The sequence below is a fragment of the Hemiscyllium ocellatum genome, unplaced genomic scaffold (assembly GCF_020745735.1).
Source record: "Hemiscyllium ocellatum isolate sHemOce1 unplaced genomic scaffold, sHemOce1.pat.X.cur. scaffold_304_pat_ctg1, whole genome shotgun sequence".
In the NCBI taxonomy this organism is placed as follows: Eukaryota; Metazoa; Chordata; class Chondrichthyes; order Orectolobiformes; family Hemiscylliidae; genus Hemiscyllium; species Hemiscyllium ocellatum.
Genome location: NW_026868290.1, coordinates 350,787 through 639,144, shown reverse-complemented (window position 1 = coordinate 639,144; position 288,358 = coordinate 350,787). Strand labels below are relative to the sequence as shown.

Genomic DNA, 288,358 nt, shown 5'->3' with positions numbered 1-288,358 from the left:
AATTCCCGGTAGCATTTGAGATGTATTTAGTGTGCACTTGCAATGCCATGATAGATGAGACTTTTCCACAATTTTGGAAAATAGATGAGGACAGTTAGGTGGTAGTTTTCTTTGTCACAGACCCGATGTACTACCAGAGCCTTTTTCTGTTCTGTAGACCGCTAAGATGTTTATTATAGGAATATGACAGGCTCCATTGGACTCAGGTCAGAAAGGGTGATACTAGAGTAGATGACATTGATTGGCCGATGTTTTGGGAGGAAAAGGAGATTGAGAGGTTTTAAGGAAGAATTCAGAAGCTCAGCACAGATTCGGAAAGGGCCGTCATCAAGTGAGAAATAAACATTGGGAATCCTGAAGGCGGAGGAAATAAAAAAGGCACATATAGCAGAGCTTTGAGAGACTGGAGGGGATTAGAGATAGGGAGAGTAATGAAGCTGGAGGAGATGAAAGTTGGAGAGGATTCTGAGGATTGAGGATGTTACAGAGATAGAGATATTTCTGATAGACTTTTTTGAGTTTTGAGGCTGGAGAGGAATTATCGAGATAAGGAAGAGTTGTAAGACTGGATGAGGTGGCATTGACGGAGAGTTCCGAGCATAGAGGAATTTACAGAGATAACGAGCGATAGAGTCAGAACGTTATACAGCACTGACACACACCCTGTGTTCCAACCAGTCCGTGTCAACCATAAATTCGAACTGAACTAATCGCATCTACCTCCACTTAGTCCAAATCCATCCAAGCATTCCCTATCGATATACAGGTCCAAATGCTTTTTCCTCTTAGAATCCCATTCCCCTACCGTTTTACTCTACATTTACCCCTTACTAATTCACTAAACCCAATCATCCCTGAACACTATGGGCAATTGAGGACTGCCAGTTCACCTACCCTGTACATCTGTGGCTTGTGGGAAGAAACGGGAGCACCTGGAGGAACTCACGCTGACACGGGGAAGTATATCCAAACTCCACATGGACAGCCACCCAATGCAGGAATTGAACCTGTGTCCCTGGCAGCAGTGCTAACCATTGAGCCACTGTGCCACCCTTAAATTGTAATTGTATTCACAGCTACCACGTCCTCTGCTAGTTTATTCCACATGTGAATCACTCTCTGTACAAAAAACAAAAAGTAAAATCGGAACGTCTTTTTAGAGTCTTCCTTTTCTCACCCACTCTTGAATCGCGCCCCTCCTGGAAAGGGCACCTGCTGTTCACATTACCGATACTCTTCAGGATTTTATAAAACCTCCAATAAGGTCACCCCTCAGCCTCCTACACTCCAGTGAAAGAGGTCCCAGCCTATCTAGCCTCTCCTTATAACCGAAAGCATCCATTCCCATCAACATCCTGGTAAATCTCTTCTGAACCCGCTCCGACTTAATAACATCTGTCCTATAACAGCACAACCTGAACTGAGCACAGTATTCCAGAAGAGGCCTCACCAACATCTCCGTACAACCTCAATGTAATGTCCCAACTCCTATACTCAAAGGTGTGAGCAATGAAGGCAAGTGTGCTATACATCTTCTGAACAACCCTGTCTACATGTGACATAAACTGCAAAGATCTGAACCCCGAGGTCTCTTTGTTCTATATCACTATGCAAGGCCCGACTTTTATCAGTGTAAGTCCTGCCCTTTTATCAAGATGAAATATTTGGCATTTATTCCAATCCAGAACATCCTTCTAGTATAAAGGCAATAGAAGTATACTTAAGGGAAAAATCAGTAAGGCAAAAAGGGGACAGGACACAGTTTTGGCGAATAGGGTAAGGACAATCCAAAGGGTTTTTATAAATACATTAAGAGCAAATGGGTTACTAGAGACAGAATAGGGCTCCTCAAGGATCAGCAAGGCAGCCTGTGTGTGGATCTGCAGGCGATGGGGTGGGGAGGGGATACTAAACAAGTATTTTGCATCAGCATTTACTGTGGAGAAGGATATAGAAGATATAGAATGTTGGAAATCGATGGTGACACCTTGAAAATGTCCATATTACAGCGAAGGTGGTACTGGATGTCTTGGAACGCAGAAAGGTGGATAAATGCCCAGGATTTCATCAGGTGTGTCCTAAAATTCTGGAGGAAGCTAGGGAAGTGATTGCTGGGCCCCTTGCTGAGATTTTTGTATCAGCGATAGTCACAGCTGAGGTGCCAGAAGACTGGGGGTTGGTTAATATGATGATACTGTTTAATGAAGGCGGTTTGGACAAGCCCGGGAACTACAGACCTGTGAGCCTGATGTTGGTGCCAGACAAGTTGTTGGAGGGAACCCTGAGGGACTGGATTTGCATGTATTTGGAAAAGCAAGGACTGATTAGGGATAGTCAGCATGGCTTTGTGTGCGGGAAATCATGTCACTTACTTGACTGAGCTGTTTTATGAAGAAGTAAGAAAGTGGATTTTGAGGGCAGAGCGGTAGATGGGATCTATATGGACTTCAGTAAGGCGTTCGACAAGGTTCGCCATGGAAGACTAGTTAGCAAGATGAGATCTCACCATACCAGGAGAACTAGCCATTTGGAATATAGAACTGCCTCAAAGGTAGAAGACAGAGGGTGGTGGTAGAAGGTTGTTTTTCGGACTGGAGGACTGTGACCACTGGAGTGCCACAAGGGTCGGTGCTGGGTCCACTACTTCTCATCATTTACATAAATGATTTGGATGTGAACATAGGAGGGATTGTTAGTAAGTTTCCAGGTGACACCAAAATTGGAGGTGTAGTGGGCAGTGAAGAAGGGTAACTCAGGTTTCAATGGGATCTTGATCAGATGGGAAATGGGCTGAGGAGTGGCAGATGGAGTTTAATTTAGATAAATGTGAGGTGCTGCTTTTTGGAAAAGCAAAGCCTAGCAGGACTGATAGACTTAATGGTCAGGTCCGAGGGAGTGTTACTGAGCAAAGTTTCCTTACAGTGCAGGTTCATAATTCCTTGAAAGTAGAGTCGCAGGTGGATAGGATAGTGAAGGTGATTGGTATGATTGACATTATTGGTCAGAGCAGTGAGTACAGGAGTTGGGCAGTCATGTTGTGGCTGTACAGGACATTGGTTTGGCCACTCTTACAATATTGAGTGCAATTCTGTTCTCCACCTATCAGAAGGATGTTGTGGAACTTGAAAGGTTCAGAAAAGATTGGTGGCAGAATATTCTTTAAAGGGTAGAATAACCAGTGGGAGGTCATTGGACATTGGTACCAATGACACAGGAAGAGAAAAAGATAGGTCCTGATGAGAGAATATAGCAAATTAGCCTGGAATATAAAAAAGTAGATACTCGGTCGTAATATCTGAATTACTCCCAATGCTACATGCTAGTGAGAGTAGGAATAGCAGGATGGAGGAGATGAATGATTGGCTAAAGATCTGGTGTAGGGCAGAAGGATTCACATCTTTTGGTCATTGAATTCTCCTCTGGAGTAGAAGTGACTTGAATAAGAAGGATGGATTGTCCCTGAATTGGAAGGTGACTAATATCCAGGCAGGGAGATTTGCTAGTGCTACTCGGGAGGCATTAAACCAGTGAGGGAGTGGGGGTAAACCTAAAGAGATAGTGAGAAAGGAGGTAAGTCTGAGGCTGGTACAGTTCAGAAATCAAACAGTCAAGGCAGAACGCGGTAGAACCGAGCAGTTACACTGCATTTACTTCAATGCAAGAGGCCTGACAGGGAAGGCAGATGAGCTCAGGTTATGGTTTGAACATGGGACTGGGATATCATCGGTATTATAGAAATATGACTCAGGGATGGATGTGACTGGCAGCTGTATGTTCCAGGGTATAGATGCTATAGGAAGGATAGAAAGGGGGGACGAGAGGAGGACGAGTGGTGTTTTTGGTTAGGGATAGCATTAGAGTTGTGCTTGGGGACGATATTCATGGGAGTAAGTTCAGTGAAATTATTTGGACGGAACTGGGAAATAAGAAAGGATTGATCACCTTATTGTTAATATCTGCGTGTGTTTCATCTGATTGCTCTGGTTTCCTCCCACTATGTTAAGATGTGCAGGTTAGGTGGATTATCCAGGCTGAATTACCCACCAGTGTTCAGGGATGTGCAGGTTGGGTGGATTATCCAGGCTGAATTACCCACAGTGTTCAGGATGTGCAGGTTAGGTGGATTATCCAGGCTGAATTACCCACAGTGTTCAGGGATGTGCAGGTTGGGTGGATTATCCATGGAAAGGCAGCATTACATGGGTAGGGGGGAGTCTTCTGAGGGTCAGTGCGGATGTGATGGGCTGAATGACCTGCTTCCCCACTGTCTGGATTCTCTGATAATTATAATAGTTTTAAAATAGTTCCAAAAAAGAATAGACCAGATCTAAAAGTTGCTGTTCTAAATTGGATAAAGGTGCATTGTGATTGAACAAGATAAAATCTTTCAATACTTCTTTGCTATTCCCAGGTAAAGGGACGGCTGAAAAGTGGGAACGTAACATAAGGAATAGGAGCAGGAGGAGGCCATCTGGCCCCTCAGCCTGCTCTGCCATTCAATAAGATCAGGGCTGATCTCAGCTCCACTTTACTGCTCTCTCCCATAACCTTTAATTCCTTTCCTGTTCGTAAATCTACATTTTGACCTAAAGACATTCAAGATGAAAGTCTCAACTGTTTCAATCAGCTGGGAATTCCACAGATTCACAACCCTTTAGCTGAAGAAGTTTCTCCTGAACTCAGTCCTAAATCTGATCTGATGCACCATAGTTTGTCCAGTCCACAGTGGAAATGACCTCCCTGCTTCTATCTTATCTACTCCTTTCATAATTTTATATTTTTCCTATACAATCTCCATTATTCTAAATTCCAATGAGGATCATGCCAGTTTTGTCAATCTCTGCTAGAAGGCAACCCTTTCAACTCCAGACTCAAACTAGTGACCCTGCTCTGCACCCCTCCAGCGCCATTACATCCTTCCTGAAGTAGGGGACGAAAACCTGTACACAGTACTCCAGGTGTGGCCTCCCCAGCCCCCTGTACAGCTGCAGCATAACCATCCCTCTAGCAATGAAGGACAATATTCCCTTCACTGCCTTAATTACCTGCTGTACCTGCAAACCAGCTTCCTGTGATTCATGCACAAGGACACCCAGCTCCCTCTGCACAGCAGCCTGCTGCATGTTTTCACCATTTCATCATCCAGTTTGCTGTTAGTCCGACCCAAATGGATGACCTCACATATCCCAACATTGTCCTCCATCTGCCAGACCCTTACCACTCAATTAACCTCTCTGTATCCCTGTGCAGACTGACAGTGGCCTCTGCACACATTGCTCTACCACTCATCTTAGTGTCGTCCACTTTTCATGAATCCATGCTGTGTCTGCTCGATGAGACAATTTCTATCCACATAGCTCACTATTTCTTTCTTGAGAGATTGGACATTTCCCCCACTACAGAAGTTATGCTGACACGTCCATTTTAAAATATTGCATCACATTTGCAGCTTTCCAATCTGTTAGAACCGTCCAGAGTCAGCAAATTTTAGTGAATTATCACGAGTGTATTTGCTATTTACCCACTGCCATTCCTTACAGTTCCCGGGGATGCATTCCATCACGGCCAGGAGACCCATCTACCTTTAGGCTGGTATCTTTCCCAGCACTGCCTCTTTACTGAGAATGATTGATTGTTTCTCTGTCTTCATCTGCCATTGCCCCCATAGGCCTGCGACAATGAGTATATAGACAGTATGTTCCTGTTAAGGCCGAGGCTGGGAGGTGTAAGGAATGCTGCTGTCAAGAGGAATTCTGGCTCTGGTCAAGAAAATGAAGGAGGGATATGGCAGGTCCAGACAGCTGGGTTTGTGTGAATACGTGGAGGTATAGGGCAGGAGGAGTATACTCGAGGGAAACTAAGAGGGCAAAAAGGGGACGAGAGAGCTTTGTGAAATGGGTTTGGGGAAAATCCAAAGAGATTCTAGAAATACACTAAGGACAAAAGAGTAACTAGGCAGAGAATAGGTACCCTCAAAGATCAACAAAGCTGTCTATGGATCTGCAGGAGGCAGCAGAGATACTATCTGCGTATTTCATGTCCGCTTTTACTGAAGGAGGATATGAAAATGAGAGAGTTTGGAGAAATAAATAGGGATAACTTGACAGGTGTCCATATTAGTTAGGAGGCACTGGAACTTGTTAATGCTCAAGATTGATAGATGCCTGATACATGATCAGGTGAATCCCAGAACTTGTGGGAAGCTAGGGAAGTGATTGTTGGGCCCCTCGCTGAGATATTTGTATCACCGAGGTGCTGGAAGACTGGCGCCATTATTTGAGAAAGGTGATGAGGAAAGGTCAGGGAACAATACACTGGTGAGCAAGTTGTTGGAAGGGCTTCTCAGGGATAGGATTTAGATGTAATTGGAAAGGTAAGAAATGATTAGGGATACTTAGCATGGCTTTGTGTATGAAAATCACTAACTTGGACTTCAGAAAAACATTCAAGGTGGAAGAACTAGCTATTTGGATATAAAATTGGCTGTAAGGTTGGAGACAGAGGGTAGTGGTGAAGGGTTGCCTTTCGGACTGGAAGCCTGTGATGAGCAATATGGTGTAAGGATCGGTGCAGGGTTCACTGCTTTTCATCATTTATATCAATGATTTCTATGTGAAAATAGGAGCTATGGTTAGTGACTTTACATAGGCACCAAATTGGATCAGGAAGAAGGTTACCTCAGAGTACAATGGGACTTCAATCAAATGGGCTGGGGAGTGGCAGATGGAGTGAATTCAGATAAATGTGAGGTGCTGCATTTTGGAAAACAAATCAGGGCTGGACTTACACATTTAATGGGAAGGTCCTGGGGAGTGTTGCTGAACAAAGAGACCTTGAGGTGCAGGTCATAGTTCTTTGAAAGTGGAATCATGGATAGGCAGGGTAGTGAAGGAGGCGTTTGGTGTACTTGCCTTTATTAGTCAATGCATTGAGTATTGGAGTTGGGACATTGTTTTGCAGCTCTACAGGACATTGATTCAGCCACATCTGGAATTCTGCTTTCGGTCCTGGTCTCCCTGCTGTAGTAGTGATATTACAAAACTTGAAAGGATTCTGAAAAGATGTGCAAAGGTGTTGCCAGGGTTGAGGATTTGAGCTATAGGGAAAAGCTGAATAGGCTGGGGCTGTTTTCCCTGGAGCATCGGACGCTGAGAGATGACTTTTGAGGTACATAAAATCGTAAAGGACATGGATAGGGTGAACAACCAGGGTCTTTTCCCAAAGTTAAGTGAGTACAAAACTAGAGGGCACAAGCCTAAGGTGTGAGGGAAAAGATTTTAAAGGGATCTAAGGGGCAATGTTTTCAAGCTGAACGTGGAATGAGCTGCCAGAGGAAGTGTGGAGGCTGGTACAATTACAACATTTGAAAGTCATCTGACTGGGTACGAGATTAAGAAAATTTAGAAGGATGTGGGCAAAGTGCTGGCAAATGGGACAAGATTAATTTGGGATAAATGGGTGGCTTGGACGAGTTAAATCGAATGTTCTGTTTCTGTGCTGTACATCTCGGAATTTAACTATTTGAGGATAAATTTGGAGTGCTACGGGTAAATGGGAGGGGAGGAAGGGCAGATTGGCAGCATGTCCAGAGGGAGAGAGTATAGCCGCAATGGGCTGAATAGCCCCCAACCCCTGTGCTCTGTGATACTGCCCCATTCACTGTGAATGATGAAGCTCATCCCAGGGCAGAGCCACAGACATATACAGCACGGAAACAGAACCTTCAGTCAAACTCCTCTGTGCCAACCAGATATCCTATCCTAATTTAGTACGATATGGCAGCAGTTGACTCAAATCCCTCTACACCCTTCCTATTCATACACATCCAGATGCCTTTTAAATGGTGTAACTGTACTAGCTGCCACCACTTCCCCTGACAGTAGCTTCCATACACGCACCATCTCTACATGAAAAAAGTAGTCTCTCCGGTCACTTTTATGTCTTTCCTCTCAACTTAAACCTATGCTCTCTAGTTCTGGACTCCCCCACCCCAGGGAAAAGACCTTGTCTATTTATCCCATAAATTCCCCCATGATTTTAGAAACCTCTGAGGTCACCCCTCAGCCTCCCACACTCCTGGGAGGATCCCACCACTCATGTCACAATGGGGCCTGGCTGATTGACGGCAGCTTCAGAACAATAGGAGACTAGGTGTAATCCTCCAGCCAATGGGAGTGAATGAGGGGTGTTGCCAACAGGCCAGCATGTGACCATGAGCTGTGCACGTGCAGTGTCACTGGGCAGGGGTTGGGAAGAGACCCAGTGAGTGTGAAGGGAGTGGGAGAGAAATGGAGTTAGTGTGGACTGGGAGGGTTTATAAACTCATGATGTAGGCTGCTAGACCTGAATTAGAAACTCCCAGTAAATGAAAACCAAAAGAACTGTGATTGCTTAAATCAGAAACAACAGCCAGAAGGTACTGCAAAAGCTCAGCAGGTCTGGCAGCATCTGTGAAGAGAAATCAGAGTTAACATTTTGGATCTGCTGACCCTTCCTCAGAACTGATGTTACTGAGAAAAAATGTCAGTTTATATGCAGAAGGTAGGGGTTAAGGAGTAAATGATAGGTGGTGATATAGTCCAAAGAGAGATATAGGAGCAATTGGACAAAGGAATGAATAATGATCATAATAGATGTTAATGGAGACTGTTAGTGGCTAACCGTAGGTAATGTGTAATGGCAGACTATGTAATAACAAGGCCTGGTGTGTGGGGTGTGGGACTTTAGGACCTAAAATTAATGAATTCAGTTTTAAGGTCAGAGGCCTGAAGGGTCCCCAAGTACAAAATGAGGTTTATTCTTCCAGTTTACGTTAAAGTTTGGCGCAGGAGAAGTACAGCCGGTCAGACAGTATCCAAGGAGCAGGAGAATTGACATATTGGGCCTAAGCCCTTCAGCAGGATTGAGAGTGGGGAAGAGGGCTGACAGATAATAGGATGTGTGTGTGGGCTGGCGAGAAGGTAGTTGGGAAGGCGATAGGAAGATGCTGGTGGAGGGTAATGGTGAGAGGGTGGAGTGGGTAATTGGGAAGGAAGATGGACAGGTGGGACTGTTCAAGAGGGTGGTGCTGAGTTGGAGGGCTGGATCTGGGATATGGTGGGGGGAGGGGAAATGATGAAATATTGATTCTGTACTTAAAGGGTCCCAAGATAGAAGATGAGGTATGCTTCCTCCAGGAGTCATGTAGCTAGGATTTTGTGGTGGAGGTGGCCCAGGACATGCATGTCCTTGGCAGAGAGGGTGGGGGAGTAGAAATGGTTGGCCACAGGACAGTGGGGTTGGTTGGTGCACGTCTCCCAGAAAGGTTCCCTGAAACATTCTGCAAGTTGGCGTCCTGTCTCCCCATTGTAGAGAGCAATGAACACAATAGATGAGGTTATTCAATGTACAGGAAAATCTCTGCTGGATGTGGAAGGGACCTCTGGTGTCTTGGATGGAGGTGAGGGGAAGGTGTGGGCACAGGTTTCACACCTCTTGCAATGGCAGGCAAAGGTGTTGGGAGTGGAGGATGGGTTGGTGGGGAGCATGGATCTAATGCGGAAGTCACAGGGAATGGTCTCTGAGGAATGCTGAAAGGGGTGTGGAGGGAAAGATATCTCTGTTGGTGGGGTCTGATTGTGGTGGTGGAAATGGCAGAGGATGATGTGTTGTATCTGGCTGAAAAGCGAGGACTTGGGGGTTCTATCCTTGCTGCGGTTGGAGGGGTGGGGTTCAAGAGCAGAGGTGCAGGAAGTGGTGGAGATACACTGAAGGGTATTGTTGACCACATGGGAGGGGAAATTGCTGTCCTTGAAATACAGGGCCATTTGGTATGTTCTGGATTGTTCTGCATCAAGCTTCCCTGGAACACTGCATTAAGAATGAGACAGATGTTGGCCGGGAACAGGCTCGTGTGTTAAAGTGGCAGGCAACTGGAAGCTCGGTCTGTTTTGGTCTGAGAGGGAGCACAGATTTGTCCAGATTGCACTTCGTCTCTTTGTAGGGACTGTCAGATTTAGTCCCAATCACCCACTTCATGATGCTAACCTGTAAACTCCTTATTTTCAATTCCCTGCAACTCCTTATAATTCAAATTCCAGTACCTTTTTAGGTGGAATGTTCCAGATTCTAACAACTGTCTATTCACCAGAAACTGCTGAGGTCCATGTTGACTCTGGGGCTACAAAGGATTGAATTGAAAGATGAGGTGCTGTTCCTGAGCTCCCATTAGATGCATTGGAACAGTACAGGAGGCTGAGGGCAGTGTAGGGGTGAGCAGACAATGAAAATGACAGGGCTGCACTGTGATTGCTGCTTGGCTCAGAGTATTTTGGAGTTGGGTGTAAACAGAGCGAGGTGGGACAGGGAGAAGGTGAAGCTGAAACTCCGTTTTGTTTCAGCCCATTCAGAAATTCACATGGTCCAAAGGGAACAGCCAGTTTGTAAGCGATACCTGTGGAATTTTGTAACAGTTTTTAAGCTATAACATATCAACTTAAGTAAAGAATACGGGATTTTGATTACAATATGTTTGAAGGGTAGGAAGATTGCTCGCTCATTTAAATTCTCTAAATGGGAGTAACTAGCTGAATCTAGAGAGCCTGTGTGACAGGAGACCTCAGACCCATGGTGTGCTCCTCTTGTACAATGTGGGAAAATTAGGGATGTTTCCAGTGTCCCTGACGGGCTGTGTGTGCAGGAAATGTGCCCATCAGCAGCTACTGGGAAACTGCTTTTCAGACCTGGAGCTGTGAGTGGACTCACTGTGGAGCATCTGCAATACTGAGAATGTTATGGACAGTATGTTCAGTGAGTTAGTCACACTGCAGGTGAGGGTTACACAGGCAGAAAGGGAATGGGGGACCATCAGATCAAGTAAAAGGCTCAGGAAGGGAGTGCAGGAGTTCCCAGTGGTTATTCCCTTCCCAAACAGATACTGTATACCGCTTGGGATTCGTGTGTGTGTGTGTGTGTGTCAGTCTCAGGGGAAATCAGCAACAGCCAGGTTCATGACACCGTAGATAGCTCTGCTGCCCAGAACGGGAAGAAAGAGAGTGACAGGGGATTCAATAGTCAGTTACAGACAGGCACTTCTATGGCCACAGCCATGAATCCAGGATGGTATGTTATCTCCCTGGTGATAGGATCCGCGATATCATGGTGCAGCTACAGGACATTCTGGAGCTGGAGGGTAAACAGCCCGTGGTTGTAGAACACACCGATACCAACGACAGCATGAAACAAAGGGATGAGTGTTTGAAAGCTGGATATTGGGAGAGCAGGGACACATTATAATGCAGCTCCTGAAATGTAATGATGTCAGACTTGCTCCCAGTGCCATGTGCTAGTGAGAGCAGGAATAAGAGGGTAGATCACCTGGATGTGTGCCTGGAGAAATGGTGTACCATGGAAGGGTTTAGATTCTTTAGGCATTGGGACCGTTTCTGGGTTAGGTGGGAACCTGTACCAGCCTGACCGGTTACCCCTGGGCAGAGCTGGGTCAAATCTCCTGGGGAGGCTATTGCCAGTTCCATTGGTGAGGTATTAACTAGTCTGGCAGGGGGATGGGAGCTGAAGTGTCAGGTTAGATGGGTCAGGTTCAGGACAGAGAGTGGGAGGTAGATTATTAGTGATGTCGTCAGCGGGTCCGAAAACCAAAGGAAAGGAGGATTAAACGAGGATTGAGTCCCTCTTCATCCATCAGTCCTGCCATCCCAGGAATCAGAGTCAACAAAATCTGGAGCTGTACAGCTCTCTGTCTCCAGTGCTTCAGCAAAATGGTGGAATCTGCAACAAACCCAAGAAGTGCTGGAGATCCCCAGCAGGTCGGGCAGCATCTGAAATGGTGACACCTGCAGGAAACATTACAGCCTTGGTCATCTTTTTCACTGTCCACTAAACCTCCAATTTTGGCGTCATCTGCAAAATTACTAATACCTCCTATGTTTACATCCAAATCATTGATATAAATGATGAAAAATAGTGGATACACACCAATCCCTGTGACACTCCACAGGCCTCCAGTCTGAAAAACATCCCTCCACCACCACTCTGTCTTCTACCTTTGAGCCAGTTCTGTACTCAGATAGCTGGTTTCTGCTTTATTCCATGAGATCTAACCTTGCTAACCAGTCTCCCATGAGAAAGCTTGCCGAATGCCTTACTAAAGTCCACGTTGATCATGTCGACCAGTCTGCTCTCATCAATCATTTTTGTTACTTCAAAAAACATTCTACCCCCTGGAAAACATAACAGTTACAGCACCAGAATAATCAGCCCACCGTGTCTGTGCAGATCATGATGCCATTCTAAACTAATTCCATCTGCCTGTACATGATCCATATCCCTGATAACCTATGCCTGCTTATGTGTCTGTCCGAATGCCTGTTAAATTGTGATTGTTTCTGCCTTCCCCATCTCCCAGGAGAATACATTCTAGTCACTTATCAACTTCTGTACAAGACACTTGTCTGACACAACTCCCTTTAAACTTGCACAGATTTGTTGGAAACGCTGAGCAGGTCGTGCAGCATCTGGGAAGACAAATCAGTTAAAGTGTCTGGTCTGGTCTGCACCCTTCCTCACATACATTAACTCTAATTTCTTTTCACAGATGCTGCTAGACCTGCTGAGCTTTTCCAGAAACTTCTGATTCTCTTCCTGGTTTACAGCATCTGCAGTTGTTTCGGTTTTCATATCCTTTAAACTTTCACCCTCTCCTCTAGAATTTGTCATTTCCACCTTTGGGAAAAAAAATCACATTATTCGTTTGGACTCCCCTACTCTGGGGGAAAAAAAGAAACCATGACTAGTCACCCTATCATTGCTCCTCATAATTTTATAAAGTTCGATAAAGCCACCTAAAGTGTCCAGTGCTGCAGGGAAATAGCCTCAGCCTATTCAGCCTCTCCCTATGATTCAAATGTTCCAATACTGGCAACACCCTCGTAAAACTTTTCTGAACTCTTGCAAATTTCCCAACATCTTTCCTCTAGCAGGGAAACTGGAATTGAAAGCAGTCTGGGCATTTCAAAAGTGGCCAAGCCAATAAACTGTGCAACCGAAACCTGATCTCCCAACTCCTATACTCAATGCACTGCCCAATAACAGCTAGCATACCAAACACCACCTTCACTGACCTGTCTACCTCAACCACACTTCCAAGGAACTATCAACCCACACTGCAAGAACCTGCTATTAAGAGGTTGAGTCCTATTCTGGTAACATCTTTCTGAAATCAGGGAGACTACAATTGAATGCAGTATTCTAACACTGGCCTCACCAATGCCCTACTCAGCCACAACGTGACCTGCTAACCCCTATACTCAGTGACAGAATCCCTACAGTGTGGAAGCAGGACTTTTGGCCCAAGAGACCATACCAACCATCGGAACAGCATTCCACCCTAACTCTGTGACCTACCATTCCCCAAAGCTAATCCAGCTAACCTGCATGATTTTGGATTTGTGGGAGGGAATTAAGAGCACCCAGAGGAAGCCCACGCAGAGACACAGGGAGAATGTGCAAACACCACACAGACAATGGAATCGAACTAGAGTCCATTTATTGATCAGCATGTTCCAAATGCCACGCTCAGCACCTGATCTCCCTGAAACTCACTTTCCAGAAACTATGCAGTTGTTCTGTGACCTTCAGGCGGAATTAAGCTGAGGAGGAGAAAACAGGAACAGGGTTGAGTTGTAGATCTATAAAATAACTCTTCATCTTCCCCCTCTCTGTTCCCCTGTCTCCTCCCACTCTGTCTGTTCCCCCCTCTCTATCAGTCAGCCCTTTGTTGGTCACCACCACCCCTGTCGCCCCCCCGCAATCGTTCTGTCCCCCTATCTGTCGGTCTGTTGCGCCCTCAGTCTTTCCCCCTCTCTGTCAGTCGCTCCCCCGTCAGTCTCACACCCATCTTCCCCCGCCCCCACGTCGGTTGCACCCCCCTTGGTCCGTTCCCCCTCTCTGTCGGTCGCCCCCCACAACCGTCAGTCACCCCCTCTGTTCCCCCCGTCTGTTCCCCTCCTCTCTAATCTCACTTTCTATCCTCAACCATTTCTGTCCCACCACACTCGATGCACCCACCCTCTCTCTCCCTCCACCCACCCCCTCCCAGTCCCCTAGTTCTGTATTCCCCCCACCGCAGGGAAAATATCTTCTCTATTTACCCTATCTATGCCCGGCCTGATTTTAAAAATCTCTTTCCGCTCACCGTTCAGCCTCTGATGCTCCAGGGAAAACAGCCTATCCAGCCCTGGCAGCATCCTATAATTCTTTTCTGACCCCTTTCAAGTTTGCGAACATCCATCTGATCGGAAGGAGACCAGAATTGCAAGGAATATTACAAAAGTTGCTGAATCAATGCCCTGTACAGCCGCAATAAGACCTTCCAACCCTTGTACTCAATGCTCTGACCAATAAAGGCAAGCAGACCAACTGCCACCTTCACTAATCTATCTACTTGCTACTCTACTTTCAAGGAACTATGAACCTGCGCTCCAAGCACTCTTTGTTGAGCAGCACTCTCCAGGAACTTACTATTAACTGTAAGTCCTGCTAAAGGTTGCTTTTCCAAAATGCAGCAGCTCGCATTTTTCTAAACTGAACCTCTCAGCCCATCACCCAGCTGATCCAGATCCTCTTGTACTCTGAGGTAATCTTTTTCCCTGTCTACCACACCTCCCATTTTGGTGTCATCCACAAACTTATTTACAATACCTCTTATGTTCACATCCAAATCATGGATATAAATGATAAAACATAGTGGATCCAGCACCGATCCTTGTGACACTCCACTAGTCACAGGCCTCCAGCCTGAAAAGCACCCTCTGCCTTCTACCTTCGGGCCAGTTCTGTACTCCATACGATCTAACCTTGCTGACCAGTCTCCCGTGAGGAACCTTGTCAAACGCCATACTGAAGTCCATGCTCTGACCTCAGCAATCTTCTTTGTTACTTCTTCAAAAAAACTGAGTCAGATTTATGAGACATGATTTCCCATGCACAAAACTGTTATTAATATCCAGGATTTAACTCTGTACATCGGGGTCTGCGTTGCCCAGTTATAGGTGTTAATATTCGGGATGAAGTTCAAGTACGCCAGCATTTTGTTAGTGACTGTGTGTTGAGTCTTGTTAATATCGCCAACACAGGTTTTGCCCACGAGGAAATGGTGGCAGTGTCCTTACCTCTAGACCAGGAGGATTGAGCTCAGAGTTGAGGAACAGCATCTTTGAAGAGGATGATCAGAAAACCTGCCCAAGCCACCAGGCCATACTGTCTCCCAGCTGTCCCTGCCTCAGCCTCCAAACAGAACCTTCCTGTAGTTTCTGTCCTGTCAGACTCTCCCATTGCACAGTTTGTCCAGGATCCCCTCCTGCTGCTGCATTGATCCTGTCCCTCACTGACCTGTCCATCCCCAAGTGTCCTCCACATTCATTCATTGTTTACAATCTCATTACCCCAGTTCTCCAGCCCCACCCCTTCCCATCTATGGAGACGACTCAGTGGTTAGCACTGCTGCCTCACAGCACCAGGTACCCGGTTTCGATTCCGGCCAAACCCAGAGTTTATGCATTCTCCCCATGTCTGAGCAGGTTTCCTCCGGGTGCTCCAGTTTCCTCCCCCAATCCAAAGATGGGCAGGACAGGTGAATTGGCCATTCTAAATTGCCCCTCGTATTAGTTACATTAGTCAGGGGTAAATATAGGGTAGGGGAATGGGTCTGTGTAAATTACTGTTTGGAGGGTCGGTACGGACTTGTTTGGCCGAAGGGCCAGTTTCCATACTGGAGGGATCCTGATATATTGGGCAGCAGCTGCTGTCAATCACCCGGACTCCTGTATGATCGGGAGCACGTGCTGTAGGAGGGGAGGCCAGTGTATGGGCACAGTGCTGGCCAATTGTGGGAGTATGCACAGTACGGGTCAGTGCCAGGGAGGGAGGCTCTGGGTGTGACGGATTAATCTGTCATTGGCAGCTTCCTCCCTCTGGGAGCAGGACCCAGGGGAATGGCCCCTTTCCTGGCCCCCCTGCCATGTGATCAGGCTATCAGTGGGGCAGCATTTTGTAGAAAGTTATCAGAACTCTTTTGTGAAGATTCAGGGTTTTTATGGAAAGGGACAAGGATGGGCCTGCAATTAGAGCTGTAATTCGGTTCATTTTAGTAAGACGGGTTTTGGCCAGAGTGTGCAGGAAACAGGTGTATGCAGGGTATGCAGGATGGTTGCCGTCCGGGGGTTCCCGAACAACACCCCCGCCTACCCCCCCGGACTCAGAGCCAGACTCATTGATTTGGTTCTTAGTCCGCAGACAAGAGCTAGGAAACTGAATTCAAAGAGAGGAGAGAGTGTGAGAGAACTGGGTGTGGAGGGAAGGAGTGGGGAGGTTGGTGTGGATTTCAGTTCACAGAAGAAAGAAATTGTTAGACTGAGAGTTAAAACTTTGGTGAACAAGAAACTACAATTTATTACTATAATTGTCTTCTAAAGATCCATCCTGTATTAATGTGGTGAGTTGTTTTCTCAGATGTAGGATACTGAAAGGGTGGATTTGCAGATGAGAAATTCAAATTGAACTTCATGTTCAGATCTGATAGTTACTTGATCCGTGCCGGTCTGAATATTCATTGGCCTTTTCATGTGTAAGGAAAGGTGTGTATTCTGTCCGTGGGCAAATATTCCAAATCTCAATGTGACTGGAAAAATACTGAGACACAGCCAAGTCCATGTTAGTGTGGTGACTGGGGAGAATGACTTCATTTTGTTTTTGAAAATCTGAAAAAACATGGCATGTTTCCCAGGAACAATTAAGCCACAGCTTTGCTTTGCAGAAGGACAAGTCTTTAATTAACCATACAACCAGAAAGACACAAGGATACCTGCACCACGGGAAACACTATGAAAATGGGATTGTTGAAAAGGATTGTAATCCATTGGCATTCTCACGTTGGTTCCAGCGCCGTGGGGAAACACTGGAAATGTGCTGAATGCAGTGTAGGTTTCAGTTATTAAAGTGTAAAAAGTGCAGAACAATTTACAAGGATGTTATCAGGGGTTTGAGTTATAGGGAGAGGTTGGACAAGCTAGGATTTTTTTTGTTTAGAGCAGAGGAAACTGAGTGGGTACTGTTCTAGAAGTGTATAAGAACATGAGGGGCATGGATAAGGTGAATGCACTGTGTTTTTTCCCAGGGAATCAAGGACTGGAGGGCATCAGTTGAAGGTTGGAGGGGAAAGAATAAAAGGGAAGCTGAGGGGCAACTGTTTTACACAGAGGGGGGTATGTATATGGAATGAGCTGCCAGTGGAAGTGGTTGTGGTGCGTACACTCTCATAACAGGTAAAAGATATTTGGACAAATACATGGATAGGAAAGGGTCAGAAGCAGATGAGCCAAGTGCAGGGAAATGGGGTTAGTGTGGATGGACATTCTGGTCAGCATGGGCCAGTTTGGGCCAAAGGGCCTGTCTCTGCTGCAGGATGCTATTTCTCCCACTAACACAGTTGGTATCCTGGGATGTATTCCATCAGGGTAATGAGACTTGTGTACATTTAGCTCCATTAGCTTGCCCAGCTCTAACACTTTCATGATAATGGTTATTTCTAGGTCCTCCCCTTCCTCAGTCTCCTTATCAATTACTGGCATATTCTTCGTATCCTCCACTGTGAAGACTGACTGCTGTGTACTCATATTCCTGAACCCTGCTGGATAGCAATAACTAGGTTCAGAACCCTGCGAGGTCTTCTTTGAGTCTTTATTGATGAGACATGGCAGTTACTTGGATAGTGTACATGCAAAACACCTCCAGGCCGCATCAGGTAACTCCCCATCTGTCCGGTGTACGTCTCCCATTCTTATACCTTTGTGGTTTGGGACTTTGAATAGAGACTGTCTCTCAGTATTTTCTCCATGGCAACGGTCAGTTAGAAAGTCTAGTTCAGTTTAGCATTTGTGGTTAAAACATACACCCCTCCCCCCACACCCCTGTGGCTCCCTCAAGTATCTGACAGGCACTTCAGTTTCAGTGGGGTTGCCTATCAGGATTCTGATATGGAGGAGCCGGTGTTGGGATGGGGTAGACAAAGTTATAAATCACACATCACCAGGTTATAATCCAACAGGTTTATTTGGAAGTACAAGCTTTTGGAGTGTGCTGTGATTTTTAACTTGATCAGGATTATCTCTATGGTCACAGTTACAATTACAGAGGCCATATGTTCCCCACACAATAGGTTCCCCTCTAGCAGTGTAAACTGCTATTCTGGCCCTGAGGATAGCTACTCATCACTTTTCTCCCCCAATCCCATCTAGCTTTCTGTTGATTGTTAAAGTTTTTTTCTCTTCTCCTAGTTTCTTCGTGGTCGTTGCCAATTTGTTTGCCTTCTATTTCAATTTGATAGACTCCCTTATTTCCTGAGCCACTCATGGCAGATTATACTTTTTCTGAGCACTTCGAAAAATTGCTTTGGTATTCCCCCACTGTCCGTCAACTTTCCCACCCTAAAGTCTTTGCTTCCAGTCTACATTAGCCAGCTCCTGTCTCACCCTATTGTAGTCTCCTTTGTTTAAGCACAGGATCTTGGGATCGGATCTAATCTTCCAGCTTTCCAGCTGTGTTCTAAGTTCAACCAGATTTATCAGAAGTCTTTTATCAGATTACGAGGTGAGGCAAAGTTTCCTGGGTACTTTGTGTTTCATTGTCAAAGACCTTAGATATGTAGTAAAGTATAGGATAGATATTCACAACAGAGTATTCTGGACGGTGTGAATGTACTACACAGTCTAAACCCATAAATCACTGTCTCCCCTGAGTTTAAAATTGCAAAATCATTATCTCCCACTTGCTTCCTCACTATCTAGGTTTGGAACGCTAATCCACCTGACTATCCTGCTTTTTCCAAAATCTCCTTTGGTGAAGGTGGTGAGTTTTGGATTCAGCTTTCCAGTTATTACCGTAAGAAGATGAGCACTGGGCACAGGAGAGGCAATGCAGCCCTTCGAACCAGCCCCACCATTTAATACGGTGATGATTGAGCTCACCTCGGTCCCAGCTGGATTTTCCCACCTGCTCTCTCACCCTTCATCTCATTACAAATTCAACATCTGTATCTCTTCATTAAATCTGCTCATTGTCCTGGTATCCACCGTATTTTGAATAGGGAATTCCACAGATTCACAATACATTGAGATAGGTACATTCTTCTTCATGAGAATAGAATAGAGTCCCTACAGTGCAGAAACAGGTTATTCATCCAGCAAATCCACACCAGCCTATGATGAGCATCCCATTCAGACCCACCCTGTCCCTGTAACCCTGCATTTCCCATGGCTAATGGCCTAACTGGCACATACATGGACACTGTGGGCAATTTAGCATAGGCAATCCACCTAACCTGAACATCTTTGGACTGTGGGAGGAAGCTCGAGCACCCTAGGAAACCCACACAGACATGGTGAGAATGTGTAAACTCCAGACAGTCGCATCTGGCTGAAATAAAACCCGGGTCCCTGACGCTGTGAGGCAGCAGTGCTAACCACTCAGCTACATCTGCTTAAAATCTGCTACCCCTTATTAACCACCCCACCCCGCAATCTGTGTTCCTTACGTCAGAAATCAGGTTGTGGAAGCGGATGTCTCAGTAAAATCCAGTGACAGCCCGTGTGTCCTGTGTGTCTGAATGGGGATCCAACCTCCAGCCCACACCTTTCATTCACAATCCAGAAACATGTCTCCAGTGGCTTCATGGGGGCTACAACTCCCACAATCCCTGAGGCAGGGACTACGCGTGTGAGGGGAAGCCCAGAACTGCACATGTACAGAATATGGGCGGGTTTTGGAGCATGTGCTTTGGGGTAATTAGCGGAAAGCATTTGACACTGTGATTGGCTGGAGGAGGAAGAAATCCGCTTGTAGTATTGACAGGTTGGGGGGTCAAAGTGTCACCACACCCAAATGGGACCAAGTTCCATCCCCAACTTGTCATAATGCTGGGAATCGACCAATGGGAAACAAAGAAGGATCTGACCCATTCTCCCAGACTGAAGGTTCCTCTTCTGTCCAGGATCTGCAACCACCCTTTCTGTTTCCTTTTGTTTCATTCTGCTGTTACATTATTGACTTGCAGCAACTGAAGGGAAAGGAAGTGAACCCAGAAAGGGTGCAGAGTCTAACCAGGGACGGGAAGTGGTGGCATGGATCTGTTTACCAGTAACTCCATGAGAATGGGGAGGGTGTACATTAGGGACAGCAGAGGCAGAATGGTGGGAGAGAGTAAGTGGGCTGGAGGGTTACAGCTTTTGCGGAAGAAAGGGGAAAAAAGATATTATAGAGAAACTAGAATTGTCTGCTCTGAATTTCTAATCTGTACATATTTGTTTATTCAGGGTGCTCAATGGTGAAGATTCACAGCCTGAAATCTCAAACTCATGTTCAGATTGTGATTATGTTAACCAGCATTTGAAGAACCAAAGATAGAGAATAACTTGGCCAAAATCCAGCAACACTCTCCTTCCCAGCATTGTCTGTCTCTCTGCGCCAAATGGACTGTGAATGGTTCAAGACAGCAGCTCACTACCATCTTCTCAAGGGTAACTAGAGATGGGGAATAAATGCTGGCTGAGCCAGTGATGCCCATATCCTGGAAATGGTTTCTATCTCTAGTTGCTGAAACCCGGTTGATGTTACTGCAGGATGATGAGGGATACTGAGTGCATCCTCCAGGAGGCAGCACCATCACATTACCCCTGCCTACACCCACACAGTAACACAGCAACGTCACTGGAACAAAAGGCAGTGAAACCAAAGGAGGACTTAGATATAGTTCTTCGAGGTAAAGTCATGAAAGGGGGTTGGAACACAGCAGGAACAGGAGACTGAGCTGGATGGTCAGCTGTTTCCCATCGAAAGGTGGAGCAGGATTGAAAGGCTGAATGGTCTCCTCCTGCTGCTATCTCCCAGGTATGTATATAGCCATGGAGCCCGGGAAGGAAGGAGTGGGCAGGGATTCTCCAGGAGATTGCACTTTCACAACAGTTTTCAGTGAGGGATGGTTTGATGGATTTTATTTAACATTTATCTTTAACACAAGGTTTGTAAATTTGCTTTTAAAATATTGTAGCTATTTATTCCACAATAAATAAAACTAAAAGAAAAGAAATGAAACTATCTGAATGTAACAGTTTTTAAAATTTCAACGCCCTGTAAAACAAATCCTGTCTATTCCTGGACACCATCACTTTCCAGTTACTCAAGCTCCAGGGAAATACTCCCTCCCTGTCTGAACCTTTGGTTTGATTTAACTGCTTTTCAGTTCTGGTTATGTGAGCTGTGAAGTGTTCTTTATTCCCCATTTCTCTGACCCGGACGTGTCATCTCACACAGCTGAGCAACCTTCCCACCATCAACATCAACACCCTCCATTACACCATTTTGGTTCCCATATAATCACCAGCAGTAAACCACCCATGTAACCAATTGAATATTTATAAACAACGCCCCTTACAGGCAAAGCAAACCATTACAAATGACAAAGTGGGAAGAGACCAAATCAAAGTAGAGTTGGGGGTGAGGGGGCAGCGATGGAGATAAAGCACTGTATCCACTGCGGTACCCACCTCTATCTAAAGACACCGGGAAATTTGAGATGCATTGCATGCTCCTTCTCCAAGGACACCCTGTTGTGTCGACTTTATCCACAATCATAGAATAGAATCCCGACAGTGTGGAAGGAGAGCATTGGCCCATCAAATCCCACCAACTATCCAAACAGCATCCCATCTGGAGCACTCCACCCCTGTAACACTGCATTTGCCATGGCTGATCCACCAAGTCTGCACAATCCTGGACACTGTGGACAATTTAGCATGACTGATCCACCTAACCCACAAATCTTTGGACTGTGGGAGGAAACCAGAGCACCTGGAGTGGACCCAAACTATCCTGGGGAGAATGTGCAGACTCTACACAGGCTGTTGACCAAGGCTGGACTCCAACCTTGTACCTGGTGCTGTGAAGCAGCAGTGCTATAGAGCAATTTAAATCAAAATAAATGACCCCTGCTCATTGCTGTTTGTGGAGACTCATTGCCCAGAGAGACATCCTGAGATTCAGAAAGAGACAATATGAATTTAGTCAACTCCTGTCAAGTTAATGTGATTAACAACAACATCAATACTCCAACAGTGTCATCAGACCTCGTGCCTACTCTATCATTTACGATTTTTACCCCATGGGAAGTTTGTTACCAGCTTCAATGACAGCCATAATGCTCTGACCACTTTGACAGAGCCAGTGCTAGTCAGTTCTAATAGTTATCAATAGATTGTATCTAAACAGGATGCCCCACAACAGGAAGTGCTCTGGCACTCAATGCCCGTAAGTCAAGGTCATTTTCCTAAAACCACTCACGACTGGCAATACCATTGAAGGTATTTTATACAGTAACCTTACAGTCTCAATTGCCAGTTCCAGTCCATGAAGCAGCCAGTAACATGCCCCAGTGAATTGTATTCTAACAGCAGCATTGCTCTGGCAGGAGAGATTGAGGAGCTTGAAGCTGTCTTCTCTGGAGTATCTGAACATGAAACACTTCAAATGAACAAAAATCTTCAAGAGCTCAAGAGGATAGAGGAAGGAAGTGCTCCCTGGCTGGTGTGCCTGGAATGAAATAAGCACTAACTACAGTATCTTTACCCAGCATCCCCTTTAGCTGCATCAATGTTGAAGATTTATTTGCTGCTCTAATTCCACTCTCTTGATCACTCCAATTTTTAACTGCTGTAATGTTCCTGACTGTTCAAATGTATAAAATTTAATTTAATCCATCCGAAAGCCTCTCTGTACCTGTGCCTCACTTGTGTTCACCAAGACACTCATTCAATCTGACCTCTTTACAAACCCTGCTCTGATATTTCCTTAGAGGGCTCAGAATTAATTATTCACAGAATTGTTACTGTACAAAAGGAGGCTGATTGGCTGATCAGCTCTCCAAAGGATCACCTCACTGAATGCCATTCTTCTCCCTTTACCCCATAAACCTTCCAATAACACCAGCGAGTTCACAACTAACCACAGCGATTGGATTGTTTTGTTTGTTCATGGGATCACGGCATCACTTGCTGGGGCAGCATTTGTCATCCATTCTGACTGCCCAGGAGATGGTTCAGAGTCAACCCCATTATTCAGGGTCTGGATTCACATGTCGGCTGGACCAGGTCAGAATTAACACAGTTTCCCAGATCCAATGACATGAAGAGTTGTTTTCTGGCCTATGATCCTATTTCAGAAATAATAATGTTTGCAGTTGAATTAAAAGTGAAAGACCAAAATGGATTTTATTCTGATTGAGCCTGTCCTCCTGTTTTCTCAGTTATTATTGACAATCTCACCACCCCCCCCACCCCCCCCCGCACCAGAACCTGTTCCAGAGAGTGTTACAGAACAGGCAGAATGGTCAGCTGCAGCTGGTCACCTGACCGGTCACTGGACCCAAAGGTTCACTCTCCACAGATGCTGCCAGACCTCCTGAAAATTTCCAGCAATGTCTGGTTTTGTTTCCGATTTCCCAGCATTTGCAGATGGTTAGTTTTTCAATATTCATCTTGTGTGTTGCAGAGGAGTTTATTGATGAGTTTGGAGAGTTTTGAAAATTGCAAGTTAGGCCACAAATTATCCAAGATCTATTGAATGGAAGAGCAGGGTTGAGGGGCTGAATGGTCTCCTCCTGTTCCAATGAAAGTTGTCCATCTGCAGCTTGCGGTAACATTTCCCCTCACTGCTCACTTCACCTCCATGTCTAACACACTGTTACTGATTGAACAAACCTCCTGTGTTTGAACTAAACCTGTTAATGTTCAGTAGCTCCCTCTCCTGCCTCCCGGGTTTAACTGTCATTATGGAATGCTGTCTCATATTACTGCGGGAATGCCCACAAGGACTAATCCCGGAGTCTGTATCCCCTGGAATCCAAAAACCCCATTTATTTCCTTCTTCCTATTTCATCCTGGCTATTGAACTCTCGGTTTCAATCGATTCTCCTGTCATGCTCTTCAACATGTCCATGTGGGTGGGCTAGAGGCAGCTGGGATTTAATGAAGGGAAGTGGGGATTAGGCGGAAGCACGAGGAGAGGTGACAGCAAAGACAGTTCTCATTGTAACGGCAGAGTTTCTGCCTGACACAGAGTGTGGTGAGGCACCTGAGTTTGTTGGGGGAGACAGATTAAATCAGGGATTTGGGAAAACACAGACACTGACTGACCTATCCATCTGATTGTTAACTCAGACAAAAAGACAGAAAGAAAGAGGCACATTTATATAGCAGCTTTGATGATCTGGGGCAATGAAACATGCTTCAAACCCAATGATTTTAACCTCAAATCTCTGAAAATACAGACACAAAGCTTCCTACTTTGGGTCTCTCCAGCGTCCTTTATTTCTTGAGAAAAGAGGTTTAAGCTGTGTAGCCATTCCTGGTGATTGTAACCTCTGTGTCCTTGTAAGATATATGACTGAACCTTTATTTTCCTGTTCCCTGTGAGTGACATCAGCAGCAGAAACAGGTCCTGAGCTGTGCGGGTTTCGGTTGGAGTATTTGTATTTACAAATTCATTCTCACCCTCACATACAGTGTGAAATTGCTGTAAAACAGGAGGAAAGGATTGAGTGAGAACCAACAGAAACACAAAGGCAGCGTGTGTACCTGAGCTGAATGAACCTGGCATGAGGAAAACGTGTCGACAATCACAACTAGTTAGAATCACAGAATCCCTGAGGCGCAGAAAGAGACTAATTCGATCCATCGAATTTGCAATGGCCCTACCTCCATAACCCCACATTTAGCATGGCTAAACCAACCCACCTAACCTACACACTACAGGCCCTGTTAGCACGGCCAATCCATCAAACCTGCACATCTGTGGGAGGGTCACATATTATGTCTAAGTGCTCAGGATTGTGGATGAAGGCTCACAAACACTTGACTCTGACACAAATGCTCTTTTTTTTTCCAAAATAAAATCTGGGGGAAACTGCAACCAGAAAGATTTCTGATTATCTCATGAGGAAGAAAATTCAAAACTCGTGCCATTGACCCAGGGGGCGCAGTGAAAGTTACAGAGGTCTGGGAACCATCAGAAATGTAACAGGTTGTGAGCAAGGTGGGGGTGAGACAAGGACAAAAGGACAGTCTGTCACTCGGGGGAAGACAGGAGAGATTAAACAGCAGAAATGGTAGTCCCTCAAGGCCACGGGGAATGGAGTTAGGGCTGGGAACGAAACAAGGAAACAAGTTGAGCAGCTGCCAAAGAAATACATTGAAAAACAAACAGATTATATCAACATAGAGGGCAGAGTACACAGTCTGAAATTGTTGCTGTCATTGGTGAGTACAGAACGCTGTAAGGCCTGGATCGTTCTATTACAGCCAACACATACAGGATGGACCAAGTAGCCTCGATCTGTGTTGGAACTTACTGACAAATTTAGTCTGACGTTTGGAATTCAGGTCGGATGATATTCATAAATTCTCAAATTGGACTTGAGTTTAATATTCTGGAGAAATGTCAAATAAATCACAATGATCCCATTCTGCAGACTTTAGTCCATAGCCCTGCATGTTCCAGGGTTTCAGTTACATCCATGTCCTTTTATTCTAACGTGATGTTGGCTACTGCCTCTACCACCCCATCAGTGAGTTCCTGCCCCCACCATCCACTCCCCTTTATCTGAGAATTAGTTTCAATCTAAAACCTCCCGTTTCTGACCTCTCTGTTATGAATAGCTCCTTCCTATTCACTCGATCTGGATTCCTCAGCATCTTATCACTTCAATTAAATCTCAGCTCATCCTCCTCGGAAAACATCCCCAACTTATCCAACCTTTCCTCAGAGCAGACATTCTCCAATAATGGAAACATTCTGATCAATCTCCTCTGTACCCTCTCTGGTGAGAACACATCAACGTGGGGACGAGGAGTGAGTGTAGTACTTTAACCATGGATTAACTCGTGTTCCTGACATTTCCAGTGTCACCTCCGTGTTCTTGTAGTTGTCGCTGATACAAGAAGTGTCCTGGTTTTCCCACATGGAACTGGATATGCACTTCATGGGGCTGGGATTCCCTACCATTTGCTAACTAATCCTAAATTAACTCCAGATTAAAACAAGATTATCAGTTACTCAACAATCAACTTCTTCCATTATTCTCAAGTCACCTTTTTAAAATTATTACTATCTAAACACAACAGGCTTTAATTTGCTGAACAAGTATTCAGGTATCTTCTCTGTTAGAATCACTTGAAGATTACTCCCTTCAGCTACATTTGGTGAATTGAAAACTAATTGTAAATATATGAATATCAAATGGATTTGAGTTTGATGATAATTAATCTAGTCTGATATTCATGTTCATTAATATCAATATAAACAGCAATGGGGTTGATTCATACCTGCCCTCTGGGCAATTAGGGATGGGCAGGAAATGCTGCCGGGCCAGCGATACCTTCATCCTGTGAATGAATAAAGGAAAATAAAAGTCTCTACCCAGTGTGAATCTGTACATGTTCAACACTGCTGTGAACATTTCCAAAGCTAAGTTCTGTATATGCAAAAAATTTATGGACTGGCAATACCATTGTTCATTACTTGGTGTGAAAAGAGAAAAAAAAAAGTCCTTCAACTTGTGGTTATAAGTAAATTCATTGGTGTCTCAGCAGGATGGATGCCTGAGTGAATCCCTTCCCCTCCTCTCACCCCCCCCCCCCCCCCCCACACACACACACACAGAGCAGGTGTACAGCTTCTCCTCACACTGTCTGGTTTGGCCCGTTTCCAGATGGGAATGGGTAAAGAATTCCCTTCTGGCATTCCCCACATTTCCAGAGTCTGTCCCTAGTGTGGCTGCACTAGTGTTTTGATTTCAGATAAGTGCTGGCAGACTGTTATACACACCATTACGCACCCCACCCACCACCCCTCCCCCTCCCAGAACCCAGTATAAAGCAGTAAAACATTATCTCCTGCTGAGGAAGGACAGCCTGTGTTAGACTGAGTAGGAACACTGAGCAGATTTACCTCAATGACAATTTAATCGGTGACCAGAGCAAGTAAAGCAAGTCCACATAAAATGCATTATAGCACAGAGAGAGGCCCATCAAATCCAAGCTGGCGCACTGTAGCAGAATCCCATATTCTCATTCCCCATACGTCCACACAAACTCTGCAATTTTATTTCCCTCGGATCTGATCTATTTGTTTTTATCAATCATTCATCTTCTCTGCTTGCACCACCATAATAGGCAGCATGTTCTGCATATTTCCAAACAATACAGTCAGCAGAAACACTTGCTCATCTCCCGCTGTATCAAAACTTTACATCTGATCTTAATTCTTGTGCGATCACCTATCGAATACAGATATTTTTGACTGCTATACCTAGACATGTTATAATCTTATACAGCTCTATCAAAAATATATTCAACTTGTTTACTTCAAAGAAAATACAAATTTCTTCAAATCAATTCAGTGACTGCATTTTCTTCATCGTGAACCTCTCCAGTAATCTGTACTCCACACTCTGAAGATCACTCATATCCTTCATTGTTGGTGCTTATTTTGTTCCACAAATCCAGACGAGACAAGTTTTCTGCACAACAGCAGTAGCTTTATTATTGTGCAGCCAGCGAGAGTTTCAAAGTGTCTCTAAAGTAGCTGAGTGTCTACTTGCAGAGACTGTTCTTCATGAATCTCTGCCTTACCCATAGAGACAGTATAATTAATAGGAATTAGACAGACATATCAGTCACATGGGCGATTGCCATTACATAGTTTAAAGTAGGTGATTATGACCTTACAAAGCTTGATGAATGGTGACGTCCTGTGATAAAGTGTGAATGGATTACAGAAACTGATTATCGTATTGCTCATGATTATGTGTTGATGGGAAGAGATTAAGGCAGAAGGGTTCTTCCTTCAGTAAATGGGGAATTCAGTTACCTATGCTAATATGGAGGGGAGGTAAGACAATGGGAGCGGGAGGCAGTTTCACAGGGTTGTGCCCAGGGCTCTCAGTCCTGTCTGGAAAGGACAAATCCCTCTGTCTGGGGTTACAGGGGAATCCACGTGTGGCTGCAATATGTTCTATTTCGAAGGTACAGTCCGCCTCCCCCTACTGAGGTGTTCTGTCTGTATTGTAAGAGTACAGGCCTCGTACTCTTACAATGCAGCAGTAAGTCCTTTGGCAGGAGAATGTTTAACCCTTGAGTCGCCAATGCATCCTGAAAGAAAGCAAAGTATGGAACTGGCCCCTCTGTGGTATTTTAACTTCCCCATTCTGACCAGGAATCTGTTGATCAGAATTGGATGCAATGATTGATTGTGACCTAACTAGAGCTTTGTCAATGGTCAGCATCTTTTCCATGAGTTTGTTATCATTCGCTCTATTAATGAAGCCCAGTATCCTATACGTTTACTCAAAACACTTTATGTTCTCTCTCCTTTAATGATTTGTACACATTGTCCCCCATCCTGCTGTCCTGCTCCCTGTGTCTGTTCCAATCAAATATATATTCCCTTTCTACATTGCTTCTCTCAAAATGCATCAACTTCCTATGTATTCTGAAGAAGAGACATATTCCACTCAAAATATTATCTCTCACTCCATACATTCTACCCCCCGGAAAACAGAACCGGACAGCACTGCGATAATCGGCCCACTATGTCTGTACAGATCATGATGCCATTCCAAACTAATTCCATCTCCCTGTATATGATCCATATCCCTGCCAACCCATGCCTGCTTATGTGTCTGCCCAAATGCCTCATAAACATTGTGATTGTTCCTGCTTTTAGCATCTCTCAGGCAAGTACATTCTAGTCACTGACCACCTTCTGCATGAGAAACTTGCCTGATACAACCTCCCTTTGAACTTGCACAGATGTTGTTGGAAATGCTCAGCAGGTCATGCAGCATCTGTGAAGAAAAATCAGTTAATGTTTCGGGTCTGGTCACCCTTCCTCAGAAACGTTATCGCTGATTTCTCTTCACAGATGCTGCTAGACCTGCTGAACTTTTCACAAAAATGTTTTTGTTTCTGGTTTACAGCATCTGCAGTTGTTTTGGTTTTCATTTCCTTTAAACGTCCCCCCCTCTCCCCTTAAACCTATGGCCTCTAGAATTTGTCGTTTCCACCTTGGAAAAAGAGTCAGATTATTCACTCTGTGCCTCTTGGGTCACCCCGCAGCCACTGACTTTCTAGTGACAACAACCCAAGATGTTCCAACCTCTCCCAATCCAGACAACATCCTGGTAAACCTGTTTTCAACCTCTCCAAAGCCTCCACACCCTCCTTATGTGGTGATCAAAACGGCACACAATACCCCAAAGGTGGCCTAATTACAGTTTTATATTCACTCCCCTGACAGGAGAAGGCAAGCCTGCCATCCACCTCCTTCACCACTTTCAGGGAGCTGTGAACGTGCACCTGAAGATCCCTCTGTACATCAATGCTGCTCAGGGCCCTTCCGTTTAGTGTGTACATTCCTCTTGCAATGTGCCTCCCAAAATGCATCACCACACATTTGTCCAAATCAGATCTATCTGTATTTTCTCCGTATAACCTTCTAACTGATCTTTCTTGCTGTGTCCTTTGACAACATTCTTCACTGTTCACAGCTTCATCAATTGTACCATCTACAAACTTGCTAATTCAGTTGTTTACATTTTCTTGCTAATCACTGATATATGTTGCAAACAACAGATGTCCCAGTTCTGATCCTTGTGGAACAGAGGCACTGGCCACAGACCTCCAGACAGCAACATGCCCCTGCACAACTGTTGCTGGGAGAAGTATCAAAGAGGAGCCTGAGTTTAGCAGCGTGGTGACCTTTATTCAGCGCTCCTTACTTAAGCATGATGGGAGAGTTCCCTCTCGAGAACTCTGTGGCTTCCCCAGCCAAGTAAGGCTGGGTTTCCTTCATGCTTTCCGGTAATATTTTCTCCCAACCTGATCTCCTGGGTTTGGAATGTCAACTCGGATATTTCTGTGCTCCCTTTCCCAGTTTCTGATTCGCTGTCCCTCTGCAACTTCCCATCTCAGCTCATGCAGTTGCTTTGCCAGTTCATTCAAGAATTGTTTAACGCTATCCTTGCCATTGGACATCTCGGGCACTCCCACTGCCACACCCTGTGGCACCTGCGTAGTCCGTCTGGTCACTAATTCAAAGGGGGACTGCCTTGTTCCCTTTGCTGGAGTTGATGGTAATTTAATTAGGATGGTGGGGAGTACTCTAACCCATCTCTGCCTGTCTCTGGGAGGGCCTTAGTCAGACTAGCTTTCAGTGTCTGCTTCATTCCTTCTGCTGTCCCTGAGCTCTGGGGGTGGGATGGGAGATGGGGTTTCTGTTCAGTACCAAACAGGCCACAGAGCTGTTTAACTACGTTCCCTGTAACATGTGTCCCTTGGTCAGAATCTGCAGTGGAATGCTTCCACCCACTGCGTAAACCGGTTTATTAAGACCCAGCAGGATTTCCTTCCCTGAGATTGGGATGGGGGTGTATGTAAAATCTGTAATTGTTCCCATGGGTCCCTAGGTCCCTGCTGTGCCTCCATTTTATCCTGATTGCTTTCCCTGGCTCATATAGCGTGTACAAAACTACACCCCTTCAACAAAAAGCTGCTGTATCTCTCCCTGATCCAGGCCTCCCCCTGTAGCGGAGCATCTGATATTGCATTGTATCCTGCCCAATATGGGCTGACCCATGATATGTTTTTAATAATGTTTGTCTTTTACAGTGTGGTGGCACTGCTGGATCATCCAGACTCTGTCTTGTCCTATTACTGCCCCACCCTTTTCCTATTCCTGTTTCTCCTGTTGTGGGACTGTTTCTGGGAATATCTTTCAACCTTCCTCTCTCACTTCTGCAGCTCCTGCCACTGCCATCTCCTCAAATGTCTGCACTGTTTCAGTCAGTATTTTACCTGCCTTAGCCACATACTCACTGCCCCGTTGGTGTGGGGTTTCTACTTCCCTGTGAGCTCTAATCTTCATTATTGCTGCTTCACTGGGAAAGTCAGCTGCTTCCACTAACTTTCTGATGGGTTCCTCATGCTCTATGTGGCCCCCAGACAAGGTGATGTACCCTCACCGAGCCCAGACCAACACATGGTCATGAACGATACCAAAGGCATGCTGACTGTCTGTGAATATGCTGACTCCCTGACCCCTGGCTAATGCCAGTGCTTCTGTCAGGGCTTGTGATGGTTCTGCCAATTCTGGCCTCCACAAAAGGCCTCCAATAATTAAACAATCTAAAGTTTGCCTTACCCCTTCGCGATGTGCAGATGGATAGTTTTAAAATCATGGCCTTTCGTTCCAATGGGATTATCCCCTCTGCCTTCCTGATTTGATCTCCCTGATATGATGTCCCAGGTACGTCTCTCCCTACCTTCCCAGTTGCACTCTCTGTGGGTTAATTTTAAGCCCGGCCTGCCTGAACTGACACAATACTATGTTTAATATTTGGATATGTTCTTTCTCACCAACTGAGGTAATGAGGTGTTGGTAAGATTAAATAGACTAACTCCATCAGCCATATATCGGTGGGATATACTGGAATATTATGGGATCCCTGAGATAACTGGATCCAGGTGTACTGTTTTCCTTTGATAGTAAACATCAGTTTATTCTGCCATTATGGACCAGAACCCATTCACAATATCAAGGGCTGAGACTATATCCTGTTGCGATTTCAATCCATTAAATACAGTGGTGTGGTTCGCTACTGTAGGATACTCTTTAGTGGCGGATTTACTGAGGGAGGTATAATCAATAGTGAGATGGGATGAGCCGTCTGGATTCAGTGAATTAGTCTGGGATACTGTCGGTCTGACTGTTCCCTGCTTCTCTCAATCTGTTACTGTCACAATGACTGCCTCCTCAGCCCCAGCTTTAATGGGATCCTGTGTGTGTGGGGAGTGAGAGGGCCCTCGATCTTTACAGGATCTACAGGTAATAACCCACATTCCTGTTTGAGTTCCCCGCACTGCTGTTTGGGTCCTAGCTATAACTCCCCAGATTCCCTGACTGTTCCAGTCTCTCTGCAAGGTATCTACCCTGGAGATGTCGCCTCTCCTTTGCTTCCTGTCCCGGGCCTGGCCAGGTTGTTCCCATATTACAGTTCGGGTTTCTACATCACTAGTTGCTCCTAACTGTTCTAAAATGGCTACTCCCAGAATGGTCCCTTCCTCAGTTTCACACTCCCATATCTGAATATATTTTGCCATATCGGTGATCTGCATCGGTTTATTTCATCCAGCTTCCTCGATTTCCTCTCCAACTGCTCTCATTTTAGTAATTGACAGGGTGGGAGCAAATCCATATCGGTAACTGATATAGCTGCTCCTGTATTAATATTTATTAATACAGCAAACACAGCAACAATAAATATTCATAAGCTATGCATGTGCCTACGTGAACACAGGCCACACAATGTGAACATCTACCTCCCTCTCTCTGCCTACGTTCCTTGGCTATGTGCCATTTCCTGCTTCCCTTGTACCATTGTGGGTCTGGTTCCCCTCCCTGTACTGAAGCTATTCCTCTGTGTTTCTGCGTTTGCCTCAGCTCTCATGACCCAATTCAGAAGGTGGTTAGAATTATCTCCCACTGGGTGTCCCATGTTTATAATTACAGTTAAATAGGGTCCCATGTCATCTTTTAAACACATCAAACCTATTTCATCATCACAGTTTGGGGTTTGGTAATCCCCCGTGTTCCTTACACACCTCAGGCTTCCTCTCTGTATGATCCTCGATATTACCCTTAGGTCCCTGAGACACCAAGGTTATTTTAGACCATTCAGCCTGTCTCCTCCCAGTGTGTCCCTGTAATATCTGTAAATGCCTGGAGGTACTGATCGGCTGTGCACTGGGGTGGGGGGGGGGGACCGGCTCACACCCCCACCCTCACATTGCAGGGACAGTTTCTGCTGTACACATCAGGGAATCTTGGCCTGAGAGATCTTGGCTGACACCATCTTCGGTGAGACTGTGTACCTCAACTACTTCATCCATATTGTCTCAATAAGGCCCATTATTACCATTTCTCTATCAGGCTGGGTGTTCATTCACCAACACCTGTCGTTCAGCCGGGTAAACAGTTCAGGTTTGGTTTCTGTCAGTTCCTTTTGTTGCTCCCTACTGTCTAGCCACGTTGAGCTTTGATGCCCAGCAGTGCCATGGACACGGCCTTCTGGGATTTACAGGGCGGTGGGTCATCCCACCCATTGCCGTCCCTCTGTCGATACGTGGGCGCTTCATCATCTAACCTGTTCTACCCAGTGTCACCATCCTCACTGCCTTCTGAGGAGAGCGGGGCAGTAGGTACATCCCCCACTGTAACTACCAGCTGGCCTTTAGCTTTAAGGCCTCACGTCTGAGAGTCACCACCTTCACTTGTTCCTGTTTCCCATAATAATGTAACACATTCCATCGTTCCTGGAATAAAACAGTACAAAATGTGAATTTGGTTTTACTTGAAATATTTATAACTTGACATTCACTTTACAGATCTATAGAGGTGAGAATTGTACTGTGATTATTTAAGTGAATTTAACTTGATCACACAGGGAAAATAACTCTTAACATCAACGACAATGAATGAACTGGATAATATGTGATCATTTGTACCAGTTCTTGCATTGAAAATTCAATTTTATTTTAATGCTTGTCACCCATTACACCATGGGCATTGTTATTAGGGAATAAAATAATGGAAGGATATCAGAGAAAATCAATAGACTTTAATTTTAGCTCCACTGCAATAATAAACCAAAACTATATTTGGAAATATGGTTAAACTACGTAACAAAGTTTCCAGTGTCATTACTGACATGAAAACTATTTTAGTTTGCAAGTTGTTTTGCTCTAAGAATAATTGGAAATGAATTGTGATTATGAATTGACCATTTAAAATGTACTTTGAAGACAATAATTAGATATATTTTTTAGAGGAAATTAGGGAAGGAAATAAACATGTATACATTGGTATTAATAGTTTTAAAATGTTTGGAAGTTGACTAGGATTATTTGATTGAGAGAGGCTGCATGATTATAAAGACTAATTCACCTTTTCCATTGCATTGTTGGTTTCACTAGAATCTGTTGTGGTCTAAGCTCTTGTTGTGTGCAGTGGACTGTCACTAATAGCTTCATTAACCTGCGAGTCTCAGATCAGGTTCCCTTTGTCTGTAAGTCAGTCTGTAAGTGCGCGGCACACCTGCTTTTCTGAGGGGAAACAGAGACTCTTTTCAAAGGAAATAAGTGGCAGTTCACACACCATCGGCAGGGAAGTGTTTTTCTGAAGAATTTCATTGTCTATCTATAAACCGATGGTATCTGTGTTTGTCAGTTTGTGGCGAATTTAGCCCCTTTGTTCTCAGCTGTTTTATACAAGCAGTTGTTTCATTATGTCTTTACCAAGAATGTTGTTTACTTTCCCCTTTTACTGTGATTGTGCAGGTTAGAATATTCTGTGAATCAATAACGTTCAGTAACTGAACATTGAATAGTTTAGACTCTAACAGAGCAGGGCCTTGTTTTCAGCTCATTCTTCGCTTTTTATTTCCTGGTTGTGTAGAATGTTACAGAAACAGGCTCTGAGCAATGTTTCCATTCACTTGTGTTGGAGTCACTGACAGCCACGTGGTCAGTCAGTTTCAGGCTGATGGATCAGTTTCTCTGTCCTATTAGATGGTGCTCACTTGCTCAGTTTCCAATGGCTCACCTCAGCGTCAGTCCGTCAGCTGCTGAAACCCTGTATCCAGCATTTGTTCCCTCTCACCATGACTATTCGAATACAGTCCCAGCTTGTCTCCCACATTCTACCTCCATTACCTCATGGTCACTTCAGATTCTACTGTCTGTGTCCTTGCAGCAAGTTGTGTCAGACACCTATCTCAGTTTTAACCTGATCCATATTATGTTCAGAAAGATATTTTCAAAATTTGGTTCACTGCTTTTAAACCTACCCGTGCCTTCACCCTGTCCTCCCTGTGTAGTTCCACACCTCCCTGGGGTATCTGCACTTATCCAATTCCAGCTGTGTGAGATTTTCTTTTTTAATTCTCCTCCCTGTTGGTGGCTTTAGTTTCAGTTGCCTTGAACCTAAACTTGGTAATTCTCTTCCCCCATTCCCTTCAACGCTCCTTAATTCTCCCAGTTTGATCAAGGTTTTGGTTCCCACCCTTTGTAGCTCGGGAACAGTCCTGTGGTATCATTGCTGAACTGTTAATGCAGAGACCCAGTGAATATTCTGGGGTCCCTCATTCGAATCCCACCACGACAGATGTGGAACTTGAATTTAATAATCATCTAGAATTATGAGTCTATTGATGAAATTATTCTCGATTGTCAGGAAAAACCCATCTGGATCACTGGTGTCCTTTAGGGAAGGAAGCTGCCATCCTGACCTGGTCTGGCCTACATGTGACTCCTGACCCACAGCAATGTGGTTGGCTCTTATTTGCCCTCTGGGGAATAATGCTGCCCACAGCCAGTGGCACCTACATCCCAGTGAATGAATTTTAAACAAAGCTCTCAGTCCGGGGATCATGTGAGAGAGAAGCAGAAGGTGACCATTCGGCCCCTCAAGCCTGCTCCACCATTCAATAAGACCAGGCCTGATCTGTTTGTGATTTGTATTCCATCTTCCGCCAACGTCCCTTAACAAGAATCTATCAATTTGTGTCTTAAAATACTCAGTGAGCCCACCTTCTGGGGCAGAGAGTTCCAAATTTGCACAGCCCTCTGATGGGAAACAAATATCATCATCGCTGTCCTGAAAGGGTGAACCCAATTTTAAAGCAGTTCCCTCTAGTTCAGGAATGACCCACACGTGGAAACATCCTTTCCACATCCACCTTTTCAAACCATTCAGGATGTTAGATACTTCAGTCATGTCACCCCTCACTCTCCCAAACTCTAACTGTAACAAACCTATCCTGTCCAACCGATCCACATTTTATTTCTGTCACGCCGGGTGTGAGTGGGGTTGAAATGTTATGTTATGTTTATTATGCAGTGAATGTGTTGCTTCACTGTGTGGGGTCTAAGAGTCAGCATGAGCCATACTAGCTTTCCTGTCTCACTGTATTACATATATCTTACATCACTGTCGTGTTTCCATCCCTCCCTACCTCATCGAACTAAAAAGAATGACAGAGATCGAGAGAAGTTGTTAGAAAATTTCTTGTTGCATTAAAGGTATTTGGTCTGTTTGTAGAGATTGCATTGTAATTGTAGTAACCAGTTAATTAAAAGTTACTGACAAAATATTTTAAGAGGATCTACTGTTGGTGGTGGAAATGCTGCTGGTTCATATAAGAGAGGGCTGGGGTGAATACTGTACTTGGCTTTGATGAGAAAGTTGAGCAAGCTCAGATTCTTTTATCTTTTTCAATAAGGGGCAGAGATTGCATCTGGGACAGTGTGGAGCTGGTTTGATCTTGTAGACATTTTTAAAATATTTATTTGATGTGATGTGGGTGACTGGCTGGGCCCAGTATTTATTGCCCATCCCTAGTTGCCCTTGAGAAATTGGTGGTGAGCTGTCTTCTTGAGCCGATGCAGCCTACCTGCTGTGGGTATACAGCACAATACCTTGGGGTGGGGATTGCCAGGATTTTGACCCAGCGACAGTGAATGAACAGCTATATATTTCCAATTCGGGGTGATTAGTACCTTATTGGGGAACTTGAAGGTAGTTGTCTTTCCATCTAGCTGCTGCCCTTGTCCTTCTCGATGGAAGTGGCCATGAGTTTGAAAGGTGCTGGTTAGTGAATTCCTGCAGTGCATCTTGTAGATAGTATACACTGCTGCTACGGAGCATCAGTGGGGGTGGGGGCTGGATACTTGTGGATGCTGTGCCAATCAAGTGGGCTGCTTTGTTCCGGATGGTATCAAGTTTCTTGAGTGTTGTTACGGCAGCACTGTCCAGGCAAGTGGGGAATATTCCATCACACTCCTGACTTGTGTCTGATAGCTGTTGGACAAGCTTTCAGGAGACAGCAGTTGAATTACTCTTGTAGCCACTGTGTTTATGTGGTGAGACCAATTCAGTTTCTGATCAATGATTATTCCCAGGTTGTTGATAGTGGGTGTTCAGTGATGGCAACACCATCGAGTGTCAAGGGATGGTGGTTAGGTTATTTCTTAGACGTGATGGTCATTGCCTGCATTTGTGTGGGATGTATGTTACTTGCCCCTTGTCAGCCCAAACCTGGATATTGTCCAGATCTTGTTGTACTTGGACTTGGACTGCTTCAGTACCTGCGGAGGGAATTAATTATTAACGTTCAATAACCATGAAATTATGCAAATTCCTTTTTCTATCAAATGTCATGGACTGTATCTTGTGGTCACTCTGATATTCACTTTGGTTATCTCCTTACTCTCTTCCTGATTCGGACACAAATGTTGGATCATCAATCAGGATAAAATTACAGAAATTTCTCCTTCTTCAAAGTGCACTGATAGATTTTCAAAATCTAAATGTTGCTAACATCTAATTATTGTTCAGTTCAGTAGGGGGTATAAATGTGTAATAATGGCTCAGTACATGAAGTAATGTGAAGATACGGCAGTGTACAAACTCAAAATGATTGTGAATATCATTTTTTATTTTAACCATTTAAACGCAGTTGAATTGATTTAATTATATGTGACTTCAATGCTCCCATTCATTGTATTTCTGATCACAATAAGAGTGAGCTATTTCTGTGACAAAATTATTTAAACTTCATGTCACTTTTTTATGGACGCAAAATCGAATCAACACCCATTTGTTCTCTCCGTTACCCATCGCAGTCAAGTTTGAATTGTACTATGCTAACTTGATACAGCACGGAAACAGGCCATTCAGGCAGCCCGGCCAGGTTCCCTAAAGTAAACTAGCCTCATTTTCCTGTGTTTGTTCCATATCCTTCTGGACTTTTTCTATTCATGTAACTGTCCAAAAGTCTTTTAGATGTTATAATTGTATCAGCCATCGCCTTTCCTCTCACAGCTCATTCCATGTGAGCCAAACACACTTTGTGAAAAAGTTGCCCCTCAGATCCCTTTTAAATCTTTTCCCCCTTACCTTAAATATAATTTACACTGTAGAATCTTTATGACTGCAAAGTTATTAAAAGTTGAGAGGTACGTAGAAGCAGCATGATAACATTCATGGTTTAGTCAGTGACCGGAAGCAAATAAATTCAAGATATTGTGAACATTATAATGAACAACGGATACAAGTTGAGAAAATGTTGGATTGAAAAATAATTCAGTAGACACTTAGATATTTTCTAATCAACTCCGAGGTACTTTGACACATCTCTGTTGAAGGTTGGAATTGAACACATACCTCCTGGTCTTTCAGTACAGACATTACCAGAGCCCTACATAATGTACAAGAAGGGCAGGACTATAATCACATACTTACTGTGGTTACTCACAGGGAAAACTGCTCAAATATTTATTGTGATAATCAGACTAGGTTGTATTCGACAATTCAAGTGGATAATGGACTGATAAAAGGAATTAGTAATTTCTAAAAATGTTGGAACGAAGCAACAGTGATCTTAAACAAATATAAATCTCATGATAATCAAGTAATTAAATATGGGTGAAGCAGTTATTTATGTACTCAAAATTAAACTGCTTTGTAATGCACATGACTTGGAAATAAAGCATTCGTCAGTCAATGTGACTATTAAGCGAAAGATAATTTCCCTCATTTTCACAAAATTGTGATTTCTAAGAATTCAAGATTTATTGTAAAAGAATAAAGCAAACATTTGTTAATTCTGGTTTGTATACACAAGAAACACGTGAAATTAATATAATGTTTAACATGAAAAATACTTAGCTCTTATTGTAATAATCAGAAATATAGAAATGTTAGCATTGAAATGAAATACAATCAATACAAGAACACAAAAAACTGGAAATCAGAAACTAAAATAGCTGATAACAAATTTAAGAATGATGAGAAAACCCTTATTACAAAGTAATTGTGCAATATGTTGGAAAGAACTGAAATATTGATGTGAAAACTAGTTAGCCATCTCTTAATTGATAAGACTGATTAATAATCATTTAATTAAAATAAGAATTCAAATGAAAGAGAATGAGATAGTTACTGAGTGTTGGGTGAGAAAGCTTTGTTTGATTGCAGGTGTGTTGACCTGAAACGAGTGTAAATATTTCATCATGATACTGGCACTAAGAAATAATAGATTCAACTCTCATGATGGTGTGATAGTTGAAATTACAATTAAAGAATAATTAATGTTAGAACTCAACACTTAAAATGATTCAATATTTTCAAAGCAGTTTGTGCTAGATATTCAATAAGATCAGTAAACTGAGAATTAAAATGTTGGGTTAATTTCAAAACAAAAATCACACCTTCAGAGATTATTCATCAGAATAGTTTTGTCAATGAAAGAAACCTCATTTATTCAAGAATTCTGCATTTTCCTCATTTTCTATCTTTTTCCCACAGGGATCTGCACTGGAACCCTTCTGTTTGCAGGACAAATATATGTAAGTGACATGGATTAAAATCTAATTTGATGAGTTAATAAGTTTGCAGACGATGCAAAGTTCAGTGCAGTTGTGGATAATGTAGAGGGCTGTCAAAGAATGCAGCAGGAAAAAGATAAATTGCAGGTATGGGCAGAAAAATTAAAGGCAATGTTTAATCCATACAACTGTGAGGTGTCTCACTTTGGGAGCTCAAATATTAAGGAAAAGTAGGTAATGGCAGGACCCTGAACAGCTTTGTTGTTCAAAGGGATCTTGGCGTTCAAGACCATGGCTCCCTGAAAGTGACCATGCAAATAGATAGGGTGGTCAGGAAGGCAAATGGCATGCTTGCCTTTATTGGTCAGGGAACTGATTACACGAGTAAGGATCACTTGTTGCAACTTTATAAGACTTTGGTTAAGGCATACTTAAAGTATTGTATTCACCTCTATTCTGGAGGCATTGGAGAGGGTACAGAGGGTACAGAGGGCGTTTACCAGGATGCTGCCTGGATTTGGAGACATGAGAAAAACTCAGGTTGCTTTTTTGTGGAGTAGCGGAGGATGGAGGAAGAATTGATGCAAGTCTATACAACCAGGAGATACGTAAATAGGGTTGACAGTCAAAATGTTTTTCCCAGAGTTGAAACGTCAAAAATAAGTGACATGCGTTTAAGGTTAGGGGAGACAGTTCAAGGGGCATGTGAGGGGCAATTTGTTTTTTACAAAGGGAGTGGTAGGTGTCTGGAATGAACTTCCAGGGTTGATGGTAGAGGCAGATACATTAGGGCTTTTTAAATGTTCATTTAGATAATTTGGAAGGATATGGACCAAGGGTAGACAGAAGGGGTGAGTTTATTTTGCATTATGTTCAGCACAACGTTATGGGCCAAAGGGCCCATTCCTGTGTTGCACAGATCTTTGAGAGAAAACTCATGTCTAACACATATGACATTTAATTTAATCAATATTTAGTCACTGGTGTCAAAAATGGGAATAAAATAAGTAGAGAATGAACTTGACTCTAACCTAAAGATATATTTTGTCATTTGGTATTGCTTTGGTATTTTTTTCTGAATTATCAGCTTTGATGGAGATGTGTTGAAAATGTTTGCAGTTACTGATCTGCTGAACCAAAATGACCCCTTTTAAACTGATGGTTGGACTAGAAACCTTTTAGAAAACTTGAAAATATTCGGTAAGGTGAGATGCACATCATAATTTAATCCTATATTTCTGATTGACAATACTCCAATAAGACATCTTTTCACATCTATACCAAAAAGAGTGATTTTCCATCCAATTTTCATTGGAAATATCTGAATGCCACTCATTTCAACAATCAAAGTAACCATAGCCTGATCGATTAAGAGATATCTAATGACATTTCGCCAATAATTACTGTTTATTTTGGCACATTGTATGTTCAAACAGCAATGTGAGATTTCTCTTTAATATTCAGTTCACTGACAGCATATTAATAATTTAGTTATTGCTAATATCTAATAACTGATCAATCCAGTAAGGGATATAAAAGTGGAATTATGGCTCAGTACATCAACTGATGGAAAGATATTGCAGTGTTCAATCTCCCAATTATTGTGAATATCGATGTATATTTTGATGTGATTTGATTACATTTTTCTTCAACGTGAAGGTTTAATGTATTTCTGATCTCAGCAAGGGTTACCTATTTTAAAGCTAAAAAAATTCAAATTTGTGCCTTTTTTTGTAAACATGAGAAAAAAACTTACATGTGTTTGTTCTTCCCTTCATCAATCAGAGTACATTTTGAATTGTTGGAAGTTGTACATTTTTGGAAGGAAGGGGAGCTGCCTGCAGTTGAATAGTCAAAGTGAATAATTTTCTTTTGGTGATTCCATCTGCCGCTAAGCATTCTAATTATCTTTTCATTATCAGAAAAATTGCTTTTAACATATTGAGCAGTTGTATTTTTCATGAATTTACAATGAGCGCATGATATGTCTATTTATTTTTCCTTCAATTGTCACGATAGTAATTTTTACCTAAGAGCCTATATACTTAGTACCATCATTATTGTGAATTACCATTTCATTCTCAGTCCATTGCATAGAAACAGTCGAATTAATTCCCAGCCCAATTATCGGAGTGAACACTGCTTAGTTTTCATTTGAGTAATCACAATTAATTATAATCCCACCCTTCCTTGGTGGGAACATAATGACAGGAACCTGTGGAGCTCCAGTACAGTGTCTCCCACGAGACCAGGAAGTGTGCGTTGAGTTCCCATCTTCAACAGAGATGCACCAAAACAGCTTAGAATGGTGATTAGAAAATATCTAAGCAGAGTTTGAATTGCTTTTCAATCCAATTTTGGATTTGCTCTGTCTGTTGTTCATTCCAATAATCACAGATTCTGCAATTTATTATCTTCAGTCATTAATAAATGTATGTATCACATTACATTGTCTCTAAATTTTAGATTTGAGGACACTGTAGTTTTTCAAATTTAAAATATCACAATACCTTACTACTTCCACTTATCTCACTTTGTGTATGATGGCTTCAATGCATTTTGCTAAGCAATTCTACTCAACATAAAGATTTTGTTGACTTTAAATAGTATCTTTAGCACTCGCTAATCAATCTATTCCTAAATCAAAGGATCATAGAGTCATAGAATCCCTACAGTGTTGTAACAGGATACTTGGCTCAACAAGTACACACCGACCCACCGAAGAGTAACCCACCCAGACACATTCCCTTACTCTATTACTCGACATTTCCCCTGACTAATGCACCTAACCTACATATCCGTGAACACTATGGGCAATTTAGCATGGCCAACTCACCTAACCTGTAGACTTGGATACTATGACAATGTTATTGAAATTAATGCTCACACAAAACACTATTCATAAAGCCAGACAATGGTCTCATGATCATTTAATTACTGTTCAGTGGAATAATCTGAGTAACTGTCTTATTGTTCCTGAGATCAATCATCACAGTAAGCATCTGATTATCATTCCCTCCAGTAAATACAATGAGTGTGTTCTGAAATTTCTGTTCTGTAATTATCCAAGGTACGTATTGCTCACAGCAGTGTTTATTCTTCATTACGAGTGGCCAAGGATTCTAACAGCCGGATCTTGATCTTATTGTTACTGAGTGCAGTAACCACAGTAAACATTTGGTTATAATTCTTGCCAATAAATACAAGAGCTATCCTCTTACTTTGCAGCCCAGCAATTACACATGATCCTTGTTCCTCAAAGTAGTATTTATTCTTTATTACGATTGGCCAAGAGCACTAACAGCAAGACTTGTCAATAGTCCTGATTTGTACATGTTTTCAAACAGGTTTTCAGTCCAATTATTTCAAAAAAAGAGTCATTTGACTTAGTTCAAATGTAGATGTAAACATTTTCGGATCATTTCCATTCAAAGTATTGATTTGCTTATTCGGATCAAACTTGAATTTGCTTCTGTAAATTCCGTTTACTGTGTTTTCCATTCATGGAAGTACTCGTTAATTGGTCCTCATTTTCATCTTAAATCTGATGCAAATTTGAAATGCTGATTACAGTGAAAATTATATGAATGGTGGGCGGCATGGTGGCACTGCTGCCTCACAGCGCCAGGGGCCCTGGTTCAATTTCCACCTCAGGCAACTGTCTGTGTGAAATTTGCACATTCTCGCCCGTGTCTGTGTGGGTTTCTTCCGGGTGCTCCGGTTTCCTCCCGCAGTCCAAAAAATGTACAGGTTAGGTGAATTGGCCATACTAAATTGCCCGTAGTTTTACGTGAAGGGGTAAATGTAGGGAAATGAGTCTGGGTGGGTTGCTTTTCGGAGGGTCGGTGTGGACTTGTTGGGCCAAAGGGCCTGTTTCCACACTGTAAGTAATCTAATCTAATCCAATCTATAAATGTGTGGTCTCTAAAAGAAAGCCATGGAAGGCTAGATAGAATTCTTGAACAGCCTGTATATTTGAATGAAAAAAACAATTCCTTCCAAAAAAACAAAGTTAAGAAATCACACAAAACCAGGTTATAGTCCAACAGGTTTATTTGGAAGCGCTAGCCTTCGGAGTGCTGCTCCTTCAACCAACTGATGAATTGTTGGTTCATAACCTGGTGGTGCTTGATTTTTCAAACTTTGTACAGCCCAATCCAACACTGGCACCACCAAATCATTCCAAAAACACTCTACGTATGTACCTTTTAACAATTCAATAATCCTGCAACAGGATTACAATTCTCAGTTTATCTATTTTAATAAATATCTAATCAATATCTAACAACTACTGGAAAACATTAATCATTTTATCTGTTAAAACACAAAATTTAATTATCAGTTCATTGTTATCACGGTATGTGAACTATATTTTCACTCTCCAGTGATGTGAAGTTACCCTTGGACAGAAATTATACATTCTAAATTCACCTACAGCCAGATAAATCGGGACAAACACAAAATTAATCAAACTAAGTCAAACAGCAGCGAGAATCAATCAGTTCCAGGATGACCCAAATTTTCTTACACCTTGACTTCCAGCCAATGCCTGAGCATTATATATCTCTCTTGAAATGTCAACAATGAAGGGTTTTTGCACCAACACATTGAATGCTTTGAATCCAGCTAATGACCACATTCAGACATTTGTCACAAAACTATTAATAATTGGGTGGCACGGTGGCACAGTGGTTAGCACTGCTGCCTCACAGTGCCAGAGACCCGGGTTCAGTACCCGCCTCAGGTGACTGACTGTGTAGAGCTTGCACATTCTCCCAGTGTCTGCATGGGTTTCCTCTGGGTGCTCCGGTTTCCTCCCACAATCCAAAAATGTGCAGGTTAGGTGAATTGGTCATGCTAAATTGCCCATAGTGTTAGGTGAAGGAGTAAATGTAAGGGAATGGCTCTGGGTGGGTTGCGCTTCAGTAGGCCCGTGTGGACTTGTTGGGCCAAAGGGCCTGTTTCCACACTGTAAGTAATCTAATCATTTTCCAAATCATGGAAAATATGTCAAAGGTCTTGAAATCAAAGTGATCACTGCACATAAAGCCATAAGATGGTCTTCAAGGCCACCTGATAATTGTTCAGTGAAAAACCTTTTGTCAGTATCATATTGTTCTCAGGATAAGTAAACACAGCAGACATCACGCTATCACATCATCCCACAGGTATGCAAGGTATACCTTATAATTTAGACACAACATGTTCCCATGCCAATAATCACACTTCATTATTTGTGACTGAGGATGCTGATAGTAACATGTATTGAGATGAAGGAATTCCTAAATATAGGCGAGTTTTCTGATAAGTTCCCTCCAGTCATCATGTTAAGAAAATGTAATTGTGGCTAAGTACATTGTGAACAGATCCCCATTAAACCTTTTCACATGTTTACTCAGAGACACGATTGAAACATTTCCTCTATAAATGCTGTTGACTGTATTTCTCTATAATAACCATGTTCCTTATCGATTTATTTTCTTTGTAATGCTGACACAAATGTCTGAATATTGATGACATGAAAAATTGAATGGATTATATATTGTATTTCTACAGAAGAAAAGCTGAGACAGCAAGTACAGATTGCAGGAGTATCTGAGAATGTTGAATGACAAAACAGTCCTGATCAATAATCACTGCATATCGAATATATTTTCCCAACCATCATGCCAGCATTCTAGCTCTCAGCTCACTGATACTAATTACTGTGTCATCGATATCAGAGCAAACTCGTTTGGAAATATTGAATCATTTAATGTGTCAGCATTCTAAAATAAATTACCAATTCATTGTTAGACCGACATCACACAATCATTCTGTTTAAGTTTCGTAACAAATATCATGAGATTCACATTTCAATTTAAACCATTATTTCTTACTGCCAATTTTACAAAGGAAAATGGATCTTTTTTCCAAGTCAACACAACCATGAAACAAGCAATGATTCCTCATCCAACACTGACAGGAAATATCTGATGCCTTCTCATTTGAATGTTCACAGAAATCATTGGATTAATATTCGGCATTACAAATGAAGATACGTCTAATTGTTTTAGACTCCAATAATTAATGTTCATTTCTACATGTTACAGATAGCAATATGAAGTTTCTAATTATTTTAATTCGCAGTGACCTGTTTTAAGACAAATCTTTCCTTATATCTAATATTTAATCTGATGAAATCCCGTATATTTGGCTTTAAGTGTGGAATTAAGTCTCAGTGACGTAGGCATATTGCACGGTATTGTTCCCTAATGGTAGCGAATGCAGATTTGTATTTTAATACTGAAATCCTGGTTGATTTGCTGTTGTAGGGGTGCCCTGCCCCATCTGGAATAGAATGGCCTATATTGGCTCATACGAAATGTCCGACAAACAAAAAGACGCAACCTGCCTTAGAATTAAATCACAAGATGGTGGAGGAGAGATAAACTAACTGTCTGTTCCAATCTTGATGAAAGAAAATAATATTTTGTAAAATCCTACTCCAAGTCCATAAGTATGCCAGTCCAGACAGTAATATTCCAGACAATAATAGGAACATGCCAGATACAGAAAAACGACCAACCCTGACCTTCATTAATGAAAGAATAGTTGTCCCAGTGAATGAATAAACGCCAACTGCAGGATACAGCCCAGTTAACTTTCACAGCAGCTATCAGGGCAACAGACAGGGTTAATTTGTCAGAAACAATTACTATTTTAAAGTTGCTCAGATTATTAAAAAAAACTTCTAATTGCAGATTCTTGAGAATTGTGGACAAGGCAGAGTGTGAGACTGGAAGGAGTGTAATAATTAACTTTGTAAACTGAAGAAATAAGATACATTGAGAGATACCAATGCCAGGAGATTTTAGGACCTTTTAAACATCATGAAACAATAGGAAGCTGGGGCTATCCATAACAATGTCCATCTGAGATTAGGTGTTCTACAGGATCGGGTGTCTGTATAAGGAGGGAAGGACTGTAACCACATTGCATGTGGCCATTGTAATACAGCAAGTGTGTACAATTACTGCTTTTACTGTACACGTTACAGTGTGTCATCGACCTACATTCTGAGGTTGGCCTTGGGGATGATCCCTGCAAGACATTCAAAAAGGTCCCCCACAGTAGGCTATTGCACAAAATGCAGAGGAATGGGATTGTGGGAGATACAGCAGTTTGGATCAGTAATTGGCTTGCTGAAAGAAGACAGAGGGTGGTGGTTGATGGGAAATGTTCATCCTGGAGTCCAGTTACCAGTGGTGTACCGCAAGGGTCGGTGTTGGGTACACTGCTGTTCGTCGTTTTTATAAACGACCTGGATGATGGAGTAGAAGGGCGGGTTAATAAATTTGCAGATGACACTAAGGTCAATGGAGTTGTGGATCATGAGGAAGGATGCTGTAAGTTACACAGAGACATAGATAAGCTTCAAAGCTAGGCTGAGAGGTGGCAAATGGAATTTAATATGGACAAGTGTGAGGTGATTCCCTTCGGTTGGAGTAACTGTAATGCAAAGTACTGGGCTAATGGTAAGATTCTTGGTAGTGCAGATGAGTGTAGCGATCCCGGTGTCCAGCTACACAGATCCATGAAATTTGCCACGTAGGTTGACAGGCTTGTTAAGAAGGCAAACAGTGTTTTAGCTTTTATTAATAGAGGGATCGAGTTCTGGAACCATGAGGTCATGCTGCAGCTATACAAAGCTCTGGTGCGGCCGCACTTGGAGTATTGTGTACAATTCTGGTCACCGCATTATAAGCAGGATGTGGAATCTTTGGAAAGGGTGCAGAGGAGATTTACTAGGATGTTGCCTGGTATGGAGGGAAGGTCTTATGAGGAAAGGCTGAGGGACTTGAGGCTGTTTTCATTGGAGACAAGAAGGTTGAGATGTGACTTAATAGAGACATATAAGATAATCAGAGGTTTAGATAGAGTGGACAGGGAGAGCGTTTTCCCAAGTAGAGTGATGGGGAGTACAAGGGGGGATAACTTTAAATTGAGGGGTGATAGATATAGGACAGATGTGAGAGGAAGTTTCTTTACTCAGAGAGTAGTAAGGGTATGGAATGTTTTTTTGCCACCTCCAAGCGGACCCCACCACCAGGGATATATTTCCATCCCCTCCCCTATCAGCGTTCCGAAAAGACCACTCACTCCATGACTCCCTCGTCAGTTCCACACCCCCCACCACCCAACCTCCACTCCCGGCACCTTCCCCTGAAACCGCAAGAAATGCAAATCGTGTGCCCACACCTCCCCCTTACTTCCCTCCAAGGCCCCGAGGGATCCTTCCATATCCACCACAAATTCACCTGCACCTCCACATACATCATTTATTGCATCCACTGCACCTGATGTGGCTTCCTCTATATTGGGGAGACAGGCCCCCTACTTGCGGAATGTTCCAGAGAACACCTCTGCGACACCCGGACCAACCAACCCAACCACCCCGTGACTCAACACTTCAACTCCCCCTCCCACTCCACCAAGGACATGCAGGTCCTTTGACTCCTCCATCGCCAGACCATTGCAACAAGACGGTTAGAGGAAGAGCGCCTCATCTTCCGCCTAGGAACCATCCAACCACAAGGGATGAACTCAGATTTCTCCAGTTTCCTCAATTCCCCAACCCCCACCTTGTCTCAGTCAAATCCCTCAAAATCAACACCGCCTTCCTAACCTGCAATCTTTTTCCTGACCTCTCCGCCCACACCCCACTCCGGCCTTATACCCTCACCTTGACCACCTTCCACCTATCGCATTTCCAACGCCCCTCCCCCAAGTCCCTACTCCCTATCTTAGCCTGCTGGACACACTTTCCTCATTCCTGAAGAAGGGCTTATGCCCGAAACGTCGATTCTCCTGTTCCTTGGATGCTGCCTGACCTGCTGCACTTTTCCAGCAACACATTTTCAGCTCTGATCTCCAGCATCTGCAGTCCTCACTTACTCCTATGGAATGCTTTGCCTGCAACTGTAGTAGATTCGCCAACTTTAAGTACATTTAAGTTGTCATTGGACAAGCATATGGATATACATGGAATAGTGTAGATTGGATGGGCTTCAGATTGGTATGACATATCGGCGCAACATCGATGGCCGGAGGGCCTGTACTGCGCTGTAATGTTCTATGTTCTATGTTAACTGGTTGCAGCATAAATAAACATCTCCTACTTCCCAGAGTTCTGCCTGCCTTGTGAGTCTTCATTCAGTGGAAAATACTCCTGCAGGTATGATGACACTTCAATTCAATACAAACGCTTACTTTGTGTGAAATTATTACTTTCAGAGCAATATAATTTCCATGTTAAAATTGTTTTACTTTTTATGTGTGCAAAAAAACAATGTAGGTACATCCATTTGTTCTTTAGTTCAACTAACACTAAATTTTAATTTATTGGAAACACTACACTGGGGTGAAAAGAACGATTCTTCAGCTCAAATCTCATATTAAATGGCTGCTTCTATTTTTCAAATCCTATGACCTCCAAAACAATATTTATTTAATTTCATAAGAAGGAAAAAACCGCTTTTGAAATGTTGAGATAGTTTCTTTTTCTTCCAACATTAGTTTTCAATGAAAAATAATCACACAATTATCAGTCATTTGGTACAAAATGACTTCTGGGACCAAATGTCATTAACTCGACCTTTCCTTCACAATAATACTCACTTTCCTGGCCTAATTATTGTCTTCCAAATTCTGACATAAATGTCTAAACATTTATCATGGTAAAAAATACATTAATTAAATAGACATGACTCTACAAAAAAATCAATTGTTGCTGAGTGTTTTTTAATTATTAAAGCCACCTTTTACATTTTAGATTTCAGTTTATTAGTATTAATGAATATACAATCGACATCAGAGCAAAGTGCATTCAAAATATTAAGTCAATGTATCTATCAGGATTTTAGAAACAATTATCAATTACAGTAATTACACAACACTTTAGCTTAGAATTTGTAACAAGCATGTGATTGTCGCCTTGCCCATTATGGTTGGGAACATTATGAAGGAATCTTGTGCAGCTCTGTTACTGTCTCTGCTACAACACCAGTAAGCACAGTTTCAATTCCCACCTTGTACAGAATTCTGATTCGAAAATATCTAAGAATCAATTGAATTGCCTTTCAAATCAATATTCGATATGCTTCCATTTGTTGTTCATTCCAATAATCACAGTATTTGTTATTTACTTTCTTCAGGTCACTAATAACTGAATGTATCTAATTCCACTCAATCAATATTCCTTGGAAAATATTTGAGAATGTTGCAGTCATAAAGGTGAAATATATGAAGGAATTATATTCATTGATTTTGTTTTGTTCTGAAGAGCTTAGTTCGGGCAACACATAGAACTTGATGCTCCAGTGCTACAAATATTAGAAAATAATATTGTTCTTCTTCAGTAAAATAAACAAATGCCACTTGCTATCATTTATCAATTTTTAGTTATTGATCTGTTTGTGAATTGTGTGAAATGTTTAGTTTTCCACTCACCTATTTATGTTGAATGTAAGATTGAAATGCTGTGAAAATATCAGAGTGTGTTCATTTGAAAATTGACTTTATATATTTCTCACTTACCTCATTTATTGTATGATGTCTTAAGTGTGTTTTGCTCAGCAATTTTAGTAAATATTTAAAAATGTCTCATCTTAAAAAAGATCCTTCACACCCAAATATCAGTCTGTTCCTAATTCATGTAAATACCTCAATTTTATTGAAATCAATGTTAACACAAAACAGTGCACATAAAGCAACACAAAGTTCCTTATCACCACCTGATTACTAAGTAAATACCTTATTGTTCCTGAGACTAATAACAACAGTAAGCATTTGTCTACCAATCCCTGCAGTAAGTGCAATTGATATCTGATATTTCAGTCCAGTCGTCAACGATGATTTATATTGTTTAAACCAATAATTCGACTTTATCCTGGACATTGACTGGAATACAAGAACATTGGGAACAAAAGTTTTGTCATTCTAACAATTTTTAAGCTTTTTGTTGTGTGCAACAGACAATTCAAATTATAACCATTTTTGTTGAAAATTCAACAAACGCTTCATTTCAAATTCGTGAAATTCCTACATTTTTGCAAAAATGTATGTTTCATATTAAAGGACTGCTTTTTCAAATCATGTGTGCTACAAAATGATTATTGCTTTCATTTCATTGTAAGAAAAGAACCGCTTTGATCACGTCGATTGTTTTTTGCCGTTTCTATTCCAACGTTTTTCATCATTGTACAATAATGACAAAATTATTAAAATTGCTTTATATACCACAAGTTGTTGACTACATTGTTTGTTCAATTTCCTGTTTACTTTCATGATCTCTTAATTCTCTTCCTAATTCTGACACAAATGTTTAAACATTCATCATAATATTAACCATATAAATCAATGTAACACATCTCTACAAGGAGTTCAGTGGATGGAAATTTACAATTCTTGTACAATGTATATGTTTGTGTTAAAAAAGAAGACGCGTGTTCAATAATCACTGCATGGCTCATTGTTTTCTTCAATCCATAAAACTGGGTCCTATTCCTCAGGTTACTGATCTTAATAAATAGTCAATCAACATCACAGCAAAGTGCTTTTGAAATATCGAATCACTTTAATTCTTCATGTCCAACACTAATTATCAAGACATTGTCATTACAATAATGGCACAATTTTTAAGAAAGCCTTTTGAACAAATAAAGTAAGATTCACATTTAAATTTAATCCATTGTTTCTTAGTACTAATACTACAGTGTGAAAATGCATATATTATGCAGGTCACCAACCCCGCAACAGAACCAATGACTTCCCATCCAACATCGTTGCAAATATCTGATGTTTGCTCATTAGAATGATCAGCCTTAATCTCAGCCTTAAAATACAGGGAACTGTAATTACTTTTCACTGAATTAATTCCAGTTCATTTCCATTCATTTCCAGTTCAGTCCCATAGCAAAATGAAGTTTCTCATTATTACTTAATACATTGATAGACTTTGACTATTTAATTGTTGTTGTTATCTAATAATTTTTAATATTCATTCAATCCAGTACATTGTGCAAATGTGGAATTACGGCACAGTACGTGAAGTACTGTAAAGATTTTGCAGTGTACAATGTCACAATCATTGTTAATATCAATTTTTATTTTACCTGTGGAAACATAGTTGAATTCATTTAATTATATTTCACTTCAATGCTAAGATTTATCATGCTTGGAATCACAATAAGACTTAAGGATGTTTCGTGCAACAAACTCAAATGATAAAGAATTAACATCTCTTTATTGTTTCATTCAAAAATAACAATAAATTTTGGATTTTTGTAAGTTATATATTTTTGGAAAGAAGGAATGTTGTCTTCAGTTGAATGCTCACATGGAATCACTAATTCACAGTATCTGCTGTTTATTCTCTTTGAGTTCTCAAGAAAAGAAATTAACTAGTTCTGCTGGTTCTAAATTCGTGGAAAATATTTGAGAATGTTGTGGTCTTCAAGGTGAAAAGGCTAAGTGATCGTAAATGGTCAGTTTTTTTTGTTCAAAAGAGCTTGATTCAAACATTTCGAACACACATTGTCATTCTGCAGTATTTCAAACGTTTAAAACAAGTCGCTTTCTTCGTTTGTAAAACAAATATATGCCACTTCCAATTATTCATTAGTCAGCTAATTACCTACGTTTGTTATTAAAAATTGCAATTCGTCTAAATATTGTTAAGACCTTTGATCAAATTAAATTTCTAATTAATGTTCATTCGTGAATTTTCTTCTTTTTTTGTTTTCCATTCACCTATTCATATTGAACGTAAATTTGACATGCTTTGACAATATCGGAGTGTGTTCATTTGAAATATGTCTTTGCATATGTATCACTGACTTTACTTATTGCATATGGTTGCATGGTGGCTCAGTGATTAGCATTGCTGCCTCACAGCACCAGAGACCTCAGTGTGATTCCATTCTCGGGTGTCTGTCTGTGTGGAATTTTCATGTTCTCCCCATGTCGATATGACTTTGCTGTGGTTTCCTCCCACTATCCAAAGATGTGCAGGTTCGGTAAGCTGGCCATGCTAAATTGCACATTGTGTTCAGGGATGTGTGTAATTAGTCAGCAGGAAATGTAGAGATATATGGTCGGGAAATGTGTTTGGCTGGGTTACTCTTTGGAGGGTCATTTTCTTTTCGACCAAACGGCCTGTTACCACACTGTGCTAACAGGGATTCTACAATCGTTTAGCTGCGTTTCTCTAAGCAATTCTAACATTTTGTCAAAATTTGACTTCAGTTAATATGTTTAATACTTGATTACCAATGTGTGCCTAAATCTTGTAAAATATCTCAATGTTTTTTTAAATCACTGCTCACACAAAACACTAAACATGAGGTCACACAAAGATCCCCATGACCAGCTAATTACTGTGTAGGGGAATAATCAGAGTAATTATCTGATTGTTCCTGAGATCAATTCCCACGGCCACAGTAAGGCTCTGTTATCATTCCCTCCAATAAATGCAATAGCTGTCCTCTGGTATTTCAATTCAGTAATTACACACGATACTGGTTGGACAAAGCAGTGGTTATTCTTTATTACGAATGGCCAAGGATTCTAACAGAAGAGATGTTCATATGTCCTGATGTGTGGCATGGTCGCAAACAGGTTTTCAGTCCAAATATTGCAAAAAGAAAGTGTAAATTTGGTTTTGTTCAACTCCCGAGGCTAACATTTTCTGCTCATGTCCATTACAAATATTTGGAGAAAGTGAGGGAAAGCAGATGCTGGAGATCAGAGTCAAGCATGTGGTGCTGGAATAGCACAGTAGGTCAGGCAGCATCTGAGGAGCAGCAGAAACCACGTTTCAGGCATAAACCTTCATCGTCTTATTGAATTCTTTGAGGAGGTGACCAAGCATGTGGATGAGGGGAGAGCAGTGGATGTAGTGTACATGGATTTTAGTAAGGCATTTGATAAGGTTCCCCATGGTAGGCTTATGTAGAAAGTCAGGAGACATGGGATAGAGGGAAATTTGGCCAGTTGGATAGAAAACTGGCTAACTGGTTGAAGTCTTATTTGTTAGATTGAGTGTGAACCTTGTTCGGGGGTAGGTACTATAACAAATATACAATGAGTGTGAGGGAGCAGACAGAATACAGTAACACTTGTCCTGGCAAAGTGGGGGTGGGGGAGGAATATTGATGCTTGTCCTGTATTGCTGACAAATTCTTCAGATCATCTCAGCGTTGAGGTGAGCATCCCTGAACATCTTGTCCAAGTTTATTACTAATAATGCCACAGACACTGTCCCTCAATCCCACAGTATCAGTTTGAGTGGATCTTACAAATAATTTGGAGAAGCAAACATTGGTGTGTTATATATCGAAACCAAAACTGTCACGCAAATATTTTGCATGATTTGTTCTCAAAATTAGGTGTGCAAGTAATAGCAAGGGGAAGCAATGACCTAGTGATATTATCCCCGGGCTCTTAACCCAGAGACCCAGATAATGTTCTGGGGACCTGGATTCAAATCCTGCCATGGCAGATTTTGGAATTTAAATTCAATAAGTATTAGAATCAAAGTCTATAATGACCAGGAATCCATTGTCGATTGTTGGAAAAAACTTACCTGGTTCACTGGTGGCCTTCAGGGAAGGAAACCGCTGTCCTTACCAAGTCTGGCCTGCATGTGACTCCAGGCAACGCTGTTGACACTTAACTGCCCTCTGGCATGGACAATAAATGCTGGTTATCCAGCGACACCCTTATCCTGTGAATGAATAACAAATAATCGTGGGTGCTGCAGTAATACTGGATGGTGTCAAGCTGCATCGAAACTGCGTTAACTAAGTGACTGCTAATGTTGTGAAAAATAATCCATAAGTGTCTATCAGGTAGGTTGAAGAGTATGTTGTGAACCAAACTAGAGAGCAGCTTATTCCTGATGTGGTGTTGTGTGGTCAGGAGACTAATCAATAACCTTGCTCTGAAGCAAGTTTGAGGAATAGTGTCATGCATAAGGTGTATTTTACACGGCGTCTCCATACAATATAGAATTTTGAACTTTCTGGTCAAACATCATGGAAGCCCAGAGACTAGAGGGTCAAGTTCGCTCCAGTGAACTGGGGAAGTACAATATAACATTCAATGGGAGAAGCAATGATTGTGAGAGTCATAATGTCCTACAGAACGGAGACAGGCCCTTCGGCCCAAATTGGTCCATTCCGAACAAAATATCCATTCACATTAACCCCATTTCCCTGCCCTTGCCCTGTATCCTTCTAATCTTTTTCTATCCATGTATTTGTCCAAATGCATTTTAAATTTTGTGAATGTACCCGCCTCAGCCACTTCTGCTGGCAGCTCATCCCATATGCATACCACCCTGTGTGTAAAAGAAATTGCTCCTCAGGTTCCATTTTACTCTTTCCCATCTGACCTTAAATTGATGCCCTCTAGTCCGTGATTGCCCAATCCTGGGGATAAAAAGACTGAGTGCACTCACTAGCAGCTTGACAAACCAGATGTACTTCATACCAAAGTCTTCAGAAATAAATCACTAATAGAAATATTAATTGCGCTGTCGATGACTGTCTTCTATTTTTCTGTACACTCTGCAGAGTCTGGAAGCTGTTGTAGATAAATAGATATTAGTAAACGTGATCCAAGCACGATAGACAAATTGTAGGGATCCAAGCATCTACAAAGGGAAGAGGAGATAGTGTGTAGAACTGCAGACGAATTAACTTGACATTTGTCGGGAAACTGTTGGAATCTATGAGACAGGATGTGATATTGGATATTTAGAAATTAGCAGCAACATTGGAGAGAAGCAGCATACATTTCTGAAAGGGAAATCACACTTGTTGAATTTTGGAATTGATTGAAGTTGATTCTTACAGCATAGATATGGGTTACCAGTAGAATTGGTATATTTTAGATTATATCACAAGGCTTTCTACAGGAACTCACACAGTGAGTTTGCAAATGCAATGAATGTGCAGGGTATTTGGAGGAATAAATGAAAGTGGTGAGTTAATGTTTGGATTGCCTTCCCTTAAAGGAGTCAGAATACAGATGTAAAGACATTTTGAAGCAGTTTCACAGCGTTTTGGTGAGTACTGTACCTGGAATATTGAGTACAGTTTTGGTGACCAAATCTGAGAAAGAATATATTGACCACAGGGGAAGTTCAATGGACATTCTCCAGATTAATCCCTCAGATGGTGAGGTTGCCTGATGATGAAACTCGGCCTTATTTCTCATGAGTTTCAAAGAATGAGAGGTGATACGTTTTAAATTAACAGAATGTTTCTCTGGCTGTCTAATCCACATTCAGGGCAAATAATGGCAGAATATGGGATAGAACATTTAAGACTACAATAAGGAAGACATCCTTCACTTGGATGGGACTGCCTAATACAGGGGCATGGAAACCTGCTGGCAGGGCAAGATTAAGGAGAATCCCCAGATAATCCACAAGTGTGTCCAGTGGAACAGAATAATCAGGGAACAGGTAGGACTCATTAATGACTTACCAAGTTGCATCCAAATCAACTTTATTGGTAGGAGACAGAGAGGGTGGTAGAAATCTGTTTGAGTGACTGGAGACCAGTGTCCAATGATGCGACACAGGGATCAGTGCTGTGTCCCTTATTATTTGTGATTCGGTTGGACTGAGTTTGACCCAGGTAAAAATCGCATAACACCAGATTATAGTCCCACAGGTTTATTTGGCGGCACTAACTTTTGAAGTGCTGCTTCTTCATCAAAGCACCCAATCACCTGATGAAGAGGCAGCGCTTCCAAAGCTAGTGCCTCTGAATAAACCTGTTAAACTATAAGCTGGTGTTGGGTGATTTTTAACTTTATTATTTGTGGTATTCTTCAATGATGCAGCTGTGAATATGGACGTGGGGTGGGGTGGCGGTGTGTGATAATTAAGTTTGTGTTTGATACAGAGATTGGCCGGGTGGTTGGCAGGGAGGAGGAAAGCCTTGTGTGACAGGAAGATACAGATGGAATGGTCAGATGGTCAGATCAATGGCAGATGAAATGTAACCCTGATAAACATGAGGTGATGCACCTAAGAAGAAGGAAAGAGACAGGGGAGGACTCAATGAATGGCAGCACACTAGGAAGCTTAGACGGTGCTTCTCCACACATCCCTGAATGTGGCTGGACAGGTTATTGCACAATTTCTGAAAGCAGAGGGGAACATAAACACAGCCTTTGTACATCGAAGCATAGATTATAAGAGCTATGCGGAGCTTTGGTGAGGTAAAGATTGAATACAGTGTGTAGTTCTGGGAACCTCATTACAGGAAGGATGTGATTGTACTGGAGGGGGTGTCGAGGAGATTCACCAGGATGTTCCCTTGGATGGAGCATATCAGCTATGGAGAGAGGCTGGATAAGCTCAGGTCGTTTACATTGGAGCAGAGAAGGCTAAGGGGGACGTGAATCAGGAGGATAAGATTACGAGGGACGTGAACAGGGTGGATAGACAACAGCTGTTCATTTTAGTCAAAGGGACACAATTTATATTAAAGGGTTTGCGGTTTAGTTAGGATTTGAGGACTGTTTTTCACCCAGAGAGTGTTGGGGTCTGGAATGCACTTCTTGAGAGGGGAGTTGTCATGGTAACCTCAAAACCATTCGAAAACACACGGTTGTGCATTTGAAATGCCATAAGATTCGCAGCTACGGGTCTTGTGTCGGAAAATGGGCCTCATTTAGACTGTGCTGTATTTCTGATAGTACTGAGTCTTTGCGTCTGTGGTTGTATGGCTGTGGAAGATCAAACTTTGAGTAGCTTAAGATCGAAATTGATGGGTTTCTGAAGAATATCTTAACAAAGCTTATAAGAGAGAACTTGTAATATTGTCTGAAAATAGGTTAATGACAACATTAAGAGAAAAAAGGTGCAGCTTCCTTACAGTCTGATACCAGATAATTTAGATCAGGGAAATAGCATAACTATGGAGCAAATACTTCAGTTATGCCTTTTCAGAAGAAAACAAAACCAAAAGAAAACTTCCTAGCAATACCAGGGAACTTTAGTCTGGTGTGAAAAAGAGAATAGAATGAAATTATTAACTAAACAGTTTAGAGAAAGTATTGAACTGAAATTAATGGGCATAGACAAAGTCAGCAGAGATTTATGAAATGGGAATCATATTTGAGAATGTGACTTTTAGCAAAATTATGGAGAAGCTATCAATGCAATACGAATCTCAGAAAGATTTTTGATAAAGCCCCAAGCCTATTGTGCAAATTCGAATCCCATGGTCATGGTTTTAGAATGGTAGAGCTGGCAGGAAACAGTGAGTAGGAATACGACGATGTATTTTTTTTAGAATGGAAGGCTAGGAGGATATAGCAAGGATTGTGGCTTGGCCTCCAGCTATTCCCAGTACACATCATACACTTTGAGGTGCTCAAATGAAATATTCCCAAGTCTGCTGACAGCACTAAAAGATGTCAGCTTGTGAGCGGATAAGGAAGATGTAAAAAAGCTCCAAGAAGATTAAGACAAGTGGAGTGCCTGGGCAAATACCTGGCAGATCGAGAAGACTGGGAGAGATGAGATGTTGTGTACTTTGATGGGAACAATAGAATGACAGCCTGACATTTGTAAAGGGAGTGGTTGCCAAATGTTGATCTGTAAATGAACTGAAGTTGCATTTTTGTTTATTTCTGCGCAGCCCTCAGAGTCCCTGTAGGGCAGTGAGTTCTGAAGCCAGAAGTCAGTACTGGGAATGGCATTGGCACGCTGACCAGTGTACGTAGGCCCAGCAAGAGGGTAGCTGTAACATTGAAAAGAATCTGGATCTCCCTGCACACCAGTCACTGAAAGCAATATTGCAGGAGCGGAAAGCTGGTAGGAAGATAAATGCTATATTCACCTTCATTTCAGGGGGATTTGAGTACAGGAGTAAGAGTATCACACTGCAGCTGCACAGGGCTTTGGTGAGACCCCATCTCGAACATTGTGCAGCATTGTGTGTCGTTTTGGTCTCTGTCCCAAATAGAGTACAAACCTGACATTGAGGGACAGCAGCAAAGGATGACCAGACTGATCTCTGGGATGACAGACTTGTTGTGGTATCTAAATTTGGGACGACTGGACTTGTACTCCATGCGGTTTAGGAAAATGAGTGGAGATCTCAGTGAAATATATAACACTCTGACAGGGTGAGATAGATTGGAAGCAGAGATTTTTATTCCCCTGGCTTGGATGTCTAAAGCAAGGGGCCACAGTATCAGGTACAGACAGGCCAATTTGCATTGAGATGAGAATAAATGTCTGCACTCTGAGAATGGCGAACCAGGGGTACTCCCTCCCAGATCAGGATGTGGAAGTCATGGCGCTGAATACAAATAAGGATTTCTGGAAACTAAAGGGATAGGGAGAGAGCAGGAGTATGGTATGAAGATAGAGGGTCAGATATCATAACAGGTTGTTCTCTAATAACGGGGTAGCTGTGTTTCTCTGAATCACTGCGTTGTCGAAAATCGTACCATATTAATAATGGGGTCTATGGAAAAAAAAAGGTTATGGGGCTAACCCCCCAAAATATCAGTAAAAACCAGAAATTAAATTTGCTCTATCACACACACTAGGGCAGTCTAAATACATCTCTAAATCACATCTTGTAATGGAATAGTGCTGGAAATGTAACACTTTCACACTACAGTCACTCACTGAAGCACTGTACCTTTCACCAGAATGCGCATGGTGGCTGACTGACCACGTGATGCCGATGGGGAATTCCCGCTCTCGTCAAGATTCTCTCCACAGTTTGGAATAAAGTTATTTCTAAGTTAGACTACAATTTCCAGTTTCAGGCTCAGTTTCATGGCTTCCTGAGTGTATTGCATTCCTGTTTTAGCTGAAGACATTGTTTGTACATTTTGCAGAGGGAACATCCTCAGGCAGGGTTTGCTGTTCAGCTGGTGCCCGGCAAGGAATCGAGTCACAGTGAACGGAAGTTCACTTTATAGAAAAAGGTTCACGAATCACGTTGCAGCCAAATTGTATTTAATCGGAGAAATGCCTGTATATTGAATGGAGGAGCAAAAATGATGGGTTGAAGGCACCACAGCAATTCTTATTTTATATTTCACAATGTTTCACAATATTAAGGGATATGCATATTGTATGGGGAAAACTGCATGGAGGAGATTTTCGGCCATTAACTAGCACAAGGAAAGATTAATATGTTCAAAGTTTGTGAGAAGATTTGTAGCTCGAGTGCTCGTTGTTGTGGTTCTGTTCACCGAGCTGGGAATTTGTGTTGCAAACGTTTTGTCCCCTGTCTAGGTGACATCCACAGTGCTTGGGAGCCTCCTGTGAAGCGCTCCTGTGTTGTTTCCTCCGGAATTTAAAAATTTATAAATATTATAAATACCAAAGAAAACAACACAGAAGCGCTTCACAGGAGGCTCCAAAGCACTGAGGTTATCACCTAGACAGGGGACGAAACGTCTGCAACGCAAATTCCCAGCTCAGCGAACAGAACCACAACAAAGCTCAATGTGTTGTAAGACCTACTCCTGTCCCGATGTTTCTGTGCAGTGTGTGGGAAAGCTATGTAAACGTTGTCACAAGCTCTCAGCTGTTAGGAAGGAGATCTTTGCAGGGTCAACAGGATTGTGTTTCCCGTTCCCTTTTCTAAGAACGAGGCTGGTGCTGGGTGTTCTCTCCGGGTTTATCCTTTACGACCTCGGAGCAGTTTGATACAACTGAGTGCCTTGCTTGGCCTTTACAGGGACCATTGAAACGTATATTACATGCCTGTGTGTCTGTAGTCACTTTTAGGCCAGACCAGGAAAACATGGAGATTCATTTCCTGAAAGTACATTGGGGAAGGAGATCGACGTTTACAATTGATATTGCACACAAGGTCATGATTACTGACACCAGAGTTTAGATCTTGATATTTTATTAATTGTTTTTAATTTGTACCAGCTGCCAGAGCATTAGCCTGGTCTAGGTTAGTAATCGAATGACAATTCCACAACAGCACCATCTCCACATGGGGACCTATCGGAAATCACACTGAGCAGATTATTTCTGTGCTTCTTGACAGCTCTGACAAAAAGAACTGCCACCAATTTAGCTGTTGTGATGGGACTGAAGGACTTGTAAATAGTCATATTGTAGTAATTCTCCTCTGAGGGGATTGGGCATAGCTGAGTAATTTTCCACGTTGCCAGGGAGATGTCAGAGTTGGAGCTGGAATGAAACACCTTCCCCAGGGACACGGCTTGTTGTGCAGCACAAGTATTCAGTCCTACTGCAGGAATGGAGTCCGGGCCCATTGCCTGTGTCATATCTACTGTGTCCAGCTGTTTCTTCATGTCACGTGCAGCGAATCGAATTGGTTAAAGACTGGCATCTGTGATTCTGTGGGCATCATGAGAAGGGTGAGGTGGATCATCAACTCAACACTTCTGGCTCAGCATGGTGCAGATACTGCATCTTTAAAACTGACATACAGGGCTGTTCCATTATTTAAGATCCAGATATTTGTGGCGTCCTCTCTTCCAGTAAGTTGTTTAATGGTCCATCGACTTTTATGCATGGATTTGACAGGCTGACTGAGCTTAGATCTGATTTGTTAGTCTTGGGATCATTTCTCCCTCTGTATCAGATGTTAGTCCTGCTGTTTGGAGTGTAACCAGTCAAGTCTGGTTGCATTAATGGGTTGTCTTCAGATTTAGGTGCACGTGATTCCGACCCTGGCATGTTTACCCACACTCGTCACTGAACCATGGATCGGCTTGATGGGAATGGTGGACTGGTGGATTATCCTGACGAAAAAGTTACAGATTGTCATTGAAAACAATTCTGCTTCTTCTGCTGCTGTGATCTACATCATCAGATGATAACCCAGTTTTAGCTGCAATATTTACAATTCAATTTTATTGACTATTTCCCAGTTCACACTGAGACCCATTCACCCATCAGCTTTGTATTCAGTGACCTACTCTGGTTTCTGATGCGGACATACTTCCATTTTCATTTTCTCATTCTGCTGGAAGTCTTTCCTTGGTGCCTCGCCCCCAATTTATTAGATAAATTCAATCAATTTAAGGTACTAATCCGAATCTTCTCCTTTCCAAAGTGCCATGCTCTGTGTTCGAAGTGAACGTGTTTTCCTCTGGTTTTCTCCCTGACTGTGATTCAGAGCTCTGTAGTGTCAGTGATGCCAACCTTATGCAATTTCAGAGTCAACGCACATCTGCACCATGCGTTCAGTTCCCAGTGTAGGGGTGCTCCATGTTGGACAAGATGTTTGGGCATCTTTGACATATGTCATTGGAAATTGTTCAAAAACAGAAATTGCTGAAGAAAGATTTTGCAGCATTTTCTGGAGTGAATGCAGCGTTAAACTTTCGGGTTCAGTGATCCTTCTATAAAGCTCCCAATATCTCTATCATTTTTATACTCTTATTTCCAGTATCCATAGTCATTTGTTTAATTGAAAATTTGTTCTGTGCCTATTCATTGCTGGAGAAACTCAGCAGGTCTGTCAGCATCTGCAGAGACAAAGAAACAGAGTTAGCGTTTCCAGGCCAGTGTGACACTTCTTCAAAACTGAATACAATTCAAAATCGCCTCTTGCCAGAAGAGGGGGATGGGTTGCAGGGAAAAGAGGATGTGGCAAAAGATAAACGGGCTTTTAGCAGTGGTGAATGAGAAGATTCTGAAAAACGAGTTTAAATTAAGGTGTGAATGGGGTAAAGGGATTCTCTCTATTGATTGAAAGATAAAGAGGACACAACCACACCCGGTCATAGGGAGGCCAGGAGGGAGAATGTAGACTATGTGATATTATATAGGTCTGGCCACAGATACGTATTCACTATAGTGATCATCACACCCTTCAGACAAAGAAATTCAGATGCTTGACTTCTTATTGGCACTAGTAAGCGTTTCATGCCGCCTTAGTATTGTAACATGGAGAAAAACAAATCACAGTATGAAGTTTGGGGTGAGTGTTGGTTACCTGTCATGTTGAAGATAGATCCAAATTTGCAGTGCTTATCTTTAATTGCTTGTTCTTGAAGTTAGTATCAGATGGAGTGTAGAAGATTGCGGGCTGACATTGTAGAAGCTTATAAAATCATGAGAGGAATGGATAGGGTGAATAGCCAAGATCTTTTCCACGGGCTGGGGGAGTTCAGGCATAGAGGGAATGGGTTTAAGATGTAAGAGAGAAGACTTAAAAGGGACGAAGGGACAACGTCTCCACAAAGAGTGTGGTGTGGGTATGGAATGGGCTGCCAGAGGAAGAATGGTAGATGTGTGTACAGCTGCAACATTTAAAACTCATTTGGGCAAACATATGACTGGGAAAAACTTAGAGGCATATGGACCAAACGAAATCAGATGGGACTAGTATAGTTTGGAAAACTTGCCGAGCATGGACATTTAGAATAGCTTCACACAGAGTCAATGGGTGTTTGTGAAAGGAAAATTATATTTTGCCTGTAAAATCATGCAAAGTATTTCTGGAGATGCCAGAGAATGTAACAAGCGGACTTGATAAAGGGGATCTGGTAGACACGAGGCTTTCCAGAGATTTTCCACAAGGTATTACAAAATAACAGTTCTTACACAAGACAGAAGCTGTAGGGCGTCCGATACTGTATTAACATGGGATGATGTTAATCACACACACTGCCCCATACCACTCTCGCCGTCACGCTCACACACACTGCCCTGCACCACCCTCACACACACTGCCCCACACCACCCTCACAGTCACACTCTCCCCCACACACTCCACCACCCTCACACACACTGCCCCACACAACCCTCACAGTCACACTCTCCCCCACACACTCCACCACCCTCACACACTGCCCCACACCACTCTCACAGTCACACTATCCCCCACACACTCCACCACCATCACACGCACTGCCCCACACCACCCTCACAGTCACACTATCCCCCACAAACTCCACCACCATCACACACACTGCCCCACACCACCCCCACCATCACGCTCACCCCCACACACTCCACTACCCTCACACACACTGCCCCACACCACCCCCAGCGTTACGCTCACACTCACACACTCCACCACCCTCACACATACTGCCCCACACCACCCCCACCCTCACGCTCACCACCACACACTCCACCACCCTCGCACACTGCCCCACACCAACCCTACCGTCACGCTTACACATACTGCCCTGCACCACCCCCAGTGTTACGCTCACACTCTCACACTCCACCACCCTCACACATACTGCCCCACACCACCCTCACAGTCACACTCTCCCCACACACTCCACCACCATTACACACACTGCACCAGACTATCCCCAGTATTACATTCACACTCACACACTCCACCACTCCCACCATCACACACACTGTTCCACACCACCCTCACTGTCACACACACTCCCACACACTCCACCACCCTCACATACACTGCCCATTACCACCCCCACCGTCACGCTCACCCTCACACTCTCCACCACCATCACACACTGCACTACACCACCCTCACTATTGCACACACCCTACACACTCCACCACCCTTACATACACTGCCCCACACCTCCCTCACCATCACACTCACCCCCACACACTCCACCACTCTCACACACACTGCCACACACCACCTCCACTGTCACACTCACCCCCACACTCTCCACCACCATCACCCACACTGCCCCATACCAGCTCCACCATCACGCTCACCCCCACACACTCAACCAGCCTCACACACACTGCCCCACACCACCCGCACTGATACGCTCACACCCACACACTCCACCACCATCACACACACTGCCACACACCACCCTCACCGTCACGCTCACACCCACACACTCCACCACCCTCACACACACTGCCCCACACTACCCTCACCGTCACGCTCACCCCCACACACTCCAGCACCATCTCACACACTGCCCCATACCAGACTCACCGTCACGCTCACACACACACACACTGCACCACCATCACACACACCGGCCCACAACACCCTCACGATCACGCTCACCCCCACACACTCCACCACCCTCACACACACTGCCCCATACCACCCTCACCGTGACGCTCACCCCCACCCACTCCACCACCCTCACACACACTGCCCCACACCACCCTCACAGTCACACTCTCCCCCACATACTCCACCACCCTCACACACACTGCCCCACACCACCCCCACTGTCACGCTCACCCCCACAAACTCCCCTACTGTCATGTTCACTCCGCTGCAAAGTCGCACACCTTCACACATTCTCCACCACACATAACCCCACTGTCATGCTCACTCACCCTGCATAAAGCCTCACCATCAGACTCATTCAAACACACTCTCCCCCACGGTATCGCTCACTACCCCCCACACTGCCCTACCCTGATTCTCAGACCCCGTGCACTCACCCACCATCATGCTCACTCTTCCACACGTTCCCTCACCACCAGGCTCACTCCCTCGCACACTCCCCCACCATCACACACACACGCCCATGCAGTCTCCTACCACCAGGCTCACTTCCTCGCACACTCCCCCACCATCACACTCACTCCCCACACATTCCCCCACAATCAGGCTCACTCCCTCGTACACTCCCCCATCATCACACACACACGCCCACGCAGTTTCCCACCATTACACTCATCACACACCTTAAAATGAGCTGCTGCCTGTGAACTCCGACCCAGTTGATCCCCTCTAAATGGCCTTTAACCCCATCCCCATTCTATTCCCCGAGTAACAGACAGTATGTCCCACACAATGTGTTCTGTTTGTGATATCCTGTTGTACCAGTCTCAGCCACAGCCTGTGGTGCCACTCCATTTGTTACCCCCTAGTAACGACTGGTGTTCTCACACCCACTATGTCCCTGAGCAATGGCATTTGGCCCAAGCTCCATACTGTTGCCCTGGCAATGGCCTGAGATGCCGTCCCAATCTCTGTTCCCTAACATGGGCCTGAAGATCATTACCCTCTTCTGTTCCCCCAGCACCGAAGGATTCCAGGAAGACAGTAACATTGGGAAGTTAAGATCGCAAGATAGAGAGAGAGTGAATGAGATTGGGGAAGGCAAGGACAGTGGAATTGAGTGTGTAAATGGGAAAAGGAGAGAGAAATAGCAGTGCAGTGTGAGAGTGGGAGGGATATATGGAGGGAGAGTGACAAAGGGAGCAAGGTGAATTCTGCTGAGAGCCAAGTTGGAGTGGGAGTCCCAGAGGTGAAAGTTAAGGACAGAGGGAGATAAACCCAGCTCCTGAGCTCAGGGCCCGGTGCCCTCCCCTTCTCTGAGGACCAGGACTTGGGGCTGAGTCTGTCTCTCTCCATCACAGATTCTCCAACACAAAGACACACAACAACATCGGTAACTCTGCTGCTCAGCACGCTTTAATCCACATTTTTATTGGTTACAAATGGAAGTGTTGGATACAGTCAGTGGGGTGGTGCCTTTTCTCACTGGCCCCTGAGTTGTGAGAAACATTGAAATGTTTCCCTGTAACCCCCCTTTCGGATAAGGATGGACAAACCAGTGCTACCCTCAGTCTGTTACCATAGCGACAGGCTGCTCCATCGTTGAAACACTGAACTGAAATGAGAAAATCCCGGATGGTGTGATTAATGAGGGAATTTGATGGATGGATGGATTTGGGTGAAGGGATATTTCAGCACATTCTTCAGCTGCTGCCTGAACTTAGTCTGGGTCACGGCATAAATCACGGTGTTTGTGCAGCAACTGAGGAGCTGCAGCATGAAGCCCCATTCCTGCACAAAGGAATGGAGATGCACAGACCGATACCCAAGCCACCACATCCGGAACCATATGGAACGCACCATAAGCATTGACCATAACAGGATGAAATTGGCCGAGATCACAAACAGTAAAATGATGGATGTTTTTCGGATTCTCATTTCTGTGTCAGACTGAGCGTCCCCATTGGTTTGAGCATGGAATCTCCTGCGGGCTCTGCTGGTCACTAAAATGTGTCTGACGGTGAGAACATTGAGCAGCAGAATCAGGAGAAATGGGACACACGGGGTTAGAATGTGGTGGAGGAGCTCGATTGTGGCCCAGACAATGGAGTCACGAACAGCGTTTGGTACCACACAAAACCAGGGGAAGTTCATCAGCCAATACCGAGCCGTGAGCATAAAATACCAGAAAATGTTCTTTAAACAGCTCAGCACAGTCACTGCTCCCAGAACCACAGCCGCCGTTTTCTCACTACAATATTTACTTTTCAGCTTCTGGCAACAAATGGCCACAAACCGATCAAAGGTGAAAGTGACGGTGAACCAGACAGAGCAGTCAGTGGCTGCATAAAGCAGGACGGCGTGGATATTACACACGGGGACGGAGACCTTCAGGAAATAAAACTGTTCCCGATAAACAATGGGAATGTGTCTCAGGATCAGGTCGAGGATAATGACCAGGAGATCCGCCGCTGCCATGGCCCCCAGGTAACGTCTGACACATGGAGACAATCCACAATCTTTATAAAGCAGGACGTAGATGGTCATTACGTTAACTGTGAGGAAGGAAAACAAACCCATTATCCATCAGCCTGGAGGCAAAGGGACCCGTTTGATCGGGGACCCAGTGAGATTTTCATATGTGTCCCTGTATTCAGGGATTTATTAAAATAATTGGAGCTGGAATAACAAATGGGAAGGTCGGAATTACTGACAAAAATGTGACATAAACCACAAGAAACCCTCCCTCCCCAAACACACAGAGACACATCCATAAGGACAGATGGTTTCTAGAACATTCCCACACACTCGATCACTCGAGAGCAGACACAGGTCACTCCTTCCCAGTTGCTAATACAGAGGGTGGAAACGTTGCAGTCCTGAAGGATTCTCTTCCTGAAGACAAACGGAGTTTGGGAATTTCTGTATTTTGTTCTAAATTGTGGTCGATCCTGTGTCGGGAAGAAATGTAAACACAGGGAAAACATATTCACTCTTTTAACTGCCTGAGGGGCCTTGTGAACAGTGTCCCCTTCTCCCTGGAACGGAATGTCTTCCCTCGGGATCTTATCGTTTGTTCAATTCACTGACGTCCGGCCGTTCACAAACAAACAACGTCAGGGACAGAATGTTCCGGGGAATGCCAGTTATAGAATGTCAGAGACGGAAACTTCCGGGAAACTCCGTGACCTGTCCATCACTTTTCCCCCATACCCACCCCACCAACATGATGTACTGTGCACAGGCTGCATATCTGTCCATTCCGGGGAGCTGCACTGACTACATTATTGCATTATCTATAATCCTCAACCAGACAGTCTGACCAGCACAGTGACCGGTGCAGTGATCACCCGTGAATTAATCTGTAAACCAGGAACGGTTACCCTCCCAGCATGTAGGACTGAGTATACCACCCCAGTGCAATGATCTGTAACCCATGAACAGTAACCCTCCCAGCGTGTAGGACTGTGTACCCCAACCCAGTGCATTGATCTAAAGCCCAGGAACATTTACCCTCCCAGCATGTGTGACTGTGTACACCACCCCAGTGCATTGATCTGTAAACCGGGAGCAGTTGCCCTCCCAGCATGTAGGATTGTGTGCACCATCCCAGTGCATTGATCTGTAAACCAGGAGCAGTTACCCTCCCAGCATGGAGGACTGTGTACACCACCCCAGTGCTTTGGTCTGTAAACCAGGAGCAGTTACCCTCCCGGCATGTAGGACTGTGTACCCCACCCAAGTGCATTGATCTGTAACCAGGAGCAGTTATCCTCCCAGCATGTAGGACTGAGTATACCACGCCAGTGCATTGATCTGTAACCCAGGAACATTTACCCTCCCAGCATGTAGAAGTGTGTACACTACCCCAGTGCATTGATCTGTAACCCAGGAACATTTACCCTCCCAGCATGTAGGACTTTGTACACCACCCCAGTGCATTGACCTGTAACCCAGGAACAGTTTCCCTCCAAGCATGTAGGACTGTGTGCACCACCCCAGTGCATTGATCTGTAACCCAGGAGCAGTTACCCTCCCAGTATGTAGGACTGTGTACAACACCCCAGTGCATTGTCCTGTAACCCAGGAACAGTTTCCCTCCCAGCATGTAGGACTGTGTACCCCACCCCAGTGCATTGATCTGTAACACATGAACAGTAACCCTCCCAGCGTGTAGGACTGTGTACCCCAACCCAGTGCATTGATCTAAAGCCCAGGAACATTTACCCTCCCAGCATGTGTGACTGTGTACACCACCCCAGTGCATTGATCTGTAAACCAGGAGCAGTTGCCCTCCCAGCATGTAGGATTGTGTGCACCATCCCAGTGCATTGATCTGAAAACCAGGAGCAGTTACCCTCCCAGCATGTAGGACTGTGTACACCACCCCAGTGCTTTGATCTGTAAACCAGGAGCAGTTACCCTCCCGGCATGTAGGACTGTGTACCCCACCCAAGTGCATTGATCTGTAACCAGGAGCAGTTATCCTCCCAGCATGTAGGACTGAGTATACCACGCCAGTGCATTGATCTGTAACCCAGGAACATTTACCCTCCCAGCATGTAGAAGTGTGTACACTACCCCAGTGCATTGATCTGTAACCCAGGAGCAGTTACCCTCCCAGCATGTAGGACTTTGTACACCACCCCAGTGCATTGACCTGTAACCCAGGAACATTTACCCTCCCAGCATGTAGAAGTGTGTGCACCACCCCAGTGCATTGATCTGTAACCCAGGAGCAGTTACCCTCCCAGCATGTAGGACTGTGTACAACACCCCAGTGCATTGTCCTGTAACCCAGGAACACTTTCCCTCCCAGCATGTAGGACTGTGTACCCCACCCCAGTGCATTGATCTGTAACCCATGAACAGTAACCCTCCCAGCGTGTAGGACTGTGTACCCCAACCCAGTGCATTGATCTAAAGCCCAGGAACATTTACCCTCCCAGCATGTGTGACTGTGTACACCACCCCAGTGCATTGATCTGTAAACCAGGAGCAGTTGCCCTCCCAGCATGTAGGATTGTGTGCACCATCCCAGTGCATTGATCTGAAAACCAGGAGCAGTTACCCTCCCAGCATGTAGGACTGTGTACACCACCCAAGTGCATTGATCTGTAACCAGGAGCAGTTATCCTCCCAGCATGTAGGACTGAGTATACCACGCCAGTGCATTGATCTGTAACCCAGGAACATTTACCCTCCCAGCATGTAGAAGTGTGTACACTACCCCAGTGCATTGATCTGTAACCCAGGAGCAGTTACCCTCCCAGCATGTAGGACTTTGTACACCACCCCAGTGCATTGACCTGTAACCCAGGAACATTTACCCGCCCAGCATGTAGAAGTGTGTGCACCACCCCAGTGCATTGATCTGTAACCCAGGAGCAGTTACCCTCCCAGCATGTAGGACTGTGTACCCCACCCCAGTGCATTGATCTGTAAACAAGGAGCAGTTACCCTCCCAGCATGTAGGACTGTGTACCCCACCCCAGTGCATTGATCTGTAACCCAGGAGCAGTTACCCCCCCCCCCCCAGCATGTAGGGCTGTGTACCCCACCCCAGTGCATTAATCTGTAACCCAGGAGCTCTTACCATCCCAGCACGTAGGACTGTGTACACTACCCCAGCGCATTGTTCTGTAACCCAGGAGCAGTTACCCTCCCAGCATGTAGGACTGTGTACACCACCCCAGTGCATTAACCTGTAACCCAAGAACACTTACCCTCCCAGCATGTAGGACTGTGTACCCACCCCAGTGCATTGATCTGTAACCCAGGAGCAGTTACCCTCCCAGCACGTAGGACTGTGTACAGCACCCCAGTGCATTGATCTGTAACCCAGGAGTAGTTACCCTCCCAGCACGTAGGACTGTGTACACCACCCCAGTGCATTGATGTGTAACCCAGGAGCATTTACCCTCCCAGCATGTAGGACGGTGTACACCACCCCAGTGCATTGATCTGTAACCCTGGAACAGTTAGACTCCCAGCATGTAGGACTGTGTACACCATCCCAGTGCATTACCCAGTAGCACTGTGTTATATCCCTGCCCAGTGTGGGGAAACTTGCAGTCCATGCTGGAAGTGACAGCATGTTCAGCTCCCAAACATTTCCAGCTCCATATCTCCATTGTGCCATGACAAGGGGGTGCTGTGTGTGTGAACATCACTGCCAGAGAGAGATGGAAGGAGAATCAGTTTAAATATCACCACATGGGATTGGTTTGGGGTATCGGCAGAGATAGGGAGACTGAGAGACAGTATCATGGAAGGATGTGTTCCCAGGTTTCAGAATGCTGAAGTGTCGACACTTCAATATCATACTGTAACATGAGCCAGTCTTCCCAGGGAAGATGGGAAAAGGGACATTGGTGTGAGTTCAGATGAAACAACAGCTGCTGTGTAGTTTTGAAATTACGTTTATGTAATTTTAATAAGTGTCTTATTGAAACCGTATATTACTGTAGAGTTGGAGTCGGGTAATAAGCAGTTCGGAGAAAGTGGTTCCCAGAGTTGTGAATAGTTGATGTAAAATGTTCACTTTCAGAGTTTAAAAAATTGATATTTTTTGTTTAAACACTGGAATTTGGGAGTTCTCTATCACTCATATTTCAACAGTTTGCAAGGTAAATTGAGCATTTCTTTATGTTTCGTTTAAGTTACCAGATGAGCTTCACGCTGTGTCCGAACAATTGCTGTGTGTGTATCTGTGTGTCTCTGTGTGGGGTAGGTCTGGCAGTCTCTGTGGTCCTTAAAGTGATGCAATGCCACTTTCTGCTGGCCTCCACACGCCACTGCACAGGCATTGGCAGAGGGTGAAAACCAACAGGGATTCATTCAGAGAGGGGGAGGAAGGGGGAGGGAGAGGGCAGCTCTCACAGCACCATCCAAACTGATGTCTTATCCATGTACTGATCTAAATGTCCTTTAAAAATTGTAACTGTCCCTATTTTCACCAGTTCCTCTGGAAGTTCATTCCACACACAAGCCAGCTTCTGTCTAAAATAATTACCTCTCCTGACTTTTGTAAATCATTTTCCTCACGTCTCAAAATATCCCTCAGTTTTGAATCCCCAACTCTCGGGAAAAGACATCAGCCCTACAGCTTATCTGTACCCCTCATCATTTTATAAACCTCTGTAAAGTTACCTCTCCATCTCATACTCTCCAGTGAAAAATGTCCCAGCCTATTCAGCCTCTCCTTATAGCTCAATCCCTCCATTTCCAGCAACATCCAGGTTAATCTCTTCTGAACCCTCTCCAGCTTAATAATATCAAGGTCAATAATATCAAAGTGAATAGTCAAGGTATTTGCTAAGGGTACGGTGGAGTCCAAAACTAGAGGACATAATGTGAGAGAGTAACATTCAAAAGTGACCTAAGGGGCAGCTTTTCCCCCCAGAGGGTGGTGTCCCTATGGAATGAGTGGGCAGGATGACCGGACTGGACACAGTATTCCAGGAGAGGTCTCACCAATGTCCTGTACAGCCACAACACGACATCCCAATTCCTATACTCAAAGGTCTGACCTATGAAGACAAGTGTGTTAAACACCTTCTTAGCCACTTTCTATATCAGATGCAAATTTTAAAGAATTAAACCTGACAGCCTAGGTTTCTGTACTACAACACCACCAAAAGACCCTACTTTTAATTGTATAGGTCCTGTTCTTGTTTGATTTACCAAATCCAATGCCTGGCATTAATCCAGACTAAACTCCATCTGCCACCCCTCAGCCCAGTGTGTGATATGACTACCACCTCCCCCTCCTCCTTCAATTTTAAAATCCCCTCCCCCTCTCCAGGATGTTTGCACACTCTGGCCTTGATTTTCACAAAGACCCTGAGCTTGGTTTGACTTATGTGGTTAGAGGGAGGAGGGACGGATTGCAGACACAGTCAGTGGGGAGGAGAGGCTGGACAGTAATCAGCAGCCTGGTATCATTTCATGGTTTTAGGAAGAAAGCAGTCACTCGTTCGAGGTGGGTAAGATTGATCGGTGTTTTGAGGTCAGAAATTAAGCTCTTCCTTCGCCTCTGGTGTTCAGTAATAAACATCTATTTGAGACTCTTCATTGGGCAGAGTGTTTCTGCAGGATTTCTTTCCCTAATATTGCAGACTACAGATAATAGCGATTAAAGATGATTATAGATAATGTCAATATTCAGCAAGTACACTCAATATCCTACAGTTGAGACAAATATCTTGCATTTGTTTAATAATACAAAGTGTTTTTTGTAATTCAGTAACAGTAACCTGATTATAATCAATCCACACTGAGCTGGAAGCGGGCACTAAAATATGACCCAAAATCTGGGTATGGTAGTATAGTGGGCAGTGTCCGTGTCTCTGAGCCAGAGCTCTGGCCTTGATTCCAATTCCTGAACTTGTGTGGTAGTGTTCCTAGCTCTGGACGAGAAGGCCTGGATTGAAGTCCTGCCTGGTGCAGAGGTATGTCACAGCATGTCAGAACAGGCTGATGTACAAACACACAGGAGAATAATGTTACAGCTTTATGGGTATTGCCGAGTGATGCTAGTATCCCTACCTCCGGGCACAAAGGTCAAGGTGTAAATCCCACAGAAGTGTCTCATGATATATCTGAACAAACTGATTAAAATGGATTTAGAATTGTGACTTGATGGAGAAGGAAGAGGTGTCAGTGTTGCATTTCAGAATTTAGGCCCGGAATGTCTGAAAGTACAGCCATTCGTGTTGATTGGAGTCTCATTTCGCAGCAGGAAAGGTTTATAAAATCAGAATGGTCATGCATAGATTGAGTAGTCAGGGTTTTTCCCCAGGTTAGGGGCGACCAAAACTCGACGGCATTGGTGGAAAGTGAGAGGGAAAAAGTTTTGATGAGGCCTAAAGGGCACCTTTTCACACAGAGGGTGGTGTGCGTATGGAATGAGCTGCCAGAGGAAGTGGTGGAGGCTGGTACAACTGCATCGTGTAAAAGGCATCTGGATGCTGACAGACCTGCCGAGCTTTTCCAGCAATTTCTGTATTTCTTTAAAAAATGCATTCATTTTAACACAGGTATTCTGAATAAATTAGACATTTTTTATTTTTTAATGAAGCAGGAACATAAAAACATATCTTCAAATCGACCAAGAACATTTCCTGCTCAGGGTATGGGTCTGTGTATCACAGCAGCAATGATGCACCGACATGGAGCAGGGAATGTGATGGAGACATAGTTTGGACAATGTACATGGGATAATATCTGGCCAAAGTTCTTTCAAGTAAAAATTGCAGAGTGTGTGTGTGTGTGTGTGTGTGTGTATATGTTATAGAAAGGGAAATATTGATTATATATTTGCAATACAAAAATAGTTTGCCATTCATCTTTCCACCATAGTTTGAGGAACATTGCTCTGGATCATAAATGTGTTGTTTTTGCAGATTGAAGAAACTAGCCTGACTTGTTCCTAAAACTGACCCTGACCCAGTCTGAGACCGATAGCATCGGCCACATCACCAACCTGGTGACATTTAACATTTGTTGTGAGAATGGAGGGGTGGGGCTAGAAAAGGAAACAGTGGCCCAAAAAGACGGGGAACTATAGACCGGTGTGCCTAATGTCAGTGGTGGGTAAATTGTTGGAGGGGATTCTGAGGGATAGCATTTACATACATTTGGGAAGGTAAGGGCTGATCGGGGTAGACAACGTGGCTTTCTGCATGGGAAATCATGTCTCATTAATTTGGTTGAGTTTATTGAAGAGGTGACAAAGAAGATTGATGAAGGCAGTTTGGTTGACATTGTCTATATGGACTTCAGTAAATTGTTCATTTAAATAACAAAGAACAAAGAAAATTTCCAGCCCAGGAACAGACCCTTCGACCTCCAAGCCTGAGCCGTTCCAAATGTACTGTTTAAATCTGTCGGTCAATTCCTAAGCATCTGTATCCCTCTCCTCCCCACCTACTCCTCTGCTCCCCACCTACTCATGCAACTGTCCAGACGCACCTTAAATGAATCTGTCATGCCTGCCTCTACAATCTCTGCTGGCAACGCGTTCCAAACGCCTACCACCCTCTGTGTGAAGTACTTACCGCGTGCATCCCCCTTAAACATTCCACCTCTCACTTTGAAAGCAAGTAGGTTTTACATGAACATGTATCTTTGATAGAGAGTGTTTGAGTTAGCCAGTTAGCACTCCTGCTCTACAGCAGATACTCTGCTGTTGGAAGGCAGTGCCTCTCACTCTAGTGTTCAAATGCTGGGTTTATATATTCTCCGTGATACAATAATTCTCATAATACGATTGCTGTCAAGGTGTCCAAACACTAACATTCAAATTCCGCTGGCTTCTGGTATCCTGAGCGTTATTCAAACCCTTTGGCTGCATTTGAATTGTTGTCAAAGTAGCAACCAAAACTCAGGTATCCATTTCCCAGATAATTGTTACATTTGGAACAGTATGACCTTTAGCTGGCATCTGTGGCTATATTTTCTGTTTAGCAAAACCCGTTCTGTCTTTAAGTGACCAGGCATGCTTTCGGCTTCAGAACACTTCACATGTTTAGAAAAAAAATGAATCTTTTTTCCTCTGATTCTTAACCGCATTATTCTGAAATACAAAAGTACTAATCTCAGTTATACCATTCATATTAATTCCACCCAAATATATAGCACTGGAATAAGTCAAATCTTATCTACACGTTTTCCTTTAAATCCACGATAACACATCTGCTATCACATTTTTAGGATCCACAGCATGTGTATTTTAAGTTCAAAGTTGGTGACATGAGACTTCAATGAAATATTCTCATATTCTGGTCTTTAAATATTTCAAAAATACAAAAGGATTGTCGTTGTTGTCTACAACCATCTGCGACAATTTGTCATGTAACCATTCAAATGTTGTCAGGCCAGTACGAAATTCAATCATTCTTTTTCTATAATTGAAATTTTGTATGTTTTTTCTGGTGGATATTGAGTTTTTTTCGACAAGTAGCCAATTGGCCACTCAATTCCATCATCAACTTTCTGTGTCAACACATCTCCAACCCCTATATCCCGAGCATCATACACAATTTTCAAAGGGTTTCAAAATATTTGGTGTAACTAATTCTGGTGCGGGGTGATTAAACCTGCTTTAAAATTCTCAAATGCCTCCTGGCATTGTTCTGTCCACCACAATTCTGTGACCTTCTTTCATAAATCCATCAGTGGTGCCAATACGCTGCTGACGTTTGCAACAAACTTCCGATAGAATCCACTCAGTTCCAAAAATCGAACACCTCTTTCTTCGAGGATGGTCGTGGAAACTCCTCAAAGCCCTTCGTCATTGTGTTGCATTGGATCAACCTTCCATGTCCAATGTAATGTCCCAAGAACGTCACCTCTGCCTTCGCGAATTCTGTTTTCTTTAAGTTTATTACCAGGTTTGCTTCTTGTAATCGTTCAACATGCTCTGGCAACTGTAACATGTGAGCTTTCAATCACTTGCTAAAGATCATTACATCATACAGATAAACTGCACAATTAGTTCATCTGGCCACAACTCTGCTCCTGAGTCCGAAATGTGGCTGGAGCATTATTCATTCACATGACATTCTCTAACATTTTTGTCATATTCGGTATCTTTACCAGATATTTTAACAGACTCAAATTTTTTTAATTTGTAAGAGGCCAGTAAACCTGGCTTTGAAGGGATTTCCCACCACTGGTGGCAATACTAATACATCATCCCCACGGGAAATCGTTAAAGTTTCAGAGTTTTTATCTACCACCTGCTTCACTCTACACTGTGCCCTTTTCAGGTGCTGTTTAGCTGACTCACCTACTTCATCCAATCTCTCCCTCACCTCAGATACATAATCCAAGTGTGAGATCTCCGACTTTGGTCCTATCAATTTATATTTAATTAATTTCAATGAGACTCTCCCTTCATGTACGAATATTAACTCAAAGGAAGGAAAATGAGTAGATATATTTGCGGCATCTCTAATGGCAAGCAATATAATGGGACACCTTTATTCCAATAATTCGGGTAATTCTAACAGTACGCTGTTAATATTGTCTTCAGCATCTGATGCCAACTTTCCAAGGCTCCCTAGGATTTGGGATTGGACGCACTTGATTCAAACTGCTGTATGCCAAAACTATCCATGACGTCATCAAACAGCTGAGCAGTGAAATGAGACCCTTGGTCTGACTGAATCACACAGCGTAGCCCACAGTGAGTAAAGATAGCTCCCTACTCCTCTGCCCCCCCCTTTTGCCTTCACACCCCAAAATGGAATTATCCCTGGAAATCGGGTAGACACGTGCATTATGATCAGCGGATGTTGGTTTCCACTTTTATTTCAGAAAGGGGAGCTCCACAATTAATCATAAACCACATGAAAGGTGTATTCGAATACAGGGTTTGGCAACAAAGGTGCTGGTTTATACTGCCTTTGGCTTACCTACCATTGGCATGTATGACATGTACAGCAAAAAAAAACTACGTCCTTGTGCATTCCAGCCACTAGAAATGCTTTAGCCTGAGTCTTCCGTGCATCAACTCCTTTGGCTTTTATCTTTCGGTTTTCCTTCCTGTTGTAACTTATGACAGTGGGATCTTGTTACTACCCAGTCTGGAAAAATCCCTGGGTATTTTTCTTTTAATTCCCTGGTTTTGCTTTGGCTTCTCCACCACAAGAGGTGCCTCTCCCACCTTGGATCTTGCTAAATCATTCCCATGAACAAACTGTATTCCTAGAACTGACACTCTATCACTCACTCCCCAACCTTGATTTGGCACTCCAACCTAATGTTACACAGGGAATGCTTAATTTCTGTCCCCATTCCACAAATTATCACGCTGTTGAGTAACATGCCAGAAAGAGTGAAAATACTTTCATCTCTTACTATTGGAGGCGGAGGGAAAGAGAGGACTTCAGATGCTGGAGATCAGAGTTGAAAAGTGTGGTGCTGGAAAAGCACAGCAGGCCGGCAGCATCCGAGAGGTAGAGGAGTTGACATTTCAGGCATACGTCCTTCATCAGGAAAGTGGGGGTTAAGGGAGAGGGAAAGCGGCTGAGAATTACATAGGAGGGTAGGGGTGGAGCTGGGTGGAAGGGAGCTTGGAAGGCGATCATTAGATGCAGGTGATGTCTGATGGTGAAAGTTCGGAGAGGAGGGTGAAGTGGATAGTTGGTAGGACAGCTGGAACCCTCAAACTATACAGCATCAACGTTGACTTCACCAATTTCCAAATCTCCCCTCCCCCAGCCTCAACCCAGATTCAACCGTTCAGCTTAGCACTGCCCTCTTGAACTGTCCTAACTGTCCATCTTCCTTTCCACCTACCCACTCCACCCTCCCCTTCGACATATCACAATAATTCCCACCTATATCTTCCTATCGCACTTCCAGGGACCCTCCCGCCAGCCCAGCTCCTACCCTGCTATTTATCTTTCGGCCCCCTGTTCCCCCTGCCACATTCCTGACGATGGGTTTATGCCTGATGTGTCGATTGTCCTGCTCTTAGAATGCTGCCTGATCTGTTGTGCCATTCCGGCCCCAGACTTCTCAACTATTAGAGACTGAGTAGGTCCCGTATCTTGGAAAATTATAACTACTTGTCTTATCCCCACACACCATTTTTCCTTAGTAAGGCTTATCTAAGAGGCGAATTCTTTATAGAGATCAGGCACTGACTCCACACACAGCCCCTCCTAGGCTGTGCACTCTCCTGCAGCTCCTCGGCTTCACTTCTGGTCTCCTTTACCAGGTTCACTAATACCACTGGCTTAAATTCTTTTACCACATCTTTTCCCAAAGTGTCTTCCTTCAATGCCCAGCACGGTATGACCCAGCTTACTGCAGTGAAAACACCTTTACACAGTGCCCTTCTTAAAACCATCAGCACTGTAATTTTTATGTGTTCCACTACATTATTGTAAGAACAACTGAGGCCTTTCACTTCCTTTCAACCCCTTGGACCTGTTTTTTTCATCTGTGGTAAACTATTGCCAGTGTGCCTTTCTCTATGATTTGCAGTGCAGGATCTCCCCTTCTCTCAATTTTTATCACCCACAAGATGAAAATCCTCCCAGAAGCTAAATTTCATCTCATGCACCAAAGCATCTCATCTGCCCGTTCTGCCATGCTTCTCACTTCTTGAACTTTCTGTTCATTCACATGAATTCTTACCATCTCTGGAAGTGAGTCTTTAAACTCCTCCAACAGAATAATCTCCCTTCGAGCCTCACTGGTCTTGTCCATTTTTAAGGCCTGCACCCATCTATCAAAATGACTGTGTTTAATTCTTTCAAACTCAACATAAGTCTGACCTGGTTCTGTCTCTATATTTCTGAACTGCTGTCTATATTCTTCTTGTACGAATTCATAAGCACTCAAAATAGTCTGTTTGACATCTGCATACTCTCTTGCTCCCTCATGAGACAGCACTGCACATACCTCTCAAGCTGTACCCACCAGCTTAGTCTGAACTAGCATGACCTACAGGTTCACTGGACATGCCATCTGCCGAGCCAGTTTTGCAAATGAAATAGAAGTGGTTTTGGCATTTTTCGCACCGAAATATGGCAATGTATTAACATAGTTGTATACATCCCTACATTATCCCTTCATCTTCATCCCGCTAATTTAACTTTCTTATCTAATTCCAAACTTCTGAATTTCAAATTCTCCTTCGCTTCCTTTTTCCTCGGTTTCTCTTTCTCTATCTTCTCTCTCTTTCTGTCTCTTTCTTTATCTTCTAACTCCAGTTGTCATATTTCCAATTTAAGTTTCTCGAACTCGACTGCAGTTTCCTGCTTCTCTGATAGACCAAAGTGCTTGACGAACTCCATTATGATGACAGCTTTCCTTTTGTCTCTGGTGAAACCGAATTCTAACCTACATGTTAATTCTAAAAGTATGCCCTTCCTTTGTCTTTCTACACTTTCTTGGCAAATTTGGGAACAACCTTCAAACCTCAGAACCTATTTAGTAATAATAAAAGCCATTTCTTTTAATTTAACCAACCACAAGGAAACAAAATTAAATGAATTTTCTCACCTGTTTTATTTGAAGATCTACGTCACTAACTGCCAAGTGATGGAATCTGCTGGGACCTTTTGTACCCCAAATCTGTTCAAATCTGTCTAAATCCCAAACGTCAAGCCCTCAAACTGTTATGATGTCGATGTTGAACTCCCCGTTAATTAAAACCACACACCCAGAAAACCTCACCTCACCTCGTAACCTGTTAAAACACGAGTGACAAAGTAGTCACTAATTCCACTATTAAGAGAAAAAGAACAATTAATAAGTACATACTTTAACTCGCTGAGCTTGATGGTTTGTTTTCAGATGTTTCGTCACCATGACTAGGTGATATCATTAGTGAGAGTCTCTGGTGACTCACTAGTGGTAAGTCTCGTCTTTCTATTTCTAGGTCTTGCTTTCTTAAGGTGCATGATGTCATTTCCAGTTTTTTGTTCAAGGCAAGGTAGATAGGATCTAAATTGATGCGTTTGTTGATGTACTTCTCGCTGGAATGTCATGTTTCTAAGAACTTTCGTGCGTGGCTTTGTCCTAGGAAGTGTGTGTTGTCACAGTCAACGTGGTGTCCTTCTTTTTCTGTATGAATGGAAACTAATGATAGTGGGTCATGTCTTTTGGTAGCCAGTTGGTGTTCATATATCCTGCTAGCACGACAACAGGACAGTCTGAAATGGAGAAAAACACGATTTTATATACACTGTTTAATCAGTGTGTGTTTAGATAAGTAACACTCTTCATATGTGTACAACACATTCTGAATGAACAACTGAGACACAGTTAACACAAAATGATGCACATAATGAATAAATTTTTTTAAGCATGAAAACATTATTGGATCCTCATCTGAAGTGATACCTTCCCTTTCTCTCAACGTTCTCCCTTTTCTGGGATTCCCAACTCTAGTCTCTCATTTATATCAGAATGTGTGTTAGAAATTCTTGTTTCTGGTTTCCAACTTACTTCAGTTAATCCCCTTTCTACCAGGAACTAAATATATTGGCCTGTTGGGTTCTTTCCAAAACCAGTGTCTGTCATATTATTAGAGAGAAAAGTTATGGCATCAGACCCAGCGTTTGAACATATTGCTCTGTTGTACGTGCACTGTACAAAGGACCACAGCACACAGGAATTGCCAAAAGATTGAGGGAAGTACATCTACTTCTTTCGATAATATAGTTTTCTCATTTTCCACATCGCCCTGTCTATATCCTCTCTCTCGTTCTCCCTTTGTATCTAGTTAAGAAATCCACCAATCTTCGTGGCCCATCTCTCAAAACTCATTCTTTCATTTTGTAAGTAATGCTTTCTTCAAGATGTAATGTGGTTATAATGAAGCAATGTAACTATAAAGACATGCGGGAGGAACTGGCCAGAGTTAATTGGAAGGGGAGCTGAGCAGGAAAGACCATGGAGCAGCAATAGCAGGAGTTTCTGGGAATAATTCGGAAGATAATACCATAAATGAAACCCCAAGCTGATGAAACATACTCATGGGAGGACAAGGCAGCCAAGAGCGACAAGGCATCAAACCAAAAGAGGAAACATACAATGTGGTGAAGATGATTGGGAATCCAGAGAATTAACTGGCTCTGAAACTACATAAGGATGGTATCACTGACACTACAGAGCTCTTATTCATGGTCAGGGAGAGAAACTGAGGAAACACATTCACTTTAAACACAGAAGATGGCATTTCTTAAGGAAAAAGATTCAGGTGAATTAAACATTTGAATTAAGATCAGTTAAATGCTTTTGCGGAATGAGTCAGATCCGGGGAGACAGACCCTCAGCAGAATGAGAGTTTGAAAATGGAAGTATTTCCACATCAGAAACCAGGTTAGGTCACTGAGTACAGGGCTGATGGGTGAATGGGTCTCAGTGAGAATTTGGGAACAGAACATACAGCATTGCAGATATTGCAGCTCGAAACTGCGTATTCATGTAGTGCTGTAGACCACAGCAGCGGGAGAAGCAGACATGCATTCAAACACAATCTGCAACTTTTTGCCAGGATAACACCTCAGTCTGTCATTACTATCAACACCATCTATGGCTCAGTGATGAGTGTGGGTGAATATGTCAGAGTCAGAATCACATGAGCCTTAAACTGATGCTGACCCATTAAAGCTACCAGACTTGACCAACAGATCTGAACGAAGCTCTGCAGTCCTGCCACATTCAGTTATAAATGGTGTAGGACGATTAAACGAATGACTGGAGGAGAGGGCTCCACAAACATCCCCATCCTAAATAATGGAACAGACCAGCACATCAGTGTAAAAGAGAAGGATGTTCTATCTGCACCATCCTCTGCCAGAAGTGTTGAGTCGAAGATACACCTCACCCTCATCATGATGCCCACAACATCACAGATGCCAGTCTTCAATTATTTCGATTTGCTGCATGTGAGATGAAGAAACAGCTGAACACAATAGATACGACATAGTCAATGGGCCCTGACTCCATTCCTGCAATAGGACTGATGCCTTGCGCTGCACAACAAGCCGTGTCCCTGGGGAAGCTGTTTCATTCCAGCTCCAACTCTAATATCTCTCTGGCATTGTGGAAAATTACTCAGCTATGTCCAGTCCCCTAAGAGGGGAATAATTACAATCTGACCAATTATCACCCCCTCATTCCCATCACGACCGTCAAATTGGTGGGAGTTCTTTTTGACAGAGTTGTCAAGCAGCACAGAAATATCCTGCTCAGTGTGGTTTCGGACAGGTCCCCATGTGGAGATGGTGCTGTTGTGGAAATGTCACTGGATTACTAATCCAAACCAGGCTAATGCTCTGGCAGCGGTTGGAAGTTAAAAACAATTAAGAAAATATCGAGATCTAAAACCTGGGGTCAGTATCAGTGACCTTGAAACCAATATCGATTGTAAACAGAATTTCCTTCTCCAATGTACTTTTAGGAAGTGAATCTCCCATGATTTCCTGAGCTGGGCAAAAACTGACTCCAAAGACCCTGACATGTGATAAACATTTCAATTGTCTTTGAAACGGCCAAGCAAGGCATTCATTTGTATCAAACTACTCGAGGTCTGAAAGGATGAAACCGGACAGAACACCCGGCCCCAGCATCAGTGTCGGAAAAGGGAATGGGCACACAGTCCTCCTTCCTAACATCTGAGAGCATGTGACAACATTTACAGAGCTTTCCCACAGACTGCACAGAGACAGCGGAAAAGGAGTAGGTCATACAACACTTTGAGCCTCCCCCATTCTATGACATGGAAAAAATCTCCTCGATGCACTTACCCCACACGATATACATATCCGTTAATGTGAGCAACCTTGGGCAGCTATAAAATAGGAAGTGCAGTAGTACGTTTGGTCCACCGAGTTTGCTACCCAATTCAACATAATGATGGTTGCCCCTTCATTTCCACACCGTACTCCTGCTCTCCCACCATCCCTTTACTGTCTCTAAATCCTTACTTATAATCAGTGTCTCGGTTTCCAGGTGCGAGCGAATTCCCCAGGGTCACGAATGTCTGAGTGCAGCCAGTTTTTCTCATCTCAATGCAGTGTGACCTGCCTGTACCTAATGCTGTGGCCCCTTGTTTTAGACATCTCAGACAGGGAAATAATAATCTCTGCTTCCAATCTGTCTCACCCTGTCAGAATTTTGTATATTTCACTGAGATCTCCACTCATTTTCCTAAACCCCTTGGGATACTGGCCCAGTCACCCCAAACTCTGTTCCCACAACAAGCCTGTCATCCCAGAGACCAGTCTGGTCATCCTTCACTGCTCTCCCTCAATGTCAGGGACTCAAATCCCCCTGAAATGAAGGTCAATACAACATTTATCTTCCTCACTGCTTTCTTTTTCTGCAACATTGCTTTCAGCGATGGGTGTACAAGGAGATGCAGATCCTTTTCCTTGTTATAGCTCCCCACCTGCTGGTTGTATATACACTGGTCAGCGTGCCAATGCCAGTCCGAGTATTGACATCTGGTTGCAGAACTCACTGTGCTGCAGGGACCTCAGAGGTTTATGCAGAAGGAAACAACAAAACGGAGCATACGTCCCTTTGTAGATCAACATGTTTCAACCGATGCTTTTCAAATGGTAGACTTCCAATTTATCGTTTCCACTAAAGGGCACACTGTCACCTCTATCCATATTGTTCTCCATCTGTCACGTATTTACCCATTCACTCCACTTGTGTCAGTCTACTTGGTGCATTTTTACAACCTCCTCACCCACTCACAATCCCACATTCGTTAGTGCTGTCAGCAGGCTGGGATATATTGTATCTGATTCCAGCAACGAAATGTTTAAAAGGCATTGTGAACAGTTGGGCCCCAAGGACCGATCCCTGTGATACCTCAGCAACCGTCCTCTGTTAATTTCTATTTCTGTATTTCGTCAATCTGGGTGTCACTGGCTGGGCCAGCATTTATTGCATGTCCCTAGCTGCCCGTGAGAAAGTGGTGGTGAGCTGCCTTGTTGAACGCTGCAGTCCACCTGCTGTGGTTGACCTCCAATTCCATTAGGGAGGGAATCCCAGGATTCTGACCCAGCGACTGTGAAGGAGCAGTGATATATTTCCAAGTCAGGATGGTGAATGGCTTGGAGGGGAACCTAAAGATGATGATTTTTCCATACATCTGCAGCCCTTGTCCTTCTAAATAGACGTGGTCGTGAGTTGGAAAGATGGTCTCTGAGGATCTTTGGCGAATCATTTCATTGCAGCATGTAGATAGTAAAACACTGCTGCTGCTGCTGCGCGTTGATGGTGGAGCATTGTGGGTGAAGGAACAGTCAAACTGGTTGCTTTGTCCTGGATAGTATAAAGCTTCTTGAGTGTTGTTGGGGCTGCACTCATCCAGGCAAATTGGGAGTCTTCTATCGCACTTCTGACTTAGATGATGGACAGACTTTTGGAAGTCAGAATGTGAGTTACTCGCCGCAGTATTCCTAGCTTCTGACCTGCTCTTTTAGTTACTGTGTTTATGTGGCGAGTCCAGTAAGTTTCTGAGCAATGATTTCCCACCAGGACTTTGATACTGGGGGATTCAGAGATAGTAACACCATTGAACGCCAAGTGGCAGGTTAGATTGTATTTTATTGGTGATGGTCACGGTCTGGCATTTGTGAGGCCTGAATATTACTTGCCACTTGCCAGCTTGGATACTGTCCGTATCTTGTCGTGTTTGAACATGGACTGCTTCAGTATCTGAGGAGCCACAAATGTTGCAGAACATTGTACAATCATTGGTGAACATCCCCACTTCTGACCTTAACGTGGAGGGAAGGTCATTGATGATGCAACCCTGAAGAAGTTTCTGTTCACTGCTCGAGGGACTCCTACAGACATGGATCTGAGTTGACTGACATTCATCAACCATGACCATCTTCCTACGTGTCAGGTATGATTCTAACCAGCGGGGTGTTTGCCCCGATACCCAATGATTCAGTGTTCCTAAAGCCCCTTGATACCACATTTGGTCGAAGGCAGCCTTGATTTAAAGGGCTATCACTCTCACACCATCTCTGGAATTCAGCTCTTTTGTCCATGTTTAAACCACGATAATGAGATCAGGAGCTGAGTGGACCTGGTGAAGCCCAAACTGGACGTCATTGATCAGGGTATTGCTGAGCAAGTGCTGCTTAAAAGCACTGACATCTTCCACCACTTTACTGATGATCGAATGTTGGCTGATGGGGCGGTAATTGGCCGGAATAGATTTGTTCTGCTTTTTAAATACAGGAGATACTTGGGGTAATTTTCACGTAATCTGGGAAAGCCATTGTTGTAACTGTATAGACACAGTTTGGCTGGGGGAGTGGCGAGTTATGGAAGACAAGTTTTCAGTACTATTGCCAGAATGTTGTCAGATTATGGACGCTATGGAGTATCCAGTATCTCCACCCGTTTCTGGATATCACGTGGACTGAATCGAATTGGTTGATGACTGGTAACTGAATTGCTGAGGACCACTGGAGGAGGCTGAGATGGATCATCCACTCAGCATTTCTGACTGAAAGTTGTTACGAGTGCATCAGCCTTATCTTATACACTGAAGTGCTGGGCTCTTCCATCATGGAGGAAGACGTTATTTGTGGAATGTGTTCCTCCAGTAAATTGTTTAATTGTCCCCAGTTTCTCGACAAGGTGTGGAAGAACTGCAGAACTTAGATCTGATCCTTTGCTTGTGGGATCACTTAGCTCTGTTTATCACTTACTGCTTATGCTGTTTGGCGCACAAGTTGTCCTGTGTGGTGGCTTCACCAGGCTGACACCTCATTATCAGGTATGCCCAGTGCTACTCCTGCCATCCTGCACACTCCATTGAACCAAGGTTGATCCTCTGTATTGATGGTAATTGTTGTAAGGGGGATACACCAGGCCATGAGGTTGTGTGGCTGTATAATTCTGCTCCTATGGATGAACCACAGCACCTTATGGACACCCAGACTTGAGCTGTTAGATCTGTTTGAAGTCTGTCCTATTTAGCACAGTGATAGTACCACCCGAAATGGTGGAGGTTATTCTCAATGTGCAGGTGTGACTTTGTCTCCACAATGACTATGCGGTGGTCACTCTTACCGATACTGTCATGGACAGATACTTCTGCACCTGGCAGATTATTAAGGCTGTGGTCAGTATGTATTTTCCTCTTGATGGTTCCTTCACCACTTGCCAGTCTAGCAGTTATATCCTTTAGTATCAGGCCAGCTCGATCAGTAATGCTGTAGCTGAGATACTCTTGGAGGTGGACATTGAAATCCCCCACCCAGAGTACATCTTGCGTCCGTGCGACCCTGAGTGCTTCTTCCAAGTGTTGGTCAGCATGGAGGAGTACTGACTCATCAGTTGAAAGAGGCTGGTACATGGTAATCAGCAGGAGGTTTCCTTTCCCATGTGTAAGCTAATGCCATGAGACTTCATGGGATACGGAGTCATTGTTGAGGACTCCAAGAGCAATTCCATTCCAACTGTTTCCCAATGTTTCGCCACTTCTGTTGTATCCGTCCTGCTGATGAGACAGGAGATGTCTGGGGAAGGTGATGGGGAGTATGGGACATAGTCTGAAATGGATCATCCACTTAGTATTTCTGACTGAGGATTGTTGCGAATGAATCAGTCTTATCTTATACACTAAAGTGCTGGCCTCTTCCATCATGGAGGAAGGGGTTATTTGTGGAATCTCTTCCTCCAGTGAATTGTGTAACTGACCCCAAAGTTTCTTGACTAGATGCGGAAGGACTTATACCTTTCAGAATCATACCTTACAGACAATGTCAGGCTGTTGCTTGACGAGTCTGTTTATTTCCATTCATTGTTTCCTGCCAGCTGTCCCATTCTGGAAACATGCCCATACATTAGATCCAATCCACTCAGATTTGCTTTTGTAAACTGGGCATGGAGCTGTACCAAACTTTTTCTAAAAATCGACATGTTTAACATATATTGCTTCTCTTTCATTTGTCTCCCATTCTGTTTCTCAAACATAATTCCCATTTCATAAATCTATGTTAGTGTTGTATTTGACCATTACTTTAAACCCCAATAATTTCTCCTAAACAATTTACTTACTGTGTTCTATGTTCCCTGTGCTCTATCATTTTCCCACACCAGACTTGGTTTTCCTAGTATTGTTAGAAAGTTCTGTGAAGTCAGAACTGAAGTAGTGGCTTCAAAGTTCTGCCAATTCCCTGCTCCCCATTCTCCATTCTCTGGTTTAAAACTGTAAGGAAACTGTACATGTTACTCATATTTTTCACATTGACATGATTTATCAAGTTATTACAGTTCACTCTTATAACCCTTGTGAATATACTCTTCAGAAACCCATCAATTCCCGCCTTAAACTGCTCAATAATTGACCTTCCCTATCATACACTCACAGGAGCTAGACTCTGTGCCAACAGAAGTACAGCACGATCTATATTAGTCCCACTTCCCTCAGCAGGCCCATAGCCTGGAATGTTATGACACTTCCAAATGCTCGTCCAAGTACGTTTTAATGATTGCGAGGTTATCTGTGATAATTCCCCTCTCAGGAAGTAATCCCAGAACACAACATCCTCGAGCTGAAAAAAATGTTTAAATCGTCTCTGAAACTCAAACGTTTCACTTTAAAAGTGTGCTCCTTTGTTCTCGACACACTGACTAAAAGGAACAGTTGCTGTCTATCCACCCTGTCCGTGTCGCTCATAATCCTATCCTGCTGAATCATGGACCCCTCAGCTTTCTCTGCTCCAAAGTAAACAACCCGAGCTTATCCAGCCTCTCTCCATAGCTGATATGCTCCATCCCTCGGAACACCCTGGTGAATCAACTCTGCACCCCCTCTAGTACAATCACATCCTTCCTGGAATGTGGCTCCCAAAACTACATACAATACTACATTTTGGCCGAACCAAAGCCCTGTATTACTCTTATAATCTACGCCCTAATTAGGAAACACAACACCCAAGGTCCAATTCTTAACTACTCCATTACCCTGTCCAGCCACATTCTGGGATGTGTGGAGAAGCACACTCTGAGGTTCCCGGTATGCTGCCATTCATTGAGTCGTCCCCTGCCTGCTTCCTTCTCCCAAAGAGCATCACCTCATATTTATCAGGGTTACATTCAATCTGCCATTGATCTGCCCATCTCACTATTCCATTTGCATCTTCCTTTAACTTAAGGCCTTCCTCCTCACTGCTAACCACTCAGCCATTCGTTATGTCAAACATACACTTACTTATCACACCTTCCCCACTGTCCACCTAGCCCCCTCCACATTCTCACACACACATATATATATATGTGTGTGTGTGTGTTTGTGTGTTCGTGTGTGTGTGTGTGTGTGTGTATAAATATATATATGTGTGTATATATATATATATATATATATATACACACACACACACATATATATATATATATAATGAATTACACAAACAATAAGGGACACACCTCTGATCCCTGTGGTACTCCAGTCACACAAACAGCTTTCTCCCACCACCCTCTGTCTCCTGCTACTAAGACAGTTTTCGTTGTAACTTGTCAAGTTTTGCTTCATATTGTGAGATTTTACTTTATTTTTCAGTGTCCCAGGTGGAAATTTGTCAAAGGCCTTCCTAAAAAAACAAAACAATCGACCTCCTCAAACTAATTCAATCAAACCCATTAGATGTGACTTCCTTCTGAGAAAGTCATGATGATTATCCCTGATCAAACCTTGCGACTCTGATTGGAGTTCGATTTTTTCCTTCCCTTTTTTCTCCAGTAGTTTCTTTAACAGTGATCTAACACTCGCTCGTCTATAGTTCCCTGGTCTATCTCTCCCACCCTGACTGTGAAGTGGAATCGTATTAGCAGTTCTCCACTTCTCTGGCACCTCCGCTATGGTCAGATTCTAATTAAAATATTCAGTCCACAATGCAATCAACATGTGTATTGCTGCTTCCTCTGAAATACATGTATGAAGTACATCTAGTCTGTCAGATCTATAAATAGTCAATCCAGCTTTCTTTTCAAAGATGACCCAACACTGATAAGAATGATCTCAGATTTTACTTACACAAGTCCCATGGTCACTTGGTATTTCTGGAAGAATTTCTGGACATTCTTCCATGAAGATGGACACCAAAGAAACTGTTTCTTTTCCCTGCAATTTCTCTGTTCTCTGCAATAACTTATCCTGAACGCAGACCAACTGTTCCACATTTGACCTTATTTTTATTTTTTTCATACATTGATAGACGCTTTTTAGCAGTCTTTATGTTTTTCTTTTGTTTGCATGCTTTTTCTCTTTTTGATTTTCTTCTCAGTTTCTTGGTAATCCTTTGCTGGGTCCTACATTTCTCTGAATCCAATGGCTTACTGCAACACTTGGCATTTTTCTAAACAGCCTCCTTTCATCTAATAGGAAGATGAAGTTGGGGCTGAAAGTGATAGTCGGAGAGGAGGGTGGACCAGATTGATAGGAAGGAAGGTGGATACATCAGAACATTCAAAAGGGCGGTGCTGACTTGGAAGGTTGGAGTGGGATAAGGTGGGATTAGGGGAAATGGAGAAATCCACTATGATCCCCTGTGGTTGGAGGGTCCCAAGGCAGAAGAGGAGGTTTTCTTCCTCCAGGCTTCTGGTGGCTCTGATTTGGTGATGGATATGGCCTAGGACCCTCATGTCCTTGGCAGAGTGGGAAGGGGAGTTAAAGTGCTCAGCCACAAGGCGATGGAGTTGTTCAATGTGGCTATCCCAGAGATATTCGCTGAAATGATCCACAATTTGACCTCCTGCCTCGCCAATGTAGAGAAGACCACATTGGGTTTAATGGATGCAGTAGATGAGGCGTTTTGTCTCCCTTTATCAGCTTTCACTTTCAACCCCACCTTCATCTACCTATCGCAATCCCACTACCTCCCCCCTGACACACCCTCTTCTCATTTATCTCTCCGCCCCCATGGCCCATCAGCTTCATTCCTGTTGATGGGCTTATGCCCGAAACATCGATTTATCTGCTCTTAGTATGCTGCCTGACTGTGCTTTTCCAGCACCACACTTTTCGACTCTGATCTCCAGCATCTGTAGTCCCCATTTTCTCCTCACACCTTCATGGTTTGCATGACTCAGATTTATAACGGTTACTTCAAATACAACAAAAACTGTCATGTACTCAAACAGCATAAAAGAAAACCAATACATTGTGGTCACTGTTCCCAAAATGTCCTTTCCGGCAAAATTTTCAATTAGCTCTTCTGATCACTCAATACCAATTCCTAAATTACCTGATCTCGATCTCAGTGCTCAACATAATGTTCATGTAAACCATCTCACACGCGGTCATGAAATCAATTTTCCCAGCATTAGCATTCAATTGGGTTAACACAGTTGAGAAATAATTTAAACATATATCATTACTGCAGTACCCACAAATGTGAATATCTCATTTCCTGTTTTATAACATGTCCAGCATTTGTATTGCAGCTTTCACTTTGATAATAGACAATAGACAATAGACAATAGGTGCAGGAGTAGGCCATTCAGCCCTTCAAGCCTGCACCGCCATTCAATATGATCATGGCTGATCATTCCTAATTAGTATCCGCTCCCTGCCTTATCTCCATAACCCTTGATTCCACTATCTTGGAGAGTTCTATCCAACTCTTTCTTAAATGAATTCAGAGACTCGGCCTCCACTGTCCTCTGGGGAAGAGCATTTCACACAGCCACCACTCTCTGGGTGAAGAAGTTTCTCCTCATCTCTGTCCTAAATGGTCTACCCCGTATTTTTAAGCTGTGTCCTCTGGTTCGGCACTCACCCATCAGCGGAAACATGTTTCCTGCTGCCAGAGTGTCCAATCCTTTCATGATCTAATACGTCTCAATCATATCCCCCCTCAGTCTTCTACACTCAAGGGTATACAAGCCCAGGCGCTTCAGTCTTTCAGTGTAAGGTAATCCCTCCATTCCAGGAATTGACCTCGTGAACCTACGCTGCACTCCCTCAATAGCTAGAATGTCTTTCCTCAAATTTGGAGACCAGAACGGCACACAGTAGTCCAGGTGTGGTCTCACCAGGGTCCTGCACAGCTGCAGAAGCACCTCTTTGCTTCTATACTCAATTCCTCTTGTTCTGAAGGCCAGCATGCTAATAGCCTTCTTCACGACCTGCTGTACCTGCATGCTTGCCTTCATTGACTGGTGTACAAGAACACCCAGATCTCTCTGTACTGCCCCTTAACCTAAATTAATTCCATTGAGGTAGTAATCTGCCTTCCTGTTCTTGGCACCAAAGTGGATAACCATACATTTATCCACATTAAATTGCATCTGCCATGCATCTGCCCACTCACCGAACTTGTCCAGGTCACCCTGTAATCTCCTAACATCCTCATCACATTTCACCCTGCCACCTAGCTTTGTATCATCAGCAAATTTGCTAATGTTATTGCTGATACCATCTTCTATATCATTAACATATATAACACCCATCAATGTTTGCTCCTCCTTGCTGTTTTTGCGCTCCACCTTACTAGATTCTGTGGAATCTGAGCGATGTGGGCTCTGGGGAGATTAATGGTAGAGATCATCTCGCCATATCATTTATGATCTTCTCAAACTTTAATTTCTCTAGATCTCCCATTATGTGGTGGAGTAGAGAAGGACAATGATCTTCCAACAATGCTCTGTATTCCCCCAGAGAGCTGAGACTGCTCTAACCTGGGGGTGAACATTACAGCCGGCTGGTAAAGTGTTGCTGCTGCTGCAGAGAGAGATCGCTTCTGGAGTAGTGTGTACAGATTTAGCCTCTTCTATGAAGAAAGGATGTTGTTATATTGGAAGCAGCTCAGAGATGGTTCCCTCAACTGATTTCTGCAATGGGAGGTGCTAGTATATAACGAAAGGATGATCAGGTTGACCCAGTAGCCATTGGAGTTTACAAAAATAAAAGAAGATCTTATTTGAACATAAATGACAGAAGGAGTCAACAGGTGAAGCGAATTACGCAGATAATGGAGGAATCCATTCCGTTCTCCAGCCTGTTACACAGGAACAACAGGAGGAAATTCGGGCCTTCGACCCTGTTACACCAAAACAAGACGAGGCTATTCAGTCCCTAAAGCCTGAAATACATTTACAGAAGGAGGCCAATCAGCCCCTCGAGCCTATAAGAGTAGGCCATGCTGCACCAGTATCCTGTTAAACAGCAACAGGATCAGTCCATTCAGCCTCCTCAAGTCTGTAACATAGGAACTGGAAGAGGTCAGACAGTGACTGGAGATTGTTACACTGGGATAACAGGAGGCCATTCAGACCCACCGAGCCTATTGCAAGGGAATTGGATAAGGATAAAAACTATCTGAGACTTCTTTCATGAGAAATGAAGAGGTAATTTAGACATGTGTCTGTTCTATGGGAACAAGAGAAGAACAATCAATCCCTCGGTTCGATCTCCGGGATATATGAGGAGGCCGTTCAGTCTTTCCACCTGTTATGAGAAGATCCATCAGCCCCTCAAAATGTTACACAGCAACGGGAAGATTCCATAATCTCCCAATCCTCTAACACATCAACAGGAGGAGGTCATTCTGGCCTTGGGGACGACAACGTGGGAACACCAGAAAGACATCAGCTCATCGATTTTGAGGATGAGTCCATTCAGTGACACATGGCTCTTACACAGCAATTGGAGCACATCTCTTAAAATCTTGTGCCCATTAAACAGGAATTCAAAGAAAATGTAAAGGTTTTCGAAAGGGAAGAACTTATAATAATGGTATACATTAGGTACTAAAGTGTAACAATAAACTATTGTAATTTAAGGCAAATGTTAGAGTCCATTGTTCAGGACATTTGCCATGTTAAACCACAATCCATCAGAGTCAGCATGGTTTTACGAAGGCTAAACCGTGTCTGAATTGTTTGCTTGAGTTATTTGAAGATGTCACAATCAAGGTGGACAGTGGGAATCCTGGAGATGGTACATATCTGGTCTTCCTGAAGGCATCAGATATGTCGCTTCTCCAAAGTGTAAGTGGGAAGATCAGACAACATGGGTTTAGGAGTAATTTATTAACTTGGATGGAGGATTGGATAACAAATAAAATGGAGTCAGATGGAATAAATGTGTCATTTTCTTTTGGCAAATGCAATTTGTGGGGTGCCATTGATTTCAGGACTCATGCCCCAACCAGTTGCAATCGATGGTATTACTGTACTCGGTTGATGGGATAGAAAATACAATGCCACATTTTCAGATGACACGAGCATCGGTGGGAAATTACTTCGGAATGATGATGCAAGAGATTTGAAAATTATATGGATAGGTTTGGTGAATGGGCAACATTTGGCAAGGAAAATTAAAGTGAATATATATGGGGCTATTCAAGTTGTCCAGTATAATAGAAAGACAAAGTATTATCTAAATGAAGAGAAAGTTCAAAGTGCTTAGATGCAGAGGGATCTGGGTGTCTGCTTGCATATCACAGAAAATCTGCCTGCAGATACAGCACGTAATGAGAAATTCAAGCATAATTTCAGTGTTTATTTGTAAATTGATAAAATAGAAAGATAGGGAGTGTTGGTGTAGCTATGCAAGGCATTAGTGAGGCTGCAACTGGAGTACAGTTTGGGTGTCCTGCAGAATGGGATATTTCCATTGGAGGCAATTCAGAAGAGCTTCATTAGATTGATTCCAAATTTGAAGTGTTTGTCTTATGATGAGAAATTGAGCAGTTTAGGCCTATACTCTCCAGTTTATAAGAATGAAAGGAGATCTCATTGAGGCCTGTAAAATGCTAAAAGTAATTGAATGTGTAGATATGGAGTGGATGTTTTTTTGATGTGGCGCAATCTACAACAAGAGACTAGAGTTTTAGGATGGAGAGATGGCAGGAAAGTGGAACAGAGGCCACGTTGACATCAGCCTCATCGAGCGGTTGAATTCTTCACAGATGCTCCTGTTCTTTTTCAACCCTTCGACTGTGTTGCTCAGGAACGGGGAAGGACTGGGTATCATACAGGAGCAGGCACTCAGGATAAATCAGTCCCAATCAGTTAGACAGAACGTAACCAGTAGGGTCACAGAGTAACCAGCGCTGGGTTCTCAATTATTTACAGTCTATATTAATGATCAGGACGATGGAACAGATATACAGATGCTGAGTTTGGTGATGTCGCTGTGATAAGCAAGAGATTAAATTATCAAGAAAGGGTGGGGAGTCTGCAAATAGATTCAGAGAGGTAAAGGCAATAGATAATAGTTTGGCAGGTGGAATTTAACATGATATAACCTGTCATTTCATTTACAGGAATAATGGAAGGCAGTATGTTACTGAAATGGAGAGGGATTTAGGACTTATTGATACTGTGTACTAGGGGGTTCACTCAGACCCCTTCAGACTTGGGAGTTTTGCTGTATCCCTGATCGTCTGCTCCTTGACGCTCCAAGTGACCCCATTGCTCTCCGTACGCATGGAATACTTTAATGTGGTTGATTGGTGGTGGGGATGCTGTTTTAAAACGTGCATCAAGGCGACGGCCTTTATCCAAGATATATTCATTTCTTTCTACGTGGAGATCCGATGACGATGGCAATGAGTGACTGCTTCTGAGGAGACTGTGACTGCTGCCAGGACTGTGGGTATTCACCAACATGATGTACTGTGCATGGGTACACTGTAACATTAATAGAGAGAGAGAGCTCCTTCAGTTCCTCTACCACTCCCCATTGACATGGGTACTCTGCAGATGCCATGTACACCATCGGGAATCCCACTATACCACTGGATACACCCGGCAGCTCCCTGCTGTTGGAGAAACAATGTAATACCTCATCCACCATATATATCCTCCATCACCGAATGGTGACATTGATGTTGAGATATTGGGAAATGATGGATATGTCACCTAGTTCTGCCTGGAAAGTTCTGGATCATAGAAGCTGAATGAAACTGTGACCCTAACAGCCACTTGCAGCACCATCCTCCCCCTGGTGTGATGCGCCAGTACGTGTTGAAGGAGATGACACGCTTTTTGCCCAACTCCTTGTTCAGTCAGGGTCCCCTCACTATCTGCTCCTGGGTTAAGTGTAGCTTGGGAAGTTGTTCCTGGAATACTTGGGGTGGATACAGCAGATCCTTTTCCCCACACACACTCACTCCGTGGTTTCAGAGCTTCCCCTCTCTGCAGCCTCTGGTCCATTTGTTGTTCATGTTGCAGGCTCAGATGCTGTAAATACAGTCCCCATGCTCCATCCAGAGTTGAGTAACCAAATCCTCAGGTCTCCCTGAATGTCTGAGGCAGCTTACAGCACAACTTCCAGCAAACCATCCCCAGCCACTCCACTATTTTTTTAAATAACAGGAGCCAGTCAGAAACCTCTTGGTTATAAATGTTGTGGACCAGACCAGATCGCCGCAAAATATTTTAAGAACGCCGCTTAGACCCAAACCTTTCCTTATTTTGAATATAGATGTGAAGTGTGCTTTCTAGATATATTGTGACTGGTCAACCTACTCGACATTAAGCAAAATATAATCTATTCAAATACTTTAGTTAAAGTACAATCAAAGAAAAGAAAAAATTGGGTTGGCTTATATGTTGGAACACTTAAACAAACAATAGATACCATACCATCTTGGTTTACAACACTTGGCGCAATGATATATTCAAATGTATTCAGATACTTACAGCAATTTTCCAATCCAGGAGGAAACAACATCAACAGAGATCTCAGAGAGAAAAGCAGCTGGGGATCATGTATTGAAACTTCCAACCCTTCTGAGATCCCCATCAGCTTCTTAATGCTGCAGCTAAAATCAAAACGAGAAACCAAGGTCTGGGAGAGCTGGCCACTGCCCTTCCATTGTTCCCACCGTTTTAATAAAACCTAAAGGCTTTCTCAGTTATTTTCTTAAACTGTTTTCAGACAGCAGTTCCGCACTCTGCCTTTAAAACCTCTCTTTGAAAAAAATAACCCAAGAGAAAATCACATTTTTACAATGATAGTATACTCACAACTCCACCATCAATAAAATGATCCATCAATATACAAAAGTGGATTAATTTTAGACCTCCTAACCTTCCTCTATTAGCAGACTGAAATGCATATACATTACGTTGACTCTGAGCATACAAATGTTCACAACTAGATTCGATTTCATTCATTTTACTCCTGCCACAGAGTGCCTTTGTCTTTCTTCATCCAAGTCTCCACAAAGTGTCAAAACTTAGGTTTTCTTGCCCTGTCACCTGTATAATTTCAAATTGAATGGCAGCAATAATAAGCTCAATCGAAACAGACTGGTATTATTCTCCCCAAACCTCTCCAAAAACTTTAAGGGGTCACGATCAGTGATAAAAATAATTGGCTCAGGTATGTTATTCACAATTTAAAAGCTGAAATGTTGTAACGCCAACGTCAAGCTCAAGGCCTCCTTCCCCATTGTGGAATAAATCTGTTGATCTTTCCACTGGAGGCTTCAACCACACGTTACATAATGGAGCACTTCTCATCTCTCCAATAGTCCCTCTGAATGTCATAGCTCCTCATATTTCAGCATTAAAGAATTACATGCTTGTGTGCCTCTCAATGCCGTAACCTCTTTACGGGCTTCTCCTGGCCTATGCCAATAAACTTTTCTCTCACAGGGATATGTCTTAAGAAGATCTTGCACATTCTTCTCAATCTCTCACAGAAACCAAACTTTAATTTCTGAACTAAATCATCAGCAGCAGCCATTTCAGCTTCGAATCTTGGCATTGTAACTCCCTGCTCTTCCACACGAGTTCTCACGACTGCAGGAAGTGAATTGTCGGGCTTCTCCAAAATAAGAATCGCTCTGAGTGTCATTGGTTTGCTCAGTTTTTAATACCCTTTCCCACCTTTCAAAATTTTTTTTTGAGTCTTTCAAAGTCTATGCGCTTTAACCAGGGACGCTATTTTAGATTCCTGAAACGCTGTCTGTTGGCTTCTGGCACGAGCTCACATGCACTTCCAATGGTTTTCTACATCTCCTCATACTCCTTAGATACCTCCTCCGATAGGGATGCAAATCCCAGTAGCTTTGTTTGGATCAACCAAATCCACATGGTCATTGGGCACTGCATTTGTTTAGCCACTTTCTCAAATGAAATTAAAAATGCTTCCCCGTCCTACTCATCAAATTTAGATAATGTCTAAACATATCCCTATCAGACCTTTGGCTACTATAGCGTTGCGTATCCTCACTAACCTCCTCATCCAGCCTACAGTCTACCTTCATCTCCACCTTCTATGTCCACTTTCCTCTCTAACTGCTAACTTTTGAACTTGAAACTCTCCGCTTTTCTTCTCTTTTTCTCCTTCTCTTCTTCATGTCCTTTTCTTTTATTTCTACTTTTCATCATAATTCAAACTGTTTCAATTCTTTCTCATGTTCAAGGTGCCTCATTTGAAATTGAATTCTCGCCATTTCTAAAGATGATAGATCCTCCAAATGTAATTGCTGAGCTATAGCTGTAATTATCTCTCATTTTCTCACAGACAAACACAAACCCAACTCTAGCTTGTCTGCCAATTCCTACAGCTTTGCCTTCATTACCTTTTGTAAAACTTTACTTCTTCCACACACAGAAAACTCTTAGTGACTGAAAACACTGTTTAAACCAACTGAATTCAACATCTGGAACAAAAGACACTGACAGCTACGATATGCGACCTTTGAACCCAATAGCCTCCTGGTGCGTACTCTCTAGTGTCCGCATGAGCTTATTCTGGATGCTCTGGTTTCCCCCCACAATCCAAAGATGTGAATGTCAGTTGAATTGGTCATGCTTAGTTGTTCATAGATTTCAGGGATGTGTGGGTTAGGTGCCTTAGTCGAAGTAAATGTGTCATAATAGGGTAGAGGAATGGGTCTGTGTAGGTTACTCCTCGGAGGGTCGGGTGTAGACGTGTTGGGTCAAATAACCTGTTTGCAAGCTGTAGGGATTGTAATTCTAAACCCAATTACAGATTTAGAACCAGACAAGAGACCGCAGTTTGCTATAGACCAACCAGACCGCCTCAAACTATTTTAAGAAGGTAGCTTGGATGCCAATTTTTCCTTAATAACAAGATAGATGGGAATTGGATGTCCCAGATGTGATTCCACTTGTCAGACCACTCACCATTATGCAAAACACACTATATTTAAACACTCTAATGAAAATCCATACAAAATGAAGAGGAATTTAGAATAACTTAGCTATTGGAAACCTTAACTGAATGATGGACACAGACCCTGCTACAAATGAACTGTTCCAATACACTAACATCACCTAAACACACCCCTTGGCAAAAATGAGCATTCAGACATACATTCTTGCATACAGTTCTCCAGTCCAAGAGGAAACAGTATCAAGTGAGGTTTCAGAGAGAATAGCAGCTAGGGATAATTTATTAAAACTTCCAACCCTTCTGGGACCCAAGCACCTGGTAACTGTTACATCTGCAAGGAAAAAAACTATAAAGCCTGGTCTGTGCCAGCTGGCCATTGTTACTACTATTTATTAAAAAAACATAAAAGCCTCAAAAGTTTTTTAGTTGAGCCGTTTTCAGTAGGCACTTTGGCCTTTAAGACCTCTTACTGAAAAAAAGAGAAAATAACCTTTTCTTTAAAAAAAGTGACAGCATTGCTACATAATTTAAATGTCTGGTCCTTTATTTAAGGGGATTCCTCGTGTTCCTGACCGCAAGATCACCTGAGAGGGACAAACAGAGGCACAGACCAAGTTACAAGGATGTGTCTCATAACTTCTGAAACACGCCTGTCCATGGAGCACCACGTGGGACATACCGGGAAGTGAACAACAGCCTGACACACACCATTTCACTGTTTCTGAGCTTCACAATGCCAGCACTCAATATACTACAGAGCCAAAACCCGAGGTAGGGAAAGATACAGAGGGACAGAGAGATTCACATTAAAGACGGAAACAGACAGTTAATTAACTGGGAGGAGGTTGTGGAAATATGGGGAAAATGACAGGGCAGTGGGACTAACTGTAGAAGTGAGATCTTCGAGAGTAAAATTACAAGAATGAGAACATTGAATAAAGGCATTCTCAGATCAGCAGAAATAGTTTGTTACATCAAATTCTGAATTTGCTTCACAGAACACCATAAACAACTTAAACTGGGACAAGATGACAGCCCCGTATGGAGAGCTGTGCAGACCATGCTAGTGTGTTGCTCAGTAAACTGCACTATCTGCACAGCATGGAGAGCATTGTAAACTTTACTATCATATGCTAACTATACTCGCAACAGATTACTGCCTACAATGGGAAGATTTGCTGCGTGTATGTGTTCATCAGAAACTGAGGGACAGTGCGTGTGTGTGTGCGCGATTGGCGTGGTTGAATGTGAAACTCAGTGTTTGAGAAGGAGCTCACATGGAAGAAATTATTTTAAATACGAACAACTGGCAGGCTTTTTGTTAATCAACAGAGAGAGAGCGAGAGAAGTTTCATGGACAGATGAGATAAAGTGTTTGAGAATGTTAAAATAAAGTCATCGCCAGACACAATAGCAATATACATCAGCGTGCACATGAATGACAGATGGATGTGAGTTTGGCTTGAGTTAGAATCAGATTTCCTATGGCAGGTTTGAAGCCGGGAACTTCAGCAGCAGATTATTAACTTCATTAAGACTGTATTTCATAGCTCAAGGTTCAAACAGCAGATGAATACACCAGTGAGATATATTCTGGAGTGGTGAGTTTTTCAAGTTAGAAAAGGTCAGGGTATGGTGTCAAGAATCAGATTATGGTCAAAGGGATCTCCCACAGTCGTGACTTGTCTGCTTCAGCCGCAGATATTAGCCAGGGATGGGATGGAAGTGGAGTTTGTAACCAGAACAGTAGACAGTGACCTCCATGCTGTTAATATTTAAATAACAAAGTCAATGATACAATACATTGTGCTTCTCTGCTGAAACTGAGTAGGTCAACATAGAGACCCATGAGTAACACTGCCAGAGCAGAGAGGGAGGCAGGAATTCAACACATTCCTTGATGTAGTTAGTAGTGGTCTGTTGAGTTAATATCTAGATTGAGAGTTTCAACAGGAAAATAATAGTGACAGGAAGTGTAGACTATATGAAGGAACAGTAATACAGTCATAACCAGTTTATAGAAAAACAAATCTGGACAGTGACACTTACCAGGAACACCAACGATAGCCAGGAAAGGATAATAAAAATATTGAATAATGAGAAGAGCGTAATAGATCCGTGATGATAATGACCACCGAAAAAATGCAGAATGATACCAAACATAATCGGATAAACTCCTATCTATTTTTGGAACATGCCAGTCTAATGTTCCCAGATTCGGATACATTTTTGGAACATTCCAATCTAATGTTCTCAGATTCTGGTCTCTCCTCCCCCTCTCTCTGGATCTGCTGATCACTGTCAGTGCTGTCGGTGATGCTCCCGCTCATGTTATGGGATAACACATTGAACGGCGTCCATTTATCATTAAAAGATGGAAACCCTCCACTGGGATAATTAGAATCCATGGAGATTGGCATTAATCACAGTCACTGAACAAACACTGGGAAACTGAGCAAAGGCTACAACAACGGATGAATGGGCACCACACAACAATCAACAGACAGGAGTGTTCCCTTCCAGTTGGAGAATACTTCAGTGGTCCAGTACATTCAACCTCCGACCTTCTGGTGACCATCCTTCAAGGCAGACTTTAGGACAGGCAGCAGCGAAAAGTGGCCGAGCAGAAGCTGATCACTAATTTCAGTACTCATAGGGAGGGCCTCAACCGGGACCTTGGGTTCATGTCACATTACAGGAGACCACCATTGCACTATGCACAAACACACACATACACACACACACACACACACACACACGCACACACACACAGGCACTCCTATACACACCCATACATATGGACACAAATGTACACAGACACGCACACAGACACTTACACACACTCTTACAGACACCACACTCACACAGGCATCCGCTCAGAGACCTAGACCACTCTACAATCATGCACACACATATACACTTTCTCTCACTGACATTCATAACCCCCCCCACCCCAGACATGCACACACTCCCACATTCACACATGCACCCCCTCACAGACGTAAGACATTTTACATCACTATGCACACATATACACTCCCTCTCACACTCACAACTCCCAACCAAGACAAACACACACACAAACAGACAAAGACCGACATGCACACATATATTTTGTGGGGTGAATTTGTACTTGCAGAGTTACATTGTACTTCGCTCAACAACTGCATGAATTCATGTAAATTCTGTTATCTAACATTTCGATTAGAATCAATCTAAACATCATGTTATAGACAGAGAACATAGGAGGCTACCACCTTCAACAAATTGTCTAGCTAACACTCATTGTTACAACTAACCTGAGAATGCAACTTTAAAAGAAAAAGATTTTGTGATTTACACATGAAAGAAATGCAGCTCTCATGATATCCAAACAGATGAAAGATTCAACAGACAATCAATGTATTTTTCAATGTATAATTTCAGTTACATCATACTGTAAATTTTTGCTATAAATTCTGTGCCTTAGAAGTGCGTCCTCTACTATCACCTGATGAAGGAGCGGCGCTCCGAAAGCTAATGTGCTTCCAATTAAACCTGTTGGACTATAACCTGGTGCTGTGTGATGCGTAACTTTGCACACTCCAGTCCAACACCAGCATCTCCAAATCATGACTGAGCAAACAGGCTCAATTCACTAGTTCCACACATCACTTTTCATATCATTATAAAAACGAGCATTTACTGGGTTGAAATGGAATAGATGAGGGATGGACCAAAAATCTTTAAATCTTTTTTTAAAACTTGTATATGAGAGTATGAACAGGACACTGCAGGGGTCTATATATGTTCCACTCTGTTTATGAAAGAAGGCAGTTATAAAATAACAGATCTGATGCATAAAAAAAAGTTGGGTGGGTAAGTTTCTAGATACCTTAACCGAAAGTATGATACTTATTGACCAGTGTGAGGCTACTTCTGGTTTTAATGCCTTGTTATCAAATCTTTTCATATCCTTGAGACAGAGCAATGAGACTGCTGCTCAATAACAGGCCGAAGCAATTCTGTCCCTACGGGCCTCTTACAGAGGAATAACAGAAGGCTATTCAGCCCATATTAGCCTGTTGCTGCTTGAAAAGGTGGAAATCTAGAATATTGGAACATTTTTCCAACAGAATAATTCAAAGCAAAGAGATGTGTCGCTGCAGCTGTATGAGGTTTTACTGAGAGGGTACCTGAAGTACATTGTGCTGTTTGTGTTTCTGTAACTGAAAAGGGACTGAAATCCATCAGACACGGTTTTATGGCTGCTCGTAATCTATGGGTTGCTGTGTCTTTTAATGTCTCGGGTCTGTTACACAAGAACAGGAGGAGGCCATTCAGCCTTTTCAGTCTGTTACACTGGGCCACGAGGAGCCCCTTCAGCCTCTCGAGCCTGTTATGGAGGAGCAGGAAGTATTTATTTAACTTTCAAGTCTGTTACACATAAATATTAGTTTTAAATTAGTTTTGGAAGAGGAAAGACCTGATGTAAACATTAAAGTTCTAACTTTGAACAAGGCCAATTTTGAAAGTGTTAGTTAAAAACTTTCACAGCTACCTCGATTACAATTCTTCCCAATCTTCCTCCTGCAGAAATGTTATGCCGCATTCCCAATTCCTCTGCCTCCACCGTTTCTGCTCCCCAGGAGGATCAGTTCCACCACAGAACACACCAGATGGCCCCCTCCTTTAGAGATGGCAATTTCCCTTCCCCCGTGGTTAAAGATGTTCTCCAACGCATCTCATCCACATCCCGCACCTCCGCCCTCAGACCCACCCCTCCAACCATAACAAGGACAGAATGCCCCTGATGTTAACCTCCACCCTACCAACCTTCACATAAACCAAATCATCCACCTGACATATCCACCACCTCCAAACGGACCCCACCACCAGAGATATATTTTCCTCCCCACCCCTTTCCACCTTCCGCAAAGACCGTTCCCTCCGTGACTACCTGGTCAGGTCCAAGTCCCCCCAACAACCCACACTTCCGTCCTGGCATCTTCCCCTGATACCGCAGGAATTGCAAAATCTGCGCCCACACCTCCTCCCTCACCTCCATCCAAGGCCATAATGAAGCCTTCCACATCCATCAAAGTTTTACCTGCACATCCACCAATATCGTTTATTGTATCCGCTGCTCCTGATGCAGTCTCCTCTACATTGGGGACACTGGACGCCTCCTAGCAGAGTGCGTTAGGGAACATCTCTGGGACACCTGCACCAATCAATCACGCAGCCCTGTGGCCCAACATTTCAACTCCCCTTCCCACTCTGCCGAGGACACGGATGTCCTGGGTTTCCTTCACCGCCGCTCCCTTACCACCAGACGCCAGGAGGAAAAACATCTCATCTTCCGCCTCGGAACACTTCAAACCCAGGGCATCAATGTGGACATTACCAGTTTCCTCATTTCCCCTTCCCCCACCTCACCCCAGTTCCAAACTTCCAGCTCAGCACTGTCCCCATGACTTGTCGTGACTGCCTATCTTCTTTTCCACCTATTCACTCCTCCCTCCTCACTGACCTAACACCTTCATCCCACCCCCATCCATGCATTGCACTCTTGCTATCTTCTCCCCACACCTATCCTCCTTTCATTTACCTCTCCACCCGTCAGGCTCTCTGCTTGTATTCATGATGATGGGCTTTTGCCCGAAACATCGATTTTAGTGCTCCTTGGATGCTACCTGAACTGCTGTGATTTTCCAGCATCACTCTACTCCTAGAGGCCTGGCATTCTAACCACAACGCCATAAACAAGCACATAGATCTAGATGCAATTTATCAACCCCTCAGAAAACGTACAGGAAATGACATCGCCACAAACCCCAGGAACCCCATCCAGGAGAAAGATATATATAGAAAGCAAGAGACAACAGCTTCGCTTCTCTTAGAGGTCGCCACTGATGATGTTACCTAGCCAGGTAATGAAACATCTGTATATCAAACCTACAGCTCATCGAGCAAACCTAAACCCTAAACCATTCTACTCCAAAATCTGGTTTCCAGCATCTGCAGTCATTGTTTTTACCTATCCAATTTTGAAAGTATTAGGCGATTGGAATACCCTATTCACTGGTAAAGGGGTGGTTGGAAAATGGAAGGCCATTAAAACTTGGTTTCAGAGAGTTCAGAGCCAACGTGTTCCTATGAGTGAGCGGGGCAAAGCTGCTGGGTGCAGGGAGTGCTGGATGGATAGATGTATTGATGCTCTGGTCAAGGTAAGGAAGGAGGCATCTGTCAGGTAAACAGAGCCGAGATCAAGTGAGTCCCCAGAGGAGTATAAGGGCAGTAAGTGTATAGTCAACTGGGAAATCAGGCCAGAAAAATGTGGACATGAGATGGCTTCAGAAATAGGGATACCGAGGCATTGAAGAAGTTCCACAAATCCTTTAATGGCAAAAGATTAACAAGGGAGAGAATAGGGGTCCTTAAAGCTCAGTAAGGCTACCTATGTGTGGAACCACAGGAGATGGGAGGGATACGAAACAAGCATTTCTCCTCAGTATTTAATGTGGAAGAGGTTACAAGAATGAGAGAGTGAAGAAATATATAGTGATGTCTTGAAAATTATCTATATTACTAGGAGATGTTGGATATTTTAAAACATATAAAGGTAAACAAATCCCCGGGACTTGATCAGTTGTATCCCAAATGTTTGTGGGAAGCTAGGAAAGAGGTTTCTCAGCATTTTTCTGATATACATGTACCATTGCTTTCCACAGGTGAGGTGTCAAAAGACTGGAGTGCAGCTAACATAGTGCCTTTATTTAACAAAGTAAGGAAAATCCAGGTAACTATAGATCAGCGAGCCTGACGTCATTGGTGACTAATTTGTTGGAGTGGATTTTGAGGGAAAGGATATGCATGCATTTGGAAAGACAAGGACTGAAGAGGGCTTTGTACATTGGAGATCACGTTTCACTGACTCAGTGTAATATTTTGAGGAAGTAATGAAGACGATTGATGAAGGTAGGACAGTGGATGTTGCCTTTATGGAATTTAGTAAGAAAACCTCAATGTTCTACATGGTAGACTGGTTAGCAAGATCAGACTGCCTGGGATCCAGGGAGAGTTCGCCATTTAGATTCAAAATATTCTTGAATATTGTAGACAGGGTGTGAGAGTGGACATTTGTTCAATGACCTTGGAGACCTGGTGGGCGGCACGGTGGCACAGTGGTTAGCACTGCTGTCTCATTACGCCTGAGACCCGGGTTCAATTCCCGATTCACGCGACTAACTGTGTGGAGTTTGCACGTTCTCCCCTTGTCTGCGTGGGTTTCCTCTGGGTACTCCGGTTTCCTCCCACAGTCCAAAGATGTGCAGGTCAGGTGAACTGGCCATGCTAAATTGCCCGTAGTGTTAGGTAAGGGGTAAATGTAGGGGTATGGGTGGGTTGCGCTTCGGCGGGTCGGTGTGGACTTGTTGGGCCGAAGGGCCTGTTTCCACACTGTAAGTAATCTAAACCTGTGGCGTGCTGCAAAGATCAGTAGGGAGTCCACTGCCTTTTGTCACTTATGCAAATCATTTGCATTTGAGTATATGAAGTATGGTCAGTAAGTTGGTAGATAATTCCAAATTTGGTGGTGTAGTCAACAGTCAAGAATGATCTCTAAGACTATAATGGGACATTGATCAGGTGAGCCGAGGGGTGGCGGATGGAGTTTAATTTAGATAAATTTGTTGCATTTTGGCAAGACAAATCAGGGCAAGACATGTAGTAGAGTTATGTTAAAAGTTGCCAATCAAAGAGAACTCCATTTAAATTATCGAATCCCTACAGTGAGGAAACAGGCTATTCGGCCCATCGAGGCCACACCGTCCCTCTAAAAAGTATCCCACTGGACAAACCCCTATGCAATCCCTCTGAGCCTGCATTTCCCATGGCTAATCGATCTCGCCTATACATCCCTGGTTACTTTATGCTATTTAGCATGGCCAATCTACCCGTATCTGTATATCTTTATACTGTGGGAGGAAAACATAACATTCAGAGGAAATTCATGCAGACACGGGGAGAATGTACAAACTCCACACAGCCAGTCACTAAGGGTGGAATTAAACCCAGATCGCTGCCCTGTGAGGCCCCTTGTGGTGCAGGTTCTCAGTTCCTTGAAAGTGCCGTCACAGGTAGGCAGCATAGTGAAGAAGGCATTCGGTGATCTTCCCTTTGTCGGTACCTGCTTTGAGTCTATACATTTTCACGACATGTTGCATCTGTGCAGGACATTGCTTTGGCTACTTTTGTAATACTACCTTTACTCCTGGTCTCCCTGCTATTGGAAAAATGCTGTCAAACTTGAAAAGGTGCAGAAGAGATTTAAAAGAATATTGCAGGTGTTGGAGGGTTAGAGTTACAGGGAGAGTTTGAATAGGCTGGGACTATTTTCAAGCGTTGAGACTGAGGGGTGACCTTAAAGAAGTTTATAAAATCATGAGGTGCATAGATAAGGCAAACAGTCAATGTCTTTTCCCCAGGATTGGCGAGTTCAAAATTAGAAGACAAATGTTTAAGGTGAGAGGGGAAAGATTTAAATAGGGACATTTTCACACAGAGACTGCTGTGTGTATGGATTGAACAACCAAAATAGGTAGTGGAGACAGGTACAGTTACACCATTCAAAAGCATTTGGATGAGTACGTGCGTGGGAAGTATTTACAGGGAGATGGGCCAAGTGGTGGCAAAGGGAACGAAATTTATTTAGGATGTTTGGTCGGCATGGACGGCCGGACCGAAGGGTCTCTTTCCATGCTGTATATCCCTGAGACTCTATTGCCTCTTGAGTGTATAACACAGGAACAGGAGGAGGCTATTCAGTTTCTAATTGTGCCAGTCGTTCAGATTTTGATGTTATTTTACAAATGCAGGAGAAAGGCTTTTAGTCAAGAAAAGCCGTAGACCTCACCTCCATTCCACAGGAGCAACACGTGAGCAAACAGCTATTGGACCCAGTTACACAAGAACAGGAGGCGAACATGAATTTTCTAAAACTTGGGATCAGGAAACAGTCATTCAACTGCTCGAGACTGTGACACAGGAACAGTCGGGCACCATTCAACTGCTTGAGACTGGGACACAGGGACAGGAGGGAGTTATTCAACTGCTTGAGACTGGGATACACGAACAGGAGGGAGTCTTTCAACTGCTTGAGACTGGGACACAGGAACAGGAGGGAGTCATTCAACTGCTTGATACTTGGACAGGAGATAGTCATTCAATTGCTTGAGACTGGGACACAGGAACAGGAGAGAGTCACTCAACTGTTCTAAACTGAGCCACAGGGAAATCTGTAAGAGAGTGAGCCCCCAGGATACTGTTACACAGGAACAGGAGGAGGTGACTCATCCCCACCACTATGGGACACTGGGAGAAAAGGGGAGTTTGCTTGGAAGAAACATAAATATATGAATAAGTTGCATTAGTGGTCCATTCAATCCTGCCCCACCATTCACTAAGATCACATCTGATCTGATTATGATTCGCTCATTCCATTTTACGGAGACTGTCCTCTCTACAGCCTCTGCTCCATTTGTTGGTCATGTTGCAGACCCAGATGCTGTAATAACACTCACCATGACTCATCCAGAGGGATGGGTCTAAGGACGAGTCAGGGTCCAATCACAAGAATGAAAACACAAAATGAAGATATTGCCAGATATTTAGTTCTCTCACATTCGCAATCCAACTCACATAACCAGCCCATTCATTATAAATTCAGAATGGAGCACTGTGTATCCGGTCCAGAATGGATCTCTGTGCAGCCCACACCAATGCTTGATCTATAATCATTGGTTAAATGTCCAGCGTGGGGAGCTGTGCAGTCCGCTCTGGTTCATTCATATATAACCCCAGGTTGTTGCATTGTTCGGAAATACCGTGTTAGATCACAGCCCAGTGTGGGGAAACATGCAGCCAATGCTGAAAATGGCAGGATGTGCAGCTCCCATCCATTTACAGCTCCATATCTCCACTGTACCTTGACAAGGGGTGCCATGATGTGAAAATCATTGCAAGGGAGAGATGTAAATGGAAACACGAGTAAATACCAGTAGTTCTGATTAAGGCGTGTATCACTGAGATAATAGCCAATGAGGTTTTGTGATTGGTGCAAAGTAGTTAGAGTGGGATGGTGATGTTATAGTGGTTGCACCATAAGCCTCCAAATCATCAATGGGAATTAGAGGAATAAATATGAAGGGAGACTGGTGAGAGTAGCAGTAGCAATAGGGTTGTTATAATAGGTGATTTAAATTTTCCTAACATAGACTGGGACTTCCAGAAGGTTAAGAACTTCAATGGAACGTAATATCTTAAATGTGTTCAGGAAAGTTTCCACAAGCAATATATAGAGGATCCTACTCGGGAAGGGAAAAACTCGACCTACTGTTGGGAAATAGGGCAGGATAGGTATGGAGGTTAATTGGGGCAGCATTTTGGGAAAAGTGACTAGCGTTGCATTAATAATTAAATCGTTATGGGAGGAACAAAATTGGACCATAAATTCAAGTTCTAAATTGTGGCAAGGAGTATTTTGTTGGAATTAGACAGGGACTTGCAGGGGTTGATTGGAGTAGTTTGTTTCCAGGAAAAAGGATCCCGGGCAAGTGTGAGGGCTTCAAAAGTGAGATAGCTCGATTTCAAGATCCATATGTTCCTGTGAGGGTGAAGGGCAAGTGAGGCTGGAAGAGAAAATCCTGGATGACAAGAGATATTGAGGCTCTGACCAGCAAAAAGAAAACATGGCTCAGGTACAAGCAGCTGGAATCAAGGAGGTACACGGGGATACAGAAGTTTACTGAAGAAGGAAATCAGGAAGGAGAAAAAGGAGTATGAGATAGCCTTGGCTGAGAAGATTAGGGTGAATCCAATTCAGTATAGTAAAGATAAAGAACAACTAGAGAGAGAATAGGATGCCTTAAATCGAAAATGGGCATGCATGTGTAAAACCTCAAGAGATGGGTGAGGTCCACAATTCCCCCTCTGTGTTTATCATGAAGGAAGACATGAAGATCTGTGACATTTGGGAGGTTAGTTGTCATATCTTGGTACTGTCCATATCACAGTAGAGGTTCTGTTGGACATATTAGAATGCACAAAGTCAGATAAATCTCTTGGTCCTGACCAGATATATCCAAGAGCACTGCAAGAGGCGAGAGAAGACAGTTCAGAGGCCAAGATCCTGGAAGACTGAGCAGTAGCAAAAGTTGTGCCCTTATTCAGAAGGGCTTCAAAGAAAAGCCTGGGAAGTACACACCAGTAAGCTTCACATCTGTTTTCGGTAAACCACTTGAGAAGGTTCTGAGTGATAAGATATGCATGCATTTGGAAAGAAAGAGTTTGACGTGGAGCAGTCTGCATAACTTTGTGCGTGGCAGATTATGCCTTACAAATTTTGTTAGAGATTTTTGAGGAAGTGACAAGGAAAGTTGTCGAGGGCAGGGTGTGGACATAGTCTATATGGATTTCAGTAAGGCCTTTGATAAGTTTCCACATGATAGGCCGCTCTATTAGGTTAGATTGTATGGACTCCAAGGTGAACTGGCAAATTGGCGACACAATTGGCTTGACATTATGAACCAAATGGCTATTGTGGCGGTATGCTTGTCGAACTGGAGGCCTGTGACCAGTGGACTCCCTCAGGGGTCGGTACTGGGCCCATTGCTGTTTGTTATCTATATCAATCATTTGGACCAGAGTGCACAACGCAAGGTTAGTAAGTTTGCAGCTGACACTAAAATAGGAGGCATCGTTTACAGCGAGGAACATTATCAGAAATTGCAGCAGTACCTTTATCAGCTGGGAAAGTGGGCTGAGAAATAGCAAATGGAATTTAATATAGATAAGTGTGACATCTTACATTTTGCAAAGTGAAATCCAGGTAAGAGTTTAATGGTGAATGAGAGGAACTTAAGGAGTGTAGTGGAACAAAAGGATGTTGGAGATCAGGTGCACGATTGTCTGAAATTTGAGTCACAGATACACAGGACAGTGAAGAAGGCTGTTGGCACACTGGCCTTCATCAGGGCATTGAGTATAGACGTTGGGCCGTTATATTGCAGTTGTACGGGATGTTGGTAAGGCTGCAGTTGGAGTATTGTGCTCAGTTCTGTTCACCTTGCTCTAGAGAGGATATTATTGAACTAGAAAGAATGTAGAAGAAATTTTCAACGATGTTTCCTGGGTTAAAGGGTCTGAGTTATAGGGAGAATTTGGACAAGTTAGAACATACTTCTAGAACAGAGTAGAAAACTGAGGAGGTTCTCACAGCAGTGTAACTCTAAATCATGAGAGACATGCATAGGGGTGAATATTTCAAATTTATTTTGCAAGGTTGGGGAATCAAGGACAAGATGACATTTGTTAATGTTTGGAGAGGAAAAATATAAAAAGGAAGCTGAGGGGCAACATTTTTACACAGAGTGTGGGACGCATATGGACTGAGCTGCCAGTGGAAGTTGTTAAAGTGGGTACAATAACATCATTGAAAAGGCATTTGGACAAATACACAGATAGGAAAGAATTAGAGGGATACAGAGCAAGGGCAGGGAAATAGGGTGAGTGTGGATGTACATTTTTGGTCAGCATGTACCAGCTGGGCCGAAGGGCCTTTTTCCATGCAGTAGAACCGTATGACTGTAAAACTGAGTGTTTTGGGATAGAGACAGAGAGGGAGAGACTGAGAAAAAAATGTCATAGAAGGACATGCTCACAGGTTTCAGAATGCTGAAATGAAGACATTTTGATGGTACCATGCAACATGGGTCAGTATTATGAAGAATTATGAGTGAATGGGATATTGCTCTGAGTTCACGTGATGGAGAGTTCTGAATGAGCATTTGTTGTGCAGCTTTGTAACTGGGAGTGAGGACAGCAGAGTCTTCGCCTCATTGAGCTGTATAAAACAGTAATTTGTCTCAGTTTCGTTTTCATTGAGTGTGACAGAGGGATTGCCTGTACGAAGCTGAGCTAGTTACCCACCCCATCACATCCCACCCACCTCTAGTGAATGCCAGCCCAATTCTCCCACCTATCATGATTGGTGGTACTCACAGTCGCCCGGATGTCCCTAAATATTCTGTGTTTCCTGGCACTCGTGCCATCCTTAAAAGGCCAAGGGGCACACAGCTGAGGTTTCTCTGTTTGGAGCTGCACTGTACAGTTTACCCCAAGCAAGGCAGATAAGGGGCAATTACACCACAGTTTGTTGACGGAGCATGGCGTGCGTAGTGGATGGGCTAGTACAGAAGGGGATCATTCCCTTTCCAGAGGGGGCCATACCATCATACGCACTGAGCATGGTCTGACCTCAACACCCAGCTCAGTGCAGTATCTGTGTTCTGAAGAAATGTCCAGCAATACAGAACAAGCATCAATAACCTTGCCTGCTCTGTAAGAATAAGGGTCACCGTATACTCTCTGCTCCCTCACACTCACTGCATATCTGTTATAGCACCGACCACCGAACAAGGCTCATGCTCCACTACTCTCACCGTGGCATACAGCAGCTCCCTTTCTCCCTCTCTGTCTCTCTCGCCGTTGTAATACCCCCCACACAGTTAGAGTATATTCCGGAGAATATTGAATATGGAATGTTCCAGATAATGTTCCAAATAATGCCCAGTTTCGGGAAAATGGCAGTGCCCCAGTGTGTAACACATAAGAAGACGGAGTAGAGAGGCACGTTTTCCAAATCACACACATTCCAAAACATGTTGAGGCCATTCAGCCCTTCAAACGTGCTCTAGCATTTAATAAGTTCCTGGCTGATCTGATGGTTTTCTCAATTCCATGTTACAGGAACTTTCAGTCATTTAACCCCCTGGGTTCCTGTCACTGTTCAGACGGCACACAGGCACTTTTACCTCAGTTTTCTTCAATTGCCTGTTTGAGGGCATTTCCCATGGAACGCACTTTCCTCACAGTATATTTCATGAACTATATACTTTCATGCAACTGTCAGCTTACTTGACACAGACCAAACAAAAATCTACACTTATTTTATGGTTATAGATATCCAATCACACTTAGTCATTTCACTTCATTCACCTAATGATATTAAATCAAAGACAGCTTCTAAACATGTCTTGTTATAACATACAATTTCGAGCAGAGAACGTTTTTACCCCCCAGCCGTTATCTTGACCATTACCTGAATTGTACCACTTTCCTTGTTATGGATGTTTCTTTTGCCTTGTGCAGTGACTGCTTCTGTCCGTTACAGTTACACTGTCTCCCACTCAGTTGGCTAGACGGCTGGTTTATGATGCAGAGTGATGCCAGCAGCACAGGTTCAGTTCCTCATAGTGATAGAGATTACCATGAAGGGGACGCTCCCTCAACCTCACCCCAACACCCGAGGTGTGGTGACCCTCAGGATAAACCATCATGAGTGGTCTCTCTAATGAGAGTTCTTTGGGACTCTATTCTATCAATGTTAGCATTTTAATACTTATAAAAATATCTTTATTGAAAAGGAGATTTTTAATATTATAATAAACCAATAACAACACAACTCAAATAACTGATCAAAATTACATCTATGTGCATGTACATACAAAACAAGTTAAAAACACTAAACGGAACAGAAGAAAAACAAAAATAAACAATAAGTAATGAATAGATAATACAGCTCAGCGTAACAAAATGATAGTTCTCATTCTTCAAGAGCATTAACTGATATACATTTTTATGTTCATTCTTCTTCCTCTTTGGATATAAAATTCTTTAGATAATATCGTCATGACTATATAAAACCCTTCTGAGAGTGGCAGATAAGCCTGTATCACGGTAATCCAAAAGGTTCTGCCATATCTTCTATAAATCTCACAACATCCAACACAACAGAATGCTTTTCCTAGCACAGAAAGTAAGGATATTTTTTTCCCATGTGCATGTGTGTAAAGTAGCCTGGACAGGCCCAGAAAAAGAGAAACCAGGTCCATCTCCAATTCAGTCCCCTAGACCCACTCTATCACATCTGACACAGTGCTCTAATATATATGAAGTCTGCAGCCCGACCACAAGCAATGAATAAGAGCGCCTGTAGTGATTCTGCATTTCGGACGTGCTGAAGATAATCTCACTTTGCATTTTATGAGATCATATGAGGTACGATAGATTCTATGAAGAATTTTCAACTGCAAGGAAAGGGTACTATTACAGATCAAAATCCTTCGAACATTTTCACAAATGTCCTCCGATGTCTCCGAAGTGTTCTGAACCCCCAATTGTCTCGAGCAGACATCACAAAGCTGCACAGTCTCGTCTGAGGGGCACTCTTCAACTAATGATAAAGGGCACTGACAGAGAGTGCATTCTAAGCAATCGGCGCCCTCTTCCCTCTATCAGATCTGTAAGAGTCTGGTAAAAGTGTGTTTTTTTTTAATCAAATCTCTGATCTGGAAAAAAAAAACAGAAGAGGACTTTACTAAGTAGTCCATACGAGTTATTTGATCAAAAGATGTCATTGTTTCTCCATGAAATAACACATGGTGGCTCAGTGGTGAGCATTGCTGCCTCACAACACCAGGGTGCCGAATTTGGTTCAGGCCTTGGGTGTCTGGCTGTGTGGAGTTAACATATTCTCGCCGTGTCTGTGTGGGCTTCCTCCCACAGTGCAAAGATGCGCATGTTAGATGAATTGGTCATTGATAAATCACCCATAGTGTTCAGGGATGTGTAGGTTTGTGCATTAGTCAGTGTAAGTATAGGATGGTAGGGGAATGGGTCTGGGTAGGTTACTCTTCAAAAGATCGAAGTGGACTTGCTGGGCCAAAGGGCTTGTATCCACACTGTAGGTATTCTACTAATTCTAAATCACTCAAGCAAGGTACAGCCCTTGCTGTCCACTGTTTAAACCTGGAATCCATTATCCCCGGATGACAACCCGGTATATCAATTATAGAGGTAAGAAACATGGTTTTGGTTGTACTGCCCTCAATCTGACACATTGTCATTCATGCTTTAACATTATTGATAATTATTGGGGAATGACAATACTCTATAAATATTGTCATTTTGCTTAAGAACAACATTGGGTGGCACAGTGGTTAGCATTGCTGCCTCACAGCGCCAGAGACCCGGATTCAATTCCCTCCTCAGTCAATTGACTGCATGGAGTTTGCACATTCTCTCGGTGTCTGCATGGGTTTTCTCCGGGTGCTCCGATTTCCGCCCACAGTCCAAAAATATGCAGGCCAGGTGAATTGGCCATAGTGTGCCCGTAGTGTTAGGTGAAAGGGTAAATGTAGGGGAATGGGCCTGGGTGGGTGGAGGGTCGGTGTGGGCTTGTTGGGCTGAAGGGCCTGTTTCCACACTGTAAGTAATCTAACAACAAGAGTTCACTTTGTCTGAGAGTGTTTAATATCTAATCGTATTGATGCCGAGCACTAATGTAGGATAAAAGGAGCTTAATTGATAGCTTTTAATCTGGGAGATCTACTCCCCACAATTTGGGGGTAGGTACAATTTGGTTAGCTTGATAAAGAGTTGCTTATGGTGCCTAATAAAAGAGCTAAACAAGCCATTATGTCTCCTAAATATCTGTCTGGGTAACATCAAAGGAAGCATTCACACGGGCTATAGTAAATTAGGAAGGACATTCATTTTAATAAGAGCTATCCGACCTAGCCAGGACATTGGAAGTGCCTCCCATCTTTAAAGGTCTTGTTTAATTTTGTTAAACGCATGGACATAGTTCACGTTAAATAAATTATCAAAGACAAATGTCATGAATATACCGAAATAGAGAACCAACCCCCCGCTTGTATCCAACATAATCTTATGTGGCATCTATCCCACTTCTGGACCAGGTATGTTGGGATAACATTCCCAATTGTGCAGGATGCCACCGAATCTAAGATTGTTGCAGGGATGGCGAAGAGATCAACCCTCGTGTGCCATTTCTGCGGGTTAAAGGCGAAAATCAAATCCCTACTTGTGAAGTAGATCTGCCTCCAGACATTTAGTTCTGCACACACATCCACTAATTACTTACATTATATTGGAAGTATTGGGGGCCGTCTAAACATTCTGCTCATCATGTGGTCCATCAGACAGTTGAAATCTCCTTCTACAATAATGTGCCAAGTTGCAAGATAACTTAATCTGGCAAATGCAATTACCAGGATTTTAAGAGGGTGCGCTGGGGGGCAATAAACATTCAAAATACTGTATTATTTCCCATAGTACAAGGCTTTAGGGATTATGATCCTCCCGTGAGTGTCTAATACAATCTAATAATTTAAATGGAAGATTCTTCCTGTCCAGTATGGCTTCTCCCCTGCTCCTAATATTAAAAGACGAGAAATAAACCCGATAAAACCCGCCCTGCTGTAACGTCAAATGTTCCTTGTCATCAAGGTGCATCTCTTGCAATAGGACAACATTCATCCTCTCCTTTTGAAGACTAGAAATTATATTTTTCCTCTTGACTGGCAGATGGTTCCCCTTAATGTTCCAGGTACAACATTTAAGCACATCATTATCTATAACACATTGTAGCAACATTTCAACTCTCGAGTTTCACATCATATTAAACATCGCTTATCATTAATGAAAAAAGAGTCATAGAGCCTAAAAACTGTACAAACTCAAACTACTACACATAACCAGCTCTCAAAACTTTCCAAAGGTAAACAAATAAAACAACCGAAGAATGAAACAAAGACCAAAGTGCCAATGACACTTGATAGGGTAATTTATCGCCAAACCAGCCCTGCCCACCGGGGGCGCTTACATATCACAAAACTTTATCTTCTGCACGTTACCAATATGGCATCCAGGGCAATTAGCAACAAAAATTCGGCTTGAACTGCCGGTGGGCACTTAACAAAGAAAGAGAAAATGAGTAGTAATATTAATGGAGAAAATAAAATTGAGTACTCTACACATCCCTGACTATAACTTAGCACTGGTTACTACCAGAAAAATCCAACAAAATTTCTTTAAGAGAGAAGCATGATTGTCTAAACATCCAGCTTACTATAAAATATCCACAAAGTATTCGCTTTCTCTGGAGAGTCAGACGGTTTCACGCATCCATTCAAAGCAATACAGAGCACCGCTGGGAACCATAAGAAATACTGAATCCCGAATTCCCTTACCCTTCTCTTGATATCATCAAAATATTTTCTTTCTTGAATCGCCGCTGCTGAAATGTCCTGAAAGATCATAATCCTGGAGCTCTCGTGAATTAAAGCCATCGATCTTTCCCCTGGGTTCTGGAAGTTTCCATCAGTCTTTGTTTGTCCCCATAACTATGTAATCGCTCAAGGACAGGGCGAAGGCGTTGGTCTGAGTCTGACCTCCGCGCCATAACCCGATGAACCGTCTCACTCTTCACCCGTCCCTCTTCAGCTTCGAAGTGAAGGAATCGCGGCAGCCAGTTCTCAAAAATACTCACTGGCTGACCACCTGCCGTCTGGTCCAGCAAACCGACGACGTGAACATTCTTCATCCTACCCCTGTTCTCAAGGTCGTGACCTTGTTCAGTTCAGGTGCAGACCTGGTTTTCAAGGGCGAGCATCCGCTCCTTGGAGAAATCAGTTGTAGTCTCTGCCACTGCAGATCGGCACTCAAACTCATCCGTTCTGTTTCCAAGGCTTTCAAGTCATGTTTTTGGAGCACGGCTGAAAACGGCTCTAGCCTACTGTTGAACTTTTCTTCAATCATGCCTTCAAACATTTCACTTAACTTGATGAACTCAGTGACCAAGGCCTGGTGAGTAACTGGGTTCATGGAACGAGCAGAGTTGTTTGCAGCAGCGGCCTCTGGTATGCTCGATGCTTCTGATGGGTGCACCGTGTGTTGGGACTTACTCGGTCCTTTCCCGTGTTTTGTCATTTCCACTTGATAAAACGGGATTAGTAAAGATTATATCGCTCTTTTAGTGATGAATTTTAAGGGAATGGCTGGGATGGAGTGGGTGAGAGCACCACTTTGCCCGTGCTATGATGCAGAGCCCAGCAAAATAGACCTTCTGGATCGTGGGCATCTTGGATTCCCCCTTAACATTTTATCAATGTTATCATTTTGTTTTGCATTATATTAATGGATGTTCTGGAGCTGTGTCATTTGGTACCATTGTCTACATTTTGCCTCACACCGCACATTCCTGCCAATCCCCGATAATCTTCGACTGCATTGTTATTTATGAAACTTCTGTGCCTCAAAAATAGTCAATATCTCTGCCTCCAATGCTCTGTGGGGAAGAGAGTTACAAAGACTTATAATACTGAGGAAACAAAACTAAACCTCAAGAACTGAGTTTGCGATTAGTTTTTCTTTGTCTCCTTATCTAAGAAAGAATATAATTATATTGGAAGCAGTTTGGAGATGTTTCACTTCAGGTATTCCAGGGATGAGGGCCTTATATTATGGAGGCTTTAACAGGTTATTCATGGTATGAGAGGTGATCTTATTGAAACATACAAGACCTAGAGGAGAGTGGATCAGATAGATACGCACTGAGTATTGTTCAAATTTCTTGTAATTTTTATAGAATCGCTGCAGTGTGGAAGCAGGATATCCATTCCATCAAGTCCACACTGACCCTCCGAACAGCATCTCCCCGGACCTGCCCCCCTTTCCCTATCCATGTAACCCTGCATTCCCATGACTAACCTATCGAACCTACACATCCCTGGGCACCATGGGCAATTTTTTAGCATGGCCAATCCACTCTAAAATGCATATCTTTGGACTGTGGGAGGAAATTGGAGCATTGCGAGGAAACCTACACAGATATCTGCATATTGAATGCCCAAATTCCACACAGAGCGTCGCCCGAGGTGGGAATTGAACCCAGCTCCTTGGTGATGGGAGGCAGCAGTGCTAATCACAGATTCACCACTCACATAGGTTAGTTCTATTAGTTACTTGTGGCTGAGTAAAGAAATCTGACTGACTTGTTCCTATCACTGAACCTGATCCAGTCTGAGACCTTTATCATCGGCCATATCACCAAAGTGGTAGCATTTGAAATTTGCTGCGAGCAGTAGAGGAGTTGGACTAGAAAAGGAAACAATGACACCCCCCATCCTCAGTCATAGCAAGAATTAGGAGAAATTCACTAAGTGGGAATTCATTCAAGTGCGAATTCTCTTTCCCAGAAGTTTGGGATGGCTGAATCTTTATATTATATTGAGGCTGACTTCGTCTGATTTTCCATGACAGGTGTATCAGGGATAATGGTGCAAGGAGAGAAAAGTGCAGCTGGCACCATAATGAGATGTGCCATGACCTCATTTACTGGTGGAGGAGTGTCAAATGGCCGAATGGCCCTTTTGTGTCCCTCAGCCTGTGTTCTGATGTTCCATTGAACCCTTCCGACCTGCAAAATGGTGGCAGATCCAGGCAACTCTGATGGTTTGGTGTAGTTTGGGAAATGTATTTGAAAAATCCTGGCTGGGTCAGGAAGTGAAGCCCCATCCCCAATCCCTGTTCCCAGGCTTCCCCTCTCTGTAACTTCTGCTCCAGATATGTGTCATGTTACAGACCCAGATATGCTGGGAATACAGCCCCCATATATCACCCAGGGTTAACTCAAACAAATCCTCTGTTCTCCCTGAATGCAGCATTGTGCAACACAACTTTCAGAAAAGTAATCAGTTACCTTCCAAAAGCAAAACATGCGAAATGAATAAATAGGAACAGGAGTAGGTCATTCCACCCCTCAAGCTAGCCCTGTCATTTAATAAGAACATGGCTAATCTACTCCAGGGCTCAACTCCACTTTCTTGCCGACTCCGTGTATCCCACCATACCTCTCTGGGTTAGGGAATTCCAGACATTCACTACCTTCCGAGAGAAGGCATCACTCTGTGTCTCAGATTGATATCGATATTCCATATTCGGTATCTATATCCTCGAGTTTGAGACTCCACCCAGGAGTGGAAACAACTGTCAATATCGACCTTCTCAAGCTCCTTCTGTGTCTTGTATTTTTCAGCAGTATCACTCCTCATCCATTTAAACCCCAATGAATAATCGCCTCACTATCTTAGAGGTTCTCAATAATTCATTCCTTTCGGCCCAGGAAGCCATCTAATGAACCAACCTAGTTACTTGCTGCGTCAGCATGCTGGCTTTATGTTTCATACACAGGAACACTCCAATTCCTTTGTACTGCTCCTTTTCTGGAAGTCCTCTTCATTAAATAACAGTCTGCCTTCTGATTCTCAGTGTCATTCACAACCTCAGATGTGTATTGCACTCAACTCCCGCCATGGGGCTATCAGTATAGATTGTGAATATCTGATGTCATTGGACTGATATTTGTGTACTCCAGCAGATATAACTTGATCATGAAGATCCATTAATCCTGACTCCCCGTTTTCTATGTGTTAACCAATCATCATCCCATGTTACTACATTATCCGTCATCCTACGAACTTCTGTCTTATGTAAGAACTTTTATTTTAATACCTTGTGGAAAATATCTGGAAAGCCTGGTGTCTACCAGATCCCCTTTATCAACTCCGCTTGTTACATTCTCAGGCATCTCCAGAAATACTTTGCATGATTTTACAGGGCAAAATATATTTTCCCTTTCACAAAACCACACTGACTCTGCGTGAAGCTTTTCTAAATGTCCATGCTGGCCAAGTTTTCCAAATTAAGCTCGTCCCCACCTGCTTTCATTTGATCCATATGCCTCGAAATGTTTCCCATTCATATGTTTGTCCAAATAAGTTTTAAATGTTTTAGCTGTACACGCATCTACCACTCTTCCTCTGGCAGCTCATTCCATACTCAAACCACTCTCTGTGTAAAATAGTTGCTCCTTCGTTCCTTTTAAACATTCCCTCTTTAACCTTTAAACGATAACCTCTATGCTTGAACTCCCCCATCCCGTGGAAAAGGCCTTGGCTATTCACCCTATCCATGCCTGTCATGATTTTATAATCTTCTATAAAATTCCATCTGATACTAAATTCAAGAACAAGCATTTAAGAATACTCACTGCAAATTTGAAACTATATTAAACATGACAGTAAAGCCATACTCAGCCCAAACTTCATGCTGTTATTTATTTTTCTCCGTATTACAATACCAAGACAGCAAGAAACGTTTACTAGTGCCAATAAGAAGTCAAACACCTGAATTCCTTTGTCTAAAATTGGTGATGATCTTGACAGTGAAAACGTAGTTAAGGCAAGATCGATATAATGCTACATAGTCAATATTCTCCCTCCTGGCCTCCCTTTGACCTTGTGTGATTGTATCTTCTTTATCTTGTACTCAATAAAGTGAATCCCTTTCCCCCAGCCACGTCTTAATTTACACCCATTTTATATCATCTTCTCGTTCATCAGTGCTAAAAGCCTGCTTCTCTTTGCCACACCCTCTTTCCCCTGTCACCCATCCCCCACCTCTGACAAGGGATTAAAAATCCCAGTTTCCGATCCTTTTCAGTTCTGAAGAAGTGCCACCCAGGGCTTGACACGCTAACTCTGTTTATCTGTCTCTGCAGATGCATACAGACATGCTGAGTTTCTACAGAAATGAATAGGAACAGAACAAATAACTATGGATACTGCAAATAAAAATAGAAAAATTGCTGGAGAAACTGGGAGCTTTGTAGAGGGTCACCGGACCTGAACGTTTCACTCTGCATTCACTCCAGAAGATGCTGCAACATCGTCTGAAGTTTCTTCAACAATTTCTGTTTTTGAACAATTTCCAAAGAAATATGTCAAAGATGCTCAAACATCCCATCCTGGAGCACCGTACACTGCGGACTGAACGATAATGCATGGTGACAAGGTCCTTGATTGTGAAACTGCATAAGACTGGCGTCAGCGACACTACAGACATCTTAATCATGGTCAGGGAGAAAAACAGAGGGAAACGCATTCACTTTGAACACAGAAGATGGCATTACAGATGAAACATTTTTGAGTGGATGGCGCACCTCATCCTCATCATGATACCACAGAATCGCAGATGCCAGTTTTCAATCAATTCGATTCGCTGCACTTGACATGATTAAATAGCTGAACACAATAGAAACAGCAAAGGCAATGAGCCCTGACACCAGTCCTGCAACAGGATTGAAGACTTGTGCTGCACAAACGCCATGTCCCTGGGGAAGCTGTTTTATTCCAGCTCCAACTCTGACATCTCCCTGACAATGTGGAAAATTACTCAACTATGTCCTGTCCCCTAAGAGGGGAATAACTACAATCTGACAATTTACCACCCCTTCAGTGCCATCACGACAGTCAAATTGGTGAGAGGTCTTTTTGACAGAGCTGCAAAGCAGCACAAAAATAACCTGCTCAGTGTGGTTTCTGATAGGTCCCCATGTGGAGATGGTGCTGTTGTGGAAATGTCACTGGATTACTAATCCAGACCAGACGAATGCTCTGGCAGCTGGTGGAAGTTAAAGTTAATAAAATATCGTGATCTAAAATTTGGTATCAGTAATAGTGATATTTTGCCCAATGATGATTGTAAACATTGATCTCCTTGACCAATCCACTTCCAGGAAATGAATCTCCATGCTTTCCTGTTCTGGTCTAAAAGTGACTACAGACACGCAGACATTTGATAAATTTTTCAATGGTCTCTGAATCGGCCAAGCAAGACACTCTATTGTACCAAACTGCTCCAACGTCTTAAAGGATATAACCGGACAGAACACCAGCCCCCAGTCTCAGTGTCGGAAAAGGGAACGGGAAACACAGTCCTGTTGACCCTAAAGACGCCTCCTTCCTATCAGCTGAGCGCTTATGACAACTTTTACAGCACTTTCCCACAGACTGCAGAGAAACGTCGGGAAAGAAGGAGGTGATTCAACACATTGAGCTTTCCCCATGATAATTCATGGTCGAATGTCTTCTCAATGCAGTTTTTCCCATACAGTGATCATTTCTCTGAATAAGTTTAAACATTGTGACTTATAAAATAGGAACTGCTGTAATCCTTTCGGTCCATCAATTTTGCTCCTCCATTCAATATACAGGCAGTTCTCTGATAACACATATTTATTAAATGCGATATTGCAGTGGTCCCTTGTTTAGGGCACTCCAGCCTGGGGAATTATCATCCTTGCTTCCAATTTGTCTCGCCCTGTCAGAGTTTTATGTATTTCAATGAGATCTCCACTCATTTTCCTAAAGCCCATGGAATACAGGCTCAGTCGACTCAAACACTGCTCCCACAACAGACCTGTCATCCAGAGATCAGTCTGGTCATCCTTCACTGCACTCCTCAATGTCAGGTTTGTCCTTTGTAAGGTAAGGAGACCAAAACTGCACACAATACTGCGCCATGTTCGAGATGGGGTCCCACAAAGGCCCTGTATAGCTGCAGTAAATGATCCTTACCCCGTATTCAAATCTCCCTGAAATGAAGGTCAATGCACCATTTACCTTCCTAACTGCTTACAGCTCCTGCAATATAGCTTTCAGTGACTGGTGTACAGAGAGATCTAGATTCTTTTCGATGTTACAGTTCCCCACTCGTGGGTCTCTGTATACTGGTCAGCGTGCCAATGCCATTCTCAGTATTGACTTCTGGCTTCAGTACTCACTGCCCTACATGAACTCGGAGGGCTGCGCAGAAGTAAACAAAAGTGCAGCTTACGTTCCTTTATAGAGTAACATTTTTCAACCAATCTATTTTCAAATGATAGGCTGCCATTCTATGGTTCCCATCAACTGACACAACATCACATCTCTCCCATTGCTCTCCATCTGCCAGGTATTTGCCCAGTCACTCCATTTGTCTCAGTCACCTTGGAGCTCCTCATCCACTCACAAGCTGACATCGTTTAGTGCTGTCAGCAGACTTGGGAAAATTGCATTTGAGACCCTTATCCAAAGATATGTTGTGTATTGGAATTAACTGGATCCCAAAACCTGGTCCTTGTTATATCCTCCAAGCCTTCCATTCAAAAATCATGGTTTTATTCCTACTCAGTGTTTCCTGCCAGCTGTCCCATTTGTGGGCAGTACGGTGGCACAATGGTTAGCACTCACAGCGCCTGAGACCCGGGTTCGATTCCCATCTCAGGCGACTGACTTTGTGGAGTTTGCACGTTCTCCCCGTGTCTGCGTGGGTTTCCACCGGGTGCTCCGGTTTCCTCCCACAGTCCAAAGATGTGCGGGTCAGATGAATTGGCCATGCTAAATTGCCCGTAGTGTTAGGTAAGGGGTAAATGTAGTGGTATGTGTGGGTTGCGCTTCGGCGGGTCGGTGTGGACTTGTTGGGCCGAAGGGCCTGTTTCCACACTGGAAGTAATCTAATCTAATCAAATCTAAAACCATAAACATATATTAGCCCCAGTCCTATAGGAGCTAAAAATGTGTTGCTGGTTAAAGCGCAACAGGTCAGGCAAAATCCAAGGAACAGGAAAGTCGACGTTTTGGGCATAAGCCCTTCATCAGGCTTATTGAACATGTACTTGAACATGGAGCTGGATTGCGCATTGCGAAGTCTGACGAAGCAGATGTACTTCCTATCAAAAATGTCGGAAATAAATCACCAATAGAAGTATTAATTGCACTGTCGATGACTGTGTTTTATTTTCCTGTACATTCTGCCGAGGGCAGAAACTATTGTGGATAAATGGAAGTTATCAAACGTGATCCAAGCACGGTAGATGAATGGAAGGGATCCAAACAGCTACAAAGGGAAAAAAGACAGAGCGTGGAGAACTGCTGACCAATTAGCTTGACATCTGTAGGGAAACTTTTGAAATCTATTACACAGGATGAGATTTTTGATATTTAGAAATTAACAGCAACAATGGAGAGAATCAGCATGCAAATTTTGAGAGAGAACTCATACTTGATAAACTTCGGAATTGTTCGAAATTGTTTCTTACAGCATAGATAATGGGGAAACAGTAGAAGTGACATATGTTGGATTGTCGGAAGGATTTCTATAAGAACTCAAATAATGAGTTCATAAATGCAATGAATGCGAAGGGTATTTGGAAGAATATATGCAAGTGGAAAGTTAAAGTTTGGTTCGCCCTCATTTAAGAGAATCAGAACATGGATGTAAAGACATGTTGAAGCAGTTTGACAGCGTGTTGGTGGGACTGTACCTGGAGTATTGTGCACAGTTTTGTTGACCGAATCTTAGAAAGAATATACTGACCACAGAGGATACGCAATGGGCGTTTTCCAGATTAATCTCTCAGATGGTGAGATTGCCTGATGAGGAAACTCGGTCTGTGTTCTCTAGTGTTTCAAAGAATGAGAGGTGGATCACAGTGAAAGTTAGAACATTCACACAAAACGTATGACAAGTTGGAAATTAACAGAATGCTTCCCTGGCTGTCTATTCCACATTCAAGGCAAATAATGACATGATCTGGGGCAGGACAGTTAAGACTGCAATAAGGAGAAAATTGTTCACTTGGAAGGAACTAACTAACACCGGGGCATGGAAACCTGCTGGCAGGGCAAGATTGGGGAGAATACCCAGATAATCTACAAGTGTGTCAAGTGGAACAGAATATCGAGGGAACAGTTAGGACTCATTTGTGACTTGCCAAAGTTACACCCAAATCAACTTTAGTGGTAGGAGACAGGAGGTAGTGGTAGAAGACTGTGCGACAGGAGGCCAGTGTCCAATAGTGTACCCCAGAGATCAGTGTTGTGGCACTTTTTATTTGTGATTTGGAGGTGCTGGTGTTGGACTGAGGTGGACAATGCTAAACATCACATAACACCAGCTTACAGTCTAACACGTTTATTCAGAGACACGAGCATTCTAAGCATTGCTTCTTCATCAAAATGCACAACCAGCTGATGAAGAAGCAACACTTCGAATGCTCGTGCCTCTGAATAAACATGTTCGACTATAAGCTGATGTTGTGTGATTTTTAACCTTATTACTTGTGGTATTCATAAATGATGCAGCTGTGAATATGGACGAGGGGTGGACGGGGTCATCAGTAAGTTTGTGTTTGATACAATGATTGTCCGGATGGTTGGCAGCGAGAAGGAAATTCTTATGATTCAGGAAGATACAGAGGAAATGGTCAGATGGCTGGATCAATGGCAGATGGAACGGAATTCTGATAAATATGAGGTGATGCACTTTGGAAGAAGGAACCAGGCAGGGGAGTACTCAATAAATGGCAGCACACTAAGAACGTCAGAGTGTCCTTCTCCACACATCCCTGAATGCGACTGGACAAGTTAATGCACAATTTGAGAAAACATAGGCGCTGTTAACATAACCTTTATTCATCGAAGCATAGATTATAAGAGCTATGCAGAACTTCGGTGAGGCCAAGATGGAATATTGTGCGTAGTTTTGGGAACCACATTACAGGGATGATGTGATTGCACTGGAGGGGGTGCAGAGGAGATTCACCAGGATGTTCCCTTGGATGGAGCATATCAGCAATGGAGAGAGGGTGGATAAGCTCGGGTTACTTAGTTTGGAGGAGAGAAGGATGAGGGGGCCGTGATTCAGAGGGGTAGGTTTACGAGGGACATAGACACATTGGATCGACAGCAGCTGTTCCTTTCAGTCAAAGGGCCACAATTTTAAAGTGAATGATTTGAGGTTTCTTGAGGATTTGAGGACTGTTTTTCATCCAGAGTGTGTTGGGGTTTGGAATGCGCTTCTTGAGACGTGAGTTATTATGGTAACTTCTAAACCATTAGAAAATACACGGTTGTGCACTTGAAATGCCATAAGATTCTCGGCTACAGGCCTTGTGTCAGAAAGTGGGACTAATGTAGACCACGCTGTATTCCTGATGGTACAGAGTCTGTACTTCTGGTTGTGGACAGTTAATCATTGAGTAGCTTAAGATAGGAATTGATGGTTTTCTGAAGAATATCTTATCAAAACTTGTATGAGTGAACTTCTAATATCTTCTGAAAATATGTCAATGGCAAAAGTAAGAGAAAAATGTGAAACTTTCTTACAGTCTGTTACCAAATAATTGAGGACCGGGAAATAGCAGAACTATGGAACAAATATTTCAGTTATGCCTTCACAGAAGAAAACAAAGCAAAAAAGAAAAATTCCTAGCAATATGAGGGAACTTTAGTCTGGTGAGAAAAAGGGAATAGAATGAAATTAACAACTAACAGTTTTAGAGAAAGTATTGGATTGAAAGTAATGAGCATAGACAAAGTGAACAGAGATTTATGAAATGGGAATCACATTTAACAAAGTGGCTTTTAGCAAAATTATGGCGAAGGCATCAATGCAATACATAAAGTCATGAACTGACTTTATGTCTTTAGCTCCAGAAGTCCGATATGATCACTTGGTATTACTGGGGGATTTTCTGGATATTCTTACATGAAGACAGATGCAAAGTAAGTGGTTATTTCTCGAACATTTCCCTGTACTCCACAATGACCACTCCTCTCCCGATTACAAATTTCCACATTTGACATTGCTTTTATTTTGTTTCCTTTGAAATATCGATCGTAGATTGATGCAGCCTTTTTTGTTCCTTTTTGATAGCATGTGTGTTCTCTTTTTGATTTCCTTTTCAGTTTTATTTCCTTCCTTTTTGGATCGTCAATTTCTGAGAATTCTCAGGTTTTCACAATAGCTGGAATTCTTCTGAAATCATTTCCTATGATTAATATATTTTCTATTTTGTTATGTTAGCCATCATTGAGTCACTTTCCCTTTCTTTGGTGTTTGTACCTGAAATAAATAGACGTATTTTTCAGACTTTGCAGTATTTCTAAAAACTCCTGGTCCTGACCAGATATATTCAGGAACACCGCAGGAGGATAGGAGGATAGAGAAGAAATTTGCGGGGGCACTGCTTGGCGCTTTTCCATCATTGCTGGTCAACGAGTGAGGTCCTGGATGGCTGGAAGATAGCGAATGCTGAGCCTGTATTCAAGAAAGGCTACAATGATAAACCTGGGAACTAAAGACCAGTAAACCTAAAATCTAGTGGGCAGATTACTTGAGAAGATTCGGGTAGATTATATATACATGCATTTGAAAAGACAGGGTGTGATTCGAAGTAAGATTAGAATGGTGCTGGAAAAGCAGAGAAGGTCATTCGTGGAGCAGGAAAATCGATGTTTCGAGCAAAAGCCCTTCATCAAATTCAGCACAGGAGTTTGTATAAAAGAGATCATGACTCACAATTTTGTTGGAATTCTTTGATAAAGTGACCAGCAATGTTGAGGAGGTCCGGATGGTATACGTAGTCTAGGTTGATTCCAGTAAGGACTTTAGTAAGAGTCCACATGGCATGCTGCTTTGGAAGGTTAGATCACGTGGAATTGAAGGGGAGCTGGTAAATTAGGTACAAAATTGCCTTGATGGTAGGAAGCAGAGAGTAATATTGGAAAAATGCCGGTCAGAATGAAGGCCTGTGACTAGTGGAATGCCTCATGCATTGGTGCTGGGACAACTGCATATTACATAAATCTATGATTTAGATGAGAATGTACAGGCATGATTCGTAAGTTGGAAGATGACACTAAAATAAGCAGCATCATGGAGAGTGAGGTAGGTTATCAGAAATTTCAGAAATTATAGCAGTACCTTGATCCACTGGAGAAGTGGGCTGAGAAATGGTAAATGGATTTTAATATACATCAGTGTAAGGTTCTGCATTTTAGAAAGTCAAATCAAGGTTTGAGTTTCCTGGTGAATGGTTGGGTCCTAAGGAGTGTAGTGGAACAGAGGGACCTTGGAATTCAGGTGCATGGTTCCCTGAAAGTTGAGTCAGAGGAAGACAGACAATGACGAAAGCTTTCAGCACACTGGCCTTAATCAGTGTATATCACTGAGTATCGACATCAGAGAGTTACGTTGCCGTCATATAGGATGCTGATGAGGCCATACTGGTAGCATAATGTTCAGTTTTGTTCCATTTGCTACAGAAAGAGTGTTATTAAACTGGAAAGACTTCTGAAGAAATTTACAAGGCTGTTACCGTCTCAATGGTATGAGTTATAGGGAGAGGTTGGACAAGCTCGGACCTTTTACTTTAGCGTGTATGAGGCTGAGGGGGATCTGACAGATAAATAAATTCCCTAAGTGTATATGAGATATGTTGAAGAGTATGTTGTGAAGCAAACTATAGAGCATGTTATTTTGGATTTGGTGTTGTGTTGTCAGGAGGGGTAATAATAACCTTGTGCTGAAGCAGCTTTTAAGGAATAGTGGCATCAATAAGGTGCACTTTACACGGTGCCTGTATACAATATAGAATGACTGAACATTCTGGTTAAACATCATGGAAGACTGGAGGCTAGAGGTTCAAGTTAGATCATGGCAGGCATGGACCGAGTGAATGCACTCAGTCTTTTTTCCCAGGGTTGGGTAATCATGGACTAGAGGGCATCAGTGTAAGGTCAGAGGGGACAGAATAAAAGAGGAACAACTGTTTTACACACAGGCTGGTACACATATGGAATGTGCTGCCAGCGGAAGTGGTTGAGGCGGGAACATTAACAACATTTAAAAGGCATCTGGACAAAACATGGATAGGGAAGGATTAGAAGGATATGGAGCAATGGCTGCGAAATGGGGTTAGCGTGGATGGACATTTTGGTCAGAATAGACTGGGTTGAGCCGAAGAGCCTGTCTCCGTGCTGTAGGACTCTATGGCTCGAACAACCATTGCTTGTCACTCACTGAATGTTATATTGTACTTTCCCAATTCACTGAAGCTAACTTGAACCTTTAGCCTCCAGTCTTCCATGATGTTTAACCAGAATGTTCAGTCATTCTATATTGTATACAGGCACCGTGTAAAGTGCACCTTATTGATGCCACTATTCCTTAAAAGCTGCTTCAGCGCAAGGTTATTATTAGCCCTCCTGACAACACAACACCAAATCCAAAATAACCTGCTCTATAGTTTGCTTCACAACATACTCTTCAACATATCTCATATACACTTAGGGAATTTATTTTTTACAACATGAGCAATCACTAAGTTAATGCAGTTTAGATGCAACTTGAGACCATCCAATAAGACCACAGTATCCACAATAATTTTATTTCTAATTTTCAGAGCATATGATACTCCGATTTTTCGCAAGTGTTTTGGTTTAGAAATATAATGCACCAATATTTGCTTTTGCCTTGCTATTTGTATGCTCCACCTGAAATGATTCTGTGGAATCTGAGGGATAGATCTGTGTCGTTGTTAGTGATACAAGACAAGACATTCGGGGAGGCTGAACTCGACGCTGAGATGATCTGAAGAAATATCCATCGATTCAGGACAAGCAACAATATCCTCCCCGCTCTATCTGGATAAGTTTCACCGTATTCTCTCTGTTCTCTCACACTCACTGTATATCTGTTATAGCACCGACCCCCGAACTAGGTTCATGCTCTATCTCCAAATAGAGCTCAGGCACTCCCTATGTGTAGCGTACTTAGCTATCAACGTCTGCTCTGACACTTTCCTCTGCTGCCTGTCCCGAAGTCCACATTGGAGGAAGGTCACCCGAAGGTCCGAGGCTGAAAGTCCTGGACTACTGAAGTGTTCCCCAACTGGGAGGGAACCCTCCTGTCTTTTGATTGTTGTGCGATGCCCATTCATCCGTTGTCGTAGCCTTTGCTCGGTTTCCACAATGTGCCATGCCTCCGGGCATATGGGTTCATGTCACATTATAGGTGACATTGCATTATACGCACTTGCACACAGATACTCCTGCACACACATACTCTCACATATACATGGACACATGGACACACATACACACAGACACGCACACAAACACCCACACACATCCTTACAGCAACAACCCCTCCCCACACACACACACATGCACCCCCCACAGACTTAAAACACTCTGTACTCGCTACACACACACACACATATACTTTATCACACTCACAACCCCCAACCCAGACAGACAGACAGACAGACAGACACACACACACACACATACACACACACACACACACACACACACACACACACAGACAAAGACCCATAGGCACACATATATTTTGTGGGGTGAATTTGTACTGGAAGGGTTACATTGTACTTTGCTCAAAAACTGCATGCATTCATGTAGAACTCTGAGCTCATAACTGCATGAATTTATGTAAAACTACGTTATCTCACTTTTTAGATTAGAATCAATCTAAGCATTAGGGCATAGACAGAGAACACAGGGGGCCAACACCTTCAACATATAGTTTAGCTCTCACCATTGTTAACAGCTAACCCGAGAATGCAACTTTGTAAAGAAAAGGTTTCGTGATTTACACATGAAAGAAGTGAAACTATCACTGTATTCTAACAGATAAAAGGCTTAACAGACAATAAATTTTTCAATGTATAATTTAAGTGACATCACACTAAATTTTTGCTATAAATTCTGTGTTGCGATTGAGCCCTCCACTATCACCTGATGAAGGAGCGTCGCTCCGAAAGCTAGTGTGCTTCCAATTAAACCTGTTGGACAATAACTTGGTGTTGTGTGATTTTTAACTTTGTACACCCCAGTCCAACACCGGCATCTCCAATTTATTAAATCTGAAGGAGCTGTGATTACTCTTTCTAAAATTATGTCCCACTGAAAGGTCAGTCACGTGGCCAGACTCATTAGCCAATACGAGGTCCAGTATGGCTCTTCCTCTCGTTGGACTATCCACATACTGTTGCAGTTAACAAATTCTGCCCCGTCTTAGCCTCTTGCTCCAAGGGACTCTCAGTCATTATTGGGGATGTTAAACTCACTCATTGTGACCACTCAGTTTTTAATGCATCTTTCCTTAATCTACGTGCATATTTGTTCCTCAATCCCTCCGTGTCTGTTGGAGGGATTATAGTAACGCAATAACGCATCCATTCTTATTTTTGAGCTTTACCCATATTGCTGCAGTGGATGATCTCTCCTGTATGTCCTCAAGTGCAGATATAGCATTCTCCCTGGTCAGTAAAACAACTCGTCCACCTCTTTTACCTTCCTCTCTACCTCATCTAAAACAATGAAACCTGGAACTTTGAACGGCCAGTCCTTTCCCTCTGCCAACCAGGTCTCTGTAAAGCCACAACATCATAGTCCCATGTATGGATTCAGGCTCTCAGTTCATCGGTCTTACTCATAATAATTCTTGCATTGAAATAAATAAACTTCAGTGCAACTCCACCAGATCCTGACCTGATATTTGGTTTGAGTTTCCCTGATGTAAATTCTCCACGTCTATTCTCTGGCAACAGGAGATTACAAAAGACTGTCAGTAAAGCAGAAAATATTGGAAACAGACAATTTCAGTTTTCTCCCTTGTTCCTTAAATCTGTACATTGCATCACACACTGTCCAATTCGAATAAACTGCTGGATAATTATCTTGCTTCAAACAACTGTCTCCAGCCTCTCGCTGCACATTCTTCAACTCGCTCTGGACCCATTGGATTGACTGCTTTCTGATCCCTCTCACAATCAAATCTCTGCAATATTTACATCGTAGTTATATATACTCATTCAAGCTGCAAGCTCCAAGCTCATCTGTCTTGCCTGTCATACTGCTCACATTAAAATCAGTGCACTTCAGACTGACAGTCCCATTGTGTTCACTCCCCTCTGCCAGTTTGTTGTTTGTCTTAGCTGTCCTGGGATCAGTCTCCAACTGCTCTTCAGTCACTGTGATTGTGGACGTACTGCTCTGGCTCCACCCTCCCTACCCCACCGCCACATTAGTTTAAATCCTCCTGAGTGACAATAGCAAACCTGCCTGCCAGGGGATTGCTGCCAGTTCACCTCCATCCCGTCCTTCTTGTGTATTTCATACTGACCCAGGATTCCCAGTGACACACATATCGGAGATTGCTGCCGGTAGAGCTGCATCCCGTCCTTCTTGTGTCTATCCTACCGACCGGGGAATCCCAATCATCCACATATTGGAAGTGTTGCCTACCCAACCAGCTCTTTGGCCATGTTTTAAACTGTACTACCTTCCTATTCCTAACCTCACTGCCACGTGGCATAATCTAGTCTCTCCAACATTCAAGTATCCTTTCAGCACAACTCCAGCAAGAACTTTACTTTAAAATTGATAGATTTGACAATGAAAACATAAGTGTGACCCCAGTAACCAGGAAAGTGGAGCCCAATTAATCAGTCGCAATGACCATAGGATCTGATATCTATCACCTCCATCAAGCCTGTGTGACAAGGTATACATATGGAGCATCTATTTGTAGATGGACGAGGATAAACAGAAATTAGTCCAAAAGACCAGAAAATGTCATAACATGCCAGTCAGCCTGTTTACTTTGCTTTGCTGTTCAATTAGATTTTAGCTATTCTGTCCCTTTTAATGATAGGGTCTTTACCCCGCATCCCTAGAGGGTCAGAAAGTGCCCAGTGTCTTTGTGCGCTCCCTACGTAGGGAGCATCCAGTGCCAGGTGATGGGGTATGGGGAATCCCGGGGTGGCTCGATGAAAGGCTGCATGCAGTGACGGATGGACTCAGGGATTGAGAGAGACAGAATTGGTAATCAGGGACATGCACTCACATAAGTAGCTGGGCAAGATTCCCAAACATGCGGGGAGCCAGAGCACCAGAGCCACTTTTACAATAAACCCCTCATATTTGCAGCAATTCTCCATCAAACACAAGCAAACATACTGTAGATTACAGAAACCTGAAACAAACAGTAACATACTGTGGAGAGAGGAAAACGTTAATTCTCCCAATGCAGACACGGGGAGGTTGTGAAAACGCCACAAAGACAGGGTCCAGAGATTGGAATTGAACCCGAGTCCCTGGCACTGTGAGGCAGCAGTGTTGTGTCACCATGCTACCCAATGATGGACAATAGGATTAGGACAGTTACATTAGGATATTTTCGACAGTCAGTTAACTGGAATGCTCTCACTCAGCCTGTCTAAGATTGGGAAGCCTTGATAATGATACAGCAGCAGAGGACAATTTAAGAAGCAATAAATTGGTGAACATGTAAGCTACCTCGCTTTAGAAAAGGAGATTGCAGGAGTTTTGTTAAGATATATAAATGGGGAGAGTGAACATTGGGAACCAGAAATTGAGGCTGGCTGCAGAGAAATGGAAAACAAAGAATTGGAGAATGACCTGAATAGGTACTTTCCATCAATCCTCACAATGGTAGACACTAGGAACATTGCAGAACTACAAGCGAGTCAAAGGTGAGGGATGGGGTTAGTGATCGCTGTGGAGGAGGTAATGGGGAAGCTACAATGTTTGAAAATGGATAAATCACACAGACTGGACAGATAACAACCAACGTTCTGAAGTAATTAGCGGAGGAGTTTGTGAAACCATTGGTCGTGACTGTTCAGGAATAACTATCATCAGACAGAGTCTCAGAAAACTGGAAAATGGATAATGTAAAATCTCTGTGTCAGAAGGAAGAAAGGCAAATAACAGGAAATCATAGGGCAGTTTAGCCCGGCATCGGTCGTTATTAGAGATTTCGAGTGCATTGCTAGTAATGATATTGCAGAGTACTTCGAGGTACATGGTAAAATAGGCTGAGTCAGCATGGCTTCATCAAGGAGTGGTCCCGCTGACAAGTCTGTCAGAATTCTATCAGAAGATAATGAGCAGGTTTGACAAAGGGAGGATGTGATGTGATTTGCAAATAGAGAGTGTGTTAAATTTGAATCTGTGTTAAATTGAATCATGTTAATTTATTGGTTACAACTTGCATAAGCAGATGTACAAAACAACTAAAAATTGTAAAGGAGCAAGTCAATAGCAGGTAAATAAAGTAAGGATGGAGGGTCGGGTGATGTGGTGTCTCTCCATGATATGGGAGTGGTGGAGCCCATTGTGGATCTCAGTGACCATGTCTGGAGTAAATGTTGCATGCAAGCAAAACTCTGGTTCTATGTCGATGAGCTGGAGTTTGAGCTTCAAACATTGAGAGGCACCAGGGAGGGGGAGAGTTCCCTGGATGCTGTGATACACTCCTTAGATCAACTGACTAAAATTCAGCCAGTGGTTAGAAAGCGGAGGGTTTGGCTATGAGTGAGGCAGATAGAGAGATCCAGGAGGTAGAGTTGCAGGAGCCTCAGCCCCTGTCCGTGTCTAACAGGTTCAAGAGTCTTGTTGCCTGTGTGATTGGAAATGGGGATTGCAGGGAGGATGAGTTGATTGGCCTCATTACCAAGTTGAGGGAAGCCTTCAAGTAGGGGAAGAAAAGAGAAATATTATTGTAATTGGGGATAGTATTGTTAGCGGCATAGACACTGTTCTCTGTGACTGGTATTGAGAGTCTTGAAAGTTACATTACCTACTGGTGTTTGGGTAAGGGATATCTCATCTGGGCTGCAGAGTAACTTGGAGTGGGAGGGTAAAGATCCATTGGTTGTGGTCTGTGTAGGTACCAATGACAGAGATAAATCTAGGGCATCGGTTCTGCTAAGGGATACAAAGAGCTCGGAGCTTACTTAGAAAACAGAATTAAAAAAATAATGATCTCTGGATCACGGCCTAAGCCATGAGCTAATTAGCACAGGGGCAGCAGGAAAATGGGTTGCTCAAAGTTTGATGTGGGAGAAATGGGGTTGTATCATGGGACATTGACACCAGTACTGGGGAAGGAGGGCACTGTTCCGATTGGACGGTTTTTATCGGAACCGTGTTGGGACCAGAGTCCAAGAAAATCGCATACTTATGGGTTGTAGACTGGACTTTAAGCTAAATGGGGGTGGGGTGGTGTCAGGTCAAGGGAAAATTAGAAAACCCGAATTAAAGGAAGGGGGTAAGACTGCAGAACTCAAGAAGAAGGCGTTTGGTATGCTTTCGTTTATTGTTCAGAGTATTGAGTACAGGAGTTGGTAAGTCATGTTGCAGCTGTACACAACATTGTTTAGGCCACTGTTGGAATATTGCATGCAATTCTGGTCTCCTTCGCATCAGAAAGATGTTGCGAAACTTGAACGGGTTCAGAAAAGATTTACAAGTATGTTGCCACAGTTGAAGGATTTGAGCTACAGGGAGATGCTGAACAGGCTGGGGCAGTTTTTTCTGGAGTGTCAGAGGCTGAGGGATGATCTTATCAAAGGTTACAAAATTATGAGGGGCATGGATAGGATAAAAAGACAAAGTCTTTTCCCTCCGGTCAGGGAGTCCAGAACTAGAGGGCATAGGTTTAATTTGAGAGGGGAAAGTATGAAAGAGACCTAAGGGGCAACTTTTTCACGCAGAAGGTGGTGAGTTTCTGGAGTGAGCTGCCAGAGGTAGTGGTGGAGGCTGGTACAATTGCAACATTTAGGAGGCAGTGGATGGGTATATGAATAGGAAGGGTTTGGAGAGACATGGTTTGGAATATCTGGTCGGCATAGGCAGGTTGGACCGAAGGGTCTGTTTCCATGCTGTACATCTCTATGACTCTAAGTTATTCAAATCTCCAGTACGGACGCAGAGAGTATGGAAAGTGTTAGCAATCAAAGTTCAAACTTTCAGGACCAACAAATGACGATGAGAAGAGGGATGGTTAATACCGGGTTGAACTGTGATATCGTAATGCATGCAGTATAGGGAATATGATAAATAAGCTTGTGACTCATATACAAATTGGCAGGCCGTCATCACGGAGACATCGCTGGATCAGGATTGCGAGCTGAATTTTCAAGGATATGCATCCTATCAAAAAGACAGGCAATTGGGCAGAGGGGATGGGGTTTTCTTATTAGAAAGAAATGAAATTAAATCAATAATAAGAAATGAAGTTAGGTCAAATGGTGTAGAATCTGTGTCAGTAGAATTGAGGAATCAAAAAGGTAAAAACAAGTAGTTGGAGTTCTATTCAGGCCTCCAAACAGTACTCAGGAGCTGGTGTGCAAGATACTAGAAAGATGTGTAGGAAAGACAAAGATACAGTGATCATGTGGGATTTCATTACGGAGGTGGGTTAGGAATTCAGTTTGATGTGATTTACAAGAAAAGGAATGTCTAAAATGTCTATGAGATGGCTTTTTGGAGCAGCTTGTGTTGGCAGACTAGGTGAGGGAGCTTAAGGTGAAGGAAATCATAGAAGGCAGTGATCATAATACGATTGAATTCACTCTACAATTTCACATGGAGAAGTTAGAATCAGAGGTAATGGTATTAAAGCTGAATAAAGGCAATTACAGAGGCATGAGAGAGGAGCTGGATAGAATTGACTGGTAGAAGGGCCCAATAGGAAAGAGAGTGGAGCATCAATGAAAGGAGATTTTTGCAGTAATTCAGCATGCAGCAGAGATTTTCCCCGAGTAAAAAGAGGCATGGGACATGGAGAATGAGGTGACCAACACTGACAAGGGAAGTCAGGTATAGCATAAAAGCAAAAGAGAAAAGATATAATGTGTCAAAGTGCAGTGGGAAACCAAAGGGTTGGGAAACTTACGAAGACAAAACAGAGGCCAAAAAAAAATAAAATAAGGTGGGAGGTTATTAACTATGGGGGTAAGCTATCCAGTAATATAAAGGAAGCCTGGAAGAGTTTCTTTCGATATATAAAATACAAAAGAGAGGCAAAAGTGGGCATTGTGTTGCTGGAAAATGACACTGAGAGATAGTAGTGGGGAGCAAGAAAATGGCTGAGGAACTGAATAATTATTTTGCATCAGTTTCATGGTGGAAGACACAAATAATATCTCCAACATTCAGGAGAGTGAGGGGCTAGAGCTGAGTATGGTGGCCACCACCATGGAGAATATTCTAGGAAATAGCTGAATGGCCTAAAGTTGGTTGAATAACCTGAACCAGAGGAATTAAATGCATGTGTTATAATGGGGATAGCTGAAGAGTTCGTGGAGGTGATGATGGTGATTTTTCAGGAATTGCTGGAGAAATGAATAATCCCAGAGCATTGGAAACCCATTAACGTGACATCCGTCTTTACCCAGGGAGTCTGTAAGAACAGACAAAAAAAATTCACAATGAATAGCTTAACCTCGGTCGTGGATAAGACCCTGGAATCCCTTGTGAAGGATGAGATTTCTGAATACATGGAAGTGTTTGGTAAAATAGGGCAAAGTCAGCATTGTTCCTCAAGGGAAGGTCATGCCTGACAAATTTGATGGAAATCTTTGAAGAAGAAATGAGCAGGCTCGATCAAGTACAGCCAATGGATGTTATCCACCTGGACATCAAGAAGGCCTTTGACAAGGTGTCACACAGGAGATGACTTAGTATGAGAAGGTCCGTGGTGTTAGAACCAAAGTAGCGGCATTGATACAAGCTTGTCTGTCTGACAGAAAGCAGAGAGTGGGGATAAAATGGTCCTTTTCAGAATGGAAGCCGGTGACAAGAGATGTTCCACAAGGCTCAGTGTTGGAATCATAACATTTTACTTGTTATGTTAACAATCTAAACGATGAAACTGTGAGCACTCTGGCTAAGTTTGCAGACGATACAAAGATAGGCAGATGGACTGGTCGCATAGAGGAGACAGAGAGGCTGAAGAAGGAATTGGCCAGGTAAAGGAGTTGGCAGATGCATTCCACCGTCGGAAAGTGTGAGGTCATGCACTTTGGCAGGAAGAATAGAGCATGGTCTATTTTCTAAATGGCGAGAAAATTCAGAAATCTGAAGTGCATAGGGACTTGGGAGTTCTAGTGCAGGGTTCTCTTAAGGTACGCTTGCAGGTTGAGGCAACAGTTAGGAGGGCAATTGCATTTATTATTTATATCATTTATTAGGAGAGGAATTGCATGTAAGAACAGGGTGTATACAGCTTTGGTCAGACAACATTTGGAGTGTTGCGTGCAGAGTTAAGCCCTATACCTCAGGAAAGATGCTCTGTCCCTGGAGCGTGTTCAGAAGATATTCACGGAAATAGTCATAGGAGTGAAAAGATTATTGTATGAGGAATGTTTGAGTCTTTGGGTCATACTTGATAAAGTTTAGAAGGAAGAGAGGAAACATACAGAATACCGAATGACCTGAACAGAGCGGATGTTCATAAGATGCTTCCATTGGTAGGAGAGGCCAGGACCCAAGGACACAGCCTTAGCTTAAAAGGAACACCTTTTAGAGCATTGATAAGGAGAAGCTTCTTTAACCAGGGAATGGTGAATCTTTGAAATTTATTGCCGGAGAAAGCTGTGTGGCCAGGTCATTGAGTATATTTGAGATGGAGATAGTTTTTTTTTGATTATCCAAGGGATCAAGGGTTACGGGGAGAAGGTCGAAGAATGTGTTTGAGAAACTTATCAGCGAAGATTGAATGTCGTAGTAGACTCGATGGGCAAACTGGCTTAATTTCTGCTCCTATGTCTTATAGTCTTATGGTCTAAACCTTATGGAGGCACCTTGCATCTCTGAGAATATGTATTCATGTTCTTCATGAAGATCAGAAGCTGGTGGGAATAGTTAACTGTTTTATAATGAATGTATTGTGGCTGCTGTCAGGTGGATAATATGACATTCAGTGCAGGATCACACACCCACTGCACTGTGTTCATGTGGGAAGAGTTTATTCAAAACCCGGATCTCTCTATCTCTGTCAATCGCCTGGGGATTGGAGGTTGGGGTGAGTAGGCGTACCATCCTCAGACGCACTTAAACTATCCAGAATCATGCATCCTGAATGAATCAACAGTCGCGGAATTTATCACCTTCTCATTGACTGTTTAGAATATAAGGAGTGATTGCCTATCCCCGTCACGTTTCAATGCAATCACTTCTTATTATCTCACAGCGCTACAGATCAACCTTAACTCACTTCTCATGGCACTATCATCCCAGGGATTAATCTGGTGGAACTCCTGCTCATTCTCTCTGTGTTAAGGAGATCACTCCTTATAAAGGAAATAAAATCTGTCCACAGTACCCCAAACACTGCCTCAACAACGCTCTCACAGTTGATCACAATGACCTCGTTCCCTCACTTAGCTGGCTCCATTTCCTTCATGTGACACAGAAAACCATTCATTTACAATGCACTGCCACTGATGGGGATTTTAAAACATCCTGACATCTGTAAGTTAGCATCAATAAAGCCAGCACCAGAGGTGCCTATCGAGATGGACATCACTCTTGGGGAGAGACTCAATCACAAAGAATACATCTAAAACAGTGAATGCCCACCTACCTGAATGGAAATCAGCTGCAGGAATACGGGATACAGGCAGAGGAAGGGAGTTTATCTTTTCTTTTATTCTTCCCTCACGGGATGTGTGCAGCCCTGGTCAGGTCAGCATGTCATGCCGACCTTGAACTGAATGGCTGGTTCAGCTGTTACACAGTGTAGTAAAGAGTAAAACACAGTACTGTGGGTTTGCAGTCACACAGAGAACTTACCAGGGAAGAATGACCTTCTCTACTGGGCAAGAGGCAAGCTGATATCAACAGATTATTATTTTATGTCTCCAGACTATGAACCAATGACGTAACCACCACACACTGTCTTCCCATCTTTCTAATTCTGTGCCGAGAACAGCGTAACAATTGCAATTATTTTGCAATGGACACGCGGTAAGAAGGGACTTGGAACAGTTTTATGCGTAGATTAGCAAAGGCTCAAACGATGGTTTATTCAGGAGTTGTACTGAGGCTGAGGAGGAGACTGGGATGTCATGATTGTTGTACTGGAAAGGATTGGTGAGTGGGGAGGGTATGGAAATGCAAACTTGTGCAAGAGAAAATGAATCAAGGAGAACGGTCTGTTCCATTCTCGCATATTGGTTCGTAATTTGTATATGATTATTTGCTAGTTATAATTTGGAAGGAATGGAATCTATGATTAGAATTCAAATCATTGACTTGCACCTTTCCAAAATTTACATATTATGATCACCAATTCAGTTCAGACCGATTTACTAGGCAGATAGAGTGACTTACCAGGTTTACCAACTATAGCAAGGAATGGATAGTAACCAGCTTGAATATCCATCTGTACATCTTCAATCCGTCAGGCTAATGATATCCAAGGCTGGGAAAACCAGAAAAGACCAGATGATAAACTCATGTCCATTGCTGGAAATTTCCAGTCGAATATTCTCAGATCCTGATCCATCGTTGGAACATTCCAGTCTAACGTTCCGAGATTCTGATCTCTCCTCCCTCTCTCTCTGAAGCTACTGATATCTGTTACTGGTGTGGGTAATGCTCCCGCTCATACCATGGGATAACACATTGAACACATTCTCTTACTGATAGAAGAAGGAAACTTCTTAGGGATCCATAGGATCTATGGAGACTCACATAATCACAATGGCTGAACAAATAGCTCCAGCTAACCTCTTTCAATTTGATACTGTTTAATAAACTTCAAAATAAGTATGAACATTTACGCATTCTGGATGTGATATGTGAGTGTGACTGAAGGAAGGAATGTTGGAGATGGCAGGTTGACTGGTGTAATCATGTAGTCTGCCTTGAATATAAAGGCAATGCCAGAGGTTTTAACAGAACATAAACATGCTTCTCTGCTCATAAATGGAGAAATCGATCCTGTGATTGCTGAACAGTCATTTTGCAAAATCAGTAAAACATTGAGAGAACATCTTCCTTCCCTGTGCCTCAGACAATGTCGTTTTATAACAATCAAACGACATGCAAATGTTAACAGAGAATTCTACGTGACAAGTACAATTCAGATTGTTTTTCCAGAATCAGAGAGGGCAAGTGTGAGTATTGACTTTATCAATGTTAAGGAACTGTGAGGAAGTATCACTTCCTGACTTCAATTACATTGTGATTATAACATTAGGGAAAAGACAGAAGATGGAGAGGATTGGAGGACATGGCTGTTCATACTGGGAAGAGGTACATTGCTGTTCCCTTGTTATCAATATTGGAACGTTACACTTTAAAACTCATATGAAGAACAGATTCAAGGATACAGCTACAATGAGAAATTAGCAGGGACAATACTAATGAAATGCATTTATGCAATACAAAATACAGAGACAAAATGATTTTCTATACAGACCAAAATATGCAAAGTAAAAAGAGATAACATTGTTAAAATGCACTCCTGACATGGAGCTATATAAATTGAAATGTGGATTAGAAAACGAAGAAAGTGGTGTGCAAACTTTATCATTCATTATTTGATCCACCGTGGAGATGCTGATTTCCCCTTTGTCAGTGATACCCCTTACTGAGGTTCTCTGGCACAGTCTCTCACACAGTATCTGGAGGTGGAGTGGGAGTGTTAGTTGGGGTTATCATTTCCTGCTGATCATGGCACAGATTATTTTAAAAATCCACCTTCGTCATGGAACTCGTCTACTCTTCTATTGGGATTTGTTCAGCTGTCCGTAACCCAGCTCTGTGATATTATTGGAAAGAAATGATCTGGGATGACAGCCAGTATCAGTACAGCGCTCCCAGGGTATGGCACCCAGACAAAATGCTTGCAGTTCAGAGGAATATCTAAATAAAACTTCCAACTTTTGTCTGTACGTATTTAGCTACCCTCATGTTGTCTTCTGATCTATCTGACTTCATCCTCATTTAACACCGCTTCCTCACCCACTCTGTCTGTCGCTCCTCTTTCTATCCTCTCTCAATTTATCTCCCTTCACTTTGTTTTTCTCTGTTTATTTCTATCTCACACCATCTACCTCCACACACTCACTCTAGCTCCAATTGTGCTGTTGAACAGCTTGTGACCCTAAAATGGGTTGACGACCTCCGTCGGTGTTATCATAATTCGGCGGCTCTCTGACCCACAATAAATACTTTAGGTGCCTGGACAGATAAGCTGTTCCAGTGACAGGTACAGTGTACAATCACCCATTATCACTTCCTGTTCTTCTCTGATGTGCAGTTGCCTTGAAATGTCTTTGTAAACAAAAAAGACTGAATGAAATTCAAGCAGTCGAGAAGGCGTTCATGAGTGTGTATTTCAATCAGGATTTAATGAAGGATGAGATTCCAGAATAGCATGAGCAATGAATGAAAAACAGGGCAACACAAGAAATGGCAGCTGAGTACAACGTGAGGTTCCAAGTAGGCGTTATGGCATTATCGCTAGAGTATCAATCCAGAAAAATCAGCTCCTGTTCTGTGGACACAGGTTCGAATCCCGCCACTGCAGATGGAGGAAATTCAATTCAATAATTAAAAAAAAACTGGAATTAAGAATCTACTGATGAGAATGAAATCATTGCCGATTGCCAGAAAGGAAAACCCAATTGCTTCACTAATATCATCACTCCAGACCCAAAGCAATGGGATGGCTCTCAATTGCCCTCTGAAATGGTAGAGCGTGTCATTCAGTTATACCAATCGCTACAAAATCTCAAAGAAATGAAACCAACAGGTGGACCAAAAGGTATTGATCTGACCACCGAAAAAGTCAGTTGGAAACATCACTGTCGAAGCTGCAAAGTCCTCCTTACTAATATCTGAAGGCTGCCAATATTTGGGCAACTACCTTACAGACTAGTCAAGCAACAGCTCGACATAGTCATGCTCATGAAATTATAACTGACAGAAATACCCCAGAATCCACCATCACCATCACTGGATATGTCCTGGCCAAAGCTCAGGACCGATTCAGCGGAGGGGACGATACATTCTGGAGGTAGTTGCTCTGCGAGCCCACAAAATTAACTCCAAACCCCATGAAGTCCCATGGCTTTGGATTAAACGTGGGCAAAGCAGCCTTCCTGATTACCATGTAACCTCATTCCCCAGCTGAATCAGTACTCCTCCATTTTGAACAAAACTTGGAGAAAGCACTGACTGTGAAAAGGGCACAAAGTGTATTCTGGCTGAGGAATTTCAAGTCAACCATCAAGAGTGGTTTGGCAGCAGTACTACTGATCACGCTGGTCGGGTCCTAAAGGACATATCTACTTGATTGGGTCTGTGGAAGGTCGTGAGGGAATGAACGAGAGGGAAAAAAATCATACCTGGTGTCATCCTTACCAAACTACCAACAGCAGATGCATTTGTCCAAGACAGCATCAGTAAAGCTGACCACTGCACTGTTGTTGAGGAGACAAAGTCTCACAGCCACACCGAGAATAAACTCTATTGTGTTGCGTGGCACTATCACCATGCTAAGTGGAACAGTCATCCAACAGATCTAGCGCCTCAAGACTGAGCATCCATAAGACGCTGTAGTCCATCAATAGCAGAAGACCGATATTCCAGCACAATCTGTAATGTCATGGCCCAGTATATAACCCACTCAACCATTATCATCAAGCCAGAGGATTAACCCTAGTGCAATAGAGAGTGCAGTAATTGGGGAAGAAAAACCTGCTCAAGTATGCTCTGTACATAAATCGCAGGATAAATTCAACCCAACCAAATACCGCCTCATCAGTTTACTCCCTATCATCAATTACGCGATGGAAGGGCTCATCAACAGAGCTGTCAAGCAGTACCTGCTCAGCAATAACCTGCTCAGTGACACTCAGTTTGGGTTCCACCAGGACCACTCAGCTCCTGACCTCATCGCAGCCTTTGGTCAAGCATAGAAAATGGAACTGAATTCCATCCCTTGAAAGCAAGGCTGCATTCTTTCAAATGTGGCATCAAGGAATCCAAGCAAAAAGGATATTGCGAGCAAGTACTTCATTATTGGAGTCATACCTGACAGACAGGAAAATGGTCATTGTTGTTGGAGATATTCAGTTCCAGAATATCTCTGCAGTAGTCCCTCATGATAGTGTGGATGTAGGTTCGCTCCATAACCTGGAATGTTCATTTTCAGACGTTTCATCACCATATTAGGTAACATCTTCAGTGGCCCTCTGGATGAAACCTAGGTCCAAACTTCTTCTGCTGCTTTATCAATGGCCTTCTGTCCATCATAAGGTCAGAAGTGGGGATGTTCGATAATGACTGCACAATGTTCAGCACCATTCGCAAATGCTCAGGTATGGAAGGCAGTCCATGCCAACATGCAACAAGGTCTGGACAATACCCAGACTTGGGCTAACAAGTGACAAGTAACACTCGCACCACACAAATGCCAGACAATGGCCATCACCAGTAAGAAAAAATATTTGCCACTAAATTCCCCCCTCCCCTTATCAATACACTTGGGGTTACCATTGACCAGAAACTCAACTGGACTCGCCACATTAATATGAGAACAGATCAGAGGCTAGGAGTACTGCGCGAGTAACTCATCTCCTGTCTTCTCAAAGCATGCCGACCATCTACAAGGCACAAGTCAGGAGTGAGATGGAATGCTCCACAATTGCCTGAATGAGCGCAGCCACAACGACTCTGAATAATCTTGACACCATCCAGGACAATACAGCCCAATTGCTTGGCAACACATCCACAAGCATTCATTCCCTTCACCACCAACGATCAGGAGCAGCAGTGTGTACTCTCTACAAGATGCACTGCAGAAATTCTCCAAAGATCTTCAGACAGCAGCTTTCAATCCTACAAGCACTTCCATCTAGAATGACAAGGCAGCAGAATTTTGCGAACACCACCTTCAAGCTCCCCTCCAAACCAGTCAATATCCTGATTTGGAAATATATCACCTTTCCTTCACTGTTGCTGGGTGAAAACCTTGGAATTCCCTCCCTCGTAGCATTGTGGGTCAACGCGGTACAAGAAGGCAGCTTAGCACCACTTTCTCAAGGGAGCAACTAGGGATGGACAAGAAATGGTGGGCCCATCCAGCGATTCACATATCCAAAAAATAAGGTTAAAAAGTTCCACGTTGAGCACCTTGATGGGACAGGTTGTCTGATTTGAACATGAACAGGAAAGCAGTGCTTCTGATACTGGGCATTTTAGACCTTTCTCTTATTCGAAGGGTGTTCAGTATTCGATGACTCCTTGTTGCTGAGCGCTGTGATAAATTGCACCTGTTTTGTTAAATTCAGCAATATTAGCGTACCAGGATTGATCCTTTGAAAATACCCGACTGAAAATGATAATCATCGTAGAGACAATGCACTCCTGGCAGGTGAGATTCACAGATAGCTGCTTATATTCAACACATTACTGCGCTACTGGCTGACACTGAATCCTGCCACCGTCCATATTACAGGGGTTACCATTGACCAGATTTTGAAGTCAAATCGACACACAAATACAAGAATTGCAAGTGCAGGTCAGAGAGTTTCAATTCTGCACTGTATAATAGACTATATGACCACAAGGGCATGCGATGTACCAATAGATTAACACTATTCGGGCTGTCTCTTCACTCTGAAACTTTGCATTTTCTCATCGTCTCTATGACTAGTGGAAATATCTTTTATACTCTAACTGGATCAATCGTTGCAGTAATCGATCAGTTTAAAACAGATGTGCTCCCCCACACCATTCTTCTAAATTCCACTGAGTACAGACATAGAGCCCTCAACTGCCGCTCATTTGACAAGCCATCATTCCCAGGATAGATCATGTCCAACACCCGTAGACCTTTCCCCAGAACCGCTCACAATCATCCAAATTTCGTCTGACCATAGCCCATTACATTCGCAGCAGTATGTCTCCGATTTTGTATTCTAGCTCTCCTGAAATGAATGTTAACATTGTATTTGCTTTTCTAACTGCCAACTGAACCTGCACATTAAACACAAGAAGAGGACGAGTACTCCAAACTTCTTTTGTGCTTCAGATTGCATGAAGCCTTTTAGAACATCGTATCTGCCTGTATTCCGCCTCCTGAAGTGCATAATCTCAGACGTTCCCATACTTACGTTCCATTTGCTATATTTTTTTTAGATTAGATTATATGTTTTCCTAGTGTCCTAAACTGCAGCCTCCCCACTTCCTCAATATCACCTGTCCACCCAATCATCATTGTATCATCTGCAAACTTAGTGAAACTTGTCAGGTCAGATGGTTCGTGTAAATGGCACTTCCTGACTACGTAAGGACGGTCCACCATTGGAAAGGCACAACAGTCAAGGTGCCTGACTTCATTCAGGTTAAAGCAGTGGCTTGACTGGAATTACATCTGCAAAGTCTTCACTCCTTGCATCACTGGCACTGACACCCTGCACACCATTTTATTATGAATTTACCCCGTTATGGCGCACGATCCCAGTCTTTTAATGGCAAACTGCCTCAACGCTGACTGCGTGATGCTCACTCCAACCAATGTCACTGTGTGTTGATGACGACGGAGGGAGGTGGGAGAGGGAATGTCAATAATAAATGACTGTGTGACTGTCACTAACTGGGAGCTGACACCGGCCCCAAAAGCCCCAGAATGTACCTGTGCCCGCTATCACCGCTGCAAACATGGTCAGTCTTCTAGTGAGTCAAATCAAAGGAAGTGATGGGCATGGACAATGTTCCTGGCTGAGCACTGTGTGGACCAACTGTCAGAGGTATTCACATACAACTTCTGTCTCTGCCTCCTGAAACCGAAGTCCCAACCTGATTCAAGAAGGCCATCATCATTCTCGTATGGGAGAAAGCACATGGACGTGCCCTTAAAGACTATCGCCTATTGGTTCTGACCTCAATAATCATGAAGTCATTCGAAAGGCTGGTTATCACTTCCAGTCTCCCAGCCTGCCCTGCTGCCCTATAATTTGCCTACTGATATACCGGGTTCACAACAAATGCCATATCCGAGCCCTGCATGCATCTCTGCAACATTTGGACAACAAGGACACCTACACCAGACTCCTGCTCATTGACTAAAGCTCCACCTTCAAAATCATTATCCCTTACAGACTAATCACAAAACTCCACTGCCTTGGTCTCGGTTCAACCCTCTGCTACTGGATCCTCAGGTTTCTGACTGACAGGCCACAATCAGCGAAGATAAGTAAAAGCATCTCCTCCACAATAACACACAACACTGGAGCTCCTGAAGGACGTGTCCTCAACACCCGACAATACTCCCTGTACACACACGGCTGTGTCCCTCAGTCCCCTACTGTACTCCCTGTACTCCCATGGTTGTGTCCCTCAGTCCCCTACTGTACTCCCTGTACACCCATCAAATTATACTTGTCATTATCGCAGAAAGGCTGGCGACATCAAAGATCTCTCCCAAACCTGTAATGATCTCCTTCAACCTCTTCCAACAGGGAGGAGACACAGAGGTTTGAAAACATGGACCAGCATGCTCAGGAACACTTCCTTCCCTACCATTATTAGACTGACAAATTGACATCTCTAACTTATCAAATAATATTAATCTTGTTAATGTCGATCTTGCTTTGCCCACCTCCTGTGAAGCTGTAACCATGTATGCCTCACTCTGTCGAAGTACCCTATGATCTCTCTTTTCTTGTTTACTATCATATGCCTACACTACATGCAAAACAAATATTTCCGTTGTACATTTGTCTAAAATAAATCAAATCAAATCAAATCAAATCAGGACTGCAGTGGCTCAAGGTCTTCTCAAGGGCAACTTGGAAAGTGAATAATGGTGGTCCAGTCAGAGATACCCATATCCCATTAACAAATATAAGAAAATGACCACACTCAGGGAAGATAGATAGAGGTATCAAATCGATTTAAGCATGATCGTAGATATATGCAGGTACCTCTCGGAATCAGAAAGTAGAATGTTCCTACGAAACTGTTCGCAAGTTGATATGGTGTAAAGTGCAGTAGCACTAATTTGTGTGGGGAAAAATTCGGCTTTCTTCGTAAAAGTGAAAATCCTCTTCGGATTTCTTTGGTTAGCGAAACAAAGTCCAAATGTAAGTCATTCGGAAAGGGAAGTGGTGAAAAGCCAACTTTTGAAAAGTGGGCGATATCTATATCTACGTGAGCATGATATTCAGGATAATGGGATAAGTGAAAAGTAAATGAACTGAATCACACATTTTATTTCCACCCCAGTTGATCATCATTCTCTTTGTTGCTCGTTTTCTTCTATATCTCTCTTTCTCTATTGATTCCTCCACCTCTTTCAAAGCAGACTTCCCAGTCAACGATATCAAACACACTCTTTTCCAGCTGCTTTCAATTCAGGAAAGTTCCCCAGCACTTTCTGTTAGTTTCTTTGCATTTCTTTGTATAATTTCAGATTTACAGCATCATCCTTTATTTGTCTCACCTTCAATTTTGTTATTTCATGGGATGTTGGCATCTCTGCCAAGGGCAGCATTTAGTGACCATCACTAATTGCCCTGACTCTGAGGCCATTCGACAAGCCAATATAAAGTTAAACACATTGTAATGGGTCTGAAGTCTCACTTAACCCAGGCCGGATAATAACGTTAGATTTCTTTACCGAAGGTGATTAGTGAAACAGGAAGGTTTCCAGACAAAATGTTGCTTTTATGATGTTTTTCATGAAATTCACTTTTATTCCAATGCTTATCATTTTTATTTATGTTCTGCCATCAGCTGTGGTCGGACTTAAAACAAATCACTTGAAACAATATCTTTCGTATAATAAGCTTTGCTCCTGAATTACATCCAGCGACATTCCTACATTCATACATTGTCCTAATCATGAAGTAATGTCCGAGACAAGAACAATTTTGTGATTGAAATATTTGTAATTGACAAAGTGGCCAGAAGAGAGCTTGAAGCATTCAGTCTAAATTTTACCAACACGCAGCCAATGGTTTGTTCAGCAACAGCACTGACACAGAGATGAAGATCGGGGATATTATGAGCTGGTAGTGGACAGGTTTGGTGACAGAGAGAACACAAGACATAAATCAGTTCAGGGCAAAAAGAGATCTCGAGGTTGTGCACAGGTTTGTTCTCAGATGTTTGTGAGGGAGTGGTCTGCCATTCATGGGTAATGAATGGAGACTGCAATTGAAACTGTAGACAATAGTTTCTTTCTCTGACAAATATAGATAACAGAAATTGCCACGAAGTTCAAGCTTGTTTATACGATTAATGAATGGACAGAGTAAAGAACGAGAATAGGTTAGTAGCACACCCTTCACCCTGCCCAGAATAATCATCAGCACTGCTGATATTCGATATGGTAGATATCCCCATGAGGGGGAAAATCTTGAAACGACTCAAGGAAAATTTCCTCTCCATTGTTGTAATATTCCAGTCTGCTATTCCCAGATTTAGATCTGTCCTCTCTCTGTCTACACAGCTTTTGATCTCTGTTCCTGTTGGAGCTGATGCATGTACTACTACAGTCGGATAGCACAATGAATGAAGCCCCTCACCAATAGGAGGGGGAAACCCTCCAGTGACACAATTACATTGCATAGAGACTGACATTAATCACAGTCACTCAGCAAACAGTCTCAGCTTTCAATGCAGTACATTCTGTTTACAATATAACTGGCCTGGACTACGTGTTGACATTGCTTGCTATTGGTCCAATCTCCCATCACCAATTGCTCTAGTGAAGTCAGTTGTGAGGGAGAATGATGGATGTTATCTTTTCGTAGGCTAGATGATCTTGTCCTGTTGTCCGTTTACTTTGCTGTAACCATCTCTCCCAAATCCATCCACCCGTCCAAAAGAATCACAGTCAGTATGTTGTTACTGTGTTGATCTCTCCTCCACAGGAACAAACGCTAGCGAACAGACTGTCACTGGGCACAGTTTCCCTGAACATAGACAGGAAGTGTGGGCTTCTCAGAATGTTCCTCTCCCTGTTCTAATAAGGCAACTTTGGAACTTCCATAGAGAACATGCTTCAGTAATTAATTTGTACAAATTCACAAACTTCTAAATGCAGTTTTATTTGCTGTAAAACAGTATTGTTTGACACATTTTGGCCTCACATCAAAACCAAAGTGATAATTGCAATCATTTAGACTTAGGAATTAATGAGTCAGGTTCGAATGAACATGACATTGGCTGCGAGATAAGGCGGAATGGGTACAGTGGCTGTTTGTGGATTTTCAGGAGGAGATAAAAGCGAATTCTGTTATCAGAGGACTTTCAGCTTCGGGACTGTTAGTTGGGGTGAGTGTGTGTGTTTTTGGTGGGGCGGGGGCGAGTGAGTGTGAATCTCCAGATGAAATGTGGTCATATTTAGTTAATAAAATAACCTGATGTGCCATGGCAGGGTGATGGACCAGCAGGAGATATGTAGAGGTATCTGAGAGCTGGCACTCAGCCTCTGAAATGTAGAGGTGAGTCCACCAGACTACAGCAGCACCACCCTTATCGGCACAGGCTGAATAACATAGTCAGAGTTGGATCGAAGCATACAGCATATAGTCTGTTCAGAGGGTGATAGGTTGGATAGGGTGAGGGGGATAAAGAGAATTTAAGACAGCCAAACTCACATGGAGCGTTCTCAATGAACACATGCAGTTCAAGTAAACGCCAGAGGAATGGGTCGAGGTGGAGGGAAAGTGTTGGAGCTGGGTGAATGGAGTGGACTCTTGCACAAAGAAATGGACACTGAGAGAAGACGGTGGAAGAGGAGTTCAACATTATGTCGTGCATGAAATTCATTAAAGTGGGGGCACAGAGGGATAAAACTGGGACCTTTCCCGAGTACAGAATATTCAGCATTAGAGCATGGAAGGTCAGGAGGGATGGTGAATACACGACAGGAGGTGGGCTTGGGAGAGAGGATGGACTCAGATTGCAGGGCATGGGTGGGGTTGCATGTTCCAAAGGCTTATAGGCATCTCTAAGTTATTCCATCTTGTGGGCCTCGTATATCTGGTGAGCATGGTGAATGAGTTGGAGAATGAAGTAGAATTGGGGAATGGTGCAGCCTTGAGCCAATGTGATGTGATGCTGTTGGACAGAGAAAATGTTGGTCTCAGTGGCAACGGCACCGCAGGACCAGTGCTCAGAAAGTAAATGATTGAAAATAATCGGAATCATTATCTTATTGTAAACTTCTGATCTCATTGGGGTGACACTCAACCAGCAAGGTCTTACTTTTTTGAGATTTTAGACCAAACTGTGAAAACAGAATGTATCTTGATGTTATTAAAAAGAAAAATCCATCCATGAATTTGCAAGGCACTAGCAAGGGCAGAGTTTATTTGTCATTCCCAATAGCTCTAGGGAAGGTGTCATTATTCATTGAGGAAATTGCCAGCACAGAATTTTCTCTGATTCCCGTTGACCGCAGTTTCCTGAGGGTCGATGATGCTACATGAGTCAAATACTACTTTGATGGAAACCTCAACTGACATTGGAAAACTCAATTAAAATACTAAAGAGAAAAGGGGTGGAACACGGCATATTTGAATAATATAGTCACTGTCCTCGCAATGTTTAAGGACAAACAGATGCATGGACTTCTGATTCTGAGGAGAAGTGTTTCCTATTTAGGATGAGGCTGTTTGGTTAAGCGCTGTGACAGAGAGACAGAAAAAAACGTTCCATTCTCTATGCGGGAAAAAAAAACCCACCCTATTCACGGTACATTACACAGTGACAGACATACACTATTGTCTGTTCCTATTGGCCATTGAACATCTCAATCTCATCATTCACTGATGACCAATAGCAGCACAGAAGCCAGCAGCTCCCATCACGCCAATGGAAAGCTAAAAGGGTAAGAGATGGCCAGTGGAAGTGGGTGTAACTAGGGAACTGGTGTAACTTACAGTGGGAGCGGCAGAAGAAAGATGTGAAGAGATATCATCAGTGGAAGAGTATGTGGCAACAGAAGGGGTAGTGCAAGGTGAGTAGGAGTGTAAATAAAGAGTAGGAAGGGGGAGGAAGAAAGGATAATGAAGCTTGAGTGACTGGGAAAAGTTTGTTTTTGGAAAAGTGAGGTTGGGTGAAAACCAACAATGTTCAGGAAAATTGGGAACTGATTCCATTGAAAATTAAGATTTGATGTATTTCTTTTTCTATCACTTGCTTCTTTATCAGATTGTACATTCACTCTGTAGTTTTGTATCTCCTTCAAATGCGTGTTTTTCTCTCCCCTCCCCCCGTGTTGTGTCTCAACATTTTTGAATTTTTTTAACAGTATGTATTTGCTTCCCATTCAAGTTAGACATGAGAATATGATTTGATCTCCTGCAGTTTGTCCATAACATGGAATTTACTTGAATATTTATCCTCATCACATTAGCTGATTCAAGCAATGAGTCTGTTTCCATCCTGCAGATGAAAGATTTCTTCAGTTTTCACTATTGTTACAAAGGACAGTGCCACACAACAGGCTAATGTTCCAGTGCAAGGTGCCAAACCGAAGTTCTCCCTAAATTAGGTACACGCTTTATGAATAAGACGTGCCGAGGGACAGAGTGTAAAAGAAGAATTTAACTTTGTGTCGAAAATGATATTTGCAGCACCCTCATAATAGGTGTTAACTACATCACTCTGTAAATTCCCCAAAATAAGGACAACAAGAGACTGGAATTCTTAATTATTCCTTTGTAAATGACATGTGGAGAACAGGAAGAAAATCAAGGTTTGTTTATGATGTTCATAAATGATGATGGTGAGAATGTAGAAGATGGATGGAAGTAGAATGATAACTAATGTTGGGGATGACACAAATATTAGCTGGGTGGTTCACAGTGAGGAGGAAAGGGTTAGGCTACAGGACGATATAAACAGATGATTTCTATATCCAGATTAATGGCTGATGAAGTTTAACACTGATAAATGTGAGATGATGCACATCTGAATTAACAAGACAAGTGAGAAAACAAACTTTGAAGGGCGAGGGCTAAACTTGCTCCTCTTTTTCTTTACAGCAGGGAAGGTTGAGGAGGGAACGTTGTACAGGTATACAAGAGCATCAGGGGTATGGAGAGGATGAACAGACAGCAGCTGTTTCCCTTACTCTCAAGGTCAAAAACAAAACGAAACATACTTAAAGTGAAAGGCAGGGGATTGAGAGGGGATTTCTGGAGTCTGTATTGAACTGGGAGGGTGGCACAGACATAGAATATAAAGTTCCTATATGTGGAAACAGGCCCTTCGGCCCAAAATATCCACACTGACCCTCCAAAGAGTAACGCACCCAAACACATTCCTCCTATATTTTCGCTTGACTAATGTACCTAACCTACACATCCCTGAACACTTTGTGCAATTTAGCATGGCCAATTCACTTATCCTACACACATTTGGATTGTGGGGGAAATCGCAGTACCTACAGGAAAACCACGCGGATATGAGGGGAATGCGCAAAATCCATACAGGCAGTCACCTGAGGTGGAATCAAACCTTGGTCCCCAGCGATCTAAGGCAGGCGTGCTCACCACTGAGCCGCATTTCTGCCCCTAATAACACGTGTCTGGAATGCATTTTCTAGGCGGGTGATTGATCAGGTAATCTCACAAAATTTAAAAAAAGCCTTTGGATATTCACTTGGTCGTGCAGGCTCGCATTTCCATTCAATTATTCTATGTGGTGGAGATGAGTTTTCTGCTTGTTTTTCCGTTGTAGTGTTTGTTAAAGTTCTTGCAAGGCTTATTGTTCCTGGAGCAGAACAGACAAAGATGTGAATTTATTGCGGTGCTCAAAAGTATGAAAAAAGTTGCAGAGTAGAAAAAGAACACTCTCTTAATAGGCATTATAACATCAAGGAATTCTAATTTCAAGGTTGTCAGTAAAAGAGCTCGAAGTGAAATAAGGAAAAACGTCTTTATTTAGAGAGTTGTTACGAATTGGAATTGACCGGCTGGGAAAGTTGTGGATGAAGATTCAAAAGAGAACTGGATATATATTTGGAAATTATGAATTTAACGGGCAACAGAGAGAGGGCTGGCAAATGGGAGGTGCTTGGGAGATATTTTTTGGAGCTGATGCATACATAATGGCGAATGGCTTCCTCTTGTACTTTAAAGTTTTGTACACTATCATGTGTCAGCTGTGAATAAAAGTCAGTATCCAATTATTTCACTGTGTAAATGCTCGCAAATATCTGATTATTTAGAGCAGCATAAGCAGTTAAAATGCAAGTATTGCAAGGTCAGCTTCATTATGAAGTCTAATTATTACTCAGAACATGAATATTTTACATGTTGTATTCCCATTACTAAAACAAATATATCATTGCTTTGTCAGAAAACTCTTTTTGAAAGCTCTGACTTTTCACTGACACAATATTGCGTTCGTTGTTTTTTTTTCACTGTCCACGTTTCATATTAAACATCATTCATTCTAAAAATTGGAAGTTTTCCAATTATTATTCATTAAAATTTGATAACACAAATAATTTATTTAGTTTAATCTTCACAGTCCATGGTGAATTATTGCAATTTTTAAATTGCTGGCAAATAGCTGAAGATCGTACATTTCAGTGAGAAATTAAACTGATTGATTATATATAAATGTATAAGAACGCTAATTCTATTTGTATGTTCAATCGTTTGCTCACTCTGAACATGTAATCATTCATAAGCAAACCACTTTAAAAATATTGGAGTGGCAAAACATTGTTTTGAATCCTGACATTGAATATCTAATTCTGATCACCACAAAAGTTATGTTCTTTCTTCGATAAAATAAAATGTACATGCTTTATTTCTGTGTTAGAAAATCTTGACAGGAGTTTATATTTTAGTTCCATAAATATAGAATCAACAGAATTGATTGAAGAGATTCTGGTTCAGTTGAATGATTATCGTTCACATCTTATTTTTGCACAATTCATGGAATATAGCAAACATCCGACGATTGTTCGGCTCAGTAAATTCACCACCTTGCAATGAGCTATGCTGAAAATTGCTTCAAATAGGTCTGAAATCATTTATACTGATATTGGACCTCATAGCTGCCTGAGATACACAGAGACTCAGTTGCCTTTTCCAAAATCTGTACATTGAGTTTCTAACCTGGTTCGGGGCAGTCAGTCAAACATTACTTCAGAGCAAATAATTCGGAATCTACCTTGGGCAGAGGGAGTACCCGTCAACAGACTATCCCTGGTCTCAGTGTAGGTACAAGTGTTGTCCAGGTTAAATACTAATGGCTGACCAGCAATCAAGTTTTAAAATTCATCTTCAGCCAGAGCCTGGCCCAGAGAGCAGACATGTTGACATGGAGAGTCAGAATCACACCATACAAGTTACCTAGGGTGATGAAATCTGACCTGCCTCCAAGATTCCATACACCTGCATCCTGGTTGAAGACGTTAACAAGTTGACAATCTATTGCAGTGCCTTGTGCCTCACAAAGTAACCTCTAAATCCATATCCAATAAATGGCACCTTCACATTCTCCAGTGTCAAAATAAAATAGTACATCTCTGGGAATGGTCAGAGATTACTACATGGGTCACACAGTAGAATGGATGTGAAGTAACCAGCAGCAAACGGCAATCCAAAATCACATTAATAACTGAACTTGGCGGATTCTGTCTGGTTTAAGTAACCACACAAATTACACTGGCTTTCAGGTGACTGTAACAATGCACACCATAACTGGAGGTTTTGACCTTACACGGCTCCACAGCTTCCTGATCTCACACACATCACTCCCTCACACATTCAACAATTGATGACAATCCACAAGCTGGGTGAAACTGGAAACACAGAACAGTGCAGAACAGTGCAGCACTGTACATGCCCTTCGGTCTTTGACGTTCTGTCGATCTTTGATCCTACTCTAAGATCAAACTACCCTACATACCTTTCATTATACTATCATTCATGTGCCCATCCAATTATATATACCGAATATAGTTGACGTTACTAAACTGTTGCCGGCTGTTGATTGTACACACCCACCCCTCTGTGAAAGAACCTTCCTCTGACATCACCCCTAAACATTCCTTCAATTACCTTAAAATCATACCCCGTCGAGAGACATTTCCACCCTGGCAGAAAGTAAATGGCTATCCATTCTATCTATGTCTCTCATCATCTTGAACACCCCTGTCAAGTCACTTTCCATTCTTCTTCGTTCTAATGAGGAAAACACCCTAGCTCCCTCAAATTTTCTTTGTACGGGATGCCCTCCAGTCCAGGCAGCATCTTGATAAATCTCCTCAGCACCCTCACCAAAGCTTCCACATCTTTCTTATAACGAGGCAAACAGAGCTGATCACAATATTCTAAGTTGGTCTCACCAGGGCTACATAGAGTAGCAGCATAACCTCACAGCTGTTAAACTCAATCCCTCGGCTAATGAACACATCAAACACATCCTTAACAACCTTATTAACCTGGGTAGCAACTTTGTGGGAGCTATGTCATGGACCATATGATCCCCCTGTTCATCCACAATGGAAGAATCCTGCCTTTAAACCTGTATTCTGCGTTCAAATTCGATTTTCCAAAATGAATCGTATCCCACTTTCCACATTGAACACCAGCTGCCACTTCGCAGCTGTGTACTGCATCCTGTCAGTGTTCCTGTTGCAAACTACAACAGACCTCCACTCTATCCACAGTTCCACCAACCTGTGTTACGTCATCAAACTTACGAACCTACCCTTCCACTTCGTCATCCAAGTGATTTATCAAAATCACAACCAGCAGAGGTCCCAGAACCGATCCTTATGGAACACCACTGCTCACACAGCTCCACACTGAATACTTCCCATTTACTACCACCCTCTGTATTCTATGGGTTTGCCAATTCTGTATCCAGACAGATAGGTCTCCCTGTATACCATGCCTCATCACATTCTGAATGAAACTACCACGGGGAAGTTTATCAAACAACTTGTTAAAATCCATGCACTTCGCATTCACTGCTCTACCTTCTTCAGTATGTTTAATCCCATCCTCAAATAATCTAATTACGAGTTGTGAGGTGTGACCTGCCCCTCATAAATCCATGCTGACTGTTTATAATCAAACCTTGTTTTTCCAGAATCCTCTCCAATAGTTTGCCCAATACTGAAGTAAGACTGACTGGTCTGTCATTCTCAGGAAAATCACTGTTTCTTTGCCTGAACAAGGGACTACTTTTACCACCCTCCAATCAACCGACGCTACTCCAATGGAGAGTGAAGGCACAAAGACCATCGACAAAGGCACAGAAATCTCTTTCCTCTCTTCCTGAAGTAACCTAGACTGTTTCCCGTCTGGCCAAGGGATTTATCTATCCTTATGTTTGTACTTCAAACATTCTGTATTTCACCTCAACTTTTTACTCCCTGTCCAACCAAATTATTGACTGCTTTCCATTTCCGAGCTCTGTACAGAACTGCCTTCCTGAGCAAGTATGGTTCCCAATATCCTGTGTATTATGGAATGGAAAACATGGGAAGCTTTGATTCTGCTGTTCCTCAGATGCAGCCTGACTGCTGTGCTTTTCCAGCGCCACAATTTTCGACTCTGATCACCAGTTCTCACTTTCTCCAACACTGAGTGCTGTCCCCTCTGCACACTGAGCAGGGAACTAATCAGCAGAAAATCATTGTATCTGGAGCTGACTGTTCAGTTCTGGAAAGTTGCATTTGATGAACACATTTACTAAAAACAAATTTCAAATTAAATAAATATTCATTCAGTCCCAGAGTTACAGTTTTGGTTCATGAATTGGACAGGTTGATAACGAACAGTGAATGACTGAAGAACGCCGAGGTACAGAGTATTCCAGGTGATATATTCCAGGTTGGATGTGCTTTACCTTGATGCCGGTAATATTATCAGACAGACAGATATGATAAGGAAACGAGGTAACATGTGGAAGTGTGACATTTTTGCCATTACAGAGATGTGTTTAAGGGAGGTCGGGGCTAACAACTCAATATTCTGTAGTACCAGAACAAGAGTCAGGACAGAAGAGAGGGTAAAAGAGGAGGTGGTGTTGCCTTATTAATTATGGAGTCAGTTATTGTCGTAAGAAGGGACAATATCTTGAAAGGATCTTCTAAAGAGGCTTGGTGGTTAGAGCTCAGGATCAAAACCATGACAGAAACACTGCTAGGGATATATTATAGACCCCCAGATAAAGGAAAGTACGGGAGCAGGAATATAACCAAGTTATTGAGGTGTGTAAAATCAAGCATTTCAATTCCAAACATTCATTCGGTCAGTGATAAATTTTTAAGGGGGGCAGGTGCTTTGAAATTTATTCCCGAGAGCTTCTTATGTCAACACAGAGCAGATGAAACAAAGGGCAGTGCAGTGCTGGGCCTCACTGTGGGGAACGAAGCCAGTCAGCTGTTCCAGGCGGAAGTGGCAGAGCATTATAGGCCCAGTGACCGTGACGTCACACAGTCTGACTTTGCGAAGGAAAAGACCCCAAAAATGTTAGAGACATAAGGGCTTTCTGCATCAGGGAGACAGGGTTTATGGGAAACAATGACAGGATCCGGCCAAAGTGCAGTTGCTTCTGGGTGAAACTGTAGCAGAACAAGGTGGGGCGGGGGGTGGGGGAATCATTTGTTTAAAATTGAATTGATGACAGTGTCGGCCCAGCATGTTACACCGAAGATAAAATTTAGGAAAACAAACCCAGAGAACCTCAGATGTCAACACAAATTCCGAACAGGATGAAAAGGGAAAGAGAAGCTTAAATCCGCTACCAAGTGAGCAGGTCAATGAAGGTCCTAAAAGAATATAGCAAGTGGAGGGCTAAACTTAAACAGTCAGTGGAAGAGCAGAATGAGGGGTGATAAAACATTAACGAGTAAGATTAGCAAGAATCCAGTCATTTTTTTTTTGGTTTATTAAGGGGAAGAGGATAACGCGGGAAAGAATGGGAGTATTAGAGACTATGGGGACAGCCTGTTCACAGAGCCAGAGAATATGTTAAACACACCCTACAAATCGGTCTTCAGTTTGGAGAAGCAGTTCCTGGATTCAGGGAGAGTGACCGTTTGACCCTTGAGCAAATTGACACAGGAGCTGAGGAAGAATTGGAATTTTATGCAAGATGGAGTGGGCATATCACCAGATTAAAGACCACCAAGTCTCACATCAGTGAGAGGGAAACAATTGTAGAAAATTTGGAGAACTGTTGAGGCTGGATCATTAAATATCTTCAAGGCTGAGACAGACAGATTTTTATACAAGCGTTATGGGGAAATCACAGGAAAGTGGAATGGGGGATTAACAAAATAAATATAACCTAATCGAAGGAAAAGCAGACTCAGTGAGCGGATAGACATATTGTTGCCCCTACGTCCAATGGTGCTCTTTTCCAATAACCTTGCATTCACAAGAACATCAACCTCTCTAACTATGGAGTGAGACACAGTTTGGAATGCAATTGAGGGATTCAAGGAATTCATAAACGCAATACAAATGGACAGAAAGTACGAGAGGACTGCAATAATACGGATTGCCTGTTAGGGTGAGGATTTGCATCGAATCAATCACCACTACCAGAAGAAAGACCTGAGCAAGACATCCTCCAAGGCCAAGAGCAGACCTGTACTGGGGAGCAGGTAGTCTGGGGCCAAGTGTCAAGGAGTGCTGAAGGCCTAAACTCTACATCACTGTCATGTCTCCTTCCTTCCATGACCAATTTTAAAGGTGGAGGGGTAGAGAGACATGTCGTTGGTAGCAGAGTAAGCAGGAAGGCTTTGACATGAGAGGCTTCGGACAGCTCAGCTTAGCAAAATGTACAGGTAAACTCAAATAAAGTCCTTTTAACTTTATTGTTACAGCAGTCGAAATTGCATTTAGGGCAGTTGCACGCTCCATCTTGTGAGATGTCGTAGCTCAGGGAGAATTCAACCGTCCCTGATGGCTACACGCGTGGGCACTGCACCCAGCTTCAGCTCCTGCGAGACCGTGTTAGGGAACGACGCTGGGCCGCAAGGTAAATCATGGGTTAGCACAGCTGCCTCAGAACACCAGTGACCAGGGTTCAAATCCTGCCTAGGGCAACAGTCTGTGTGGAGTTTGCACATTCTCCCCCTGTATGCTTTGGTTTCCTCTGGGTGCTGCGGTTTCCTCCCACAGTCCAAAGATGTGCAGGTTAGGTGAATTGGTCATGCTTAATTACCCGTAGTGTTGCTTGTCGGGGAGTGGGTCTGGGTCGGCTGCTCTTCGGCAGGTCGGTGCAAGCTTGTTGGACCGAAGGGCCTGTTTACACACTGTAGATAATCTAATCTAGGATGCACTGAGGGTCATCCGAGATACTGACAAATTCATAGACACGCCCCTAGTTATCTTTCTTTAACGACTGTAATATTCCAGTCCAACGTTCATCGTCCTGAGTTCATTATCCTTATATGTCAGTCCTGTTGTATTTAAATGAACACAATTTAATCCAACAGGCGCTCCTTGCTTCCCGTAATGTTCCAGGCAGAGAGTAGATGGGCGACCACCATGAATGGCAAAGGGAGTAGGCAGGGATTGCAGGAATCCCCTGTGGCTATTACCCTCGAAAACAAGTAGACCATTTTGGATTGTTGGGGGCGATGCCTGTTCAGGGGAAAGCAACAGTTGCTAGGTTGGTGGTACGACCACTGACTCTTGGGCACAGCAGGAAAGGGTAAAGGTAAACAGGGCGTTAAAGTTAAGAGTGTCGATTGTTAATGGGACAGATCAAAGATTCTGTGGTCACAAACGGGAATCCAAGATAGTGCGTTACCTCCCAGGTGCTCGGGTTCAGGATGTTTCCAAGTGGCTGCAGAACATTCTCAAGGGGGAGGGTGAGCAGAAGAAATCATTATGCACGTTGGCACAAATGATATCTATAGAAATAGGGATGAGGTCGTGCGTTGTAATTACAGAGCGCTAGGAGAATCATTCTTTAAAAAGACCTTGACAGTGATAATCTCCTGAGAGGGAGATTAACGTCAGAGACTTGCACTGAAGGGGATTCCAATATATTGGCGGCCAGTTTTGCTCGGGTTACAAGGGAGGGTTCAAACTAGATTGGCAAGTGGTCATTTCCTCAAGAGCAGGGAGGCAAGTGGAAGGAGATACAGTCATCAGAAATAGTACGGTTAGGCTGGAAAACGACAGAGAGAGAGTCATGCATTTTGGATTAAATTGCATCTGTTTCAATGCACGAGGGCTGACAGGTAAGGCCGATTAACTCAGGGTGTGGATTTGTAGGTGAGACTGGGAAATTATAGCCATTACAGAAATATGGCTAAGTGATGGAAAGGACAGACAGCTTAATGTGCTTTAGGTGAGACAGAGATGGTGGAAGGAGGGGAGGGGGAGTTGCAATTCTGATTAAGGGGAGTACCACAGCAGTAATCAGAGATAAAATAACTGATGGATCACCCAATGAGGCTTTGTGGGTGGAGTTAAGAAATAGGAATGGAATGGTGAGCTGTTGGGGTTGTAATATAGGCCCCCAAAGAGTCAACAGGAATGAGAGTAACAAATGTGCAGGGAGAGAGGGGAGACCTGCAGGAGCAATAGGGTTATCATACTAGGGGATTTTAATTTTTCTAATACAGACTGGAACGGCCAGAGCATTAAGGGATTTGATTAGATAGAATCAGTTAAATGCATCAGGAATATTTCCTCAAGCATTATATAGTGTGTCCTACTCGGGAAGGGGCAAAACTCGAACTTTCTTAGGAAATAGGGCTGGACAGGTGACTGAATTAATAGTGGAGGAGCACGTTGGAACCAGTAACCATAGTTCTATTAGTTTTCATATAGTTATGGAGAGGGACAAAACTGGTCAACAGGTTCATGTTTGAACTTCGGGCGTGGCTCAGGTACAGGCAGCTGGGATCAAGGGAATCCCTGGAGATATATAAGAGATATAGGAGTTCACTGAAGAAAGAAATCAGTCGGGTGAAAAGGGGGCAAGAAAGAGCCTTGGCTGAGAAGATTAGGATGAATCCAAAAAGGTACTTAAATATATTAAAAGAAAAAAGCAATAACTGGAGAGAAAATAGGACTCATCGAAGACCAATGTGGACAAGTATGTGTGGAGCTGTAAGAGATGGGTGAAATCCTCAACGAATATTTCTACTCTATGTTTACTGTGGAGAAAGCCATGATGACTTCAGAACTTGAGGAAGTTAGTTATGATATCTTATGGACAATCCATGTCATAGTAGAGGAGATTTGGACATACTAGAATGTTTGAAAGTGGATAAATCTCATGGTCCTTACCCGATATATCCAAGAACACCTCAAGTGGCTCCAGAAGACTTTTCAGCGACTCTGGAATATAATGTTGATCATCACTTACCACAGTGGACTTCCCGGAAGACTGGAGGGTAGCAAATGCCATGCACTTATTCAAGGAGAACTGCACAAAAAAAGCCTTGGAACATCAGACCAGTAGGTTTAACATCCGTGGTCGGTAAGTTACTTGAGAAGGTTCTGAGGGATAAGATGTACATGCATTTAGAAAGACAGGCTTTGATTAGGAATAGTAAGTGTGGCTTTGTGCGAGGAAGTTTGTGCTTGACAATTTTCTTAATGTAATTGGATGATGTGACCAGGAAGATTGACTTGAGTAGAGCAGTAGATGTTGAAACATGTGATGTTGGAAAAGCACAGCAGGTCAGGCTGCATTTTAGGGGCAAGAGAATCTATGTTTCGGACATAAGCCCTTTATTAGGAACGTCCAATATGTCGATTTTCCTGTTCCGCTGATGCTGCCTGACCTGCGGTGTTTTTCCAGTGCCACACTTTTCGACACTAATCTCCAGCATCTGCAGAGCTCACTTTCTCCAAGATTTAGTCAATATGGATTTCAGTTACAGCAGAACAGAATGAGGCCTTTCGACCCCTGGAGCTTGATGTACACTTACAGGAGTCGGCCAATAAACCCCTCGGGCCTATAAAACTGTAACCAGATCATGCAGCACGAGCATCAGTTACACAGCAACAGGATCAGTCTGTTCAGTTACTTGAAGTCGGTAACACAGGAAATTGAAGAGGCCACAAAGTGACTGGACTACGGAGTATACTGGAATAAAACCAGGCTGCATAGCCCATCAGACCTGCCATTCCATTCAGTAAGTCAGGGTCGATCTTCACTCGGCCGCAATCCCTCTTTTATGCCCAATTCTTTGTGGCCCTCAACTCTCTGACGGTTCAAAATCCATTGACACCCACTCGCACCCCCCAAACATTTCAGTGATTTGGCCTCCCCAACTGTCTGGTCCCAACCGTCACTACTCCCTGAGAGAAGGAAACACATATACCTTGGCATATTGAAATGGATAGAAGATATGAACACAGCGTAAAGTGACTGGCTCTGATATCATGGCAGTATTTGATTGAGCGAGATGTCAAGGAGACTGAACAAAATTGAACTTGATGGGAATCAGTTGTAAACTCCCCACAGGTTGGATCATTCAGAACACAATGGGGCTGGTGGACATCAATCCTCCCAGTCCCTGGATATCTCTGTGGGCAATCCTCAGGGCAGCTTCTTCGGCATAAACATCTTCAGCTGTTTCATCAATATCTTTCCCTCTGTCATACGATCAGAGGTGGGGATGTTCTGTGAAGATTATACAATGTTCAGAATAATGAGTCAACTCCTAAGGTTTCAAATCTGGACAACTTTCAAGCTTGTGCTCTTAATGTATAGGTAACATTGATCAAAAGCACTGCTGGGCACTAAACATTTCCATGGTTAAAAGAAAGAGGAACTCCTTCAGCAACTCTAGCTGGTTTCACAGTAATATAAGAAAGCCATTCAGCCCATCTGATCTGTTGGATAACAAGAGGCGCAATGCGTTCACTCACTCCTGCCTATTACACAAGAAGACAATTTTTAAAAAAACAGTAGATGTAAGAATCCAAAATACACACGCAGGAAGCTGGAAGAACAAAATAAGCAAGGCAGCAAAAAGACGTTGAGAAGTGAACGCCTTGGATATAACCATTCGTCAGGACTGTGGATGGGAGTAAGGGAGTCTATAGATAAAGTGCGGGTGAGGGAGGAGGAGGCAGAGTGGCGAGGTGGGGGATAAGTGAACACAGATCAAGGGTATCAGAGGGTTGGCGATGGGATGGCTGAGTCCAGTTGGTACGTAGCTGGACAAAAGCTTGCTCAGAGGAATGAAAGGGAGGGGAAGGTCTGGGAAGGGAGTCAGGGGATTGGAAGGGAGGTTATTTGCAATTGGAGAATTCAATGTTGAGTCCCCGCGGTGTAGGCTACGCAGGAGACAGGTGAGATCTTGTTCTTCCAAATCATGTTTTGGTGCGTTGTGGCAATAGAGGACGCCAAGGATGGCCATGTTGGTAAAGGACTGAGAAAGAGAATTGAAATAGGAGTAATTTAGCTAGGATGACTATTACATTTTAAAACAGACGAAAACTTTATTCATAAAATTACACAATGAAACACAAAGAACAGAATAAAGAATCAAGACAGAATTCAACCTATTCAACTAGACTTAATTATGCTGTTCCGAGCATACACAACTGTCCCAATAATCAAACTCCCAATTAAAACCAGTACAAACGGAACATATACTTCCAGGTTGAAATTGAAGTTCAGAAAAGAGAGTGAGTTTCCACACAGCTCCCAGATGAACTTCCCAGTTCAAAACTCAACTGAAAACTGCTCAGCTCAATTCAGCTCAACTAATTCAGCTGAAATAGCTCACCACTCTCTGTTCATTATACTGTTCACTTATAAAGCATGACCACTTTGGCCTGAAGTCTCATCTGTTTCCATATAAACAAAAGGCCTCTAAAAATCCTTTTCATTTCTGTACCAAACCGGACAGATAGGAGCTTGGCCCCGTTTTATTGTCCCTGCGAAAGAAACCAAGGATAGAGTCTTCTTGAGCCAAGGAACAGCTTTTTGACAAATAAGGGACTTGCTTTGTGACATGTCACTCCCCCCACTAAAAAAAGAACTATCAATGCTAAAAGATGGCTGCATTTTTAACCCTTCAAACCCAGTTAGTAGTCTCAAAACAGACAGATACACTATGCTAACTGTATGCATTCAAACATGCACAAACCCTTTCAAATTCAGGCCGCAGTACACCCACCACCGAAGACCTTCGTATCTCATTCGAGTCTCAATAACTCATCAGCTTTCACGCTTTCGCGACCTTCCACATGCACAATTGTCAGATTGAATGGCTGCAACAAGAAGCTCCATCTAAACAATCTGGCATTTTTGTCCTTAGTTTTTTTTCCCACAAATGTGTATACGATTGTCTCAGATGCATTGCTGGTAATATAAACACAGTTATGGTGTAATGCCAACACTAACTTTAAAGTCTTTTTCTCCAGCGTTGAACATTTCTGTTGATGAACGTTCGACTTCCCAGAATAATACCCGATGGGCCATTCTATTCCCCATCATCCTTCTGTAGGAACAGTGGGCCAATACCCACATCACTGGCAACGATAGCCGCCTTGAAAGGCTTCGCCTAATCTAGTGTAGCTCTTCTGGGAGCAGTGTTAACACAGTCTTTAGATTGTAAAATGCCTTTTGACAGTCCACTGTCCACTGAGAGTTCTTGCCCTTGACAATTTGGTGAGTGGAGCCGCCGCACTGCTTAAAGTTTGGCACAAACTTTCGGTAAAATCCAGTCAATCCCATGAACCGTAGTGCTGCATTTTTTTTGTCGACGGTGTGAAACATTCCCCAACTACTTTCGTTTTCGTATCTCATGGGGCCATTTGTCCATGTCCAATAACGTGACCCAGGGACGTGACTTGGGGTTTCTCAAATTCACTTTTAGCTAAGTTTACCACCAAGCCTGCCTTCTAAAGTTGATCGCACAAGTCCGATAAATGCTGTGAATGTTTCTTCCATGAGTGACTAAAAACCACCTGATCATCAACGTAGAACATACAGTTGGGTAATCAGGCAATTACCTTATTGTTAGTCTCTGAAATGTGGCTGGGTCGCTTTTCATACAAAATGCCACAATTTGAACTGTCCATTTGGTGTTATGAAAGCCGAAATTGCCTTTGTTTTTTTCTGACAGAGATCCGTGCCAGTAGCCTCTGAGCAAGTCCACCTTAGAAATGTAAGTAGCTTCTCCCACTTTTTCGGCACAGTTTTCCAAACATGGAATTTGATCTGCATCAGTCTTTGTAACGGCATTGACATTGTGATAGTCCACACATGACCGTTGGGTACCATCTGGCTTTGGTACCATGACTATATGTGAACTCCAGTCACTGTAACTCACTTCGATTGTGACATATTGGAGTGTGCGCTCTATCTCCTTCTGAACCTGTGCCAATTTTGGAGAGTCATGCCCATAAGGATGTTGCTTAATCAGAACAGCATCTCCTGTGTCTACATCATGCACAATTATGCTCGTACTTCCCAGTTTATTGCCGCATATCTCTCCACAAGATAGTAAAAACTCTTTCAGGTCACTATTCTTGTGTAAGGTAACTCAATAATTTATCCCATTTTTGACTGCTTCCTCATTCTCCAATTTGATTTGAGGAATGTCCAATTCAGAATCCTCTGAACCTGGTTCTTCCTTCTGTTTTGTAATCATTAACACCTTCTCCTCTTGCTTTCCTTCCCTATCAAAATACCTTTTGAGAATATTCACATGACACACTCCGTGAGATCTCATCCTGTCTGGAGTCCGTATCAAATAATTCACCTCATTCAATTTCTTCCCAATTTGATATTGTAGGCCAAAACTTGCTTTTCAAGGTTCAACTGTTACTGAAAGTAAAACCAATACTTTACTCCCAATTGCAAAATTGCCAATTTATGATTTCTCATCCACTTCCTGTTTCATTGTATGCTGCGATACTTTTAAATGCTGTCTACCCAACTCTCCAGCTCTATTTAATCGTTCCCTAAAATTTGACACATCATCCAAATGGATGGTCTCTGAATTCTGACTTATTAATTTCTCCTTAACCAATGTAAATGGTCCTTTTACTTTATGCACGCAAATTGATTTAAATAGACTGAATTTGGTCGATTCATTCTGTGCATCTGTGATCACAAATAGTTCAAAAGGAATTTCCTTATCGCAATCATCTGGATAATCCTGACCATAAAACCTCAGCATGGTCTTCAGTGTTTGATGCCATCTCCCTCATGCTCCCTGTGATTCCAAATAGTACGCAGCAAATTTGAATTGCCTTATTCCCAATTATCCATCACCTCCTTGAATAGTTCGGATGTGAGGTGTGATCTGTTTGGATCTCTATTGGTAGTCTGTACCGAGTAAAAAAATAAGCATTTTTCTCCAACTCTTTTAGCTGTGATGCTGCATAATGGGTCTGCCCCTGGAAATCTAGTCGACACATTCATTATTTTTAATAAATACTTAATTTCACTTTTTGTTTGAGCTAGGGGCTTACACAATCTATCAAGGCTCTTGTGAAAAGTTCCTCAAATGTTGGAATAGGTATTAAAGTTGCAGGTTTATTACTGTCTGTGTGAATGTTTGAGACATCTGGCAAAATTCAACTACATCTTTGTGTAGTCCAGGCCAGTGAAGGTATCTTTGTATTCCAGCCTGTAATGTCCTAGCCCCGAAATGATGTCCAAGTGGTAGCTCATGTGCCACTCGCAGCGCCTCCTTTCTATACCCAACAGGAAAAACAATTTGAAGAATTTCTGTCCACGCCTGATCTGCTTCAATGTGCGCTGATCTCCATATCCACATTAAGATATCATTTAAGTAACAACACACAGGAATGCATTCATTCTCTTTCTTGCTAAATGTTTTTGATATAACTTTTGTAACTCATCATCTTTCTGCTTAATTTAATCAACTTAGCAGAGCTAAAGTACTTGCATGTTTTCATACTTGCTCTTTCTGTACCACTTATCTCGTCAAAAAGAAACTTTCGGATAACTCTATGTCAACTTCCTTATTGGTGCCTTTATCCTGCTTCAACCAGTGCATTGTGATCTTCTGATGACGTAATCAGGGAAAAATCCTGGATAAACATTCTCCAGGTCTTCAGGTGCCTGCATCTTCACTGACTTTTCAACTAGAGTAGGTAGCACGCCTACCAGTGAATCAGCTATATTATTTGCAAGGACAATTTTTATTCCTGGAGCTGAGAGTTCGGGGTCCAGTACACCTACCACACATTCTCCGCTCTTCTTTGGACTCCATCGCCTCAATTTACATAACTGAGCACTTTTTGCCTCACTATGAATTCCTGTTCCCAGCACATTTTCTGGCAATATTCTTTCAAGAGTTCATAAAGCCTCACCCCTCAGCATTACAGACTGAAAATATCCTGTGTCAATTAATATTGGAACCTCCTTACCAATTACTCCTGGCCTATGTGAATAAACTTTACCCTTCCATGTAGATTTTTTTTTACGCAGATTTAGCATGTCCACTGGTCATCTTGTACACTCTGAGGCAGTTGCCTAACTCCCCCTATGCTTTTTGTTACTAGTTCAACGAAACGTCCAGGCTTGTCTTGTTATCCTACAGCTGGATTTCTCCCAGCTCACCAACACTGTGAATTTGTGTGGCCTACTTTATTACAATGAAAACACCACAGTATTTAAACTTCTTTGTCCCCCTCAAAGTTTTCTTTATTACCGTGGTAAATTATCCTTACATTCTACACAGTGATCTACGTTTCCCTTTGCACATGAGGATATCTCTTTGCTCCAATTTCTGTCCCTCAGAGACCAGAACTGGTTCTGGAAAGCAAATCAAGTTTATGGACCAGTTCATAATCATCAGCCATTTCAGCAGCTAACCTTGCTGTTTGCACTCTCTGCTCTTCGACCTGAGTGTGCACTACTTCAGATCGTGAATTTTTGAATTCCTCCAAATACTAACCTCTCTAAGGGCATTATAGCTTTACCTGAATTTTAAAGCTCTTATCCAACTATCGAAATTAGTCTGTTTGGTCCTTAGAAACTCAGTGTAGGTTTGACCAGGATCCTCATTAGATTCCTAAAAGGTTGTCTATGTTGACTTAATTTGTTTTAATCTCTTCAGACTCCCCAGATTCCTCCTCTGATAGGGATGTGAATACCGCACCAGTCCTACTTACAAGTTTCGTTTGGATCAACAAAACCCACATTGCCTCTGGCCACTTCATTTGTTGAGCCAACTTTTCAAATGAGATGAAAAGGGCATCACATTCTTCTCATCAAATTGAGGCAATGCTTGAACATAAGCAAACAAATTCTCACTCGGCTTCTGACTACCAGGGGTTGCTCATCCGCATTCTCTTCCTTACTAAGCCCACCCTCAGTCGTTATCTCCAGTGTTTAACACTGACTTCCCATTTTAAGTATCAGTTTTTGCTCTTCAAAACCTCCCTCTTTCTCTCTCCCCTGCTGGTTTCTCTTTTGCCATTCTTTCTTTTTTACTCTCTGTTCTGCTGCTCTCTCTTTTCCCCCTTCTTCTGCACTTTATTGGAAGTCAAATGTTTCATTTTGGCTGCCCTTTCCTTACGTCTCACCGCTAACTCAAGATGTTTCATTTGCATCTGAATTCTTCCCATCTCTATAGATTCGGATGGTGTCTCCAGCAAGTTTAATTGACGAGCTACTGCTGTAATTGCCACTCCTTTCCTCACAGAAGCAGTCAGTTCCAATTGCAAATTGGTATTATTCACTTTTAGTAAAATATCCAAAGTCACTGCATGCACACCGAGGAAACATTTGGCGACTGAAATTGCCATTACTGTTCGAAGCTTTGTCAACCCAGTCAAATGAATACCCGAACTAAAGCCACTAGCACCTCCCACTCGCTGTTGAAAGTCTAGCAATGAACCCCCCAGTCTGTGATGGACGAGGCTAGACCACTCAAAACATTCTTAAGCAAGCAGCCCAGAGTATAACTTTGCAGTTTGTTTTGGTAATTATCCAATGAAAATTACCCGGAGTAATTTAGCTAGGGTGACGACTAGATTTTAAATCAGAGAAAAACGTTATTCACAAAATTACACAATGAAGCACAATGAACAGAATAATGAACCCCTACAGAATTCAACTGATCCAGCTAGACTTAATTATGCAATTCCAAATACACACAATAGTTCCAATAATCAAACTCACTTGAAATAACGTCATAATGGAATGTATGTTTCCAGGTTGAAGCTAAATGCCAGAAAAGAGACAGAGTTTCCACACAGCTCCCAGTTGAAATTCCCAGTTCAAGACTCAACGGAAAACTGCTCAGCTCAACTCAACTCAGCTCGCTCAGCTAAAAGAGCTGATAAATCCCCGTTAATTATACAAGTCACTTCGAAAGCATGACCACTTTGGCCTGTAGTTTCATCTGTTTACATATAAATAAAAGGCCTCTGAAAATCCCTTTTATGTCTGTACCAAACCAGACTGATCATAGTCTGGCCCCGTTTTACAGATGCCCTGAAAAACATCAAGGACAGAGTCTACTTGAGCCAATGAACAGCTTTTAGCAAAAAAGAAGGATTGGTTTGTGACAGAGAAGATAGGCTAGTGTTCTGTATGGAGGTCAGAAACTGGTGGGCATGGCTAATACTGTCAGAGTGTGGCTGATGACAGATTTGTGAACACCATGACGTTCAATGCAAGGTCACACACCAACTGTACATCCAGACGGTGATAGTTCATTCAGAACCTGGAGCTCTCTCTCTCAACCAACATGGGGGCTCCATAGAGCTCTGTAAATTATCATAGAGTCATAGAATCCTATAGCATGGAGATAGGCCCATTAGCACAAACTCGTTCATGCTGATCAAAATGTCCATCCATGCTAACCCCATTTCCCCGCGCTTGGTCCATATCCTTCTAAACATTTTCTATCTATCTATTTGTCCAAATGTGAAGACATATATCATGGAAACATGTTATATCTAATGCTATCCGTGTTTTGTTTTGGAAATAATGAGTGTTGATTGATAACATTCCAGTGTTAATGCAATCACGTTTTTATTCTTTTTGTAGCGTTACAGATTAAACTCTCATTTCCTTCACACTTTCCTCATGGTACCATCACTGCAGGGAATTGTCTGGTGAAACTCCATTACACCATCTCTCTATAGCAAGGAGATCATTGATTATAAATGAAAGAAAATACTGCCTCAAGTACACTCCACAACTGCAGGACGGTGTCTTCACTCTTACACTTTAATCATTTTGTAATGAACGATACTACTCATTATTGTGCTGATTACTTGCTGAGTCATAGAGTGATAGAGATGCACAACATGGAAGCAGATCCTTCGGACCGACCCGTCCATGGCGAGCAGATATCCCAACCCAATCTATTCCCACCTGCCAGTACCCGACTACTCTGTAGGGATTCTGTTAGTGCCCCATGATCAAGGACATCCAGCTCCTTTTCACCAAGAGCACTTCCCATCATCTCGCCTTCTCATAAATACAAAATGAGAAGGATTACACTTTTTGTCAATCATTTATTTGGCTTATGAAGCAAAGTCACACCAACAACAACATCACTATTGCCATTGGAGTTGATTGGAGATACTGAGGAATCGAGTATCCAGCTGTATTATCTCTGAGTATGAATCCAGGGAATCAGGTAATTATCCAGACACCGGATCCGAATCCCACAACGGCAAATGTTGGAAATTGAATTCAATAAAATATCAGGAATTAAGAATCAAGTGAAACAATGAAAACATTGTCGATTGTCCTACCTGGCATCCTCATGCCCTTCAGGAAAGGAAATCTACTTTCTTCAGCTGGTCTGGCTTACATGTAACTCCAGACCAAAGCAATGTGGTTAACTCTCAGTTGCTGTTTGAAATTGCCAAGCCAGCCACTCAGTTATATCACTCACTTCAAAGCCTCAAAGAGATAAAACCGCATGGACCTCAGCACTGACTACTTACAGCCCACGGACTGCAGTGGGTCAGGAAGGCAGCTCAGCACCACCTTCTCAAGGACAATGAAGAAAGGGAATTAAATACTGGGCCAGCATCCCATTAATACATAAAAGAAGATGATCACACACAGGGAAAAGAGAAAAACAGACATAAATAATGTTAAACAGGGACTTGGACATATACCTTACATGGTCATTATTATCAGTAATATGGGAACAGGTGAAACATAAGTAAGGTTTAATTTCATTTTTTATTTCCATCCCAGCTGATCATCAACAATCTCTTTGCTTCTTTCTCTCTATCTCTCTCTTTCTCCATCTATTCAACTCAGTCCTTCTCTCTTTCATAACAGATGTCGGTGTCACCAACATCAATCACGCTATTTCCCAATTGTGTTCAGTTCTGATGTAGGATCATTAGAATCGAATTGCCAATTCTATTTTTCTCTCGACCCGAGGGGGCTGTCAAATCTGCTCAGTTTGTCTGGCACTTTCTCGTTCTTTATTGTTTCTGATCTGTTGTACGATTCTTTGCCTATTTAACCTTGAATTTTGTTATTACTTGGAATGTCTGCATCACTGACAGGGGCAGCATTTTTTGACCGAACCAAATGTCATTTACTGTGAAGTCATTCTTTCAGGCAGTACAGAACCAAGCACATTGCTGTGGGTCTCACATAAATCTTAAGCCAGACCAGATAATAACGCAAGTTCTATTTACCAAAGGACATCAGTGAAATAGGTAAACGTATGGATAAAATGCTGGAAATGTTATGGTTGTTATTTCCAATTCCTGTCTTTTGTATTTACTTTCTGACATCATCTGTGGTAGGATGTGGAATAGCATCTTTCTGTGTTATAACCTGAGCATCTGAATTACATTTCTTCCGACATGAGAGAGTGTTTCTGTCATTAAGTTATTTTAGAGACAAGAAGAAAGTTGCGATCGAAATATTTGTCTTAAAGGAGAAGTGTAACCATAACCTGAATTTTACCAAAGCATGGATAATTGTTTATTAAGCGTCAGCGTTGAAGCCTAGATGGTGACTGGGCATATAATCGAGCTGGTAGTGGATAGGTTTTGTGATGGACAGAATACCGAGACACAAATGAATTTTATTTATTAAAATTCGGTATTGTGAGCAGTCTCGTTCTCAGATATTTGTGAGGGCGGGGATGTGGGCGGTTCTGAAATTTGTGGGTAATCAATGGAATTTGCATTTGAAACTGAAGATAATAGTTTCCATCTTTGTCAAATAAAGATAACAGAAATAGCAAAGAAGTTCGCCATGATTCAAGAGATTAATACATGGATAGAGATGAAGAAACTTACCAGGAACGCCAACAATAGCGAGGATAGGATAGTAACCCGCCTGGATAATCATCAGTGCACCCCATATCCGATGTAGAAACCAAGACGAGGAAAACAAGTAAAGACCCGAGGATAAACTCCTGTCCATTGTTGCAGCATTCCAGTCGCATGTTCTCAGATTCTGATCCATGAATGGATCGTTCCAGACTATTCTCAGATGTTTAAATCTCCTTTTTCTGTCTCTGCTGCTGCTGATCCTTTTGAGCGCTGGATTAATGCATCTGCTGCTACAATGGCATAAACCATTGCAAGAGGCCCTTTACTAGTAGTAGACGGAAAACCTCCGTTGACATAGCTAGGATCCATGGAGACTGGCATCAATCACAGTCACTGAACAAACAGGTCCATTTAACCCCTTTCAGTATGGTTCCTTCAGTTCACAAAAACTACTGGACTGGATTGAATGTTGGCACCGTTGGCTATTGATCACATTTCCCATCACCCATTGCTCTCATGAAGTTAGTAGTGAGGGAGAACAATGCATGTTTTTTTACCGCAGGCTAGATGATTCTGCTGCGTTGTCCATTTGCAATACTGTAACCGGCTGAACCTCCCACCACCACCACCCTCAAAAACCATAATCTACATGCTGTTACCGTGCAGATCTCTCCTCGACTAGAACAGGCACCAGCCAATATGTTTACAGTGGATATATTTGCACTCCAATACATAGGAAATGTGAATTTGCCTGGGCATTTCTTTAATTGGTCTAATAAGGCAATTTTGTATCTTCAACATTCAATGTGCTTCAGCACTTTTTAAAATATAAACTCACAAACACCTTAACACACTTTATTAAGCACAAGTTTCTTTCCATTCCCTTCACGGTAAAATCATGCCAGGATTTAGTCTGGTGAAACCCCTTTGCTGATTAAACCTGTACACAATACATCTAACAGTCTCTCAACAAAACACTATCATTGGGAAAGATACATTTACTCTGGTACTTTAATCATTTTGCATGACCAGCCACATATCATTTACTTCCTGCTGTGTAAAAAATATATTTGTGACTTATGATCAAGCACATCCGGGTTTGTTTCAACAACAGCATTTCCCTACCTCTCACTATTTAATGAACATAAACGTGAATGATGATATTTGTTGTTCATATCTGAACTATCTTGCAAAGAGCTATTGGCCCAACACTGATCCTTCTGATACCCCAAAGCCTTCACTCCAGATAATTATACTACTCTCTCCATTCCCTCGATTATCCAACTTTTAATACAGTCGGTGTATTCCACTCCTTCCTACCCATGGACTCTAGCATTCTCTACTCACTTCTATTCAACCACGTCAACCGCCTTTTGAAAATTCAAATACTTCATTTCCACTGGTTCTCAATTGTCGATGTCACAACGGACAACCTCCACAATATCCAACAACTTTATCAAAGATCAAGGACATTTCCCCTTCCTGAATCTAGATTGATTCTTCCGAATCATGACATTATTTTCCAAGTGTCTAGTTGTCACATTCCTTACAAAAGGTTCCAATGTTTTTCTTACAGCTTACATCAAGCTAACCACTGTTTAGTTTGTTGTTTGCTCTCTCCGTCCTGTTTTAAATATCTAGGTTTACAATCGCTGCTTTCCAGACTGGAGGATCCTTTCCAGAATCTAACCAGCTTTGAAGAATAATCAGTAATTTGTTCACTAGCTCGACTGCCACTTCCTCAATACTCTGGGATGTAGCCCATCAGATGCAGCATAATACCAACCATAAATTCAGTGAGGTTTTGAAAGACATACCTTTTATTAATTCTAATTTCCTGCTGTTCCTTATTTTCACCAGTCACTCTGTTCCCTTGTATTTCTGGAAGTTTCTTTCTGTAAATCCCTCAGGGAGATGGACACAATATATTGCTCTCAGCGGATAGATGGGTTCTGTCAGCCAGTGAATATATCAGAGGACTGCACTCCAGTGATGATGGATATGTTATTCACTCCTGCCTGGAAAGTTCCAGAATTAATCCAGTTTAATTCATGGTTAGCATCAGCACAGTCCTGTCACTGGTGTGCGGCTACACAGTATACTGAAGGAGGGGACACAGCTCAGTGACCACCTCAATTTTGGTTTCATACCTGACTCCTGGTCCAACTTAAACAAATGTCCCGGGAAATCGAAGAAAAGATAATGCACTGTCCTGCACCTCCATATTTATAGAGCTTCCCTTCTGTGGAGCCTCATCTCCATTTGTTTACCATGGACCCAGACACTCTGTAAATGCAGTGTACTGAGTGGGGTCACCAGACCCAGCAGCTGACAATACAAACCCGAGATAAGCATCCACAGAAACTCCACTGATTTTCCAATGACAGGAACAAGTCAATTCCCCACATGGAATGTGCACGCGCTCAGTGTTGAAAATTATTTCCACTCCTGAGTTTATCTTCCTGGTTGAGAAAGCCGTTGCATCTCTGCACACTCCCACACTAACAGTTTCTCTCTCCAAAGAATCAGTTAACAATGTAACATTACCTTTCTCTACATCTCAGCAACTACAAGGGCAGCACCAGTATTGCTAATGGAGTTGATCATCACACTCAGAGGAGAGAGGTACAGGGAACCTAACTCACTTTAAACAGGGACAAATCAAAATGGATGCAATTTTCAGGAATATGGGAAAACGGGGAAATGTGAGAATAACTTGCCATTTTGTTTTCCTTTCAGTTCATCATCAGCAATCCCTTTGCTCACTTTTTATTTCTTTTCCTCTCTTTTTCTGGCCATTTCTCCACCCATTCAATTTAAACCTGACCCTCACCTCTCTCTCCAACCTAACCATCCATGATACCAGGATAAATAATATTATTTCCCAGTTTGCTTTCAGTTGTGAAACAGGGTCACTGGAATCAAACGGTTATCTGCATTTCTCCTGACAGAGGCTGCCATACCTGCTGAGATTCTCCAACACTTTCAGACGCTGGAAATTTTATTTTCAATCTCTAGCACCCATCGTTCCTTGATTTATTTTCACCTTTCATGCTGTTATTTCTCGGGATGCCAGCATCACGGGCAAGGGCAGCATTTGTTGTCCATCACTAATTGTCTGTGACTACGCGGCCATTTGTCAAGACAAAATGGAACCCACAGTGTTGTTGTGGGTCTGAAGTCACACCGAGTTCAGACTAGGTAATAATGTTAAGTTTCTTTAGCACAGACTATCAGGGAAATAATGAAAATAAATCTGAACAGTTTCTGGTTTCCATGAGTGAAATTAGGGTTCATTCCAATTTCATTCGAATTTAAGCTCTGTCATCGGCTGTGGTAGGATTTTAAACACTGCGTTGGAGTCACAGCCCGTGCCTCTGAATTACCCGTCTAGTTACATGATCGTTCTGATACAGAGTCCTTATTGCCTAGTCCGTATTCCTTAGTTCCTGCCAAAGAGAGATGGCGGGGATATCAGTTTAACTACCAACAATCAAAAGGTTTTTGGGGAAAAAAGCGAAAGAGAGATTGAGAGACAATTTCATGTAAGATCACAGGTTTCAGAATGCTGAAATGAAGACATTTCGACAGCATCCTGCAACATGAGCCAGTATTCCTAGGAATGATAGGTGAAGGGGATATTGGCATCAATAAAGATGAGGGAGAGTTTTAGATGAACATTTGTTCTGCAATTTTGTAACTGGGTGTGGGTTCATCAGAGTCTTCGACTCATTGGGCTGAATCTAACAATAGTTTGTCTCAGTGACATTTTTATTGAGTGTGACAGAGGGATTGTCTGTACCAGGCTGACTTAGTTTCATGGTGCTATCTTATCGAACTCACCACATTGACTACCCACTCAATCTCATAGTGTTCCTCGCATTCAATGACACCCCAATTCTCCAACGCAACATGGCTGGAGGGACTCACCATCGCACTGATGTCCATGGATATTCTATAATCACTGACACTTGTGCCATCTTTCAAATGCCAATGGGCACACTGTTGTACTTCCTCAGTTTGGAGGCACCCTGCACAGGTGACCCCGAGCATGGCAGATAAGGGGAACTAACACCACGATTTTTCAACAGGGGCACAAAGGACCTAGTGGATGGGCTAGTATGGGGGGTCCATTCTCTTCCCAGAGGGAGCCCGAGCATGGTCTGAGCTCACAAACCAGCTCAGTGCAGTACCTGCGGTCTCTCTCCCTCCCTCACACGCATGCACACACTTTAATATGAAATCCAGGTAATGTTCCAAAGAATTCCCATTTTCAGATACAGGGACTTTGAGCCATTCAACCTCCTGGGTTCCTGCAAAAATATGCACTTATTTTATATCCAATCACAATTAGTAATTCTGGCTATTTCACTTTGTCTCACTTTATTGTATTCAGCCAAACACTGCTTCTAAACACTTGTCCTGTTATGAAATACATTTTTGAGCAGAGAATGTTTTATCCTCAGTTGTTATCTTGACCGTTATCTGAATTGTACCATTTTCGTTGTTAGGGAAGTTTCTCTTGCCCTTTGCCTGTGCCTGTTTCTGTCTGTAACCGTTACACTGTCTCCCACTCAGTTGGCTGGATGGCTGGTTTGTGATGCAGAGGGAGGCCACCAGAGCAAGTTCAATTCCCGCACACTGACTGGGACTACCATTAAGGGGACGCTGTCTCAACAAAGGGCCAACGAGCATGGTCAATCCACTCTAAGCTGCACATCTCTGTACTCTGGAGGAAACTGGAGCTTTGGGAGTGAACCCACACAGATATGTGAAGAATGTCAAACTCACCTGAGGTTGGAATTGAACCCAGCTCCTTGGTGATGTGCAGCCGCAGTGCTAACCACATATCCATCATAGTCCTCAGTTGGTTCTGTTAATTACTTGACTGAAGAAATCCAACTGGCTTATTCTGATAACTGAACCTGACCCAGTCTTAGACCTTTATCATCGGTCATATTGCCAACCTGGTTACATTTAAAATTTGTGGTGAGCAGTGGAGGAATGGGACTAGAAATGAAAACAGTGACACCCTCCAACCTCAGTCAGAACCGGAACGAGGAGGAATTCACGAATTGGGAATTCATTCAAGTAGGAATTCTCTCACCCAGAAGATTGGGAGGGCTGAAAGTTCATATTATATCGAGGTTGACTTTGTCTGATTTTCCATAGACAGGCGAATCAGGGATCATTGTGAAATCAGAGAAAAGTGCAGCTGGGAACACAATGAGATGAATCATAACCTTATTGACTGGGGGAATAATGTCAAAGGGCCGAATGGCCCAGTTGTGTCTGTCAGCCCTATGTTCTGATGATCCATTCAGTCCTTCGGTCCTGCTGTGCAGGAGCAGATTGAGGCCACTCCGATGGTTTGGTGCAGTTTGGAAAATGTATTGGAAAATCCAGGCTGGGTCAGGCAGTGACCCCCTTCCCCCAATCCCTCTTTTCAGGCTTCCCCTCTCAGTCACTTCTGCTCCTGATGTAGGTCATGTTACAGGCCCAGATTCGCATTGAATACAGTCCCCATTCCCCACACAAGGTGAACTCAGACAAATCCTCTACTGTCTGTGAATGCAACATTTTACATCATAACTTCCAGGAAAATAATCAATTATTTTCCAAAAACATAAATAAGAACGTAAGAAAGCGGAACCTGCGCTGTCATTCAAGAAGAACATGGCGGATCTACTCCATGGCTCAACTCCACTTTCCTGCTAACCCCTTGCATCCCTCAACTCGCTGAAATGTCACAAACCAATCCACCTGTCTGTAAATACAATCAGTGACCCAACCTCCACAACTCTCGGGGTTAGGAAATTCCAGCCATTCACTACCTTCTGAAAGAAAACATTTCTTTACATCTGAGTTTGAAATGTATATTCCTTATTCTGTATCCACATCCCTGACTTCGAGACTGCCCTGGTGTGGAATCACATTCTCAACACCGACCTTGTCAAGCCCCCTCTGTATCTTGTCCGTTTCAGTAATGACACCCTCATGTATTTAAACCACAATCAATAATTGCCTCAGCATTTTTGATGTATTCAATAGTTCAATCCTTTCATCCCAGGGACCAGTCTAATGAACCAACATTTCTGCATCAATATGCTGACGTTATGTTTCATACACAGAAACACGCCACTCAGTTGTATTGCTCCTTTTTTGGGAGTTCTCTCCATTTAATAACAGCCTGCCTTATGGTTGTCAGTGTCATCCTCAAATTCAAATGTATATTGCACTCAGCTCCCGCCGTCAGGAGCTGAGTGCAGCTGTTGTAAGCAGCTCTTGCCATCGGTCTGATATTTGTGGTACTCCAGTAGATACTTTTTTTTCATAAAGTTCGATGAGGCGTGAGTCTCCGATTTCTAAGTGTTTACCAAGTGTCATCCCATGCTAATGCATTATCCACCATACTATGAGCTTCTGTCTTGCGTAAGAAACTTTATTTAGTGATATGTTGTGGAAAATCTCTGGAAAGCCTCGTGTCTACCAGTCACCCTTTATCAAGTCCACTTGTTACAGTCTCATGGATTTCCAGAAAAAAAATCATGATTTTACAGGCAAAATATAGTTCGCCTTTAACAAGACCATGCTGACTCTGTGTGAAGCTTTTCGAAATGCTCTGCAGTCCCTTACTTCATAATAGACTCTCACAGATTCCCAGCAATAATGGTTAGGCTAAATAGTTCCTTCTTCCAGTCTCGCTGGTTTCTTGAAGACAGGCGCCACATTGGAGGGTCTCCAGTTTCACTGGAACACTCCTTTAATCCAGAGAGTTATGGAATGTTTCACACAGTGCCACCAGCCACTCTGTGACCACTTCTTATAAAACCAGCTATGAATTGCTGATGACCTATTTATCTTTGGTCTTATGTGTTTGAGAAATGCCTTGTTCCTTCTGTTAGAGACAGTTCAAGATCTTCCCTCCTATTACGATTTTGTTTATACCATTGAAATATTTACACCACATTCCTCTGTGAGGAACGATGTAAAATACTGGTGTAAATTATCTGTCTGTTCCCTGTATCCAGTTCCCCAGTCACACCCTCCAAATGTCCTCAATATACTTTCCTGACTTTCTTTATACCAAAGATCACACACACCTCTTGAACTCTTCTCACATACATGGAAAAGCTCGTGCTGCTTGTTTTTATATTTCTTGCCAATTTGCTGACATCACATCTTTTCTTCCCATTTCTTCATTTTCTATATTCATACAATCATATCACATACAAGCACACTCTTTGGCCCAACTTGTCCATGACAGCCAGGTTTCCCAAACTGAACTATTCCCATCAGTTTGCATTTGGCACATATGCCTCTAAACGGGTCGCATTTATATGTTTGTCCAAATGTCTCTTACATGTTGGAGCTGCACCTGCATCTGCCAGTCTTCCTCTGGCAGCTCATTCCATAAACACATCACCCTCTGTGTGAAAAAAAGAAGTTCCCTCTTCCTCCTTTTAAATCTTCCCTCTTCCAGCATAAACCAATGGCTCAATGATTTAATTTTCCTATCCTGTGGCAAAGATCTTGGCTTTTCACCCTGACCATGCCTCCCCTGATTTTGTAAATTTCTATAATGTCACCCCTCAACCTCCTAGTCTCCATCTGATACTAACTTCAAGAACAAGCATTGAAAGTTAAGCACTGTAAATTTGAAACAATGTTAAAAGTGACGGGTAAACAGCCCTCTGACCAAACTTCGTACTGTCATTTGCTTTCTTCTTTATGTTACAATACTAAGGCAGCATGAAAATCTTACTAGTGCCAATAAGCCGGCAAGCACCTGGATTCCTTTGTCTGATTCCTGTGATGATTTCTCCAGTGAAAATGTATCTCAGGCCAGATCTATGTAATTCTACATGTTCAACATTCTCCCTCCTGGCCTCCATATGACTTTATGTGGTTGTGTTTTCTTTATCTTGCACTCAATAGAGAGAACCCCGATCCTCATTCTCATCTTAATTTAAATTCATTTTATATCATGTTCTCGTTCACCACAGCTAAAAGCCTGTTCATCTGTTGTCACACCCTCAGTTCCCTGTCAACTACCCCCCACCTCGGGCAAGGAACTAAAATCCCAGTTTCCAATCCTTTTTAGTTCTGAACAAGTGTCCACTGGACCTGCTTAGTTTCTTCAGCAATTTGTGTTTTTCAACATTATCCAAAGACGTGTGTCAAATCTGCTCAAAAGCCCTGTCCAGCACAGAGCGCTGTACATTGGGAAGGGAACAACAACGCAAAGTGCCCAGGTTCTTTGCCTCTGAAACGACATAAGGCTGGCATCACTGACACGACAGAGGTCTTAATCATGATCAGGGAGAAAAACAGAGGAAAAAACATTCACTTCAAACATAGAAGGTGTTATTACTGAAAAGAAAATGATTCAGATTAATATGTTCAAGTATCTGAGTAATGTAACAAATTGGAAGCGTGACATCAGGGTGGGATCCTCAGCAGAATGAGATTGTGGAACTGGATGTGCTCTCACATCAGAAACCAAGTTAGGTCATTGAGTACAGGGCTGATGGGTGAATGGGTCTCGGTGTGAACTGGGGGGAAGTCAGTAGAATTGAGTTGCAGATATTGCAGCTCACACTGGGTTATCATTTGATCTGTAGATCTCAGCAGCAGCCGCAACAGAATTGCATTCAAACACAATCCATAACTTTTACCCCAGGATAATCCATCATTATCCCATTATTATCAAACCAATCTATGGTTCAGTGACGAGTTTGGGGGAACATGCCAGAGTCAGAACCATGTGTATCTAAACCTGATGACAACCCGTTAAAGCAACCACACTTGACTGGTTACATTCCAAACAGCGGAATGACCATCTGATGGAGAGGGGGAAATGATCCCAAGACAAACTGATATGATCGAAAGTCTGTAGTCAAGCCACATCCAATCATCAATGTCGATGGACTATTAAACAACTTACAGGAGGAGAGGACTCCACAAATATCCCTAGCCCTGCACATCAGTGTACAAGACAAAGTTGTAGTATTTGCAACATCCTGAGCCAGAAGTGTTGAGTCGGTAATCCACCTCACCCTCCGCATGATGCCCATAGAATCACAGTTGCCAGTCTTCAACCAAATCGATTCGCTACACGTGACATGAAGAAACGGCTGAACACAGTAGATATGACGACGGCAATGGGCCTGGATACCATTCCTGCAATAGGAATGAAGATTGTGCTGCACAACAAGCCGTGTCCCTGGGGAAGCTGTTTCAATCCAGCTCCAACTCCGACATCTGCCTGGCCAAGTGGAAAGTTCCTCCACAATATCCTGTCCCACAACAAGGGAATGACTATAGTCTGACCATTTACCACGCCCTCAGTCCCGTCACGATTATCACATTGGTGGGAGTGCTTTTTGACCGAGCTGTTAAGCAGCACAGAAATAATGTGCTCTGTGTGGTTTCCGATAGGTCCCCATGTGGAGATGGTGCTGTTGTGCAAATGTCACTGGATTACTGGTCCAGACCGGGATAATGCTCTGGCAGCTGGTGAAAGTTACAAGCAATTCACAAAATATCGAGGCATAAAATCTGGTGCCAGTAATATTGGCCTTCAATCTAATGTCTATTGTAAACATCTGTTCCTTCCCCAATGTACTTTCAGGAAGTGAAACTCCCGTGCTTCCTGGTCTGGCTTACAATTGTCTCCAGACACACAGACATGTGATAAACTCTACAATGGTCTCTGATTCGGCCAAGCAAGACACTCAATTGTATCAAATTGTTCTGAGTTCTTAAAGGATAAAATCAGACAGAACACAGCAACAAGCTTGGTTTTGGAAAAGGGAACGGGAAACACAGTCCTGTCGACCAGACAGATGCTGCCTTAATGTTTGAGAGCTTGTGACAACAATGACAGAGCTTTCCCCCAGACTGCACAGAAAGATCAGGAAGGGAGTAGGGTATTAGACACTTTTACCTTTCCTTGTTCTAGCTCATGGAGACAAGTTCACTTTCATAACCCTAGCTAATTCATTCTTCAGAAGCTCATCAATTCATGTCTTATGCTGCTCAATGATTGACCGTCCAACCCATACAATCACAGAAGCACTGGCTTTGTATTGTCATAAATACAGCACGATCTACATTAGTCCCACTTTCCAAAATGAGGCCCATACCCATGTATGTTATGGCAATTCAAGGGCACGACCACGTATTTATTAACGGTTGTGAGGTTACCTGCCCTCTCAGGAAGTGCATTCCTGTCCCCAACAGGCTCTGGATGAAAACCAATCGTCAAATCCTCACTAAACATCAAACCCTTTCACTTTAACATGGTACTCTCTTGTTCTTCGCCCTTTGACTGAAAGGAACAGCTGCTGTCTATCCATGCTGTCCATGCCCCTGGTAATTTTATCCTTCTGAAGCACATCCCTCTCAGACTTCTCTGCTTCAAAGTAAACAACCCGAGCTGATTTACTCCCTTCAACAGAACATCGTGGTGAATCTCTACTGTACCCTGTCCAGTGCAAATCACATGCGTCCTGTTTTGTGGCTCCCAGAAATGTACATAGTTTTCGATTTGGCCTCACCAAAGTTCCACATAGCTCTTGTAATCTGTGACTCCGTGAATAAAGGCTATGTTTATGGTCTCTATGCTTTGTCAACTTGTGCATTAACTTGTTTAATCACATTCAGGGATGTTTCCAGCACCGTCTGAGCTTCCTAGTGTGCTGCTATTCATTGAGTCCTCCCCTGTCTGGTTCCTTCTTCCAAAGTACATCACCTCATATTTATCAGGGTTACATTCCATTGGCCATTGATCCACCCATTTGATCATTCCATCTGTATCTTCCTGTAATATAAGGCCTTCCTCCTCACTGCCAACCAACCAGCCAAACCTTGCGTCAAACGCAAACTGATTTATCACACTCACCCTAAACCCCTGCAAATTCACAGCTGCATCATTTATGAATGCTACAAACAATAAGGTTAAAAATCACACAACACCAGGTTATAATTCAACAGTTTTATTCGCACGCACTAGCTTTCACAGCGCTCTTCTTCATGCTGATTATGCTCTTCGAAATGTCGTGCTTAAATAAACAGTTGGACTATCATCGAGTGTTCTGTAAATTTTTAACTTTGCCCAAGCCAGTCCAACACTGGCATCTCCGAATCACAAATAAAATGGGACACAACACTGATCCCTGTGGTACACGATTGGATACTGCTCTCCAGTCAAACAAACAGATTTCTACCAGCAGACCCTCTGTCTCCTAACACTAAGTTGATTTAGATACAATTTGGCAAATTACTAATGAGTCCTACCTTTTCCCTGGTTATTCTGCTCCACTTGACGTACCTGTAGAATATCTGGGGATTCTCCCTAATCTTGCCTTGCCAGCAGGTTTCCATGTCGCTGTGTTCGTCACTCCCCTTCAAATGAAGAATTGTCTTCTAATTGCAGTGTGAAATGGTCTATCCTTTGCCTGCAATAATATGCCTTAAATGTAGAGTAGACAGCCTGAGAAAAATCCTGTTTATTTCCAACATGTCATATGTTTAGTGACTTCTCTAAATTTCACTAAGATCACCTCTCATTCTTTGAAACTGAAAAGAACACAGGCCGAGTTTCCACATCAGGCAATCTCGCCATCTGAAGGATTAATCTGGGGAATGTCCATTGCACACCCTCCATGGCCGTTATATTCTTTCTCAGATTGAGTCACCAACACTGGACTCAATACTCTATGTACAGTTTCATTAGCAAGCTGTGAAACTGCTTCAGCATGAACTTCCAACAATGTTCTGATTCTCTTATATGAAGGCGAATCTGACTTTAACTTTTCACTTTTATATATTCCTCCAATTATCATTCACATTATTTTATTTATGAATTCACTGCATGAGTTCTTATAAAAAGCCTTCTGAAAATCGAAATACAGCATTTCTATTTTGCAATAAACAAGTTCAAATCATTCTGAAGTCTGTCAAATATGAAGACTCTGCCAGACTCTGTCAGTGTATACTGATTCTCTCCAATGTTGCTGTTAATTTCTAAATATCCAATATCAGACCCTACATAATAGCTTCCATCAGTTTACCTACAGATGTCAAGTTAATTGGTCTGAAGTTCTCCACACTATCTCTTCTTCCCTTTGCAGATGCTTGAATCCCTTCCACTTATCTCCAACGCTTGAAACACATTTAATAACTTCCAGCCTCTGCAGAATGTACAGGAAAATAAAACAGTAATCGACAGCACAATAAATGCGTCTATTGTTGATTTATTTCTAATATTTTGATACGAAGTACAACTGGCTCATCAGACTTAGCAATGCTCAATCCAGCTGCAATACTACTATGCCAGCCTTGAACTATTACCTTATTATTGATCTGCATTGACTTTATGTCTTTCGTTCCATGTGATCATTTGGCATTACTCAGCGATTTTAAGGATCTTCCTCCTTGATGACAGATGCAAAGGAACTGGTTATTTTCTTGGCCCCTTATAAAGCCTGTCTGGTCCCATTTAAATTACATGAGGCAACACCATTTCCAGTCTCAGCGCCAGGGTCTTGGACAGAATCTTGCAATCTGGTTTTAATAGGGAGATGAGCCTGTATGAGGCACATTCCTCAGGAACCTTCCCCATCTCAAGAATTAAGGAAATATTAGCTTCACTCAAAGGTGATAATATGCAATAATATAGGAGTGATTGGGAATCTAACATCGGCCCTGACAGAATCCCTATAAACTCCTTATAAAACTCGCCCGAAGGACCATCAGGGCCAGGCGCTTTCTCACTCTGAAGTTGCCTTGCAGTATCCTGTATTTCGCGAACTGTCCAGGGGCTATTAAGGAGAGCGACCTGTTCCAAGGTTACCCCTGGGAGGCCAAGGTTCTTAAAAACGGTTTTAATTTTATACCTCCTGTTTTCACAACCGTCAAACCGATACAATTCAGAGTAAAAGCTCCGTAAAACCTCATTAATTATTTTAGCACCGTATGTAAGGATCCCGGTGCTATGTCTGATTGCAGTAATTGATGGGGGAGCACGCTTTTTCCGAGTCAGATATGCTAAATACTACCCTGGCCTATCCCCATATTCGAACACCCTTTGCCTAGCAAAGGCAAGCTCTTCCTTTGCGTTTTGTGTCAGTATTGAATTCAAGGCAGCCTGAAAGGCCGTGATCTGCTGTAGGTTAGATATCGAAGGCTGCGCAAAATGTCCCGCCTCCGCGGCTTTCAACCACGTCTCAAGTAGACGCTGCTGTTCCTCCTCTGTCATTTCTGGCTCGCCGAATAGGAAATATCTAATCCCTTGCAAAGATTTTTGCAGTCTCCCATTGCATGGACAGACTACTAGCCATGCCCGAGTGGATAGTCAAGAATTCCTGAAAGTGCTTCAAAAGGTATTGCACAAATTTGGAATCCTGAAGGGGAAAAGGTCCCAAATGCAGTGCCACAAACCTAGCCCTTCACTCTTGGCCTTAACCTCCAAATAGACTGGTTCGTGATCTGCGATAGCTATATTCACGACTTTGCAACCCATAATAGAAGCCAGAAGGGCGAGAGAGCCAGAAAGAGGCCAATCCTTGTGTGACATTTTTGTTGGTTTGAAAAAAGATGAAGTCCCTGCCGGTCGGATGAAGACATCTCCAAATATCCACCAGCCCAAACTCCTCGCATAAGCCAACCACCTGCTTGGCCTGTGAAGAAATAGTTGGGGGCCCACAAGGCATCCTGTCCACTGTCAGATTCAAAAGAGGCATTATCTTTAGCATCGCAGATTGAAGATATACTGATGGCTATTCAAGCTGGTTACTATACTAACTTTGCTATAGCCGGTGTTCCGGGTAAGTCATTCGAGCTGTCTAGTGAAACGGTCTGAACTGAATTGATGCTCATGATATGTAAATTTTAGAAAAGTGCAAGTCAACGTTTTCGTTTCCAATCAACGATTCCATTCATTAGGAATTATAACTCGCACATTACTCAATACAAATTGCTCATCAATATGCGAGGATGAAAGAAACTGTTCTCAACCTCCTTGATTCACTCAGTAAGTCACTCAGTCTGTCGATTGAACTGAATTGATGCTGATGATATGTAAATTTTCGAAAGGTGCAAGTCAACTTTGTCAGTCCCAATCAAAGATTCCATTCCTTAGAAATAATAACTAGCAAATTATTATTTGCAAATTACTCCCCACTATGCGAGGATGATACACACTGTCCTCAACTGTCTTGATTCATTTTCTCCTGCACAGTTTACATCTCCATATCCTCCACACTCACCAATCCTGTCTACTACCAACATTATGACATCCAGTCTTTTCCTCAGCCTCAGCGCAACTCCTGAATAAACCATCGTTTGTGCCTTTGCTAATTCCGGATACATCTGTTTCAAGTCCCTTCTTACCACGTGTCCATTACGAAACAATTGCACTTGGGATGTTAAACTTGTTCTCTGCACGGAATCTGAAAGATGGGAAGATAGTGTATGGTGGTCAGATCACTGGCTCATAATCTAGAGCCACAGAATAATAATCTGTGGATATCGGCTTGCCTCATGCTCTTTCGAGGAAGCAGTGGGTCACCCTTACCTGGTCCGGTCTCGGTGCGACTGCAAACCCACAGCACTGTGTTTTACTCTTTTCTGCCCTGTGGAACAGCTGAACTAACCACTCACTTCAAGATCGGCATAAGATGCTACCCTGACCAGGTCTGTACACATCCCGTGATGGCAAACCAAAAGGAAAGATCACTCCCTTACTCTGCCTGTATCCCATCTTCCAGCAGTTCATTTCCATTCAGGTAGGTGGCCATTCACTGTTTTAGATGCATTATTTGCGATTGATTCCCTCCCCTAGAGTGATGTCCATCTGAATTGGCACTTCCGGTGCTAGCTTTAAAAATGCTGACCTACAGATGTAAAGATGTTTTAAATTCCAAATCAATGACAGCACATCGTAAATGAATAACTTCCTATTTCACACAAAATAAACAGAGCCAGCTAAGTGAGAGAAAGGAATTCTTGCGATCAAACCTGAGAGTGTTTTTGAGGCAGTATTTGGAGCATTGTGAACAGATTTTCTCTCCTTTATGAGGAGTGATCTCCGTACCACAGACAGAGTGAACAGGGTTCCACCAGATTAATGCCTGGGATGATGGCACCAAGAGGAGTGAGTGAAGGTTGATCTGTAGCGCCGTGAGAGAATGCAAGGTAATTGCATTGAACACTGAGTGCGATGGGCAATCACTCATTATATTCTAAACATATAATGAGAATATGATCACGTCCATGACTATTCTTTCACTCAGGATGCATGCTTGAGGATAGTTTAAGTGCCTGGGAGGACGTTACGCCCTCCTACCCCAACCCCCACTCCTCACAGTGATTGACAGAGACAGAGAGTTCCAGGTTTTGAAAAACTCTCCCACAGTAATACAGTGCACTTGGTGTGTGATCCTGCACTGAATATAATATTATCCATCACCTCGACAGCAGCCACAATGCCTTCATTCTAAAACAGTTAACTACTCCCTCCAGCTACTGACCTTCATGAAGAACCTGAATCCATATTCTCATAGCTACAAGGTGCCTCCTTGAGGTTTAGAACATAAGATGATAATACAAAGTACTAAAATGATCAACACAATTCCACCGATTGGTTCAAACGAATTGAGGTCTTCATTTGAAGCATCTTGCAAAGCAATTTGTTTATTTTTTAAACATCGTTTTCCTAAATACCTCTCAAAAATGAACAGTTTCTGAGTACTTTGCAGGCAGAACACTTGAAAGAATTTCATTCTGTTTGGAATTATTTGTGGCACTTTTTAATATCCCGGTTAAAGTCTCCAATCGATGAATGAAACTGAGAACATCAGAGTCAACCTCACAGTACTGTCAGAGGAGGGCAAGATAGAATTGTCTCGCACGCTGCTCTTGAGTAAATTATCAATTTCAAACAACCCAATACGTGCAACCAGTGGGAGTGTAAATGAAACAATTAAACAGAGCCCCGTTTCAACTCTGGGAATCTTTAGAAACTCTGTGAGAGGGGAATGAAGGGTGGACTGACCGACTGAGCAGAAACTGTCAAGGTACCGTCCCCTTCTTGCAGCAGCAGGGACATGAACTCTCATGTTCTCGAGGCATTAACTGCTCTGAGACATTGAAAGCATTCCCATCAGAGCTGCTCCACTCTCGCTGTTATCAGTCAGAAACAACAAAACCTGATTCTCTGATCAGGCACCCAACTCTGGCCGCGATAAGGAAAACACCGACTCTTAACCAATACACCACAAGTGCTGCCTCCCAAGCTGTTGGACTGCTTCGTAATGGCAATGCATATGGCGTTTTATTTATCAGGTCATATGTTTGAGCAAGTCATCGACTGTTTACAGAACAGAAAGAGGCCCGTTATTCAAGTTTTCAGCTCTTGGCATGTCCCCTTGTGTTCCTAAATGTTTCAAGCACTCGTCGCAATGCGATTATCCAGTCACGTTTTACAATGTATGCGTCTGCAGTTCAAGATGGATAACCTGTGTTTACACTCCCTCGGTGATCTGAACCCCATTTCACTTACAGAGGCAAAAGCACAGACACGTTCTGGCGAAGTGACTATGGCCTCAGGAGATATCAGCCAGAAAGTAGGATTGCACTCAATTGGCTTATTTCGTCTCATTTCAGATGTCAACACCAGAGTCTGGTTATAGCAAAGAAATGAAGCATTCAGCCTTTCATTTGTCCATGTTCCTCCCCGATCTAAGCATTGAGCTACGGAGGCAGTGTGCTCTGAGAGAAGGATTCTCATTCTTTTGAAACTGCAACATAATAGATGATTGGATATTCCCTGTATTAGAAAACAGTCGTAACAAAATCAAGACAGAACTGAAGGCATCATGTGCAGAAGGATGGGAGACTGTAATGCTGAATCAGACAGTTTCCAAAGTGAAAGAAACAGAGACCGTCCATGGAAGTCTCCTAATTTGGATTACGTGCTCTGACAACCATGGCCTGCAAAACCTTAGCATTTATTGTTACCAATATGCAATGCTACCTTCTCCTTAAAAGTAGAATGACATGCAAACATAAATCGTGAAATTGATCAAAATTGATGTATTGTTTTATTCCATATTTGGGCAGCTAGAATAACATGTACACACTTAGATTATCATTAAAATCCAATATTAAAGCCAGTTAGTGCTTTCACAAAACTACAAAAGCAGAGGAAGAGCTGGGAGTTGCGTGACGGAAGGAGGCGACTGCTCCTGCTTTCGACCCACAACTTTTCTTACCTTTTGTCCCAAGAACATGTGCAGAAGCAAAAAACTGGAAAGCTGATACATATTTAAAAAAAACAGAAAACGCTGGAAGTATTCAGCTTGTCTCGTAGCTTCTGAAAGGGTGGTAGAGCTCAACACCATCACAATCTGATTGTATTTACATTGTATTCACGATAACTAATGTCCAAGTCACAACTCATTCAGATATATTCCCTCATCTTGAAAAGGTATGCACGCTGTCAGTTTGCCATGAGAATAGGTTTGTCAATTAATTCAATACTGACAGGATTGCCGTTTAAAGCTGTGTGAAAGACGTTACAAACGGTCATACCAGACAAAATGAGTTGCCACGTGAAAAAAATGCGTGTTTCATTCAGTAAAGCGAAAATAGATTTGTTCATAGAAAATTGTGGTGAACTGTCTGCTGATTTTGTTTTTGATGAGGTCTGAAGAAGTCTTCATGAAGCTAATCCAAAACGATAAGATAAATATAGATTGGCAAATCAAAAGACAAAAGTTCTGTGAGACCATTGTGCCTGAAATCTGGGGATGAAGGAATATAAGGGATAATAGCAATATTGATCATAAATTGGCTGCGTGAAATGTTACTGATGAAGTGTGCATGCCTGAAACTTCGATTTTCGTGCTCCTCGGATGCTGCGTGAACTTCTGTACTTTTTGAGCACTGTTCCCATACTGACTCTGATCTCCAGTATTTGCAGTCCTCACTATCACCTGCGGGAAAGGGAACAGAGTCATCATTAACAATCGTGTTTTGAACTGGAAGAATTTTTCAAGCGAACTTTGACTGAGCGTTGGGATGTGGAAGTTCTGGATAGATTAGTTTAGCCCAACAGCGTTCTACGATTGATCAGTGCCCCCAGAGCGCCCATGAGTTTCTCTGACTGTGTGGAGGACTAGTGCCTCCAGCTTGGTCCTGGAGGACCCCCTTTTCTTCACTGTTGGACATTATACGTCATCAGTTGGGATGGGTCCTGCAGCATGCATAAGGTCAATATGATTGTTGAGCATGCTTTCGGCGAGTGATCATTGGAACGAAATGTTGTTGTCTCCAATAGATATTCGGTGAGTGAGGGCTAAAGGGGAGGGAAGCACCAGGTGCTAAAGCCCAGTTAGAGGTTCCATGTTTGGTCATTATATGACTCTGGGCCCAAACACAGTGTCTCTGGGCTCGCCAATTAAGTCAGAGAGCCTGAGTCTTCTTCCTAGAAACAGACCCCAGCCAGCCGCCGCTATTCCTGGCTCAGTTTTATCTTGTTTGTAATTTCTCAGGTCACTGTTGGTTTATGTATCTTTAGAGCTGAAAATAAACGATATTGTTTGAAATCATTGCTGTGGTTCATGAGGAGTTGGTCTTGTTGGGAGACGTTTGGCTGTGTAATCGTGACTGTGATTGATGGGAAAGTGTACCCCATGAACACCTCTGTCCCTTACCTTGCTCTAAATGTGTCAGAGACGGAAATAATGGAGCAGGAAGTGGAGGGACAGAACGCCTGAGCAGGATAGCGGGTCTCAGAGGTTTTGGAATTTGGGGTCATTCGTTGCCAATCCCTCAACAAAAACCCGACTCATTGTTTTTCTCACTGCTCCCCTTCCCCACCCTTTCGTAACACTCCCTCTTCCCAGTACCACCAACGTTTTAAAGACGTTTACTTATTTTATACATACTATGTCGCTTTTATCAGAACATTCAGTAATTTGAGAACTGGATTGAAATTGAGATACAGAACAGCCAGTGTACGAACCTCAAACATTACTTCGCACCTCCTCGAATTGCTGACATTCGTATGCTAAAATTGCTCCCCGATTGCAGTTTGGTAAGTATTTACAGGATTATTTTTTACATCTAGATAATGTGTCATTGATACCTGCGTCAGTTAAAAACAATTGGTCTTTATATCCCAACTTTAACAGAATGGAAATATGAAAAATTAGAACAGGACTGGCTTGTCGTGATGTTTGATCCTTCTCCGTAATTCATATGATCTTGGCTGATCCTTCCGCACAGTAACCTGCGACCCCTTTAGGCCTTTAGGTGTACCTTTTGATACCTCTTGCCCTCAAAGCTACTGATATCTTCATTTTGTCAACATTGCACGTTCTGGCTTTAATTACTTTCTGTGGCAGCAAATCTCACTGAGTAACCAGTAGTTGATTAAAAATAAAATCCTCATCTCAGTCTTAAATAGACTACCCTATATTCTAAGAAGTGACGCCACCTCCCCACATTCTATGGATTGGATGCCCTGGTTATTGAAAACATCCTTCCTGCATTTACGTTATGTGTACCTTTTAGAATTTTATTCCTTTCTGTGATGTTCTACTTCATCATTTTAAACATGAGTGATTTTCATCCTAACGAATCTATTCTGTCCTCATACGTCAGTCCAGACATGCAATGGATCAGTCTGGTAAACCTTTGTTATGCAGTCTCCGTATGGAGAACATCCTTTACCAGATCAGGATTCCAAAACTGCACACAACACTCTCCGTTGTGGTGTCAACAAGACTCTGCACAATCTCAGCAAGTCTGACATTCTCCTGTGTTCAAATCCTCTAAGTACAAAGGCTAACACACCATTTGCCTTCCTCAGCTGCTGCTGCGCCTGCATGCTTACTTTCAGCGATTTGTGTACAAGAAGACAATATCTCATTTCCTATTTAAGCGTCGTAAATTTATGCTGGTTCTGATCAATTCAGTTGCAGTTTTCCATTGTTAGGCTAACTTTTCTCTCATTCCATGTTTTCTCGCTACTCCCTTTTATAAATAGTGGGGTCACACTAACTGACCTCCAAGCCACAGATATTGTTTCAGAGTCGATAGAATATTGAAATATGACAATGAATTTACTCTATTTAGTCTCGACACTCTAGTTACAGAACGCCTTCGCTGCATTTAGGGTGGCTTTAAGTACACTGGTGTTTGATACGCAGTTGGTGGAATTTCTTGTCTTTTAATCTCATCAATTTCCTAAACACCATCTCCCTGAAAATAATAATTCCCTTCAGTTCCTGCGTCACTTTTTCTTCCCAGCACTTTAGGAATATTATTTGTGTCATCACTTGTGATGACAGAACCAACATATATATTTCTTTGGTATGCCATATATTTATCCCACTTTATTATATCCACTGTTTCTCATTGTAAGGGATTTGTTTTCAACAACCGTTTCTTTCTCCCTTCGTTTAACTTCAAGAGCTTTAGCAATTCATTATTTGCTTCTCTCAAGCTTACTGTCAAGCGAGATTTCGTTCTGCATTAATTCTTTCTTCGTCTTGTGCTGACATCTGAACTGCTCCCAGTCTTAATGCCTGCTGCTATTTTCAGCCACCTCGTCAGCCTCCTTTTTGAGTGCAGTGCTATGCCCTCATATCCCTAGTTAGCCATGACATGGCCACATTCGCAGTTTTCTTTGTGTCTGACAGTAGAGAGAAGAAGTTGTAGTTCCTGCAAATGCTTTTTAAGTACTTGTAATCCCTTTAAATTCTGTTCCCTAATTCACTGTACCCTGCTCACACTTCATACAATGTCATTTCTTCTATTTAGATTGCGGCTCATAAACTCAGTCAGCTCTATCACTCTCCAGCTTCATGAAGACTTCTCTCACTAACTTCTGCACTCTTCCATAAGGAACTCCATACAGACAGATTGTCAATTATTCCTTTTCATATATAAAAATAAAGCTTTGAAATCAAAGTTCACATATTCAAAGGCCTGCTCTCTCATTAGAGAGAGAGAGAGAGAGAGAGAGAGAGAAGAGAGAGAGAGATCACGCGAGTTGACTGATGGTGATTTAACCTGGGAGTCGTTGTGCCTCAGGCAAGGCACAGGATTGAGAATGTGGGTACTTCACTCCTCTCTAGCTCGAGGTTAAAGCACGTATTCGTTACACTCACAACCTAATCTTCCTCATTGTTCTGAAGCCGAGATGAAGTTTGAACTCCTCATATATAGACACGAGAACCTCTTTTAGTACACGTCCCGGAGAACATTACACTGTCGCAGTGTCATCAGAAGTGAGGAAGACCAAGTATTCCCACACACTGCGAATCGGCACTTTTCAATTTCACAGAGCCAACGAACCAATCGCTATGGCTTCTCGAAATGGTAAGGAAACAAAATAAATATCTCAGTCTCATGTTGGTTCATGGAGTGCCGAGGCACCTTCTCCGTCCTTAAGAGGCTGGGACATTGACTCTGCTGTTCGTAGACACGTTGTTTGATTCGAAGCATTGAATGTAATCCTATCACAGATGCCCATGTTTTTGATGCTGAACAAAACTGTCCTTACTGGCAATTGACCCCGGACCGCAGTGGTAAAAGTGGCAATTCAGAACCACGACACGACCAGGGACGAGTACAGCGGTCAGACGCACGTAGAGTGGCAGCTCTCAAACGCGTTGGACGCGTTCTTGGAAGAAACAACTGCTTGACAGTCCTCATTCCTTTTTCCATCCCTTTGCCTTATATGCCTTAGCATCACAAATACAGACTGAATGCCTCTGAGGGTTGTGTTGATTTCATCGCAATTTCTGCATCATTCATTTAGTCTACACCCCTTGGTATTTACGGAGAAGAAACATTTCTTTCAGCCGAACTTGCCTTAACTCTCATTGTTTTGCACATTTCAATCATGTTTCCTCACAATCTCCGCTTCTTCATTGAGATTAGAATAGGGAAACTGATCGTTAAAAAAGAAATCGTTTGCTGAATACTGCATTGTGTCCTTTTCCTGAGCCTGATGTTCCAGTGATCTCTGGTACCTGTCAATAAAAATTCCGAAATGAGCACTGATCTCACAAAAGCAGGATATAAATGGATCGACTGACTGTAAGGTCCGAATTGTGATATTGGGTCACGTTCGTACAAGAACATTGACTGCAGCTGCTTAGATAGAACAACGTCAATGCCAGTGCTTGGTGGCCAAATGCCTCAGTGAAATTGGAGAATGGACCTAAAACAGGGTTACTGATCGTGGGATGGGGAGAAATCTCCTAGAATGTCTGGGTTTGAATCCTGCTACATATAAAGCAATGATGTGAAAGGGCCTCATCACCTCGACGAATGTTTTCATGTCAGAAAAGATTGATTCCATCCTGCATTTATTAAAGCATGTCTTACTCTGCATAAAACGGTAACAAGTGACAATACTGGAAGTCAAATTGGAGATGATCTTTCTGCTGCCACAACGCAAAGCGCTAACCACTGCATGATACCGGCACCACAAGGAATGGCATGAGGCAAAAAAAACAGTAAAGGTAGTGACAGAGGATATGTTAGGAATAGGACCACATGAACAGTGGGAATACTTGACAGACAGTGAGTGAGACATGCAAGCTCATGGTGGAATGAATGGGTAACTTCAGTATCTCCAGAGCCGATGGATATTTCATCACTTAGTTTGTTGAAAGCGAAGATTGATATACGTCTCCAGAAAATGAAAGCGTCAGGGGATAGCGCAGGGAATTGCTGGAATGTATTTCTGCAAAAGAAATGCAGTTTACCATCGGCTACTTTACCAATTTCCTCATTCACGGAAGTGACCTCTGCTGTGGAATATCGTATCGTTCCAGTTTTCAGGCGTGGTACAAAAAACTGTGTGGTGCAGCAGAGAAAACTAAACTGGAAATATGGATGGGGATGAGCTAGTGGATATGGGTTCAGTAGTGACATCAGTGAGTGTGAAGTATTTCTCTGAAAGTATAGAGTCACTTGAAATGCCAGGGACTGGGAGTTCCAACATTGTGTGGAACACCTTCTGTTGAGGTGGTATACGTCGCATGAGGCTGGGAGCTCCAAACTCAAGTGCAGCAACTTCCATTGCCACGGAGCAGGGAGCATTGGGACATCAAGCCGGCATTTCCAACTTTTCCTGGAGCAGCTTCTATTTGCATCTACACAGAGAGAAACGCAGGTAATTTTTTTTCGCTCTCTGAACTTTCTCATATGACTAAAGCTGCTCTGGGCAGCAAGGGATTTTTATTTTGCTCATTTCATTTCATTCAATTTCTTGCAAACTCGCACATGTCATTAAAATACTCTCAAACCTCGAATATTAGCGGGAATACGATGTTGTGATTAGGCATTAGTTTATCACCTGTCATGGAGCACAATCAGTAAAGTGAATTTGAACTACATCAGATAAGCTGAGATCCCATTGAATGGCTGAGTAGACATAAAGTGAATGGAAGTTTCATGAGGATGAATGTTTTTTCATTACAAAACTTGCCGTTGCACAAAGCGTGGATCATTGGAATGAAGCAGTAAAGGTGGTTATCTTTCCTGGTTATTCAACTTGTGAACATGAGTACGATTGGTCATGTCCGTCTTTAGATCACAACTCTGCAGAATGCCAACCTTAAGAATGCGCGAGCACAATGTCAGAATGGATAATGTGCTTGATGACGGTCCAGAGATGGCAGTTAAGCTTTCCACTTGGTTCAGGAGCAAGACTGGCAGGCTTCAAACTCGCATGCCTGCTAATCTACCGCATTGTTTCAAAGCCGAAATAAGGTTTGAATTATTAACCTGTTGGAGCAGACATTTCCCACAATTGAATCATACAAAACGGAGGCTTCTGTCTTCATCCGAGGAGCAGGAGAATCGACGTTTCAGGCAAGAGTCTTTCATTTGGAAAGAGGCTTGTGAGCCGAGGCAGTAGAAAGACAAATAGGAGGAGGCAAGGTATCTGAGAGTGTGATAGGTAGGTTGAGGTTTGGGTAATGGTGTTAGGTCAGAGAGCAGAGTGGAGTGGATCGGCCAGAAAGAAGATGGAGAGATAGGAAAGTTCATGAGAGCGGTGCCAACATAAAACGATCGAACTGGGATAAGATGGCGGAGTTGAAATGAGAAATATATTGAAGTCCACATTGATGCTGTGTGCTTGAAAGGCCCCAATGTAAAAGATTAAGCCTTCTTCCTTCTGGCGTCGGGTGGTAAAAGTATTGCGATGGTGGATGCCCAGGAACTGCATGTACTTGGCTGAGTGGGAGGGAGAGTTAAAGTGCTCGGCCACAGGCAGTGATGTCGCTTGGTGTGGATGTCCCGGAGATGTTCCCTGAAGCGCTCTCCAATTAGACATCCCGTCTCTCCAATGTAAAGGAGACTTCATTGGGAGCAACAGATAGAGTAAATGTCATGTGTGGATTTGCAAGTAAAACTTGTGACTTATCTGTGACTTATCTGAATGACGTTTTTAGCACCGCCTATTTTCACAACCGTGTGCTGCTGCCTTCGCAGCTTTACCTTTCCACTCGAGCTCCCACATGGTGGAAGGGATGAAGTTGTGGACTGTTCACCCAATGATGCAATCCTGAGCTCTTCGAGCAAATTGATGCCCGTGGGAGAATTCACAACAGGGGTTGTTCATCCATCACGACTCAGCTAATTATCAAAATTTTCGTTAGTTTATTCAAATCTTTTCCCTGTCTCCGCTCCATCTATCGTTGTAATGTCCTACAACCCATTAAAGCACAATTAGAGGTGGTCACTAAATGCCAACCCAGTCAGCGAATCCGACATCCAAGATTTTATTTAAAATAATGCTGTCTCAGATATCTGCATTCCCTCGAATTCCAACCTTTTGATCATGCTTGCTTTTAACTCTTTTTTGTCTATCGCCCGAAATTTCATGTATCCAAACCATAAAGCATGAAATCTCTTCATTAAGAAGATCTCATAATGCCGTGAGGAAAGGAGTTACTCACCAAGTGATGAAGAAAAACTGATACGTGTTCAAATCAACGGCAGTAACATTGTATCAGTACTGCATCGTGCCTTTCATATAATGGAAATTTCAAAGGCTTTCCTCTGACTTGAGTTTAAGCACATCTTGATCGAGAAAAGTGAGGAATAACAGTCACTTCCCCGTGAGGGACTGATCCATTATGTGACAACCAACCGAATCACCTGTGACTGAAATAGCTCCATCCTCCCTACACTGGAAATGGCATTGTACACCATTAGAGTGGGTTTGCCTGTGTTGAACTGGACACAGTATTCTTTCTGAAGACGGACATTACTGGGATATAAAGACCTGGCAAAAGACATGGAGGGATCTTCCTAGAATCAGAAGACGTCAGGAAGAATGAACAGCGTTTACTTGGAAATAAAAACCTTGCAAAGGAATCCACTGAGATCCTGTGGGATCAAGCCATTAGAAAAGACAAGGCGGGGTTTCATGGGGAGGTGGAGCAGACAAATAGATCGCGTGGCCTGAAACCAGGAAAAAGTGATTTGTGTCCGTAAGGAAATTTTTCAGATGATGTGAACTCCGTGAGAGTAAACAGGAAGAAAATTTCCTCATGCAGATGGCTCTACAACTGGAGTTTAGAACATCGAAACCAGTGATGAATGATAAAGAATAGCTTGGAGCATGGCTTGATTTTTTTTCATTGTAATGTTTTTGAAATTGGGAATTATTTCTTTTTTTCAGAGAAAAGTAATTTCAGGCGCGTACAGACAGACAAGCGAAGAATTTAACGGGGCCAGAGGGTCTGCTCTGTAGGGATGGGGTTGAGTTAAGTACACACTCTCTAATTGGTTAACGTTAATTGGAAAGAAATTGTATAACACATACAACTGAATACGACTAAATGTGAAAATTATTATGAACGGTTTAGCAGCTCGATCTAAGTGAACTTCTATAAATTTTAAAGGAACTGATCTGTTTGTATTAGCTCTGCATTAAAGGGAAGCTTGTTGGCTCAGTCTCCTGCATAACTGTTTTACGATACAAAGTGTTACCAACAGTGTGGGATTAATTCTCGCAACGTCTCAGTTTACTATTGCGATCGTGATATCTCCACTCACCTAATCTATTAGATAATGGCGAGAATCAAAGGGAAATTATGCCATAGTGAGTTGGAACTGACTTGTTGAGAGACGCATCATTTTTTTCATCTGTTGCATTGGTCATTTGGCTGCAATCACAGAGGAGGTATTGAGTGAATTTGCTGCTCACATATCTCCCCCCAAAATATCCCGTGACAAGACTCGAAACATATTCCTGTTTGAATTCTTTAAGTTTCACAGCAGTAATTTTAAAAAAAATATCATTTCGATTCGAGTTTTTCCAACAACATTGAAAATGTACAAAGAGATAAATATCATTCTTTTTTATTGTTTTAATAACCTGTATGAGTTTAAAGCAATTGCAATAACATGAAACGATATAAGCGTCCTTTCCACAATTTAACACCGTGTATGATGAGCGTTTTGAGAAATCGAATCCATCTCAAACATCACCCCTGTATCTCTATTGAGAGTTGGATATTCTCCTGGGGAATGTTTCTGTGTGGTCGTAAGTAAAGGAGGCATTTCCCAAGGACAGAGCACTCCACAAAGTCAGAAGTTAGATCTTTAGAGTGAATGCTGATTTATTCAACGTTCTATTGCAACGTGTGTGTGTGTGTGTGTGTGTGTGTGTGTGTGTGTGTGTGTGTGTGTGTGTGTCTGTGTGTGTCGGTGTGTGTGTGGGTGTGTAAGAATTCAGAACGTTTGGAATTGATGGTCAGCCAAATGAATGTTCTTCCTGTAGAATGTGGGAGGCAAGAGTCACTAGTAATGCCCAGGTATCTGCATCTGTGGGAAGTGCATCCAACTCTAGTTTCTTGGTAAATGTCTATGGAAACTGGAGCTGGACTTTGGATCATTCGGGAGATTGACGAGATAATTGAGAGGCGTTTTCGGCAGGCTCTAACACCTCAGGTACAAGAAAAAAAATCGATGAGTTTCAGTCGGTAAACTTAGGGAGAACTGGCAGACAGTGCATGCATCCACTGTGGTCGTGCTCCTCGGTTAAAAGCATAGCATACCGTTATTGATACCTTTGAGGGGGAATGACTTAGGAGGGGTAAAGCATGGGGTTTGTTCCTGTTGCTCAAAAGAGATGGGGAGACAGCAAGAGAGCATTATTTTTAGAGACTTCATAGTGAGAGAAACAGATTACAGATTCAGTGAGTGGGGGCATACTTATGATTGGTATGTTGCCTCCTAGCTCTCAGAGTTTATAATGTCTCGCATCCTATTTGTGCGATTCTTAAAGGAGACGGGGAGTAGTCCCAAGTCATCGTCCACATATGAAACAACAACATTAGTAAGAAAAGGCATATAAGGCTGAACGTCAGTGAGACAGAGTGACATCGTCGATCTAGATCAAACAGAGTTGTTCTCTCTGATTTGTTACCCATGATGCGTCTTGCAGAGATGAAGAATAGGGAGAGAGCTTTTGAACATAAGGCTACTGTGATAATACAGGGGGTCAGCATTTGGATACCAGGGCAATTGGGTCTTATTCTGAAGTAGGTGGATCCTCTACAACTAGGATGGTTTTCACCTGAACCACAGGAGAACCAATATTCTGGGGGTGGTGAGGGGAGGGGGGATAATTTGCTAATGCTCTTCAGGAGGGTTTATGCGAACTCAGCAGCGCAATGGGAACATGAATTGCAGCTCAAGTTTACAGGAGGTTTTGAGTAGTGAGGACATAAATAGGTTTTCAGGTTTGCAAGAGTCTACTGGCAAGAATGAAGATGGTTCCAAGTGTGTTTACTTCATCGCCAGGAGCATCTGGAATAATGTAGATGAACTTGGAGCATGGGTTGTTAACTTGGAGTTAGACGTTGTGGCCATTTCAGAGACATGAACGGAGAAATGAAAGGACTGGGAGTTCCTGGTGCCGCAGTTTCGATATTTCAGTAAGAACAAAGAAGGTGGTTAACGAGGGCGAGGTGTGGCATGATTAGCCAAGGACAGTATTACGGGAGCGAAAAGAATATTTGATGAGCACTCTACAGAGTCTACTAGATAGAAAGATCTGATATTAGACTCAGGAAAGGAGAGATCACTGTGAATGGAGTTTTCAGTAGCCCACTGAAACATTCTAGAGATGTAGAGGAAAAGATTGCAAAGATGATTCTGAATAGGAGCGAAAATAACGGGTAGTTGTTATGGGGAAGTTTAACTTTACCAATAATGATTCGAAAGTTTATAGTTTGAGTAAATCTGATCGGTAAGTTTTTGTCCAATGTGTGCAGGAGGACTTCCTGACATAGCATATAGTCAGGCCAACAAGAAGCAAATCCACATTGGAATTGGTACAGGGTAATGAACCAAGCCATCTTTTCGATGTGGAGGGAAGTGAGCACTTTGGTGATAGGAATAGGTGGTCACAATTGAAAAAAGGCAATGCTGCCGAGGAGATTATTGTGATACAACATATTAGAATACACGAAATTAATGTTCGTAAGGAGTTTGTGTTGGCAATTCTTGAAAGTATGAAAAAAGATCTGTCCGTTGGGCTTGATGGGATGTATCCTAGGATTCTCTGAGAATTGTGGGGGGAGACATTTAACTGTGAACTTTGTGTCATCGGCGTCTATGTGATTAGTGCGAGAAGGCTCAAACTAAGTGAATATTGACCCCTTCTCCAAGAAGAGCAGGAAAGAAAACTTTGATAATTGCAGAACAATGAGCCTTAGTTTCGTTGTAGATAAAGTTCTGGAAAAAGTTATGAGAGAAAGGATTTATGTTCATCTAATAAGGAAAAAGTTGATTTGGGATAGTCAATTTGATTTTTTGAAGAGTAGTTTGTGCTTCACGAACCTTATTGAGCTCTTTGAGAATTTAAGCTATTAGCTGGATGAGGGTGAAGCGATTAAAATGGTGGATATAGTTCTCAATAAGGCATTGACAATATTCCCCACGGTAGGCTATTTGATTAAAATACATTGGCGTATGATTGATGGAGTTTTTTTATTGGTTTGGATCAGAAAGTGGCTAGCTGGAAGAAGACAGAATGGGTAGTTGATGGGAGATGTTCGTCCTGGATTTCAGAAACTAGTGGTATAGCAGGTTGTTTTTTTTTCGGTACACTGCTGTTTGTCATTTTTATAAATAACCTGGATTAGGGCATGGAATGATGGGTCAGTAAATTTCCCGGTGACACGAAGCTCAATGGAGTTGTCAACAGTGCCAAATGTTGCTGCAGGTTGCAGTGGGACCTGAATAACCTGCAGAGCTGAGCTCAGAGGTGTCAAATAGAAATTAATGTGGGAAAATGTGAGGTCATTCACTTTGGAAGCAGAAACAAGAAGAATTCTGGGCTCAAAGTAATATTCTGGAAGTTAAGATGAGCAGAGAGACCTCGGTGCTATTGTGCAAAAAACTTTGAAAGTTACCACCCGTGTTGAAAAGTTTGTTTGGAAGGAGCACGGAATGTTGGATTTATTGGGAGAGGGATTGAGTTTCAGAGCCATGAGATCATGTTGCACTCCAGAAATTCTCTGGTGGCAGCAATTATGGAATTGCATACAGTTCTGGTCGCCACATCATCGGACGAATGTGCATTCATTGGCAAAGGTACAGAGGAGATTAAATACGATGCTGTCTTTTTTTGGAGGGAAATTCTTACGAAGAATGACTGAGGGACCTGGTGCTGTTTATGACAGAGAGAAGAAGTTTGAGAGATGATTTAGTAGAGACATACACGATGATCAGATGCTTTCTTAAGGTGGGCAGTGAAGGACCTTTTTACAAATGGTGATGGTCGGCACAAGAGCACACAGCTTTAAATTGAGGCTGATAGATGCCGAGGTATGTTCTATTCTCAGTGAGTAGAAAAGGTGCAGAACGCCTAGTATTCAACAGTCGGAGATGCACCAACTTTTTGGGCTTTTAAATGATCAGGGTATAATCTTTTGAGTCAAAATGATAAAATGTCGTTAAGCTGGACTTCTGATTAGGATCGTGTTGGGTGTAACATCAAGGGCCAAAGAGCCTTTATTGCACAGTAAGATTCGGTCGTCGAGCTGTTCTCAGCCTGTTGTTGCAATCATCCTGGCCAATATCAGTGAAATGAACGCCTGGCGTGGATCATCCTCTCAACATCGGCAGTTCAGACACTTCTAGTCTGCTGTAGAAGCACGGCAACCTGATCAATTGCCCCAATGGAGCTGGCATCATAGGCTCCTGTTCTTGCACGGCGCCTGTTCTTGCCACGGAGGCCAAACATCCAATTACTCAATTTTTTGCTGTGGATCTGAATTCAAACCCTCCTCGGAGGTGGTTGTACTGATTATGGTTCATCCATTATGTCGCATCAGATTCAGTAAAAGGACAGAGAAAAACGTGTTTAAAAAAGATGCTATTGAATGTAATTCTGGATTATTGGTGCTGGAAGTGCACAGCAGTTCAGGCAGCATCCAAGGAGCAGCAAAATCGACATTTCGGGCAAAAGCGCTTCATCAGGAATAAAGGCAGAAAGCCTGAAGCGTGGAGAAATAAGCGAGAGGACGGTGGGGCTGGGGAGAAAGTAGCATAGAGTACAATAGTTGAGTGGGGGAGGGGTTACTGAATATAAGTTTACCGTGGCTTCCTGCGTTGATCACGGGCAATTTTTGGTCACGACTCTATTGGGATTTTCCTTCCATCAGTTTCAATTCGTCACAGAATTCGATTCACTGACACTGCACCAAGTTCCTTTGCAAAGTTCATACGACACAATGACCCACATTGCATACAACGTCAACAATCTTCAGCATTTCAACATCCAAGAGCACGTGCCATGCTTTGCATAAATAGGAGACAAAGAGCAATGATAAGCAAGAGCTAATTGAATTCCAATTTAGATGAGATTACATTCCCTGCTGTGTGGAAGCAGGCCTTTGGGCCCATTCAGTCCACACCTCCAAAGAGTAACCCACCCAAACTCATTTCCCTTGACAGATGCATCGAACACTACGGGAAATTGAGCATGACCAATTAACCTGACCTGTATATCTTTGTAATGAGGGAGGAAACCGGAGTACCCAGAGCAAACCCACGCAGTCACAGGGAGAACGTGAAAAATCCACACAGTCAGTTGCCCAAGACTGTGAGGCAGCAATGCTAATCAATGAACCACTATGCCACCCGTGAGGCACAGTGAAAAGTAGCAAGAATCCAGCATAATATTCAAAATGTCAGATATTCACATTCATTACCTTGCCAGAATTACAGCCTTGCAAAGGGCGAGTCTGCCCCTGAATCCCCAGAATCCACGTGGACGCCTGTTCTATTGGTCCACCTGGAAGCCTATGTTCATCCTGACCGAACAATTGTGAGAAATCTCCACTTTCTGATCTCAAGCTACGACAGGATTTGTCTCATCCAGCTGAAAGGGCAGCGAGGTACACGTGCGACCTTAATATTTTTTGATGTAGATTCACATTGCACTCATTATGTTAGTGTTTAAAGACTTGGGCCAGAAACAGCCCAGTCAGGACGGAACATGAGGAGGCCATTGTTCACACCGCTCCTGTCCCGCCCCGCCATTCGATATCATAATGGCTGAGCCAGTATATTAATGTCTTTTTACAGCCTATCAACATCATCGTGTTTCCTACTGGCTAATCGAGCTCTATCTTCAATAGACATCGAAACTGTTCATTTGTGAGACAAAACAATGTCCGTTTCAAGACAATTGGGTTTCTGCACTAATATTGCAGGCTTTGCAGAGGAACAGCCGAGTCTGGTCTGATCGGGTATCAGACCATTCACTTTGGAAGCAGAAACAAGAAGAATTCTGGGCTCAAAGTAATATTCTGGAAGTTAAGATGAGCAGAGAGACCTCGGTGCTATTGTGCAAAAAAACTTTGAAAGTTACCACCCGTGTTGAAAAGTTTGTTTGGAAGGAGCACGGAATGTTGGATTTATTGGGAGAGGGATTGATTTTCAGAGCCATGAGATCATGTTGCACTCCAGAAATTCTCTGGTGGCAGCAATTGTGGAATTGCATACAATTCCGGTCGCCACATCATCGGACGAATGTGCATTCATTGACAAAGGTACAGAGGAGATTAAATACGATGCTGTCTTTTTTTGGAGGGAAATTCTTACGAAGAATGACTGAGGGACCTGGGGCTGTTTATGACAGAGAGAAGAAGTTTGAGAGATGATTTAGTAGAGACATACACGATGATCAGATGCTTTCTTAAGGTGGGCAGTGAAGGACCTTTTTACAAATGGTGATGGTCGGCACAAGAGCACACAGCTTTAAATTGAGGCTGATAGATGCCGAGGTATGTTCTATTCTCAGTGAGTAGAAAAGGTGCAGAACGCCTAGTATTCAACAGTCGGAGATGCACCAACTTTTAGGGCTTTTAAATGATCAGGGTATAATCTTTTGATTATATCAGAATCTCACCACGACTCTGGTGAGATGCAAATCTTTGATCTTGGAATAACAACTTCAGCAATTACGGGGAAATTCAACGTGCTTTCTCTAGCGCCACAGAGCCGCGCGAGCAGGCCTTTTTAAGCACACAGGGTTGCCTTTGCATCGGGAATCCCATCTCATGCATGTCTGCCTTCGTCACATTTTCCAGTACCAGGTGCTTATCCAATTGTGCTCTGGCTATTCAAGTGTTTGGCTATTTACTGCTGAAATATTCTACTGACACGTAGCAATACCACACTTTCAGATCGTGATTTCCAGACAAACACCACTGTCTGGGTGAAAATATTTATTCTAAATCTCCGCTTAATCGCTTGTCTCTTGCTTTTAATCTATGCTACTGCATATTATTACTTCCCAAAACATGCTTATTTCGGTCACACATATCTCTCCTCTTCATAATATGTGCACAATAATCAGTTTCTCACACAGCCTTCTCTGCACTTGGATAAACAGCCCCAGGCTGGCTCGTCTACCTTCACAGCGGGAATGGTCCAGCCCTTTGTCATTCTTCTCATCTCCGCTGAACAACTTCTCCTGGAATCAGATGCTTCCTGCAGCCTTCAATGGAAAAACGTTCTCTGAACAAAAGACAAAATGAATCAACAAAACTCATCAGCTCTTCTACATCTATGGAGAGAAAGGAGAGTAAATGTTTCGAGTCCAACGATCCGGTTTTGGAACTAATGGGACGTGCGGGTGGGAAAAGAATGCGGAAGAAGGCGGATCTGAAATGATTGAAATCGATGCTGGGTCCTGAAGGCTGCATAGTCAGTCAGTAGAAAATGAGGTGCCGTTCTTCCAGCTTGTACTGTGCCTTGAAGGTGCACTGCAGCAGACCGGAGTCTGAAATGGTGCCTTAGGAACACAGTGTAATATTGATGTCACCGGAGACTGGAAGATCAAGATATTTGTTATTGATTCCGTACAGAACGTCGGTGATCTCAGCTTTGTCACTGACTCTGTTTATCTCTCACAATTTTGGAGTGATAAAATTCAGAGGAGGAAATACAGTTGCCTGGATTGAATGAAGTGCTGACAAATCACTGAAAGATGTGTCTGGAAAGTTACACAGTGAGGAAAGGTATGGTAACCCAGCAGGTCTTCTAGCTTAGACATTAGAACGTTACAGCGCAGTGCAGGCCCTTCGGTCCTCGATCTTGCACTGACCTGTGAAAGAAATGTGATGCCCATCTAACCTTCACCGTTACATTATAATCCATATATATGTCCAATGCACATTGAAATACCCTTATATTCAGCCAGTCTACGACTGTTGCAGGCAGGCTGATTTCCGCCCGTACTACTCTCTGGGTAAAGAAATTAACACAGTTATCTATCCTAAATCAATCGGCATTCAATGTAATACTATAGCTCCTCGTGTTGGCCTTCGCCGTCTGAAGAAAGCGGATCTCACTCTTCACTCTATCTCACCTTCTGATAATCATCTAAGTCATGATTAAGTCACCTGTCCACCTTCTTCTCTCCGACGAAAACAACGTCAGTCTCCTCAGATTTTGGTCGAATGAACTTCGATCCACACCAGCCACCATCCTAGTAAACCTCCTTTGAACCCTTTCCAGACCTTTCACATTTTTCCAAAATTCAGTAACCAGAGCTGCATGCAATACTTGATGGTGCCCTACCAGGTGGTAAAGTCGCAACTTCTGTGATTTTATGGAATGGTCTGGGCAGTTGTTGGGATGCAAGGAATTCTGGACCAGAGGATCATGACAGAGAATGTCCTGCATTGTGCTGGCAAGTGGTGGACTTCAGTGGGATTGAATATTGGTGAAAGTGGAAAAGTATGTATACCTTCCACCGCTTCCTGGCACCAGTAAGCATGTCCAAGTTACAACTCATTCAGACATATTTCCTCATCTTGAAAAGGTACACACTTTCAGTTTGCCATGAGAAACATTTTGTAAATTAATTCAGTACTGACAGGATAACCGTTTAAAGCAAACGGTCATACCAGACAAAATGAGGTGCCACTTGAAAGAATATGTTTTCCATTCAGGAAAGATAAAATCGAATTGTTCATAGAAATTTGTGTTGAACTGTCTGCTGATTTTTTTGATGAGGTAAGAAGAAGTCTTCATGATGCTAATCCAGAACGATCAGATAAATGTAGATTGGAAAAACAAAAGGCAAAAGTTCTGTGAGACCACTGTGTCTGAAATCTGGGAATGAAGGAATATAAGGGATAGTAGCAATATTGATCATAAATTGGCTCCGTGAAACGTTACTGATGGAGGGTGCTTGCCTGAGACTTAGATTTTCATGCTCCTCGGATGCTACGTGACATGCTGTGCTTTTTGAGCACCACTCTCATGTTGACTCTGATCTCCAGGATCTGCAGTCCTCACTTTCATCTGCGGGAAAGGGAACAGAATCATCATTAACAAATGTGTTTTGAACTGGAAGAATTTTTCAAACGAGGTTTGATTGAGCATTGGGATGTGGAAGTTCTGGTTAGATTAGTTTAGCCCAACAGCATTCTATGATTGATCAGAGCCCCAAGCGCGCCCATGAGTTTCTCGGATTGGTTGGAGGACCAATGCCTCCAGCTTGGTCATGGTAGGACCGCCTCTTCGCTATTGGGCATTATACTTCAACAGTTGGGATGGGTCCTGCAGCATGTATAGGGTTAACATGATTGGTGAGCATGCTTTCGGCGAGTGATCATTGGAACGAAATGTTGTCGTCTCCAATCGATAGTCGGTGAGTAAGGGCTAAAGGGGAGGGAAGTACTCGGTGCTATAGCCCAGTTAGAGGTTTCGTGTTTGGTCATTATATGATTCTGGACCCAAACACAATGTATCTGGGGTCGCCAATTAAGCCAAAGAGAGTCTGAGTCTTCTTCCCAGAAACAGACCCCAGTCAGCGGCCGCTATTCCTGGTTCAGTTTTATCTTGTTTTAATTTATCAGGTCACTGTTGGTTTATCTATCTTTAGCGTGAACAGAGATGAAAATAAATGATATTGTTTGAAATCATTGTTGTGTGGTGCTGTTGGGAGACATTTGGCTGTGTATTAGTGACTGGGATTGATGGGAAAGTGTACCCCATGAACACCTCTGTCCCTTACCTTGCTATAAATGTTTCAGAGACGGAAATAATGGGCACACGTGTTTTGTTTTTGGAAAAAAAACCTGCTTTGAAAGGTGATGAAGATTGGACTGAAGCAGTGATCGTGATTATCTTTATTGCTTTTTCAATTAATGAACATCACTGCTATTAATCATGTCTGTGCTAACATCACGGCTTTTAAGTTTCACCCTGTGCGTCGGGCCAGTGGCGCAATGGATAACGCGCCTGACTACGGTTCAGGAGACTGTAGGTTCGATTCCTACCTGCCTCGAGAGCAGTGTGCTCCTTTATAATGCATTTAAAAAATGATTTTTCTGCGGCCGAAAAAAGGTATCAGATCTTAATCTGCTGGAACGAGAATGCCTTCATGAAATGTCCATGAGAACATGACAGTCAATGTTCCAGCGTCATCACAGGAGGGAAGCCAAACAGTCGCACACATTGGTCATGGGCACCTTTCTACTTTGCAAAGCCGCCAATCGCATCACTGTTGCTCGCGGGAATTGTCGGCTGTGAGTTTTTTTTTTAAACTCCTTGGCCAATGGAATCGGAGAAGAATGAAGAGTTAAATGTCCAACTAATCGTTATAGAGTGTGAGTTCCAGAGTCTACCACCTGCAGACTTATAAAGTTTTCCTGCAGATCTATTCAAAGCTTTCTGCGTCTTGTCTGAAATCTACAAACCCTCGTGATCGATCAAGACCAAATGTTTCCTTCAATCTGTAATTCCATGCTCCTCATTATCTCGGACAATTTAATCATGTCTCCTCACAATCAGCTCTGCTCTGAGAAACATAACTCCCGTTTTGCCGAGGCCAGAGCACTCAAAACATTCTTATGCAGGAAATTCAGAGCTTAATGTCGCTTTTTGTTTTGGTGACTGTATAGTAAGATTTACTTAGAATACTTTAGCTAGGTTGACTTCCAGTTTTTAAAACAGAGAGAAAATTATTCACAAAACTAAGGAATGAATCACAATGAACAGAATATAGAATACCAACTAAACTTAGCTATCTCAAGTAGACTTAATTATGCTTTTCCAAAAATACACAAGTCTGATAATTAAGCCCCATAAACACAGAATACAAATGAAACTGGTTTACAGGTCATTATTAGAGGGTCAGAAGAAGAGAGACATGCACATCACTGGCATCGATAGGCACATTGATAACCTTCGTGTAATTTGGTGTGTCTGATACTTTGGCAATCGTTAACAAAGTATTTAGGCTGTCAAATACCTTCTGAAATTCTTGTGTTCGCTGAAATTTCTTGCCTGTTTTTAGTAATTCGGTGAGTGGAACAGTCCCACTTCTAACAGTCAGCACAAACTTTCAGTAGAAGTCACTCAATCGAGTAAACCGTCATACTGCTCTTTTCGTCAACAATGTATAAAAATCCCCCGTAACTTTCGTTTTCGCATCCCGTGGGGCTATTTGTCCGTGTTCAACGACATAGCCCAGGAAGGTGACTTTGGCTTTGGCAGATTCATTTTCAGCTAGGTTTACAAACCAGTTTGACTTCCGAATTCGATCAAGCAAGCCCGATAAATGCTGTAAATATTCAATTCATGAGAGACTGAATGTCACCAGGCACAACACACACGAAACAGTCGTCAATCTGGCAATTACCTTGTCCATTAACCTGTGAAATATGAATGAAGTATTTTCCGTACAAACGGCATTACTTTAAATTTCTGCAGTCCAGTTGGCGTTACAAAATTGCCTTTGATCTTTCCGACAAAGTTGACTGCCAGTAACCTTTGAGGAAGTCCAACTTGGAAACATAAGTGGCTCTTCCAATCTCTTCCACACAGTCCTCCAACTGCAGATGCGTATATGCACCAGTTTCTCTAACAACATCGACTTTGTGGTAGTCCACACATAACTTTTGGGTCTTACCTGGCTTTGGCACCATGATGATGGGTGAACTCCATTCATTGAAACTCACTTCGGTTATGCCATCTTGGAGCATACGTGACATCTCCTTATGAACTTGCACCAACTTTCTAGGGTTATGCCTCCAAGGATGTTACAAAATCAGAACAGCATCTCCTATATTTACATCATCTACAATTATCTTATTAATTCCCAGTTTATTTCAGCAGATCTCCACATGCAAGAATAATAACTCTTACGATTTTCTTCTGGAAGAGAAGTGAATAACTTTACCAATATTGGACAACTTTTGCATTGTCCAATTTTATTTCATAAACGTCCAATGCAGAATTCCCTGAAGTTGGTTCTTTCCAATGTGTTGTAGTCAATAACACATTCTCCCCTTGCGTTCGTTCTCTGCCAAAATACCATTAGCGCATTTTCCCATCACACATTCTGTGAGATTCCTTCATGACATGAGTTCCTATCAAGTAGCTAACTCACTCAATTTCCTCTCAATTTGCTAAGGTCTTCTAAACCTTCCTTTAAAGTTTCAATGATTAATGAAATTTAAATAAATACATTGTTCCCAGTGGCAATATTCTGATTTTTTTTCTCATACACTTCCTGCTTCACCATTTGCTGCGATACTTTTAAGTGCTGTCTCGACAACTCTCCAACATTATTTAGTCCAACTCTAAAATTTGACACATCGTCCAAATGTGTGGTCTCTGTAATCCGACTTATTAATATTTCCTTATTGAATTGTAATGGCCCTCTTCCTTTATGCCCAAAATTGGCCTCAGATGGTCTTAGTTTTGTGGATTCTTTTGATATATCTCAGATCGCAAACAGTACTGATGCAACTCCCTTATGGAAATAATCTGGGCAATCCGAAGCATAAAACCTCAACATAGTCTTTAATAATTAACGTCGCCTTTCCAGTGCACCCTGTGATTGTGGATGGTAAACAGTAGATTTGATTCGTTTTAATTCTCAGCTATCTATATACTCCCTGGAAAGTTTGGATGTGAAGTTGACCCTTGATCTAATTGTATCTCTGATGGTAGTCTTTCTCTATTTTTTTTTAAAGTCGTAATTCTTCCTCAATCCTTTCAGCTGTCATATTGCAGAATTGAACAGCATTTGGAAATCTCGTCAATACATCTATTTATGTTAATTAATACTTATTCCCATCTTTTATTGGATGTGGGGAACCTACACAATGCATCAAGACAATTAAGACAGATTCCTTGAACACTGCAGCAGATATTAAAGGTGCAGGCTTTATTATTTCCCATGGTTTTCCGTTTAGTTGAAATTTGTGACACGTATGGCAAAATTCAACTACATTCATCTGCAATCCAGGCCAGTAAAAATGTCTTTTTATTTTAGCCTCCGTTTTGCTCACACCTAAGTGACATCCAATTTGTGGCACATGCGGTACTCGCAGCACCACTTTTCTGTACCCTACTGGGAAAAAAAAACCATTCTGCCCATTTCTCACATGCTTGAATATATGTTGGTCTCCATGTCCTCCTTAACATATCATTTGCTAAATAATAACATACAGGGATGCATTCACTCACCTTCCGAATATATGTCTTTTGATCCAAGCGCTTTAATTTTTAATCTTTCTGCTGTAACTCAATAGCATAACTGAGCTGAATATACTTGAATTTTTAACGTTTGTCCCCTGCTGTGTCCCACTCACTTGACAACAAAAAAAGTAACATTGATGCATTGTGTAGGTTCTCTACATCTAATAAAAGATGGGAATAACTATTACTTAACATAAATGAATGTAAACATATTTCAGACTCATAATCCGTGCCTTTTGATTTCTCCTGCTTTCGATTGTGACTCTGTGATCGCATAAAGACACAATCTGGGAAAATTCCTTTATCAACGTCCTGCATTGCTACTCTTGCCTACAGCTCGACTGGCTTTTCAACTGGAGTATGCAGCAGGCTTACTGGTGATTGAGCTATGTCATTTGCAAGCACAAATTATATTATTTGAGTTTGTCCAGAACTCCCACTACAAACTCCCCACTCTTTTTTGCCCACTGTAGCCTCACTGTACATAACTGAGCAATGTTTCGTCCCACCATGAGTTCCCGTACACATAGTTCTTCAGGAGTACATATTTCCCCATCCTTCTGCATCACAGACTGAGGCGATCCTGTGTCCCTTAATATTGTTACCTCTCTATCTGCTACTCCTGACCAAGGTAAATAAACTTGAACTTTGCAGGTAAATTTTTCAAGCAGACATGGCACTTCGCCCTTACCAACCTTTGATCTGTTTGTGATCTCTGATGCAGCTTTCCAGCCTCCACTGTGCTTTCTATTACCATGCCAACAAAACATCCAGGCTTGTTTTGTTTTCCTTCATTTGACTTTACAGTGCTTTTCATATTTCTGCAATACCGATTTCATGTGACCTACTTTATTGCAATGAAAACCTCAGATCATGTTCCCTTCAAGGTTTTCCTATTTACCCTGTGATAAGTTATCCTCATAATCTTCACAGAGATTTAACTTTCCCTTTCCACGTGAGGATTTCTCTTTGCCCAATTTCTATCCCTCAGTTTTAAAATGATTCTGGAAGCCCATCCTTGTTTTATGGACCTGTTCATTACAATCAACCATTTCAGCTGCTAACCTTGTCGTTTTAACAATATGCTCTTCCAGTGTAATCTTATCTTAGCCTTCATCTCCAGCGTTTTAATGTGAATTCCTTTAATAATTGCCAATTTCTGAAGTTCAAAATCTGTCTCCCTTTCTCTCTGCTCTGCTGCTCTCGTTTCTTCGAATCGTACCTGAAACTGCATGAAATCTGGTGTCTTTTCCTTATCTCTCGCGTCTAACTCAAGCTGCTTCATATTCAATTAACGTTTAAACATCTCTGCAGATTCTCCTGAATTTTCCAGCTGGGTTAAATGCTGAGCTACTGCGGGGAATGACCTCTCCTTTCCTCACAGAAAGAGGCAAATACAACCCCAGCACTTCTGCTTATTCCAGAATCCTAGCCTGGATCAGTTTTTTTGTAAAACTGTCAACGTTACATCGTCCATAGCCAAACAACTCTTTGTATCTAAATGAGACATTGCTTTCCCAAGAACAGTCGACGACAATCCAAATCAACACCGGAAATAAAGACGCAAATACATAATCCATCAACTATCTTCCAATTTGTTATGGGCTAGGCTAAACCATTCAAAACGTTATTAAGCAGACAATCCAGATCGTAACATTGCATTCTTTATCGTTAAGTAGACAGTGAAAATTACCCAATTAGCGAATTACAAAAAATATTCACAAAATGACGGATTGAAAAAGAAAAAAACAGAATATAGAATACCCACAGAACTTAGTCTATCCAAAGTAGACTGAACTATGCTGTTCTGAATGTAGACAACATTCGTTAAAAAAGCAAGCACCTTAAACACAGTAAAGATGAAACAGAAGCCTACGGGTAAAAAATAGAATGGAAGAAGGAGAGAAGTTATTAATTAGTGCACCACTGCTGCAGGATCTAAAAACCGGAATTCAGCATTCCGGAATGACCACTCTTTTACCAGTATACAGTTCATTTCCAAAACATAAAGTCTTTGGCCTAAATCCTCAGCTGTTGATGGGGAAACGAAAGGCCTCACAGCGAAGAATTACGTCACTGTTACACTTCATCTGATTCGGAGCCTGAACTGATTGGCAATGCCTTTGATAAAAAAAGATATCAAGACACACTATCCTTGAGCAAAGGTACAGCTCGTTAATTTTTTTTAAAAGAGAGCATGTTTGCGACAGCGCAATCCGTCCAAACAATCTTCATAAGTGAAATTCTTCGAACAGACAATATCCTGGTAAATCTGGTCTGCACAGTTTCCAGTGCTGTCACATCCCTGCTATAATGATAATTGCAGAAAGACACTCAATACTCCATCTAGAGCCGATTGAGCAAATGAAATTAACAACTTAGAAAGCTACAGAAACTGCACTTTTCCAATAATGTGACTTTTACACTATACTGCGCCGTGGAGAAAGTGAGAACTGATGATGCCAGAACTCAGCGTCGATAGTGTGGCGATGGAAAACACAGTTGCTCAGGCAGCATGCGAGGAGTGGGAGAATTAATGTTTTGGACATAAACACCTCATCAGGAATGAGGTTTGTGGCCGTGGGGAATGAGACATAAATGGGTGGTTTGGAAATTTGGGGGCGTGATAGCTGAGAATATGATGAGCAGATAAACGTGTAAAATACGATACGAGTTCTGCCAGGAGCGGGTAGGTTGGAAAGATGATGTGCAGGACATAAGGGCAATGCTGAGTTGGAGTCATGAAACTAGAATAATGTGAGCGAAGGGCGAATGAGGAAACTGATGAACCCATGTGGCATCAAGGTCCCAAGCGGAAGATGAGGCCTTCTTCTTTCAGGCGTCAGAGGTTTAGAGAATGTCAACGAAGGAGGTACAGGACCTGCATGTGCTTGGCAGATTGGGAGGTAGAGAATGATTTACATCAGTGATGAGCTTCCAACTGCATATCCAAACTATCATTACGAACATGTTGTCACATCTCAGGAACAGTATCTGGCACTACCCCCATCTACGTAGAAGGCGAAGATTGCAGATGCGAGAGATTGGACTCAGAAAGGATAGCGCTAGAAAGCACAGTGGTTAGGCAACATCTGAGGACTAGGAATGTCAATGTTTTGAACATACCTGGCGAAGAACTTATGCTCGAAAATCGATTTTCCTACTCTGTGGATGCTGCCTTACCAGGTATACATTTCCAGATCCACGCATTTAACTCGACACCACCACCACTCAACTGCTTTAGAAAATTAAGATGCACCTGTCACCACTCAGTTGGTTCTTCTGCTGCATTCGAGAAAAACTGCAGAGGCTGAATATATGAGGGGAAAAAAATGTTGTAGAATTCAGCATTCTCTCAGTGCAATTGAATGCTTGAATATAAAGTTGGTAAAGGAAATGAGAAATCTGCAGTTTAATAACTGCTACATTCTGTTTCTCAAAGGAAAAACGAGTTTCATGAACTGGAATGTTTCGATCAGGCAATGCATGCTCACCTTGTCAGGTTCTGATAGGAATAGTGGAATATATATTGGCTTCTCCACTGCTGAACAGATGAAAAATATTAATTTGACTTCCGAAACAGTTGATGCTCCTGCAGAAAAGTCAATGTGACTCATATCCCAGCACAGCCATTTCGGTGTGTATTTCAGAGTCCTGCAATATCACATTTAATTTAAAAGATCTTTATTGATTGTTCCTTATAACTACGGCATTCTCCATTTTAGAGTTCATTGGACAGTATTTTACCCGCTCACTTATTCATTGGTACATCACTCAATTTTAGTACCCCTAATGTTCCATTCACGACTTATCTACCAAACTGCTTTCATGAAGAAAATGCTTATTTTTAAAACCAAAGACTGGGCTTAACCAATGCCTGTTGGAAATCAACCATCATTCTGTCAATCTCTATCCGTTGTTTAGTGTGTCTCAGTGCCTGTCACCGAAATCCTGTGCCCTCTCGTTTTGAACTTCAACATATTGCGCAAACGATTTAGGCCAGTTGTCGATCCATGCCCCTCATGATTTTATAAACGATGAGAACGTGACGCTCTGCCTGGAACACTCCAACGAAAAAGCCCCTGCTGACCCCATCTCCATGCTTATCTGAAGCCCTCGGCTCCCCGCAACATCTTTGTAAATCATCTGTGCACAATTTCAATTTTCACAAAATCCTTCCTTTACAAGTTGACCATAATTGTAAACAATATTCTAAATGTGATCTCACCAATGCTCCATATCGCCACAACATGACCTTCCAACTTGGATAATCGACTTTCTGACTAATAACGAAAAGCGTGCTAAGTATTTTCTTCCCCACATTGTCGCCTTGTGGCACCACTTTATCTGCTTTTATAAATTTTGCTTGACTGATAAAGTTGTGATTGTCACTGTGTTCTGCTGCCTTCACGGATATGTGGACCAACATGCAAAGTCTCTCTGTTCCTATGGGTTTCCTCGTGTCCTGTCAATCATTGAGTAATCCGTTGACGTGTTAATTCCAATGTGCATCACCTCATGTTTTTCATGGTAAGTTTCACCATCGCCTCTCTGAATTTGACATTTGATAAATCCATTTCTGAGCTCCTCCATCCTAACAGGATCTTCCTCACTATTAACCACTTTGCTAATATTCGTATCATCGACAACTCTGCTTATCATTTCCTCCTAACTTGTTCTACATTCTTTACACGCATTCACAAACGACATGGGACCCAGCATTCATCCTTGTGTTACACCATTGAATACCAGTTTCAGTCACAAGAAACAGCCTTCTATCACCATCCTGTGTCTCTTACCATCACCAATTTAAGTTTGTATCCAACTGCCAGGGGACCTTAAATCCCTTTTCACTTGTATCCTCTTACCAGTCTTCAGAGTGGTGTCGTGTTGAAGGATATGTTGGAATCCACACAAATAACATCAACTTCACTACCCTCGTTAAAGAAAAACCTGATCACTTGCCAATAAAATGTATTTAATCCAATCTGTTAGGTATGACATTCTGTAACAAAACCGTGATGACTCTCCCTGATGTAACCTTGCCTGGACAAGTGGCAGTTAACTCCCTCCTTCAAGGTTTGCTCCAAAGGTTCCCTTCCACTCGTTTGAGACTCACTGCTGTGTGATTCTCCCAGTCTTGCGTTAGTCCAGTCCACTACAAACCCTAGGATAAACGTAAACCATTGCTCAGAATACCTGCAATTTCCTCCCTTGTCACAGAGAGGAACATAAGATACAAGTTCGTCCTGAATTGGGAATATGCCCACTTCAATCCAGAAAACCACGAACACTTCCTCAGATCCTATGTCAAACTGCTTAAGAACTTTTCCATCCCTCCTCCTGCATTCTGCCTCTATATCTTACCACAAGAGGACTGTTTATCGCTGAACAAGTAAAGTGATCCAGTCAGTTATTCCATTTGCTGACACAACTGTACTGTCACTCTGGAGGGAGATCGTTCAGATGTTTTAACTTGAAAATGCTGTATTAAGAATTTGTGGTTATGAAATATTTTGATTTGATAGCCACGGGCTATTACAGTGAGAAATAGTTTGAATTTTCTCCAACTGAAAAACATTGACTTAATTCCAACTCCTATGGAGATTCCTATCTGTTCACATCTGACATGACGGAGATCTTGATCTCTTGTTGTTTATCATATCCAGAACAGAGCTGCGGCACAAATCCCAAACACATGATTTCTATTTTCATTGACCTAAGAAGTCGATGCCAGTGGCTCACATTGTAATGGGATTCATCAACAAGAGAAACTTTCAGGATGAAAACAGTTCTGTCTTATGTGCAGGGGGTCATTACAGAAGCACAGTATCAAGCTTCCTCGGGGCAATATGAAAAGATGCTGAAAAGAGAAATCGCAGTTAACATTTTGGTACAGTGACCCCGTCCTTGGCACTGATGGTTTCCAGGAAAACTTCGGTCTATATGCAGAAGATATGTGGGGGCGCAGTAATTAGAAGGAAACGAGATGTCGGGATAGCGCCGAAAGAGAGATACGAGCAGTTGGGCATAGTAATTGATAATGATTTGTTTGGAGCATTAACAACTGTTCACAGAGACTGTTTATGACTAAACAAAAGTAGTGCGTGACTAGGCCTGGTGAGTGTGTCGGGGGCCAACACATGGGAAATTTCAGGCCTCTAAAATGATTGAAATTGACCTGGATGGTCGTGGGGTCCTCAAGCAGAAAATGGTCTGCTGCTTATTCAGCATGCGCTAAGCTATGGTGCAACACTGCAGTAAGACTGAGATAGAGACGTTCGCTAGGAAACATGGTTCTGTGCTAAATGAGCAGTGAACTGGAAGATCAGGGACACTTTTGGCGATAGAACTTGGCATTCTGTCAACTGTCATTCAGTCCACACTTCGTTTCCCAAGATCGTGGCGACCAAAATATGAGCTGTAGATTAGATTGTGCGAAGTATGTGGAAAGTATTGCTTCACCTGGAAGGTGTATTTGAGCACTTGTATACTAAGCATGGACGTCAGAAATGGACAAGTGAGGAGAAGCAAGAAGCAAGGATACCATAGAAGATATTATTATAGATGGTTTTTAATCAATGAGAAAGAATGAGACCATAAAGGTACTATACCTGAATTCTCGTACTTTCCAGAAGAAGGTTGGATATATAACGGCATAAATCATGAATACAATTTAATACACGTTGCAGAGACATGGAGACAGCATAGTCAAGACTGGGAGGTATATATTCACTGGTATGAGGCAGTTTGGAAGGACAGAAAGGATGTTAAGGAAGGTGGTGTAACTCAAACATTGAAGGACAACCTCAGACTGATGCGAAGAGATGATTTAGTTTCTATGGAGAATGAGTTTGAATCTATTTGGGAGAAAATTAGAAGCTCTAAGAAGAAAATGTCACTGATTGTCGGAGTCTATCCGTCTCCAAATTTTAAGATGACATTGGTGAGGGCAGTAAACCAAGACATAAATAACAAATGAAAAAATGGTATGGCAATTATCATGCGGGAATTTAATCAACATGTCGATCGGTCGAAGCAGCTCAATCAGGGGAGCCTTGACGGGGATAGTGTTGAGTGTATCTGCGATAGATTCCTTAAATAATGTGTAATGGAACAGGCCAACAAGGGGAGAGGTTAAATTAGATTTAGTGCTGGGTAATGAATGCGGCAAGATGTTAGATTTGGCGATAGGTGAGCACTTCGGTGATAGTTACCAAAATTCAGTTATGTCTACTTTAGATTTTCATAGGGATAGGTATACACCGGAGTGCAAGCGCTATTGCTGGGGGAAAGAAAATTGCAATGCTATTAGATAAGATGTCGCATTCAGAGGTTGGCAAAGAAACGGCACGGAATGGGCAGAATAGAAATGTGGAGCTTATTCATGGAGCAGGTTCTGTGTGACTTTGATAAGTATGTACCTGTCAGAGAGGGAGGAAATTGTCAAGCGCAGGAGTCATGATTACTGAGGATGGTGAATCGCTTGTTGAGATGAAGAAGGTTTGTGTTCCCATGAGACGTGAATGCTCAGTTAAGGAGATTGAGAGTTACAAGTTAAACAGGAAAGACCTGAAGAGAAAGTGAAGACGAGCCAGGAGGGAACTGAGAATTTGTTGACAGATAGGATAAGGCAAAATCCGAAAGCTTTCCATCGGTATGTGAGGGCTAAAAGAATGAATAGAATAAAATATGGCCAATGAAGGACAGTCGTGATAAGTAGTGCGTGGAGTCGGAAGTGATGGGGGAAGCGCAAAAGCAATGTCTTTAGTCAGGATTCGCACCAGGAAAACAAAATGTTGTCTAGGACAATACTGAGAAACTGGCTACTAGATGAGATAGGATTGAAGTTCCCAAAGACAAGGCGTCATAAGCTCTGAAAATGTGAACATATCTAAATTTCCCGGGCCGGATGGTATTTATCCTAGGATTTTCTGGGAAGCTAAGAATCAGATTTCCGAGACTTCCACTTTGATATTAATGTTGTTATTGTCCAAAGTTAGAGTACCAGAACACTACATGATAGTAAGAGTTCCTCTCTCATTCAAAAAAGGGTGTGAAGAAAACCCTGGAAATTATAGACCATTGACCGTTCCGTCGGTTGTGGGTAAAGTGTTGGAAAAGTTCCATGAAATAAGATTTGTAATCATCTCGATTGGAGTAAATTTATGAAGGAAAGTCAAGCCGGTTTTGTGAATGGGTGGACGACACTCACAAACATTATCGAGCTTTTGAATTCGTCATTAAACTGGATGTCGGTTTGCTCACTGATTTGTTAGGTTCATTTCCAGACGTTTCATCGCCCTACTTGGTAACAATTTCAGTGGGTCTCCAGGCGAAACACTGTTCATGGTTCCTGCTTTCTCTTGATATGTTTGTGTTTGTTTCGGTCGGTGATGTCATTTCCGATGGTGATGTCATTTCCAGTTCTTTTTTTTTCTCAAGGGGTAGTCGATGGCGTTGAACTCGAAGGGTTTGTTGATGGAGTTCTGGTTGGAATGCCATGCTTCGATTAAATCTCCTGCATGTAGGTGTTTGGCTTGTCCTCGGACGGATGTGTTGCCTCAGGTGAATGTAGTGTTTATTGAATGCAATATTTGTCAAGTTCTTGCATGGCATTTTGGAAATGACATCAGTTTTTGCATATGGACAAATAGGCAGAAAACGAGCCACCAGGATACATGAACATCAACTAGCCACAATACGACGTGACCCTCTCTCACTGGTATCCTTACATACAGATCAGGAAAGGCACCACTTTTGACTTGGACAACGCATCCATCTGAACACAAGTGAAACAGAGACACACACGATAATTCCGAAAAGCATGGCATTCCAACTGGAAATCCATCAAAATCACATCGAGATAGACTTCATCTGCAACGAGCTGAACAACAGAACAGGAAATGATATCACTACAGGAAATGACATCACCAACCCAAAGAACCGCAAGCATTTCAATAGAAAGCAGGAATCATGAAAACTCCGTCACCCGTAGGCACACTGAATATATTACCTAGGAGGGTAACGAAAGTCTGGAAATGAGCCTTCCAGCTCAGTGAGAAAATCTTCATCTGGGAAGCTAAAACTGAGCTACAACTCTTGTCAAAACTTGCCAGGTGACTGAACAGATGTATGAGGATAAAGCCGTTCATGTTATGCACGTTTGGATTTCAGTTAGCCGTTTGATAAATTTCGCCACGGCAGGTGACCCACAAAATACTGAAGCATGGGCTTGAGGGGGATGTCGTGCTTTGTATCAGAAATTAGCCAGCTGAAAGAAGACAGAGGGTGTTACTTGATAGGAAAACTTCATCCTGGAATTCTGTTCCTTGTGGTGTACTGCAACAATCTGTTTTGGGTTCACTGCCTTTTGTCATTTTTTTGTAAACGAGCTGGATCGGGGCGGAGAAGGATGAGTGAGTAAATTTGCGGACGACACGAAGTTTGGTAAAGTTGTACATAGTGCTGAAAGATATTATAGGTAACACAGTGACACAGGTATGCAGCAGAGCTGGGCTGAGAGTTGGCAAATGGAATTTAATGCAGAAAAGTGTGAGAAAGAACATGGCATTAAAAATATCACAGAATATAAAGATCGATAGCAGAAGTTTCTATTAAAATATAAAATGAAAAAGAGAGACAAAAGTAAACGTTGACCCTCTCGTGGATAAGAAGGGGCATTTACTTATGGGATATGTGGAAATAGCCGTGACATTGAACAGGCATTTGCGTCGGTCTTCACAGTGGAGGATATTAATAACATGCCAGTAATTGACAAAGAGATGACATTTGGTGACGACCTGGGAACAGTCATTATAACAAAAGAACTAGTGTTGGATTGTTGAAGCTAATATTGCAAAGGATGGTTACGTCTCCAGGACCTGATGGAATGCATCGCAGGGTACTAAACACAATGGCATGTGCTTGCGGTAACTTTCCAAAATTCGTTGGTCTCTGGGGCAGTCCCAGCAGATTGGAAAACACAAAGATGGCGTCACTGTTTAAAAAGTGAGGCAGACAAAATATGAGGAATTAGATCAGATTACTTACAGTATCGAAGCAGGCCCTTCGGAACAACAAGTCCACACCGACCACCAAAGTGCAACCTACCCAGACCCATTCTCCAACATTATAGACCAGTTTGTTTAACCTCTGTAGTGCATAAATTTCTTGAGTCTATTATCGAGGAAGAAATAGCGGGGCTTCTCTGTAGAAATTTGACAGATGCAGCCTGGATTAATGAAGAGCAGGTCATTCCTGCAAAATCTTTTCGAATTCTATGATGGCATTACGATCATGGTGTACAACGGGACCCAGTGAATTGATGTACTTAGATTTTCAAAATGGCCTCGACAAGGTGCTGTTCAGGAGCTGACAGCGAACGGATGCTGTTTAGGATAAAGTATGAGCATGGGTTGAGGATTGTTTCCCAACAGGAAGCGCAGAGCATGTATAAATGAGTTCTATATTATTAACCATCAACGATGTTTCTCAAGGATTGGTACTGGGACCGCAATTACTTGCAGTTTATATGGATGATTGGAAGTATGGAGCCATGCATATCGTGTCAAGGTGTGCAGTTGACGCAAAGGTGAGTAGCAGAGAAAAGTGTGCGGAGGACTGTGAAAATCTGCAAAGGAACATTGAAATGTTAGTTAACAGGCAATATTCTGGCAGAGGGAATTCCGGATTGGAAGGTGTTAGCTGATGATAGGAGACTATTGTTGTGGTTCTGTTCGCCGAGCTGGAAGTTTTTGCTGCAAACGTTACTCATAACAGCACACAAGCCAACTTCCACACTCAGACAACAACTCACTAGAACAAAGGACCCAATAGCCAGCACGAGCCAAACTAACGTAGTTTACAAAATGCCATGCAAGGACTGCACAAAACACTATATAGGACAAACAGGAAGACAGCTAACAATCCGCATCCATGAACATCAGCTAGCCACAAAACGACACGACCAGCTATCCCTAGTAACCATACACTCAGACAACCAGGAACATGAATTTGACTGGGAAAACACTACCATCATAGGACAAGCCAGACAGAGAACAGCCAGGGAATTCCTAGAGGCATGGCATTCATCCACAAACTCCATTAACAGACACATGGACCTGGACCCCACATACAAACCACTACAGCTGAAACTGACACCCGGAAGCGGCAAGAACATCCATCAACAGACACATTGACCTGGACCCCACATACAAACTACTACAGCTGAAACTGACACCCGGAACCGGCAAGAACAAACCACTATAAATACCGGTAAAAAACATCAAAGCAGCGCTTCACAGGAGGCTCCAATAGCACTGATGATGTTCCCTAGCCAGGGAACGAAACGTTTGCAGCAAACACTTCCAGCTCGGCGAACAGAACCACAACAACGGACACCCGAGCTACAAATCTTCAACCAGACTTTAAATAGGAGACTATGTGGAATAAGCTTATTTAGAAAATTCAGAAGAATGAGGCCGGATCTCATGGAAACATATAATATTACGAAGGTCATGTGTGAGATAGAAGTCGAGAGCATGCTTCCATTAGCAAACGAAACTAGGGTAAGAGAGCACAGCCTCTAGATTAGAACGAGATATAGGACTGAATTGAGAAGGAATTTCTTCAACCAGAGGGTGATTGCCCAACGATGTATTTGATGTGCCATCAATCAATGTTTTTTTTTAGCTCGGGCTGCATTTTTTTAACAATAAAGTAAGTAAAGATTACCTTCAGAGTTTGGTTAAGTGGGTACGTGTCCATGGAAAGATCAGGCATGAGCTTAATGAGTAGCGAAGCAGTCTCTAAGGCCTGTACAGCAAAGCCTTGCTCCTCGTTCTCATGTTCTATGAATGTATATGTCAGATATTCCGCGATTTTACGGAAAGCTTCCATGGAGCTGTTGGGGGAGGTGTTGAGAGAGAAGGCGCAGTACACCACGATGCCCTGGAGGGAATGGTCCGTGGGGAAGGCGGACAAGAGGGGGGGAGAGGAATGTATGTTTGGTAATAGTATTTCGCTGGAGGTGGTGGAATTAGGAAATTATTTCGTTGATCACTTGGAGTCCCAGAATGCTTAAAGCGCCAGACCAATTTCTGAAAAATAATGGGATGAGAATGGATCGTTGCTTCATGATGGACATTTGCAAGATGGGTCCAAAGTCCTTCTTTGGTGCAGTGAACGTCACAATGTATTTGAGAAGCTAACTTTAGCAGCCATATCTCACTGTGGCCACAAGAGCAGGTCACAATCAGAGATTTTCTTGACTCCTAAAGCGTGGATAACACAGAGCCTGTGATTACACGCCACTGATGATTTGTCACTGGCAGTCTCCATTAACCGCTATTCACTCTCAGAGCGAGATTGTTGTTCACCTCATTGACCAAATATTCTTCTCTTTCTTTTCTTCTTTCCCTACCAACTGGTTACTACTTTACAATACAGAATGAGACATGATGGGATAGTTCCTTTTCGCCTGGATGATTGCAGTGTGAAAGAAACAATGACCAGGAGAAGCACAACAGATTAGTCAGTATCTGAGTAGCAAGAGATATTTAAATCCAAACCTTCTTAAGGATTCCTTACTGCAGTTGTAACAATGTTGAAAAGCTCAACACCGCCCAGAACAGAGCAGCTGAATTGAGCAGCAAAGCATAACTAATAAAACATCGACAAACATCCATTCCCACCATAACCAAACGCTCAGGCATGCAGTCTGCACCATCCACTAGATGCACTGCAGATATCCACCAAGGTTCCAACACCAGTATATTACACATTCACAACTGCTTCCATCTAAAAGGAAAAGGGCACTAGACAGATAGGGAAGACCTACAACCCAGTTACCATCCTGCTCGGGAAATATATTGCCATTACTCCAGAATCACTAGGTCAAAATTGTGGATTTCACTTACCTATAATTTGGATCGACCGACAGCACACAGAAACGATGGTTCAAGATGGAATCTCATCATCACCTTATCCAGTCAAATCAGGAATGAACAATAAATGCTAACCTGTTCTGGAATACCCACATCAGACGAAGAATGAAAATCTTTTGCTTTGGTATTCTGAGGATTCTCTCTTACTGAGATATTTCTAGATTTATTTGAGTGGTATCAAATATGTGGATTTGCTGTTGGCAAACTGAAACGAAGCATTACATCAGAATTTAAAGGAGTTGCTTTGTTCCATGAACCTTACCGCCTTTGAAAATGAAAGCAGAAAGCTACATTCACAGTGGAGTGAAAGTATTCACGATCTGAAATATCGAGACATAATTGGAGGGACGCTGGAGAGAAACTGCGGGAATGTGATGACGATACAATTACTTGTCTGCCCTGCAAATTCATCAGGGCAACCACACCGGGGGAAAGCCATTCAACTGTTCTCATTGTGGAAAGGGAGTTGCATAGTTCTCTAACTTGCTGACTCACCAGTGGGTTCACACGGACAAGAAACCATTTAATGATCCAGAGTGTGTAAAAGGCATTAAAAGGTCTCAGGAACTGCTGTACCTTCAACGTGTTCACGCTGACGAGAACCCATTGAAGTGCTCTCACAGAGGGAATGGGTTCAGGCCGTCATTTGATTTCACTTTGCATCTGCGAAGAGAGAGGCCGTTCACCTGTTCTAAGAATGGGAAAGGTTTCTTTCAGTCATTCAGTCTGCTGAGGCACCAGTGAGTTCACAGAGAGGAGAGACCATTCGTCTGCTATGATTTGAAATAATTAATTGATTCCGGCAATCTGCTGATATACAAGCGAGTTCATACTGGAAAGAGACCATTCACCTGAATGTATACGATTTGCCTTTGAATGGAAAAGTGAATCAGAATTGACTTTCTCGGTGTACTGGTACAGTAAAGAAGGCATTTGCTAAATTCAAAGCAGAGAACCATTTACTGTCCGTGGAATTTGAGCTAATATAGAACAAGGATTAGGAACATTTGGGGAGGGCGGCACAACAGCATAATTGACTACCTGCAGGTCTTGTACAAACCTCCACTTCCCTGATTCACCTGAAATGTTTGGCTTTTTGACCGGAAGAATGGGGGCTCTCACTGGTGATTATCCACAGGGAATTATCACTTCACCCTTCAGCAGGGATTCAAGGACTACAGTAATTCCTTTTACAGCCTCGGGTTTGAACGAGTCTTGTGTTCTGCAAGGACGATACTGAGACTTCGGGATTATTCTTTTGGTTTCACAGCTTCGTATGAACCCCACATCACGTTTGCCATTTGCCATGCACTCAGCAGGGACCCTTCTTAATCTTGGCTCCGAGACATCTACCATAGCTCAACGCCAGGCTACCCTCTTGGCGGGGGTTACCTGGACTGCTCTATCTGCCTGAGTTAGCCAATTTAGTTTCTCCATATATGTCCTTATATCTGCATTGAAGCAGACATGCACATCGTCCCTGAAGACACAAGCTTTCGTTTTTTTGTGCCAGTAGTACCCATGGTCCCAAATCCTGCCACCTGTCACTGGATGTGTTCGCCAATGGTATTTGAGAAAAGGAGCGTTCCACATCAAAAAGATAGTGTCTACTTGCCGTCACAGATATTTTGGATAAATTTACACTGATTGCACATCTGTGATCGTTCTAATAAAATTCGCACAAAAAAAACTGACCTGGTTCAAACATTCTCCTAAAACAATCCTTCTAATATGATTTGTAAGGGCCATGACGGTGTATGCATGCTGAGCAGTGCCTCATATCTCCAGCATGTAAATCGGTGTTTTTGGGATTAACTTGCTACGTGGGCGAGCGAATCGCTCACTGAACTTATGGCTCTCTGGGTAATCATCACTCAAAGCCATGCATCAGGGGTCGTGAGTCGGATTTTACAGCCTGCGCTGGTCAATCTTCTTTTTGTATTACCTGCAACCTGTCGGGGTACTGTGCAAATCCGACACCAGCCTCACTATGAGATCGGCAGCCATCAGATTTAAAGGACAGAATTCCGAGAAATGAAATGAGAATTGGAATGTTTCACCATTACTGGTTTCACACAATAGGGGTGCGGTTAATCTCTGTCGTGTCTCGAATCCTGATGCATCCATTGCATCGACTCTCTCGACTGCCTAGATTTAAGGACTGAATATGTTGCCCCTGTATCTACCAAAAAGGTAACTGGTGCACCTTCCACATATAATACATTTTCCCTTGATAAATAATTCGCTTCTTCTTATCAACACCTCAATATCAGGGACCTGAAACATTCGAGTTCCTTCCCAGATACGGAGTTGTTTTTTTTTCCCATTCCTTGACTGGTGATATGGCAGTTTACTGACCTTGTAAGTCTGCTATCAGTTCGGTTTAACTTTCCATTTTTTTCTTTCTGTCTGCAATACTTGCCTCTGCAAAGTCAGGTTCTTAATTCTTTGTTTCCCTGTGCTTTTATTGGTTTCGAAATAAATGCTAATTTCCCATTACAATGGACATCACATTATTTTTACAGGTCGCTGCAACAGCGAGGGCCGAAGTGCCTGCACTGCATTGAAACGTTCTATGTAGTAAGCTACATTTTCTGCTGGTTTCTCATGTCTCTCCTCACTGTGGAAGCTTCCAGTCACATCTTCCAGAGATTTGTCTGCACTTCATTTAATAGAGGCAACTGTATTTCCTGCTCAGAATGTGATCTCTCTGCAATGGAGAGGAAAACAGAGTCGGTGACAAAATTGAGATCACTTACATTCTTTCCAGAATCAACAAAAACTATCCCGATCTTCCAGTCTCCTGTAACTTCAACATTACACTGTTTTCCCACCCTTCAGGCTCTTTGCCTGTATTCCTGATGAAGGACTGTTGCCCGAAACGTCGATTTTACTGCTCCTCGGATGCTGCCTGAACTACTGTACAATTCCAGCCCCACTCTAATCGTGACACTGTGTTCCCAGGCCACTATTCCGGTCTCTGGTTTGCTGCAGTGCTCCTTCAAGGAATAACACAAGCTGGAAGACCTGCAACTCATTTTCTACAGACAGACTATGCAAACTTTAGGTCCCAACATCGAGTTCAATCATTTTGGAACCCGTCCGCCCTCTTCCACATTCTTCACCCATCTTTCCATCCCGACAGTTCCGAAGACAGATCATTGGACTCGAAATGTTAACTTTCCTTTCTCATGAGATATGGACACGAGCTGCTGATCTTGTTCAGACCTTTTGGCTTTACTTCAGGGAACTTTGCTTGTCCGTTGTAATCGCCAGACTGCTGGAAGCTTCTGATTGCAGGATGAGATATTCAGAGGAGATGACAGGAATGGCAAGGGCTGGACCATTCCCATTATGAAGGTAGACGAGCTGGGTTGGGGGATGTTTATCGAAGAGCAGAGAAAGCTCTTTGAGTAACCGATTAACGTGCACATTTTATGAAGAGGATAGATATGTATGACAGAGATCAGCCTGTATTTGGAAGGAATAGAGTGACATAAATGAAATACAGGAGACGAGATGTTTTGAGGAGAACTTGCAAGAATGCTATCACCAGTCGAGTGTTGCTTATCTGGAAATCATTATCTGAGCATGTGGTAAAGCTACGCGTCATGAGAACGTTCCAGCAGTCTGTAGCCGAACACTTGAAGAGCCAGAGCACACGTGGATAAGGAACAGGTACTGGAAAGTGTGACCAGGACAGACAGACGCGAGATGGGTGTCCTGAACGCAATGGGTCAAAGACAAATTTGTGTGCTAAAAGGCAGCTGTGGGTGCGGCTCTGTGGCGCAATGGATAGCGCGTTGGACTTGTATGTTATTGCTCAGGTTGTAATTCAAAGGTTGTGGGTTTGAGTCCCATCAGAGTCCAATTTTGGTTTATGGTTTGGAAGGTGGTCAGAGCAGACTCGGCTGCTCATCTGCAAAACCAACAGTATTCGTGCAGAAACTCAACTGTCTCGAAACGGAACATTTTCCTCTCACAAGTTTAAATTTTCGATGTCTATTTATGATAGAGATCAATAAACATCTGTTAGTCAGTAGGCAACACGATGATGTGTATCGGATGGAAAAAGACACAAAATTGTTTTGTCAACCATGATGATATTGAATCATGGAGCGGGACGAGATCGGTATTAACAATGGGCTCCTTTGTGTCTATGCCACTTGTGGCCCAATTTTTAAACAATCATAATAATAACAATATGAATTAAACATCACGAAATATTTTGGCCTCACCTCCACATCCCTTCCCTTCCAGCTGGAACAGACAGCTCTTGTTTCAGCTTTAGATCAGACAGCGGAGGGATCTGACAAATTCTCCTTCAGACTGAGTTTTGCTTCGCATGGGTTTCAAAGCGGACACATGGAGCAAGCAATTGCATGGATTCAGGGAATTCAGGGACAGATTTCCCCTTTGCTGGGCTGGAATTCTGGCCAAGGTAATGAACGTGAAGTTCTGACATTTTGAATCTTACTCTGGATTCTTGCGTCTTCAGCAATTAAATTGAAATTCACGTTGCCCTTGCATAACATTATTCAATCTTCACTGTTTATAAAAATCATGCCAAGTTCTCGTGGGTGCAGTATGCTGATATTGTTGTCGTTGTGTGCAGTATGGGTCGATGTGTCATATGAACATGCCAAAGGAAGTTGGTGAAATTTCAGTGAATCGAATTCCCTGACGAAGTGAAGCCGATCGAAGGAAAACCCCAGTCCAGTGGCGACATAACATTTCTGGTGATCAACGCAGGACACCACAGTAAACGTACGCAGCATTCAATAAAGTCGATTTTTGCCACATTTTTCTATGCCACATTTTCACCAAGTTTCAGGGACATTATTGTAATCTCGAAGCTCTCACATTCTACAGGAAGAACATTGAAATGGCCGACTATCCATTACTAATGTCCTGAATTCACACACACACGCGCATATATGCGCATATTTATATATCCACACAGATATAAATGTATGTGCACATGCATGTATATGTCTGTGCACATATATTTAAAATTGCGAAAGAACTTTGAGTAAAACAGCATTTATTCTAAAAGAAATATGATTTTTTGGAGTTGGGACTGTCCTTGGGAAATGCCTCAGTTACTTAAGACCAGCCATAAATACTCCCTGAGTGAATATCCAACACTCAATAGAGATACAGAGGTGATTTTTGCAAAAAATGACGTGTTTCATACCGCTGAGCCTGCGCTGTGTTAAATTCTGGAAAGGATGTTTAGCTCTTTTCACATTACTGATTTTGCTGCAAGCTCGCACAGGCCATTAAAGCAATCCACAAAATATTAGATTTATCTCATTGGAAATTTTGACTGTTTTCAGAAAAATTGGAATCGAAACGATAACGATGTTTTTAAGTATTGCTGTGAAGATTACAGAATTGCAGTAGGAATATTTTTCGTGTCTTGTTAATGGATATTTTTGGGGGAGATGAGTGAGCGGTATATGGACTCACTCCCTTCTCTGTGATTGCAGCCAAATGTTCCAATGCAACACATGAAAGAATAAAGGTGCATTACATTGGCAGGTCAGTTCCAACTCACGATAGTATAGTTTCACTTTGATTATCGCCATCGTCTAAAGCATTAGCTGAGTTGGGAGATCATGATTCTGAGGGTATGCTGAGACATTGCGAGAATTAATCCCACACTGTTGGCTTCACTTTATATCATAAACCAGTTATGCAGCAGACTAAGCTGACTGGCTTCCCTTTCATGCTCAGTTTTTTTTTACAATTTATAGAAGTTCACGTGCAACAAGCTGCTGAACATTTCCTCACAATCAGCACATTCAGTACTTGGTCGTACTCAGTTGCAGGTGTTATGAAGTTTCTTTCCAATTAACTTTAACCAATTACAGAGTGTGCACGTAACGCATACCCATCATGGCCGCACAGACTCCCTGTCACAGTGAAATTCATTCCTTGCATGTCTGCACGCGTCTGCACAAATATATTAGGATCAGCTTCTTAATAATCTTTCCAGCAAAAGAGTAATCATTTTCGAATTCAAATGCTGTAGAAGGAAAAGCATAACTTTCCAAACTTCTCTTTATCATTCATCGCTGGTTTTGAAGTTCTAAAGTCTTGATATAGATCCATCCGAATGAAGGAATTTCCCTCCTGTTTAATCTCACAAAATTCTCATCGCCTGGAAACCTTCCATACGGACACAACTCAGTTTTACCTGGTGTCACGCCACATGATCTCTTCGTTTTTTCCACCAACCCATGAAACCTCGCCTTGTCTTTTTCAAATGGCATTACCCCTCACTACATCGATGGCTTCCTTTCCTTTTTTTGTTTCCAAGTAAACGCTGTCCATTCTTCCTGACGTCTTTTCATTCCAGTCATCGCCATCCATGTCTTTTATTATCTCTTTATATCCCTGTATAGTCCATGTTGGGAAAGGATGCTGGGTCCAATGCAACACATTAAAACCCGGTCTAATGCTGTGTACTGCCATTACCAACGTAGGGAAAATAGGAGCTAGTTCAGGCAAAAGGGAATCCGTTGGTTGTCGCGTAATGGATCAATCCCTGACTGGGAAGTGACTGTTTTCCCTCACTTTTCTCTCTGGTCTGAACATTTGCTAAAGCAACACACTAAGGAAACATAGAATGTCTTCAGTTCAGAAACTGGATATTCAATGCAACCAATGCACACCAATCCTCCAGGGATTAACCCTCACAGAACAATTCCTTACCCTTTTTCTCTTCATTTGCGCCTGAAGTAGGCACCTTACTGACAGTCAACCCAGTTGTAGGCAAATCATATCTCTGGCGCTGTGAGGCAGCAGTGATAACCAGTGAGCCACCTTATGGCCCTGTACAATATTGCAAGGCACATGCGGACTTTGTTGTTGCCCTTACAAGGAACAATAAATTCTGATTCCCTGACCAAGAAAAGAACCCAAACCACAGCGGTGAAAATGTTGCATCGGAACCACTGGTCGACCAGGAAGGACGACATGTGCAATTGTGTCTTATCTTAACAGCATAGCCTTCTTTTCCTGTGATGAGACATTTCTATTGAAAAAGAATGTTCGTGACACCGTGCTTTTACAGCACAGAATAATACATCATGTCAGTACCAGTCATAACCACTACTTGGCCCACAGCCACAGTAATGGGCGGCACGTTGGCACTGCGGTTAGCACTGTTGCCTCACAGCGCCCGAGACCCGCGGTCAATTCCCGACTCAGGCGACAGACTGTGTGGAGTTTGCACGTTCTCCCCGTGTCTGCGTCGGTTTCCTCTGGGTGCTCCGGTTTCCTCCCACAGTCCAAAGATGAGCGGGTCAGGTGAATTGACCAAGCTAAATTGCCCTTAGTGTTAGGTAAGGGGTAAATGTAGGGGTATGGGTGGGTTGCACTTCGGTGGGTCGGTGTGGACTTGTTGGGCCGAAGGGCCTGTTTCCACACTGTAAGTAATCTAATCTAGCCTGACGTCTGAAGTGCTCATCTCAATGAGACTTTTAATGCATAGTTTTAATTTCAAATGAACCAGCGACAGAGATTGAAGTCAGATGCCGTCACATTTGTTCATGACCTGGGGGAGAACTGAATCTCATTTTGACCCCATAGATGGAACTATACAGACACACCTTTTGAGAGTGACAAAGGCCTCAGGACATCCCAACTAACATAAAATGAGGAATTGAACCGTTTGGCTTCTTCTTTCTTCATTACTAGATTTAAAACCCGATTCTGTTGACATAAGCAGAGGGGTAAACTGACAGGAGGCTGTCTTTCGAAGACTGCCCCAATCGTGAATATTTGGTATCTGCAAACCGTTGATGTCTCCTCCTGTGAGGCCGACTAGCTAGCTGTGCTCTTGCAGCCTCTGACCGGTTTAATTTGGATTCCAGCGCATTCCTCTCTCTACATAAGGAACAGAAGCACACAGCCGCATCCCTGTAAGTTTTCGTCCCCCGCTATTTCACCGTTAGTTTACTGCTTCTAATGAGTCACGTTTTTCTTTCTGTCAAACGAAGGTATGTCCCCTCGAGAGGGCGGACCAGATTCAGAGAGTTGGATTTGGGATCTGGGTGGGTGAGGGTGGTTTGGAAACTGATCTATTCAATGTTTATGCCTTGTGTTTGTAGGCTCCCGAGACAGAAGATAAAGTGTTCATAGTGACAACCTGGTAAATCTCTTCCCAACCCTCTCCAGCTTAATAATATCCCTACTGTAACATTACGACTATAATTGCACACAATACGACAGAAGAGGCTTTATCAATGTCCTGCACAACCTCAGCATGATTTCTCAGCTTCTAATCTCAAAGGTCTGAGCAATGAAGTAACCTTAAACACTCTGCATCACAAACTTCAAAGAAGTATACCTGCACCCCGGGTCCCTCTTTTCTACATAACTACCAAAGCCCAGCATTGATTGTACAAGCCCTCCCCTTGTTTGATTTATCAAAATGCAACACCTCTCATGTATCCAAGTTAAACTCAATCTACCACACATCAGCCCAGTATGTGATATTACTACCCCCTCTACATTCCCCCTTCGGATTAAAATGACATTCCCCTCTCCAGTAGGTCCACAAACAACAGCCTTGACATTTCCAAAGATGCAGAGCTTGGTTTATCTTATGCAGGCGGAGGGAGGAGTGGGTAAGGAGAAGCTGGATAGTGAACAGCTTCCTTGAATGACTTCATGATTTTAGGAACAGGAAAGCCAGATGTTAGATATTTGAAATATTGACCGGTGTTTTGGGCCCAGACTTGTGCTCTTTCCTCCTCTCTGGTGTTCAGTATTGATATCTACTCCAGAGCCTTCATAGTGCAGAGTGTGTCTGCAGGATTTAATTCCCTGATATAGCAGACGACTGGTAAGAGCCATTTAAACCGGCAACCATAGCCAAGCAATTAAAGATGTTCATACATTATCTCAATGGCACAGCGAATGCACTCAACATCCTATAGTTGAGGCTAGTAACTTGTACGTTTTTTCAGTGAGGAATATATAATTTGGTAATATTAACCAGAATTTAATAAATTCACATTAAATTAAAATTAGACCCAACGTCTAGGCATGGTTTAGGCCTTGTGTAGTGGGTGGTGCCCACGTTTCTGACCGGGAACTCTGGATTGGATTTCAGTCAATGACTGTCTGGTACTGCCCCTATCTCTGGAGACGGTGGAGGTTCAACAGGCTGATGAACAAACAAACAGGACCATCATATTGCAGCATTAGGAGCTAATGCTGAATGATGGTAGTGTCCCTATCACTGGCCGAAACTTCCAGTTTCAAATCCCACAGAGCTGTTTCGTAATATGTCTGAACAAGTTGATTAAACATTTTTGGAATCGTGCCATGATGGAAAAGGAAGAGGTACGACTACTGAATTTGAGAATTTTGACCGAGAATGACTGAAAGCACAGCCAATCATCTTGATTGGAGTCACATTTACACTTTCTAGAGGTTTATGAAATTATGAAGGGCATGATAGGGTGAGTGGTCAAGGTTTCCTCCCCCCATGGTAGGAGAGTCTAAAGCTAAAACATATATGTTTCAGGTGGAAAGAGAAATATTTGAAAGAAAATGAAGAACAACTTTTTTTCCCTGCAGAGTGTGGTGCTCCTATAGAATAAGATGACAGAGAAACTGGTGGTGGCTGGAACAATTATAGCATTTAAAAGGCAACTGGGCGGCTTTATGATTAGTGGGATATGGGCCAAATGCTGGCAAATGGGAGTGGATTGATTTAGAAAAATCGGATGGCATGAACGAGTTGAAGGGTCTGTTTCCCTGTTATTCGTCTCTATGAATCATTGATTTAATTAATGAAGGTCTCTTTGTAACCGTCAGTTGTTCACCATTATAGAAACACTGCCCACTGTTCACTCAAACTTGATGTCATGGCAAATTTGCGAAATATACCTTCTATAACTCTCATCTAAATCATATATATAAATGACAAACAAAAGTGGACCCAAAAATTTTGCCTCTGGATCATCGATGTCCACAGGCTTCCAGTTCAAAAAACATCCATCCACCACCCCCTGTCTCCTGCCATTAATCGGATATACACAGAAACATACACGCAATCACACACACACACATACAGAGACACCGATGCAACCATGTCTTTAAGACAAATGTTAGATTAAAACTACCATCAAGAGTTACAGTGAGAAGGCAGGAGAATTGTGTTGAGAACACACCAAACAGGATGAAAGAGCAAAGTAGACCTGGTGGGCCAAATGACCTAATTCCAATTTCTGTGGTCTTAAGGTGTCAGGATTATTTTCAAAGGGTGCAGTAGAAGGTAAGTTTGATAAATACTTGACTGAACAGTCAATGGGACTGTGGGATGCGTTTGAGGGGCTGAATGGTATATGCTTGTTCCTATTTGCTGTGCCCTTGTTTCTGAAAAGAACCGGTGACTTGCTGTGAGGTTAAAAGGGGTCTCCCATTTCCATTTGAGATAACGTTACTCTTTTCTCCTTTGGATTTTGCGATCGGTGGCGTTCTCATCCCCGGGAACAGTGAAGGCTGGGTCATTGAGGATAATCAAGGCTGACCTTTACTGACCTTTGATGGACATGGAACAGATAGGAAAGGGGTATTCAGCTACATTCAGACCAACCAAGATGTTTCTAAACTGAGCAGCAAGTTGGAGGGGACGAATGGCCAACTGCTGCTCATACCTCGCCCGATGTTGTGTCAATTCACGCCTCGAGGCTGTTACAGAGGGAGAGAAAGATCCCATTCAGTCAGTCAGCATCGTGACAATACAGCAGGGGGAGGCCATAATGCACCTCCACGGGGTTAGACAGGAATACAATTCAAGTCATTTCAGTAAATTGCACAGTACAGGAGGACACCATATAACCCATCGCAGGATGTTACGCAGGAGCAGAGGCGCCTTGGGTAGCGTCAGGAAATACAGAAAAGAGATCATAACTCATTTTGTGTTTGGAAAGCTGTACCGAGTGGAATACTTCAGGGATCTGTGTGAGGTCATCAACAAATTACAATCCATTTCAATGAATTGGATGAAGGAGATGGAGCTCAGTTTGCTCATACATCAGGATAGTCAATCAATATGATGTCAAATGGACTCAGAGCGTCTCAAATGAGATACAGACAGGGGAGGGCAGAGCGTCTGCAATGGGATACGGACGGGGGAGGGCAGAGCATCTGCAATGGGATAGAGACGGGAAGGGCAGCGCGTTTGCATTGGGATACAGACATGGGGGAAGGCATAGCATCTGCAATGGGATACAGACATGTTAGAAGGTGTAGCGTCTGCAGAGGAATACCGACGGTGAGGCAGAGCGTCCGCAATATAATACAGACAGGTGCAGGCAAAGCGTCTACAATCAGATAACAGACAGGGGAGGGTCAGATCGTCTGCAATGGGACACAGACGGGGGAGGGCAGATCATCTGCAATAGGATGCAGACGGCAGGCAGAGCATCTGCAATGGCATACAGACGGGGGAGGCAGAGCGTCTACAATGAGGTACAGATAGGGAGGGGCAGAGCGTCTGCAATGGGACACAGATGGGGGAGGGCAGAGCGTCTGCAATGGGATGCAGAATGGAGGGAGAGCGTCTGCAATGGGATACAGACAGTGGAAAGAAGACCGTTTGCAATGGGATACAGACGGGGGCAGAGTAGGGCACCTGCAGTGGAATACAGACGGCGGAGGCAGAGCATCTTCAATGGGATACAGACGGGGAGGGCATGACATCTGTATTGGGATACATTCAGGGTGAGGGAAAGCGTACGCAAATGGATACAGACGGGAAGGCAGAGCGTCTCCAACGTGATAGAGACGGGGGAGGGGCAGATCGTCTGCAATGGGACACAGACGTGGGAGGGCAGATCATCTGCAATGGGACACAGACAGGGGGAGGGCAGAGCGTCTGCAATAGGATACAGACAGGGGTGGCAGTGTGTCTGCAATAGGATACAGAAAGATGAGGCACAGCATCTGCAATGGGTTATGACGCGGATGGCATAACATCTGTATTGGGAATACAGACAGGGTGAGGGAAAGCGTCTGCAAATGGAAACAGACGGGGAGGCAGATCGTCTGCAATGGGATGCAAACGGGGGAAGACAGAGAGTCTGCAGTGGGATACAGAGAAGGGGAGGGCAGAGCGTCTGCAATGGGATGCAGACGGGGGAAGGCAGAGCGTCTGCAGTGGGACACAGAGAAGGGGTGCACTGAGCGGCTGCAATGGGATAAAGACAGGGGGAGGCAGAGTCTCTGTAATGGGATACAGAGAGGGGGAGGGCAGAGTGTCTGCAATGGGATAAAGACAGGGGGAGGCAGAGTGTCTGTAATGGGATACAGAGAGGGGGAGGGCAGAGTGTCTGCAAAGGGATACAGAGAGGGCGTGGGCAGAGCGTCTGCAATGGGATACAGACAGGGGGAGGGTAGACCGTCTGCAATAGGATGCAGATGAGAGGCAGAGTGTCTGCAATGGGATATAGACAAGGGGATGCAGAGCATCTAAAATGACATAAAGACGGGGAGGGGAAGAGCGTTTGCAATGGGATACAGAGGCGGGGAGGGCAGAGTGTCTGCAATTGGATGCAGGCGGGAGGCAGACCGTCTGTAATGTGTTAAAGACAGGAGCAGGGTAGGGCGCCTGCAGTGGAATACAGACAGGGTATGCAGAGCGTCTGCAATGGGGTACAGACGGGGAGGACAGAACATCTGTAATGGGATACAGACAGAGTGAGGGAAAGCGTATGAAAATGGATACAGACGGGGAGGGCAGAACATTTGCAATGAGATATATTCAGGGGGAGGGGCAGAGTATCAAGCAATGGCATGCAGAAAGAGGACGGTTTTGAGCAAACCTTCAGCAGAAAAAACCCAGCACAATATATATGTGATGGGAATTTTCTGTTTTGGGGAAAAGACAAAACATCAGAAATTTATTTAAATGCAAGGAGAATGCATAACTCCATGGGACAGAGAGATCTGTGTGTCTTAGTACATGAATCACATTAAATTACTCTGAAGATGCAGCTAGTGATGTGGAAAAAATGGATTTTTTTCTGATTCGTGCAAGGGAAAAGGGTAAAAGACAATACCACGGCAATGGTAATATCCGATTTACTTCCACTCCTCCGTGCTATTGAGGGTAAGAACAGGAGGACATGGCAGCTGAATGCGTGGCTAAATAATTGGTTCAGGAGGTAGGGTTTCAGAGTTTTAGATCAGGCGGATCTTTTGTGGGGAAGACATGACCTTTTCAGAAAGGAGGGTTGTATCTGAATTGGAAGGGGACTAATATCCTGGCAGGCAGGTTTGCGAGTCCTACAAGGGAGTGTTTCAACTAGATTGGTTGGTGTAGGGGATGGCGTGGGATCCTCAACAGCAGGGTTGCAAGTGCGAGGCTTGAACGAGATACCATAATCACAAACCGTAAAGTGCATAGATAGATTAGGCAGGAACACGACAGGGAAGAAGGAATGCCTGTTGGATTAAATTGTATCTGTTTCAATGTAAGATGTTTGACAGGTGAGGCTGATGATCTCAGTGCGTGGATAAGTACGTGTGACTGGGATATTATACCCATTACAGAAACATGGCTAAGGGAGGGACAGGACTGGCAGCTTAATGTACCAGGGTTCAGGCGCTTTATGCGAGACAGAGATGGTGGAAGGAGGTGTGGGGGGGTTCATTTTTGATTAAGGTGAGTATCACAGTCGTAATCAGAAATAAAATTACTGAAGGAATATCCAGTGAGCATTTGTCGGGGAGCTTAGAAATAAGAAGAGAATTGTCATATTATTTGGGTTGTTCCATAGGCCTTCAAATAGTAAACGAGGAATTAGCGGAACAACATGTGTAGAGAAATTGGGAAGACTTGCAGGGCCAATGGGGTTGCCATAGAAGGAGATTTTAATGTTCCTAACATAGATTGGGAATGACATAGAATTAAGGCTGAGATGGGGTGCATCTGTTATGTGTGTTCAGGAAAGTTTCCCCAAGCAGTATGTCGAGGGTGCAACTCGGGAAGGGGTAAAACCTGACCTACTCTAAGAACTAGGGCGGGACAGTTGACTGAGATGAATGTGGGGGAGCACTCTGGGACCCGTGACCATAATTGTATTCGTTTTTAAATAGTTGTGGAGAAGGACAAAATTGGTTCATATTTCCAAGTTCTTAGTTGGGGCAAGGCGAATTTTGTTGGAATTAGATAGGAGCTCGCAGGGGTTGGTTGGAGGAATTTGTTTGCAGGCGAAGGGACCTCCTGCAGGTGGCAGTCCTTGAAAAGTGAAATATCTAGAGTTCAAGGTCTATATGTTCCTTTGAGGTAAAATGCAAGATAGGCAGGAATAGGGAATCCTGGATGTCACGAGATATTGAAGCTTTAACCAGCAAAACGTGGCGTGACTCAGGTCGATGCAGCTGGAATCGAGGGAATTCCTGGAGGTATGTAGGTATATATTCAGGAGTTTACTGAAGAAGGAAATCAGGAGGGCGAAAAGGGGGCAAAAGATAGCCTTGGCTGAGAAAGATTTGGGTGAATCCAAAAAGGTTATTTTAGTATATTAAAGAAAAAAAAAGAATAACTAAATGAGAATATGATCCCTCAATGTACAAAGTGGACATGCATGTCTAGAACCATAGGAGATGTGTGAAATTCTCAATGAATATTTCTCCTGTGTGTTTATCTGGGAGAAATACATGAAGACTTGGAAGCTTAACAAAGGTCGTTGTATTATCTTGGAGTGAGTCAATATCACATGAGAGGACATGTTGGATGCATTAGAATGTATGAAGGTGGATAAATCTCCACAGATCTAAACAGATGCTTCCAAGAACACTGCAAGAGGTTACAGAAGAAACTGCGGGGACCCTGGTTGATATTTTTGCACCATCGTTAGCCACTGGACATGATCCGGAATACTGGAGAGTAACAAATGTTGTGACATAATTCAAGAAGGGAAGCAAAGAAAAATCTGGAAACAATAGACCAGAAAGCCTAACATCGGTGGTAGGTAGGTTACTTGAGGAGACTCCGAAGCGTAAGATATCCATGCATTTGGAAAGACAGCGTTTGATTAGAAATAGTTTTTTTTTCAGATTATCTACAGTTGTGAAACAGGCCACTTGGCCCAAGAAGACCACACCAACCCTCCAAACAGTAACTCACCAAGTCCCATTCCCTTACCCTATATTTACCCCTGACTAATGCACATAAAACTATGGGTAACTTAGCATGGCTAATTCACGTGACTTGTGCATCGTTGGATTGTGGGAGGAAAATGGAACACCCAGAGGAAACACACAGAAACACAGGGAGAATGTGCAAAATCCACACAGAGAGTCACAGACAGCTGGAATCAAGCCCGGATCCATGGCACTATCAGGCAGCAGTACTAGCCACTGAACCACCATGCCACCCTTGCTTTTTGTCAACATAGTTCAATGACACAAGTAAAAAATCTCTTCTGCCCTTCACCCATGATACAAGCTCCAATACCACATAGCGTGGTATTTGTTCTCCACTAAAAATGTCATCTTTTTAATACTTATTATTGTTTGTTATTATTTATTTAAATAATCATTATTAATAGCTGTTTTTAGACTGGAAAGATTGCATGGCTTTGTGAGTGGGAGATCATGCCTCACAAATTTGTTTGAGTTCAATGATGAAGTGTCCAAGAATGTCGATGAGGGCAAGGCAGTAGACATAGTCTGTATGGTTTCCATTAAGGCCTTTGACACAGTTACCCTTGATAGGCTGGTCTGGAAAGTTAGAATCGCATGGAATCCAGAACGAGTGGCAAATTGGAAACACAATTTGCTAGATGGTACTTAGCAGAGGGTAATACTGGAAGGATTCTCTCGGACTGGAGGCCTGTGACACATGAAGTGCCTCAGAGGTCAACATGAAGGGCCCATTGTTGATTATTATCTATATCATTGATATTCTTGAGAATGTACAAGGCATGACGAATAAATTTGAAGATGACATTAAAATAGGTGGTATCGCGGGCACTGAAGACGATTATCTGAAATTGCAGCAGGACCTTGATCAAACTGGAGAAGTGGGCTGAAGAATATGTTTGCAAAGTCAGATCAAGGTAGGCGTTTCATGGTGTATGGTCGGGCCTTAAGGAGTGTAGATGATCAGAGGGACCATGGAGTTCAGTTTCACCGTTTCTGGATACCAAAGTCAGACAAACAGTCATTGAGTAATTTAGCATGGAAACAGACCCCTTGATCCAACCACTTCATGGAATCACAGGTAGACATGGCTTTTGCCACACTAGTAGTCATCGGTCAGGACATGGAGGGGAGAAGATGGGAACCTATGTTGCAGTTATACATGATGTTGGTGACGCTGAACTTGTAGTGTTGTGTTCATTTTTGGTCACATTGCGATCAGAAGGATGTTTCTAAACTGGAATGTGTGCAGACGGAATTTACAAAGATGTTGCCAGGACTCGACAGTATGATATATAGGGAGAGGTTGGACAAGCGAGGACAGTTTTCTTTCGAACGTAGTAGACTGAGGGGCATCTTACAGAAGTGTACAAGATTATGAGAGGCATGCCTAAGGTGAATTGACTTTGCCTTTTTTCCCCCAGAATTGGGGAATTGTGGACGAGGGAGCATCAGTTTAAGGTGAGAGGGGAAAGAACAAAAGGAAAACTGATGGAAACATTTTTACACAGAGAATGGTACACAAACGGAATGAGCTGCCAGCGGAAGTGGTTGAAACATTGATAAAAACAATATTTAAACGGCATTTGGACAAGTACATGGACAGGAAAGGACAAGTGGGCTATTGGCCAAGTGCTGGGAAATGGGGTAAGTGTGGGTGGACATTTGGGTCAGCGTGGACCAGTTTGAGCCAAAGGGCCTCTCTCTATGCTGTAGAACTTGATGTCTCTATATATAGTACAGACCTTGGGCCAAACTGTCACATTTCCTTTTGCCAAGAGTTCGAAGACTATTTGGACAAAGTTCTGTCAAGATAAAGCTGCAGATATTTTGCTTTTCAGTTTGTTATCAAATGTGTGTGTGTGTGTGTGTGTGTGTGTGTGTGTGTGTGTGTGTGTGTGTGTGTGTGTGTGTGTGTGTGTGTGTGTGTGTGTGTGTTCCACTGTATTTTTCAAAGGGAAATATTAATGTAAATATTTGCAATATTCTCTCGTCATTTCTCTTTCCATCATAGTTTGAGTAACTTTTCTTTGGTCATAAACGTGTTGTTTTAGCAGATTAAAGAAACCTGCCTAACTTGTTCCTAACACTGACCCTGACACTCTCTGAGAACTATATCATTGGCCATATCACCAACCTAGTTATAATTAATTTTTTTTGTGGCTAGTGGAGGAGTGGGACTAGAAAAGCGAACAGAGATCCAAAAACACAGGAAATTATCAACTCGGTCAGCCTAATGTCAGTGTAGAGGAGTTTGTTGGAGGGAATTCTGAGGGAGAGTACTTACATCCAATTAGAAAGATAAGGACTGATTGGGGATAGTCAACATGGGTTTGTGTGATGGAAATCATGTCCCATTAATGTGATTGAGTACTTTGAAGAGGTGACAAAGAAGCTTGAATAATTCGCTGTTGTATCCATTGTTTTCACAGATTTATGCAAGACATTTAATAAGGTTTCCTATCGTAAATCAAAAAAGTGGTGCAGTGGACAGTGAACAAGATTATTTCAGAGTACAATAGCACCGTTGACCATGAAAGGACACAGACTGGCAGATAATTTAGATTTTTGTGAGGTTTTGCATTTTGTTAAGTTAAGCAAGGTCATTCCCTGGGGTACGTTACTGAATGAGACCTACGGGTGCAGGTTCCCAGTTCCGTGAAAGTGGAGTTGCAGATAGACATGGTGGTGAAGAACGTAGTTGGCATGCTTGCCTGAATCGCCCAAAATATTGAGTATAGGAGTTGGGGTGACATTTTGCACTTGTACAGGATGCTTCGAGGCCACTTTAAGAATACAGCGTACAATTTGGTTGGCTATGCTAAAGGTTGGATGTTGTTAAGCTTAAATGGTACATCTCCAATTGTAAAGTTAGAGGTGAGGGAGGGAGATGATGCTTTCTCTTCACAAGCTACATGATTATATTGTGTTTTGGCAGGGTAGGAATTTCTGGGCACTTGATGCCATCTGTGTCTGATCAGTAGGCCTGCTGCACTCTTTCGGTTTATGCAATTATATTTAACTTTATCATATATCTAACCATCATTTAATGTCTGAGGTGGGATTAAGCATTTTTGAGAGGCGACTACAATGCCATAGATGGTGTAGATACAGTCCATTCCTTGTGGCCCTTGCAGCCACGGCCTAATCCTGTGGAGTGATGGTTAAACTCTCCCAGAACCAGGATTATTAGTTTAACCTTTCGCCTGTTACTGCTGGAGTCTCAGCAGGGTTGGAAGGCAGTGAAACTCTCTGTGCTGCTACACTCTCTCTCTCTCTGAGATTTCTCTCAGAATTGTTTTTTGATGATCTTTCGTCATGGAATGGAGAACTGCATGTGCGACAATCTGTTTCCTGAACTTGTTTTCGACACGTGAATGTTTCTCGGATGTTACTACATTAGAACAGTTACTGTTAGTTGAATAACTTATTATTCTGTTAAGTTTTTCAAAAGAATTAAGTTATTCCAAGATCCTCTTGTTTTCGTTATGTTTTGTCCACTGTGTTTGAATAGATTGTGTTTTGCTTAATGTCGAATATTTTGACCAATCGAATTGTATCTGAAACACAGCAACTCACATTTACCTTTAAAATAAGAAAGCGCTAGGGTCGAGACTAGCTTCTCCATGTACTTTGAGGGGATCTACTCTGCTCCATAACAGAGGGACAGATATTCATGTTTTACTTGGGTAATTAATTAATGGACAACATGTTGCAAAAATATCGAGTTTGGCAGCAGAATGGGCCGAGCTGGAGGAGTAACAGTTAAGTCAGGAGTTATATCGGATACTCATTCCTCCTCACAGCTCCAGCCCGGACACATGTAAGGCAAGATGAGATATCTGTTCATCACGAAACACTGCGTAGACAAGTGTACTGCTAGTGTACTGCCAACAATCCATCCAGGATCGAAGAATGTACAGAGCTTACAAATTGAGCACTGGTGCCATTGTTAAATGGCCAACGGGCACACAGTTGAGTTTTCTCAGTTCAGAGCTGCCCTGCATAACTTACACTGAGCATGGCAGATAAGGGACAATTATACCACGGTTTGTCGACAGGGACACGGTGGATCGGCTGGTACAGAAGAGAACCATTCTCTTCCCAGAGGAACCGCACAACCAGGCCCAGCGAACTTGGTCTGAGCTCACCACCCAGCTCAGTGCAGTATCTGCAGTCTGAAGAAATATCCAGCAACACTGGATAAGCCTCAGTAACATTCCCCAAACTGTCAGGATGAAGGTCACCTAATTCCCTCTGCTCCCACAGACTCACTGTATCTCTGTTATAGCACCAACCCCCGAACAAGGCTCATGCTCCACCACTCTGACTACAGCATGCAGCACCTACTCCCTCCCTCGCCTATTCAATACCCCGACATTGTTATCAATTCTTCTGGAAAATGCAGTAACTAAAATGCTCAGGTTCAGGCAAATGTTTGTCCCTCAGTTTGTAACACATCAGTAGAGGGAGAAGATTTGTTTTAAATCACTCAAGATGAAAGTATATCATGAGACGACATTCGGCCTCTCAAATATACTGCACCATTCACACAAAGGAAGCACATAAACAGTTGAAGACTCACCCCTTTCTTGAAGACGGACGCCACATTAGAAGTTCTCCAGTTTCGCTGGAACTCTCCTGTAATCCAGAGAGTTATGGAATATTTTTGCTCAGTGCCACCAGTCACTCTGTAACCACTTCTTCTAAAACCAGCTGTGAATTACTGCTGACCTTTCTACCCTTATTCTTACCTGTTTGTTAAAAAACGTTCCTTTTGTGAAAGGCTGTTCAAGAACTTTCATCCGACTACAGTTTTATTTATATTATTGAATTACATTGTGATTTCCCCTGTGAGGAACGATGTAAAATTCTATTTTACATTCTCTGCCTGTTACCTGAAACCAGTTCCCAGTTATATCCTCCAGGTGTCCCACATATACTTTCCTGCCTTTCTTCCAAAGGTCACACGCACATCATGAACGTTTTATAATTGACATGGAAAAGCTCTTGCGAATAATTTTATTTTTTCATATTTCTTGCCAGTTTTGGAATATTTTTCTTTATATTTTACTTTATCCAACCTGTTTCTGATTCCAAAAATAAACTTCCTAAATGTGGCCAATGCTAGAGCTCACGAACCTGAATTCTTTAGTTTGTGATTGATTAGTTATCCTTCAAGCCTTTGTGCATCATTCGGGGGGCGGGGGGAGCGGGGGGTTCATCTTCACATCTTCATTTCATCTTCCTTTTGACCAGAGTCAATCATTGATGAGCGTTGTGATGTATCTGCTTAAATGTCTCCCCCACACATCTAATGACCTTTACATGAGTCTATTTTCACACCCCGTTTTAGATCAGATATAATACAGAAATCTGCAATTGAAATGTCTGGCTCTTTTAAATCATTCAGGGGGAACCTCTGTATGCAGGTGAACACATGATCAGTTGAAAGTGACTTCATTCTCCTAGTTTCTCAGGCTCTGCCTTTTTATGTTCGATGATGGCACATTCCAGTGGGAAATTTCCTACATGAACAGCTTTTCTCTCAGAAAAGAAATCCCCTAACTCCGGTGGACAGAGCCTTCAGCTGTGACTGCCCAATCTCTCTCACTTCTGCTCTCCCTCTGTCTCCTCCTTCCCAGTACAATGATGGACTTCCCCTTGCCCTCACTTCTCACTGCACTAGAATCCATATTGACAGAATCATCCTCCGCTGCTTCCACCATCTCCAACAGGACAGCACCATCAAACACATCTTCCCCTCCCGTGCACTGTCAGCATTGCACACGGACTATCCCCTCTGTGACAGCCTCTGTCACCCCAAACACTTTCCCACTCCCCCATGGCATCTTCCCATGCAAATGCAGAAGCTGCAACACTTGCCCATTCCCCTCTTCCCTCCTCACTGTCCATGGCCCCAATCATACGTTCGAGGAGAAGCAACATTTCACTGTCCACTTTCAATCCAGTCTTCTGTCATTGCTGCTCACAATTCAGTCTTTTTCTCACTGGGGAGACCAGAGACTGCTTTGAGGAACATTTCCACTCTGTCTGTAGGAATGACCCAGACCTTCTGATTGCTCCCCATTTCAATTAATACCTTGCCCTCAAGCTAATGAGATTTCTTTGAAGAGGTAACAAGCAGGTCAGGTCAAGGAGAGCCAATGGGAGTTTCTAAATGGACTTCCAGAAGGCCTCTGATGAAGTGCGGCACAGGAGGCTGCTCAGTAAAATAAGGGCACATGGTGTTAGAGGCCAGTTATTAACATGGATAAAAGGTTGGCTGTCTGGCAGAAGGCAGGGTGGGGATAAAATAGTCCTCTGGATGGCAGCCGGTGACTAGTAGTTTTTCACAAGGGTCAGTGCTGGGACCACAATATTACACCTTATAGGTTAATGATTTGGACGGCAGAACTGAGAGCATTCTGGCTACGTTTGCAGATAATGCAAAGAAAGGTGGATGGGCATGTAGTATTGAGGAGGCAGGGAGCATGCAGAATTGTTTAGACAGTATAGGAGAGAGAGAAAAGGAGTAGCAGATGGAATATAATGTGGGAGAGTGTGAGGTCATGTACTTTGGTATGAAGAATACAGGCATGGACTATTTACTAAATGGGAAGAAAATTCAGAAATCTGAAGTTCAAAGGGACTTGGGATCCCAAGTCCAGGATTCGCCAAAGATAAACTTGCAGGTTGAGTCATTAGTTAGGAATGCTAATACGATGTTTTCATTCATCTCGAGAGGACTACAATGTATAGATGGGGATTTTTAGCCTTTCTAAGGCTATGGTCAGACCACATGTCTAGGATTTACACTTCCTGATGATTGTCTTGCACTTTGGATGCTGCCCGGCCAGCTGTGCTTTTCCAGCAACACACACCCAACTCTATGAGTATCGACATGTGGGTGCAGGTCTGACAGTCTCTATTGTTCTTAAAATGACACAATCTATCCCTCAGCTGACCTCCCCACCCTACTGCAGCGACAGTGGCAGAGTGTGATAACCCTCAAGTATTCAGTCTGGGAGGGGGAGAGGGAGGGAAGCAGCTCACAAAACCAACCAAACTGACAGCACCATCAAGACACACAACTTAACTCCCCTACACCTCAGACCGGCCCCCACCCCCCTACCACCACCCCCCCCTTCCCCGCGCACACACACAATGCTGGTAGATGGACCTTACAAATATGCTTGGGCCTGTCAGAATGGAAATGCTCAACTCCGAGTGAAACATTTTGACAGGAGATGAGAAGAATGTAATTCTCCTTCTGTGTCTTCCAATACTTAAACGTTACGTGAGAAACTAATGGAAAGTCCTGATAAAGGCCTAGCAGTGGTTGTAATATCGCTTAGTATTGACGAAACTGGTCTGTGTATCCAAATATATTATTTGAAAAACCAAACAGCCACACAATTTCAGAGATCAACAGTAAAGGATTTGTTCTCTTCTCAGAGAGTTAAAACAAACTCTGCCACTGATGCAGTGGCGTGGGGAGACTAGCAGAGGGTAGTATTGTATGAATCTGTTCATAAAACTCAGTGGTTCTCACTGCTGCCTCACAGCGCGAGGCATTCGGGTTCAATTTCACCCTCGGGAACTGGCTGTATGGAGTTTGCACATTCTCCCTGCGTCTACGTGAGTTTCCTCTGGGTGCTTCGGTTTCCACCACAGTCCAAAGATGTACAGGTTAGGTGAATTGGCCAAACTAAATTGCCCATAGTGACTGGGAATGTGGAGATTAGGGGCTTTAGTCATGATTAAACGTAGGATAGTAGGGCAACGGGTCTGGGTGTGGTACTCTTCGAAGGGTCAGTAAGGATGTGTTGGGCCGAAGGGCCTGTTTCCACACTGTCGGGATACTATGAACTCTATGAACAACAAGGACAGATAGAGAGAGAGCAGGAAGGAGACTGATTCCAATTTCAATGTATTTTCTTCAAAAACAACATTGCAGAAAAATGTAGACAATGGTGCACACGAACTTAGATTCTGACACGAACACACATAACACATGCACACAGAGATACGCACGTGGACATGGACAGTTACACACAAACACATGGGCACACACCCCACGGACAGGCACAGACAAATTCTTTAATACAGAGAAGTATAAGTTTTATTAATAAGCAAGTAATGGTCAGTCGGAGAAGGCAGGAGAATGGAGTTGAGAAATATATCAGCGGTGATCAAATGCCATGACAGATTAGATGGGCTGAATGGCCGAACTCTGCTTCAGTGTCTCGTGCTGATATGATCTTGTGGTGCCTGGGATTGTCTTCCCATAAGTTCAGTGGAGATTCAAATTGGTAAGTATGTGATTTTGGAGAGTTGATGGGAATATGGACAGGTTTCAGGGACTGAATGGTCAATATCTGTTCCTAATTATCATCCCTTTTTATCTCAAAACAGTAGCGACTTGTTTGAGGGTAACACATTTTGAGACTAAGGACCTTCCCATTTCAAATTGAGACAGGGATGTTCCTTTCTCTTTAAGATTCTGTGATCTCTGGTGTTTTCATGCCGAAGTAGCAGTGAAGACTGGGTTACTGAAAACACTCAAGGTTGATTATCATAGATCTTTGATGAGCAAGAGAATCTATGTTTATTGGAAACAGAGAGGAAAGGAGTGTTTAATTACAATCACATCAACAATAGACATTCCGAATGGTGCAGCAGGCACGACGGGCTGAATGGCCAGCTGATGCTCCTGCCTCATGTGTTGTTCTCTCATGCACTCAGTAATATTACAGAGATAAAAGAATATCCCATTCCGCCAGTAGCATCGTTATAATGAGACCGGAGGAAACCATTCTGTCCTCTAAGGATTTATGCAGGAAGAGATTGATGTCATTCAGCCTGCTTAGTATATCAGACAATGACCCAAACCCGGTCTTCAAACCCACGACAACAGATGGTGGAATTTGAATTCAATAAAATATTTGGAATTAGCCATCTAATGAAATATTGATGGCTGTCCAAACTAAAAAAAAAACCCTGGCTCATTATTCTCCTCCAGAGAAGGAAACTTGCTATCTTCACTGGTCTGACTTACATGTTACTCCAGACCCTCAGCAATGGCAGACTCTCAAATGCCCTTTGAAATGGCAAAGCCGGCCATTCAAATATCACCCTACAACTTCTCAAAGAAGTGAAACCAGACAGACCTGAGCACTGGCAGCCGACAGCACATCGAAGTGTTTGGACAGTTCTACAACAGCTTCTCGAGAGCAACTCGGTAAGGGAAATAAATCCTGGCCCAGCCACCAACACCCATGTCCCATTAATGAAGGAAAGATGTCCACACTCAGGAAAGAGAGATGGAGGGGACAGACCTCACTTTAAACATGGATTTGGATATATAACTACAAGTGCATGATACTCAGGAATATGGGAAAAGGTGGAAAATACATGAAAATAACCTCACATTTTATTTTCGTCGCAGCTGATTACCAAAAATCCTTTTTTATCGCTCTATTTCTCCACATATTCCAATCATACCACCAACACACGTTATACTATTTCCCAGCTGCTTTCAGATCTGATGCATGGTGAGTGGATTTAAAATGTAAACTCTGTTTTTCTCATGACGGAGTCTGCCAAAACTGCTCCGTTTCCCCAGCACTCTGATTCTTTTTGCTTCAGATCGCCAGTAACTTACTTTGTTTGATTTAACCGTTTCTTTATTTTATGGGACATTGGCCCGTCTATTCCACACTGACCCTCTGCAGAGCATTGCACACTGAACCGCATCATACCCTACTTCTGCACTTCCATTGGCTAACCCGTTTCCTACTCTATCCCGGCATTTCGCATCGCTAACACACCTAGTTGCACCTGATGGGTAACTTAACACGGTCAATACACTGAACCTGTTTGGACTGTGGGAAGAACCTGGGAGCACGTGGAGGAAACACTAGCAGAACCGGGGCGAATATCAAAATTCAGTACAAACAGTCCTGAGGGTGGAATCAAACTGTGTTCCTGGTCCTGTCAGACAGCTATGCTCATCACTGAGATACCATGCTGCACTCCCCCTCCCCGCCAAAACGGGTCCCTGGTACTGTGAGACAGCTGTGCTAACTACTGAGACACCATGCAGCCTCCCCTTCCCCCTCCTCCCAAACCGAGTCCCTGGTACTGTGAGACAGCCGTGCTAACCACTGAAACACCATGCCCCCTCCCCCACCAAACGGGGTCCCTAGTGCTGTGAGATAGCCATGCTAATGCCTGAGACAACAAGCCCCCTCTCCTACACCTTACCCATCCCTCAAACGATGTGACAGTGCTCGGAAATACTGTGGAAAATGCAAACCTGAAATATAAACAGTAAACAGGGACAAAACCCCACAGATGTTTCAGGGTCTGGAGAGAAAAGCATAGGGAGCATGTTGAGTCTGATATGATCCTCTTCTGAAAAACGTATATTGGACTCAAAAGGTTAATTGTGTTTCTCTCTGCTCAGAACCTGCTTTGGTTTTCCAGCACTTTCAATGTAGTTACTCTTTTGGACTGTGAATAGTTGTCTGATCTGAAAGGGAACAGTGAAGCTGCCATTTCTGTTGTCTCTCCAGTATTTGAATGAAACATTAAAAACTCTGTGCGTGACAACTCCCTAAATATCGATAATTTATTGCCACTGTCATAATGCATTTTGAAAATGTTGAACTCGGTGGTCATGACATCATACGATCAATCTTCTGAAAGAAACTGATTGAAGTACTGGTCCCAATTGTTTTCAATGTCTTATCATGCTCCTGATGTCACTGCACATATTCATCCAGGGTTTGGGAAGGCACGAGCAAGGGCAGAGTTTATTTGTCATCCCCAAAGGCTCTGAACTAAGAGACACAGAGTTGCCCTGTTTTACCTCTTCAATCCAAAGTGATGCAGACAGAGCAAGATTCTTAACATATTCTTGTGAAGGAACAGCAAATTAGTCCCTAGTCAGGATGACATGCAGTTCAGAAGTTACCTTGCAGAGACTGTTTTTTCTATTGTTCCCGTTACCAGTGCAAAATGTTCTCTTATTCCCATTAATCACAGTTTTACTCAGGGCCCTTGATTCCACCCTCAGTCAAGTCCTGCTTCAACTGAAAGGGAAGTCACTCTGATCTCACCTCAAATTACATTGGAAGATCAGTTTAAAGAACAAGGAGCGAAATACAAGAACATTGTTTGTTTGAACAATGTCCTCACAATATTCAAAAGAAAATTGATGCATGGTCTTCCTTAATGCATTACTTCATGACATCACTTTTTAAACAATGTTCAAATCGGTGGGTATTTGTTATTTTAATTTGCTTCTAATTCAACGTAGAAATGAGAGCGGGAATTGATCATCTATAGTGTGTTAATAATCCAGAATTTAAGTCAATCTCTATCATCATTGATTTTGCTCTTTCAAACAAAATTAATGAATGAGCATGTGTCCATCTTGCAGATAAAAAAGATCTTTCTCTGATGACTGATAAAGCTCTGACGACTGCAGCGAATATTGTAAAGAATAAGCTCCAGGCCCACATCAAATGGAAATTGTGCAGGGCAAAGTGCCAAAAGCTAGTCCAAGGTTAATGACTTCCAAGCCTTATGAATAATGCATGCGGAGGGGCGGGGTATTAAAGCAGAATTCAGCTCCTTGCCTAAAATGCTATTCGTTGCTCCCTCATAAAAGACCACAACTGATTCACGCTGTAAATTTACCAAAATAGGGTAAACAAGAGAGTGGAATTCCCAATTCTGCAACAACATCTGTAGAACAGGAAGAAAATCAAGGTTGTTTCTGAAATTCTTAAATGTTGATGATCAGAATATGGGAAATGGTAGGGATATTGGACGATGATAAACCATGTTATGGATGACACAATGATTAACCGGGTGGATCACAGTGAGCAGGAACGTGTTAGGGTACAGGAGGGTACAACGGATTGTCCAGATGGCTAGATCAATGGCTGATAAAAGGTAACACTGAAATATGTGAGATGCTGCACTTTGGAAGATGTAACAAGACAAGAGAGAACTCAAACCATGAAGATAGGCTTGATTTGCTTTTGGAGCAGAGAAGGGTGAGGGGTGAACCTGACAGAGGTGTATAAGAGCATGAGAGGCATGGGAAGAATGAACATACAACAGCTGTTCCCCTTAGTCAAGGGTCAAAAACAAGGGTACATACGTTTGAAATGAAATCAAAGATACTAAGAGAGGATTTGTGGCATCTGTTTTGAACCCAGAGGATGAGATGTGTCAAGAATGCATTGCCTGGGTGGATGGTTTTCGAATATAACATCACAAACGTTATAAAACACTTGTCTCAGCACTGCATGGTGCAGACTCGATGGGCCTTGTCTTTATTACATGATTCCATGTGGTGGCAGCCATGAAAGCTTTGATATATTGTGAAGCACGAGCCAATGGGATGTTTTAGTTTGTTCCATCGAACTGTGCTCAGTAGGTGGCGAGATTACAAACCAGCATGATCCCATGGAGTATCAGCACTTACTCAATCTAGGACAGCCAGCCCTCTCTGAAAACATTCAAGATAATTCACATGCTGGTGCAAGCATCGTCCATCAAAAGCACTAACGTTATTCCAGCTGTTTGACTCCATTATTTCAAGTAAACCAATAACATAGAAACAAACTTCCCTTCATTATTAAACAGATTTGTATCTGTAAGGTTCCTATTTCACTGAACAATAATAAATTCCATCCCATTCGTTCTCTTTGAGAATGAGTCCGTTTTCCTTTGTTTTCCTGCGAGCTTCTCTTCACAGCGTGGCGACTTGTTTATCACTCCATCCACCACCAGTAATATTTACTCCCAGCTAAATAAGCACAAGAGATGCACAGCTGGCACTCCCTCTCAACAGCTACTTGGATGGACCAGCACCAACTGGACTGGAACGTCTCAAGGGCAATTAATGCTGGTCTAGCTCCATTAAAATCCGAAATGAATTGAAAAGACAATCCGACTTTCTAAGAATTATTGAACAATGTAGACATTTTTTTGGTCTGATGTGTTTGTTGCTGCATTTGAAATTGTGTGATCTATTTCCACGAAACCATTTTGCACATATATTGAAAGAACAAAAAGCTCAAGTCATAGGTATCATAAGATAACGCAGCATTTAAGCACAAATGACAGGGAATAGTAGGCTAATGATCTTCAGGTAACTGGGATTTATGTAGGTTGGTGTTTACTAGCTGGCGTAGATGTAAAGGCCAGTTTGTATGCTCTGTAACTCTACCACTTAAATTGTTGAAAACGGAGAATGTAGTCTCACTATTTCCATAGATTGTGAGAATCAAATGGTGAAGAATACAATCTCCAAGGTCACACAACACATCGACTTGAAGCTATATCATTCTCCTTTCACTGTCAAATGGTTCAGGAACCCGTTTCTCTCTTTGTAACATACCTGTTCGTGTTCCTGCACCACGAAAAACCCTGGGGTTATCACCATAGTCTGAATAGAAATTAGACATAGGCCACAGAATGCCGGCCTTGCTAACGAAACTCACCTCCCAAGAATAACTGAAAGGAATCTGTACTATCAAGGACATCCATTTGACCCAAACTGATTTCTAAAGCAGTTTCACTTTGCCCTATGCTCCTGATCTTTCTCCAAAACCATGAAACTTTCCTGAGTGCTTTTTCCAGGGCTGTTTAAAAAGTCACATGTGGAACGATGTGCCTAATAACCTCAAAGGAGCAGTCTGCGTGTTCATGAGAATCGTCTCATATTTTTTCAGTATCTAAAAAACAACAGAAATGTCGAAACTAGCATCAGGAGTAAGTCACCAATACAGCTCCGTCATGCGATAAGATCGTGGATGATCTGATTGTGACCTTAAACACACATTTCTCCTTTACCCTTACAACGTTAGTGTGTCATTTTTCGTCAAGAATCTGCCTGCCTCTGCCTTAGGAATATTCAATGTCTTATCCTTCATTGCTATCTGGGAAGAGAGTTCACAAATACACGACACTTTGGGTGGGTTAAAACAACGAACATCTTCTTTATTGAGATATTCTTCTGTTTTATTGTCCATCCACTCCTGGTAATCTCTCTCACAAGCTGAAAAATTGTTTCAGAGTTCAAACTGAAAGGACTACTTGGAATAATCTGGGGTTACCAAGATCACATGTTGTTCGCCTAAACTCCAGCAGATCCGGAGTCAGTCAGTTCAAGATTTTGTACTGAAATAAACGTTCCTCACAGGAGTTAGTTGAGTGAATCTTCTCTGAACTGATTTGCCTGTCATTATGGCCATCACTCTCTCGATGTAGACTCGCCACTACCCTGCAAAACTGTGGAAAATCTTCCCTGATTTTGAATGAATTTTGTTTGAGCAAGCTTCTACATTTATCTTACCTCCCTCAAAACTTTATGTACACCTAAAGGTTTTATTTTGTAATCCAAGTGCCCGGTTCCTCTGTGCCTCAACCCAATCTCTCACTTAAAATAACACACTGCCGTTCAATTCTTCCCGCCAACATCTTTGAGCACACAGACAGTTTTTCTTACGATGCTGCAGACATAAATATTTGTCTGTTCACTTCACCCACCTTAATCTATTTATAGACTCATGTCCTCTTCATACATTGCTTTTCGAACAGATTCAAATGTCTGCATTCTTCACTAGTACAGACAGAATATTTGGCCTAATAAATAGATTGTGGCTGATGGAATTGACAATTTTATATTTTTAATCAATATCTAAACTATGAATTTGTGACAATGCTAAAATGTTTTACATTCCCATCACTTAGTTCCCAAAACTCAAAATAGGGACAGACGGTGCAGAATCTGTGTGGTTACAATTGAGGAACGGAAAAGGTGAAAAACCATATTTGGAGTTTTCTACAGGCCTACAAATCATAGTCAGGAGCTGGGGCGGAGGACACATCAGGAGATAGAAAAGATGTTTAGGAAAGGCAAAGTTACAGTGATTGGGGGGATTTCAATGTGCAGGTGGACTGGGAAAATCAGGTTGGTAGTGGTTTGCAAGAAATGGAATTCGTGGAATGTCTATGAGATGGCTTTTTGCAGCAGCTTGTGGTGCAGGCAACGAGGGAACGGGCAATACTGGATTTAGAGTTGTGCAATGAGGCAGACTTGATAAGGGAGCTTATGGCATTATTTACAATGATGGCATTTATTTTGAGAGGACTTGAATATTAAAGCATGGATGGATTTCTGAGTCTTTACAAGACTCTGATCGGTACACATTTGGAGTATTTTATGGGAACATCATTTAAGATATATCTAAACAGATACATGAATGGACAGGTAGCAGAGGGATACAGATCCTTAGAAAATAGGCAGCAGATTTCGATAGAGGAAATGGATTGATGCAGGCTTAGAGGGCCGAAGGGCCTGCTCCTGTACTGGAATTTTCTTTGTTCTTCTTTCTTTATTATTCATTCTAAAAATTGCAACTTTTCAACTTACTGTATGCTACAATTTAATAACACAAAACATTTATTTATTTGACCGTACATGTTAAATTATTGTCATTTCCAAATTAGAGTCATAGGGATGTACAGCATGGAAACAGACCCTTTAGTCCAACCTGTCCATGCCGACCAGATATCCCAACCCAATCTAGTCCCACCTGACCGGACCCGGGCCATATCCCTCCAAACCCTTCCTATTCATATACCCATCCAGATGCCTTTTAAATGTTGCAATTATACGAGCCTCCACCACTTGCTCTGGCAGCTCATTCCATGCACATAACATCCTCTGCATGAAAAAGGTGCCCCTTAGCTCTCTTTTATATCTTTCCCCTCTCACGCAAAACATATGCCCTCTACTTCTGGACGGCCCCACACCAGGAAGAACACCTTATCTGTTTTCCCTATCCATGCCCTTCATGATTTTATAAACCGCAATACGATCACCCCTTAGCCTCCGACGCTCCACTGAAAACAGCCCTCGCCTATTCAGGCTCTCCATACATCTCAAATGCTCCAACCCTAGCAACATCCTTGTAAATCTTCCAAGTTTCACAACTTCCTTCTGATGTGAAGTAGATCAGAATTGCACGCAATATTCTAAAAGTGGTCTAACTAACTTTCTGTAGACCCACAACATGACCTTCCAACTCCTGTACTCAATACTCCGACCAATAAAGGAAAGCACACCAATCATCTAATTCACTGTCTTACCTATCCGCTATTCTACTTTCAAGAAACAATGAAACTGCACTCCAAAGTCTCTTTGTTCAGCAACACTCCCTAGCATCTCGCCATTAAGAGTATACCTCCTGCTAAGACTTCCTTTCCAAAAATACAGCACCTCGCATTTATGAAAATTAAACTCCATCTGCCACTCCTAAGCCCATTGGTCCATCTGATCAAGTTCCTGCTGCAATCCGAGGTAACCTTCTTCGCTGTCCACTACACCTCCAATTTTGGTGTCATCTGCAAACTTACTAACTGTACTTCTTATGCTCGCATCCAAATCATTTATATAAATCAGGAAAAGTAGTGGATACAGCACTGATTCTTATGGTACTCCACTGGTCACAGGCCTCCAGTCTGAAAAACAATCCTCCACCACCACCCTCTGCCTTCTACCTTTGAGCCAGTTCTGTATCCAAATGGCTATTTCCCCCTGTATTCCTTGACATCTAAGCTGGCTAACCAGTCTCCCACGGGCAACCTTGTCGAACGTCTTACTGAACTTGAAATAAATCACGTCCACTGCTGTGCCCTCATCAATTCTCTTTGTTACTTCTGCAAAAATCTCAGTCAAGTTTGTGAGACATGATTTTACACTCACAAAGCAATGTTGACTATCCCTAATGAGTCCTTGCCTTTCCAAATACATATACATCCTGTCCCTCAGTGTTCCCTCCAAGAACCTGCTCACTACCGCTGTCAGGCTCACTGGTCTATAGTTCCCTGCCTTGTCCTTACCACCCTTCGTAAACAGTAGTAGCATAACCGCCAAACTCCAATCCTCTGGGACCTCACCTGTGACTATCGATGATACAAATATCTCAGTAACAGGCCCAGCAATCATTTCCCTAGCTTCCCACAAAGATCTTGGTACACCTGATTCTCCTTAAATCTATTTGCCAATGTTATCTAAGGTCCTCTTTTTGCCCTCCTAATTTCCCTCTTAAGTATACTCATACTGCCTTTGTACTCTTCTAAGGGTTCCCTGATCTAGTCAGACAACATGCTCTTTTGCTGTACAAAGCAAAATGTGCACTCTTTACTTTTGTATCATAAAACGTTGTTAGGTGTGCAAGTCTGTAAACCTACCACTTTGCAATCATGACCGACATTCAACACGGATTCCAAAAGGCTTCAATTCAGGCACAGTGCTACTGGACCTCATAGCTACCTGCAGCACTCAGTGAGACACTGACCTGCTCCTGAATCTGTCCAGATAATTTTCAACCTGGGTCAGGGCAATCATTCAAACATTCCTTCAAAGTAAGTCATTTGGATTCCACCTTGAGCAGGAGCAAACTAGCCAACAGGCTATCGCTGTTCTCAATGTAGTTACAAATGCTGTCAAAATTAGATACCAATGATTGACCAGGAAGGAGGTCTTACAATTTCATCCCGACTCAAATCCAGACCAGAGAGCAGTTGTATGGACATGCAGTGTCAGAATCACATGGTGTTGCTTATGGTGCTGGCATGTCCCCCATACTCCATACATCTGCTCCCTGGACCAGACACCGGGTGAAAATGTTCACAATTGAAATTTTATTGCAGCATCTTGTGTCGCACAGTGAATGCTCGGAAATTATATCCAATAAATGTGCATTCACATTCATCAGTATCATAATAATTCTGTACACGCCTGTGGATGGTCAGGTATTAATACATGGGTCACGCAACAGAATGTATCTGAAGAAACCAGGCAAATCAAAAATCAGTTTAATAATTGTACTTTGTGAAGTTTGTCTCGTCTACGTAATCGCACATATTGCACTGACACTCAGGTGAATGTAACCAAGCACGCCATTACTGTAAGCATTGTTCCAACGTCCCTCCCCAGCTTCCTGACCTCACACACCTCACTCCATCACACACCTCACCCCCTCACACTTTCACCAACTGATGAGAATCCACAAACTGAGTGAAACTTGGAGTATAGAACAATACAGCACAGTAAGAGCCCTTCAGCCCTCCATATTTTGTCAGCCTTGTATCCTACTCTAAGGTCAGACTATCCTACATAACCTTCAATATACTAACTTCCATGTGCCTATCCAAGGGTCTTCTTGATTATCTCTAATGTATCTGCCTCTACTAGCATCACTAGCGGTGCACTCTGACCCCACTATTTTCTGTGTAAAGAACATACCTCTGACATTCCACCAATCAACTTAAAATTACGCCCCTTGTTGAAAAGACTCTGGCTGTCCAATCTTTGTCTCTCAACATCTTGTACACCTCTTTCAAGTCAGCTGTCATTTTCCATCACTCCAGGGAGAAATGTCCTATCTCCCTCAAACTTTGTTCCTAAGACATGTCCTCCAGTCCTGGTAGCATCCTGACAAATCTCCTCTGCACACTCTCTGAGGCTTCCACATGTTTCCTATAATGAGGCAACCAGAACTGAATACAATATTCCAAGTGTGGTTGACCCACAGCTTTATAGAGCTAAGCATTAACCTCGTCGATCTGAAACTCAATCCCCCGATAATGAAAGCCAACAGACCATTACTTTCTTAACAACCCTATCAACTTGGGTGGCAACTTTGTGAGATCTATTGACATGAACCCCAAGATACCTCTGTTCCTCTACATTGCCAAGAATTCTGCCTTTAAGCCTATATTCTGTATGCAAATGAAACCTTCCAAAATAAATCACTTCACACTTTTTAAGTTTCAAAAATATCTGCACTTATCAGCCCTGCTCTGCATTCTGTCAAAGTCCTGTTGCAAACTACAGCAGCCCTCCAGATTATTCAAAACTGCATCAACCTTCATGTCATCGGCAAACTTACTAACCCACCATTTCATTTCCTCAGCAAAGTCATTGATAAAAATCACAAAGAGCATAGTCCCAGAGCCGATTCCTGTGGATCACCATTGGTCACTGAGTTCCAGGTTGAATACTTTCCATCTGTTACCATCCTCTGCCTTCTCTGGGCCAGCCACGCCTGTATCCAGACAGCCAAATTTCCCTGCGTCCCATGCCTCTTTACCTTCTACATGTGCCTACAATGGGGAATTTTATCAAATGCCTTTCTAAAATTCTTGTTCACCACATCTACCTTCATCAACGTGTTTTTGTCACATTTTCAAAGAATTCAATAAGGTTTGTGAGGCATGACCTGTTCCTGAAAAAAAAACATGCTGACTATCTCTAATCAAACTATCGTTTTCTAAGTAATTGTAAATCCTGTCTCTCAGAATTGTCTCCAATACTTAGCCCAGCATTGGTGTAAGCCTGACTGTTCTATAATTCACAGGGCTATCCCTATTCTCTTCCCTGAACAAGAGAATAACATTTGCCACTCTCCAATCATCTGGCACTACTCCAGTGGACAGCGAGGATGCAAAGATTAGCACCAAAGGCACGGCAATCTCTTACATCATTTCCGGGAGTAACCTAGGTTACACCCCATCCGGCCCAGGGGATTTATCTATCCTTATGCTTGTACTTCAATCAGACTGTACTTCCCCTCAACTTGTCTACTCCCTGTCCAATCAACTGATTTAATGCTTTCCATTCCAGTGTTATATACAGTGCTGCCTTCCTGAGCAAGTATAATTCCCAACGTCCTGTGAATCATGGAATCAAAGAAAAAAGAATGCACCAATCCCTTTCTGATAAAGAGCTCATGCCCGAATCGTCGACTCTCCTGCTCCTCGGATACTGCCTGCCCCTGCTGTGCATTTCCAGTACCACACTTTTCGATTCTGATCTCCATCAACTGCAGTCCTTATTTTCTCCATTACTGAGGGCTGTCCCCTCTGCACACTGAGCAAGGAATTAACCATCAGAAACTCATTGTATGTGGAGCTGACAGCTCAGTTCTGTAAGTTGCACTTGATTAATACATTTTTTGAAAAAAGAAATCACGTTTCAACAAATATTTATTCACTCCCAGAGTTACAATTTTGGTTCATGTTTTGGGCAGCCTGATAACAAATACTCAATGATTGAGGAACTCTGAGGCACAGAGTATTCCAGGTGTTTTATATTCCAGCTTATGTTAATACTGGCAGTATTATCAGACAAAGTGATGTGATAGTGGCATGTGGAGGTGAAACATTTTTGCCATCATGGAGACGTGTTTGAGAGAGGTCAGGGCTAACAGCTCAACATTCTGTTGTATTGGAACTATACACAGGACAGGGCAGGGTGTTAAAGAGGAGGTGGTGCTGCATTATTAATTAAGGAACAGTTACTGCAGAGAGGAAGGATGATACCTTGGACATGTCTTCAAGTGAGGCCTTTGTGGATCGAGATTAGGGTCCAAACGATGACAGACAAACTGCTGGGGATATTTTATAGAGCCCCAGAAAGATGGAAATGCAGGAGCAAATATATAACCAATTCACTGAGGTGTGCAAAAAACAATTCACTGAGGTTTGAAGGAAAGCAAGTCTGAAGATGTTACAGAGATAGGAAAGCAAGGCTTCAGATGTTAAAGAGTCAGAAAAGCAAGGCTGGAGATGTTACACAGATAGGAAAGCAGGCTTTAAGTGTTACAGGGATAGGAAAGCAAGGCTGGAGATGTTACGGAGATGGGAAAGCAAGGCTGGAGATATTACAGAGATAGGAAAGCAAGGCTGGAGATATTACAGAGATAGGAAAGCAAGGCTGGAACTGTTACAGAAAGAGAGGAAAGCAAGGTTGGAGATGTTGCAGAGAGAGGAAAGCAAGTCTGGAGATGTTACGGAAAGAGAGGAAAGCAAGGCTGGTGGTTGAACAGAGGTAGGAATGAAAGGCTGTACATGTTACAGAGAGAGGATAGAAAGGCTGGAAATATTACCGAGACAGAGGAAAGCAAGGCTGGAGATTTTACACTGATTGGAAAGCAAGGCTGGATAAATAGTGTGGCCTGTTCATGCTAGAATGGGTTAGTGAGATAATTTTGAACTCATTCACAGGTTTTGGTGAAAGGTGAAGCAGCTGGAGTTTAGAGAGATAGGGAGGGGTGTTGGGGCTGGCGGAATTTACAGTGATAGATGGGGCTATAGTATGATATAAAGGTTGTAGTGATTTGGAGGGTTACTGAGATACAGATGGATGTAGCGGCTGAATGAGATGACAGGGAAAGATACAGAGATACACGTGGATAGTTTAGAAATGGAATTGTGCAATGTCTTAATAGAGAAAATATTGTAGAAATCTGTGGAATAGGCAAGACACTTGGAGGAACTGAAGGAGTGAGACCTTGGACTGTCCAATCACAAGAGTGATAGAGTGAGTGACAAACAGCACAGAAAAGGCCCTTCGATTGATAGTGACAAAAAAGTAAAAGCCCTGCAGACACTGGAAATCCCTCCTTCCTAATGTCTGGGGCTAGGGCTAAATGTGGGAGAGGCGTCCTACAGACTCCTTAAGCAACAATGTGACATAACGAAGCCTCACATGTCAGATCAAACGCAGACATGGAAACCTCCTGCTGACTCCCTTACCTCAGCTGATGGATCAGTGTCCCTCTACATTGAACACTTGGAGGACGCACTGACAGAGCGAATGAGCTGAAGCATGTATACTGGGTGGACTATTTCAAAATCACCAAGAGGTGCTCAGCAGCAGCATTCCTGATCGAGATGGTCATGTCCAAAAGAACATAGCTGCGAGACTGTGTCTGCACCAGATGGGCAGGGAACGACTGACAGGGAGAAACATACTTGACCTCATCTTCACCACGGCTGCAGAGACATTGATAGATGACCATATTGGGAATATTGACTACCGCATACAGCATTTCTGGAGACAAAGACCCATTGTGAATAATGTGTGTGTGTACAGGCGTGAGTGCACATGTTAGAGGTACTATCACCATGCTAGACGGGACAGAGTTCGAAAATATCTAGAACTCAGCGCTGGCCTGTGTGAGTTGACATGGGACATCAACAGCAGCAGAATAGTACTCCAGCACAATTTTCACTGTCATTGCCTGGCATATGCTCCACTTTACCCTGACCATCAGGCCAGGGGATAAACCCTTGTTCAATGGAGAATACAGGAGGTCTGGCCAAGAGCAGCACCAGGAACACCTCAAAAGGAGGTGACGTTACCAAACAGGACCACTTACTCACCAAATAGCATAAACAGCTCGTGACAGACAGATCTAACCAACAAATCTGACCTAATCCCCACAATCCTGTCACATGCAGTCAGGTTGAATGGTGGTGTCAATCAAACAACTCACTGGAGGAGGAGGATCCCCACATATCACCTTCCTCAATGATGGAAGAGCCGGACACAACAACAGAAAAGCTAAGGCGAAAACAGCCAGAACAGTGTTCAGACAGAAGTATCGATAGGATGATCTATTTTAGTCTAATCCAGGTGGCAGTCTTCAGCTAATTCGATTCACTGTGTGGTAATTCCAAACGGCTGGAAGGATTGGGAATGGAAAGGCTGTGGGCCCTGAGAACATTCCATTCAAGCTGTTCCTGCTGGGATACAGCACTAGCATCGAACTGTCAATGTGGGAAACTATCCAGGTGTGTCCTATACATACGCAGACAAACCAGACAATCAATGACTGTCCCATTGCTTTCATCTCTATCATTAATAAAGGAATGAAGACCCACAGTGGTATAAAGCAGCACTTCCTCAGCACCAACCTGCTCACTGAAGGTCAGTTTGGATTCTCATCCCTTGAGCTCATTGAAACCTTGGTTTAACGGTGTACAACAAGAGACCACGCAGCTGATTTCTAGAGGTGAGGCAATAGTGACTGCACTCAGCAGTCACTATTGACTGCATTTGACCAAGTATCATATCCAGGACTAACCGCAAAACTGGAGCAAATAGGAATCGTTTGCACTGGCTGACGTTATACCTGGCACAAAGGAAGGTGGCTGGGGTTGGAGGAGAGCAGCCATCTCAGCTCCAGGTCGGACAGCTCCGCAGCAGTTCACCTGTGCTGGTACTTGAGTAAGTCTGTAGATCAGAAATGGAAAATTAAGGCACCATACTCCTACGGGATGATAGGGCTGCTCTCTCATTAGACAGAGCCGACTGGCAGTAGTTTAACTGGACAGCGATCATGACTCAAGTAAGGGAGATGTTGAATAGGACAGCCATTTTCAGTCACCTCAGAATTGAACCCACACTGCTGGTATTCATCGGCTTCCAAACTAGCCATCCAACTGATTGAGTTGACCAAGTCCTCACTCAGCTCCTTGGGGAAGATACTGTAATATTATTCCATTCAGATATGTTGTTAGACACTTCTGGAACAGGTGGAACTAGAAACAAGCATCCTAGCTCAGAGAGAGGGACAGCATCAGTGACTGCAAGAGTGCTCTCTGTCCTAGGTCCAATAATTTTCAGCTACTTCATAAATGACTGTAAAATTACACGTGGGGATGTTTGCCAATGATTGTACAGTGGTCAACACCATTCGTGATTTACTCAGATACTGAAGCAGTCCTTGTCACAGTGCTTAACAGTGACAATACTATTTCCATTACACATGTGCCAGACAACGATTACTTCTATTAATGGAAAATTGAACCACATCTTCTAACATTCAATGCCACCACCATAACTGAACACAGAACAAACAATATCGCGGGGATTACCGTTAACCTGAACCGGACTGACCATATGATTTCATTACGCATTCCTGAAAAGGTCTTATGCTAAAACAAGGACTCTCCTGTACCTCAGATAATACCTGACCTGTTTTGCTTTTCCAGCGCCACTTTTTGACGCATATAAATTCATTGACTACAAGAATATATCAGGTGCAACAAATTCTGCAGGAATAACTCACTTCAAAATTTCCAAAAGCCTGTCCATTATTGCTAAAACACATGTTGAATGTGTGTGTGTGATTAAATACTTCCATTTGCCTGTGTGAGTGCAGCTTCACCCCTCATCCACTGACGCTCAGTAGCAGCAATACCTGCCATCTACTCGGTGCTCTGCAGAAATTTACCAAGGCTTCTTACAACGTACATCTGAACCCCCGACCATCAACAAGCACAAGGGAAGCAGAAACACGGGACCCCCACCATGTTCTTGTTCTGTTCCAAGCCATCGACCATCCTTATTTATGAAGTATATTGCCGTTCCTTCAGTGTCACTGTTTCAAGTTCCCTATCTATCAATAAATGCCGTCCCAATCACATTTCATGAATAAATTAACATAAAAACGATTGTCCCGACCTGTTAAATGCTGCACAATGTGTTTTGGGTTTTGTGAGCTCAGGCTGGTTGGTCCAGGCAGTACCCTTCTTGTTGTGAACAGCTGAAGGGATATGCTATTTGAAACGATCTGTCAGTCTCTCAAAGGTATGGTTTACATACCAAGCATCACAGACACTGGCATTCTCGTCCAACAACACTGAGCTCTCAGATCGACAGAAGCAACTGAAAACGTATTCAGATTTGACTGGAATATATTTAAACACACAGTGACATTGTTGTCACGAAAATGATTATGAGTGAATATTAGCACGGAGAAAGTGAGGACTGCAGATGCTGGAGATCAGAGTCAAAAAGTGTGGTTCTGAAAAAAAACTCAGCCGTTTAGGCAGCATCTGAGGAGCAAGAGAATCGACTATCAGTTAACAATGTTAATACAAGTGAAAATAATTGTGTATTTTCAAAGTCAATTGTAATTAATAATAATTTAGTCTTGGGTGTGGCAATGAGTCTCATCATTTTTATGCTAATTACTGTGAGTTTTCATCATATTGTTGTTATAACAGTGTACAGATTTTGTGCTTATTGGACAATCTAAAAGTTGGTATTATGAAAGGATATCGGACCTTCAGGAAAGTGTCTTTCCTTAATGGTTGTTAACGGTAAAATCAATGCTGCAAACATTTACACAGAGATTTCCAGTTCAAGTAACACACAAGGATGTTGGGTTGGGATCATGCTGGCCATCAATGGAGCTGCACAATTCTGTTTGGATACTGATATTGTGGAGCTAACATACACTCGATATTGTTTATGAGGGATTCAATGTAAGATGCCATGTGCTGCAGGAGCCCATTACCTTTATAACACCTTCATTCAGGATCGGGTCCTAGGAGAAGAATTACAGAGTTTAGGTGGCACATAAGAAGAGATATAGTTGCAAGACATGGCTGTTTACAGATCATTGTTACAAATGTTGAACTGCGTCTGGACCAGGGCCATGTGCTAGTCCATTGACCAGTCTGCCCCACACATATTTCCCTGTTGTCTCCAACCAGTCTATTGTGAGGGATTGTGTGAGTAACTGCGCAGCTCCAGTTTGGGAGCTCTTTCGGCAGGTTTTGGAGATGGCCAGTGTTTTAGAGGTTGTGGTGAGGCCCAATAACACTGTGTCGGAATCCAGGCTTATCCGGAAAGTCATTTTCAACAGCTTTGCTGCCTGCAAGATGGTGTGTTCACTGATCTGAACATCAATCGGCTGTTTACTACAGTCACTGAATTGTGTAATAGTTAGGTGTGCGCTCTGGTAATTCAATTATTGCTCACTTCAATTGTTTTCCACTGAAGAAATTATGTTTAGTTTATTTTGAAATATGTAAGAAATAAAGTGATATTAACTCTTCATTACATAAAAATGTGAAAGTGACCTGGTATATATTTCCCATGGACTAATGAAGCAACGGTCAGATATTGTCTGTAAAGCAGGATTCTGTGAACAGGACTATGTCCCAGGCAGGTTCTCTCCCACTGACAGGACACGGCCAGGCAGAGGGGAACAGCTCCTTGGTATATAATCGATATAGGGTGGGATGGTGGCTCAGTGGTTAGCACTGCTGCCTCATAGCACCAGGGTCCCAGGTTTGATTCCAGCCTCGGACAACTGCCTGTGTAGAGTTTGCACATTCTCCCTGCGTCTGTGTGGGTCTTCTCCAACAGTCTAAAGATGTGCAGTTCAGGTGAATTGTCCATGGCCAACTGCGCATAGTGTTCAGTGCATTAGTCAGAGAGGCGTGTGCTGCTCCTCGGAGGGTCGGTGTGGACTGGTTAGGCCAAAGGGCCAGTTCACATTCCGTAGGGAGTCCAATCTAATGATGGTGGTCAGCATTGATGGTGGATCCAGTGGCTGCTAGACTGCTCTATGGCAGGTTATGGTGGAATCACTAAAAGGGAAACATATAATTGACCACATCGTCACCGATCTGCCTGCTGCAGATACACCTCGCCATTTCAAATATCCGTAAGAATCGTCACTGCACAATGGGGAGTAAGGGCTATCTTCACATTTTGCAGACCCTCCTCACCATGATATGTAGCCCCTTGAGTACTGAATGGGACAGACTTTAAACAGATTGAATAATTAATTATGATGCAGCCACGAGGTGCAGAGGGTCATCAGCAGCAGCAGAATCATTCTCTGTACAGCACATACAGTCTGCAGCCCGACATACTTCATACGGTACAGTAACCAGCATGGCCCAACATACCTCACACTGTACAGTAACTATCATGGCCCAACATACCTCCCACTGTACAGTAACCATCACGGCCTGACATACCTCCCACTGTACAGTAACCATCACGGCCCGACATACCTCCCACTGTACAGTAACCATCACGGCCCGACATACCTCCCACTGTACAGTAACCATCACGGCCCGACATACCGCCCACTGTACAGTAACCATCACGGCCCGACATACCTCCCACTGTACTGTAACCATCACACCCCGACATACCCCCCAATGTACAGTAACCGTCATGGTCCAACATACCTCCCACTATACAGTAACCATCACGGTCCAACATACCTCCCACTGTACGGGATGCAAATGGCCAACATCCAGCCCCATGCCCTCCTCAATCAATTTTGTCACTTCCTCAAAACATTCAATCAAGTTTGTGTAACATTATACTGACATACCTCCCACTGTACAGTAACGCCCACACCACGACATACCTCCCACTGTACAGTAACCGTAACGGCCCGACATTCCTCCACTGCACAGTAATCATCCGGTCCAACATACCTCCCACGGGAGCCATCAAGAGCTGCAAAGTGCTCAGTGTTTAGCACTGCTGTCTCACAGCGCCAAGGTCCTGGGTTCTATTCCAGTCTTGGGTGACTAACTGTGTGGAGTTTGCACATTCACACCATATCTGCATGGGTTTCCTCCCACAGCCCACAGATGTGCATATCATGCGAATTGGCCATACTAAATTGTTAAGTGTTTTTGTCAGAGGGAAATGGGTGTGGGTGGTTACTCTTCAGAGGGTTGGTGTGGACTGGTTAGGCCGAACGGCCAGTTACCACACTGTAGGGAATCTAATCTAGTCTCAAAGTTTCATGTCAGGAACTTGATGGAATAATCACTTGTCTGAATGACTGCAGCTCCAACAGTACTCCCTTTACTAGGGACAGGCAAAACAGTTTTTTGGGAGGATCATGTTACACAAACTTGATTGAATGTTTTGAGGAAGTGACAAAATTGATTGAGGAGGGCATGAGCTGGATGTTGGCCATTTGCTTCCTTATGGCAGGCTCATACAGAAGGTGAAGTGAAGTGGGATCAGCGGTCAGTTAGTAAGATGGACAGATAACTGATTGGCTATAGAAGACAGAGTAGCAGTGGAACAGTTTTTTTGTGACTGGAGATCTGTACATAGATTGGCGGAATTGCAGATTGTGAGGATGATTTCCAGATAACGCAGCAGGATTTCGGTCAGCTGCAGACTTGGACAGAGAAAACACTGATGTAACTTTATCTGGTTAATTGTGACGTGTTGCATTTTGGAAGGTCTAATGCTGGAGAGAAGTATAAAGTGGATGGAAAAAACGACTGATTGCATCAACATCCGAAGGGATCTTGGTGTACAGCTCCACAGTTCCCTGAAAGTGGCAACACGGTTGGATAGGGTGATCAAGAAGACTGACGGCAAACTTGCAGTATGAAAAATAGCAGGTCATGTTGCAGCTGTAGAGGAACATAGTGCGAGGTACATTTGGAATATTGTGTACATTATTGGTTGCCAAACGATGTTGAAATGTTAGAGAAAATATGGAAAAGTTTTACCAGGATGTTGTCTGGTTTGGTGGGTATTAGCCAGAAGGAGAAGTTAAACACACATGGTTTGTTTGCATCTGGGCATTATTGACTATGGGCTACCTGATAGATATTTACAAAATTGTCAGAGGAATAGATAGAAGTTAGAGGCTTTTTTCCCCGAGAGTAGAAATATCAACTACTCAGGACCGTAGGTTTTGGTAAAAAGGAAAAAGTTCAGTAGATATGACAGGTAAGTTTTTTTTGCTATTCCAGACAGAATATGAAAGTTCCTGGAATGCACTGATAGAGGGGAAGAAGCTAATACAGCAAGGTTTCAGAAGGATTTTGGCTCAAGTATGAGTAAGTAGGGAAATCAATGACATAGAAGGTATCGGAGTAAAAACTTTCTTTTAACTTTAAAATTGCATCATCTGTCAGTGCGGGATTGCTGGACTGAAGGACCTATTCCTGTACTGTACTATTCTTTAAGACAAGATTTGAGCGCGGGAGTGCGGAATGCTCACTGAATGATTATTGATTACCAACAGCCATATTCTGGTGGATCCCTCCCCTCATCAACTTGCAGCTTCAATCGTTCCGCACTGTGGGGAAACTCAATATTGAGAATTGAACATGAATGTCAGAGCTGGTACCTGGTGACGCCATCTTGACCCTCCCTCCTGCGGCCTTCTATCTTGGACACCAACGTCTCGGGGGACACTGCACTGACAGAAGCTGCATGTACTCCACACCCACCAATGCTGTCATCTGACAGATGTCAGCCTCACCATGCCATCCCAGCACATCTCCGACCTACTGACAGTACGCTTCTGTACTTCAGTGCTGCAGTTCAGGGTGCACTGACAACTCTCATCGCAATGCTGCTGCAAGGACACTGTGCTCAGGGACACACACCCAGCTCATGGGCTGTCCCTCTGTGCTGCTCACTCCATGTTTGTACACACTCAGTTTGAGCTGACTTTAATGCTCACAGAATTGTAGCCTAGCTTTAACCTGCCTTTAGCAGAGTTTTCCCTCAGCTAGAGCTGCCATGCTCACCCGCCTGCTGTATTGTGTGTTTACCAATGACACAAACCCAGGAAGCTTGATATCATTGTCCACAGTCAGTCACGGTGCCCAGTAGTGAAACAAGTGAAGTCTCAGATCCCTGTCCGGGAGCTTGGACACGGTAAGTCAGCCTCACGTGGTTGTTAGGGTCAGGATCCTTCCCCTGTGAGGGGGTGAAGAGATGAATGTTAGGCTGCCCCATATCTCTCTTCGCTCTTTGTGCCGGAGTGTGGGATGATTCCTTCCGAAATCTGAGAATTACCAAGAAAGATTAGGGAAATGGAAGTGGTTGGTACAGCTGTTAATGCTGGCACAGCTGGGGGAAAGGTGTCGAGGAGTCCTGAGTGAGTGAGTGGGCAGCATAGACAACAGGCAGAGTTGGGCAGAGGGGCAGAGAAGAGATTACAGAGAGACTGAGAGAAGGTCCTGCATTCACTGAGGGTGGGAGAACATGAGCCTTGGTGCGAGGTGGGTGCAGTAACAGAGAGAACGAGGGTGAGTTTACAAAGTTCAGATGGTGCCACTTACCCTGGTGGAGTGCAGAAGGCCACTGACCCCCTTCCTACACTGCTGGGCATTCACCCAGAAGGCTGGCACCGCACTGACCCACGGGTCAGCCTCGGACAAAGCTGGAAGGGTCTGATGTCACAGCTTCCCCTGCCAGCCTGGAGGAAGTTAATGTCCGTCTCATGCACCATGTCATTCACCAGGACCAGGGGCTTGGCCACAAACTGGGCCCTCAGTTTTACCCTCTCTGCCATGTCCAGGCCAGTTTTGAATCCACAATCCAAAAGTAAAATGATTTTTTAAAGATAGTTCCTGGAAACAGGGACGCCAGTGCATTCTGGGATATCGAGGCTGGGGGCAGTTGTTATGACAAAGGGGAAAGTCATCGCGTTAGTTTCAGATGAGAGGAAGACCACTTGGGCAGCGAGAGTAGTTAATGAAACAGATTGGGGATGGTATCATGAGAAAATGCAATTCACCTTGTGGAGAGTAACCCTCCATGAAACCCGAATAAAATGAGACTTGACCAAACCATAAGATGGGTTAGGCCTCTGTATGTCTGAATCAAAATAGGGATGAACTATTGGGAGCAACAAACTTGGGGCGGAGAATTATAGAGGAGATTCAAATTCTCAAAAAGGGGTAACACAATGTTACAGACTTTAAAAGGAGCCGGGGAAAATCTCCTGCCTTACTGTTATCTACATTATCCATCGTCACTGGATCCAGGGATGATGCCGGAGGACAGGAGAATGGCTAATACCGCAACTTTGTTTAATGTGAAGCAAGAGATTGACTGAATAGGTCGAGGCTGGAATTCGGAGACAGTGGATAAACGGTCACTGAGGAAGTCCCAGAGACTCCAGGACAGTCGGTCAGGAATTGTTCCAGGAAGATCGTGTGTAATTTATCTGACTGTGTTGATTTGAGGCAATAATTGTCACTGCATGTGAATTACTTGGATTTGATGAGAGATCGCATGGCAGGCTGCTTAAAAACAGAAACTATGGGGTCCAGGTGAATAGAGCATACAACCCAGAGAAATGCAAGGCAAGGCATTTGGGGACATCAAGACTAGAGAGGAATGTACAATAAATGAAAGTATGGTTAGTGTGGGCAGGTAAATGAAGGTAGTTGGAAACACTAATAATCTCATTAATGGAGCAAATGGCATCATTTCCTCTGTCAGCCAACGGGCAGAATTTCAAAGCAAGAAGCTTATGCAGGAACAGTATAAATAATGGGTTCAGTCGCAGCTTGGGGACTGTGTGCAGTTCTGGTCACCCCATCACATGGAAGGATGGAATTGGACTGGAGAGGGTACAGAGGAGATTCTTCACACTGTGACAGTGGAAGTGCAGTTATGAGGAAAGATTGGAATGGAGGATGCAAATGATTTGGGGTCCACATATTGTCAGGAGCCTGGATAGAAAAGAAAGGGAGAGAACACCTTGTTCCTGTTGGAGAGCTCAATTACCAGTGGCAATTATTTAATGTAATTGGTTGAAATATTAGAGAAGTGATGAGGAAAGTTATTTCACGCAGTTATGGTCGGGATCTGGGAGTCACTCATGGAAGTGGATAGGCAGAAACTCTCAAATCATTTTAAAAAGGTTCCGGGATCTGCACCTGAAGTCCTTCACTGTCCGGGGAGACAGAACTAGGGCTTTAAAAAACAACGTTACATCTTGTCCAATTCAGACAGTGGACAGAGTGATCTCCTCTATGCTGTGCTATTTTCTGAAGTTTTCCAATGTTACCAATATCTGATAGGATCAATACGCAGGGATGAGGGGTGAGGGCAGGGAGGGGCAGTGTGTGAATGGATTAGCATCACAATAATACTGATCCCATCCTTTATCCACAATGCTACTTCACTGTGTTGGCCTGTGTATCCTTCCTTTAGAAATGGGGAAAATGTTTGATTATCCAGGTCTGTCGTGGTCACACTGCAGCCCCATCTCCATAATGACAGCTACATCTGACCTGGTTCACTCTATTTAAAGCTGCCATGTCACTGGCCTTGTTGAAAATTTCCCAGCTTTATTCTTGCCCCATTGAAGGCTGCTGTCAGTCAACTAATGTTTTTCACTCTCAATTATTGCATTTCATTCTCTAAAATCATCCTGAACTTTACAATAAAATGACCGCTGCACCGCAAAATCATCCCTTACTGACACTGGATCCACTTGCCCCATCTCTCCCAAGGACCAGGTCCAACAGCACATGCTCTCTTCGGCTGGATACCTACTCCTGCAGTCAGCTCTCCTCCATGTAACCCAGGAATACTCGCCCCTCGTGAATCTTCATCGCCAGTATCCCTGTCTATATCTGGAAACATTAAGTTTCTCAGTATAACTAAACTGTAGTATTGTCATTGCTCTCAAATGATCCTGCATATTTATTCTCCATCATTTCTTTGGTTGCTGGCCGACAGACTGTACCTCAATGTGAAATTGTATATTTGTTGTGTAGCTCCAGCCAAATTCATTCTGTCCTTGGACGGATCCTCTTTCTCTTGGACTCCTTAACTAACGCTAATCTAAACCAATACTTCTACCTTCATCCTTTCACTTCTCTTCTATCATTTTGGCATACTTTATACTCAACAATATTTAACACCCAGTCCTGCCATTTCTTGAGCCAGCTCTCGGTGATCAGTATTTCCACACACCAATCTGCATCTGGAACTCCCCATACTTCTAGTATTCATGCCCAAGCAGAGAACCTCAGATGAAGGCTTTCTTTCTTACTCCATCTTCCACGGTTAAACTTGTTGTTGTATATTAGTACCAACTGCGTCTCCCATTATTTTGAGAATTCTGGTAGTCTCCTCTACTATTCCTTTTGGGATCCTAAGCACACATCAAGTTATTTTCAATCCCTCCTACACACCCCGTAAGGAATTCAGTCCCAGCTCTGTCACGTCAGCCCATCGAGCTTGTACAGTTGCTGCCTTCCCCAGAACCAGTCCCAATGTCCCAGGAATCTGAAGCCCGTCCTGCTGCACCATAGTTTCAGTCACATTCTCATCTACTTGAAATTCTAAGTCCTGTTTTCACTGGACACGGCACTGGGAGTATTCCAGGGATTGCTACATTTGCAGATCAGCTTGCTAACCATCCACAGAGCTCCCAAAATTCTGACTCCCAGACCACATCACCCTACCTTCCCAGGTCATTCCAACGAACATGGGCATGACCTTTGACTGCTCACTGTCCCCGAGACGAATGTCCTGCAGCCATTTTTAACCCCACTATCCTGGAATTACAAATATGCTAACACCATCTTCACACTCCTGTCTTCCCTGTGACGATTGCTCCTCCATCCTTCTCCCTCCCCTCCTGTACATTCAGGCTGCTTGTGGGGCCACAGACATGGCTCTGACTCCCTCCCTTGAGCAGCCAATACCTTCATCAGCTCCCAAACTAGGAAACCGAATTGGGAGGGAGAGACCGTGATATGTTTGTATTCACTGACTGTTTCTCTCCAATTGCTTAGTTCCCCAGACCCTTCCTTCTTCCAGGCCGTTTTGTCTGAAGGGTGATCTGCTCTTTGTGTGCTATCCACCTAACTCTCAGCATCACAGATGTCCCATAGAGTCTCTAGTCACTGACTGAGCTCCATGACCCAGTGTCCATCTAGGAAACGAGCAGGGGGCTCTGAATTCCCAATGTAACACAACACATTTTCCACCTGAGAAATATGTCTTGCCATGCCTTAAAATACAACATGTCTGGAGTAACTTAATTAATTACTTAGAATGAAGTGAACATTTGGGAAAGAGCAATATGGTTAAGTCCCTTATTCAACTGTGGCTTACTGAGGGTAATTTATTATTTTAGAAGTTGAAAAAATAAATGTGCTGACTTATAGCAATTAACTGATAGTCACTAATAACAGTGTATTTATCAGCTATTGACTTTACAGCCTTTTTTGTGATGACTCTTGCATTTCTTTCAAACTCAGTGCAGGCAGGTCCCAGCAGCAGAAAGTTATCTCTGTGGCTCCCAGGGACGTGTAATCCTCCAGCTCCCAGTCCACTCTGCTCCCTCACATGGTCACTGTCTCTGTAACTCCCAGGGACGTGTAATGCTCCAGCTCCCACTCCACTCTGCTCCCTAACAGGGTCACCGTCTCTGTGACTCCCAGGGACGTGTAATCCTCCAGCTCCCACTCCGCTCTGCTGCCTCACAGGGTCACCATCTCTGGGACACCCAGGGACGTGTAATCCTCCAGCTCCCACTCCACTCTGCTCCCTCACAGGGTCACTGTCTCTGTAACTCCCAGGCACGTGTAATCCTCCAGCTCCCACTCCACTCTGCTCCGTCACAGGGTCACCGTCTCTGTGACTCCCAGGGGCGTGTACTCCTCCAGCTCCCACTCCACTTTGCTCCCTCACAGGGTCTCTGTCTCTCTGACTCGCAGGTACGTGTAATACTCGAGCTCCCACTCCACTTTGCTCCCTCAGAGGGTCACCGTCTCTGTGACTCCCAGATACGTGTAATCCTCCAGCTCTCACTCCACTCTGCTCCCACACAGTGTCAATCTCTCTCTGACTCCCAGGGACATGTAATCCTCCAGCTCCCAGTCCACTCTGCTCCCTCACAGGGTCACCGTCTCTGTGACTCCCAGGGACGTGTAATCCTCCAGCTCCCAGTCCACTCTGCTCCCTCACAGGGTCACCGTCTCTATGACTCCCAGATACGTGTAATCCTCCAGCTCCCACTCCACTCTGCTCCTTCACAAGGTCACTGTCTCTGTGACTCCCAGGCGCGACAAGGCCTCGATCCTCAGTACTGATTTATATCCTCCCACTTTGATGCCTCTGCAATTCCCAGGTATGTTAGCCTCACGCTTCTGCTCCAAGTTGCTCCCTCACATGGTCACTTCCTCTGTGACTCCGTGCTGATTTCGAGCCTCCTGCTCTGCTGTTTCTCCAGCTCCAAGTCCCAGGCGGCCTCGATCCTCGCTGCTGATTAATATTCACCTGCTCTGTGCTCCTCTTTCTCACGTTTTCTCCCTTTGTGACTCCCAGGTAATGGTAGGTCTCAAGCCTCAGCTGAGATTTATGACATCCCATTCTGCGTTGCTCTCTTGTAGGATCGCAGTTGTGCCTGGAAGACAGTGGGAAAGAGGAGGATTAGATAGAGCAGAGGGTGTAACAGTGATTGACAGAGCTATATGAGATGGAACAGGTTATCTGGGGAGCGAGGCAGTCCTGCAGCAACTAAAGACGTTTACTGGAAGATACAGTGAGAGTTTCAGACACTGAAGAAGGCAAAGGAAATAGAGAGATGGCGGCTTGTTCATGACGTAGCTTTGTAGAGTCTAAAGGGCTTTTTCTGAACTGGTTACGCTGATGTGTCGACTTCAATAAAAGCAAATTGACATCCAGCAAGTGTTGTCTGGTCCTGGAGACTTGGATGGAGACTTGGATATGACAGACTAAGGTGTGACATAGTGAGAAGACCTGCAGTAACTGGGGGGAATATAAACCTTTGGGGCACTGGTGGTTTTCAAGGACACTCAGAACATGAGGAGGTGCAGAGAATGGGAGCATTTCAGATAGGGAGATTGTAGGGATTGTAATTCCTGAAGTGGATAAGGAGGAAGAAAAGTGCCAACTTAACACATACAATCATTATAAGTAGAGACATTTAGGAAGGGAACCTGTGCTGTCATTGATTACAGTTATATGGAGAGTAACAGAAACTGAAGGAGTTACAATTTTAAAAATGGAGAGATTTTCTGTGATTGGAAGTTTAAATAAGAAAAAAGAAATTTTAGTGATCTCTAGCACAGGTGGGAATGGAGGAGGTGAGATATTGTGAGGAACTGTCAGATTTATATGGCAGGGAGCATGTCAGATATGAAAAGGAGAGATGTATTCTCTCGATTCAGTTACAGACATGAGGAGTGTTGTAGCGCCTGCTGGTGGGTACTCAGACAACAACAGTAGTGGCAAGGAAGGCAGTTCACCACCACCTTCTCAGGGAAATCTCAAACTCAACAATAAATGCTTGCTCAGCCAACAAAACTCATGGTCATGAATGGATGAAGGAATAAAAGATCTACAAGTATCACTGAGGTCACCGAGGAAGGCTTTTTCAACAGCACTTCACAAACCCGGAACTACTATACCCTGGAAGGACAGGAGCTCCAGGTGCACGGGAACACCAGCATTTCCAAGGTGCCCTCCAAGCCATACTCATCCTCCCAGCACTGTGTCTGACCCTACACCCAAAGGACTGCAGTGTGTCAGGAAGGCAGCTCACCACCACCTTCTCCAGTGAATTACAAATGGGAAGGTAATGGTGAAACTGATGTTTACAGCCAGAAAGTAAAATAAATCCAGCAGTGTGTGTGAAATGAAATTTCCGTTTCAGAACAACATGGTTAGCATGGATAGAGGATTTGTCTAATTGGCACAAGACAGAAAGTGTGAAGAAAGGGGCCTTTTTCACAATGGGATCTGATGATGAGGGGAGCTCCGCAGGGATCAGTGTCGGTACCACATTGGATACGTCAAACATTAAGAGTCTGGACAAAGGATGTGAGGGGATACGCGAAATGGATTTCCAAGAAAGATCTCAGCGATTAAATGCCTGTCATATGAGGAGCAAGTGAAGTCTCTGGGTCTGCACTTGATGAAGTTTCAGAGGCACCTGCAGAATCTCATTCAATCTTTCAGAATACTGAGAGGCCGGGATGGAGTGGACGCGGGCAAGATGATTCCACGAGCAGCAGAGACGAGGGGCCAAGGCACAGCTTCAGAGTGAAGGAACCTCCCTTTAGAATAGAGATGTGGAGAAATTTATTCAACCAGAGGGTGATGTATCTGTGGAAATCATTGCTTCATGGGGCTGTGGATGATAAGTGATTCAGTGTATCTAACTCATAGATAGCTAGGTTCTTGAAATATAAGGAGATCGAGGATTACAGGGACAAAGTGAGAGAATGTGGTTGAGAAACAATTCAGCCATAAACAAATCACGGTATAGACCCGATGGACAGATTGGCCCAAATGTACTCCTATAAATGATGGTTTTATGGACTGCACTTTTTCCATCGGTTTCTGAGTGTGCAGTTATCATTTCTGGCATATAATTTACAATACCTTCCAACACTTTCCTGATTATTGCTGTCACCTCTTGGTTTCAGATCAACTGCAGAAAGCTACATCACAGAGTAACTTGAGAATCCTTGTGTATAAATCTAAGAAAGGTTGCGTATGGGGCAAGCAGGTTTTAGAAAAAGGCAAGTGGAATGCTGGCATTGATTCCAAAGGGAATGGAGAGAAATAATAGGGAAGGCTTCTCACAACTATAGAGGACTCCAATCAGCTCACATCGAGAATACTGTGATCACGTTTGGTCCCCTAACTAGAGGGGAAATGTCCTTGCATTGGAGGCAGCCCAGAGAAGGTTAATCAGGCTGGTCTTAAATGGAGGGACGTTGATGAGAAGAGATGGAGAAGGTTGAACTTGCAGTCGTTAAATTTTAGAAAATGAGGCAAAAGTATTGAAACACCGAATATTGTGTTCTTACTGATTTGGTGTTTCCCTGAGCAAGGATCTGTAACTGGAAATAAAGGGGAATACAGACACCAGGGAAGCTAACAGAGAAAAGCTGGGTTGTAGAGACTGGAAAATGTTAGAGAGTTCGGTTTGAGATCACTGTTGGCGGTTAGAGATCAGATAGGTTGTTGAGCTGAAAGATGTCAAGGAGAGATACAGGTTATCAGTCCTGAAGGAGTTACAGAGATCAGGATGAATATAGGGACTAGAGATTACTCAGGTAGGGGTGGTCGTTGGAGCTTCAGGAGATACAGAGGCTGGGAGGGTTATCGGGACTGGAAATTACACAGATGTTGGTGGTAGTTGGAACTAGAGACGTTTTTCGAGAAAGGGACGGTTGTTAGGAACTGGAGATTAGATAGATTGGGTGGTAGTTGGATTTGCAGGAGTTTATAGAGACCGGGAGGATTGTTGATGCCAGGAATTACACTGACGGACGATACTTGGAGCTGCCGGAGTGAGATAGGGACGGTTGAAGGGGCTGGATCAGTTCACACAGCCAAGGAGAATTGTAGGGATTGGAGGAACCAGAGATACTGAGGGCTTCAGGGGTTCAGATAGCTAGTGAGGACTGTGAAGCCAGGTTTGCAGCATTCTTATCAGTTACACAGAGATGTGGAGCACTGTTCTGGAGGAGGTTACCGAAATCAACAGGGTTGCAGTTACTGGGAGATATTACAGAGATAGTGAGCTGTAGTATTTGAGGAGGTTACAGTGACAGGATGTATTGAGGAGTTGGAGGCTGCTGCAGGTATTAAACATGCTGCAAGGGATCACAAACCTGACATCGATCAGGAGGATTGGAAGCTCTGGAGATAAAGAATGAGAATTGCAGGAACTGAAGAATATCACAGAGATGGGGAGTAACATATGAGTTAAAGGAGCTATAACATGAGATGAGCTATATTCAATGGATTCAGGGAAGATACAGGGAGATCCAAAGGGACCACAGGTGATCAAAAGTACAGTGAGGCTTCTCAGTGTTGGATAGGGGCAGTTTACGCAGACAGGGAGTATTTTATGGAATGGTGCTATTTACAGAAATTATGAATTTGTATAGAATTGAGGAACGAACAGAGATATGGAAGGCTGTAGTTAATGAAGACATTTGCTGATGTGGAATGCTGAGTTCTGGAAATTATATGAACAGGAAAGCTGGACAATCTGTCAGAGCTAACAGAGACAGGAACAGCAAGAGAGCCCGGAGACACTAATAGTGATAGGGAGAATTGCAAACACTGGAGAAGGTTTCTGCTTTAGGGATGGTTGTAGGGGCGTGTAACATTTACACAGATAGGGGTGTAAGAGCTGGAGAAGGTTATGGAGATAATTAGTTTGATGGAGAGACTGGAGGAGCTTACATTGACAGTATAGATGATAGCGACGGGACAATGTTACACAGATAGTAAGTCTTAGAGAAACTGATCGGGAGAGACACAAGAATTGGGGTTGCTTACACAGATTGGGGATGTTGCAGGGAATTGAGGGGATTAGCAGATAGGGAGGATTGTAGGATGTCCACATATTCAGAGTGTTTCAGGATTGGAAAAAGTTACACAGTTAAGGAGGGATGCTAGAGCTGTGGGGGTTCACAGAGTCTTGGAGGTTCGAAGGGTTTGGGGCTGTATATGGATAGATGGATATATGTAGGAACAGTAATATGGAACACAGTGGGAGAGTTTAGATTAGATTCCCTACAGCATGGGAACAGATACTTCGGCCCAACAAGTCCACACCGACTCTTCAAGGAGTAACCCACCTCTCTCTGACAATGCACCTAGCACTATAGGTAATTTAGCATGGCCAATTCACCTGTCCTGCATATCTTTGGACTGTGGGAGGAAACGGGAGTACCCGGAAGAAACACACGCAGACACGGGGAGAATGTGCAAACTCCACACAGACAGTTAGCAAACGCTGGAATCGAACCTGGGTCCCTAGCGCTGTGAGCACCATTGCTCACCATTGAGCCACCGTGCTGCCCAAATTGCAGAATTACACAAAGAGAGAATGTTTGAGGTGTTGGGATGGCTGTAAGGAGTGGAGGAGAAAACAGAGATGTGGCGTGCGGTTGTGGCTTGGAAAGGGTCTGGAGGTGTTTATACAAATAAGGAGCTCGGTAGGGATGTGAGACGGTTGCTGAGATCGCGTGGTGCAGTAAGCCAGGAGGCAGGAGTGTGATCGGACCTGCAGAATGTTACAGTGATATCATGTTCTCTTCGGGATTGAGGAAGGTACACAGGTGAGTATTTTGATACAGGATGGAGCGTTTTACTGAGACAGGAGCACTGTAAGTATTGTGCAAAACTACAGAAATAGGAATTATTCTTCTGAGTGCAGGATGAGATTATTGAGATTGGGCATATTATCAACATTGAAGCAATTTACATACAGGGAGAGTTGTCAGCATTGGAGTAGGTTTCAAATATACAGCAGGAATATGGAGGGGTGAAGGTTATAGAAAAAGGAAAATTTCTGGGAATTACAAGTATTCAAGACATTGGCCAAACACGTTGGACCGAAAGGCATGTTTCCTTGATGTATGACTCAATCAAACGACAACAGACAGCGTGAGGAGGGAATATAGAACAGAAAGATCCCAGGTTTCAATACCATCTCCTTCAGGGAGGCCTGCTTTCCCCTCTGTTGTACTGGTCCTCACTAAGACAGCACAGGCCTGGATTGATAACTGTCAACTTATTGTGTTGACATAGGGAGGCTCAGTACAGCAGAGATGAAAGTGAACAAGAAGATGGGGTTTGAGCCTGGGACCATCATGCCCAGTGTTCGTTCTTCAACACTGTATCTATGTCATGTCTTCTGGACCAAAGTTCGATGTATTAACTACACTCTGCTCTGTTCACTGTGAGTGGTCTTACCGATTTGCAGGATTCACTGAAGGCTTCAGATCTCTCTCTCTCTCTCCATCTCTCTGGCTGACCGACTGTCTACAGTGTGGTGATGATCGAAACACGAATTGGGAATTCTGCTGAGTCAGGAGCATCCTGAGTACCTACAGGAGACAGAGAAACAGACAGAATGGGAAATTAGATTGATGAAGTGTGGGTTACACATGGAGAATGGCACTGAGTCCCACAGAGATCTGGAAAATCCCAGTCTTCATCCCAGGTCTGTGCTGCCTCATCTTTCTGGAATAGAGAATACTGTTGGCTCAGGATATGGAGTAGCTGCAAAAGGTGCAGTCACCGGCAGCAATTAGACCCTCAGAGTGAGAGATACCACATGGAGGGATACTGAATGATAGCACTAGAGTGCAGGAAGGTATCAGGATCAAACCACAGTCAGGAAGAAGGTGTACTGGGAGCAGTACTCAGGGATGAGGGAGCTATCAGTGGGCCAGGCAATGACCTCATGTTACTCTCACTCGACTGTTCATCCAGAATGTAATGCCGGTAGCAGGGATACCGATCTGACTGCTTAATACCCTTTAAGTAAGGAAATCTGTTAGGGGTCAACGTATAAATCCAGACCCAGAGCAAGGAGGTTGACTCTCAACTGCCCCGTGAAATGATCTGGCAAGCCACTCAGCTCAAGTGCAGCTCGGGGGTGGGCATGAAATGCTGGCCAGCCAGAGACAGCAAAATCCCACGACTGAATTAAAAAAAACCTGCTGGGAGCAGTGTCCTGGCCAATCATGACGATAGGTTTATGGACAGGGCCTTAACCTGACAGAGAGGGACAGGGTTCACGTGAAAGGAGTTTTCCAAATCCAAAGAGAATAGTTGACGCATCAGAACAGCATGGGAATGCGACTGAAGACAAGCAGAAAGGAACAGGATGGGACAGTGAATTAGGCTCTGACAGAAAATTCTGGGAAAAAGTCAATTACAGTTTTTTTTGGAATTGTCAAAGAATTGGCAAGATTTGGTTACCAGAAAGATGTGGTTACAGAAGAAAATGTGTTGTACTGTTCTGTGTTCCAAGCAGGGAGGGTTACAATGGCAGGAAGAGGTTTCAGGAGGCTGGACAGGATGCGATCTGAATGAATCGACACAATTAGAAAGGTTTGCTCGGAGAGCCAGAGGAAACAGAAACACCAATGGCCCGGTCTGAAGCAGATGATCCAGACTGGGATGGGTGTGGGGATTGGAGATGGTTTCACAGGGAAGGAGGACCATAGGGGTTAACAGAAATGCGGAGAGCTGTATGGCCTGCAGGGGTTCATGGAGATGGGGAGGTTGGGAGGGATGGGCCAGTTGACAGGGATAAGAATGTTGGTTGCATGGAGCGGTTTAAACAGTCAGGAATGTTTTAGGCGAATCGAGCAGATTACAGCGATAAAGTGGTTGTATTGACTGGAGGAAGAAACAGATATGGAGGGTAGTCATGGCTGAAGATGTTTATAGATACAGGAAGGTTTAGACTCTGCAGATTATTTAGATATGGAGAGTGTGGAGTCTGACAGATTTTCCAAAACGGCAGTAATTTTGGTTGGAGACAGTTTCACAGATAAGGGAGCATTAGTAACCTCCTCCAGAATGGTCAAAGTGGGAAGGGTTGTAGGGGATTTTCCCTTCACACTAACAGGGACATACTGGATTCTTGAGATCACACTTTTAAAAGCCTCCCATTTGCCAGTAATTCTTTTTCCTTCAAACAGACTGACCCATGATTTGGACGTTCCGGTGTTGAACTGGGATGGGCAAAGTTAAAAATCATACACAAAACCAGCTTACAGGTGAACTAGATCTATTTATAGACACTAGCTTTCGAAGTGCTGCTTCTTCGTCAGGTGGTTGTGGACGATAGTCGTAAGACACAGAATTTTTCGCAACAGGATGGCAGTGTCATAGAATGAAATATTAAACAAGTTTTAAATAAGTCTTTCGTCTTTTAGAATGATCACCAGCGCTTCTGAATCTAGCGCTTCCAAACACAGAGGGACCTCGATTACCAAATATCAATTATCCGATTATCGGATTATCCAAAGGAGATCTCGAGGTCCCGATAGAAACATTACATCAAAGAGCTGTTTCAACCCTGATATGGTTAATGTAATTTCTGCAGTTTCATGCATTCACACACACACACACACACACACACACACACAACACACACACACACACAACACACACACACACCTCACACATAACCCACACACATACACACACCTACACACACACTCACTCACACACATACACACACCTACACACACACATACACATACTCTCACACACACACACACACATACACACACACCCCCACACACACACACACACTCTCACACACACTCACTCACACACCTACACACACACTCACTGTACTAAAACTGTAGGTTTAATGAATAAAAACTAAATTATGAAACTAATGATCGACTAGGTCATAATGAAGCATGAACTAGAAGTCACCTCTGTTATGCCAGGAACATGGTAACCTTGGGCAAGAAACCAAGGAATGCTTCAGTTAGACACAGAGGGCAAAATACAATGAAAGCTCTTTTTATGAAGATAATAAAGGAATGTACTAAATAGCAAGAATTGTAAAATAATATAACATTTTAATTAAAGAAATTGGCAGAGAAAAGCGTGAAATGCTTTAACCAATGGAATTGTCATTAATGATTTTTAATGTAAGAAAATCCATAGCGTGAGATGTTTAAACCAATGAAATTATCACCAATGTATTTGAATGGAAAAATAATGTATAAGTATTAGTGCTGTAAAATCTCCCGTTGCGATTTCCAAAGTCCTTTTTGGAACTCGCCCAATCTTCGAAGATTGAATAAACATCTGTTGCTCCGTTTGTGTGTGTCTCGCAGTATTTCGATTTGCCACGGGAGAAGTGATAGCCGGTGGGGATAAGGGCTGATACCAGTCAACTTGGAGTTCGCCTTTTTGAACTTAACCTTGCGGACAGTCTCCCTTGATACAAGGGTTAAAGGACAGTCCGCGGTTGGCAGAGTTCGGAGGCAGGACCCGGTCGTTCTGAATCAGATCCCTAGAGTTAGAATAGTTAGCCAAGTGTCAGGAACTATTCTCCGGAGATTCAGAAAGCCTAGACAGAATTCACTTATAACAACCCTGATTGTGTTTTTTTTTGGTCACGCTAATTAAAACAGATCTAGGCTCACTGAAATGATGCCTAGAATAGTCCTGGACATCAAGCCCAGATACCATCTCCAGATGACTGACCTCCCATCCTCTCTCCCTCTCCCCACACTTAGCCTGGAGTTCTACATAGCGGTAAATCCTAAAACCCCCTTCCCCAGATATTCTCTTGAACATTGTCCTGTACAGTGCAGAGGGGGAACTGTTTGAAATGTTGCAGTAAAAAGTGGTGTGTGTGGCTCAGTGCTCGGGCGTGTGTGTGTGGTTTTGTGTGTGTGTGTGTGTGTGTGTGTGGGTGTGGCTATGTGCACGCGTGTGTGTACATGTGCGTGTGCATGTTCATGTGCGCTATTTGGAGAACAAGCCACCAAAGATAGCAGCTGTCTTGGTGTTTGGGTGCACCCCAGCTGCCCAGGAGGGGGGGGAGATGATGGGGGCAGGGGCGCACAGGGGGCGGGGCAGCCGGGGTTATGGGCGTGAACGGTGTGGGGCAGTGTTGGACGGGTTTGGGACTGGGCGGGGGGCACTGTTGGAGGTGGGCGGGGGCAGTGTTTGACAAGTTTGAGGGCAGGCTGAGGGGGATGTTGGATGGGTTTAGAGGCGGGCAGGGTGCTGTTTTAGAGGCGGGTGGAGGGTGGTGTTGGATGGGTTTAGGGGCGGGCGGGGTGCTCTTTTGGAGGTTGTCGGAGGGTGGTGTTGGATGGGTTTGGGGACAGGGGCGGGTAGTAAGTGGAGGGTGGCGTTGGACGTTTTTGGTGGTCAGGGTGGGCGTGGGTCAGTGTTGGATGGGTTTTTGGGGGCTGGCGGGGTGTGAGGGCTCACGCATGGTTTGCTGCTGCCTAGTCATCTCAACGGGGTCTAGACATTACCGAAAACTCTGAGCCCCAGAGGAAAGGCATTGAATTGATTAATTGAATAATCAATTATCTGAATGAACTATCGCCCGTCCATCTCGTACAGATAATAGAGGTTCCAGTGTAAACCAGCTGGATGATATCTTGGTGTTGTATGATTTTTACCGTCACCCAATCAACTCCCGCTCGATCCTTCTGAATGGCCCCAACATTGGCCTTCTTCCAGTTTAAGGCCTTAATCTGTGGAACTGTCTGATCATTTTCCTATAGCAATGTTAAAACGAAGACAGCTGTGGTCACTGGATGCAATGTGCTCTCTGACTGACACTTCAGTCACTTGGCCGACCTCGGTTTCTGAGGGGAGGTCTTGTGTTGCATCCGCCTGTGTAGTGTAGATCCCTGGACATCTTGGTTTAGGAAACTTTCTTTGACACATTTGACAAATTCCACCCAGTACGGGCCTTTTACACTCCGGGTGACCAAGTCAATCCATGGGAAGTTAAAATCGCCATCCAATACTACTCTATTATTTTTATAGATACCTGCAATCTCACTACACATTATCTCCTCTCGTACCCGCTGGCTATTTGGGGGTCCAGAACACTATCCCAGCAGACTGACCATCCCTTTTTGTTTTAACTTTTAAAAATATGGCCTCATTCGAATACCACTTAACAATATTGTCTCTAAGCACTGTTGCTATGTCCTCCCTCATGAAAGGGACAACTTCTCCTCCTCACTTCCTTGTCCTTCTGTCCCACCTGTAGCTTCTGTATTCTGGAACACTGAGCTGCCAGTCCTGCCCTTCTCTCTATCATGTTTCTGTTATGGCTATAATATCCCAGTCCCCAGAGCCAATCCATGCTCTGAACTCGTCTGCCTTACCAGTTAGGCCTCGTGTGTTGTAATAAATGCTCTTTAAACCAGAAGTCTTTTTCCCTCCCTTAACTGTGCCCTTGATATCCTGAATAGGAAACTTGCTCTCGATGGCTGACGTATTTTCTCCTGACTCGTTGATGGTCCTTCTCTTATTCAGAGTCTCAACTCCCTGCCAAACCCGTTTAATTCCTGCCAGGTAACGCGAGCATATCTCCCCTGCTTCGAGTGCAAGCCATCCCCTTTGTACAGGTCACCTCTACCCCAGAAGAGATCCCAATGACCCAAGAACTGAAAACCCTGCCCCGTACACCATCTCCTCAGCCACACATCCATCCGGCCTATCTTTATACTTCTATCCTCACTGGCACGTGGCACTGGGAGTAATCTGGAGATCATTAATGTCAATATCCTGCTTTTTTAACTTCTCACCTAATTCCCTGTACTCATTTCACAGGACCCCATCCCTCTGTCACGTGGGCTAATGTGCACAATGACGTCTGGCTGTTCACCCTCCCCTTCCGAATGTTCAGTAACCGCTCAGAGACACCATTGACCCTGGTACCCGGGAGGCAGCACACCATCCTGGGGTCTCTACTGCAGACACACAGTCTCCTGTCTGTCCCCCTCACAACTGAGTCTCCAATCAGTATCACTATCATTAGAAAGAATCTGACAATCAGATACAGGGGAGGAACTCCCTGCAGTTGGGTCTGTATTAGGAAAGGGGAGTATTTTAAAGTGATGCAGTGAGAACGCAGGGCCAGTGTGCTCCTTGAAGAGTGAATAGTAAAGGCAGCAAGTCTAGCAAATACTGATCAAGCAATATCGTACGTTTGATCAAGAAAATACAGTGCAATAAAATCAGGTGAAGCAATTCACAAGCATAGAGAGTGCAAGGGGATTGTGGAAAACGAGAGACAAACAATAGTCACGAAATATATTTGGCAGATACAACTGAGGGAAAGCCACAAGGTATTTCATCACCATCGTTAGTATAAGAGGCTTCCCAGCGAAGAGCGGGGCCTGTTAGAAACCAAAGGGAAAATCTGTGCATGGAGCCAGAGGAAGTAGGTGAGTTCTTCAATGAATACTTCCCATCTGTATTCACACAGGAGAAAGACATTGTAGCCGGGATTTCAGTCGGTATGGTGAGGTTCTGGAACATGTTAAGATCAAAATGAAGAAGGTATTAAATATTTTCACAGGCATAAAAAGGTGGAGAAATCCCCAGTGCCGAATGAAATGTATCCCAGGCTGCTATGGGAGGTAAGGGAGGAGATTGCTGGGGCCCTGGTGGATGTATTTAATACTTTGCTGGCCACAAATGAAGTGCCGAATGTCTAGAGGATCGCTAAAGTGGTTCCTTTGGTCAGGAAGGTCAGCAGTGATAGGCCAGGTAATTACAGAGCAGATAGTCTGACAGCAATGGGAGGGAAATTAGTGGATACAATTCTGCATACAGTTTGAATTAATAACTGGAAAGGCAGGGATTGATTAGAGATAGTCAGCACGGATTTAATATAGGAAGATCTTGCCTGATGAAATTAGTTCAGTTTTTTGAAATGGTGTCTGAAAATATTGATGAGTGTAGTGCAGATGGTGTGAGTTCCATGGAGATCATTACGGTCTTTGACATGCGCCACATGGAAGACTGGTCCAAAAGGGAAGAACCCATGGGATCCAAAGCAAGTTGGTAAATTGGATCCACAACTGGTGGAGGATTGTTTTTGTGGTTGAAAGACTTTGCCCAGGGGGTGTACCTCAGGGATCTGTGCAGGAGCCATTGCTGTTCCTTATGGGCATTAATCACTCGGATGTGAAAGCAGAATGAATCATTAGTAGGGTTTGCAAAGACATGAAAGGTGAGGGTGTTGTTCACAGTCAGGAGATGGTCTCAGGCTACAGTCTGAAAGTTGAGGCTCGGATAGAATTTCAGCAGAGTAATTTCAATTGATAACCAGGCGAGGGCACAGCAGGCAATGAGGGAAAATTGATCAATTAAACTGCTTTTACATTGATATAAAATGCTTGATAGGTAAGGCTGATGAACGCGCAGCATGGATGGGAACATGGAATTGCGAAATCACAGGAATTACAGAAACACAGCTGAGGGAGGGACAGGACTCGCAGATCATTGTTCCAGGGGACAGATTCAACAGGAAGGATGGAAGGGGAGGCAAAAGAGTAGGGGCAGTGAAGTTTTAGATCAGTGAAAACACCACTGCAGAACTGAGAGAGGATAGTCCTTGGTATCGCCCAGTGAAACTATGTTCATGTAACTGAGAAATAAGAATGACTAATCAGTTTGATATGACGGGACTACAGGCACGCAGTAGTCAGAGGGAAATTGAGCAGCAAATATGTCGGAGATCTCAGATTTCTGTAAGAAGGATAGGGTCGTCATGGTAGGGGATTTTAACTTTCCAAACCTAGACTAGGACTGAAAGAGTGTTCAGAGCTTGGTTTGGAGGAATTTGTTCAGTGTGTTCAAGAGAGCTGTCTCAATCAGTATGGAACTGGTCCGACTGGAGAAAGGGATAAAATCTGACCTCCACTTGGGAGACTAGGTAGGGAAAGGGGCTGAAGTATTTGTGGGGGAGCACTTTTTCAAAGTCACCACAATTCCATTCGTTTGAAAATAGCGATGGAAAAGGACAGGCCCGGTCCACACGTTAAAGATCAAAACTGGCCTTGCCGCAATCGAGAAGGTATTAGACAAGACCGTCCAAAACTTGATTCGTGGAGGCTATTTGCAGGTAAAGGGACGTCAGATAAGTGGGATTATTTCAAAAGAGAGATAAATTAAGATTTCAGGGCCAGCATATTCCTATTAGTGTGAAGGACAACGTTGACACAAATGGGAAACGCTGGATGACTGGGGATATTGAGGCTCTGGTCAAGACAAAAGGGGGCACGTGTCATATACAGCCAGCTGGATTGAGGGAATCTCTTGAAGAACATTGTGGGTGTAATAATACTCTTAAAAATGTAAATCATGAGGGTCAAAAGGGGACCGAACAGAGCTTTGGCAGATATGGTTCAGGAAAATCCAGAGTGACTCTACAAGTATATTAACAACCAAAGATTAACTCGAGTCAGAATGTGACTCTTTAAAGTTCAGTGAAGCCATCCGTGTGTGGAATCACAGGAAATGGGTGAGATCCGAAACAAAAATTTCACGTCAGAACTTAGTGTGGAAAAAACACTAGGGAAGCAGGGAAATAAACAGTGATGTTTTCAAAAGAGTCGACATTGGAGAACAGGAGATGCATTAAAATTAGACAACTCCCTGGGAACTAATCGAATATATCCTAGGA

At 43.1% G+C, this 288,358-nt stretch overlaps 1 non-coding gene across 1 annotated transcript; it reads left to right on the top strand.

Annotated features, from left to right (window-relative positions):
* The first annotated feature begins 208,536 nt into the window (after positions 1–208,536).
* Positions 208,537–208,609, top strand: trnar-acg (transfer RNA arginine (anticodon ACG)). Its single transcript has one exon. It is a non-coding gene; the product is annotated as a tRNA-Arg (tRNA).
* The last annotated feature ends 79,749 nt before the right edge of the window (positions 208,610–288,358 follow it).